At 39.4% G+C, this 288,358-nt stretch overlaps 1 protein-coding gene across 2 annotated transcripts; it reads right to left on the reverse strand.

Annotated features, from left to right (window-relative positions):
* Positions 1–14,384: 14,384 nt before the first annotated feature.
* ACBD6 (acyl-CoA binding domain containing 6) lies at positions 14,385–218,235 on the reverse strand. 2 transcript variants are annotated; one of them, XR_008200739.1, is made up of 9 exons: positions 217,706–218,235; positions 210,631–210,695; positions 207,621–207,717; positions 152,290–152,372; positions 136,026–136,131; positions 118,884–118,973; positions 46,378–46,408; positions 16,756–16,828; positions 14,536–14,672 (listed from the first exon to the last, which is right to left on the reverse strand). XR_008200739.1 is itself a non-coding variant. In XM_052653940.1 (8 exons), exons 1-8 carry the CDS (start codon positions 217,925–217,927, stop codon positions 14,518–14,520), a joined length of 849 nt encoding a protein of 282 aa, XP_052509900.1. In that variant the 5' UTR covers positions 217,928–218,235; the 3' UTR covers positions 14,385–14,517. The 2 variants fall into 2 exon arrangements, 1 of the variants encoding a protein (XP_052509900.1); XM_052653940.1 differs by lacking the exon at positions 16,756–16,828 and having other exon boundaries at positions 14,385–14,672.
* Positions 218,236–288,358: the final 70,123 nt, after the last annotated feature.

Here is a 288,358-nt window from a genome sequence, read left to right on the forward strand (position 1 = left end):
CAATCAGTGAAAATATTTGCAGACGTTTGGATTCCAGACATGCAGTCGGTTTAGCCAAATCAGCAGATGCTAGTCTCCCAGAGTTCTCATCCGGTAGGGTGAAATGATATTGGACCTGTTTGGAGGGAGTTGGTTTAGATGAGATTGTAAGCCCACTGCCCACCTGCAGCCAACCGTCCTCAGCCCTTTAAAAATGAGCGCTCTCTCTGCCACACTAGCTGACTCAGTAGGAGGACAGTCTTGGCCTCTTCCGAGTACTGGCCGTGCTTCTTGGCCCGTCTCGGTTGGGAGGAATCATTTAGGGAGCGGCCCTTAAGTTGTCCACAGGGTTCCAAATGGTCCTTGGGCTGCATCCCTCTGGGCTGTTGGCTGGGCTCCTGCCATGCCCTGTGGTGCCCCAGTTCTGTGCTCTCTGGCCGCTGGCAGCACAGAGACTCTCAGCTTGTAGGTTTGCAATAGCAGATCACGAAGACTGGGACAAGGGCAGGGCCTACCCCCGCTTCGTGAGCTGCTGTCTCTGCAACAGACTGCGCTTCCACAGGAAATGCCGTTGTGATGGCGCTGCAAGTCCCACCTGATGTCACGCATCTGTCCATCCAGAAGCTCTCCGTGTGCATGTGGAACTTAGCCAGGTAGAATCGATTCCAGTTCCCTTGGAAGACGGTGGTTTGCATTTGCTGGCCTCCCGTTCTCTTGAACAAGATCAGCAGAGTGGGAAAGGGTAAGAAGGCATTGCCTTTCTTTCACAGCAAGTGATGGGGTCAGAGCACCTGAGGAACCTTCCTTCAAGGAATGGTTTTGAGGACCACAAAAGTTTAGGTATACGGTAGGCAGACTAAAGGAAGAAATCAGCACTTCCTTTATGGATGCTGGATCTTTCGTAAACTCCTTTCCAGGACTAAACTAAGGTCAGTGAAGCTTCTTTAAAATAGATAGTAAATTCCTGGATCAGCCTTCAGGCCACCTTTTCTCTGATCAATTTTGTAGTGTACCCTTATTTTTGGATGTGCTCGATTGTCATGATTTTTTGCTTGGGGAGTCTGCAAATGTAGACTCTCTGCCCGTGATTCCAGGTGTCAGGATGACGGTGTGTTAAGCCTGGCCAATTCTATGTGCTATTGGGAGGGAATTCCCCAGTAATATGACTATTCAGGGTGGGGATGGAAACATAAATGCAAGATTGAAAAGCCATGTGAAGGAAAGGAAAATGCAACTGTCTTTTTGGAGGACAGATTCTTAGGCACACTGTTCTTAGCAGGCTGCTTACAAAACACAGGAGAAAGACTGCTGAATTAAAACCAGTTAGAAACTGCCCCTCTCAGACCACTGTCTCAGCCTGATTACTTGGAGTGGTATCTCATGGGATCTCAGAGACCCTTTGTATTTTTGCTGAGTGCAGTACTGGGAGAGCAGGCTCTTTAAGATGGTGGGGGAGGGGGGTGCATCCCCCTCTGTGTAGCCCTGCTTTTGGAGACTAGATGAAACTGACCAGTCTTTGTTTCTGTAGGTGGGTTCATCAGGCTTACTCTCTATTCATTCATAGGAGAATGGAAGGCCTCCCTCATTCATGCACTCCAGTGAGGAGTTCAGGTGAGACTGTGTTGGGAGGAGCTCCTTTGGTTTGGTGGGGTTGACTAGCCGGGAGGGCTCTTGAGCAAGCCCTGATCAGAAAGCCAGGGGAGCTGAGTGTAAGTTCCCAGGGCCACCTCGCCAGAAAGCAGCAGTCACTGGTGCCGCCATCTAGAAACACAGTCACAATCGGTCTCAGATTTTTAGTGGATCTCTGTGCAAGCAGGGTTAGCATTGTGGAGCTAGTGCCACCCATAAGCCCATAGGCCAAGGCAGTTCCTTGGCTCTTCTGAGGCTCAGGGATGGAGAAGAATGAAACTGTCCTGAGATTATGGTCCAGGCTCTCCTCTATTGCTCATAGTCTATTATGGAGGTATGCTACATGGGAGCTTTTCTCCCCCTTGCGAAATGACACAGATGAATTTTTAAAATGAGATGACACCTTCTAGAGGCATTTACACTACTTGGACCTGTCTTTGGCTCTAGGAGAGCAATTAACTAACAACTGTTATCTGTGGTGCCTGGCTGATAGACCTGAGGGTAGGAGGTTTCTGAATCCAGGAGCAAAATAATAAAATGAAAAAAAAAAAAAAAAAAAAAAACCCCACCCAAATTTCCAGTGGTAACTGATAAAAGCAAAAATGGAATCTGCACGGCTATGGAAGAATCTGTATTTGCTGAAAAGTAGTAAGACCAGGGAGGAAATCCCCAATGCAAGGGCTAAACTGGCCACTGGGTAAACCACACTGTGGGGAAGCCTGGACCCCAGTCCTTCAGGAACTGGCAGTGCCCCCTGAAGCCAACTCCTTTCTGTCCTTGTGCTTTCTCTTTCTTGCCTCATCTGATAGTTTCAAAATGAAAACCAACTACCAGGTTGATAATATTGTTCATGTAAGCTAATACCATGAAACACCAGGGAAAGAGGACAAAATTAAGACAGAAGAAAAGCATTTGGCAGTGTCGTTCAATAAGGTGTCTTTTTTTTTTGGCCAATGTAAAATATAAAATCTGATAAAGATCCCTGGGGGCCGTTAGATCTTTGCAGTGAAGTTCACTTTGCAAGAAGTATAAGAAATCTGGCAAACAAAAGACGTTAGCGTCTCTGAAGCTCGAGCTGGTTATTCTGATACAACTGCCTCCTGGCCAGAGGGGTTGAAGGCTTCAGCTTAGCAACAGCTGTGCGCTGTGTGACAGGCCGCTGTCCACCACCCGCGCCCCCGCTCGCCCCCTCCCTCTGACCACTTGGTTATAACCATGGAAATAATGACCGTACCTCCTCAGCCAGCAGGGTCTGGAAGGACCGAGGAGGCTCATTTTTAAACATTGCACTTTAAAAATTGGAAACCGTGAGATGAAGAAAAATTCAATTAAGCGGAAATGAGTTTTGTTTTATTGCCTGCTGCTGAAGGGCGCTGGGCATGCTGAAAGCTAAATAAAAAGCACATCACTGCCTCTCTCTTTCTTGGATTGGTCGATGGGCCCTTTTTGCAGTCGTTGCTCCAACTGCTCTAACACGGTGACTGGAGCCAAAAAGAGAGAGTGCAGCAAAGTCACCCCATCCCCACTGCTTGGTAGGACCACACGGAAAGCACAGTTTCAGCTGCGAGCTCTGGTGAGGAGTCAGCTGCAGGTCTGGGAGGTGCGCCAAGCATCCCTTTGCTTCGGGAGGCAGAGCACAGGTGGACAGAGCCGGATCCCCCACGCTCACCCGCTGCCCACCTAGAGACAAGAACCATTTGTACGTTCCCCACTTGAGGACTGTGTTTAGCCAAACACGCAGGTTCAGGGCCGCAGCATCTCAGAAGCTGCTCTGAACTTGCATTCAGACCTCAAAGCCCCAGATCCCCTAAGCTCTGGATTGTCGCCCTCACCCTTCGCAGTGTAAATTTTGTACAGTTAAAAAGAAATGGAGTCTCATTTCCTGGGAAAAAAAGAAAAAGGAAAAAAAAAAAGGACCCACCCATCCTTATTTATGGTCATGTGACTTTGGAACACAGAAGCTGGTGCGTTTGTTTGTATGCACCTCCTGTGTGTTGGCATGATGAGATGTGTATGGTAAAACTATGTCAAATAAATATGGAAATTCTTTAGAAGCCAGTGTGTCTTGCTTTTCATTTGGCTTTCTGGAATGTTTTTCTCTTGACGTAATAGAATACAAAGCTGTGCTGACATAGATCCCTTTCATCGCCAGAAGGAAACCCTCTGAATGTGGAGCTACTTACAACTGCAAATACCTGTGCTGTGCAATTAAGGGTTGGGTAGAGGAAGTTCTCTGATTTTTCTAATAATTTTTTCTTTTTTCGGTTTTCTGGGGCCCAGTCCTCTGTTTCAAGGCTTAAGGAATGGGCAGAGAAAACTAGCTGATTGCATATTTAGTTACCATTTGTCCTGTTGCATTTTTAAAAAAGCTTTCACGTGTTTAATACTGAGCCACACAGGGCACTAGTGAGGAAACAGGAAACATTAGGAGTCAAGCTCTGTCTCTTGCATGAGCTGCTCAGACAGCAGTGTTCTCACTACTGTGATTTGGTTGGTTGAGGATACAGGTGACCTTGACATAGCATGAATGCGTGCCACTTCATATGTGAGGCTCTTATAGACGCAGCTTGGTTCTCCAGTGTCTTCTTTTGGAGTTGTACCCGATGTTATTACCAGTTTTCATTCAAATCTGTTGGGGAAATGGGATGATTCTGCTATTGTTTCTTGGCCAGGAATCACATGATCCTGAAAGTCTTGTGAGAAGACGAGAGGAGCAAATTCAGCCACACGTAGTAATGGCGGAGAAGAGAAAAGAGCTGTCCTGTTGTGTTTTTAAAGTCCTTCACTTGTATATGTTTTCTCCCTAAGGATGTGCAAATGTCTGTATTTGGGTGAGAGGTGAACAGAGCGATAGAAACACCTCATCAGGGCGCCTGGGCAAAGCTTTTCCAGGAAAATCTCCATTTGGGTTTGTTGGGTTTTTTTTTAATCTGCAGGAGACTATATTATTAGTGTGCAGGACCTGAAATTTTGCTAGAGTGGAAAGAGCAACAGAGATTGCTTAATAAAAAAGTTTAAAGTCATGACATTTCTGTAGAGCTGGGGTTCCATCTAGGAAAAACTAGTGCTTTCTGTATTAGTGATTATATTTGTTTGTTTGACGAGAAGATCGAAACAGAGGTGCACTGAACTATATGGTAACTATTGGCCACTTGTGGCTATTTCAGTTTAAATCGATTAAATAAAATTAAAAGTTTAGTTCCTCACACCAGCCATATTTTAAGTGCTCAATAGCTATTTTAAGTGTCTAGTGGTAACTGTATTTGGATATGTTTCTATCATTGCAGAAAGTTTTGTTAGACAGTACAGATGGAGTCTGGCTAAGAAGAATGGACAGAGATAGCTTGTTCATCACCTGTTTAGCTACTAGTTATCCTGGAGTCCTTTGAATTCTCAGCCTCTGTAGTCAGTGGTAGCACCAACTTTTTTTTCCTTTGGTTTGGTCCCTACAGACCAGCTCCTGAGCAGCATGATTCTCCTTCTGACAGTGGCCTTTCAAAAGGACAGTTGTCTAAAGAAGAATAAAGGAAAGAATTATAAAGAAAAGAAATCACCTGCTAGAAAGAATGAAATAAGACACAAACTCAGGAGATCAAAGACTTAGCAGTCAGTGTTTTCCACCTCTTTCCGAGCTATTCAGCTAAAATCAGAAAAGGATAAAAAGCCATCAAAGGCAAGTCAGTATGTTGTAAATTTTAACCAGTTGCCAAACTAGAAGTAAAATCATAAGAAAGGTAGGTGACCCTCAATGTAACTCAATGTCTTTTCCTAGATTTGATATTTGAGACCTAGTTTAAAAATTGGGCCGTACAGTCTAAGTGGAAAATTGTTGCCTCCCTGTGCCAAGTCTCCTAGAAGGCTATTTCAGTTTCATCATTTGGAACTCCTGATGAATGTCCTCTGCGGGCTGTGCAGTGAGCGGGGAGCCACGGAGCTGGGTCTGGGTGCTTGTGTGGGTCATGACTGCCTCAGGGAAATAAGCACCGTCAGCTCAGTCTCTGCTGCTGGGGAGACACTGTGAGTTAGGAGGGAGGGTATAAAATGGGGCCAAATCACTAGGAAGAGGGAACTTTTATTACTATAATTCTAAAAGAAGTAATAAAAGCAACCCATCCAAACTATTAAGGTCTTCTAAATGATTAGCTGCTGCCCTAGGCACTGTCAGAGAAAGCGGGTGTGGCTTCTCCGCGGAACATTTTCCCATTGTCTAATATGACATCAGGATTTTCCTTTAGAATTCTTTCCTTTGGTGATTCTTTGGCCATCTCCCCCATTAAAACACAAAAACTGAACTTAGGTATGTTATTAAGTAGTAGGTTATTTTGTAATTAAACTAACAAGTCACAGATGTCCTTGACAGAATGCATGTCTTCCCTTCCCACAGAAGGGACTCCTAGGAGGAAAAGGTTTCCATGTGACTTATTCATCCTTCAGGTTGTTTAGGAGATCACTGAAATGGCCAGAACTTTCCAGGCTGATACAGGTTAGGCTTTCTCTAGAGTTGGGGGAGAGTTTATCATCTATCTGTCTATCATCATCTATCTATTTATTTAACTGAAGTATAGTTGATTTACAATGTTGTGCCAATCTCTCTTGTATAGCAAAGTGACTCAGTTAATATGTGTGTGTGTGTATTCTTTGAGAGTTTTTTCTTTTTGTTTTGTTTGTTTTTTAAGATTTATGTTTCTCTCACTTGCGTGCCAACCCTGGACCAGGATCTCCTGTTGGTTGAGAGGGGCTTGGGGGTTTTGGAAAGGCTGGGAATTGCTTCCTGAAAGATAAAATATAACCCCCCCCCAAAATGGTCTTGGCACACACTTGGAGTTGGAAATAAGCAGGTTTTTTTTTTAAAGGCCATTAAAATGGTAAATAGGATTCAACAGATGGCTTCAGCACAGCAGTAGAGAGCCCAGGCAAGGACTTTGGGGTTAAATCTCATATTTTAGTCACCTGGGACAAACATTTATAAAGTTGACAGCTTTCTCCTCATCTCTAAATAGAGACGCTGAAGGTTGCCTGCTCCCTGGCCAGCTGATGGGGGCTGACTGTGACCTAGGGAATTGAATGTCACTCTTTTTGACACCTGTCACACTTACAGCTCCCCCAGTCTACAGGAATATGATAACCAAGAACCTATATGGTGGATGGGCCAGGACTTTTATACTCAATATGTGTGCTGGCTTTATTATTTTTTCAGAATCATTTTAACATTTAATGCTTCTCAATTAAAGTGATTTCCTGGAGTGGATGCCAAGCTTCGTTTAGAATGCGCATTAACCACTTTCTGTATCGGTAGTTAAAGGCACTGAGGGATTTAAACAGCAATCCACAAGTCTGTTCAGTCAAGGTTTGGCGGAATAAAGCAGATTATAAACAATAATATATGTCTTTCTCTTCTTTTTTTGGAAGGTTTCCAAACTCACAAACAGAGCTAAAGTGCTGTAAACATATCCAGGAGTAAGCTTTGGGCTCTGCAAATGTACTCCATGAAAGCCACAGCCACTGACGGTGCCACTTTTTATCCTGTGTGTGTATGTGTGCAGGTACTTTAAAAGAGCTTTTTATTACACAAAGTGTCCATCAACTGAACTCACCTTCTAAATATTAAAATGGAAACCGGGATTGCTACACAAGTGAGAGGAAATATAAATCCTGGCTGCAGTGTGGATGATGAATTTGCTGCTGCTGCTGCCTAGGGCAGCCGTGGAAATGCACCTATCTATTCCTTAATGCCCTCACAGTCTCTGAGGTTCGGCCACTGCGTCTAGTAAACTTAGGATCAAAGGGTCTTTTTCTGCCTCCCTGGTGGCTCAGTTGGTAAAGAGTCTGCCTGCAATGCGGGAGACCTGGGTTCAGTCCCTGGCTCAGGAAGATCCCCTGCAGAAGGAAATGGCAACCCACTCCAGTATTCTTGCCTGGAGAATTCCATGGACAGAGGAGCCTGGTGGGCTATAGTCCATGGAATCACAAAGAGTTGGACATGACTGAGTGACTTAACACTTTCACCTTTTTTCAAGAGAAACCCACACTGAGTGCTTAGAGTTCTACCATGAGGCAGATGCATGTTATGGGGAGCAGCTCCTTGGATGTTCGCTTTCTGTTTTTAACTTCGGTGTTCTAGGAAGGACTCATGTTCATTCCTTCTAAGATATGTAGGAAGAAAGTGAGAAGGAATCTGTTCTGAGTGTAAACTAGCTTGTACCTTGTGACCATCTTAATGTGGTTTTTAGGGCTAGGAAGCTTTCTATTGCTGGAGGAAGGCATACTGCCCTCAGAAATGACTCCAATTCATGAATTTCCAAGAGAAGAGAGAGTAAAAATGTACAATAATGACATTTATTTTATAACCATGCAAAGGAGAAGTGATATAACAAAACATGGAAAAATTTGAATGATTTACATATAAAAGTAAAAATAGTAATAAATAAAAAGCCATGAACTCCCAATAACTATGATGATCCATATAAGGATTAAGCCATTAAGTTCTGCTTTTCAGGTAGGAGCATGACAAGAATATTTCAAGGGTAAGTGAATAAAGATGAGATTAAATAGCCTTTCCTGTTCAGTCCTTTAGTGTAATGCCAATTAATGCATATTTGAAAAATTGATCATACTTGGTGCATAATAAATGTTAGATGATAAGTATAACAAGGAAGCTTTTTTTCCCCTTCATTCTAATAATCACTGCACTTTGACCTAAATCCCTCTGATGAAGGAACTGTGAATAGTTTCTGAAATAATTAAAGATGCTCAAGGTAAAGCTTCACTAATGATCATAATTTTTCAGATCACATGATTACAAAAGACTGCACTGAAGTCTTTTTATGCTACAAGGAGAAAGTCCAACGTGTATATAAAATCCACGAAGAAGATTTTAAATCCTCAGCCTCTGACTGTGGTTACTTTTGATGTTGCTTTAGCTTATCTTGATAAGGTGGTACAGGGAAAACTTGGGACTTGGTATCACAGGTTTGAAATAACCACCCTGATTCTGGAAAAATATGATCATGTATATTTAAGTGCTTGATGTATAATAAAGCCTATATAAAGATGGGCATTTCCACTGTTTATGCGTGTATAACCTCGGACAATTTTCCTAACAACTCTGAGTTCAACTTCCTCATTTGTAAAATAGAGAAAATACCAATTATTTCTACTTTTATAATTCTGAGTTTCATTTAAGATGCTTGTGTATAAAGTCCTATACAAGGTAAGGTGTAATTACTGTTACATCATTAATGTTAAAATGTATTGACTTTAAGGTACAGTAGTTTATGTGTTACTAAGAGAAAATGCTGCCAATTCAACTATGACATTGTTTATAAAAGATACACAATTTTGGATACATTAAAATGTGAAAAAATGTGCATCTTAAAATTCATCAATTATAATAATATGACTACTATTAAAACATTTGACCCCAAATGCTTTAAGGATTAGGATTTAAAATTCACTCAATAATTTATTTAAACTCGACATTTTCATTACTTGTGGGTTACACACCTTTTTGTGGTAAACATCTATTTATGCAGGTGATCTTTTAGGGACCTGAAGTTTGATGAAAGCCGTCATGTTTCAGCCATTAAGTGCTAAATAAACATTTGAAACTCTTCATGTTCAGCTGAAGCATATGTTAGCCTGGGCACTAACCCTTCTGCAACCCAAGCTCAGCTCTACTCCAGTAACACACCTTGTTCATTAATCCTCAAAGATGCTATATTGTACATGGAACAATAACCCATAGCCAAGTAGTTAAGCCTGGCAGAAAGCTAAGAAATACCTATTTAATAGAAAGGGATTATGACAACTTTCATCCAGAAAATGCTGAAACATTAAAAAATGATATAATAGAAACAATTCTAGATACAATACTTTGGTTGTTAACCCTTCTACCTAACAAGCATCAGAGATAACAGTATGTGTCCAGTTGGTCCAGTTGGCTGACTTCTTATCTGTTTATTAGAAACAGTTATAGTAGGTTTAAATGATTTAGTGTTTGATTATTAACTTGTGAATTTCTATGAGACTTTTCAAGATAGTCCATGCAATGTCTTTGAATGTATGTGCCCAGTCATGTCCAACTCTCTGTAACCACACGGACTGCAGCCTGCCAGGCTCCTCTGTCCATGGAGTTTTCCAGGCAAGGATACAGGAGTGGGTTGCTATTTCCTCCTCCAGGGGATCTTCCCAATCAGGGACTGAACCTGCATCTCCTACATTGCAGGTGGATTCTTTACTGCTTAAGCCATTCCTCCGCCCATGGGATTTTCCAGGCAAGAGTACTGGAGTGGGGTGCCATTGCCTTCTCCGCTAAAATAAGATAGCTTCTAAAATCTCCTGTGTGGCTTCCCAGGTGGTGCAGTGGTAAAGAACCCACCTGCCAATGCCAGTATTTTGAGATAACATCATATAAGTACTTTTAAATATCCACGATAATGGGAAAAGGGAATGACAGTGGCCTAGAACAGCGCCTGTCATTTAGAAGGCTCTCAAGAAATGTTTGTGGATTGAGTGGAGGAAGAGCTTTACAACTTCACATGAATTTTGTGGACCAATAAAGGGCTGAGATTCAGCAGATCTGGTCTCAACTATGGCTCTGCTACTGCTCTGTGATCTTGGGCAATTTAAGTAACCTGTTAATATCTCAGATTCATCCTCCTTTAAGTGGCCTTAAGAGCCCCTGCACTACGTAATCTACAGGGTTACTGTGGAGGGATGATAGATTAGATAATGCCCATGAAAGCATTCTGAAAAGTCAAAAGAGCTAATGCATATAAAAAGCCATCATTAGTCACACAGAATTGAACACATGGGCTCATTTCTACCCTGCAGCAGAATCAGATGTCAAACAGTTTAGGGTCCAACTTTTTGGCCCAGACTTCTTTAAAAATTTCCAACTGTGGTGATCAGTGATAAAACTGTAGTCTAGGTATATTGTTGAAATCGTGAACTTTTTTTTTAAGAATAAGAAAAGACGCAGCAAGACCCCATACATCATCCAGTAGAAGCACTTAAAACTATGAAAATTGGTTCAAGTCAACAAAAGATTTCTCATTCTTGAAGTATGGTAACAAGAAGACAGAAAAGAAGGGGTTCTAAATGGGATTCACAGACCCCATGGTGTTCAGAGATGGGCTTCAGGAGACCTCAAGATTTCATGTTCAACACCGTGTTCTAGGGGAAGAATGAGCCAGAACTCTGCAAGAGTTAAGAACACTGGTTTAGTTGACTCAAGCTAGAGTTCTCAAGGTCACAGTGATTCACATGCTTTCTTTTGCCTCTTTTGTAATGTTTGTTTACATGATTCTCCCTTCATTCCTTGTTTTTCCCTAGTGTGTATCAAGACTACTATAATGGCCTTCAGGGCCTCTTATGTGAGTTGGTTGAGGGCAAAGTAAATGACAGTGTTGAATAAATATTAAATACAAAGTTACTAACATTGTTCTGATCACAATATCTTCAGAAAAGAAAAAGAACAAAAAGCAACACATTCCCCTTTTCACTTTATTAAGGACATAGGAAAATGGGGCTGGGCATGCGTTTGTGTTTAGACACACATCTACAGAGGTGGCTAGGGGACAAGACAATAGAATAAACGTGGAATTGAGAATGAGGTGAAAGTAGAATGGCAAGCTGTTAATAGTCTAGAAAATGCTAGTGGTAAAGTAGCAAAAAGTATTCATGACTCTGACAAACGTCTCTAGTTACCCATTACTTTATGAGGCCTCCAAGCCAACTGGTTTCCAGTTTGGGAACACAGTGGAGACTCAATTTTTAAAATACTCATGTACAACGCTGCTATATCTAAAATAGATAACTAACAAGGACCTACTGTGTAGCACAGGGAACTCTGCTTAATGTTATGTGGCAGACTAAGTGGGAGGGGAATTTGGGGGCAAATGGATACATGCATAGGTATGGCTAAGTCCCTTTGCTGTTCACCTGAAACTATTACAACATTGTTAATAGCTATACTCCAATATAAGATAAAAACTTAAAAATATACTCATGTACACTAAAAATAATAAATCAGAGAACTCGAACAGAGGATGAAGGTAAATGAAATCCCAATCCCAGTAAACATTAAGGAAAAAAAGAGACTGATTTTTTGTTGAACCATGATTAGAATTGAACCTTTAGGGAATTTCCTGGCGGTTCAGTGGTTAGGATTCCATGCTTTCACTGCTGAGAACATGGGTTCCATTCCTGGTAGGGGAACTAAGATCCCACAAGCTGCTTGGCATGGCCAAGAAAGAAAAAGGAAATGAACCGTCAGAAAATGGTTTTCTAGAATATTTTCAAATGCTTAACATCACTAATCTGTCCAGGAAAAAAAAAAAATCTTTAAAACAAAACCAAACTTACACTAAAAGTATGTCCTAGTTTTATCCTGCTGAACTATATGAAAAAGTGGTTCGCCACATATCTGAGGAAGTTAACCAGCTTTCTGGTCCAGTAAATTTGTGTTCTTTGATGCTAAGCATTGCAGCTTTTGCAATGGAACTCATGATCTGGCTGACGTGTGATGTGTGTGTGTGTGTCACTCATTCAGTTGTGTCCGACTCTTTGCAACCCCGTGGACTGTATCCCACAAGGTTCCTCCATCCAAGGGATTTTCCAGGCAAGAATACTGGAGTGGGTTGCCATTTTTTTCTCCAGAGGATCTTCCCAACCCAGGGATTGAACTCGGGTCTCTTACATTGCGGGCAGACTCTTTACCATCTGAACCACCAGGGAAACCCTGAGCCACCCGTGAAAGCTGACATGTGATGCACTAAATAATTGTTCAGTAATTTAAGGGGAATGAAAGAAAATCAAGATCCAGTTTTCTCTGACATTTATGGATGAAATCTTCCCCTTGATAAGGCACAGGGAGATGATCCATAGATTGTTATATATGACAGCAAGGTTTTTGAAAATTTAGATACTGGTGACAAAAGCATAGAGATTTTGGAAACTGATTTTAGAATGTACTTGAAAATGTTAAGCTGATGACTGTTTTTAGTGATAGCTTTCAGTGCAAATTTGAAACCTTTAAAATCTAAGTAATAAAAGCCAAATTATATGATTTTCCCTCCTCTTTTTTAGTCTTTGATATACTTCTTAACTCTTGGAATAGGATTTTTAATTTATCCAGCTTAATTACATCACTGTAAACTTCTGGGGAAAAAAGAAAACATCATATGTTTTATCTACTAGATTTGTGAGGCAAATATATTCTATTAAAGTGAATCAATTATTAAAAAAATAAAAGCCAAATTACATACTTTATTTAAAAACAACTATATAGTTTTAGATGTGGCAAAATAGCTTATTAAACACTTGTCTAAGAAATATCAAGGTTGAATTACAAACAAGAGATGAAAAAAGGAGCTTCTTGATAGCTTCTTGCTCAGATAACTGCTCTGTAAATCGGAAATGAATGAACACTTTTTGATTTGCTAATGTCCTAAAAATGCACAAAGTACTATCAGTTAAAAGCTGTATGCAATGTCTTGGTTGCTTTTACTGTAAATAATGAATAATGTTTCTTAAAACACATTCAATTAATGTGGAACATGAGGTTAGCTGAACAGGAGGTTGCCATGTAGCTGGGATTGTGGGAAAAGAAGAGATAACAAAGAGAAGGCTCTGCTAGAATTACAGTAACATTTCAGGATGTACTAATGTGCATATCTCTTCCACAGATAATTAAGCAGTCATTTTAAAAATGAATAATCTTGGTGAATGCTTTTGGTTTACATCTCAGAAAATTAGACATCAGAAAAATCACAAAATAAGCAGTATTATTTAATATGCCTCATTTCTGCTCTGGAGGGGCTGGCTGAGCTAATGCAACTCTCGTCCATTGCTGAGGGCGGAACTAAGCAAGTTTATACCTTGTTATCTTAGGAGTGATATGTTAGAAAAATGATCTTTTAAATGGTCATCTCTGCATCTCAACTTGTTTCTTTCTCTTCCACTGACAACTATCTATACTTTCCTTACGTAATAAATGTTAAGGAACTCCCCAGATGGAGTTCTTGAGGCTTAAAGGGGAGCCAGTTTCAATAGTGGTACACTTGTCTGTTCTTTAAATAAAACCTGTGGTATAGTTGTTTATATTTTTAATAAAGAATAGAAGCTCTCCAGGAATAACTTCTATCACGCCTAAGTACTGGAACATTATGGCTATTTCATGTTAGACCCCAACAGGCCTAACAGTTGAGGCCTGAGCTAGTTATAGAGACTGCTGCCATATGGGACAGGGACATTATAGCCAACGACAAGGGCTTGAGGGAGGTTCCTCCCTGTTTTGTGAAGGTGGGTGTAAGGAATCCTGATCTAACCAGTGAATTGTTCAAAATTTGTGTTTCCATCCTAAAATGCCCACGATTCTTAGGTTTTCAGTGAATCTGGTTGTTTTAGCTTCCCAATTCTGTCTAACAAAATAATAGACACTTTAGCTACTTATTCAGACCAGCTGTACCAAATGCCAGGAAACTGTCCGAGCTCCGTGCCAATATTGGGATTTCATGGAACTTTCTCTAATTGTAAGTGTAGTACTGCTGGGTCTATTTCCCGTGTGTGTGTATGTGTGTGTGTGTTTAAAGAGCAGCCATGTTTAATATTGTGAAATATGACACATCTCCTCCTCTCCCAGCCTCTAGAACAGTGATAAATTTCAGAGCATGCTCAGCAGAATTGGATTGTATTATGCACAGTACACATGTTCATCACCAAAACGGAACTCGCCAGAATGGATGCAAGTAGAATGAATTGCTGAGACTTCAAAATTCCAGTTCCTCACAACTGATTTTATTAGCCAACATATACCAAAGATGGGGGCAAAAGACGTGTCATTTTTGCAGTTTTCTTCCACCGCTGGAGCCCTGTGCTGTTGTCAAACGTAGTTTTCCAGTCTTTTGATTAAGCCTTGCCTGTCATGTGCTGCTGTAACATCAAAGTAACCGCTTTGCACCCTGTCACCTCCTCTGGCAGGCAGCCATCCTGGTCTCGGATCGTGGGGTCAGCCCCGGACTGGAGCAGCAGCTCCACAGTGTCCAAAAACTCACAGGCAGCAGCTGATGGGGAAATCAACAAATATGGAGACCAGGTTACTGTGAGACAAAGAGAAACCACTAGACTTCAGCGGGAAAGGCAAGTGCTGAGTGATAAGAAATCCTGAAAAACGAGCGATGTGACAGACTGGGGGTGATCAGGCCTTGGAATGAAACAGTGCTGTGACAGGGGGTTTGCTGGTGTTCAGTCCAGTTCAGTTCAGTAAGAAAATCAAATTTACCCCTGTGTTTGCCCGGAAGCTGACCGTCAGACAAAGACATTTTTTAAAATTGTGAGGGTTTTAGGCTCTATTCTTCAGGATGGGAATGAAGGGAAGGAACAAACACTAGTTGAAGTATTTCTTTTACTTTGATCAAAATAATGATATGTTTGTAAGCAAAGTCAAAAGGCTAAAAACACTGTAAATGTCGAAGAAAAAATTTTTTTCTTTGAAGAGGGAGTAAGTGGGTAACTAATTGAACTTTAAAATTAGTTAAACAAAAACAACAGTGGCCTAGTGATCAGACCATCCCTCTAAAGAAAACAAACAAACAAAGGCACCAATCACACAAGGTGTGTGAAGAGGAAAAGGACCTACAGACATCAAAACTTATCATGAAGGTGCTACAGTATTGCCCCCAGACCAAAAGGCTAGAAGAAAGCTGTCCATTCTTGTGCACATGTAGAGAAACTTGATTTCTGACAATGCTGGCATCGAAGATCAGGGAGGAAACAAAGCTCCATTAAATTGTATGGTGCCGAGACAACTAGGCTAACGGCACAAATGGCATTTCACAGAGGATCAAACTAAGTGGCAATAAACATATGAAAAGATGAGCAACCACATTAGTAATCATGGAAATAAAAAACTTCATACCTACTAGATAGCTGAAAACCAAAACCTGAGACAATACCAAGCATGGGGCAGGCCTGGAGCAAGGGGGGGCTCCCCTCTGGACTGTGGGGAGCATACACCGTGCCTCACTTTGGACAACCAGTTGGCATTACACGTTAAACCTAAACAAATGCCCACCGTTGGACCCAGCAATTCTACTCCTAGTTATATACCCTTCAGAAACCTTTGTGTATGTTCTCCAGGACATACCTGCAAGAATGGACATACAGTAGCCCTATCTGTGAAAGACCTCAAATGCAAACAACCCAAATACCCATTGAGAATAACATGTAAAAATAAAATACTGTTTACACAGACAATGCAATCCCCACACAACAAGGAAAACTAATGAACTGTAGTTTCACATGACATGAGTTTATCTCCAGGTCTTAAGGTTGAAGGAAAAAAGGCAAGTCAGAAGAACACACACAGTATGTTTCCACTTAAAATTTTAAAAGCAGACAAAACTAAACTCATTGTTCAGAGACACAAATCTGTAATGAAACTATAAGGGAAGACAGTGATATAAAATTTGAGTGTTAATCTGGGGGCCCTGTAGGGAAGTCCATGTAATTGGGTAGGCATACATGGGGTTTCAAAGATATCAGCAGTGTTAACTTTTTTTTTCACTTTCTTAAACTATGTGGTAGGTACCATTTTTTAAAGCTACATTTAAAAATTTTCATATCTGTTTTATATACAATTCTGTAGTGTGATATATTACACAATGGCAACAACAAAAGGTTTTAAAACAAAGGGAGAACAAGAAGGGTAAGGGGTTTGAGTCAAGGAGTGTTTTATTGAATACATACTATACCAGTTCTATCAAAGATACAGGTAAGACTCCTGCTCTGAGGAATTTAGAAGGATGAATATAACAAACACTGTGGCAGACAGGGACACACACACACACACGTGACAGGTGAGGAGGGTGGAAGAGAGGAGAAGGAAGTTGAAGGATCAGGAAAAACACACAAGTAGGTGGTATGAACGCTGAGCTTTGAGGACAGAGTAAAATTCCAGATAAACTGAGAAGGAAAGGCATTGCAGAGTGAGAAAACAGCATTAACAGAAGGAGGAGAGGATAGGGAATGCTGAGGGAACTGTCTGCTGGCCCGGAGAAGGAACACAGAGAGTCAAAAGCAGAGAGTCTGGATTTAAGTTAAATTACGCAAAGCCTTGAAAGCCACACTGAGAAGTTTGGCACTTACGAGGAGAGGAGTAGCATAATCTCAGCTCTGAGTTAGGATGATAATTCTGGAGTGACCTGGAGAACCTAAATATCTGTGGCAGACAGAACAGTTAAGGAGACTGTGGTAGTCCTTTCAGTTCAGTTCAGTTCAATCGCTCAGTCGTGTCCAACTCTTTGCGACCCCATGAATTGTAGCACGCCAGGCCTCCCTGTCCATCACCAACTCCTGAAGTTCACCCAAACTCATGTCCATCGAGTCGGTGATGCCATCCAGCCATCTCATCCTCTGTCGTCCCGTTTTCCTCCTGCCCCCAATCCCTCCCAGCATCAGAGTCTTTTCCAATGAGTCAACTCTTTGCATGAGGTGGCCAAAGTATTGGAGTTTCAGCTTTAGCATAAGTCCTTCCAAAGAACACCCAGGACTGATCTCCTGTAGAATGGACTGGCTGGATCTCCTTGCAGTCCAAGGGAACTTTAAGGTGCTTGAAATTAGCTAGTGTTGGCAGGAGTATAATGAAAGTACTGAATTTGAGAGCCACTGAAATTCAGGTAGGACACAGCAAAATACAGATGTACTTCAAAAAAAAAGTTTGTGAATGATAAATTTAATACTTAATGAGGTTGATATAATGTTATATATGTTGATACCTAGTTAAACATTTAACTATTTATATTTTGTATTTTTTTTTTCCTGGAGCGAAAATATTTTGTTTCAGATTTCAAGTATTTTTATAGACTTTTGAAAAGTTCTTAGGCCCAACACCTGTCATCATAATGCTTACTGAATGAAACAGTCTGAATACTTCTATGCTTGATAGATAAAGAAAATTACTGATAAATATGATTATACAGAAATCTAAAACTGATAAATTTGAACACATAAACATTTAAAACAGCTATAGCGCACATGAAACTTTGATATACAAAAATAAACCATAAACTGGGAAACACTGACCTATATAACACAGACAAGAGCTAATGTCCTTAATACTAAAAAAAACAAACAACTTTGAACAAATCAATCCAAAAGAACAATGGGTAAAAGAATTAGAAGAATCAAGAAGACACCTATGTTTCTAGTCTGGGAGAATGCATAGATGTGGCTGACATCTCTAAAATAAGGAATCAAAAGAAGAAGAGGAGCAGTTTTTGGAGAGAAACAGAAGCAGAAAATTATTGAGGGGGAGAAATAATATTGGTTTGGGACATGATAAATATGTGGTGTTGGGGGATGTCTATATTGATAAGGTCAGACAAGAAGGTAAAATCTGAATATGAAAAAAGAAACCAACAACCCACCCACCCCATACACACTGCTACCTCCATTTTTTGGAATTTGGAAAAGACCCTGATACTGGAAAAGATTGAGGGTGGGAGGAGAAGGGGGTGACAGAGGATGACATGCTTGGATGGCATCACTGATTCAATGGACATGAGTTTGTGCAAACTGGGAGATAGTGAAGGACAGGGAAGCCTGGCGTACTGCAGGGCATGGGGTTGCAAAGAGTCGGACATGACTCACTGACTGAACAACAACCTCCATTTTCATCATACTGTGTGACTTTCTGAAGATGCATGGTTTTGGATCAGGAATTTTAGCAATTTTTCTGAATACCCTGTTACATGTTTATATTACATGACTTGCTTGGCCAAAGAGTTACCTACCTAAGGTGGTTTCCCTTACCGTGCTAGAGAAATACTTTTGAAAGAGACAGTGTCCTTACCAATAGACACATTTATGTGTCCGGGAAATAAAAAGCTTTAGAGGCAAAGATTGTTAATACCAGTTATTAAATTTTCACCTGTATTTTTTACTACAATTTACATTCATCCACTTTGGTTTTTGTTGTTGTGAATCACCGAACATATTATTATTCTACATTATCTTTACTGGGTTTTCTTCTTCCTGTAAACAGACTTTACTCTTCACTAGCTCTTTAAAAGCACCATTAGCAAACCTACTTACAATGACTGTCCTTTACCACACCTGGCCTTATCTCTCCACCATGCTTTCAACTACTGCAGTAAGCGTGTATCAGAATCACCTGGAGGCATCACCCCACAGTTTCTGATTGGTAGGTTGGAGCAGGACCGAGAATTTACATTTGCTAACAGGTTCCCAGGTAATGCTGATACTGCAGATCTGGGACCTCACTTTCAGACTCAGGGCTCTACCAGCGTGCCTCCTCCCTCCAGCTATTTGCCAATTTTCACAGCTAGAGCCACTTAACTTACATGTGTAGGAAGGAATACAGGCCTCTCGTTGGTTCCGTATGACGTAACTTTACGTTGGATTTGATGCGGGTAGCAGACATAACTTTGTCTGCCTTTGCTGAGTTTTCCAGCTCCTACACCTCATCTCTTCTTGGATTCCTTGCTGGACATGCTATTTCCTCTGAGACTAGGACACTGATTTTGCTAGCTCAGTTCCTTCTGGAAGCTGAACATGAAACAGGTAAGTTCACTTCCTACTTCTGGGACTCCACCTGGTTGCCTCTGGACATTTGTTTTACATTGTTGGTTTGCCTGCGCTGGTTTCTTTCCGTTGCTTGTTGTTAAGACTTTGAAGTTTGCCTTTTTCTGTGCCTGAGTCTAGTGTCCTGCATCTGGCGTTTCCGGGACTGACTTCAAATATCCAGGCTACCGTCTCTGCTTTTCAAACAAGGGTTATTTATTCGGTTGAACAACGTTGTTGCTATTTCTATGACTGCTGCCCATTCTTTCTCTATTTTCATTTCTATAGAGGAGCCTGGAGGGCTATAGTCTGTGGGGTCGTAAAGAGCCAGACACGACTGAGCAACTAACACAACACACATGTGTTTCCAGACCCCTAAACCCCAGGCTCCATCTTCCTCGTGTTCTGAGCCTCAGGGCTGGCTTGGTCTTTTCCCTCTATAAATGATTACTTTTCTGGTGAGATCATGCACCTTGGCTGGCAGGTTCTAATGCCAACTACATGTGTGGCTTAGATCCAATTCTGTTTTTTCCTTTTTAAACTGGTGTCAAGGAGGTCTATGAGTTTGCCATGCAAAGTATAGTCTGAGGATCAGTGGCTTTTAGCATACTAGGGGAGCCTGTTAGAATCAGATGAATTGCTCCCATTTGAGACTAATTGTAACTCAACCTTACCAGTCACTACTTTTTCCAACTTCCTTATCTCACCACTGATGTAATTTTACAAACCTATGTTGGGTGAGTTTCCTGATGACAGTGTGAGCTATAACGTATAATCCATGATTCTCTAGGAACCCAGAATCTGTGTACATCTCACATTTGTTGTTTCTTAGTGTATCTTTTGACCAAGCCCTTTTCAACTATGTCAAGATACCAAAGGAATGTTTCTTCATGTTATTGGCCATGATCTGATGAGGTTCCAGGGTGGATGAGTACCACTCAAATTCAACAATAAAGTTCAGATGCTTAATGTAATTCTGGCCCACAGTAGATGACCATCCAAATATCTCACTGAAACAGAGCAGGACCCTGTGACACTTGCAGCCCCTCCCCGCCTTGTCCTCTGCCTGCCTTTTACCTGTGGAAAACTTCAGTCAAAAAGAATACCTTTAATCAAAGAAATGTGAACATGTGGAAACAAAAGAAAAAGGTCAAAGGAGACCAAATAATAATAATGTATTTATTAAACATAGTCAGGGACCTTCAGTTCCTTCTCAAGGGCTGTAGACAATACTCTGAGCCATATCCTGTGAGTTACGTTATAGATGCTGAAACCCCCACCAGGTGGGAGAAGTTAATTACATGACCAGATTGTAGCCATGATCTGTGTGCGTGCTCAGTCCCTTCAGTTCTGACCAACTGTTTGCGGCCCTGTGGACTGTGGCCTGCCAGGTCCTCTGTCCAAGGGATTCTCCAAGCAAGAGTACTGGAGTGGCTTGCCATCTCCTCCAGGGGATCTTCCCGACCCGGGGATCGAACCTGGGTCTCTTATGTCTCCTGTGTTGGTAGGAGGCTGGTTCTTTACCATTAGTACCACCTGGTAAGCCCCTACAACTCTGGGAACTGGCTTTAAAGAAATGCAAACAAACCAACCCAGGGACTGAAGATTAACTGTACTGAAAAACAATCAAGATGATGCTGGTTAGACCACCGATGACCAATTTCAAGATGACTGTCAGAGCTGACTGTACTGTTTCTGCCTGTAGCCCCCCTCCTTCTGTCTATAAAAGCTCTTGCCCCCTAATTTCATTGTGGCAGGGGGTCGGGGGAGTCGGCTTTTGGACAGATGTCTGCCCTCCATCCCCTCCAGGTTGCTGGCATCCAAACTCAAGCAAACTTTCCTTGCTACCAATCTGGTCGCTTTGTAGGCTTTTGAGGGTGACCAGAGAGACCCCCACTTTCAGTAAGTTTTTTGTCGCCCAGCATGGGGCTGACTGCTGCAGCTCTTGTGCTTTGATGACACCTGGCTCTCCTGGGTTTCCCATGGCCATGACAGCGTATGAGCCTGCTGCTCGTGACTAGCTGGCTCCGAAAAGGGGATTTGGGGGACGTTCCCAGCAGCTGCCAAAACCATTTGTTTTGAGGATCCTCCCTGTTTCTTCCCTGTTGGCACTAGCTACCAGCCTACACTTTTCCTTGTTGGAATGGAAACATGCATTGGGGATGAGGTGACGAGCTCCAAAATGGGATAAGTCCACTGGTGTGTGCCGGGCAACCTTCCCATTTGTGAGTATGAAGTGCTCTTTGGGCATTCTTGCCATTTGGTTCTGATATGTGTATGACATTGAGAACTGTGTGTGCACACCAAGTGCTATTTGGGCATCTTGCCAACTGGTTCTGACATCTGTCTACTGTTGAGGACTGCTTGTGGGCACCGAGCATCATTTGGGCACTTTGCCAATTGGTTCTGATGTCCAGCTACCATTGAGGACCATTTGTGTTGGGGAAGTGTTTTTTTGGGATTCTGTACCAGTCACCCTCAAAGATGGTTTGTGACAGATCTGTTTTTTGGTGTGTGAATATGTATTCCATCTGTGTGACTAGTATCTTTGTCTTTTGTAAAGTGAGAAATTCAGGTTCAATTCATTAAGAAAAATTCAAGCTATGAAACTATGACTAAAGGTGTTTTTTTTTTTTTTAAACTAACATATGGCAATAGTGTTCTTTAGATTCTGGAAAAAACTGGTTAAGATGAAACTCTTTTGAAATTCCAAACCTGGTTCTTTTTGTATATGCAGTTAGAGAAAGCTAGCTTGATAGAATCCACCCCCTAAGAACTCTAATCCTGAGTAAACAAAAATATGCCTAGGAGAAAACTTGAAGTTAACTCATCATACCCTTGAAATAAAATACAAACACAACCCACTTTGCCTCGGATTTCAGCCCTGGGTTAATTAGAAAACTTCAAGCCAAATTGGGGAGGTGGAGAAGGGGGAAAAAGAAAAAGCAGGTTTTTAAAATCGACTATATAAATTTGACTGTTCTGTTATTCATAAACTGATAAGTTTAATTGCAAAGGCTAATTCGTGAAATATAAAAAGATGAAACAAAGATATCTGGATGTTTGTATGTCTCAAGATGTGTTTTTGGATAATATTGCTGAGATTAACTTGTAAAGGAACTCTATTGGTTTAAAAAAGGTAAGTGTTTACAAATCAAACAAACCTAAATTTATCTACTTTTGCCTTCTTGCAAGACCAAGAGGGAAACTAAGAGTGCTTGGAAATTGTGCTATGAAAAATGTACGTTTTTAGAGGTAATAAAATATGTTCTCAAGTTTGCCAATCAGAAAATGCTGGCATAATATTTTAATCACTTGTTCTTGGTTTTGTTCAGGTTTTCAAGGGTTAAAAATTGTGATACATAAAAATGATTAGGGAACCATTTCAGTGTGTAAAGCAAGTAGGAGATATGTTGTTGGTGAAGAGAAGGTATAAAGACTGGATATATTGTTGTTAAGGAAAAATGATTTTTTCCTACAGTTGGTTGTTGGGGGAAAAAAGGGATAAATCTGTTTGGATTCAGAAAATAATAAAAGGTTTGTGAAAAAGGAACTTTGAGAAATGACTTTTGTATGCTATCAGGATTAAGATTAGACTGAATTTCTTTGGGTAAATGAATTTTGTTACTATTAACAGTAAACTGATGCAAGACGAAATTTGTTTTTTCTGTTAAGAAAACAAAGTTCTCCTGGAATGTTGATCTGATTTTGGTAACAGTGATTTCTAATGGAGAGTTATTGTTTGCTTCTAACCATACTTTTGATCCCAATGTTCAGGATGGGAAAAAACTGTCCAGTGCAGTTGTTAGAGTATGACTACTCATGATGCGTAGCACTGCCGGCTTTCAGTTGACTGCTTAAAGCATATGTACAATGTTTGTGTGACAGCGAGGCATAAAGGATAACACTTATGGCCAATAAAGCGTTTCCTCATTAACATACCTCTGAGCCTGACGGGCGGGTCATGGTGGAGAGGCCTGACAGAATCTGGTCCACTGGAGAAGGGAATGGCAAGCCACTTCAGTATTCTTGCCTTGAGAACCACATGAACAATATGAAAAGGCAAAATGATAGGATACCAAAAGAGGAACTCCCCAGGTCATTAGGTGCCCAATATGCTACTGGAGATCAGTGGAGAAATAACTCCAGAAAGAATGAAGGGATGGAGCCAAAGCAAAAACAATACCCAGCTGTGGATGTGACTGGTGATAGAAGCAAGATCTGATGCTGTAAAGAGCAATATTGCATAGGAACCTGGAATGTCAGGTCCATGAATCAAGGCAAATTGGAAGTGGTCAAACGAGATGGCAAGGGTGAACGTCAATATTCTAGGAATCAGCGAACTAAAATGGACTGGAATGGGTGAATTTAACTCAGATGACCATTATATCTACTACTGTGGGCAGGAATCCCTCCGAAGAAATGGAGTAGCCATCATGGTCAACAAAAGAGTCCGAAATGCAGTACTTGGATGCAATCTCAAAAACGACAGAATGACCTCTGTTCGTCTCCAAGGCAAACCATTCAATATCACAGTTATCCAAGTCTATGCCCCAACCAGTAATGCTGAAGAAACTGAAGTTGAATGGTTTTATGAAGACCTACAAGACCTTTTAGAACTAACACCCCCAAAAGATGTCCTTTTCATTATAGGGGACTGGAATGCAAAAGTAGGAAGTCAAGAAACACCTGGAGTAACAGGCAAATTTGGCCTTGGAATGCAGAATGAAGCAGGGCAAAGACTAATAGAGTTTTGCCAAGAAAATGCACTGGTCATAGCAAACACCCTCTTCCAACAATATAGGAGAAGACTCTACACATGGACATCACCAGATGGTCAACACTGAAATCAGATTGATTATATTCTTTGCAGCCAAAGATGGAGAAGCTCTATACAGTCAGCAAAAACAAGACCGGGAGCTGACTGTGGCTCAGATCATGAACTCCTTATTGCCAAATTCAGACTTAAATTGAAGAAAGTAGGGAAAACCACTAGACCATTCAGGTATGACCTAAATCAAATCCCTTATGATTATACAGTGGAAGTGAGAAATAGATTTAAGGGCCTAGATCTGATAGATAAGAGTGCCTGATGAACTATGGACTGAGGTTCGTGACACTGTATAGGAGACAGGGATCAAGACTGTCCCCATGGAAAAGAAATGCAAAAAAGCAAAATGGCTGTCTGGGGAGGCCTTACAAATAGCTGTGAAAAGAAGAGGCGAAAAGCAAAGGAGAAAAGGAAAGATATAGGCATCTAAAATGCACAGTTCCAAAGAATAGCAAGAAGAGATAAGAAAGCCTTCCTCAGAGATCAATGCAAAGAAATACAGGAAAACAACAGAATGGGAAAGACTAGAGATCTCTTCAAGAAAATTAGAGATACCAAGGGAACATTTCATGCAAAGATGGGCTTGATAAAGGACAGAAATGGTCTGAACCTAACAGAAGCAGAAGATATTAAGAAGAGGTGGCAAGAATACATGGAAGAACTGTACAAAAAAGATCTTCACGACCCAGATAATCATGATGATGTGATCACTAATCTAGAGCCAGACATCTTGGAATGTGAAGTCAAGTGGGCCTTAGAAAGCATCACTATGAACAAAGCTAGTAGAGGTGATGGAATTACAGTTGAGCTGTTTCAAATCCTGAAAGATGATGCTGTGAAAGTGCTGCACTCAATATGCCAGCACGTTTGGAAAACTCAGCAGTGGCCACAGGACTAGAAAAGGTCAGTTTTCATTCCAATTCCAAAGAAAGGCAATGCAAAAGAATGCTCAAACTACTGCACAATTGCACTCATCTCACATGCTAGTAAAGTAATGCTCAAAATTCTCCAAGCCAGACTTCAGCAATACGTGAACTGTGAACTCCCTGATGTTCAAGCTGGTTTTAGAAAAGGCAGAGGAACCAGAGATCAAATTGCCAACATCCGCTGGATCATGGAAAAAAGCAAGAGAATTTCAGAAAAACATCTATTTCTGCTTTATTGACTGTGCCAAAGCCTTTGACGTTGTGGATCACAATAAACTGTGGAAAATTCTGAAAGAGATGGGAATACCAGACCACCTGACCTGCCTCTTGAGAAATGTGTATGCAGGTCAGGAAGCAACAGTTAGAACTGGACATGGCACAACAGACTGGTTCCAAACAGGAAAAGGAGTACGTCAAGGCTGTATACTGTCACCCTGCTTATTTAACTTATATGCAGAGTACATCAAGAGAAATGCTGAACTGGAAGAAACACAAGCTGGAATCAAGACTGCCGGGAGAAATATCAATAACCTCAGATATGCAGATGACATCACCCTTATGGCAGAAAGTGAAGAGGAGCTAAAAAGCCTCTTGATGAAAGTGAAAGAGGAGAGTGAAAACGTTGGCTTAAAGCTCAACATTCAGAAAATGAAGATCATGGCATCTGGTCCCATCACTTCATGGGAAATAGATGAGGAAACAGTGTCAGACTTTATTTTTTTGAGCTCCAAAATCACTGCAGATGGTGACTGCAGCCATGAAATTAAAAGACGCTTACTCCTTGGAAGGAAAGTTATGACCAACCTAGACAGCATATTAAAAAGCAGAGACATTACTTTGCCGACAAAGGTCCGTCTAGTCAAGGCTATGGTTTTTCCAGTGGTCATGTATGGATGTGAGAGTTGGACTGTGAAGAAAGCTGAGTGCTGAAGAATTGATGCTTTTGAACTGTGGTGTTGGAGAAGACTCTTGAGAGTCCCTTGGACTGCAAGGAGATCCAACCAGTCCATTCTACAGATCAGCCCTGGGTGTTCTTTGGAAGGAATGATGCTAAAGCTGAAACTCCAGTACTTTGGCCACCTCATGCAAAGAGTTGACTCGTTGGAAAAGACTCTGATGCTGGGAGGGATTGGGGGCAGGAGGAGAAGGGGACGACAGAGGATGAGATGGCTGGATGGCATCACCGACTCGATGGACGTGAGTTTGAGTGAACTCCGGGAGTTGGTGTTGGACAGGGAGGCCTGGCGTGCCGCAATTCATGGGGTCGCAAAGAGTTGGACACGACTGAGTGACTGAACTGAATTGAGAAGAGGTGAACTCAAGCTCCTTCTACTCTGCCATCTTGTCCCTCCCAGATTCTTCATCTGTTTTGGATTGTGCCAGTTAACATATAAAGCAAGATTCCCTGCCCTACCTGCCATCTTTTCGTTTTATTGAAGTTAATATTCTTCTTAAAAATTTGGTAAATTCTGGCAATGTGTCTACTTGTGTAGCTACTATTCAATAGAGACAGAAGACCTGTTCATAACCCCTGAAAGTTCCCTCCTGCCTCTCTGCAGTCAATCCTTTTATCCCACCCATAGCCCTGGCAACCACTGACCTGATTTCTGTCTTTAGGTTTTGCCTTCTCCAGAAATTCAGAAATCATAGAGCATATAGTCTTTTGTGTCTGGCTTCTTTCACTGAGTGTGATGCTCTGGAGATTCATCCACGTTGCTGCATGTATAAGTAGCGCTTTCCTTTTTATTGCTGTATTCCATTGTATAAATATATGTAGGCATGTGGGTTGTGTCCAGTTTTTGGCCATTACAAATAAAGATTCTATGAACCCTTGGATACATGTCTTTGTGTGGATCTTTTATGTTTTCACATCTTTTGGGTAAATAACAGGAGTGGGATTGCTGAGTCACATGGCAAATGACTATCTAACTTCTATAAGAAACCACCAAACTTCCAAAGTTTGTATTCCCACCAATTGCTCTGTATCCTTATCAGCACTTGTTACTATTACTAAAATTCTTTTTAGCCATTCTAGTCACGTTTATAGTACCTATAGTATAGATACTATGTAGTATAGTCAGGGCTTCTTATTGTGGTTTTTAATTTTCATTCCCCTAAAATCTAACGATGAACATCTTTTTATATGCTTTTTTGCCAATCACTTACCTTTGATTTATGTCTTCAAATCTTCCATCCAGTTATTAATTGGAGTTTCTTTTTATAAATTTAGAATTATTCTTTTAAAATTCTTGGATATAAGTTTTTCCCCAAATGTTTCATAAATATATTTTCCCACTCTGTGACTTATCTTCTATTAAGAGTATCTTTTGAAGAGTAAGAATCTTTAACTTTGAATGAGGTCCAATTTTTTTCTTTTATGTTTTATGCTTTTTGTGTTCTATATAAGAAGTCTTTCTCTATCTCAAGATCACAAGATGTCCTTCCACATTTTCTTCTAGTCTTTTATATTTTAGCTCTTATGTATTGGTCTCTGATCCATTTCAAGGTAATTTTTGTGAAGGGTATGAGGAAACAGTTGAGGCTGGTTTTCACCCCAGCATGTATGGGTATGTCCAACTGTTATAGCACCGTTTGTTATATAGCCAATCCTTTCTTCCACTGACTTACCCTGATACTTCTGTCACAAATCATTTACCCATGTATCGGCTGGTCTACTGGAGAAGGAAATGGCAACCCACTTCAGTATTCTTGCCTAGAGAATCCTGTGGACAGAGGAGCCTGGTGGGCTGCTGTCCATAGGGTTGCACAGAGTTGGACACGACTGAAGTGACTGAGCATGCATGCATGCACTGGAGAAGGAAATGGCAACCCATTCCAGTATTCTTGCCTGGAGAATCCCAGGGACAGAGCCTGGTGGGCTGCAGTCTATGGGGTTGCACAGAGTCGGACACGACTGAAGCAACTTAGCAGTAGCAGCAGCAGGCTGATCTATTCCTAGGTTATTTATCATGTTTCACTGACCTATACATTTTATTTACACCAATATCATACTGCTTCAATTTCTATATTTTTATAGTAAAACTTGTAGTAAACAATAATATATTGTTCAAAGAAAACAAAGAAATTAAAAATATTTTGAACTAATGAAAATGAAAACACAACTTATCAAAGTATGAGGGATGCATCAAAAGCAGTGCTTAGAGGGAAATTTACAGCACTGAATGCAGATATTAGACAAGAAGAAAGATATAAAACCAGTAATCTAAATTCCCACCTTAGCAAACTGGAAAAATCAAGAGCAAATTAAATGCAAAGAAAGCGTAAGAAAGAAAAAAAAGAATTATACCAGAAGTCAGTGAAATTCAAAGCAAATCAATAGAGAAAATCAATACAATCAAATAGTAGTTCTTTGAAAAAGACCAATAAAAGCAATATGTCTCTTGTTATTGTTCAGTCACTAAGTTGTGTCTGACCTTTTGCAGCCCCATTGACTGCAGCATGCCAGGCTTCCCTGTCCTTCATTATCTCCCAGAGTTTGCTCAGACTTCTCTCTATTGACTCAGTGATACTATCTAACCATCTCATCCTCTGCTGCCTGCTTCTCTTCTTGCCCTTAATCTTTCCCAGCATCAGGGTCTTTTCCAGTGAGTTGGCTGTTCACATCAAGTGGTCAAGGACTGAGCTTCAGCATCAGTCCTTCCAGTGAATATTCAGGGTTGATTTCCTTTGAGTGGTTTGATCTCCTTGCTGTTTAAGGGACTCTTGAGTCTTCTCCAGCACCACAATTGGAAAGCATTGATTCTTTGGCATTCAGCCTTCTTTATGGTCCAACTTTCACATCCATACATTACTACTGGAAAAACCAGAGCTTTGACTATACAGACCTTTGTTGGCAAAGTGATGTCTCTGCTTTTTAATATGCCATTTAGGTTTGTCATAGCTTTCTTTCAAGGAGCAAGTGTCTTTTAATTTCATGGCTGCAGTCACTATCCACAGTGATTTTGGAGCCTGAGAAAATAAAATCTGTAACTGTTTCCACTTTTTCCCCATCTATTTGCCATGAAGTGATGGAACTGGATGCCGTGATCTTAGTTTTTTTGAATGTCGAGTTTTTGTTTTTGAATGTTGAATTTTAAGCCAACTTTTTCACTCTCCTCTTTCACCTTCATCGAGACGCTCTTTAGTTCCTCTTTGCTTTCTGCCATTTGGGTGGTGTCATCTGCATACCTGAGATTATTGATATTTCTCCTGGCAATCTTGATTCCAGTCTGATTCATCCAGCCCAGAATTTGCATGATGTACTCTGCATATAAGTTAAATAAGCAGGATGACAATATACGGCCTTGAGATACTCCTTTTTCAATTTTGAACTGGTCTATTATTCCACGTAAGGTTCTAACTGTTGCTTCTTGTCCTGCATTCAGGTTTCTCAGGAGGCAGATCAGGTGGTCTGGTATTCCCATCTCTTTAAGAATTTTCCATAGTTTGTTGTGATCTACATAGTCAAAGGCTTTAGCGTAGTCAATGAAGCAGATTTTTTTTTTTTTTTTTAAATTTCCTTGCTTTTCCTATAATCCAATGGATGTTGGCTATTTGATCTCTGGTTCCTCTACCTTTTCTAAATCTAGCTTGTATATCTCGAAGTTCTCGGTTCATATACTGTTGAAGCCTAGCTTGAAGGACTGCGCATTACCTTGCTAGCATGTGAAATAAGCACAACTGTATGGTAGTTTGAACATTCTCTGGCATTGTGCCTCTAGTCAAGTTAAATAAGAAAAAAGGACAAAAATTATCAATATCAGAAATGAAAGAGGGAGCATCACTACAGGTCCAATAGACATAAAAAGGATAATAAAGGGATACTGCAAACAATTCAGTGCCTACAAATATGATCATCTCAGACGAATTCCTTGAAAGAGACAATTTGCCAAAATTTACTAAAGAAAAAGTATACAATCTGAATAGGTCTGTTACCTACTAAAGAAATTTAATAAATGATTAATAACCTCTTATACTAAAAAGTACAAGGCTCATATGGGTTCACTGGTGAATTCTACTAAACATTTGAGGAAAAAATTATACCAGTTCTCTACAATCTGTTTCAGAAGGTAGAAGCAGAGAGAATACTTCCTAAACCATTCTATGAGGCCACAATTACTCTAATAACAAAACCTAGATAAAGACATTATAAAATGGGGAAGGGGAAACTACAGACTGGTATCGCTCGTGAACATAAAAGCAAAATCTGTTAACAATATGTTAACAGATTGAACTGAACAATGTATAAAAAGAATTATACACCATGACCAAGGGGAATTAATCGCAGGTGGGCAAGGCTAGTTCAACACTTGAAAATCAGTTAATGTAATCCATCATATCAATAGGCAAGAAATAAAAATCACATGATCGTATCGATGCAGAAAAATAACTTGTCAAAGTCCAACACTTATTTGTGATCTAAAAAAATAAACAAAACTCAGTTAAATGGAAATAGAGGGGAACTTCTTCAACTTGAAGTTCCTGACTATGTCTTTAAACTTTTTTCTCCCTTTTCTCTCTATTTACTTGTGGGATACCAATTATCCTAATGGTGCTCCTCCTAAAAGAGTGAGACAGCTCTTTCAGAATTTCCTCATTTTTAAATGTTATTTCTCTTTTCTACTTATAACGTTTTTAGATCTCTATTTTTGAGCACTCTAATTCTCCATTCTATGTGATCTGCTCTGTTTCCAGTGCTTTCTGATACAGTCTTTATCTCATTTATTGAATTCTTCAGCTCCAAAACTGGTTGGCTTTTTTTTTTTAAAGAGTCTAAGTCTCTTTGACAAAGTATTCCTTCTGTTCATTTGTCTTATTTCTGAGTTCACTGACGTGACTCTTCTGAATTTTTTTGTTGTTTGCTGAGTTTCTTCATGACCACTATTTTGAATTCTCTACCACTGGATCACTGAAAAAGCAAGAGAGTTCCAGAAAAACACCTATTTCTGCTTTATTGACTATGCCAAAGCCTTTGACTGTGTGGATCACAATAAACTGTGGAAAATTCTGAAAGAGACGGGAATACCAGGCCACCTGACCTGCCTCTTGAGAAATCTGGATGCAGGTCAGGAAGCAACAGTTAGAACTGGACATGGAACAACAGACTGGTTCCAAATAGGAAAAGGAGTACGTCAAGGCTGTATATTGTCATCCTGCTTATTTAACTTCTATGCAGAGTACATCAAGAGAAATGCTGGGCTGGAGGAAGCACAAACTGGAATCAAGACTGCCGGGAGAAATATCAATAACCTCAGATATGCAAGATGGCACCACCCTTATGGCAGAAAGTGAGGAGGAGCTAAAAAGCCTCTTGATGAAAGTGAAAGAGGAGAGTGAAAAGTTGACTTAAAGCTCAGCATTCAGAAAACTGAGATCATGGCATCTGGTCCCATCACTTCATGGGAAATAGATGGGGAAACAGTGGCTGACTTTATTTTTCTGGGCTCCAAAAACTGCAGATGGTGACTGCAGCCATGAAATTAAAAGACCCTTGCTCCTTGGAAGGAAAGTTATGACCAACCTAGACAGCATATTAAAAAGCAGAGACATTACTTTGCCAACAAAGGTCTGTCTATTCAAGGCTATGGTTTTTCCAGTGGTCATGTATGGATGTGAGAGTTGGACTGTGAAGAAAGCTCAGTGCTGAAGAATTGATGCTTTTGAACTGTGGTGTTGGAGAAGATTCTTGAGAGTCCCTTGGACTGCAAGGAGATCCAGCCAGTCCGTCCTAAAGGAGATCAGCCCTGGGTGTTCATTGGAAGGACTAATGTTGAAGCTGAAACTCCAACACTTGGGCCACCTGATGCGAAGAGCCGACTCATTTGAAAAGACCCTGATGCTGGGAAAGATTGACGGCAGGAGGAGAAGGGGATGACAGAGAATAAGATGGTTGGATGACATCACCGACTCAATGGACATGGTTTTGGGTGGACTCCGGGAGTTGGTGATGGACAGGGAAGCCTGGCGTGCTGCGATTCTTGGTCGCAAAGAGTTGCACACGACTGAGCGACTGAACTGAACCAGTTAGATTGCAGTATTCCATGACTTTAATCTTGGTTTCTGGAGAACTGTCACTTTCTTTCTGTGATACAGTGTTACTCCAGCTCTTCCTGGTGCTGGATGAGTTGCTTCCTCTGCCAGCAAACCTCAAGTATTCATAGCAACAGGTTAGAAGTTATGAGGCTTTCTGTTTTCCAACAGGTGGCACTATAGTGCAAGTTTTTGGTTTCTTTCACCTGAGCTGCCTCTTGTTAAATCTGAGTTAGCACTTTCTACCTTCTACAACCTCTTAGCTGTGGACCCCTGCCCCTGTTATTAGTTCTTGTGTCTCTGGGATCACTGGTGCCTTGCTTCTACCACTGTTCCTGGCATCACCACCTGGTGCACCAGGATGGTGGGCTCTTCCCTTGTGTCCGGGATTCCTTAAGCCACAGGCTTAGCCACTGGAGGGGGAGAGTTAGGGAAAGTGGGATGCAGGGGTTGTGAGGGCACCTCTCTGTGTCCAATATCATAAGGTTAGTTGGCTCTGCCACTGCAGGTGGGGGGCAGTTGGCTAGAGTTGTGGGCGCATCAACAGCTGGAGGGATGGGGGTCCTAGGCCCGACTCCTGCTGTTGCCCAGCTGCCTGTGGCTACACGTGCGCTGGAGTCATTGTGCACTTCTTCCCCTGCTGCCACCGGATTCTCTGGGGCTGTGAGCTCAGCTGCCGTGGTGGGAAGGCCAGGACTGCAAGTACCACCTCTGCTATTTCCTCGGTTCTGCCTCCTATATTCCACTTCGCTGACCTTTAGATGTACAGATATTTGGAATTCTCTGGCATCCTGGTGTGTTGAGCAGGGGCACCTTTGTTGAATTATGAATGTTTTACTGGTTATAGATTGAAAGGGAGAGAGAAAGGTAGCCTTTCACTCCACCATGTTGCTGACATCACTCCTCAGGAACTTCAACTAAATAAAGAACATCTACAAAAAACCTATAGCTAAAATCATACTTACTGTTGAGAAACTAAAAGCTTTCATACTAAGACTGGGTATAAGGCAAGGATATTCCCTCTCACCACTCCTTTTGAACACTGTACTGAAAAGTTCTAAGTAATGCAATAAGACATGAAAAGGAAATAAAAGGTATACAGATTACGGAGAAAGAAATAAAAATATCTTTGTTTGCAGATGATATTATCTTAGTAAATCCAAAAGAACTGACCAAAAAAACCTCCTGGGACAAATAAGCAATTATAACAACGTTGCAGGATATAACACTAATGTACAAAAGTCAATTGCTTTTCTATACACCAGCAATGGACAAGTGGAATTTGAAATTAAAAACATAATACCATTTACATTAGTATCCCCAAAATGCAATACTTGACTATAATTCTAACATGATATGTATAAGATTTATATGAGCAAAATTATAAATCTCTAAACAAAATCAACAAAATAAATAATTGGAGAGATATTCTATGTTCATGTATAGGAAGATTCAATATTAAGATGTCAGTTCTTCCCAACCAAAATCCCAGCAAGTCAGGCTGTGGATATGAACAAACTGTACAGTTTATATGGAGCAGCAAGAGACCCAGAGAAGCCAACACAGTATTGAAGTAGAAGAAGAAAGCTGGAAGACAGACACCATCTCACTTTAAGACTTATGATAAAGCTATAATAGTTAAGGCAGTTTGGTATTGGCAAAAAAAAAAAAAAAGAAAAGAAAAGAAAAACAGGTCAATGGAACAGAATAGAGGGCCCAGAAACAGATCAACAAAAATATTCGCTATAAAGATCATGGAGTAATTCTCTCTAGGAGGGCAGTAAAGGGTGTTGGAACCCTTCCTTTGCCTTAAGGCACTGTCTAAAACTTCCAGTACAAAGCTGAATCAAAGTGGAGAGAGTAGACATCTTTGCTTTGTTCCCACTCAGAAGGAATTTTGAGTAAAAGCCATTCAGCATTTTACCATTAACGGTGATATCAGCTAATGATTGCTCCAGGTTGAAGAAGTTCCCTTCTATTCCTATTTTGCTCCCTTTTTTTTTCTCCCCAAATCATGAAGGAGGTTCACTTTTTCAGTGACTTCTTCTACACACATTGAGATGCTCATGTTTTAGTTTTGGTTTTGATTTGTCTGATGGGGTGAAATGCAATGATTTTCAGCATCTGAACCAACCTTATATTCCTGGGATAAACACATTTGGTTATAACTTATCCTTTCTGTATGTTGCTGTGTTCAATTTGCTAACACTTTAATAAAAGATTTTTGCATCATACTCATGAGACATATCATAGTTTTCCTTTCCTGTAGGGTCTTTTTCTGGTTTCGGTATTAGGGTAATGTTGGCCTCATAGAATTCACTGGGCAGGGTTCCCTCCCCATTTTCTGGAAGAGTTTGTGTGTAGAATTGTTATTATTTCTTCCTTAAATATTTAGTAGAACTCACAGTGAAGCAATCAGGGCCTGGGGATTTTGTTGTGGTAAAGTTTTCAGTGGCAGATTCAATTCTTCAATAGATATAGGGCTATCTAGGTTCTCAGTTTCTTTTTGAGAGAATTTTGTTTGTGTCTTTTGGAAATTTGTCCATTTACTCTTAAGTTATCTAATTTATTGGTAAAAATTGCAAATAGTGTTCCTTTATTTGCTTCATAATATCTGCAGGATCTGTGTTGACGACTCTCTCATTTCTGAAATTGGTAATTTGTTTTTCCTTTTCTAAACTGGTCTGGCTAGAGGTCAATCAGTATTATTGACCTTTTCAAAGGTTTTCAATGGTTTCATTGATTTTTCTATTTCAGTGATTTCTGCTTTGATCTTTATTTTATTACTATATGTACTTTGGGCTTAATTTGCTTTTTTTAAAAAAAAATTTTTAAGGTGGAATCTTAGATCACTCATTTGAAACCTTTCTTTTTCTTAAATAAAAGCATTCAATTTCCCTCTAAGCACTGCTTTAGCTGCATCTCACAACTTTTGATAGGGTGTTTTTATTTCATTCAGTTAAAAATATTTTCTTAATTCTCTTGGAATTTCCTCTTTGACCTATGAATTATTTACAAGTGTGTTTAAGTTTCTCACAATTAGGGATTTTCCAGATATGTGTCTGTTGATTTCTAACTTAATTCCATGGTGGTCACAGAGCAAACTTTGTATGATTTCTTTTATATTTTTTAAAGGTTTGTTTTATGGCCTAGAGTATGGTCTATCTTAGTAAATATTCCATAATTATATTAAAAAATGTATATTAAGTGTTAACATTCTATAGATGTCAATTAGGTCAAGTTGGTTGATACTATGGTTCAGGTCTTTCATATCCTTGGCTGAATTTTTATTTACTTGTTCTATCAATCACTCATTTATTGCATGACAATGGTTGTTTTTTCCTTGCTTTTTTTATGCTTCACAATTTTTGAATGCAGAAATTGTATGCAGGAGGACAGTGGAGGCTGAAGTAAATAATACTATTTACAACCAGAAATGGGCATACTTTTTCTTTCATCATGCCATTAGTATGGGTGTTGAGTCAGCCATTGAACTGGGTTTGGTTTTGCTGTTGCTATGGATAACTTCAGTGCATCAAAGGCTTTAAATTCCTCCAGCTGTGGGCTGTTGCTACCTTATGCTTAGTTGTAAAGAGTTGGGTGCCAGAAGGTATTTTCAGTATTTTCACTCCACCCTCAGCTTTCAGTAGTCTGAAATATCTAGTCAGCTGCATATCTACCATCTGTATTCTTCCTCCTTCCCTATCAATAAGACTGCTACCGCTTATTTCTCAGAGTGAGGCTCATGGTGAGAGTGGGACAGAGCTCTTCATGCTTTTGGGTTACTCTGAGGTGGAAATTTCTCAACATTCCTGCATCCTCCCAGCTCCCCCAAATGTCAGCCAAACCCTGCCTTGTGTGAGAGGAAATATGTCCTGAGTGGGAACTTCCTGTCCTGCCCTCAAGGGGCAAGAGACCTCTCCTTTGTGTCAGTGAGGGGTCTTGAGCTCAGGGGTTCCCTGTCCTTCCCAGGGGCAGACAGGCTTAACTTGCACTCCTCCTCCAAAGGCAGTGGATATCTCCCTAGCCCCAGAAGAGGAGGAGAGAACAGAAAAGCTTTCTGCTCATCCCCCAGTGGCTTAAGGGTTTTTCTTCGTATGAAATAACGGTCTAGGGAAGTGGCAGTCTTTCATTCCTGTGTACCACTGAGGATGGAGCTCTCTGTTCTCAATCTGTCTAACAGCACCCAGTTAATGAAAGAGTACATGAGTGAAACGTGTTCTTGGGTCTGATGCTAAAATGTCATACCAGCTCACTTTTAGAATTTAATTTTAGCTGTTTTCTTCTTATCTGCATTTATGGTGGCTGCCTCTTCCTCAGTTGTTCTATCAAAAGCAAAACAGTTGGTGTGTCTTACAGGGGCTTGTCATTCTTTGGAATCTGGCTTACTTTGCTGACATGCAACTTCTGCTATCTGATGGCTTTTTTAAAAAGTACAACTTTGCAGATTATTTAGCATTTTCTTTTTGTTAGTGTGGAAACAATATTCTGTTGCTATTTTCTCTATCGTAAGTGGAAGCAGAACTTTCTGGGAGTTTGGTTTTAAATTACTTACTAGGAACATTTCTTCTTTTGCACTTTGTTGGTACTCAGATAAAGATAAAGAAGTTTGCATGGCTCCTTTGATTGTCTTCTCTCCCCTGGTGGGTGCTTCTAGCACAGGGCACCTTGGTTATAAGCTGTGAAGTGGGCACAGAGCCAACAGCTGAAACAAGGCTGTGATAAGTCTGGGAGAGCTTTGGTGATTCTTGGTATTATCCATCCTGAAAACTTAGGTACCAAACTCTAATCCATAATAGCACAGACTCAGGGGTGGTTCCAAGGGAACAGAAATGGAAGATAGAAATTTTTCTAAGCTAAAGTCAGACCACTTGGGAACCCTATCTCTCTGCCTTAAGTGGGAATTCTTCGATGACTACTAGAATTACAAATGTTAAATTAATATTTGAATAAATGAATAGAGAGTAGGAGAAAAAGGTGTGTGTGTGTGTACTACGTCATGTCCAACTTTGCAACCCTATGGATTGTAGCCTACCAGGCTCTTCTGTCGATGGCATTTTCCAGGCAAGGATACTAGAGCAGGATGGCATTTCCTGACCCAGCTACTGAACCATTGGCAGGCAGATTTTTTTTTACCACTGTGCAACCTGGGAGGCTCAGGAGAAAAAGGTACAGAAAGGCCAATCTGCCTATTCTAATCCTGGGACAGGTGTTAATGGGTTGAGATCATCTTTGGGGATATGCTTCAGACAGGGAGGAAGGCAGAGACAGAATATCTTTATCAATAAAGTGTTCAGGATTATAATATTCCTTTGAAAGTTTAATATTATCTCCCCAAGTGAACATTTTCAAATTTTACATTTTTGAAAGGTTTTACCATGAAACACTGTATATACCAAGTTAGATACCAATGGAAGACAGTCTCTTAGAAAATAAAACAAAGTTAAAGACACATTGCCTAATATCAGGGAGTTGTGAAAGAGGATATTTATCCTGCACAGAACTAGCTACATGACATTTATATTTTAAGGAATAATCACTTAACCTTTTTGCTGCAGCTATCACTCTCAACTCATTGTGAGAAATACTTGGTTAGGTTTTAAAATTGGAACTTTTAAAGCAGTATCAGAGGAATAAATTTCCTAGTGTATAAATCTGTAATACAGGGTAATAACTACCACGGTCTGTCAGATCACACTTGAGCTCAAATCTAACCCAACACTTGAGACTGCTAAGCATAAAGATCAAGGCTCAGTAGATGTGGACTAAGGCTGAAGACACTAAGCTGGCTATGTCAGGCAAAGGGGCATTAATTTCATACACCCTGTATGACGATGTGACTTTTCCAGCAGTATGACACAAGTTATGAATACCAACCCAGAAATGGAGCTTAAAACTGTATTACATACAGAGAACTACAGCTAACTACTTGAGAAAAGGCTTAACTGGTCTGTATAACAATCCTCTAACCCAACATATATAAATGAAATTTTAGCTCAACTGTAGCTATGAAGTGAGATTTAAATTTGGAATTTAAGGGTTACAAAACAGTAACTTCAGAGTAAGGGGTATGTTACCCACAAGGAAAGGAGTTTTGTTAACAAATTCCTGGGGTTTATGCAAAGACTGGTATAAAAGCATAAGCGGTCAGGAAGTTGCAGTAGGAAGAAAAAAATAAAGGACAAAAGGAGAAAGACTGATTTAAAGGACGAGAAGAAAACACACAAGTGAATCTTACCCTGGAATGAGGAAGGCACTTGTAGTACCTCTTGGATAGGCATCAATAATGTTTACCTTTAGCACACAACCCCCTGCATGTAGAGGTGCCCAACAGTATTTGAAATTATATGCTCTGTGCTTCCAGTTAGATGGTGAGCTACTTGATTATATACTTTTCTATATTCTCCTCTTCATCTAACACAGTATTGGAGATTAGTATTTGCTCAAAATTCATTAGTTAATTGACTTCTCTGCCTTTGGCATCTTCAGTGAAGCACAATTCACAAGGCAGAGTCGTCTTTCAGAAACATGTGAGCTGCTCACCCTCTCAAAATGGACAAAGACAAAGAAGATGAGAGCGAGATGAGAAGGAAGGGGTGCTAACGTTTTACCAAATTAATGAGGGGATACTAGTGCCTACAATGTGCTGCAAAATACAAAACCAGTCGTAAGCTCATCTCGGAAAGGCTTGAGCCCAGCCTATGGGGATTAGAATAGTTGCTGGATTTATGGTGCCCTGGGAACCTCTATTTGTCAAGTGCCATGGAGGCAGCCCTGACACTGGCACAGGTGAAGATGAATTTTCATTCAGAGCAGTGAGCCTTCTGACTCCATTAATCCTCAGGGTTTTGATGATGAATTTCTTTTTTTTATTTTATTTATTTTCACTCTAATGCCTCCTCCCACTGCCCTGTAACAGCGTGCAAGGAACAGAACAGATGGTGCTTTACGTGGAAGATCGAGGGCTCATGAGGATACAAAGCCTGCCCACTCTGAAATCACATGACTGCACGTGCAAGGAAAAGCCTTGATTTCCCCTGGGAGACACAGATGCAATGATGTTAGCATTCCCAGTGGAGGGGGAGGAGGAGAGGACTAACAGGCCATTTACAAGGAAGCCCACACTTACACTAATACACTCTTCAGCAAAGACCATGTTTAATCACAAAATAACAGGAGGACTGATACCTCAAAGTTCAAAAACACCAAAATAAAACAGAGGCAAATGAAGGTTTAGTATGCCACTATGCAAAATGTATTTTGAACAAACCAGTAAGGACATACAGTAGCAGAACACTGGCCTCTAGTTAACCTGCCATTGGCTCTGACCCAGTTTTAATCGGAAGAAGGCAGGATTTACAACCTGCTTAAGGATGGAGTTTGACAACTGCTATAATCAGAAGAGCTGTCAACACAAGGACAGCTGTCAAGCCAAACTGTAATTCATAAAAAATAATAGCTAAGCCCCCAAGACATCCCCAACATTGTGTGCAATCACTGGATTTAACCATACTTAGAGTGTTATGAAAGTTCTAAGAACAGGTTAAGGGTCCTAAAATAAAATCAACAAATAGCTATTGAATGTCTATTAAATAAAAAATTCAATAATATTAAGTGACTAAATGGATAAAATATGCCCAGCAGATTCCCTGGCATATAGTAGGTGCTTAATAAATTGTAAGTATCAACATTATTATTACAAGCAAAACTCTGTTTTGACAGTCTTAAAATTGGGCAAAAGTCTAGTGACCTAGTAAGAAAATCTAAATTAAAATTAAATTGCACCTTTTAAGTATTCATTTCATGAAATATTTCTGAATTGTCAGAATATTTTAGTTTTATATATTTGTAATGCCAAAACCTCTAATACTATTTGAGTGTTTAATTATCTTGATTATAACATATATGGTATTAGTCTTGTTATTTCTACAATAATATGAGAGAAAGGGATCATTTGACTAGATTAATCTTGGGCAGGATTCCTAACTCAAGGATAAATAATTTTTATGATTATCTAGTGACTCTTAATGAACAGAAATAGGAATATAAAGGCATATAAATGAACATATATATGTGTGTTTATTCACAAGTACAGTCTTGAAAAACAGCCTGACCCACTGATCAGGGTGACCAATGATAAAGATTTTCATTTATTTCTATAAAAGATTATCTTCAAAAAATTATGTGTGCTTTAAAAGGATACTAGGACTGTAATTATTTATGGAGTTATGAAAAGACTGGAAGTAGAATTAGAAGACCTGGACAGGTATTTTGGCTTTGCCACCTACAACATGTTACCCTGTCAAGGTCACTTCACCTCTCTGGACTTCAGGTTTTTATCTGTAATTATAGGGAAACAGGGCCTAGCTAAGGCATTTGTTGGAAACATTAAGAGATTATATGTATGAAAACAGTAACACCACCATCTTATCTATGAAGGTTTGAATTTGTGTGTGTGTGAATTTTGAGTATAAAATACATACAAAAGAGTACCAAAATAAAAAACTTTCTTAAGATGAATTTATCCATGTAACTAACTGGCACACAGATCAAGAATCAGATCATTATTAGAATCTCAGAAGCACTCTCACCTTGTTCAACCCTTTCAAATGCTACCTACCCAGTTCCCCAAGGTGACCAATATCCTGTGTGCTAATGATGCAGATGAGTTCTTCCTGTTTTTGATCTTCATATAAATGGAAGCATACAGTACATACTTCTTTTGTGTCTGGCATCCTGCACTCAGTATTTTTATGAGGTTCAATATTTTACACTCAGTGTTTCTTTTGCAATTCCATTTCGTTATCTTTCTGCAGTGCCTTTTAGAACTACCTTTCAGTTCACCATAGTTTTTTTTTTTTTTTAATTTGTGCAAATTCTGCACTTTAACCTATTCATATCGTAAGATTTCTGTAACTTTTCATTTATTGAAATTCTACTTCATTCTCTTTGAAATTCCCTTGTTCTTTTTTGGAGTGTCTTGTTCTTGTGTTTGTGAATCCTTGATTTTACACAAATTTTTTTTTCTGATAATTTCTATCCAGTTTTACTTAAATTCCTTAAAGTCTAATCCTGTGGTTTACTGTGTCTGCTGACATTCACTCAAGTGTATTCTGTAAGTTTGAACTGTGAGCTCATTTTCAGCAGAACTTCTTTCTGTAGGAATTTTGTGCTGTATTAGTTAAGGGAGAGAAGTTTAGCATTTGCTTCTGCCAGGCCCTTTAGGGGTAACCAGCTGAGTGCACTTACTATGTTAATTTCTCAACATGAGAATTTCTGAGACAATATAAATTTAAACCCCAAACTTGCTTGAGATGGGGCTCTTTTTTTCACCCACATTCTGGTCTATGGCAGATAACCTTGTTGTCCTTCCTTACACTAGTAGGTCAATTTTTTCTAAGATAATTTTTTTTTTCCTACTGGGGATGCAGTCCTTAGAGGGTCTTGGTTTATATGTGCAGGGTCTCAGTTCCAACTTCCCATTCCTCATGAAGCATCATTTCCAGGGTTTGCTAGCACTGAAATCCAAGCCCCCAGATTAGATACAGTGCTGACTCACACACTAACACTATGGTTACCAGGTCCTTATTTATTTAGGGTGGGAGGTGAAGGACACCCAATGTCCGGCGACATCTGTTAGCTTAAAAAACATGTTTGGTATATTTATCCAGCAAAGAGTTGATGTTCATTAAATACCTGAATGCTGCTGCTGCTGCTAAGTCACTTCAGTCGTATCTGACTTTGTGCGACCCCATAGACGGCAGCCCACGAGGCTCCCCCGTCCCTGGGATTCTCCAGGCAAGAACACTGGAGTGGGTTGCCATTTCCTTCTCCAATGCATGAAAGTGAAAAATGAAAGTGAAGACGCTCAGTTGTGTCCAACTCTTAGCGACCCCACCCCAGCAGCCTACCAGGCTCCTCCGTCCATGGGATTTTCCAGGCAAGAGCACCGGAGTGCATTGCCATTGCCTTCTCCAATATCTGAACGAATCAATTACAATTAAGAAGTTAAGTGGTATTTACAATACTAATAGAGCCTATATAATATTTAGATTTTAAATCATTTAAATATAATTTTCAAATAGATAATATATGTACATGGTTCCAAATACAGAAGTCATTAAAGGGTTTATAGGAAAAAACTTTTATTCTGTGCTTGTATTCAAGCTCCACACTTCCTCCCTTAGGCAATCAACATTCACTTTTGTGTATCTTTCATTTACTAGCAAATATGTACAGATATATTCATGGCAGCAGAGTATATATACTGTTGTTCACTTTACTCCTTTCACTTAATAATGTATCTTAGAGAATTTTTTCGCATCAGAACAAAAGAAAATATAGCTTATTTTGAAGGCAGTCAGAAAGACCTTCGAATAATGTCTACCCTGTTACTATTCAGAAATGAAGTTTACACATATCAAATTAAATGGACACATTCCCACGTCGGTAAAGGCATTTACCCCTAATGGTTAACTATGGATGACAGAATGACTCATCTGCATTCTCAAGGGCATATTTAGTCTGGTGTAACTGTTTCTACAGTTTCTGGATGGAGAAATGAAAGGAAAACACAACACGTGCCACAGAGAAGGTACTAAAAAATGTCTACTGAATGAAAGAAGGATTGAAGGGATGGAAATAAGAACTAATAATTTGCTTTCTTTTTAGACATGCCACACATTTCCTAAACTTGTATATGTATTAAGGGTACTTCTTTTTTATAAGATTTTTGCTAATTATTTTAAATTAGACAACAACTGTTTTACAATATTGTGTTGGTTTCTGCCCTATTTCAACATGAATCAGCTTTTCAACATGAATCAGCTATACGTATATGTATGTCCCCTCCCTCCTGAGCCTCCCTCCTACCCCATCCCACCCCTCTAGGTAGTCACAGACCATCGGATTTGAGCTCCCTGCATCTGATTCAATCTCTCTTTAACTTTTTGATCCAATGAAACTTGTTTAAGAAGAGAGAAACTAAAACATATTTTCCACATATGAGGAGTTTAGAAGGACTAGGATATTGTTCCAAGGACAGTTTTGTTTCCAGCTGAGGATTAACAGAGCATTTAATGGGACTTCCCTGTAGCTCAGATGGTAAAGAATCTGCCTGCAATGCAGAAGAGCTGGGTTCAATCCCTGGGTCAGGAAGATCCTCTGGAGAAGGGAATGGCAATCCATTCCAGTATTCTTGCCTGGAGAATCCCATGGACAGAGGAGCCTGGCAGGGTACAGTCCATTGGGTTGCAAAGAGTCAGACACGATTGAGAGACTAACACTAACAACGTGAGCATTTAACAATACGATCAATCTCTGATAAAATTAACACAGTATCTTTTTCTTCTTAGATGAAGTGTTTCCTTCCTTCTGCTCCTAATAAGCAGATCTTGCTTTCTAAGCAGTTCTGTTTTGCTTCACTAGGAAGCTGAGTGGTCCTTTCACAGCTGCACTTTGAGTTGTCAGTCACCATGGTCCCCAGGCCCTAACACAGCCCTTGAATGACTCACTGAAAGCTGATGAGCCTCAAGCATGTTCATAACAGTTCCAATGAAGTCCCACGAATCCACTTACACTGCTTATGCAACACACTTTTTAAAGAACTTAATTTTAGTGTGTGGAACTTCCTCCTTTTCAAAGGAGGCTGCATTGGCAGAGTTGTCTTTTTAAGCAGAGCGGTACACTCTGGACCTCATGGCACATATTTTGAAACAAAAGTCAGTTTGCTTCTTGAAGTCAGACATCAGGAATAAGGCGCAGCCCCGAATTTTTTGGTGAAGACCTCACAATCACTGTTGGAGTGCTTGACTTAATGCCTGGTTCAAACAGGTAAGAAGGAAGCTGAGAAAAGTTTTTTCCGAGACTGAAAATCAGAGTTCAGAGTAGCCAGTGTTTGGTGATGTTAGAGGAGATATATGACAGACTTATATGAACATGTTTGCAGAGTGAGCGATGTGAGCACTGCAGAAAGTGGGAGGGGAAGGCATTTGTTTTTCTCTCCTTTCCTGGTAAATTTAGAGATAATGGGTTTGAATTTCTGGCTCTGTTAGGTAAGTTTACTAACTTCTTTGAGTTTTGATTTCCTCGTTTATAAATTGCAGAAAACAATAACTACTTCAGAGGGCTGTTTATAGAAAGGAGCCTTGAGATTTCTTATATACTGTGATGGGCACACCTTTCAAAGGTATTTGGTAACAAAATGTACATGTATGCATATATGTGTGTGTGTATATATATATGCAACTTAACTATTTTAAGTACAGAAACAGAAGAATATAAAGGCTAATAAAACAAGTTTTTGGCTATTACAAGTAATGCTGCAGTACATGTTCTTAATTATGTTTCATTATACACATGTTGGGGAGTATTTCCAGGGAATATACTAGAAGTGAAATTGCCAGGTTGTAGGGTATGTGTACCCATACCTTCAACTTCACTAGATTTTTGCTAAATTCACCTCCAAAGTGATGCAATGGTTGGACATTCCCAATAGCAGTATATGAGAGTTTTTGTTCCTCCACATCCCAGTTCTATTCTTTGCACATGTTGCATGCATGCTATGTGTATGCTAAGTCGCTTCAGTCGTGTCCAACTCTTTGCGACCCCTTGGACTGTAGCCCATCAGGCTCCTCTGTCCATGGGATTCTCCAGGCAAGAATACTGGAGTGGGTTGCCATGCCCTCCTCCAGGGATGTCCTTCCTGACCCAGGGATTGAACCTGCATCTCCTGTGGCTCCTGCATTGCAGGTGGGTTCTTTACTGCTGAGCCACCGGGGAAGCCCTGGTGCACATATTTACATGTTGCCAATCTGTGTGAAGTTATATCTGAATGTTTTAATCTGCATCCCCTAATTATTGTTGGGAGACATTTCTCCAAGGGATTCTCATGTTTCTGTACACTGTGTGACCAGAGGTAAAGATAGCTTTTGTGCTAGACTGTCTTTCAAAAGATGTTAATATTGTGGAATGACCTTTGTCAACGGAGGTACTGCTTCCTTCTAGAATAGAAGGCAGGTTTGTTTATTGTCCAGTATGATAAAGACATGTGTTCTCCAGGGCAAAGTTTGGGCAGGTCTGCTGGCAGCTTATTATAAAAGGCTGGAGTTCCCTAAGCTTAGGATTTCTAAGCCATGACACTGTGTCTAAGATCCGCTGGGGCTGCTCTTTGTAGCTCCCATGGGACTCAAGGGGAAATGACACAAACATGAAGCTCATGCTGCTTGCTGTGCTGTGAACAACGGTCTTTTGTCTCTGATCCATGAGTTCTGTGTCTTTTGCCAGCATCCATAAAACTGCATCCGGCTAAGTGGTAGGAGTTCAAGTAGTGCATGATCTCAGACTATTCATAGTTCTTGGAAGTTATTGGTGAGGGCGAGCATCTTGTTTATTGCTTATCTGGCTCTTTTTCATTTGTGAGCTATCTGTTTTGGGGGTCTATTTTTTCCATTTGATTGTTTCTTATTGATGTTCTTGATATATACTAGTTTAAATACTGATGGCTGTCTTTTATTCGACTGTGTGTGTGTATGCATGTGGACGCTCAGTCACTTCAGTCGCATCCAACTCTTTGCGACCCTGTGGACTGCAGCCCACCAGGCTTCTCTGTCCATAAGATTCTCCAGGCAAGAATACTGGAGTGGATTCCCATGCCCTCCTCTAGAGGATCTTCCTGACCCAGGGATCAAACCCACATTTCCTGCATTGCAGGAGGATTCTTTACCCACTGACCCACCTGGGAAGCCCTTATTCAACCATGTTCATATCCAAATACAATAAAAGTAGCAATACTTTTTCTAGTACTTCACAGTTTCCAAAGTACTTTATTATCTCTTACCTCTTACCAGGAGCTCCTCAAGAGCCATATTACTTCCATTTTACAGATTATCCTCTATTTTACAGATTAGCCTCGTTAAGTAATTTTCACTTAAATAATCAGTTAATAGAAGAAATAAATTAAAAAATCAAATCTATTTTTCTTCACATCAAGAAAGTATTTCTTACAGGAGAGATTCTAGCTCCTAAGTAAGAATGGTTAGAATCTTAGTTGTCATTGATAATAACAGGAATGAAATAATGAAGTTTCAAAAGGGGATTGGAGGAACCTTCATTTCTGTTGACTGTGTAGAAATGCTCAATTCATTATGAGTGTGTCCATAAGAATTTTAACATATGATCAACTTTAGAGGTTACTAATCTATTTTTTAAACATAAAGTTATTGTAGCTTTGCTGCTGCTAAGTCGCTTCAGTCGTGTCCGATTCTGTGCGAACCCATAGACGGCAGCCCACCAGGCTCTACCTAGTGGCTGGCATTTTTCCAAGCGCTATGTAGTGTTGGACAAAGCTGAGATAAGCAAATAAAGTCAAATATAATTAGTAATAATTTAAAAACATCTTACCATAATGTAGAGCTGTTTGACCTTCATTGTCCTATGAAAGAAACAAAGAATCTAAGTTATTGCAAAAGTATGAAAATAGATAAGCTATGGCAAATATCTGATATACCGAAGTCCCATAGGTTTATCAGCTACAGGAAAAGAAGCCAGTTCTTTGACCCTCATAGTAACCTCTGACCAAACTGTCCATCTTGGAGAAAAGGAGAAGGTTGAATGGTAACTTGTGCACTGCAGCAGCCACAGAGTGACAGGATGACTAGATCTGCAGATATTAAACCAAAGGGAATCCTTTAAAATGTGACAGTTTGATTACCCAATTAGTGGCAGAAAAATGGCCACTTATCATGGCCAGTATTATGTTTTTTTTAAGTACATTCCCAAAATCTATCTAAGAAGTCTATGATTTACAGTAAGAATTAGTAGCTTTGTAACCCATTTTCAAAGATGCAGATTCCAGGCTTATAACACAGTTTCCTGATCATAGCAAATATTATACAGAAACGTGATTTCAAGGCACACAAAGTCTCTACAAGTCGTTAAGTCAAAAATTCCTACATATACTCAGGAAAATCCAGCTGTTAAATTTTTTCTTTAAAATCAAAATATTTTAACTATATAAACTAATTATCGATGAGTACTTTTTCATGATGCTATTTTTTTTAATTCAATGTTTATTTTACATTGGAGTAGCGGATTTACAATGTTAGTTTCAGCTGTATAGCAAAGTGACTCAGTTATACATATATCTATTTTTCAGGTTCTTTTCCCATAGGTTATTATAGAACATTGAGCAGTTCTCTGTACATACAATAGGTCCTTGCTGGTTATCTGTTTTATATATAGTAGGATGTATATGTTAATCCCCAAACTCCTAATTGATCCCTCCTCCAATCTCTCCTCTTTGGTAACCATTAAGTTTGTTTTCAAAGTCTGAGTCTGTTCTGTTTTATAAATAAATTCATTTGTATAAGTTTTCTAGATTCTACATATAAGTGATATCATATGATTTTTGTCTCTGTGTGACTTCATTTAGTATGATAATGTCTAGGCCCATCCATGCTACTGCAAATGGCATTATTTCATTCTTTTTTATGTCTCAGCAATATTCCACTGTACATATATACCACATCTTCTTTATCCATTCCTCTGTCAATAGACATTTAATTTGCTTCCATGTCTTAGCTATTGTGAGTAGTGCTGCAATGAACATTGGGGTGCATGTATCTTTTTGAATTGTGGTTTTCTCTGGATATATAGTCAGGAGTGGAATTGCTAGATCATATGGTCGGTCCCTTTTTAGTACTGAAAGGAACCTCCATGCTTTTCTCTATATTGTGTGCTCAGTTGTGTCTGACTTAGGGGCACCATGGTTGTAGCCTGCCAGGCTCCTCTGTCCACCACTTCCTACTCCAAGGGATCTTCTTGACCCAGGGATTGAACCCATGTCTCTTGTGTTTCCTGCACTGGCAGGCAGACTCTTTCCCACCAGGACCACCTAGGAAGCTCCGTTCTCCAAATAGTTGTATCAACTTACATTCTCACCAACAGTGTAGGAATGTTCTCTTTTCCTCTGCATCCTCCCCAGGATTTATTATTTGTAGATTTTTTGATGATGGCCATTCTGACTGGTGGGCCTCCCAGGTGGCTCAGTGGTAAAGAATTAGCCTGCCAATTCAGGAGACGCAGGAGACACAGGTTCAATCCCTGGTCAGGAAGATCCCTTGGAGGAGGAAAAGGCAACTCGCTCCAGTATTCCTGCCTGGAGAATCCTATGAATAGACGAGCCTGGTGGGTTACAATCCATAGAGTCACAGAGTTGGACATAACTGAGCACACGCATATTCTGGCCTGTATGAGGTGATACCTCTTTAGTTTTGATTTTCTCTAATAATTAGCAACGTTCAGTATTTCTTCATGTGTTTTTGGCCATCCATATGTCTTTCTTAGAGAAATGTCTATTTAGATCATTTGCTCATTTTTTGATTGGTTGTTTTTGGTTTTGTTTTTGATACTGAGTTGCATGAACTGCTTGTATATTTTGGAGATTAATCGCTTGTAAGTTGCTTCGTTTGCAAATATTTTCTCCCATCCTATGGGTTGTCTTTTTGTTTTCTTTATGGTTTCCTTTGCTGTGCAGATGCTTTTGAGTTTAATTAGGTCCCATTTGTTTATTTTTGCTTTTTATTTTCATTACTCTGGGAGGTGGACCCATAAAGGTATTGCTGTGATTTATGTCAAACAGTGTTCTTCCTATGTTTTCTTCTAAGAGTTTTATAGCATCCAGTCTTATATTTAGGTCTTTAATCCATTTTGAGTGTATTTTTGTGTACGGTGTTAGCGAATATTCTCATTTAATTGTTTTACATGTAGCTTTCCAGTTTCCCCAGCATCATTTATTGAAGAGACTGTGTTTTTGCCATTGTACAGTCTTGCCTCCTTTGTCACAGACTGACCATAGGTGTGTGGGTTTACTTCTGAACTTTGTATCCTGTTCCATTGATCTACATTTCTGTTTTTGTGCCAATACTATACTGTTTTGATGACTGTAGCTTTGTAGTATAAAGTGAGGGATCCTTATTCCTCCAGTTCCATTTTCCTTTCTCAGAATTGCTTTGGCTATTTGGTGCCTTTTATGTTTCCATGCAAATTAAAAATTTCTTGTTCTAAAAATTTTGTGAAAAATGCCATTGATAATTTGCTACAGATTGTGTTGAATCTGTACATTGCCTTGAGTAGTATAATCATTTTTACTATATTGATTCTTCCAATCCAAGAACATGGTATATCTTTCCATCTGAGTAATGCTAGTTCTTAAGCTGAGGGCAGATGATCACGTTACATGAGCAACACATAATCAGGGTGATGGATAGGTGAAAAGTAGAATTTAGATTAATTTGATATGCATTTAGTATGTGCATGGCCATTCTTGAGCCCCTGGTATTTAAGAATAAATGATTAACCATTATTGTAAATGAGACAGAGTGGTATTATGATTTAAATCAAATACTCTTAGACAAACCATATCTACCTTTCCTATTTCCTAAAGACTGAATATGGGGGTTGGTTCCCAGAAGGTTTTGGGTGTGAATCTATTTAATCTAAGAAGAAAGGCAAAAAGTTGCCACAGAGAGCTTATTTTCTGGTTCAGATAGGTAGTTAGAAAAAAGTAATTCTTTAACACGTAGAGAAGTTCAGCAGGGATAACAGCTGATGGGTAGAAGACAACTTTGAAGCAGTCCAGTTTGATTAAACTGTTTTCTTACCAGGAATTGGAGTTCTCACTGGATTTGGTGGTAACATGTGGGTGGATAGGTTGGAGGAGATATGAAAGATGTAATTTTGAGGAACCTTGTGAGTAGGGTAGATTCAGCTGAGGTGCAGTGCTGCTTACGTTTGGGATGCTCATTATATATCATAAGGATAATACTAAACTCTAAGGGCTGTAAAAGATGGACAGCAGCACCAAGAAGTCAGAAAAAGAAGAGATTATTTTTGCCTACTTGTTTCTTGTATTTTTCAATTCAGTCCCTACTTTGCTCCTAGTTCCTCTTTGCCTTGCCCTGCCCTTGAGATTAATGACAAGTAGGGGAAGAGAACTGAGGCAGCCACAGTAAACAAGATCCAAGAGATGATAATGAGGGTTGGCAATGACACTGTGAAGTTGTGTTCCTGAGCATCTGGATTTACCTGGCTACAGTCAAGGGCAATTTTGAATGAACTGCATTGCCCACTATGGCTTTAAACTTGTATCCACTTTGCTAGTTTCCAAAGTTAACCAGTAAAAATGTATGTGTGTGTGTTTGTGTATGTGTACACACACCTGATAGGTTTATATATTCACATTTATGTGCACACACACCTGATGGGTTTATACATTCACATTTATAGTTTAAATGCTTGGCAACAGAAAACAATTTCAGAAAGGGTTTAATCTATTGCAACCTCAGGACTCTAACCTATGCATCCATCATGCAAGGTTATATTTTCTACAATTATCCGTTTTTAGAAAGTATAACTTTCTTGCTATTTGTGCATAAATTCCTTGTTTAATTACTATGTTCATATAAATATATATGCAGAGTTCAATTTCATTCAATTTGTAATTGCTTATCTTCACAAGAGGTAGAAGCATAATTAATTTCTTTTAATCACTTTTACCAATGAGTACTAAATCTATAACTCCACTTCAATCTCCAACTAATGAATTAATTTAAAATGTTTATTGAGCTCCTACTATGGTCCAGGCAGTGTCCCAGGTACTGGGAGCACAGAGGTGAGCAAGAGAGAAAAGGTCCCTCATGTTATAACTCTTACATTCTAGTGGTAGGGGAAGTAAAAAGCAAATAAATCTTTTCTGTAATAGACAGTTATAAGTGCTCCAAAAAGCATAATACAGTGTCTAGATGATGTGAGATGCTATTTTAGATCAAAAGAACAAGGAAAGGCTCTTTGAGAAGGTATGTGCACACAGAGAATTGGGGAAGATTCTAGGGTGGTCACGCAACCCCCTGAGCTGAGCACATCATAGCACCCATCAACCTCTTGGTCTAGAAGTAAGCATGTCACTCAAGCCAAACCAATTAGAGTCTTCTCTTAGGATTTTCAAAATAGGATTCATGTCAATGTATGGCAAAACCAATACAATATTGTAATTAGCCTCCAATTAAAATAAATAAAGTTATATTTAAAAAAAAAGGATTTTCAAAATAGAGCAAGGAGATAGAAGCATGTGTACAGAGAAAGCATTTTTCTTCCTGGTCAAAAGAAAGTGGTGTAGTGAATAAAGACAGATACAAAAAGATAAATATTGTATTATTCCAGTTGTATGAACTATTTGGGAGTAGTCAAATTCAGAGAGACAGAAATAGAACAGTGGTTACCAGGGGCTGCAGAGAGAGAGAGGAATGAGGAGTTATTGTCTCGGGGGTACAGTTCCAGTACGAGATGATGAAAACATTCTGCAGATGGATAGTAGTGACAGGTGCACAACAATGTGAATGTTCTTAATACTACTGCTGCTTTGCGTCAGTCATGTCCGACTCTGTGCGACCCCACAGACGGCAGCCCACCAGGCTCCCCTGTCCATGGGATTCTCCAGGCAAGAACACTGGAGTGGGTCACCAGTGCCTTCTCCGTCATACCACTGACTTCACACTTAAAAATGTTTAATTAATTGTGTCATGTATCAGTTCAATTCAGTCGTGTCTGACTCTTTGTGACCCCATGAACCACAGCACACCAGGCCTCCCTGTTCATCACCAACTCCCGGAGTTTACTCAAACTCATGTCCATCGCGTCAGTGATGCCATCCAAGCATCTCACCCTCTGTTGTCCCCTTCTCCTCCTGCCCTCAATCTTTCCTAGCATCAGGGTCTTTTCAAGTGAGTCAGCTCTTCGCATCAGGTGGCCAAAAGATTGGAGTTTCAGCTTCAACATTAGTTGTTTCAATGAACACCCAGGACTGATATCCTTTAGGATGGACTGGTTGGATCTCCTTGCAGTCCAAGGGACTCTCAAGAGTCTTCTCCAACACCACAGTTCAAAAGCATCAATTCTTTGGCGCTCAGCTTTCCTTATAGTCCAACTCTCACATCCATACATGACTACTGGAAAAACCATAGCCTTGACTAGACTGACCTTTGTTGACAAAGTAATGTCTCTGCTTTTTAATATGCTGTCTAGGTTGGTCATAATGTTCCTTCTAAGGAGCAGGCGTCTTTTAATTTCATGGCTGCAATCACCATCTACAGTGATTTTGAAGCCCCCCCAAAATAAAGTCTGTCACTGTTTCCATTGTTTCCCTATCTATTTCCCATGAAGTGATGGGACCAGATGCCATGATCTTAGTTTTCTGAATGTTGAGCTTTAAGCCAACTTTTTCACTCTCTCATGTTCATCAGGAGGCTCTTTAGTTCTTCTTCTCTTTCTGCCATGAGGGTGGTGTCATCTGCATATCTGAGGTTACTGATATTTCTCCCAGCAATCATGTCATGTATATCTTAGCACAACTTTTTAAAAAAGAAAGTAAAAAGTAAAAGATGTGGATCAAAAACTACAAGTGGCATTGTTTTCCACTTTTTGGAGAAAACTGGTGTGTGGCAGGTGAGAATGAAGTATTCACAAAGAAAAGAGTAGTAGTGAGAGATCCAGAAAGAATGGGAGTCTCTAATTCTTATTCCAACCCTGTCCTTGTCCTTCTTGGTTAGGTGAGCCAACAACAAAATACCCTCTAGGCAAAAGTGATCCTGTCGCTTGCAAACGGAGTCCTGAGTAATACAGAGCACAAGGTTATTTATGACCCAAGCCTTGGTCATCTTCCTTGCAACTTTGTGACCTCCGATTCCCAGTAAGAACACCTATCTGGACATTCACACCTGTAAATGCACTTCACTCTTCTTGAAATCTGTCCTCCAACCTTATAGCGTTCTGCTCTTTTCTCATGTTTTAATATATCTCATGTCTTTGATATATTTGAGCATTTTAAGCAGATGTATAGTCCCTGTGTTTCTTTTATTTGAGCTCAGGGAGAGGGGGCAGGTGGTGGTACATGTGATACTTGTGCTGCCTAAGATTCATGTACTGTTGATTACTACCTGTGTGCTTTATAATTTTGGACTGTGAATTCATTTTAAGTGGGGTTTTATCTGTGAAAAATTCTGTGCTTTGTTCCCTGAATTGAGATTCTGTCCCTCTAGAACGATTTTGCTTTTGTTTCTGACAGACACCATGGAAATATTATCAGTCTGAGATCCCTACGTTGAGTTCTTAGCTTGGAGATTTTTAAACAACTACTTAGTGTAAATTTAAAAAGGGCAAACCTATTTCTCATCCCACCTCCCCTCCTGGGCTTGCAGTGCAGGCTAAGAAAAATTCATGTCAGCTCTTTGTTGGAGGGTAGATTTTTAATGTCTACTTTTCCCTGATGGTGGCTGCCGTTTTTTGAGAGATTTCTACCTCATAGATACTGGGACTGTCTGATCCTTGCTTCCAGGACAGTCAGGTGTTGGTTTAAACTTACCACTTTCTTTTTAAAGCTTTGGGCTTATTAAAAACTTAAGGCTTACTACTTTTTTTCTTAGCTGTGTTTGTTTTGGCCTTTGGAGAACAACTTTACTTTTTGGTACACTCTACCATGTTTCCTACATTGTGGAGCATAAATGCCAGATGTAATTATTCTATAAGGGCCCAAACAATCATGAACTCAGTTCAGTTAACTCAGTGAAAAATTACTCTTTCAGTTTGACTTCCAGATGCTTTTTCCTCCTGTATGCAGAGGACGAGTTGGTCTCTCTTGAATTTACACAGATTTCTTTCTTTCCCCAAATGTATTCTACACTGATTCTTTCTTTATAATTTTTGATCATTATTTTCATTTTATTAATAGTTAATTCCTTTAAGGACTAGATTTTCTTCTCTCCCGAGATGGGGCACCCTGTCAAATGTAAGAAATATGTGTTTATTTAAAATTGTATTTATTTATTTATTGAAGTATAGCTGATTTACAATGTTAATTTCTGCTGCACACCAAAGTGATTCAGTTTTACATACATATGCATTCTTGTTTTATATTCTTTTCCATTATGGTTGATCCCAGGAGACTGGATAGAGTTCCCCGTGCAATACAGTAAGACCTGTTGTTTATCCATTCTAAATGTAATGGTGTGCACCTACTAACCTCAAAGTCTGAGTCTGTCCCTTTCCTTCCCCATCGGCAGCCACAGTCTTTTCTCTGAGTCTGTTTCTGCTTCACAGATAGGCTTGTCTGTGTCACATTTTAGGTTCCACATTTAAATGACGTCATACAGTGTTTGTCTTTCTCCTTCTGACTGATTTCACTTAGCATGACAATCTTTAGTCGCCTCCATGTTGCTGCAGATGGCACTGTTTTGCTTTTACGGCTGAGTAATATTCCAGTGTATGTATGTACCACATCTTCTTTGTCCATTCCTCTGTCGATGGACATTTAAGTTGTTCTACGTCTTGGCTATTGTGAATAGTTCTGCTATGAACATAGGGGTGCATGTATTGTCCTGAATTATAGTTTTGTCTAGATATATGCCCAGGAATAGGATTGCTGGATCATATGGTAATTCTGTTTTTAGTTTTCTGAGGAACTTCTATACTGTTTTCCACAGTGACCGCACCAACCTACATTCCCATCAATGGCAGGAGAGTTCCTTTTTCTTGACACCCTCTCCAGCATTTGTTATTTGTAGATTTCTTAATGATGGCCATTCTGAATGGTGTGAGGTGGTACTTCTTTGTAGTACTGATTTGCATTTCTCTAATAATGAGCAATCTTTTCATGTGCCTGTTGGCCATTTGTATTTATTCTTTGGAGAAATGTTTGTTAAGGTCTTCTGCCTATTTTTCAATTGGATTGTTTGCTTTTTGTTGTTGAGTTGTAGGAGCTGTTTCATTTTGGAAGTGAAACCCTTGTGGGTCACATCATTTGCAAGTATTTCCTTCCATTCTGTACGCTATCTTTTTGTTTATGACTTCCTTTTCTATGCTAAAGTTTGTAGGTTTGATTAGGTCCCATTTGTTTATTTTTATTTCTATTGCCTTGCTGCTGCTGCTACTAAGTCACTCAGTTGTGTCCGACTCTGTGCAACCCCATAGACGACAGCCCACCAGGCTCCTCTGTCCCTGGGATTTTCCAGGCAAGAATACTGGAGTGGGTTGCCATTTCCTTCTCCAATGCATGTATGCATGCTAAGTCACTTCAGTCATGTCCGACTCTGTGCGACCCTATGGACAGCAGTCCACCAGGCTCCTCTGTCCACAGGATTCTCCAAGCAAGAATACTGGAGTGGGTTGCCATTTCCTTCTCTACTATTGCCTTAGGGACTGACCTAAGAAAACATTAGTACAATTTATATCAAAATGTTTTGCCTATGATCTCTTAAAGGCATTTGATGGTGTCATGTCTTATGTTAAATCTTCAAGCCATTTTGAGTTTATTTTTGTGTATGGTGTGAGAGTATGTTCTAACCTCATTGATTTACATATGCTGTCCAGCTTTCCGAATACCATTTGCTGAAGAGACTTTGCCCCATTGTATACTCTCACCTCCTTTGTTGAAGATCAATTGACTGTAGGTGTGTGGGTTTAATTCTGGGTTCTCTTTTCTGTTCCACTGATCCATGGCTGTTTCTGTGTCAATAACCATGCTGCTTTGATTACTCTAGCTTTGTAGTGTTGTCTGAAGTTTGGGAGGGTTATGCCTCCTGCTTTGTTTTTTTTCTTCAGGATTGCTTTGGCAATGCTGGGTCTTTCATGGTTCCATATGAATTTTAGGATTATTTGTTTTAGTTCTGTGAAAAATGTCATGGGTACTTTGGTAGTGTTCTGTGTTCAGTCATGTCCAACTCTTTGAGACCCCATGGACTGTAGCCTGCCAGTATCCTCTGTCCCTAGAATTTTTCAGGCAAGAACACTGGTGTGGGCTGCCACTTCCTACTCAAGGGGCTCTTTCCAACCCAGGGGTCAAACCTGCATCTCTTGCATTTCCTGCATCAGCAGGCAGGTTCTTTACCACTGTGCCACCTGGGAGTTTCTCATGATGTACTCTACATATCAGTTAAATAAGCAGGGTGACAATATACAGCCTTGATGTACTCCTTTTCCTATTTGGAACCAGTCTGTTGTCCCATGTCCAGTTCTAACTGTTGCTTCCTGACCTGCATACAGGTTTCTCAAGAGGCAGGTCAGGTGGTCTGGTATTCCCATCTCTTGAAGAATTTTCCAGTTTGTTGTGATCCACACAGTCGAAGGTTTTGGCATAGTCAATAAAGCAGAAGTAGATGTTTTTCTGGAACTCTCTTGCTTTTTCAATGAGCCAGTGGATGTTGGCAATTTGATCTCTGGTTCCTCTGCCTTTTCTAATCCAGCTTGAGCATCTGGAAGTTGATGGTAAATGTACTGTTGAAGCCTGGCTTGGAGAATTTTGAGCATTACTTTAATAGCATGTGATGTTTAAGTCATGGAAATAACATGCTTCCAAGATGTTCTGTGTGAGCAGAAAATTCTCCTGAGTGTCATTGGATTTTTTTTGTGTGTGACCATAGTGATACTGATACTCTAATTCAGATTTTATCTACCATTTCTACCAATGTTAGTTCTAAAGATACTGTACACAGCATGAATCATTAAAAGAGTAATAAGAGAGCTGCATAGAGGGGATGCATTTTCCCATGTGGGTAATGCGAGATTTAGTTCTTATCCAGTAATTTGACATCTGAAATAAAAATTCTGTTTTAGTATTTCAAGTGAATAGATGATAAGGGAAGCACTCAAGAAAATTGGTTGTGAGGAATTAGAAGCAGTGATAAAAATTATGAGTTAGTAATATAATTTTGGGTAATTTTCAATATTATTTCTAAGCTTGGAATGTTTTGCCTCTCCTAACCTGTGAGATCTGTGACTCTATTATAGAATATGATTAAACTAATCTGACAATTTACCATATGTTAGGTGTTGGCAAACACATTTTGTAATTATTTTTCTAAGAATTTTTCTGATACATGAGTTAAGTCTTCAATTGGGTATAAGCACACTCCTTTCTTTCTTGGGGAAAAAAAGGCAGGTATAGTAAAGCTTCATTTAACTATTAATAGCACCTGTTAGGAAAATCCCATGGCTAGAGGAACCTGGTGGGCTACAGTCCATGGCGTTGCAAAGAGTGGGACACAACTGAGCAACTAAATAACAACAAAGCACCTTTTAGAGAGTGAAAAACCTGTCAGCACATTTTAAAAATAATTGGCACATTACTCTTTGAATATGCAAACACTGAAAACTGCCCTTATACACTTTTTAAGGTATCTTACTTCCCCTTATCACTCAAGATGGAGAACATGAGAGATTATTTAATCTTTTCCTGATGATTCAGTTATCATAAACTAATGATGTCCCTCAGTGTCTTGCATCAAGTAAATGTCTGGGCATATATGTGAACAAAAAATCATTTGTTTTACATCAGTGTTAGTCACTCAGTGATGTCTGACCCTGTGATCCCATGGACTATAGCCCACCAGGCTCCTCTGTCCATGGAATTCCCCAGGCAAGAATACTGGAGTGGGTTGCCATTTCCTTCTCCAAGGGATCTTCCAGACCCAGGGATTGAACCCGGGTCTCTTGCATTGCAGGCCTATTCTTTACCAGCTGAGCTATGAGTGCTGCCTTTGATTGTTTTCCTTTCAGTTATTTTCTTAATCATGTTTCCCTATTTTGTGTGGTGGGTTGCACAAGTTGGACACGACTTAGTGACTAAACCACCACTGATTATTCATCCCTTTTAAGGCAGCCAAGCAGATTCACAGATGTTCTCTATACAGATGTTCTCAAGAACAAGTTTGGGAACTGAAGATAAGATGACTGCATTGACATGTTAAGTAGGCCCAGAATAAGTGAGCAGCTGGAACTAAAGGATCAATAATGTATGTACTATGCCCACAAGGTGGTCTTCTTCGGCTCATCTAATCATTGAGACTCAAAAGACTATCATTGAATACACCTGGCATCTGTTTATTCAGGAGGATTTCAGACAGAAACCATTCAGAAGCTGCCATCAGGGCAGTGCCAGCCTAGAGTTCTGTAGTAATTCATGTGACAGCTTCTCCAGCTATCTCAGAATGAGCTTCAGCCTTAGTCCTTCCAATGAATATTCAGGACTGATTTCCTTTAGGATTGACTGGTTTGATCTCCTTGATGTCAAGGGCCTCTCAAGAGACTTCTCCAGCACCTCAGTTTGAAAGCATCAGTTCTTCGGCACTCAGCCTTCTTTATGGGCTACCTCTCACATCCATACATGAGCACGGGAAAAACCAAAGCTTTGACTAGATGGACCTTTGTCAGCAAAGTGATAGCTCTGCTTTTCAATATGCTGTTTAGATTTGTCATAGCTTTTCTTCCAAGGAGTAAGCTTCTTTTAATCTCATGGCTGCAGTCACCATCCTCAGTGATTTTGGAGCCCAAGAAAATAGTCTGTCACTGTTTCCATTTTTTCCCCATGTATTTGCTATGAAGAGACGGGACCAGATGCCATGATCTTAGTTTTTTGAACGTTGTTTTAAGCTAGCTTATTCACTCTCCTCTTTTACCCTCATCAAGAGGCTCTTTAGTTCCTCTTTGCTTTCTGCCATTAGGGTGGTACCATCTGCATATCTGAGGTTACTGATATTTCTCCTGGCAGTCTTGATTCCAGCTTGTGATTTATTCAGCCCAGCATTTTGCATGATGTACTCTGCATATAAATTAAATAAGCAGGGTGACAATATACAGCCTTGACATACTCCTTTTACAATTTTGAACCAGTCCGTTGTTCCAAGTCTGGTTCTGTTGTTTCTTGACCTGCATACTGATTTCTCAGGAGGCAGGTCAGGTAGCCTGGGATTCTCATCTCTCAAAGAATTTTCTACAGTTTTTTGTGATCCACACAGGCACAGACTATGCTTTAGCATAGTCAATGAAGCAGAAGTAGATTTTTTTTTTAATTCCCTTGTTTTTTTATGATCCAGGGGATGTTGGCAATTTGATGTCTGGTTCCTCTGCCTTTTCTAAATCCAGTTTGTACGTCTGGAAGTTCTCAGTTCACATACTGTTAAAGCCTAGCTTGAAGGATTTTGAGCATTGCTTTGCTAGCACGTAAAATTAGCACAATTGTACAGTAATTTGGACATTCTTTGGCATTGCCTTTCTTTGGGATTGGAATGAAAACTGACCTTTTCCAGTCCTGTGGCCACTGCTCAGTTTCCCAAATTTGCTGGCAAACTGAGTGCATTACTTTAACAGCATCATCTTTTAGGATTTGAAATAGCTCAGCTGGAATTCCATCACCTCCACTAGCTTTGTTTGTAGTAATGCTTCCTAAGGCTCACTTGATTTCACATTCCAGGATGTCTGGCTCTAGATGAGTGAACACATCACCATGATTATCCAGGTCATTAAGACCTTTTTTTTTATACAGTTCTGTGTATTCTTGCCACCTCTTCTTAGTATCTTCTGCTTCTGTTAGGTCCATACCGTTTTTGTCCTTTATTGAGCCTATCTTTGCGTGAAATGTTCCCTTGGTATCAAATTTTCTTGAAGAGATTTCTAGTTCTGCCCTTTATATTGTTTTCCTCTATTTCTTTGCATTGTTCACCTGAGAAGGCTTTTTTATCTCTCCTTGCTATTCTTTGGAACTCTGCATTTAGATGGGTATATCTTTTCTTTTCTCCTTTGCCTTTTACTTCTCTTCTTTTCTCAGCTATTTGTAAGGCCTCCTCAGACAGCCATTTTGCCTTGTATTTCTTTTTCTTGGGGATGGTTTTGGTCATTGCCTCATATACAGTGTTATGAACTTCCATCCCTAGTTCTTCGGGCACTCTGTCTATCAGATCCAATCCCTTGAAACTATTTGTCACTGGAGATATAAACTTGAGATCTGAAGGGCAGATATATAAAGCCCAGAGACTGGATGAGATCACCAAAGGAATGGGTATAGAGAAAAGAGATCAGACAATTGAGCTCTGGGGCATTTCAAGACAAAGACGGTAGGAAATCGTTTCATCACTAACTAGTGTCCGACTCTTGCAACTTCATGGGCTGTAGCCCACCAGGCTCCTCTGTCCCTGGGATTTTTCCTGGCAAGAATACTGGAGTTTGTTGCCATTTCCTTCTCCAGGGGATCTTCCTGACCCAGAGATCAAACCTGTGTCTCCTGCAGTGGCAGATGGGTTCTTTACTGCTGAGCCACCAGGGAAGCCTGAGGACAGGAAAAGGAGCAAGCAAGAGGGACAGAGAAAGAGCTACTGAAAAAAATTGAGCAAAAGGGACCTTACCAAGGTCAGTAAGGGAGTAACCAAAATCACTGTCCTGGAACACGAGAGAATAAAGCATTTAACGAAAAAGTCATTCAAATGCTGCTGATAGGTCAAGAACGGTAGGGACCACAACAGTGGTCACTGGATGTAGCGGAACTGAAATGAAAAACAGAAAGAATGATAGAAGTAAACACCCAATTCAAGTGGCTTCAAGAAATAACACGGGGAGGAGAAATTAGAGTATAAACAACTCTTTCATGGAATTCTGGAGAAGAATGAAATGGGGCAGGAGTTGGGCAGTTAAGTGGGGTAAATAGATAGCAGTATATTTATATCTGCTGGAACCTATACAGAAGAGAGGGAAAACTGATAATGCAGAAAAGGATATGCGCAGTAACAGCGTGAGTGGGATAGCACCTAGTGCGTTAGCAGACGGGCTGGCCTTGGGCGCACAGATGGCTCCTACATACCAATGGGGGGAAAGTGGGCTGTGTAGGCACAGATGCAGGCAAGTAGACAGATAACGATGGTAGAACTTGCGGAAGTTCTTTTTTCACTGACTCTTATTTCACTTCAGTTTAATGGGAATGAAGGTCATTAGGAGAGAATGAGGATGAGGAAGGAGGTGTTTGAATTTTGAGCAGAGAAGAGAACATATGAAAGAGTTATCTAAGAGAGGGAAGAGGTAACGGCGTAGGGGAATGTCGAGTCGCTGCTGGGGTGAGGGCCCATGAGGTCAGCAGTTATAAACCTGAAGTGGACATGGGCATGTACGTTTCTCCTGACATGTGTAGCTGCATAGCTACAGACATGCAAGAGTGGAAGAATTAATTTAAACATCTATTTCTGAAAGCCTATCAGGGACACAATGATAAGTACACCAGTTATAGTCCATGCCTTAGTGGAGTTTACAATTTAGTTTATGTACTGAAAAAGAGAACCTAAACAGAGAAATGGCTACAGCATAATATACTTGTAGGACAGAATATTAGGCAAACATTCTAGAAAGTGTGCTGAAGAATATCTGATATGCATATGAGAAGATATTCACGACAAGTAAATAAAGTAGGATATAAAACTATATACAGTATGATCTCATTTTTGTTTTTAAAATGTATTATCTATCTATAGAACAAAGAGAAGGAAAGCATCCAAAGTGATAAAAGGGATTATCTCAGGGGTAAGATTGCAGATGACCGAAACCTTTTTCTTTATACTTATTATTTGTAAATATTTTGTAAAAATTTCAATAATACATTGTTATCACTTTTACAATAAGAAAAAGTTACTGTTGATTTGTATTATTTGCATTTGAATACCATCTATATATTTACATTTTTCAGTGATTATTACTTGGCTATACCAATAAAAACTGATCAATTAATATTATGGTTATGTATAAATGTTTATTTACAGGTACAAGCATGATAGGGTTACCTGCCTGCTGCCCTCCTACCCAAATCCATTTCTTGTTTGCTGTGCTCCTCAGATCACCATGACTAATTTGAGGCTTTTGAGTTCAGATGCTGTGGGCTGAAGTGTTCTTGTGTTTAATGTGAAATATTGGGATTTTTGATCTTTCAACTTAGAGCATGTCCACCTAGAAATCAATTAGAGCAGGGGCATAAATATGAGAACCATGACTGCAATCACAGAATTGATTGGCAACTGGGGAATGGAAAGACAGAGGACAACCAGGCTGTCTTCTAATTCTATTAACTTTTCTGTCTTCCTAAGAGTTCTAGAGAAAAGGAGCAGGCTTTAGAAAGACATGAGTTTTCTCAACTCCAAATTGTTTATATGTCTAAGTACCATGACATGTCTAAAGAATAGGTATTTGGGTGAAACAAAAGGTAATTATTTATAATTACTCTCTAGCCAAATTGTAGTCTTTAGGGGGCCAAATGTAAATTCTTTTATTCATCTTTTGCATGCTTTGTACATAATAAGCACTCAAGAAATATTTGATCAAACTTGATGATTATGACTCACTTAAATACAACCTGTTCAGGTTTTAGTCATGATTAATAATTATTTTAAATCTACTATATTTTAAAATACTCTATTATGATTAGGATGTTTTAATAAAACACATCATCTTGTATCTGCAAAGTCTTTATCTCTGTTATTCCTCTGTGTGTGTTAAAGTGGAGTTTATATTAAAGCATGAATATGACTCCAGTTTTTTCTTTGTAACCTCAAAATAGGATATAGGAACTCAAACCTTAGTCTTTATAAACATTTCTGTTTTAAAATATATTACAAAGAATAAATGGAATTGAATGTCAAGAATGAGTAAGTGAAAGCTTTTACTCATCTGGTTTACAACTTATATCAGCTAATTTTTCTAAATTTAAGTTGATTAAATTTTTTGGTTGTTTCATTTCAAATGACCACACCAGAAGAGGGTTGTTTGTCATAGTTATTTATGCTTTTCCTTTCTGTTTTAGCTTAAGAGAAATGTTCAAATTTAATAAATATGGAGTTGTTATAAACAGGAGCAAAAACAGTTCTAATAAATTAACATTGGTCATACATTTAAAATCTTTGTAAGGGATTATATATTAGGATAAAATAAAAATACTCAGGTGAATTAAAAAATTCACCTAATAAACTTAAAATGTAGAAAAATTCTAACTATAAAAGCATAGAAATGTACAGCTCAGTGCGTGCTCAGTCGTGTCTGACTCTTTGCAACCCCATGGACTGTAGCCCACCAGGCACCTCTGTGCATGGATTTCCCAGGCAAGAATACTGGAGTGGGTTGCCATATCCTCCTCTAGGGGATCTTCCTGACCCAAGGATCAAACTTGCATCTCCTGCATTGGCAGGTAGATTCCTTACACTGAGCCACTGGGGAAACCCCTAGGAATGTATAACTCCTTCACTATACTCTCATATACTGTTTCTAAATAAATAAACATTCATAAGAAATACAAAATAATGACAAAGTATTATAGGGAACTTAAAGACCCAGACTCCTAAATATGAAAAGAAAAAACATACCATTACCTAAGTGATTCTTGACCATTATCTTTATCTTTTTTTTTTAATAAGGATGCTATTTTTTAAATAATTATATTTTATTTCTTATTTATTTACTGGCTGCTCTGGGTCTTCATTGCTGTGTGCTGGCTTTCTCTAGTTGCGATGACCGGGGGCTACTCTCTAGTTGTAGGGCACGTGAGCTCTGGGCTCTAGGGCACAGGCTCAATGGTTGTGGTGCACAGGCTTAGTTGCTCCATGGATGTGGGATCTTCCAAGATCAGAGATTGAACCTGTTTCTCTTGCATCAGCAGGTGAATTCCTAACCACTGGACCACCAGAGAAACCCTGTCATTATCTTTAAATGGTAGGGAATCATGAAAGCTTCCCCTTGCTCTGACCGGGTCCTGTGTCTGACTCTTACCGGACTCTAAGCTATCACCCACTACTCAGAGTCCATTCATAAGCAGCCACTCTTCTTTATAACCTAGAAGTAGGAACTTAAGCCTTCACAACCCTTGCTTAAAACTTTCTTTCCCTCACCGCCCCCTCATCTTTTACCTTCTATTATCTGTGAATATGTCTGTGTCTTCCTGCTTTTTTGAAAGTAAGGACCTCTGGCATAGTTGAACTTTATAGACACCTATTTCCTTTATCCCTTCAATCTAGCACAAAACTTGGCATCAAATAAAAGTTAAATGAGACAAACATAAACTACTTGCAGAAAAATCAAATACAGTTATACCTCACTAATCCAGGGGCTTGATTTTTGGCATTATCAAGTACTTGGAATAGGGCCCACAGCCCAGGGGAAGATGCTGATAAGAACCATACTAAACACGTTGTGACCAGCTGACTCCTATATAGAAGGATTCTTCTAGCTGGCTTGAGAAAGCAATGAAAGGCCAGCCTTTACCTATGAAATACAAGATGCAACAGGAGGCAGAAGAGACACAGAAAGTGAAGGAAACAAGGATTAAGGAGCTGAGATGGTAAGAGGGCCAGTGGAGCCTAATGGTAATTAGAAGAAAGAATGGGGGTAGCAACAGTAGCAGCCAGCAGAAATTAGAAGCTGTGACAGAGGTGGCAAGTTGCAGACAAAGACCACAGTGAACAGCCGGCCATAAAGAGGGCTGGCTGGCTGCATGCCAACCAACAGATTTCAGCAATCTCAAGAGGGAAAGAGAAGATTTGGCCCTGTGTTTCACCATCTATAAAGACCTGTGGTGTATATATATAGCACAGTGATTTAAGAAGGCGGCAATGAAGTACAGAAACTAAGAAAAAAAAATTCATAGAAAAACGGTTAAAAACTAAAAAGCATTTTGAAACCAACTATTTGAAACCAACACTGATCTAGAAGATTTAACTTTGTGAAGTGTGCTACATTGTTCAAGACATTAAGAAAAGAAAAAGGAACAATGGTTGGCTGAATACCTTTTGTGTGCTAGAAGTTTTATGAACATCATTATCTTTTAATCCTCACAACAACCACTTACATAAACAGTATGATTCCCATTTTCAAGCTGGGTAAAGTGAGGCTCAGAGAGATTATACATAAGTTGGCCAAGATCCCAGGCTCTTCAGCATCGAAGTCCATGTCTTCTCAACTGTACTACGCTACTGAGATGGAGCAGGGGGAGTCAACACAAATAAATATAACGCACAAAAGAAATGTAGTGACAAATTTTCTTTTTGCAGGTTAAAGACAACAGGTAGCCTAAACTATAGTCTCATATCTAGTATGCTTGTGTAATTCCTATTAACTATAATCTCAAAATTCACATAACATAGAGTGAATAACCTTACTCTTCAAGACGACATATTTTTACTTCTCCTTGACATCTGTACTTTTTCAAGTATGCATACTTTGAAGAGCTGCCACTTAGTCTATATATTTAAAAAAATTAACCTACCAAGCTGGTCAAGCCTCTGAAGTTAGGTACATGAGAGAACAGAGCCAAACCATTTACTCTCCTGAAGGGTGTTTTGCTTCAGTTCAGTTCAGTTGCTCAGTCGCGTCCAACTCTTTGCGACCCCATGAATCACAGCAAGCCAGGCCTCCCTGTCCATCACCAACTCCTGGAGTTCACTCAAACTCATGTCCATAGAGTCAGTGATGCCATCCAGCCATCTCATCCTCTGTCATCCCTTTCTCCTCCTGCCCCTAATCCCTCCCAGCATCAGAGTCTTTTCCAATGAGTCAACTCTTCACATGAGGTGGCCACAGTATTGGAGTTTCAGCTTTAGCATCATTCCTTCCAAAGAACACCCAGGTCTGAGCTCTTTTAGAATGGACTGGTTGGATCTCCTTGCAGTCCAAGGGACCCTCAAGAGTCTTCTCCAACACCACAGTTCAAAAGCATCAATTCTTCGGCGCTCAGCTTTCTTCACAGTCCAACACTCACATCCATACACGACTACTGGAAAAACTGTAGCCTTGACTAGACGGACCTTTGTTGGCAAAGTAATGTCTCTGCTTTTGAATATGCTCTCTAGGTTGGTCATAACTTTCCTTCCAAGGAGTAAGTGTCTTTTAATTTCATGGCTGCAATCACTATCTGCAGTGAATTTGGAGCCCCCCAAAATAAAGTCTGACACTGTTTCCACTGTTTCCCCATCTATTTCCCATGAAGTGATGGGACTGGATGCCATGATCTTAGTTTTCTGAATGTTGAGCTTTATAAGACTTTTTCACTCTCCTCTTTCACTTTCATCAAGAGGCTCTTTAGTTCTTCTTCACTTTCTGCCATAAGGGTGGTGTCATCTGCATATCTGAGGTTATAGATATTTCTCCTGGCAATCTTGATTCCAGCTTGTGCTTCTTCCAGCCCAGCGTTTCTCATGTTGTACTCTGCATAGAAGTTAAATAAGCAGGGTGACAATATACAGCCTTGATGTACTCCTTTTCCTATTTGGAACCAGTCTGTTGTTCCATGTCCAGTTTGAACTGTTTCTTCCTGACCTGCATCTAGGTTTCTCAGGGGGCAGGTCAGGTGGTCTGGTATTCCCATCTCTTTCAGGGTTTTGCTTACTGTTTCTATAATACTATACAGTAAAACTCAATATACTTCAATCTGCTTGATTCTAAATAGCTTACTATGTAAATAATCAGATGTATAGTGGCGAAATCTAAGAAATGATTCTTTCCTGCTCATTCAGCTTTCGCTTTCACTATGAAAAAATTTTTAATTGAAGTATAGTTGATTTACAATGTTGTTAATTTCTGCCACAGAGCAAAGTGACTAAGTTGCACATGTATAGGTACTTTTTTTTTGTATTTTTCCATTATGGCTATCCCAGGACACTGAATATATTTCCCTGAATATATCTTCCCTGTATACAGTAAGAACCTTGTTGTCCAACCATTGTGTATGTAATAGTTTGCATCCACTAATCCCAAACTCCCAGTGTATCCTGCCTTCACCCGCCCCTTGACAGTCAGAAGTCTGTTCTCTACGTCTGTGAATCTGTTTCAGCTTCGTAGATAGGTTCATTTGTCATATTTCAGATTCCACATGTAAGTGATATGGTGTTCATCTTTCTCTTTCTGATATACTTACTATGATAATCTCTAGTTGCATCCATGTTGCTGCAGATGACATTATTTCATTCCTTTTTATGGCTGAGTGGTATTCCATTGTATATACGCATTTTATTTTTATCAGGTCACGTGTTAACGGACATTTAGGTCGTTTCCCTGTCTTGGCTATTGTGAACAGTATTTTTATGAACATATGGGTACATCTATCTTTTTGAATTACAGTTTTGTCCAGATATATGCCCATGAGTGGAATTGCTGGATCATATGGTAATTCTGTTTTCAGCTTTCTGAGGACTCTCCATACTGCTTTCCATAGTGGATGTACCAACTTACAATCACACCAGTAGTGTAAGAGGGCTCCCTTTTCTTCACACCCTCTCCAGCATTTGTTATTTGTAGACTTTTTAATGATGGCCATTCAGAGTGGTATCACAATGAAAATTTTCATAGTCTGTTAGGTTCACAAAATAGTTCCCCACCCACAGAGGATGCTATGAAATAGGCACTTTCCTTTTGGTATCTGGGCAATTAGTTAATACCTTCTGCTGTTGTTCCTCAAGCACAAATCCTTTATCAACTCCTATCCGAATGGATAGGATGGTGTCTTCACTGCTGTTCCTCCCTATGGCCCCTCTCCCTAGTAGTACACCATCACTGAATTAATTACTCTAACATAATCCATTATGTGACTCCTTTTAAACACACACATGGGTGCACACACGAGTGCATACACACAATAGTCCTTAATCTAAGCAGCAAAGCATCCATGGTCTGGATCCACTTTATCCAATTATCCTTCACGACTACCACGTATCTCGATTGAGCTGTCTCTGCTACCTGTCCCTGTCCTCCCTCGGTGGCCATCAAAGAGCACCTGAGCTTTTCCTGTCCAGGGCGGGACACAGTTCCCTCTTGATGATGTCTCTGACTACAAGGCTCATACCAGTCTCTCCATTTTCTCCCCCGTGACCTCTCCCAAAACGTTTTCAGAATCTCACTATGGCACCTGATTACATTCTGGCTCCTCACTGTTCTTTTTAGAGAATGAGTTTCATGTTGTCTCACTTTTTAAAAAATGCCACTGACTTATCATTGAGTCAGTTTTTCAGCAGAATGTCCCATAGTCCAGATTTGCCAGCTTACTATCTTCTGATGTCATTTATATCATTATCACATGTATTTTTTTTAACAGGTTTTATTAAATTTGGGTTCAACTTTTTCTTTTTTTTTTTGGTAAGAATACTTCAAAGATAGTGCTGTGTTTCCTCCTGAGACGGGTCTTGAAAAGCACATGGTATTAATGTTTGAAAGGGTGAGGTAGACTTCTGTGTGAGAGGATAAGGGTGAACATTACAGGCAAAGGAAAAGCATGCACACACAGATGGACGCAGGTAGAGAGTGCGAAGTGTTCAAGGTAGGAGTCCATCGACACTGGCTACAGTAGGTCTTCCATTCGTGGCACCGGATGCACAGGTTTCATCCCATCCAGGCCTGCTAAACCAGCATGTCTAGGGCTAGAGGCTCAGATATACATTTAAAAAATAATTTTACTCTTACTTTTGGCTAGCACTCCTTTGTTGCTATACATGGGCTTTCTCTAGTTGTGGCGAGTAGGGACTACTCTCTAGTTGCAGTGCATGGGCTTACCTTGTTGCGGATCACAGGCTTAGGGAGCGTGGGCTCAGCAGCTGTGCACAGGCTTAGAAGCTGCGAGGCACATGGAATCTTCCTGGAGCAGGGATCAAACCCATGTCCCAAATCAATTGGCAGGTGGATTCTTTACCACTGAGCCACCAGGGAAGTCCTGGGTATCTTTATCTTTACAAAGTTCCTAAGGAGATTCAGATGCTTTGCTGCTCCTGAAACCCTCTGGTCTGGGGAATAGTGTACATATAAGTGGTGTGCTCTTGGTATGTCAAGCTCATTCTATTTCGGGGATTTAGGGCATGACTTCTAGCACCTTCTCTCCACTGAAGTCTCTGTTTAACTATTACTTCCCCTTAGTAAAGTCTTACTTGATCACTCTGTTCAAAGTAACCAATCATTTTCCACCTTATTTCTTAGTGCTTATCTGGTGGTCTTATTTATCTACTTGTTCTTGGTATGTTTTCCTCACTAGAATGTATGCTCTGAAAGAGTGTGGCCCTTGTCTGTCTTGTTCATGGTGGGAATTCCAATGCTCAGGAAGAATCCTGGGTATATGAAAGGTGTGTGTTGAATACTTAGGATGAATGGATAAATTTGACATATTTCGGAAATCCTTTTTAGAACACTCTCATGTAATGTAGATTGTTGTTGTGGTTTAGTTACTAAGCTGTGCCCAACTCTGTGACCCTATGGGCTGTATCCCTCCAGGTTCCTCTGTCTGCAGGATTTCCCAGGCAAGAATACTGGAGTGGGTTGCCATCTCCTTCTCCAGGGGATCTTCCCGACTCAAGGACTGAACCTGAGTCTCCTATACTGGCAGTCAGATTCTTTCCCACTGAGCCACCTGGGAAGCTGTAGCTAGGAAGCAATAAAATCATCTAAGACAGTCTTCATTAAGATTGAGGTAGTAAATACCTTCTTTGAGAACTTCTCTTTGCATTTTGGATATTTTGCTTTATGATATCTTATTTCACCTTATTGTTTAAAAGGAAAAATTTGATATAGCATTTCATAGACAAAAGCTGCAACCCTGAACATCTATCTCGTCAGTTCAATAATAATTTCCAAATGTACTTAATGGACTATTAAATCAGTAATTAGAAATCAAATCTTGCTATGCTGCAAAAGATGTCAAAATTATGTATGCTCAGACCAAGATATTTTAAAATTAAAATTTTATTTAATTAGCATTCCTCAGAGAAAGATATTCTAAAATTAAAATTCTATTTAATTAGTGTTCCCATAATCTATATTAAAATTTATTTGTACCCAGATGACTTATAAAAATATAGGCAGGGCAGTATAAATACACAGAAAGAGCTCATGGTGGTTAACAAAATTCAGTGATATCTTTAATAGTATAGTTAACAACAACCAAAAAAACAAAAAAACAACCCAACAGAAAAGAGATTGAGGGTTTGAGGAGTAGGGAAAATTATGAATAAAGTGAAAAAACTTTTATATAAGCTATTTTGTGGGGTGTTTGGAAGCATTCTTTCCTTTCAGCCACACTTTTGTGACTTTAAGTTAATGGATTTCTATTGCACTCCTGTTGTCACTATTGCTAATGCTTTCCTACGGATGAGGCAGATACCTGGTTATTTAAGGAGTAGGATAAATGGGTCGAGACAGCGTTCCCTATCCCAATTCACCAGGGAGCGTTTGAGAATTCCACCTGACATGAGGACAGCACTGTGCTCTTAAACAATCTGCAGTTTGATCCGATTGTTCCCCAGTGGGGGACGTAGGCCACAGCTCACTCAAGAGTCATTGATTGGATTAACAGCCTAATTCCCAACAGATGAATAGAATACTGATGTCTTGTCAGCCCAGATCACAAAAGGAAAACACAATCTGCTTCTACAGCTCAGAGATTTAACCCTCTATTTACCCTGAGGCTAGAATTTCAGTTTTTCATACTATAATGTCTTCAGAACTATTTGCCGATAAATATAATGAAGTGGTGGTTTTTTATCACCATCCACATATTTTCGTCCTCTTTTAGAGTAATTTTTTAAATCTTTAAAAACATGGAAAGATTTTTTATTTTAGTTCTTACTATCCACATTAGTCCTGCTGCCTAAATTCTTTTCCAATTTCCTTAAGAAATACTATATAAGCTGTTTCCTCAGGGGAACCCAATAAAAAAGGACACAGCCTTTGGGAAAAAAAGGTAGCAAAATCCATACATTCAAATATAAAACTATTTTTTGAGCTGTTTTTCTGGCATAAGCAACTGATTTTATTGAAGGGAATGAATGATTGTATTAAGGGGAATAGAGTCTCAATAAATGTTAGCTTTATTTTATTCCCCTACTACACCTCTACCTTCCATCTAAAATTTAATAACTTTTATGTATGGTTGTACAACTAAGAGTCAAATAAAAAGGTCTCAGTGGTATAAGACCAAAAGACTTAAGTCATCTATGAATTAGAATTCTATAATAAATATACAGATGTCTTGTATGAGTAGCAAAACAAAGAGTATTCTGGGCAAATTTAATGACAGTTCATTTTGTGTATCTTTCTGCCTATAGCCAGCCAATATAGTAAGAAAGATGATTTTAGTCAGTTGTGAGTAAAAACAATGATGGTAGTGGCGAAGCTTGTCTACTATGCTAGGCAACTTACATATGTCCTCTTATGTAATCTGCCCAACAACCTCATGAAGTAGGTATTAAGTTATCTCATTTCACAAAATGAAGAAACTGAAGCTTAGTTATGTTAAGGGACTTTGAGGTCACAGGATTTATAAGGTGTGGAGCCAGAATTGAGGTTTCTGGCTCCAAAGCTTATGCTCTTAAACACTAGTGGGATTTTATGGATTTCTCTACATATCTAATGTTTATATTTTTCAGTATCAAGGTATTAAAATTAAAATTCAGCCTTCTCTTAAAATCTGTTATTACTCTTGTAAAAAAAAACCCTCTGCATGTACAAATGCTCTCTTTTGGCTCTTCTTTTTCTTTAAGACATTTTTAAATGAATTTCATGATAGCCCCCTGAAATCAACCACATCAAAAACCAGTAACCTTTTTTTCTTTTTGCCTGTAGCTTTGGAGTCATAGTCAACTTCTATCCCTTTTCTTTACCTCTTATACTGTCTTTCATCAAGTGAAGTTGATTGAATTCTTCCATACCGTATCTGATTCTTTCTTTCTCTACAGTAATGGACCTTATCCAGGTCCTAACCTTCTAATCCACTAATCCCTACAAGAGCCTCCCTAATAATTTATCTGGTCTCCCATCTCTTTTGCAAGCATTGTCCTTAGCCTGCCATTCTACTTGAAACTTCGAAGCATATTCTAATTGTCTTCAAGTCAGATAAGAATTCCTAACTAAGGATTTCTGTAACTTTTAATACTGTTATGGTTTTACACATTAACACTGTACATAAAGGAAGTTTAGATCAGTTCAAATATGAGAACATATTATGTAGAATAGATTGTTTATATTACTAAGTATTATACTATTACATTATAATCTGATTCTGTATGGTAATGTTTCCATAATACCTATTATTGAAAAACAACAATTAAAGGAAAGAGAATACATGTTTTGAAAAGAGACAAGGAAAAAGCTCAACTAACACCAATTGAGACTCATTCATAAAATATGTACAGTGTAAAAGATCTTTATGCTACTCCCACAGATCTTATTTCTTTTTCTATATGTATTTCAGACATGCTTTTCTTTTTGGGCATCTCTGGTGGCTCAGATGGTAAAGAATAGAAAATAAAAATTTAACACTTATTTTAAAGAGTCGGACACAACTGAAGTGACTTAGAAGCAGCAGCAGCATACTTAATTTTACAGAATACTTTCATATATACCAACTTTATTAATATTTGAAACTAACAGTCTGAAGTAAGGTATTAGGAGGTATTCACAGCTCCATTTTATAAATAAGGAAATTCAAGCTCAGTAGAGTTAAAATGACTTCTCCAAAGTGATCTATTAAGCCAAACAACAGAATTAGGACTTTACATATTCCATTTATATAAAAATAAGTTTTGCCATTTTAATGTCTAATTTCCACTTCTAGAGCAAGAGCAACAGTTATCATTGAATTTGGATAAAACATTAGCTACTAAATAATCTGTATAAAGATCCTGCCTCCATCCATGAACATGTTGAATGTTCATTCATTTAAGCATCCAGAAATCCAACTGGAAAAAAAGGACAGCCTAACTAAAAATTGTATCTTTACACTAAAATAAAACAATCTGAAACAACTAGCTAGAAGATACTAATACAAATATCATGAACACATTCTAAACCAAGACAGGCCCTTTTAGAGATTCCCTAGAAGGTGAAAGATCTTGAGGATGATTCCCAAGAAATCCCTTTCTTCAGCATGGAAAAGAAGGGGCAATAGAGAACATGAAGAAGCAGAAATGCTTCCTTGCAGAGACAGAAGCATTTCAGTGATGCCTAGAGACGTGATATTCCCGTGCCCCAAAGGATAGTTCATAAGCTCTTTTTTTTTTATGATGAATATTTTTCTTTCATATGGTGTGAACTCTTAAATTCAAGGGCTTCCCTGGTAGCTCAGCTGGTAAAGAATCTGCCTGCAATGCAGGAGACCCCGGTTCAATTCCTGGGTCAGGAGGATCCCCTGGAGATGGTAAAGGCCACCCACTCCAGTATTCTGGCCTGGAGAATTCCATGGACTGTATAGTCCCTGGGGTTGCAAAGAGTCAGACATGACTGAAGACTTTCACTAAATTTTGATAGTCCTCAAGAGCATAAATTTGTGGCAGAAACCTTTGTTCTAGGTGTCCAGGTAGGCATGTCCACTAACCCATCTTTAAAGTATAAAACTCTGAAAGGTCTACCGTGAGTAATATCCAGAGGTTTACACATTCTACAAGTCTACAACTTTAAATTCCTATCCTGTAATATAAAAACAGCATTTTAGCAGATATTTTAAAATAGGTCATATTAACTTTCCTCTCAAACAGTAATGTTAATAATATCAAACAGAAACCAAAATCAACCAAAAAAACAAATGAACAACAAAAAAGACCCCAACCATTTTAGTAACAAGGAAAATCAATGGTGTATCCTTTGTGGTAACAGAGAGAGACTTGTCTGATTGTAGAAACCAGGTTAAAGACAAGGGCTTGGACAGTTGTGCCCTGAAACAAGCAGACAGCAGGTTTTATAAATACATACAGAAATAATTAAAATATAAGGGGTTTAGTGGGGTTAATCTCCTTTAAATAATCTCTGCCACAAAGCCTGTAAAGACACTGCTGGCACCAGGCCCATGTGAGACCAGCTGTCGACTATCAGAGTGGCAGAGACGAACTGTTCCCACTTCTGCACTGCCCCCTCTGTGAGGTCTTCTCTGGACCCTTCACTGCTCCCTGCACCAAAGGGAAAGGCCAGCTGAGTAATACCTGTGGCCATGTGGAGCATTCTCATCTGACCTGATTGAGGAGAAAAACCGAAACATAAAAAGTTGGTGCTGGAAAGGAGTCACGAGATACAGGCTCGGAGGCCTCTAGGGAAATGCAGGAGGTCTCCGGAAAAGTGCTGATTACCTGATTCTATTCATTTAACCCAGGGAAATTTCAAAGTCACCTTTAATTATTTTCAAACTGCATTTTAAGTAATGTAGATAGTACCCTTACTCCCAAAGGAAGCACAAAGCAGCTGATAACTCTTTAAAAACAGTAGCATTTGTTTTGCTTCAAAGTTAGCCACAAATTCAACAAATATTTTAAGGTGACAGTGCAATGAATTAAACAAGTCAGACAGATTTGGGGGGGTGCTCCTCTACTTCTGTTATATGGTATTTCCATAATTTTAAAAGGAAACCATTAAAAAATCCAAACAACAGCTTCTTGAATGACATGAAATCAATGTTATATACCACTGTAAGAACAGATATACATGTATGCATTTTTATACATATTCCTCCACCAGGAGAAAATGAGGCTGAGTGCTGGACTGTCTTCTTTGAAAGTGTCTATTTGAGGTTCTTAAGCCTTTTTTTCCAGTTTTGTGTCTATGATTTTCGGACAACAGCAAATCTCTCTGCTATAATTCTTGTCAAAAAGGTGATTTATTTATTTATTGTCTATTTACTTCACAGGTACACTTTTAAGGACAAATAAATAGTATCTAACTCTTCAGACACTCAAGTAAAAGCTGGCTATTAGATCAATTCTAAGTATTTCAAAGGAAATACTGCTGACACAGCTAGAATGGAATATTCTGGATAACAAAATTACCATATTTCTTACACAGAAATGATCAAGTTTCAAGGAATCAGAATATCAAATGTAATTTACTAAAAAAAAAATAGAAGGTGATATGAGTATTCACATAAAACGGGCAAAAGTTCTTATTAAAAAGAAAGTTAAATATCAGGATACTATCAACAAAGCTTCATTCTACTATTAAGCAATGGAACATAGAAAACTTATGTTCAGTTTCTACTTTTATTCAACAACATAGAACTCCAACACTTCTTTAATGTCCTGCACTGTCTTATAATGAAAGCTTCGTCTTATGTTTTCTCTCCCTTTGGAATGGGTTTTAAAGACTGCCAAGGTGAAGGCCAAATGTCAAATATGTGCCTGTCCACTCAAGACTATTGATGTTCATCAATACATTTTTCACACATCAGAGTGCTCTCAGATGTTAATGACATTCAGGCTAAATGATTAGATTCAAATTTTGAACCACTGATCCAGAGGTATCTTTTCACAGGTCCCCTAGGTCAGTGGTCCTCCCAGTGTGGGCCCTGGGACAGTGGTCTCAGTTCGACCTAGGAACTTGTTAAAAGTGCAAATTAGGCTCCACCCTAGACCTATTGAACCAGAAACTCTGGTAGTTGGGCCCAGAAATTTGTTTTAACAAGTGCAGGTGATTCCAATGCTAGCTAACATTGAGGCCAACTCCCCTATGCTGGTATGCTGCACTGTGTTCAGTCACTTCAGTCTTGTCCGACCCTGCAATCCTATGGACTGTAGCCCGCCAGGCTCCACCATCCATGGAGTTCTCCAGGCAAGCATACTGGAGTGGGTTGCCATTTCCTTCTCCAGCGGATCTTCCCGTGGACCCAGGGATCAAACCCGCGTCTCTTACAACTCCTGCATTGGCAGGCGGATTCTTTACCACTAGGGCCACCTTTATTCTCTGTAAATGAGCACCATCTTTTGGACAGCAGTGAACAAATGACACGTTACAAAGTTTACTAAATTATTAAACAATTTCTCTTTTCCTTGCTTTTTAAATTTAAACATACTTGGCAGGATTTCTTTTCATCTTCTAGGGAAAAGCTGCCCATCAGAGAGACCATTATAATCTGGTACACTGTTTTTATAGTTTTGTAACATAAACTGACATTTATTGGAGCTTCACATAAGATTTTTCCATCAACGGATGTGTTGGAAGAGCAATAACCAAGTATGCTGTGTTGGGCAAATACCTACACATCAGGATACTTTTCAAAGCCATCAGGCAAAGGGGGTCAGTTGAATTTTTTTTACTGCACAGGCTAATGCTTTAAAAGTGTCTTGATGGAATCAAGGAAATTGGATTGTCCCCCCATTTGCTGGGCTAAAACAAGCCTTTTTTATTTATCCCATTAGAGGAACACAACAGAAACCTTTTAAATGTCACTAAAAATTTCCCTGCATGGCAAAACCCAGTCAAAAGGGTTTTAATTTTCTGAGAACTCTTAAGTAATGCAGTATGTCAAGGTTTAATAAATTGTAGGTGGGGATAGTTTTTGTTACCGGCAACAGGCAACTTTATTCTTATTAAACAGGTGCTTAGACATGCTTTAGGCTTCTCTCTATTGAGGGAGGTTCGGGCACTACCTCAAACAGCAGAAAACTCAACTTCAGTCCAGATAACAGCAACAAAAAATAACCATGATGGAATCTATAATCTGAGACAAATTTTTAGAACACATAAAATGACAATATTTTTAAATGTGTTTAAAGTGATGGTTAATCTTTCTATATGTGACATTTTTGTATTGAGCTTCTTGAAAAATTTCTCGAAGAATGTGGCTTTGAACAAAGCTCAAGGAGAACACAGAGATTAGGTATGTAACCTTCTCTCAATAGAAAGAAGTATTGCAGAGCCAAGACTGTATTCCCAACCTGGAACAGGGTAAAACTCCCCAGTATACAACTTCAAAATACTACAGGAACATCTGTTCATAAAGACAAGCTGACTTATGTAACATGGATTACACATTTATAGAAATTTATGATATATAAAGTATACCTTCTATGACCTTATGTTTATTTTGATGTACTTGCTGATTAGATATCACCATTAAACACTGAGATTTTCTTGGTTGATTTTTTTCATCTTCAACAAAATATTAAAAGTACTTCCAATCATAATATAGAAGGAATGCCAGAATGGAAGACTTTAAGTGGGGGAGGAGGAGGTATCACTTAATCTGTAAGGAAGAGTGGTTCCTTTCTGAATCTCACTTTATTAGAAATATTATTAACCATATTCAAATGAGAATCATACAGCTTACTCCGTTCCCTAGCTCCCCAAATGAAGAAGAAAAAGAGGAGAAATTATGCCAAAGAGAAAAGATATCTAATCTAATCTTTCAAAATAGAGCAATTAATAAGTATGTCAAGTATTCCTCTCTATTACCTGCTTTTAAACAATAATTTTAGCTCACATCAGGGTCGGATGGCATGGGGTCCAACAACAAAGGAGCTCTGTAGGGGAATCCTGCAGGCTTTGCTAACTGTTTGTGTTTCAAGTCTAGCCTGTGGTCAGCTATACCCTACAACTACAGCTACTTCAGAGGGAGGCTTAGTGAAGTACCAGCGGACAGAAGAAGAATGTGTGGTCGACTGGGAAAAAGAAAAATTACCCTTCTGTCATGTCTAACCAGTTGTTTTTATACTTTTGATAAATATGCTTTAATTATTCATTAAAATTTGAACTTAAAAGCTAGTATCCTCTTTAATGGAAACTCCAGCCTTATTACTTAAGTTCCTAACAACTTAATGTATCTCATTATTAGTTATTCTATCCTTTATATACAGCTTTTCTTTTTTTTAGCAATAACTCAGAAGCGTTAAATGAAATTCTGTGTTGTTATGCCTTGAAAGTTGAGTCCCTGAAAAATCTCCCAAGTCTGTCAACATTCATAAAAGAACCATCAATTATCAAAAGACAGACTAAACAGGCAACTGAAGGACTGAAAATGGCAGTAAAGGAATGTATTAAGATTCTATAATGAATATTTAATAATTAAAAGATCCTATCATTGGTTTTACTGTTGCTTTCATAGGAAGACTTTTGCTAATCCCAAACGCTGACATTCATGTGAACAGTTGAGAAAATTTAGTTTTGTTTTCTTTGCTAGAATACAGGAATTCTTAATTCTGGATTCTTAGAGTCCCAGAACATCTAAGGAAGGGCTTCAGCAAGTGTAGGAACCTACTAAAATCGTTAGCAAAAATTCTATATCCATACCCTTTCTCTCTGGTATTTATAGCTTTCCTCATATTCTTCCTATAAAAATTAAAGACCCCTGTTGTAGGGTAGCAGTATACATTAAAAGACTGGCCATGAATTGGCAATTGCTGAAACTGGATGAGTATACAGAAGTTTGTTATACTATTCTATTTAATTTTGCACATCGTTTTAAATTTTTGTGATTATTTTAAAAAAACTGCTGTGAAAGAAACTCACTGTGCATATAAATCAGTTCTTGATAAAGGGCTGTGGTAAATCTAAGCAAACCACTAAGGTAAGTGATAGTTCTATCTTTCCTTACACCTAGGTTCGATTCCTGGGTTGGGAAGATCCCCTGGAGAAGGGAAAGGCTACCCACTCCAGTATTCTGGCCTGGAGAATTCCATGGACTGTGTAGGCCCTGGGGTTGCAGAGAGTCGGACAAAATTGAGTGACTTTCACTTTCATTACATCATTAAGTAAGTCAAATGAAGGTAAAGGATTTGGAGTTTTATAAAACGTAAGTGTGAAAATCTTTCATGGCAAAACTTTCAATGATGAAAGTTACTTCACTTTTGAAATCATTATTCTGTTTCACAAAATGTCAAAATTTGACACAAAATCACAACAAATGAGACAGAAAGGGTAACTGGTAAAGCAAAGATTGCAAAGACAAAGGAGGTGGTGGTTTGGTGCTTGCAGGGGAGGGGGGAAACTGAAAGGAATAAAGTGGTGGGCTTAATCAAATCACTTTGAAAAGCTGCAGCCTCTCAGAGTTAACCTTGCCAATCAGAGGAAGCAGGAGTAGAAACATGTTTGCGCACATTAAACTTAGCCTGTGTCCTTGAACCTATGGTGCACTGCCTCCTCTCAAGCAGCCTGGGAAGACTTCGTAATGCTCACCCTTAGAGAGAACCTTGAATTCCATTAGAAAGCTCCACAGGAAGGAGAAACCCTCAAGTGGCAGCTTGAACCACAGAGAGAGCTCATACCCTTTACTAATATTAGAAGTGAGCTCATGGGATTAAGTCTGCAAGTCCTGGAAAATTAAAAGGTATGAACACACTGACAAAGGCCATTATATCAATAAGATATCTTTAAGTCTTCTTTCCTTTTCTTCTTAAAGATATGGCAAATATTTAAAATGATAGCATAAAGACTGCTTACTAAGTCTACAATTAAATTCTATAACTGGTCTGGTTATAGTCATTACGATTATAATATTTACCTCTGTATTATGCTTTGCTATAAAATCATTCACCCATGTGATGACCTAGTAAATTTTATACACAAACTATTCTTTTAAATAAAAGGAAATATGAAGGTAGATACTACCTTGTCTTTCACATCACATCTGTTATTATAGTTCTACTGTTCTGTATAATGAAAAAGTATCTTATACAACGTACAGTTTTAATACTACATGTAGGCAGGCTCAGACTCAAGCTGTAGGAGAAATTTCTAACAATGAAAACTTTCCAAAATGGAATAGCCTACTTTGTGAAGTGAACAGAAATGTTCAAACCAAGGCTAGCTGGCTTAACTACTTTCTGGAAATTGAACAGAGAAAATTACTGCAGTAGGTGGGAAGTTGAACCAGATGATCATAAAATTTCCTTTCTAACTTTATGATTTTACAATTATGGTTTATTCAAGGTAACAAAATCAGTGGCAGAATAGAGACTGGAATCTAGGTAATGTGACTCAAATCTAGTTTTTCTAAAGACAAGGTTATAGACTTCCTCAAATGTCCTCAGGCAGTAAATAGAGTGAGGTTAATTGGGTCAGGGAAGCAATAGTGGGGGCTTCCCAGGTGGCACAGTGATAACCTGCCTGCCAACGCAGGAGACACAGACATGGGTTCAATCCCTGTGTCAAGAAGATCCCCTGGAGAAGGAAATGGCAACCTACTCCAGCAATTTTGCCTGGGAAATCCCAAGGACAGAGGAGCCTGGCAGGCTGTAGTCCATGAAGTTGCCAAGTGTCGGACACAACTGAGCATAGCACATCCATACAAGCAATAGAGGGCTGATGGGAGTCAGAGAGCTCAAGGCCTGTCAACAGAGGGCAGCAGCTACTTAGCTCCAGCTGATTGCTGACCTATGGGAACTTGCCCAGCATTACCAAAGTTCCATGGACAGAGAAGCCTGGAGGGTTACAGTCCAAAGGGTCGCAAAAAGTCAGACATGACTGAGCATGCATGCACCATATTTTCACATTTTCAAGAGACTCCTAATAGCTACACTTTCATGTGAAATTAATTGGGGCTTCCCTTGTGGCTCAGCTGGTAAGGAATCTGCCTGTAATGCAGGAGATCTGGGTTCAATCTTTGGGTTGGGAAGATCCCCTGGAGAAAGGAAAGGCTACCCACTCCAGTATTCTGGCCTGGAGAATTCATCCATGGGGTGAAAGGAGTTGAACATGGCTGAGCAACTTTCACTTTCAAACTCACAATTAATTGGCAGTTAGTAATAAACTGTTGTAACACTGTAGGCGCCAAACAAAAAATTAGATATTTGGGCTGCATATGACCCATGCCAGTTTGTGACTATGAGACTTTCCACAAAAATTCCATTTCCAAACTGTTGATTTTGTAAACTCTTCTCTACGTTCTTCAAATTTATCAACATCCTTTGTGAAAAACAAATGTCTAAATTTTACGTTTCATATTAACTATAGTCCTCTATGGATATAATAGTATTTTGCTCTGGTTACTACAGTGGTGGTGTTATGTTGGCTTCTGTAAGATCAACACTACATTGCTCATTATTCATTGCTCATTATTCACCAACTGTCCACAAAAACTCAAATTTTCTGCAGATAATATTTGTGTATAATCAATCTCTAAACCTGAGCATATGAATTAGCCTATAAATATTATATAGCACTTAATTTATAGAAAAATCACCTTTCCTTTAAAGAGTCACTTTTCCCCCTGAATTCTTATTCCCATCTTTTAGGCATTATTAACCACTCCAGATGTTCAAGCTGGTTTTAGAAAAGGCAGAGGAACCAGAGATCAAATTGCCAACATCTGCTGGATCATCGAAAAAGCAAGAGAGTTAAACATCTATTTCTGCTTTATTGACTATGCCAAAGCCTTTGACTGTGTGGATCACAAGAAAGTGTGGAAAATTCTGAAAGAGACGGGAATACCAGACCACCTGACCTGCCTCTTGAGAAATCTGTATGCAGGTCAGGAAGCAACAGTTAGGACTGGACATGGAACAACAGACTGGTTCCAAATAGGAAAAGGAGTACGTCAAGGCTGTATATTGTCACCCTGCTTATTTAACTTCTATGCAGAGTACATCATGAGAAACGCTGGGCTGGAAGAAGCACAAGCTGGAATCAAAATGCCAGGAGAAATATCAATAACCTCAGATATACAGATGACACCACCCTTATGGCAGAAAGTGAAGAGGAACTAAAAAGCCTCTTGATGAAAGTGAGAGAGGAGAGTGAAAAAGTTGGCTTAAAGCTCAACATTCAGAAAACTAAGATCATGGCATCTGGTCCCATCACTTCATGGGAAATAGATGGGGAAACAGTGGAAACAGTGTCAGACTTTATTTTGGGGGGCTCCAAAATCACTGCAGATGGTGATTGCAGCCGTGAAATTAAAAGACACTTACGCCCTGGAAGGAAAGTTATGACCAACCTAGATGGCAAATTGGAAAGCAGAGACATTACTTTGCCAACAAAGGTCTGTCTAGTCAAGGCTATGCTTTTTCCAGTAGTCATGTATGGATGTGAGAGGTGGACTGTGAAGAAAGCTGAGCGCCGAAGAACTGATGCTTTTGAACTGTGGTGTTGGAGAAGACTCTTGAGAGTCCCTTGGACTGCAAGGAGATCCAACCAGTCCATTCTAAAGGAGCTCAGACCTGGGTGTTCTTCGGAAGGAATGATGCTAAAGCTGAAATTCCAGTACTTTGGCCACCTCATGCGAAGAGTTGACTCATTGGAAAAGACTCTGATGCTGGGAGGTGTTGGGGGCAGGAGGAGAAGGGACGACAGAGGATGAGATGTCTGGATGGCATCACCAACTCGATGGACATGAGTTTGAGTGAACTCCGGGAGTTGGTGATGGACAGGGAGGCCTGGCGTGCTGTAATTCATGGGGTCGCAAAGAGTTGGACACGACTGAGCGACTGAACTGAACAGAACCACTCTATGAGATCAAACCAGTTAATCTTACAGGAAATCAACCCTGAATATTCATTAGAAAGACTGAGGCTGAAGCTCCAATACTTTGGCCACCTGATATGAAGAGCTGACTCATTGGAAAAGACCCTGATGCTGGGAAAGACTGAAGGCAGGAGGAGAAGGGGATGACAGAGAATGAGATGGCTGGATGGTATCACCGATACAATGGACATGAGTTTGAACAAACTCTGGGAGATAGTGAAGAATAGGGACGCCTGGCGTGTTGCAGTCCACGGGGTTGCAAAGAGTGAGACACAACTTAGCAACCAAACAACAACATGAGCGTATCAGTTTGATCATTAAAATAGCAAGATTACCATTTCTAGACCTTATTCTGTTGACTTACTTGGAAGAATTTTGTTTAGAAGAATATTTTAGACTCAGCAACATTAAGTACAGTGAGATGTATTTTATACAGACAGAGACAAGACGGTGGAGTAGATGTGAGCTCAACTCTTATGAAAACATCAAAATCACAACCAACTGCTGAACAATTGACCAAAAAATGCTGGAACCTACCAGAAAAGATATTCTACATCCAGAGACAGAGAAGAAGCTGCAACGAGATGGTAGGAGGGGATGCAATCAAGATAAAATCAAATTCCAAATCCAGTTTGTGGGTGACCCACAAACTGGAAAATAATTATACCACAGTAGTTCTCCCACTGGAGTGAAGTTCTGAGTCCATATCAGGTTCCCCAGCCTGGGGGTCTGGCAATAGGAAGAAGAGCCCCTAAAGAATTTTAATTTGAAGCCAAGTGGGGTTTGACTGCAGGAATTCCACAGCACTGGGAACAGAGAAATTTCACTCTTGGAGGGTACACACAAGGGGAAAAAAGCAGTACCCTCGTAAAAGCCTAGGCCAGACCTACTTGCTGGTATTCATGGATCTCCCGTGGAGACAGAGGATGGCAGTGGCTCACTGCAGGGATAAATACGCTGGCAGTGGAATTTTGGGGACTACACATTGGTGTAAGCTCTCTTGGGGGCTGCCATTTTCGTATCAAGACCTGACCTTACCCAACAGCTTATAGGCTCCAGTGCTGGGATGCCTTAGGCCAAACAACCAACAAGGCAGGAAAACAGCCCTGCCGTCAGCACATACGCTGCTTAAAGTCTTTCTGAGCACACAGCTGCCTGCTCAACACACCCCCTTACAAAGCACTGCCCACCAGAGGGATAAGACCCATTCCCTTCCACCAGGAGGCCTGCACAAGTCTCTCAGACAGTATCATCCACCTGGAGGCAGACAGCAGAAACAAGAGCTACAGCCCTGCAGCCCATGGAACACAAACCACAATCACAGAAAGTCTGACAAAAATGAGACAGCAGAAGAATATGTCCCAGATGAAGGAACAAGATAAAGCCCCAGAAGAACAACTAGTGAAGTGAAGGGGAGATAGGCAATATACACCAAAAAGACCCTACCAAGGACCTACTATACAGCACAAGGAACTCTGCTCAATATTCGGTAATAACCTAAATGGGAAAACAATGTGAAAAAGAATACATAACTGTACATGTATAACTGAATCATTTTGCTGTACACCTGAAACTAACATAACACTGTTAATCAGCTATACCCCAATATAAAATAAAAATTAAAAAAAGGAAAGAGTAAAAAAGTGAGGTTCATAAAGAAAAACAGGATAGCAATAAGGAGAGACTTGGGCAACAATATGATAAAAATATAAAGACACACTAATTTAAAAAGTGTGTTATATATAGATAGACCAATGATTAACGTTTAATATAAGTCCACAAATGGGTACTAATGCATAAAACACTTAAGTTATGATAGAAGGTGGAATTTAAAATTGTGGGAAACAGATTTGAAATGGCATTTGAGATTTAAATGACATTGTGACAAATTTGAATCTGTCCTAAATAGAGGTCAAAATAAACTCCAAATGGATCAGGGATTAAATGTAATATAAAATGAAACTAAAAGAAATGATAGAATAAAATGTAGAACATTTTTAAAGAAAAATAAATATATTTTAGAAAATGTATACATTTAAATGATACATTTTGGAAATCATCAGTAAATCTCAGAAATCATCAATAAGTCACTATTTCTACATTTGAACTAGTTCTTTTAAGGCAAATGACATCTCCATCTCTTAAGTTCAATGAAGTTGCCTGACTTTTTAAAAAGTTACAGAATTAATCCATATCTGAGGGACAATCAACATGTGTACGAAAGGTTAAGACTCAGTGAGAGTTGGACTGTGAAGAAGGCCGAGCACCGAAGAACTGATGCTTTTGAACTGTGGTGCTGGAGAAGACTCTTGAGAGTCCCTTGGACTGCAAGGAGATCCAACCAGTCCATTCTGAAGGAGATCAACCGTGGGATTTCTTTGGAGGGAATGATGCTGAAGCTGAAACTCCAGTACTTTGGCCACCTCATGCGAAGAGTTGACTCATTGGAAAAGACTCTGATGCTGGGAGGGATTGGGGGCAGGAGGAGAAGGGGACGACAGAGGATGAGATGGCTGGATGGCATCACTGACTCGATGGACGTGAGTTTGAGTGAACTCCGGGAGATGGTGATGAACAGGGAGGGCTGGCGTGCTGCGATTCATGGGGTCGCAAAGAGTCGGACACAACTGAGTGACTGAACTGAACTGAACTGTAGGTAGTAGCTGAGGTGTTCAGAAACCTTTATCATTAAGTAGATGACGTGGGGATAAAAAAAACCCCAACAGTTCTTTTGTTTTCAAGCTTATGATAGCATAAGATGTCAACAATTTCTGGTTTATAGCAACAGCAAGAGAGATTGTAGCCAGGGGACCATTAAGAAGGAGCAATTTACTCTACCAGGTCATAACACTTTGACAGTGTTCTATAATTCAGTTAGATGTAAAAATAAGATGACACTGGGTGTTCTCTCAACTCAAAGCAACTTGAACTTGATTCACACTGTACTGTGAGCCAGTTGTTCATTATCAGATACAAACTCAGCAAAAGAAGTGACTATTTGATATGAAAATGACAGAAAAAATAGCTTATTAAAGAAAATCATGAACTGTGAGCATAGAAAACACAAATTAAAAATCACACTAAAAAAAAAATCACACTGAAAGAGAAAACCTGATGTCTGCATAAGGGAATTTCATTATAAATAAAAAAATATCAAGGACACACACAACTTATAATCCTCATAAAATGCACCAGACGCCTATGAATTCTAAAGCACTGAGTTACTGTGATAAGAGTAAGACAGCAGCTTAATGCAGGGGAATAGCATGAATGAATCTGCAGTCAAAATACCTAAATGTGAACTCTGGCTGTCCACTTACTAGCTTCGTGCCCTTAAGCTATTCATATAACCTCTCTGAGCTTTCAGTTTAGTGAAATGAGAATGCCACACAGGACTCCTGAAAGGATAAAATGACCTAAAATGTATAAAATTCTTTTGTAGAATAATAAAAAAATTGGTCTTTAAATACAGGTTTAATTAGCCTTGTTCACAACTTTCAGACTTCTTCTCTACCGACTTTTGTCTCTCTCTGTTAACCCAGAAAACTCTGCCTACATACTCTTGTCTTATTAGTTAAAAAATATTCACAAAATGCCTCCAAAGCTCCAGGGACTTAAATAATACATAGTGAGGTACATAGTGAGGACTGACTAGACTTAGTCTCCGCCTTCATAATCTGTTATAGGGGAACTCTTCTTTATAACAAAACCTTATTTCAGAAGCCTAATCTTAAAATATTAAGGTAAAATAGGTAAAAGTTGAAGTGGGGAAGGAAATTTCTAGTTAAGGTAACTCTGGGGAGATTCACAGAGCATTCTGAAAACCACCAAACTGGTAGGTAGGCCTCTTCCTAACATTTTGTGCCCAGGGCAAGAGTACAAGCGGAGATCTCCAGAACCCCTTTCCTTACCTCACCCTGGTTCCATCCTATATGACAAAGGGCCTCACAGACGTAAGCACAGACACAGCTCCCATGTCCAAGCTCAATCCATTCCCCCACCTTCCATTCACTTGCCCCTTGGCCACCCTTTAGGCCTAGCAAGATCTGCCCTTGAGTTGAATCCTGGAAGTAAACTGGACCATTTGGACTGATCTGTACAGAAGCCAGTTGTATGGCTGGTGGAAGACGTGGTTTAAAAGTACAAAGTAGGTATAAATCTTACATTGTGCAAGAGAAAAATGAGAGAGACATGAGTATCTTACACCTCAACTCTTTTTTCTTACTACTGCAGTCATACATACCTTCTACCATAAAGAGATTGTCTGTATTTCTTTTAACCCACTCGGTATTAAAAGGTTAGCTGAAATAAATTGCATTTGTAAAAAGTGAACAGTCTGAAAAAAAAAAAAAAAAGTGAACAGTCTGAAAAAGATAACAGCTCAATGAACCGGTCCACTGTCAAGAGCAATAAGTGACTTCAACATGGGCACTGTGGTTTCATGATGCATAACCTGCACTTAAGAATAAATCTTACTTATCTTTAGAACAAACTCTTTTTTACTGCTCAAGAATGTCTATCTGACATGTGTTACAGAGTATTTGTTTAAGCCTGCCACACACAGACAATTCTCACAGAACAAAGCACATTTGCCAGATTTGTTGAGAAAATCATGAAGTATGCATATAACCTTGTTAAAATAAATTTTCTCTAATTTTTTTCCTTTCATTCTTTCCATAAATTTCTAGAAGGCATTGTTTCTTTGAGGCACTGTTATTTCTATCCTAAATTTTTATTCTTGGCTTATCAAAAACACACTATATGACATGTCAGGTACTATGTTAGGAGTAGGGAACTGAAAAATATCAAAGTTCCTACTTTACTCTCAGAGAGCCTAGAGTCTTATGAATGGAGATAATATAATAAAAATGATATATTCTATGACAGATTGTAAAAAAAAAAAGCTTATTACACAAGTGCAAAAGAGGAGGATCTAAAGGGAGTTTGTGGTGGGATGTAAAGGAGGCGAGGCTAGGTCAGGGTCTTTCCAAAAAAAGGTGATGCTTTGATGAAAAAAGATAGAAAAAAGGATTTTCTATGTGATGTCTGTACACACTCACAAATATGTCTATGTGTTTCAGGCTGGGAGAGTGCATGTACAAAGAGACAATTATTTTTCAATATTTTATATTTACTGAATGTATCCTATATGTCAAACATTATGCAGGAGACCACTAAGAATATTCAAGAAACAGAAAACTGATCTCCAACCTCAGAGAACTCATAACCAACTGAAGAGACAACACAAGCTGGACAGTATGGTAAACCTGATTAATGCAGTAACACTAGTTCGGTAAAACTGTTGGAGAATATTCTACTTATATGTGTAGTTTTCTTGAGAACTGAGATTCCTTTTTAATTTCACCTTAAGTTAGGAATTTTTCCACCATGCTTGCTTTAAAAAAATCAAAAATTTATGTGGCTGTGCTGGGTCTTAGTTGCAGCACGTAGGATTTTTAGTTGGGGCATGTGGCATCTAGTTTCCTGACCAGGGATTATTAAATGAAAAAAGAGACCAAATATGCAGACATATCTGATGCACAACTATTTGAAAAACAGCAACTGCTCAGCCAATAGGATGATATATAAATCTGCATCGCTCCTTTAAAAATGCAACTATATCTGGGAATTCTAACCAGTTGTTAATAACTCATCACAGGAATGAATTAGTTTAATCTGATTGTTTTTATCCTAACTCCTACTTAAGATTAGGAAACACTGAAGAACTGGCAGGTGAATAAAGGGTTTAGAATTACAAATCTGGCACTATAGAATTAGGTGTAGTTATTTATAATTTTGAAATTATCTTCCCAACGCCCCTTATTCCTGACTTACTTATAGAGTAACCATAATGTCTAGAGCTGAAGCTTATTTTTTAGCAGATCTATAGTTGACTGTGATGACCCAGGTTTGGAAACCTCTGAGATACAAAAGTGACCTCATCAACTTCATAAAATAAGGAGCACTAGATAAAACAGTTTGGTCAAAGAGGTGGGACTTTGAAAGTAACCATAAAAGTTGAGAATGGATTCACAGATGAGAGACCACTAGAAGCGTTTTTATCATAGAATAAGATACTGAAGTAACATTTAGATAATGACCTTTAAAGAAGACTGATCTGTCATAATTATGTAGGATAAAGTCCTGCTAATAAGTTGCCACAATAACATACACATGAAGGAATGATGATTTGGACTAGAAAAGTGTCAGTGGAAATGGAATATATACTATGAAGTTCTCCCTACCTCACAAGGCCAACACTTGCAGATCTTAGGAGTCCCTTTTTCACAGTTAAGATAGTAGCTGAGCCTGAGTGGCAATGATGTTATTAAATGATGAGTGAAATGACAAAGTTCTGTGCTAATTAAGTAATTATTATTATGGTTAAATAATAATATAATGCATAAAATTGCCCAGCTTTTGACAACTAAGAAGAAACTGAGAGTATGAGTAGAATGTGACAGAGGGAAGCCTTTGCTAGTAACATACTAGCCTAATGGTTTTACTGCACATGGTTCTTTATTGCTTTTTATTATGAAAATATTTGCATATATAGAAAAGTACAGACTCACCACTTAATAATCCTTAACATTTTACCATATTTCTCTTTTCTGTTGAAGCAGTTCAATTATAAACAGCATGACATTTTATCCCTAAATATTTACTGTGCACCTAATAATAAGGAAAATTCCTACACAACCACAATACCATGATCACATTTAAGAGTTAACACTACCTCCTTAATGTAGCATGGCCTCTTCACAGTTATGTACAAATTAAGACAACATAGGCTTGTATTATGTTCTTCCCCCAAAGAAATCCTATTAATATATACTCTTTTTGAATTATTAATGGGAAAGTTTGCTCTCACAATTAACCAACTTTGCAAATTGTTTGGATCTTACTGGCAATGTGATAGAAACCCCTCTCTCATTAATAAAAAGTATCATTAGAGAGTGTACTTCAGATGGCCACAAATAGAAGTCACTTTTATTGTATACAGTGCTTCCACAAGACATGCAAGAGTTCTTGAGAGTATTATTTACTTCTTTCTAAGTGTCATGGGTAGGGACTGACCAGAAGGAACTCTGACACGCTCAAGACTTTGCCCTTAACAGAAGAAGAACTCTGGCCAGTGTCAGATAATCTGTCACTATAAGCTACTTGTATCCAAGCCAGATATTTATTGCTATTGATCTGCCTGGTCCTAGCAAAAGACTTTTGTTCTCCCAGACCGGGACTTTGACCTCAATTAAGTTATGAATTTCAATCCGATAGACTGCTCCACTTACCCTACTGCTCTCCTTGACTGGATTAATTAGAATTAGCTAGGCCGAGAGTCACCCCAAGCTCCTCATGGATCATGTTATTTTAATAATAAATAAAGGAATAGCAGCAATGTACAAGAAGTATTTTGAAAGATTGCTCATCTAGGAACATCATTCAGAATCTGCCAATATCAATTTCTCTGACTTTGATTCCCTCATTTACTTTTCATTTCTTTTCATCCTTCGGAATTCCCCCTTTTATTTCAGCTTTCTAAACATGTTCTTTGCATGGAGAAAAGTACTTTCATTTTAGCACTTTACTGTTATTCTAGAGTTTCATTAGACAGTAACTCATCAAAGCAACTGTTTGCAAAAGTGTAATCTCAGAACACGAAGGAAAAAACATACCATTATCTATGAAAAATACTAGTTTTTAGCTAGAGTTTCTCTATTGCTAATTAGTGCATTAAAAGCAGACAAATCAGAATGCCACTGAGAAGGCAATAGCCACTCTTGCAAAAAATAAGAATGCACAAATTATTTTTAATCCATAACCCATTGGGACAGATCATATATTGGCCACTGAGAATTCTAAACCATGTTAATTTCAACAATAATCAGTGGGATCAGGATTTGCTAATGACTTACCCCCTAAATATAAAAGATTATTTAAAAATGTAAAAAATATTATATAAAAATGTTTATATTCTGGAATGTTGTATTTAGTATGATACTGAAATTATAAGATTTTTAGAAAGTATAAAGAGAATCCTAAAAAGGATATATATCAATTATCCATTGATGTTTTGACAAGTAAAAATGCCTTTACTTATTGATTATTGAAATTCTGAGTTTTCACTGACTCGAGTACATTAAAAAAGATTTAATTAGAATGCTAAGTTTGATAGTGACTTCAATATTAAAAGCAATGCAAAATTAAAGCACAAACTCTGTCCTCCAAATGCCAAGAATTCCATGCATATTTGGAAGATACATTCTGAGTATAAAACGTTACGTGTGTGTGCTTAGTCCCTAAGTCATTTCCGACTCTTTGTGACCACCATGGACTGCAGCCCGCCAGGCTCCTCTGTCCATGGGATTTCCCTGACAAGGTTACTGGAGTGGGCTGCTATTTCCTTTTCCAGGGGATCTTCCCATCCCAGGGATAAAAACCCACGTCTTCTGCTTGACACTGATTCTTTACCACTGAGCCACCTGGGAAGCCCATAGAAGGTTATGCCATAACATTATAAATCAGTGATTTATCAAGCTTTTAAGAATGGAAATGTTCTTATCAAATAATACTGCAGGAAAGAAACAGGCACACATGAAAATGGTTCTTGTAATGTAAAATAAATCAATTATATATTTGAAAAGTATAGCTACTGGGTTTATTCTCCACCTCCCTTCTTCCCCCATCACATACATGTTCATTTGGTTTCTGTAGATTATATAAAACGTCATTCATTTTCGAGAAGAATGTTATATGTTCCCACAGAAAAGTTCTAAGCTCAACTACTAGTAAACATTTCTTCCTCAGCACCCAAAATACTGGTATGAGAACTAGACTGTTTACAGTGTGTGCAATAATCAAGGATTAAAGAAAAATTTGAAGACTTAGGCTATTTTCATAATGATCTATTCAGCAGGAAAAGATCAAAGAACAAATGTGTTTTGACAGCTTCTGTTTTCACAGCTGACTTTCATTAAGTTGCAGCATATTCTTAAGTGGAATGAAAAAGCAATTCTCTAGCAAATCATACAGGCAATTTAACACATTAGCCCAGACTTTTCAAATGACCTGTTAATTAGGGCCACCTCATGTGAGGGTAAACAGGAAAATTTAGCATTCTCATGCCTTCACTTACAGTTGAAATGCTGAAATGTAGATAATGACTTAATGCCATATGAATGATATGGAAACTGCATTAAAGTAAACAAATTAGAGAGCTAAAAGTCTCAAACATTATTTAGAAAACTTACTAATAGTAAACAGTTTATAGCAAATAAGAAGATAAATATATAAGAATAGATTTAACTAGAAATGGGCAAAACTTCAAGAGGAAAACTCCTGAAAGATGCAAAAGTAGACTTGATCAAATGGAAAGACATCCCGTTTTTGGATAGGATGAATCAGCATGATTATGTCAATTCTCCCTAATTTATAAATTCAATGCAATCCCAATAAGCTATTTTACAGAGTTAACACAAATTGAAATCAAAGTTCATATAAAACAAACAAACATGCAAGAATGGCCAGAAAGACATTTAAAAAGAAAAACTATGAGGGAGAAAGAGCCATTCCAGACTTTAATACCTACTATGAAGCCTTGTTATTAAATATTGTTGTATTGATTCTTTTAGACAAATAGACCAGTTTAATACAGTAGAAAATCCAGAATTAGACCCAAATATATATGGCAATTCAGTATATGACAAAGCTGGCATCTCAGATCACTGGGGAATTGACTTCTAAATAAATGATGCTGGGGCTACTAGGAAACCATTTGGAAGGAGACAAAATTAGGTCCATTTCCCATACCATAATGATTCATGGGGTCGCAAAGAGTTGAACATGACTGAGCAACTGAACTAAACTGAACCCATACCATACATTTAGAATCTAAATATAGACTATGAAACCATACAGGTACTAAAAGAAAAAAATGGATGAATTAAGCTTTAATCTTGGTATAAGAAAATTTTAACCATGACTTAAAATCCAGAGGCAATTAAAAGAAAAGCTGGTAAATCTAACTACATTAAAATAAATATTTTTCATATGACAAAAGATACCATAAACAAAGCCAAAAGACAACTGAAAAACCTGGGGGGAAATATCTGCCAATGTATGTCACAAAGGGCTAATACCACTAATATATAAAGAATTCTTAAAAATTGAGATATACTAGGTCAAAAACCTGATAGAAAAATGTGAATAGACAATGCACACACAAGATATAAAAATGGCCCTCTAACGTATGAAAAGACATAACAACTCACACAAAGTAGAACAACACTGACAACACTGAGATACCAATTCTCCATAAGATGGCAAAAATGTAAAAATATGAAGAATACAATATGACAAGACTGTAAGGAAAAAGGCACTCCCATAAATTGCTAGTGTGAATGCAATATGGTACAGCTGTTTTGGAGAGAAATTTGGCAATACCTAAAAATACTATCAGTTCACTTCAGTCACTCAGTTGTGTCTGACTCTCTGCGACCCCATGGACTACAGCACGCCAGGCCTCCCTGTCCATCACCAACTCTCAGAGCTTACTCAAACTCACGTCCATTAAGTCGGTGATGCCATTCAACCATCTCATCCTCTGTTGTCCCCTTCTCCTCATGCCTTCAATCTTTCCCCGCATTAGGGTCTTTTCAAATGAGTCAGTTCTTTGCATCAGGTGGCCAAAATATTGGAGTTTCAGCTTCACTATCAGTCCTTCCATTGAATATTCAGGATTGACTGGTTGGATCTCCTTGCAGTCCAAGGGACTCCCAAGAGTCTTCTCCAACACCACAGTTCACAAGCATCAACTGTCTGGCACTCAGCTTTCTTTGATGGATAGGGAGGCCTGGCATGCTGTGGTTCACGGGGTCACAAAGAGTCAGACATGACTGAGCGACTGAACTGAACAGCTTTCTTTATAGTCCAACTCTCACATCCATACATGATTACTGGAAAAACCATAGCTTTGACTAGACAGACCTTTGTTGGCAAAGTAATGTCTCTGCTTTTTAATGTGCTGTCTAGGTTGGTCATAGCTTTTCTTCCAGGGGGCAAAGAATCTTTTATGCACTTATCTTTTGACCCAGTAATTCCACTTATAGGAATCTATCCTGAAGGTACATGTCCAACAACATGAAAATACATATGCACAGAGCCATTAGTTATAGCATTAGAAGTGCCAAAGACTGGATATTATCTAAATGCTCATACACAGAAGAGAGGTTGAATGAACTATGACATATCCACACAAAGAGTACTATGCAGCTGTGAAAAAGGGATAAAGAGCCTTATGAAATGATATGGAGTAACTTTCAGGACCTATTGTTAAATGAAAGACATGAAGTGCAAAAGATTATAGAATGTTATTTTCATGTAAATTGGAAGAGGATAAATGAAAATGGTCATGTACTTGCCTATTAGTACAAAAGAGATATGGGAAAGATAAGCCAGAAACAAGAGACTGGTTACCTATAAGAGAACCGATAAGAAAGTAGTGGAAATTAAAGACCTATGCTGAGAACCATAAGACATTAATAAAGGAAATTCAAGAGGATTCAAAGAAATGGAAAAATAGTCCATGTTCTTGGATTGGAAGAATTAATATTGTTACAATGGCAATAGTACCCAGAGCAATCAACAGACTTAATGAGATCCCTATCAACTTATCCATGACATTGCCGGAGTCCAGCTCCAGCAGCCAGGGAATCAGCCGGAAGGGGTGAGCAGTGTCAGCGGACAATGATGTAGCCTCTGACTCAGGTACGGGACTACATGTTATTTCAAGCTTCAGGTTTTCTTTTATACTTTGACAAAAGCATTAGGTCAGAGGTTTGACATTTTTAGTTTTCCCCACCCAGATATATTGTCTCCAGAAATCACTGTTGCCCTACAAACAGAGTTCCTGCTTCAGCAATTCTCTCAGAATCAGCTTTACTATCTATTATCTACTCCCTCTTATGTGTCCTATACTTATGATTACATTGTAACTCATGCTACATTCCTCAGTTTATTTTTTTTCTTCTAAATCCTGTTTGCCCCTAGCATCTTAAGATCACTATCTCCTAAAAAGGCTTCTGCTGCTGCTGCTGCTGCTAAGTCACTTCAGTCGTGTCCGACTCTGTGCTACCCCATAGACGGCAGCCCACAGGCTCCCCCATCCCTGGGATTCTCCAGGCTTCTAGCTATTCTTAATTATTCCTAAACCCTAAGCTCAGCAAGGTGACAGGAGCAAGGTCCGATGCTGTAAGGAGCAATATTGCATAGGAACCTGGAATGTCAGGTCCATGAATCAAGGCAAATTGGAAGTGGTCAAACAAGAGATGACGAGAGTGAATGTCAACATTCTAGGAATCAGCGAACTAAAATGGACTGGAATGGGTGAATTTAACTTAGATGACCATTATATCTACTACTGTGGGCAGGAATCCCTCAGAAGAAATGGAGTAGCCATCATGGTCAACAAAATGAGAGTCTGAAATGCAGTACTTGGATCCAATCTCAAAAACGACAGAATGATCTCTGTTCGTTTCCAAGGCAAACCATGAAATATCACAGTAATCCAAGTCTATGCCCCAACCAGTAACGCTGAAGTTGAACGGTTCTATGAAGACCTACAAGATCTTTTAGAACTAACACCCAAAAAAGATGTCCTTTTCATTATAGGGGACTGGAATGCAAAAGTAGGAAGTCAAGAAACACCTGGGGTAACAGGCACATTTGGCCTTGAAATACGGACTGAAGCAGGGCAAAGACTAATAGAGTTTTGCCAAGAAAATGCACTGGTCATAGCCAACACCCTCTTCCAACAACACAGGAGAAGACTCTACACATGGACAGCACCAGATGGTCAACACCAAAATCAGAATGATTATATTCTTTGCAGCCAAAGATGGAGAAGCTCTATACAGTCAACAAAACAAGACCAGGAGCTGACTGTGGCTCAGATCATGAACTCCTTATTACCAAATTCAGACTTAAACTGAAGAAAGTAGGGAAAACCGCTAGACCATTCAGGTATAACCTAAATCAAATCCCTTATGATTATACAGTGGAAGTGAGAAATAGATTTAAGGGCCTAGATCTGATAGATAGAGTGCCTGATGAACTATGGAATGAGGTTTGTGACACTGTACAGGAGACAGGGATCAAGGCCATCCTCATGGAAAAGAAATGCAAAAAAGCAAAATGGCTGTCTGGGGAGGCCTTACAAATAGCTGTGAAAAGAAGAAAAGTGAAAAGCAAAGGAGAAAAGGAAAGATATAAGCATCTGAATGCAGAATTCCAAAGAATAGCAAGAAGAGATAAGAAAGCCTTCCTCAGCGATCAGTGCAAAGAAATACAGGAAAACAACAGAATAGGAAAGACTAGAGATCTCTTCAAGAAACTTAGAGATACCAAGGGAACATTTCACACAAAGATGGGCTCAATAAAGGACAGAAATGGTATGGACCTAACAGAAGCAGAAGATATTAAGAAGAGGTGGCAAGAATATACAGAGGAACTATACAAAAAAGATCTTCCAGACCAAGATAATCACCATGATGTGATCACTCACCTAGAGCCAGACATCCTGGAATGTGAAGTCAAGTGGGCCTTAGAAAGCATCACTATGAACAAAGCTAGTAGAGGTGATGGAATTCCAGTGGAGCTATTTCAAATCCTGAAGGATGATGCTGTGAAAATGCTGCACTCAATATGCCAGCAAATTTGGAAAACTCAGCAGTGACCACAGGACTAGAAAAGGTCAGTTTTCATTCCAATCTCAAAGAAAGGCAATGCCAAAGAATGCTCAAACTACCACACAATTGCACTCATCTCACACGCTAGTAAACTAATGCTCAGAATTCTCCAAGCCAGGCTTCAGCAATAAGTGAACCGTGAACTTCCAGATGTTCAAGCTGGTTTTAGAAAAGGCAGAGGAACCAGAGATCAAATAGCCAATATCCGCTGGATCATCGAAAAAGCAAGAGAGTTCCAGAAAAATATCTATTTCTGCTTTAGTGACTATGCCAAAGCCTTTGACTGTGTGGATCACAATAAACTGTGGAAAATTCTGAAAGAGATGGGAATACCAAACCACCTGACCTGCCTCTTGAAAAATCTGTATGCAGGTCAGGAAGCAATAGTTAGAACTGGACATGGAACAACAGACTGGTTCCAAATAGGAAAAGGAGTGAGTCAAGGCTATATACTGTCATCCTCCTTATTTAACTTCTATGCAGAGTACATCATGAGAAATGCTGGGCTGGAAGAAGCACAAGCTGGAATCAAGATTGCTGGGAGAAATATCAATAACCTCAGATATGCAGACGACACACCCTTACGGCAGAAAGTGAAGAGGAACTAAAAAGCCTCTTGATGAAAGTGAAAGAGGAGAGTGAAAAAGTTGGCTTAAAGCTCAACATTCAAGAAACTAAGATCATGGCATCTGGTCCCATCACTTCATGGGAAATAGATGGGCAAACAGTGGAAACAGTGTCAGACTTTATTTTTGGGGCTCCAAAATCACTGCAGATGGTGACTGCAGTCATGAAATTAAAAGACCCTTACTCCTTGGAAGAAAAGTTATGACCAACCTAGATAGCATATTGAAAAGCAAAGACATTACTTTGTCAACAAAGGTCCGTCTAGTCAAGGCTATGGTTTTTCCAGTGGTCATATATGGATGTGAGAGTTGGACTGTGAAGAAGGCTGAGTGCCGAAGAATTGATGCTTTTCAAATATAGTGTTGGATAAGACTCTTGAGAGTCCCTTGGACTGCAAGGAGATCCAACCAGTCCCTTCTGAAGGAGATCCAACCAGTCCCTTCTGAAGGAGATCAGCCCTGGGATTTCTTTGGAAGGAATGATGCTAAAGCTGAAACTCCAATACTTTGGCCACCTCATGCCAAGAGTTGACTTGTTGGAAAAGACTCTGATGCTGGGAGGGATGGGGGGCAGGAGGAAAAGGGGACAACAGAGGATGAGATGTCTGGATGGCATCACTGACTCGATGGACATGAGTCTGAGTGACCTCCGGGAGTTGGTGATGGACAGGGAGGCCTGGCGTGCTGCAATTCATGGGGTCACAAAGAGTTGGACATGACTGAGCGAATGAACTGAACTGGACTGAATTGAAGCCCAGCAAACTTCTTTTGCCATAAACATTCCCCTTACAAACAGGTCTCATGTAACAGTCCTTCCCATGGCCTCAAGCTGCAGCCTACGTGCTCATCCTGGAACATTCTTTGTAAAGATCCTTGAACAAATGTCAATGGTTACTTTATAGATTATTTTCTGGGTACAACTGCAGAAGGCTTTGTGCTTTCTCATTCTTCTCTCCAGAACAATAAGCACCTTAACATTCTTTCCAGCCAGCTCAACCGAAGAAAGGAAAGAACAAGTCAGAATCACAAGACCTAACTCCTTCATCCCGGGACCGTGCCTGCAAGATGAGGAGAGGAGTTTGGGGCCGTGCCTTCATTTTGTTAGTAATGCCTAACACGGCTCCCGACATGACATTTTTCACAAAACTAGAAGAAATAATCCAGAAATTTATATGGAACCATAAAAGACTCAGAATTGCCAAAGCAATCTTGAGAAAAGAGAACAAACCTGGAGGCATAACCCTCCCAGACTTCAGATAATACTCCCAGACTTCAGATAATACTGCAAAGCTACAATAATCAAAACAGTGTTGTATTGGCACAAAAACAGATGATATGAATCAACAGAATAGAATGGATAGCCCAGAAATAAACCCACACACCTATACTCAATTAATTTTTGACAAAAGAGGCAAGAATACAAGATTGGAAGACAGTCTCTTCAGCAAACGGTGCTAGTAAAGTGGGACAGCTGCATGTACATCAATGAAGTTAGAATATATCTTCACACTATGCACAAAAACTCAAATGGCTTAAAGACTTATAAGACATGACACCATAAAACTCCTAGAAGAGAACACAGACAGAACATTCTCTGACATAAATTGTAACAATGTCTACTAAGGTCAGTCTCCCAAAGCAATAAAAATAAGAACAAATGGGAACTAATCAAACTTATCGGAGAACGCAACGGCACCCCACTCCAGTACTCTTGCCTGGAAAATCCCATGGATGGAGGAGCCTGGTGGGCTACAGTCCATGGGGTTGCTAAGAGTCAGACACGATTGACCGACTTCACTTTCACTTTTCACTTTCATGCACTGGAGAAGGAAATGGCAACCCACTCCAGTGTTCTTGCCTGGAGAATCCCAGGGACGGGGGAAGCCTGGTGGGCTGCTGTCTGTGGGGTCACGCAGAGTTGGACACAACTGAAGTGACTTAGCATTAGCAGCAGCAATCAAACTTATGGGGCTTCCTTGGTGGCTCAGAAGCTAAAGAATCTGCCTGCAATGTAGGAGATTGCAGGGTTTGATCCCTGGGTCAGGAAGATATCCTGGAGCCTAAGGGAATGGCTACCCACTCCAGTGTCCATGGAGAATTCCATGAACAGAAAAGCCTGGTGGGCTACAGTCCATGGGGTTATAAACTTACAAGCTTTTGCATAGCAAAGGAAGTCATTAAAAACAAAAAAATGAAAAGACAACCTACAGAATGGGAGAAAATATTTGTAAATGATGACAACCAACAAAGGCTTAATTTTCAAAATATATAAACAGTTTATATAACTCAACAATAACAGCAAACAACCCAATTGAAAAATGGGCAGAAGACCTAAACAGACATTTCTCTGAAGACGTACAGATGACCAGCAGGTACATAAAAAGATGTTCAGCATTACTAATTATTAGAGAAATGCAAATCAAAACTACAATAAGGTATCACCACACACCAGTCAGAATGGCCAACATCAAAAAGTCTATAAATAATAAATGCTAGAGGGTGTAGAGAAAAGGGAATCCTCTTACACTACTGGTGGGAATGTAAATTGATACAGCCACTATGGAGAACAATATGAAGGCTCCTTAAAAAACTAAAAATAGAACTACCATATGATCCAACAATCTCACCCCTAGGCATATATCCAAAGAAAACTAATCTGAAAAGACACATGCATCCTAATGTTCATAGCAATACTATTTACAATAGTGAAGACATGGGAACAACCTAAATACATCAACAGAACAGATAAAGATGTGATATGCATATATACACAATGGAATATTACTCAGCCATAAGAAAGAATGAAATAATACATTATGTTTGTGTATCAATCTGTGTGTATATGGAATAATACATATTTACTGATACCTTCAATTATAATTCAACACTACAGAGTTTAGTTTACCTTTTTCTTATTTGTAACTTTTTTCCACAATGAAAAACTCTCACCCTCATTATTTATTTTTTTCAACTCTGCAAGTAATAATCGTGTCTATGCACACACTAAAGAAAAGATAGTAAAAAGAAGGCAAACCTCCTCTATTTCCTCAGGACGATTTTTTTTAAAAGCAGACAAAAGAAGGGAAGATCAGTACACGTCTCCTAAAATTAGAAAATAGAAATACTTCATGATATTTACATACTTAAATATTAAAAAAAAAAGAGAGAAGTGAAAACATGAAATTTCCTTAAGGTCCTATTTTATCTAAATAAATTCTGTGTATTTTGTATCCTATTCCACAATTATATACCTGTGTTTGTTTCTGTATCAAATGATGTTTGGAGCTACGTCTAAGTTAAATTGTCTATATTCCCCCAATTTTTGAAGATGAATGCTCTGTAAAGATGCATCACACTTCTCTTAAGGTTTTTCATTTATTTTTGCATATATCATGTGCTCTACTGTTGCCAGGGATATAAGGCCCTCTATTTGATGAACTATTAAAAAAAAATTTTTTTTTGAAAAATACTGAATGACACATAAAAATGGGCACTATACAACATTAAGTGAAAAAGAAGTATAAAAACCAAAATCTGTTTTCTAGTTCCAGGGAGGATAGAAGAAGATACAATAAAGTAACTTTCTCTACCCAAAAGCCAAAATAAGAAAAAGAAGTTGGGTAAACTGAGAAAATTATATTTCTAGAGCTATTTAAGAGTCATGAAAGCAAAAAAGACTGAGTAAAAATAAAACAAAAAGCTATTTAGAGGAGAATAGGCTCTCTCCTCGGAGAAGGCAATGGCACCCCACTCCAGTACTCCTGCCTGGAAAATCCCATGGACGGAGGAGCCTGGTGGGCTGCAGTCCATGGGGTCGCTAAGAGTCGGACTCGACTAGAGTGACTGCACTTTCACTTTTCACTTTCATGCATTGGAGAAGGAAATGGCAACCCACTCCAGTGCTCTTGCCTGGAGAATCCCAGGGACGGGGGAGCCTGGTGGGCTGCCGTCTATGGGGTTGCACAGAGTCGGACACGACTGAAGCGACTTAGCAGCAGCAGCAGCAGGCTCTCTCCTGCTGCTTTCTTACCTGGGGGCATTTACTGATTCTGTGCATAGGCTGAGCTGAGGATGCGCCTGGCTCAAATGAATAATGACACCCGAGAAAATAAAATCAGCAAAGCTTTCGGAGGCTGTGTGGGGCTGGCTCAACAATTCAAAAATTTTAGAAGTCCCAAACACAAAAAGCTGTTCTCCCACGTGGTCTATTTTCTGGATTCAGGGGATGTGTGGGAAGCCAGAGTTTCTAAAAAAGCATACACGAATCTGCTGTCTTGCAATATTTGAGACAAAATCCTGCTTGAAGAAGGCGGCCTGCCTCACACAAAAGATCTCAGCCTGAACCTTATGCCAAAATTTGGAAGCAGTGGGAGGCAGTAATTGGGAAAAGAAAGCTCAAAGAGGGAAAAACATCAGACTGCATCTTGACCAGTCTTTCAAGACAGGGAGGCAGAGGCTCATAGGCTCATAAGCAAAATCCGTAAAGAATCACCCCCAAAATACGCAGGAAAACAGGACTAAGTCCAACCAAAGCTGCTACTCAGCCCCAACAAAGCTCAATTCCTTGTTGATGTGACATGATCAGCCCCTCAAATTATATATCTGATAAAGGCTAAGGAGTGACCTCTCGAGGAAAACACCACCAACTGTCTCTATAGTTCTTTATACATAATGTGCAATATAGCATAAAACATGAGATATAGCTCTTCCTTTTCCTTTCTTGAACAGTTCAGTTTTGAAACCATAAGTTAAGAGTGAGTGAGGTAGGTGTCTTTGTGGAGTGGAAAGAGGCAAGAGGGGAGCAGTAGCTGTCCAGAGCAAAGTGATCCAGAGCCTAACTGGGATGAGAAGGGTGTCCGGTTAAGGCAGCAGCCTAGTGTGCGGTGTCAAAGCTCATGCAGGGTAAAGAGGAGGTCCACATAGGAAGACAGTTCAGTACAAAGTTTCAGAGACCAAGAAGAGTGAAGAAGATACTCCCACAAAAGGTTGGCATGGATGTTGAAGCCTAAGCTGAGTAAGGAAGGCACTCACATGGGAGTGTGACCTGGCTCAGGGTGTCAGAGACCAAGAGGAATGAGGAGGGCATCCTCTAGAAACGTGGTCTGAGCAAACTGTCAGAGCTTCCGTATGATGAGTGTATCCATGCAGGAGAGGGGGTGGCAGCACAATGAGAGATTGATCAAATAAGCAAATATGATAATGGAAGCCAGGGTTCTCACTGTCAGACAAGAGAGTTACAAATATAGAAAGAGAAAACAATGAATCTTGTGGCATAGAACTAGAAGAAGAGGTACTGGTGTAAACTACACACACGGGAAAAATGAATACCGATTTTTAAATGTCTGTGTATAATAATGAGCTAATCTGGGAAGAATGATAGCCAACAGGAATGAGCACATCTGATGCTCAGATCTTGGTTTCTAAATACCATTCTCTATTGAGCTGAACCAGAGCTCTCTGGAGAAATGGCTATTTCCAGGCCTGGAAAAAGGGAAAATTCAAGATGAACCTGCGAGTTCTTGTTATACCAGAGAGTGAAAAAATTCTCAAAGAATTCTGCACACATATCAATAGAACACAAAGGCCAGACTGAAATGGCTTCCACTGGCCAAATCTGTAATAATCTGAGCATTACTATTGTTGTTGTTTGCTAAGTTGTGTCCAACTCTTCGTGACCCCCATGAACTGTAGCACACCAGGCTTCCCCTTCCTTCACTATCTCCCCGAGTTTGCTCAAAACTCATGTCCATTGAGTCAGTGATGCCACAGGAGCATAAAGTTAAATAACATTGCATTATAACAGCTTCCCTGATAGCTCAGTTGGTAAAGAATCCGCCTGCAATGCAGGAGACCCTGGTTTGGGAAGATCCCTTGGAGAAGGGAAAAGCTACCCATTCCAGTATTCTGGCCTGAAGAATTCCATGGACTGTATAGTCCATGGGGTTGCAGAGAGTTGGACCTTATTACATTATAACAAGGAACCTATGAATCTAAACTGATGTAAATAAAAGTGTAAATAAACTGAAATTTTGATGAGGACAAATATTCCCAAATATTGCCCCACAAAATAGAAATGAATTACAAAGGGACAAAAATAACATTACTATGAAGAATCTGGCCAGGAATGATCTTAACCAAGTGATCAAAATAAACAACATCAGTAATGAAGCAAATTGCAGCTATGTGCCATTGGATACATGTTCCAATGAGGATGCGGTATCACTTTTATGATACCCCTGATAAAGATGCACAACGTGATCAGGAGGAAACATTAGACAAACTCCAGCAGAGAAACATTCTGTAAAATAATTGGCCTGTAATCTTTAAAGGTATCAAAGTCGTAAATGTCAAGGAGAAGCTGTATAACTGTTGTAGACTGAAGGAAATCCTTAGTTTCTTTAGGCTATTTTAGACATAATAAATAAATGCAATGTGTGATTCTAAACTGAATCCCTTTGTTATAAAACATATTCTAGGGCCAACTGGCCACACCTGAATGACATGAAGATTCAGTTCAGTTCAGTTACTCAGTCGTGTCTGACTCTTTGTGACCCCATGAATTGCAGCACACCAGGCCTCCCTATCCATCACCAACTCCCGGAGTTTACCCAAACTCATGTCCATCGAGTTGGTGATGCCATCTAACCATCTCATTCTCTGTCGTCCCCTTCTCCTCCTGCCTTCAATCTCTCCAGCATCAGAGTCTTTTCAAATGAGTCAGTTCTTCTCATCAGGTGGCCAAAGTGTTGGAGTTTCAGCTTCAGCATCATTCCTTCCAATGAACAGTCAGGACTGATTTCCTTTAGTATGGAGTAGTTGGATCTCCTTGCAGTCCAAGGGACTCTCAAGAGTCTTCTCCAACACCACAGTTCAAAAGCATCAATTCTTCGGCACTCAGCTTTCTTTATAGTCCAACTCTCACATCCATACATGACTACTGGAAAAGCCATAGCCTTGACTAGATGGACCTTTGTTGGCAAAGCAATGTCTCTGCTTTTTAATATGCTGTCTAGGTTGGTCATAACTTTTCTTCCAAGGAGCAAGCATCTTTTAATTTCATGGCTGCAATCACCATCTGTAGTGATTTTGGAGCACCCCAAAATAAAGTCTATCACTGTTTTCATTGTTTCCCCATCTATTTTTGCCATGAAGTGATGGGACCAGGTGCCATGATCTTACTTTTCTGAATGCTGAGTTTTAAGCCAACTTTTTCATTCTCCTCTTTCACTTTCACCAAGAGGCTCTTTAGTTCGTCTTCACTTTCTGCCATAAGGGTGGTGTCATCTGCATATCATTAAGATCTTTTTTGTACAGTTCTTCTGTGTATTCTTGCCACCTCTTCTTAATATCGTCTGCTTCTGTTAGGTCCATACCATTTATTTCCTTTATTGTGCCCATCTTTGCATGAAATGTTCCCTTGGTAGCTCTAATTTTCTTGAAGAGATCTCTAGTCTTTCCCATTGTATTGTTTTCCTCTACTTCTTTGCATTGATCGCCGAGGAAGACTTTTTTATCTCTCCTTGCTATTCTTTGGAACTCTGCATTCAAATGGGTATATCTTCCCTTTTCTCCCTTGCCTTTTGCTTCTCTTCTTTTCACAGCTGTTTGTAAGGCCTCCTTAGACAACTGTTTTGCCTCTTTGCATTTCTTTTTCTTGGGGGTGGTCTTGATCACTGCCTCCTCTACAATGTCACGAGCTTCTATCCATAGTTCTTCAGGCACTCTATTAGATGTAATCCCTTGAATCTATTTGTCACTTCCATTGTATAATTGTAAGGGTTTTTATTTAGGTCATACCTGAATGGTCTAGCGGTTTTCCTTACTTTCTTCAATTTAAGTCTGAATTTGGCAATAAGGAGTTCATGATCTAAGCCACAGTCAGCTCCCAGTCTTGTTTCGGCTGACTATATAGAGCTTCTCCATCTTTAGCTGCAAAGAATATAATCAACCTGATTTTGGTACTGACTATCTGGTATACAGATTAGATAGCTGTAATATATCAGCAGTGATATCTTGATTGTGATGGCTGAATTATGCATACATAATAGAATGTCCGATAGTTTGAACATTCCTTAGCTGGATGGGATGAATTATAAGCTGGAATCAAGACTGCCAGGAAAAATATCAACAACCTCAGATATGCAGATGATACCACTCTAATGCCAGAAAGCAAAGAGGAACTAAAGAGTCTTTTGATGAAGGTGAAAGAGTAGAGGGAAAAAGCTGGCTTAAAACTCAATATTACAAAAACAAAGATTCTGGCATCTGGCTCCATCACTTCATGGCAAATAGAAGGGGAAAAGCTGGAAGTAGTGACAAGATTTCCTCTTCTTGGGCTCTAAAATCACTGCAGATGGTGACTGCAGGCGTGAAATTAAAAGACGACTGCTTCTTGGAAGGTAAGCTATGACAAATTCAGACAGTGTATCAAAAAGCAAAGATATCACTTTGCCAACAAAGGTCCATATAGTCAAGGCCTTGGTCCTTCCAGTAGTTATATACAGATGTGAGAGTTGGACCATAAAGAAGCAGAGCACCAAAGAATTGATGCTTTTAAACTGTGGTGCCAGAGAAGATTCCTGAGAGTCCCTTGGACAGCAAGGAGATCAAACCAGTCAATCCTAAAGGAGATCAACCCTGAATACTCACTGGAAGGACTGATGCTGAAGCTGAAGCCCCAGTACTCTGGTCACCTGATGTGAACAGCTGCTGAGTCATTGGAAAAGACCCCGATGCTGGGAAAGATTAAAGGCAGAAGGAAGAGAGGGCGACAGAGGATGAGATAGTTGGATAGCATCACTGAGTCAATGGATGTGAACTTGGGCAAACTGAGAGATGGTGAGGGACAGAGAGGCCTGGCGGGCTGCAGTCCATGGCGTCACAGAGTAGGACACAACTTGGCAACTGAACAACAACAAAGTAGAATGTCCTTGTTTGCACAGGGGTGGTAGGGCATGCTGCTGCTGCTGCTGCTGCTAAATCGCTTCAGTCGTGTCCGACTCTGTGCGACCCCAGAGATGGCAGTGCACCAGGCTCCTCCGTCCATGGGATTTTCCAGGCAAGAGTACTGGAGTGGGGTGCCATTGCCTTCTCCGGTGGTAGGGCATAATGTTGGCAAAATACTGAGTTCAAGGTTTAAGACTCATACTCTTATTATTTGTATAAATTTGAAATCGTTTCAAAATGAAAAAAATTTAAATCTAGAAATGTGAACGAGTAGGAAATTATGATTCATAAACAAAAAAACAGCCAAAAGCAGCAGCCTCAAAGATGATTCAGGTATATAAATTAAAAGATATGAACTTCACAATAATCATTATAAATATGTGAAAGAAAACAAAAGATGGAAATTTTCAACAGAAAAAGGGAATAAGTGAAATTAATCAAATGGTCATTCTAGACCTGGAAAATTATAATATCTGTAATTAAGAACTCAATGTAGAGCCCCAAGCAGAATTTAAAATATCAAACAAAAACACTTAACTACTGCTCAAAAATGAAATATAGGAAAAAAATCTTAAATGCAGTCAGAGAAAAAAGACGCTATCTTCAGAGGAACAACAAAAAGAACTCTAGCCAACTTCTCAAATCAAAATAGAGCTAGAAGATAATAGAATGACAGCTCTTTCAAAGGGCAGAAAAAATAAACTGGCCAACACAGAATTCTCTATCAAGCAAAATTACCTTTCTAACCTATAAGTGGAAAAGACATACTCAGACAACTGAAGCTGAGATGATTCATCACTAGAAGTCAATACTGCAAGAAATATTAAAGTTCTCCAGGCAAAAGAAAAATGATACCAGATAGAATCAGGAAATTGCAAGAAGTAAAAGAGCATTAGAAAGGGTAGATATGTGAATAATGATAAAAGATTACTGACTAATGCAAAAACAGTATCTTGTTAGGAAAGTAGAAAATAGAGAAGCAAAAATATATCATGTATAATGTAATACAATTACAGCAACACAAGCTAGAAAAAAATAAACAGAATTAAACCATTTTAAGATTTTTCACAGTGTTCAGGGCATGACAAAAGTATTAATTTAAGGTAGACTATAATAAGTTAAGGGACTGTTTTGTAATTTCTATCATGGCCACTAAAAGTGAATCTATTAAAGAATAACAAATACACAATAAAAAAGGTAAAATGATATAATAAAAAATATTTGACAAATACAAAAGAAGCTTGGAAAGGAAAAACAGAAAGACAAAAAGCAGGTGAGACAAACTAAAAAAAACACAAAAATGGTAAACTTAAATAGAACTGTATCAGTAATTACGTTAAATGTAAATAAATATTAAAAGATAAAGATGATCACACTGGATAAAAATCAGGACCCAACTACATGCTATTTATAACAAACACACTTAAAATATAAAGACATAATGTTAATAGATTGAATTGTATAAACCACCCCACCCCCTGCCATGCATATATTTAGGCCCTAACCACCAATGTGACTGTATTTTAAGAAACTGTAGTGGAAATTAAAAAAAAATATTTTGAATAGAACATAACAATTTGCTACATGCATTTAAAATAATGCATAAGAGAAATTTCTACTTCTAAGTATACCTATTAGAATAGTTGGAAATAAATTATCTAAGCTTCCATGTCAAGAAGCCAGAAAAAGAAGAGCATATTAGATCCAAAGAAAGTAGAAGGAAAGAATAAAGAGCAAAAATCAATGCAGACACCAAATATAAAATGGAGACAATCAACAAAGCTAAAAGTTCATTCTCTGAACTCATCAATAAAGTTGATAAACCCTTAGCAAGAATAATCAGTAAAAATAAATTATCAGTATCAGAAAAATTTTAAAAAGAGATCACTATACACTCTAGAGATATTATAATGATAGCAAGAGGATATTATGAATAATTTTAGGTCAGTCTTTTATAACTTAAGGTGAAATAGACAAATTCTATGAAAAACCCTGACTTATTAAAACTGACCTCTATATAAAATGTGAACAGTCTTGGATCACTAAAAGAAATTGAGCCTATAATTTAAGGCCTCTGGGTTCAGAAGGCTTAAAAAAATTCACCTATGTCTCAATTATAGTGTTTGTTATTATAGTTTTTATAGTTTTTAAAATCATTATTCTAAAGGTATTATTTTTCCTGTGTGTGTTTGTATAACTTATTACTATTTACTAGTATTGACATTTTACCACTTGGATGTAGTATGTGTGTATCTGTAGATGTACGTGTGTGTCTGTATATGTATGTGTGTGTGTATGTATGACTTATTATTATTTACTTACTGTTGTTGTTGTTCAGTTGCCCAGTTGGGTCCAACTCTTTGTGACCCCATGGACTGTAGCATGTTAGGCCTCTCTGTCCCTCACCACCTCCTGAAGTTTGCCCAAGTTCATGGTGGTGGCATCCAACTATCTCATCCACTGATGCCCTCTTCTCATTCTGCCCTCAACCTTGCCCAGCGTCAGGGACTCTTTCAGTGAGTCAGCTGTTTGCATCAGATGACCAAAATACTGGAGTTTCAGCTTCAGCATCAGTCCTTTCAGTGAATATTCAGGGTTGATCTCCCTTAAGATTGACTGGTTTGATCTTCTTGCTGTCCAAGGGACTTTCAGGAGTCTTCTCCAGCATCACAGTTCAAAGGCATCAATTCTTTGGCGTTCTGCCTTCTTTATGGTCCAGCTCTCACAATTGTATGTGACCCTTGGGAAGACTATAGCCTCGACTATATGCACCTTTGTGGGCAGAGTAATATCTCTGCTTTTCAATACGCTGTTTAGGTTTGTAATAGCTTTCCTGCCAAGAAGCAGATGTCTTCTGACTTCATGCCCTCAGTCACCATCTGCAGTGATTTTAGAGCCCAAGAAGGGGAAATCTGTCACTCCTTCCACCTTTACCTACCTCTATTTGCCATGAAGTAATGGGGCCAAATGCCATGATCTTAGTTTTTTTAATATTTAGTTTTAAGTCAGGTCTTTCACTCTCCTCCCCCACCCTCATCAGGAGGCTTTATTTCCTCTTTGCTTTCTGCTATTAGAGTGGTATCATCCACACATCTGAGGTTGGTGATGTTTCTCCCGCCTATCTTGATTCCAGCTTGTAACTCATCCAGCCTGGCATTTCTCATGATGTGCTCAGCATATAGATTAAACCAACAGGGTGACAGCAGACAGCCCTGCTGTACTCCTTTCCCTATTTATTTTACTACTTAATTTACTTATTACCTACTGACATTTTACCACTTGGATGAAATGTAGAAACCTTATTCCATTTAACTCCTTTTACTTCCCTCCCTTTACAATGGTATTCATCCTGTTTGGTGTTTGCTGAGCAAACCTAGATTTGTGATTTGGTGTGTATCATTAATTTGGAAAATGGCCCGTCATTCTACTATTTTTTCTGCTCTATTTGCTCTTCTTCTGATATTCCACTTACATGTATGTTACACCTTATAAAATTGTTCAAAATGTCTCAGAAATGCTTTTTATTTTCCTTTCATTCGTTTTGTAAGTTTTCACTAACATATATTCAGGTTCACGGATTCTTTCCTCAGTTGTGTACAGTCTACTGAAGAGCCTAGCAGAAAAAGATCTCTCGTCTTTCTCATTCTGTTTTTTAATTCTTTGCATTGTTCATTGAAGAAGGCCTTCTTATCCCTCCTTGCTGTTTTCTGGAACAGCATTCAGATGGGCATGTCTTTCCCTTTCTCCCTTGTTTTTCACTTCTCTTCTTTCCTCAGCTATTTGTAAAGTGCCCTCAGACAACCACTTTGCCTTCTTGCATTTCTTTTTCTTTGGGATGGTTTTGGTCACTGCCTCCCATACAATGTCATGAACCTCCATCCACAGTTGTTCACATACTCTGTCTATCAGATCCAATTCCTTGAATCTATTCATGACTACCACTGTATAGTTACAAGGGATTTGACTTAGGTCATACCTGAATGGTCTAGTGATTTTCCCTACTTTCTTCAATTTAAGCCTGAATTTCGAAATGAGGAGCTCATGATCTGAGCCACAGTCACCTCTAGGTCTTGTTTTTGCTGACTGTATAGAGCTTTTCCATCTTCAGCTGCAAAGAATATAATCAATCTGATTTCAGTATTGATCATCTGGTGATGCCTGTGTAGAGTCATCTTTTGTGTTGTAGGAAGAAGGTGTTTACTATGACCAGTGTGTTCTCTTGGCAAAACTCTGTTAGCCTTTGCCCTGCTTCATTTTGTACTCCAAGGCCAAACTTGCCTGTTCCTCCAGGTATTTCATGACTTCCTATTTTTGCATTCCAATCTCCTCTGATGAAAAGGACATCTCTTTTTTTTTTTTTTGGTGTCATTCTAGAGATCTTGTAGGTCTTCACAGAACTCATCAACTTCAGCTTCTTTGACATTAGTGGTTGGGACATGGACCTGGGTTACTGTGATGTCAAATGGTTTGCCTTGGAAATGAACCAAGATCATCCCGTCATTTTTGAGACTGCACCCACGTACTGCATTTTGGACTCTTGTTGACTATGAATGGAGGGCTACTCCATTTCTTCTAAGGGATTCTTGTCTACAGAAAATAATGGTCATCTTAATTAAATTCACCCATTCCCGTCCATTTTAGTTCACTGATTCCTAAGATGTCAGTGTTCACCTTTGCCATGTTCTGCTTGACCACATCCAATTTACCTTAATTCATGGACCTAACATTCCAGGTGCCTATGCAATATTTTTCTTTACATCGGACTTTACTTTCATTAGCAGACACAGCCACAACTGTGTGTTTTTCCACTCCGGCCCAACTGCTTCATTCTTTCTGGAGCAATTAGTAATTGCCCTCCACTCTTCCTCAGTAGCATACTGGATACCTTCTGACCTGTGGGGCTTATCTTCTGGTATCAAATGAAACATCTGGATACCCATATGTAAAAGAATGAAGTCAGCCTCCTCTCTTACATCATATACAATTAATTCAAAATGAATCGAAGACCTAAATGTAAGAGATAACACTAAAAAACTATTAGAAGGAAAAGGCTTAATCACTGTGATCTCTAACGAGTCAATTGTTTCTTAGAAACAACACCAAAAACACAACAAAATTAAAAAATAGATAAATTAGGTTTCATCAAAATTAAAAATTTTGTGTTTTCAAAGGATATTATTAAGCAAGTGAAATGACAATTCACTGAATGGAACAAAATATTTATGTGCAGTAATGTACTAAATGTCTTTAAAAATACACACACACACACATTATGTAAGTAGAGCAAATAAAGCAGGAAAGGCACTCAAAATTTACAGAGGAGAGGATAAGGGCTCGGGCTTTAGAACCAAAATGACATTTTCAAGCCTAGACTTTATCACTTACTAGCTCTATGACTTCTGTTTCTTTATCACTAAAATGCAGATAATAATACTTCTACATTATAAGATTGATGTGGTGACGATACATAAAATGCCTGGTACACGGTAAATACTAAAAAGCTGTTTTACATCGTACCCCTCCCCCCACACACATAATAGAATCACAGATGGTTTTATTTATATACTTTTGTGCCTCCTCACCCTCCCCTCCTGAATTCAAATCTATAGAGTTTGGAATCTATCCTATAAGCAATGCAGTCATTAGAGAGTTTTGAGTAGGTCAGCGACACAATAAATAGTAGCCTTAGAAGGGCTGTGTTAGCAGCAATATGCCTGGTGAACTTAGGAAAGAGCAGACTTGGCCAAGAACCAGGACAGCCCTGAAGTAGTGGGGCTACTTCAGCATTTTAAGCCCTACAACACCAGGATAAACCTAGAATGGTCACTATCCCCATTCTTTAAAATATATATATGTGTGTGTGTATACATATATATATATATATATATATATATATATGTATTTATTTCCCATTTATTTCATAAAACCACATAGGCATATAGAATTTCTTTTTTTCAGGTTTACTCATTCTTTCATTTCACAAGTATTCTTTTTTAAAACTGAGATATAATTGACATATAACATTTGTTTTAGGTATATAACAATGATTCAGTTTTTGTATATATTACAAAATGGTCACCACAATAAATTTGGTTGAATCTCATATTTTCAAAATTTTCTTTAACACACAGTCACCAAAGTATTCTGTGGAAGGGCATGCTGCTCTATGCCATTGTATAAATCGTAAGTCCATGTAATTTATACACCACAAAGTCCTCAAGCATTTCAGTAACACTCAAAATATTCGCCTTCTGAATTGCTTAATACCCAGTACAGAGTGCAGACATTCAACACCATTGGTGCTCCTCCTCTCCCAACCCCACTTCTTTCTTTCACGTTACTTTACAATAAATCTGAGAAGTCTAGAAATAAATCTTTAGCATTCAGATACTTTCAAATGTGCTTTTAGAGTAGTTTTAATCTTTCTTCAGGACTTAAAGATCAAATTTACTCAAGAGGTCTGAGGGGTACGTGTGTGTGTATTTAACCTATATCCTAATCTCAAATGTGGTTATGAACCCAACTTCCAGAGCTGAACTAAAAATCAATACCAAGCAGTGGAAAAGACAAAACTGCGTACATAATACTGCCAGATAACAAATGAAATCTATAAAGGATCTTTCTCAGAAATAAAATTAAAAGATTCAATTCCATCAGAGTCACAGAATGTAGAAACTGCAGGGCAATAAAAGTATATATGAGATATACTGAAAGGTAAAAATGACAGGAAAACACAGAGTAGACATTGACATATCTTTAATTACTACTCCGTTTCAGGCTAATGGTAAAAATTAGTCTTCAGATACTTGATAACATCAGCCTGTCTCTGCTGGGTTAGTACCAAGATCTGTAGCCAAGCAAATACTTCTAATAAAATTGATTTTCCTTTTTGGCAACCAATAGACCAGTCAATAATAATGTTGTTTAAGAAAGATTGAGTCATGAGGGAGATGAACATTTCCTTCCATTTACTATGTTTGTATTGTCTGTATTTGAAAAGAGTTTTCAATAAGGAAACCAAAGAAGAAATTACAAGGGGGAAGCTATTTTGAGAGCAAATCTCCAAAAGCCCTCTGATTTGGAAGCATGTTAGCAACCCAAGCTGACAAAGCCAAAAGCAGTCCCTTAACTGAAGCTGGATCATATGGAGTAGGACTGTCAATAACAAAGGAAAACCAAGGCTAGGAACAACACAGAGTGGTCATATGATGACAAAGAGGGCAAGGAAAGGCATAGAGTCCTAACTTATTCACCCTAAAAAGCTACATGGAACTTTTACTTTGCAGTGACGTTTAGTATTAGGTAAAGAGTAGTCTATGAAACCACATATGGCAGTTTTTTACATTGTTTGTCTTATAATACTCAAACAAATAGAATACAAGAAACCCACATGCAAAAATCTCAGCCTACGCCTAAACTGGAGACACTTCCATCTAAAATACTACCCCTGACAATCCAAACCAAATTAAAGACATGAGTGTACCAATAAGTTTTTGTTTTGGTGGTAACTGGGGGAAGCAAGGGTTAGAAAGACAATTTCAAAGCTCACACAGAGAAACAGACAAGTAAAAATAACGGGAAATATTCTGAATAAGTAATTAAGTAATCTGTCCTGCCAGGCATGAAAACATATTTTGAAGCTACAATATTTAAAGCAGCATAGCACAAGTATGTGAGCAGAAAAAGAAAGCAACAGAAGAACAGCTAGAAATATGGTGAAATTCATAGATAAGTGAGAATATAAAAAGAAGACACTTTAAATCAGCAGAGAGAAGATTATTCAATAAACATTATTGGAACTGGCTAATCATCTGGACAAAAATAAAATTCCTATTACATACATGTGATCCTAATTCTAGATGGATCACAGAAATCATGAAGTGATAACAAGTATTAGAAGAAACATTTTAATAATTACTATATCACAAAGAAAGAGCTGATTTTCCTTAGTACATAAAAGTTCTGAAACAAAGGAGAAACAGTTTTTTTTTAATTAGTTGTTTGCATTTTTTGAGTTTTTCCCTTTGTACATATACAACCTACAAAGAAAAAAAGTGAAATATGTATGGCCTAAGGTTATGACTTGGATCTATGACTCAAAGCTAGGGAACTAGCCCAAGAAGAATGCACACAAGTCTCATGGGAAAAAAACATTTATTCTAATAAAATAACAAGGAAACCCAAAGGTTCTGGTAAATACTTAGGCTTTTTCTGGTTCTCATGATTTATTTTTCTAACATTCTGTCAGCTTCTTTATAAGCTGATATTACTTTGTTCAATATTTACTGAGCAACATCTATATGTCAGACATCCAGGGCACTGGAGACAACCATACTCTAGTACTTGTATATGGTGGTGCTGAGGATATAGACATGTACACAATGAATTACAATACACGGTGACTGCACTGAGGTAGCTCTTTGATGAGCTTCAGAACAGGGAGCGATAAGAGACAGTGGAGGTGTCTATCTGGGCAGAGAGAAGGAAGGCTTCCTGGAGGAAATGATATGTAAAATTAGGCCTAGGAGGCAGAATGAAGAAGAGAGAACATAGTATCTAAAAAGCCCAACAGGTGAGCAACATGTCAAGTTCTTCAGAATCAGTGAAACTTATCGTAGCAGGGATGGTGCATAAGCTAGGAGTGTGTTGAGAAATAAGTGGAGAGGTAAGCAAAGCCCAGATCATGAAGGGCTTCACAGGAAAAATCACATTTAGATTTAATTTTAGAGCAATAAAAGAAAACAAGAGAAATATTTGCAAATTAGCATCTTAAAAAGTCTCTCCAGATGAAAAGTGGGAAATACATCTAAGAACATCAAGATTAGAAGCAAGGATATGGTGGCTGCTGGCAATGTTGAAATAGAGAAGCGGGCAGATTTGAGATATACTTCGGAGACAGAACCTAGAGGACTTCAGTGGATGTGAAAATGAGAGAAAAATCAAGGCTGATTCCTAGGACACTGGGTGGATGTTGGTGCCAGTTACTGGGTGAGGATGGGAGTGGTAGTTGAGAGTAAGCTCAGTGGTGGTGCTAGTGGTAAAGAATGCCTGCCAATGCAGGAGATGCACAAGACGTGGGTTTGATCATTGGGTCGGGAAGATCCCGTAGAGGAGGAAATGGCAAGCCACTCCAGTATTCTTGCCTGGAAAATTGTATGGAGAGAGGAGCTTGGTGGGCGACAGTCCACAGGGTTGCAAAGAGTCAGACACGACTGAGCGTGAACTGCAAGTTCAGTGCTAGATATTGCAAGTTTTAACTGTCTGAGAAGACAAGAAGAAATACACATTGGTGCAACTACTGGCTGAGATACATATTGTTGATAAAGATTTCTTCTGTTTTGTCTGTGAGATAGGAGAAAATGTGAGAATAAGAAAGACCATTAAGACATGCCAGCCAAAATTAAAGATTGATACCATCATTTTTGATAATATCAGGGATGTGTGATTTTGTTTTCCTAGCTTTGCCTAGAGCCAAAATGTAGACGTATAGAAGGCAGGCGACTGGATTAATCAGAATTAAAGTTTTGCCAGATGGTTACCAGAGCTGAAAAACAGGGAATGGGAATGAAGTTGAACACAATAACAGCATGAGAGTGGACAAATGAGCTAAAATGGAAGAAGTAATCAGTCAAGGCACTAGGGATTTCCATAAGGTCAAATAAGATTTAGAGGGAAATGAATTGGAGAGTATAGTTAGAACCAAATATTTCAGACTTGATTAAAAGTTCAGGGTGAGGTCATGGACTAAAGTGGAATGGATGTACATGACAACAAATATTATGAAAAGGAAAAGCATTTTATATCTGACATACTAAATTAAGAAGCAAACTCCTGAATAAGACATGGATGCCCACTTTCACTATTTTATTCAACATAGTACTAGAAGACCTAGAGCAATTAAGCAAGAAAATGAAATAAAAGACATCAAAACTGGAAAGGAAGAAGTAAAAATATCTCTGTTCATAGACAACATATCTTATATGCAGAAAATCTTTAAGCTTCCACAAAAAGCTGTTAGAACTATTAAGGAAATTCAGCAAAGTTGCAGGATATAAAATCAACACACAAAAATCGGTTGCATTTCTAAACACTAACAATGAATAATCAGAAAGTGAAATTTAGAAAACAGTTTCATTTACAGTAGTGTCAAAAAAGAATGAAATACTTAGGAATAAACCAAACCAAGGAGGCAAAAGAATTGTACACTGAAAATTATAAAATAGTTTTGAAATAAATTCTCTAATTTATTAGAGTCACTCACAAATAAAGAAAATTCATTCCATGGACTGGAAGACTTAACCACTGTTAAAATGACAATATGCGTATCCCTGCTTTTAAAAGTCTGCTTTATACCACTTCACTTTACTAAAGACCTACCTTAGTACCTGGTTTTGCTAACCAAAAACAAAAAACAAAAACAAAAAAATCTAGAGGACTTTTGCTTTTACAAAAAAAGGCAAAAAGCAAAATGAGCCCTCAGTCTTTGTCTTGCAGCTGGTACTGTAGAGGAGTGTGCCCTCTGAGCGCCAAGAGTGGTGCTCCTTCTCCTTCTCCAGCAACTACACTCTGCATCTCAGCACGAAGCCACCTTAACTTTTAACTGTGCCAGCATCAGTGCTTTATCTCAGTTTATTCCATGCATGCATTAGCAAGATGTGTCCTAAGGTAACTGCTTCTTCGCTTTCCATCATTTTGGCTTACAAAAGGTTTCATTCTTCGCTTTACTTTCAGAGAACAGGGGAAAGCTGTACTCCCAAACTGATCTACAGATTCAATGCCAGCTCTATCAAAACCCCAATGACTTTTTTGTAAAAAGAGAAAAATCCATCCTAAAATTCACATGGAAACACAAAGGACTCAGAACAGCCAAAAGTCTTGAAAAACAAGTGTGAAGTCTCACATTTCCTAATTTCAAAATTTACTACAAAGATATAGTAATTAAACCAGTGCAGTACTGGCATAAAGACAAACATATAGACCAATGGAATAGAATGGAGATCCCAAACTCTTGCACATATGGTGACATGGCTTTTGACAAGGGTGTCAGGACCATTCAGTGAAGCAAGGACAGTCTTTTCAACCTATGAATGGCACCGGGAACACTGAAAGTGCACAGGCAAAAAAAGAAGCTGGACCCTTAGGTGACCTTTGACTCAAAACAGGTCAAAAAACAGAGCTAGAATTATAAAGCTCTTAAAGAAAATATGGGGGAAAAAACTTCATGACATGGCATTTGGCAATGACTTCTTGGATATGACACCAAAAACACAGGCAACAAAAGGAAAAATAGATAAAGTGAATTCCTCAAAATTTTAAGCTGCTATGTATCAAAGGACACTATTATCAGCAGCGTGCAAGACCACCCACAGAATAAGAGAAAATATTTGTAAACTGTGTATATGATAAGGGACTGATATTCAGAATATCTGAGTCAGAAAGATCCCCTGGAGAAGGAAATGGCAACCTACTTCTGTGTTCTTGTTTAGGAAATCCCATGGACAGAGGAGCTTGGCAGGCTACAGTCCATGGAGTCGCAAAGAGTCAGACACGACTGAGTGACTAACCACATCTTACAACTTAACAATAAAAAACCCCAAACAACCCAATTAAAGCGTGGGCAAAGGGACATGAACAGACATTTCTCCAAAGAAGATGAATGTATGGCCAATATTAATTGGTCAACATTAATATGTTCAACATCATTAATCATTAGGAAAATGCAAATCAAAACCACAATGAGATATCACTTCACATCCACGAGGATGGCTTGTATCAAAAATACAGAAAATAACAAGTGTTGGTAAGGATGTGGAGAAACTGGAATATCTCTGCATTGCTGATGGGAACGTAAAAAGGTGCAGCCACTGTGGAAATGGTATGGTGATTCTCAAAACATTAAAGATACCCTATGACCCAGCAATTCTACTTCTGGGTATATACTCAAAAGAAGTGAAAGCAAGGACTCAAAACAAATATTTGCTACTCATATTCACAGAGGTATTAGTCACAATAGCCAGAAGGTGAAAGTAACCTGAATGTCTGTAGATGGATATTTGGATAAACAAAATACGGTGTATACATACAATGCAACATTATTGAGTTTTAGAAAGGAAAAAAATTCTGCCACATGGTACAACACGGATGAACCTTGAAGACATTATGCGAAATGAAATAAGCCAATCACAAAAAGACAGATACTGTATGATTCTACTTATATGATGTATCTAGAGTAGTCAAATTCATGAAGAGAGAGAGTAGAATGGTGCTTGCTAGGGTTATGGGTGGGGGGGTGGGCAGGGGAATGGGGAGTTAGTTATGCGTATAGAGTTTCTAGGAGTGCATGGTGAATCTTAATAATCATGAATTTGGCAATTGTTTCTTAGGTATGACACCAAAAGCACAACCAAGCAAAGAAAACAGATATGCTGAACTTCATCAAAATTGAAAACTTTATGTGCACCACAGGATACTATCGAGAAAGTGAGAAGACAACCCACAGAAAGGGAGAAGATATTTGAAAACCATACATCTGATAATGCTTTAAGGTCCAGAATATAAGAACTTTTACTTCTTAAATATAAAAAAGCCCCTCAGTTTAAAAAAGGGCAAAACACTTGAATAGACATTTTTCCAAAGAAGATGGACAAGCTGTTAACAAGTACATGAAAAAATACTCACTAGGGAAACGCAAATCCAAGTCATACTATGATGAGATCACTACACCCCACTAGAATGGCTATTAAACAAGAAAATAACGAGTATCAGTGAAGAAGTGGAAATACTGAAACACTCATGCATTGCATTGCTGGCGGGAATGTAAAATTGTGTGGCTCCTGCAGAAAACAGTTTGGAGTTTCCTCAAAAAGATAAACATCAAATAACCATATAGGAATTTCTCCTCCTAAGTACAGAACCAATAGAACGGAAAACAAGTTTTGAACAAAAACATGTATGCAAATTGTTCACAGCAATTATTCACAATTGCCAAAAGGTGGAAACAACTCAATTACTCATCAGTTGATGAAGGATAAAATGTGTTCTATACATACAATAGAATATTACTTAGTCATGAAAAGGAAAGAAGTGCAATTACCTGCTACAACATGGATAATCTCTGAAAACATGCCAAGTGAAAGAGGCCAGAGACAAAGGCTATATATTTTATGATCCCATTTATATGAAATATCCAGAATAGGCAAATCCATTGGAACAGAAAGATTAGTTGTTGCTAAGATCTGGAATGGAAGGGAAACAGGGAGTGCCGACTTAACGGGTACAAACTGTCCTTGTCCTTCTGGAGTGATGAAAATATTAGGACAAGGCAGTAGCGATGGGTACACATTGTTAAATATATTAATGCCACTGGACTGTACACTTTAAAACCATTAATATGGTAAATTTTACTTTATATAGATTTTACCTCATTTTTAAAAAATGTTCCCTTTTCATCACTCTTCAGTTCAGTTCAGTGGTCAAACAGATGACAAGAGTGAACACCGACATTCTAGGAATCAGGGAACTAAGATGGACTGGAATGGGTGAATTTTCTCATCGCTCTTACCTGACAGTTAATATCAGCTCTATATTGCAGCAAGACTGTGACTAGTTCCTTGTGTCCTCGATCACAAGCCCAGTGGAGCAAAGTTCTGCCCTAAAACACAGAAAAGGACAAATGAATTTGTTAATCCAGTTGTGGGCCATACGAAAGACACAAGATCTTAAGACAGATACAGAAATAAGTAAGAATATAGGTTAACTATTCTAAGAATGATTCATTTAAAATGTTCTATGGGAAAAGCAGTAAATGAAAACAACAGGAATTCCTGAGTTGTACTTTGGGGATCTGTTAGATACGAGCCCAGTGACTTTCTTCAGACTGATCGGTTTCTTTATCCACAGAGTGGGGATAAGGTTAATACTGACAACAATAATACCAGTAATATTTATTGAATGTATGAACTACACGATAACACTTTGTAAATTTTAAAGTACTTTGATGAAATGAAAGAGATTAATTTTAAATTATTATGTTTACTTTCGGTGAAGCAACTCTTATGAGTTAAAAAAAAAAGGTACTTAAACGTAGGTAGAGATCATAATCTGAATGTAATATATCTAAATTTACTCATTTATTCCATAAAATGTAAGAAAATGTAATCACAAGCATTTCCCCTTCATAGCCCAAATTTACACCCAGAAATACCCCCCAAACATAAGTACAAGTCTACTAGCATTTAACTTCAAATGTTGGCCATGAAAGCCACTTGTAAAACAGAACAGACAGTTAACTGTTAGGAGGCAGCGTACTAACTATTACACAATTTTAACTACTGGCTACCAAAGACGAACAATGTCGATGTGTTAATTCTTTTCTCTACTGTCAGAAAATCTTGGCTTAGTTAACAAAAGGAGCCTAATTGGTCCAAAGAATAAACAAAACCCCCAAAGCTAAGGGCTTTTCTGAAGAAATGAGTGATTATGGCTTAACACTACTTTTTGAGGGTGGTAGTGATGTTGTCATTTTTAAAAGAATGGAATGTTTTTTCACATTAAGTTGAAATCCCTGCTTTATGTCATTTTAGAAAAGATTTAAACAGATATAAGCTAGGACAAAGGGGACTTAAAAGTAAAAAGCACCTTTGAAGAAAGCTTTTCTTAACCTACTTACATTCTTCATCTTTCAGACTCTCCTCACATACCTATTCGTTCAACTAATTAACCAGGAGCTATTCTTGAAAAAAACAAACAACAACAAAAACCCAAAGTAAGACAACTTCTTCCTTAAAAATCGTCCTTTCCTTTTTCTTTCATTTGCTCAATTTATTTTTACTTACCTGTGAATATGTTTTGTATGCAAAATGCAAAGGAGAAGGGAAGCAGAAAAATTTTTAATGTGGGCAAATCAGTCACACTTTATTGTAACAGCAAAACCACTTAGTTAATTATTAGTTCAGAGCCCACTAATAATTTTTTTAAATGGAGACAATTCTAAAAGCCAAATAAAAAATGTATTGTTGATAGAGAACTGTGTTGCCTGTGTTAAATGTTCCCCAGCTCTAATGTGTACTGATTTACTGTTACTGGGGAACTCATTTTAAAACCCTCCATATGAATAATTAGATATTCTAATTTGATTCTCAGAACAAATACCAATGTGTAAAGTATTTTATAATTCATTTTATATTTGATTTCAGTTTATATTTGAATTCAGTTTATATTTTATATAACTGTTTCATAGCTTTTACACTAAAATAATTAGGTAAAATGTCAAAGTCTGTATTATTTTTAGTTCTAATTTTAAGGGTACATTTTATGGCTATCAAATTATGAACAAGAATCACCATATAGTTAAAATGATGTGTGATAGACTTACATAGGGCACCTACCAGAACTACCTAATAGTTAAGTAAGAAAACATAATATATCTAGTATTTTTACTGTAAGATATACAGATAATTTCTATTTCCCAACAAGATTCCTGACTTAACTAGGTTTAACTCAATAGGGTTCCACTGATTAATGCTTAAATATAAATCCTTAGCTGTTTCGGTGTAGAAGCAGACAAGCAACACATTTTACTGTTAATGGGGAGTTATATTATAAATTTTCCATGTGTGGTGCCAAAAATTTACTTTAGGGAAACACCTATGACTGGACCTCAGTAGTGATTTTCACATTGGAGATATTTTCCAGAAGGGTGGCACTCGTATAGCAATGTTTTAAGGAGGACGATGTGCTCTCAGACATTTACACTCTGCTTTTTAACAGGTTTTTTGACCTGCGGTGTAATTAATTTTTGTAACGCATTATTTTAATGGTACACTAATTAACCTTGAATTAGAATGAATTCTCTGACAATGACTTTCTACAGAAGTGCTGAAGAGAGCTATATTATGACCACCTAATGATTAATATTTTTATGCGGTATTAAGCTCAATAACAAGAGCAGGATTAAATATACTTGTAAATAAGCATACATAAAATAAACCAGGCTTTGGAATTTTAGCCTTCAAAAGTTCCTGCACTTAAATGAACAAAGACCAGCATAACCAGGTAGCTGTATGTGATAACTCTTTACTTCTTCACATTACAGAGGCCCTGTAATCATACTGTACTTTGAGATTATTGGCTCAAGTAATATATAACCAGGAATTTGCAGAGATGCTACCCTCATAACCCCTACTGATGAAATCAGTAAATGAACACCTGTGGTTCTGTCCTTTCTTTTTGTTATCCAAATATACTTGGACCAATATAGTACAATTTTTAAATTTATTAAATTGAGATACTGGATTCCATAATTTCTTTTCCAGAAGGAAAACCATTAACTAGGTACACATCATATTTGTTTAAAGATTTTATACAAACTATTTTACCTACTTTTATATGTAATTGTTTTATCATCTATGAATAACCTCTTACAAATTTTCAAGTTAAAATTTATTTTTACTGTTACCACTAAAACTGACAACTGTTTCTTTGCTTTGAGTTTTAGTAACTTCTGAAAAAATATCCTAGAAGTATTTTGGATATAAGTAGGGGAAGCCATTATTAAGAGGAATCTTTGTTAGACCACCAGAAGACAATAAGCACTGTTTGGAAAGCTCTGGATATATTCTGGAATTCAAATACAGTAAAACATGGGGTCAGGGGAAGAGAGTTCCCATCTATTAACCAAGGGTGCAAATATCGTCTTACCTCAGACAGATGAATGACTAAAGTGCTTTGAGAGTGCAGGGTGGCAGCTAACCTATTAAGTAGTATTACTTTCATACCTTCTGGAAAATACAGATGGGTCTTAATATTTTAAATGCTCCTTTGATATCCTTGGTTACTTGTCCTTAAACCATGAAGAATTTTTAAAATTACATTTTCTCCTGGATATCACAAATTAAATGAAAAGAGATAGTATTATAAAGTGAATCTTGATGTTCTTATGGTATTTTGAGGATAGATACAAAGCATGTACACCATATATACAGCAGATGAAAACATGGCAAAGATGGTATGTTTAAATTTGTAAGAGTTGCCATTCTATCAAAGATTGTATAGGATGGTGGTGGTGGTTTACTCGCTAAGTCAAGTCCGGCTCTTGAAAGCCTGCCAGGCTCCTCTGTCCATGGGATTCTCCACGCAAGAATACTGGACTGGGTTGCTATTTGCTTCTCCAGGGGATCTTCCCGACCCAGGAATTGAACCTGGGTCTCCTGCATTGCAGGCAGATTCTTTACTGACTGAGCTCCAAGGGAAGCCATTGTATAGGATAATACAGTCTAATTACTCAGTGAAATACTGTAAACATGTCAACTTGAATTTCTCTCTCCAAAAAAACTGGGTTTCAATTTACAATTGATTGACTTCAGCTACCAATAACCTGAAATGTCTGTCTCCTCTCTCCTATCCCTATCTTCTACCCTTTGCTGCTGCTGGTAAAGCATCTGGCTACAGTGAGAACTTCCCCATCTGCCACCACCAGAAACTACACAAAGCCTCCTACCGCCACCCGCTTCTCAAGAGTAAACCAACAGTGTTCTTTCAAAAACTCAGACAGTAGTAGTATTGGGAGGTAGTTTACAGTCTCAAGATGTGACTAGCATGGAAGCTAATCCACGTTTAAAGTAAGAGAATACTTTATTTTGTTCACTGGCTAAGACCTAAGATAAAAAGAAATGGTGTTGCTGAGCTATCAGGGAATTCAGAAGGACTTTAAATACACTACTTTAAAGATCCCTTTATAAGCATTTACTAAGCCATAAAGGGTCAAGGAGTAAGCAATAGAGATATTACTTCATCCTGTATAAAGTAATAAGTAATCCAGTGATCATAATAAGGCAGCCAGGTGTCATCATAAGGCAATGGATAAATACACAATATATTCATGGTCATATGATGGACTATTGCTCAGCAATAAAAACGAAGGGAAATACTGATCTATACAATATCAATGACCCAAAGACATTATGTTAAATGAAAGAAGCCTTATACAAAAAAAAAGTACATTTTATGATTTCACCTATAAAGTTCTAGAACAGGCAAAACCAATATATGGTAGAAGAATTAGAAAACAGTGATTACCTTTGTGGGATGAGGAGAAAGAACCAGCTGAGAAGAGGCATGAGGGAATTTTCTAGGGTGACAGTAATGTTCTATATCTTGATAGGAGTTTTGGGTTACATGGGTACATGCATTTGTCAATATTAATTGAAAAAAGTGAAAGTGAAGTCTCTCAGTCGTGTCTGACTCTTTGCAGCCCTATAGCCCGCCAGGCTCCTTCTCTGTCCATGAGATTTTCCAGGCAAGAATACTGGAGTGGGTTGCCATTTTCTTCTCCAGGGGATCTTCCCGACCCAGGGATCAAACTCAGGTCTCCCACATTGCAGGCAGACTCTTTACCCTCTGAGCCATGAGGGAATACCATATAAAGATTAACTTTTGCAAGTGACTGAAGGAGCTTAATGAAACAGGCTTGAACCCAGGTATCCTGCTTTGCAGGTGGATTCTTTACCAGCTGAGCCACAGAGAAGCCCAAGAATACTGGAGTGGGTAGCCTATCCCTTCTCCAGTGGATCTTCCCGACCAGGAATCGAACCAGGGTCTCCTGCATTGCAGGCAGATTCTTTACCAACTGAGCTATCACTGAATATACATTTTACATTAAGAGAAAAACCAGACAAATACTGATCTCTGTTTAATGATATATATACTGAAGTATTTAGAAGAAAATGTATTGTCTATAAAATACTCTGAAACACATCCAAAAAAATAAGATAGATCGACAGATGGATAAAGAGATGGCTAAATACTGATAAAGCAAACATACATAGTAAAATATCAGTGGTAGAATCTAGCGATAGGAAGACATATGTCCACGGTAAAATTCTTTCAACTTTCTGGTATGTGTACAATTTTTCATAATAAATTGTTGGAAAAAAAATCAAACAAACATTTGCACACCCACATTCACAGCAGCATTATTCACAATACCCAAAATATGAAAGCAACCCAACTGTTCATAGATATTTAGATACACAAAATGCAGTATATGCATATAAATATCATTCATTTTTTTTTAAGAGGAAGAAAATTTTGACATGTTTTAACATGGATGAGTCTTGAAGACATTATGTTAAGTGAAATAAGTGTCAAATACTTGTGACAGTATGTGCTGTACGATTCCATTTACATGGAGTATCTAGAGTGGTCAAATTCATGAAGACAGAAAGTCAAATGGTGGCTGCCAGGGAGCTGGGGGAAGGGGAGGAATAGGGAGTTAAGTGTTTAATGAGCAGAGTTTCAGTTGGGGAAGATGAAAAGGTCTGAAGTACTAATATAGGCTTGATTTTTAAATGGTGCTGCCTGTATTAATATAAATGAGCATAATTTGACAGTTCAGAATGCATTTCTCAACTATTAGTGCAAATAAAGAGTTCCTTCAAATTACTGTTTATCAACTACACAACCAAAATAACATATACTCAAGTATAGAAAGTTATTTAAGAGGATACACTTTTACTTCCTTTCTTAAATAAAAGCATAAATTTATCCTCAGTTCACTGACTCTGCCTCTTAGACCTTTTGCTTCTTTGTTAGGTTAATAATGTTAGGTTTTGCCAGATTTTGCATCAGTTTCTCAAGCCAAAAGCAAGTAAATTGTATTCTGACGTGAGCCACAAATTTAAAACAAAGCAAGTAAAGAAAGGAACAGTCAAGAGAAAGGTGACCTTCTTTAAAGTATTTGAAACAATCTCTAATACCTTCAAAACGACAGAAAAGAAAGAACTAAAGAAGCAGCTCAATAAAAGAGGAATTTGGGGAGCACATTAGATAAGAAATCTATGGGAAACTAATAAATTGTATAAATGCTTTGGGGGGTACTGATGATAGATACATTGGAATGATGTCATCTAATTTGTCCAAATATTATTACATCGCTACATTTAACAAGTTTAAATTAATATAAAAGTTTAAAATACACACTAATAAGCATGTATTTAGCATCTGCTTATATGACACTGATCTAAGAAACAATGTGTATGACAAGAATAGTGCAGACATAAAATGTGCCTGAATTGATAAGAAATAGTCCGTTTATAACAAGTATACTTTACAAATTATTTAAATCAGCCAAGATATTTTCTTGAAAAACCTGTAAATATGTGGCATGTGTAAAGAGTTATATTAATATGACTCAAAAATAAAAATTGAAGCACCATTTAAAAAATTTAAAAGCTCCTACATTTCTCTTCATATTACCTATACTGCAGTTTTCAAACATTTCTGCAAATCATTAAAAACTTTAATAAAAATTGTAATATAAATAAAAAATGAGTACACATAACACCATGATGCTATAAACTTGGAACGTGAAACATCTGATATATAGTGTCCTGAAAAGTAAGTATAACTACAAAACTTTTTCTTTTACCTAAAATACAAACAATGTCCTAACTACCATATCAATAGGATACACTATGTACTAAATAATTTTCTCAAATTAGAAATTTATAGCTTACTAATAATATATTAGCAGCAATTACAACTTAAATGACACACACCAGGAACTATACTTATACATAATAAAATAACTTCATTATAAAATAGGAATATTTTACTTAAAAAGCATTTTATATATATGTTCATGTGCTATGATAGCTATAGATTCAAATCTAAGCATTTTAGGCAATAAAATTTATTTCAATATATGGGGTACAAATATAGCTTATCATATTATGACTATTATTAAATTTCTTTACGTGCTCACAGATTCACTTAAATTCACATTTTAAGTGCAATAAATGTAATTTTTAATCATCTTAGGGAAAGACTGAAATTGGGGTGAAATCTGCTGGGTGGACATTTTAAATAAAGTCATACACCATCCCACAGAATCTTAGGCAATCAGTAGTGAAATATCTCAAGTTCAAATATTAGATAGACAAACACCAGAAGAACTAAATGTCCTTTCAAAATTTTAATTGTTACCCAACTTATTATAGTAGGGAAATGACTTTTTTCTGATAAAGAGGTTAAGTATTTAGCTAGAAAGTTAACTTTAAGATTATATACTTTTAATCCACCATCAAAACTTACAAAGTTGTTTCATTTGCTAGAGCTTTAAATGTCATGAAACAGTACCCTTTATTTCATTTAGGATGTTAAGTTTGATTCTAATTTTAAGCTCCCATTTCCCTCATGTTCTAAAATTAATTCATACAAATCCCTGATTAATAATAAAAGGGCTTGCCATTAGTATTCAAAGCCCAGCCTGAGTTGTCATGGCTGAAAGGGCAGAAATCTGCTTGGAGCAATGAGAGAACCCAACTGAATTCAGGGTGTCTCAGTCTATGAATGTGTAAGCACTTCATCTGTTCATGGAAACACAATGTTCTGGCAGGCTGGGGGTGAAGGTAGCTGCATGGGTGACAAACTGGAAGACCTGGGAAACTGTACTGTATCAAAGTCACTAAATGAGGGAAGCAAGGCATTTTACAAGGCTTTCTTTCATTTTCACACATAAAAAACGGCGTTGTTTAGTAAGCCATTTGTGTTCTAGACATTTATTTGATCCCTATTACTGCTGTCCAATGATCTCTGCAGAGGTCACATGTGAATTTAACTATTTTATAAAAGAAAGTGTTGCAAGTCAGAGCATAACACTAGCAGGGCTGACTGGAAACTGATTATCCTTCTCAAATCCAGCGGTGAAAAGAACACTCTCTCAGAACTACATTTCACTCTTTCAGACTCAGCAGTTGTATGTATTTGAACAAGTAACGTAATGTGTACATATCTGAAGCAGTTCTTGTCTGAAAAATAAGGATAACCTTTCAGAGCTGTTGTGAAGATAACATGATAAAAAATAATGGAAGTACCTTACAGAGTTGTGAATGTGGTGAAAGTACTCTGTAAACTGTAACCCACACTGTATAAAACAGTCTTATTCAAAAGATGTAAATTCTAATAGGGATCATATAGCACACAATCAATCATTTCCAGTTGAAAAGTGACCTTGAAAAGTAAAGTGGGCTTCTGGTTTCCAGTTCCACATATAAAGAGCTAGGAAGCTGCCCCTCCACCTTAACAACAAACAAAAAGCCGAAGAGACTGAAAAATCAACGATTCTTCTTGGATCCATAAGAGACGGGAGTCTCAGGGGAAACCACTGCCCCTGAGACTAGAGAGAGAGAGGTGAGCCCGACAGCCCGGAGCACAGCCTTACAAGTGGAAACCACCCGGGGAGCCAGTCCAGGTAGGAACACCTGGCTGTGACTGATAAACCGCTGGAGGCTCAGTGCAGACAACTCTGAGGGTTAAAACTCCAAAGGCATCTACTCAGCTCCTCCAAACACACACCCCCCAATAATGTGAGATTTACCTCCAGGAGCATGACCAGGTTCTCTGACAATAAATGTCAGAGAAACATACCCTCATGCTTCGAGTAGGGGAAATGGAAATGATCCATTCTGAAATAGGCCCTGAAAAGGCCTGCCTTTAGAGGAAAAGGTTAACCAACACCTAACCTGTTGGGGTATTGTCAGAGTCTAACTGACCTGGGGGAAGGGAAATAGTCACCTCCAGTCCACTCTAGCCTTTCTGTCCTATTCAAAGAGGGATTAAAAAAAGAAGAGAGAGAAACAGTTGTGAGAGTCCCTGTTCAGAGACGCAGGCTCACTACAGAACTGAGACTGAATGGTAGGACCACAGGACACTTTCTGTCCCCAGCCCCTCACCAACAGCCAGTCAGTTCCGTTCAGTCGCTCAGTCGTGTCCGACTCTTCGTGATACCATGGACTGCAGCACGCCAGGCCTCCCTGCCCATCACCAACTCCTATAGCTTACTCAAACTCATGTCCATTGAATTGGTGATGTCATCCAGCCATCTCATCCTCTGTTGTCCCTTTCTCCTCCCATCTTCAATCTTTCCCGGCATCAGGGGCTCTTCAAATAAGTCAGTTTTTTGCACCAACACATTACTAAGGGCCTATTTATAGCAGTTCCTTTTATCTGGTATATCACATCCAGCTATCAGTAAAAATTACATGGCAAACCACAAGGCAAAAAAATCCACCATCTGAAGAGACAGAATAAGCATCAGAATGAAACAGGGCAGAGATGTTGGAATTACCAGGTGGAGAATTTCAAACAACAATGATTAATATGCTAAGGGCTCTAATATGTAAAGCTGGCAGCATGCAAGAACAGATGGACAGGGACTTCCCTGGGGGTCCGCTGGTTAAGAATCCACCCAGCAATTCAGAGAACGTGGCTTTCCGATCTCTGGTCGGGAAACCAAGACCACTTGCTGCGGAGGAACTAAGGCCCTGTGCCACAATTAAAGAGTCCCTGCACTGCAAACGAAAGATCCTGAATAATGCAGAGAAGATCCTGTGTGCCACAATTACGACCCAAGGCAACCAAGTAGATAACCATCTAAAAAAAGAAAAAGAACGGATGGACAATGTAAGCAGAGAAGTGGAAATCCGAATAAAGAACCATAAAGAAACGCTAAAGATTAAAAAAAAATAAACCCATTGCAACAGAAATTAAAAATGCCTGTGACAGGCTTATTGGTATACCAGAAATGGCTGAAGAAAGAATCTCTGAGCTAGAAGATGTATCAGTAGAATCCTTGAAAACTTAAAAGCAAACAGAACAAAGACAGGAAACAACAATAAGAAAAAACAGAACAGAATATCCAAGGGCTGTGGGACGAATGCAAAAGCTGTAACATGTGCACAGCTGGGGATACCAGAAGGAGAAACAGAGAAAGGCACACAAGAAATACCTGAAACAATTACTGAACCTCAAATTAATGCCAGACGCCAAGCCACAGATCCAGGAAGCTCAGAGAACACCAAGCAAGGTAAATACTTCAAAAACTACACTACACATATCATTTTCAAATTACAGAAAATCACAGATAAAGAAAAATCCTGGGGAAGCCAAAGGAAAAAAAATACATTGCTTATAGAGAAAACAAAGATAAGAATGACATCAGATTTCTCTTCTGAAACCATGCACACAAGAAGAGTGGAGTGACATTTACAGTGTTGAGGAAAAACCCCTGCTAACCTAGAATTCTGTATCCTGAGAAATCATCCTTCAAAAGTGAAGGAGAAATAAAGACTGTCTCAAACAAATATTGAAGAAATCTGTTGCCAGGAGACCTGCCTTGCCAGAAATATTGAGAGAAATTTATTACAGAGAATGAAAACAATGTAGGTTCGAAACTGGATCTACATTAAGAAAGAGCATCAGAGAAGGAATAGTGAAGATTCAATAAAAACTTATTCTCAACTGATTTAACAGTTTGTTCAAAATAGTATCAACAGTGTATTTGATTATACAAGCTTACATATCATATGTGTACAAATATATACACAGGCATACACTGTATGCATGTACATATGCCTACGTATGCTTTTATATAAGTGAAATGAGCGACAATAGTGATACAAGAGACAGGAGGGAGAAATGAGGAATATTTTGTTTTTATAAGGCAGTCACATTACCCATGAAATGGTATCATGTTATTTGAAAGTGGACTTGGGTTAGTTATAAATGTATATTGCAAACTCTAGGGCAACCACTATAAAAGGTTAGAAAAAGCATAACTGATATGCTAAGAGGGGAAAGACAATGGAATCATATTAAATGCTCACTCATAAATAGCAAAAGAGAGGAAGACAAAAACAGAAACAAAGAAAAGGGCAAATACCGAAAACAGTAACCAATGTGGTAAATATTAATCCAACTATATCAGTAATCACTCTGAATGTCAGTGGCCAAATGTATCAATTAAAAGACAGATTGTCAAAATGGATCAAAAACCCAACCCAACAATATGCTATTAAAAAAAACCTACTTTAAATATGCAAACAAATATAAAGTAAATGTTCACTACCATGCTAACACACAAGAAAGCAGGGTAGCTATATTAATTTTAGTCAGAGCAAACTTAAAGTAAAGAAAGTTATATGTGATAAAGAACGGCATTAGATAATGATAAAGAGGTCAGTTCTCCAAGACATAAAAATTCTTAACTCTATGTTCCTAACAAAAGAACCTCATTCATGGACGGTAGGAATACAAGATGGTACAGACATTTTGGAAGAAAATTTGATGGGTTTCTTATAAAACTAAATATACTCTTACAATATGATCTAGAATTCATACTTCTCCTTATTTACCCAAAGGTACTAAAAACTTAGGTCCACACAAAATCTGCACATGGCTGTTTAAAGCAGCTTTATTCATAACTACCAAAACTCAGAGGCAGCCAAGGACAGTCCTTCAGGAAGTGAATGGATAAATAAATTGTGGAACATCTAGACAATGGAATATTCTTGGATGCCAAAGGAAATGTCAATACAGAAATCAGATTGATTATACTCTTTGGAACTGATGATGGAGAAGCTCTATACAGTCAGCAAAAACAAGACTGGAAGCTGCCTCTGGCTTAGATCATAACTCTTTATTGCAAAATTCAGACTTAAATTGAAGAAAGTAGGGAAAACCACTACACCATTCAGATATGACCTAAATCAAATCCTTTAGGATTATGTAGTGGAAGTGACAAGTAGACTTAAGGGATTAGACCTGATAGGGTACCTGAAGAACTATGGACAGAGGTTAGTAACATTTTATAGGAGGTGGTGATCAAGACCATCCCCAAGAAAAAGAAATGCAAAAAGGCAAAATGGTTGTCTGAGGAGGCCTTACAAATAGCTGAGAAAAGAAGAGAAGCTGAAGGCAAAGGAGAAAAGGGAAGATATACCCATTTGAATGCAGAGTTCCAAAGAACAGCAAGGAGAGATAAGAAAGCCTTCTTAAGTGAACAATGTATGGAAATAGAGGAAAATAATAGAATGGGAAAGACTAGAGACCCCTTCAAGAAAATTAGAGATACCAAGGGAACATTTCATGCAAAGATGGTCACAATAAAGGACAGAGAGGCAGAAAATATTAAGAAGAGGTGGCAAGAATATACAGAAGAACTATACAAAGAAGGTCTTAATGACCCAGATAACCATGATGGTGTGATCACTCACCGAGAGCCAGTGGGAATGTGAAGTCAAGTGGGCCTTAAGAAGCATTAATACAGGCAAAGTTAGTGCAGGTGATGGAATTCCAGCCCAGCTATTTCAAATCCTAAAAGATGATGCTGTGAAAGTGCTGCACTCAATATGTCAGCAAATTTGGAAAACTCAGCAGTGGCCATAGGACTGGGAAAGGTCAGTTTTCACTCCGATCCCAAAGAAAGGCAATGCCAAAGAATGTTCAGACTGCTGCATAATTGCATTTATTTCACATGCTAGCAAGGTCTTGCTCAAAATCCTTCAAGCTAGGCTTCAACAGTAAATGAATTGAAAACTTCCAGATAAACAAGCTGGATTTAGAAAAGGCAGAGTAACCAGAGGTCAAATTGTCAACAACCACTGGATCATAGAAAAAGGAAGGGAATTCCAGAAAATATCTCCTTCTGCTTCATTGACTACGCTAAAGCCTTTGACTGCGTGGATCACAACACACTGTAGAAAATTCTTAAAGAGAATTACCTACCTTAACTTACCTCCCTCCCTCCTGAGCAACCTGTTTGCTGGTCAAGAAGCAACAGTTAGAACTGGAGATGGAACAACAAACAGGTTCAAAATTGAGGAGTACATCAAAATTATATATTGTCATGATGTTTATTTAACTTATGCAGAGTATATCATGCGAAATGCTAGGACTGATGAATCTCAAGCTGGAATCAAGACTCCCAGGAGACATACCAATAACCTTGGATATGCAGATGACACCACTCTAATGGCAGTAAGTGAAGAAGAACTAAAGAGCCTCTTAATGAAGGTAGAAGAGGAGAGCAAAAAAACTGGCTTAAAACTCAACATTCAAAAACAAAGATCAGGGCATCCAGTCCCATCACCTCATGGCAAACAGATGGGGAAAAATGGAAACAGTGACAGACTTAACTTTCTTGGGTTCCAAAATCTCTGCGGACAGTGACTGCAACCATGATGTTAAAGGACGCCTGCTTCTTGAAATAAAAGCTATGACAAACCCAGACAGTGTATTAAAAAGCAGAGACCTCACTTTGCTGACAAAGGTCCATACAGTCAAAGCTATGTTTTCTGCAGTAGTCACGTACAGATGTGAGAGTTGGACCATAGAGAAGGCTGAGCACCAAAGAACTGATGCTTTCAAACTGTGGTGCTGGAGAAGAGTCTTGAAAGACCCTTGGACTGCAAGGAGATCAAACCAGTCAATCCTAAAGGAAATCAACTCTGAATATTCATTGGAAGGACTGATGCTGAAGCTGAAGCCCCAGTACTCTGGCTACCTGATGCTAACAGCCCACTCAGAAAAGACCTTACTGCTGAGAAAGATTGAGGGCAGGAGAAGGGGACAACAGAGGATGAGATGGTTGAATGGCATCATCGACTCAATGGACATGAGTTTGAGCCAGCTCATGGGACAGTGAAAGACAGGAGAGCCTGGAGTGCTGTAGTCCATGGGGCCACAAGGAGTTGGTCACAACTGAGCGACTGAACAACAGAAAAGAAAATGAGCTATCAAACCATCAGAAGATATGGAGGAAACTCAAATTATTACTAAGTGAAAGAAGCCAATCTGAAAAGACTACATATCGTATGATTCCAACTATATGGCATTTTGGAAAAGGCAAAACTGTGGAGACAAGAAAAAGATCAGTGGTTGCCAGGGGAGCAGGAGGTACAAATAGGCAAGACGTAGGATTTTTAGGGTCATGAAAAGACTCTGTACGATACTGTAATGATGAATATGTCATTATACATCTGTCCAGATACACAGGATGTACAGCACCAAGAGTGAGCCCTAAAGTAAATTATGGACTTTGGGTGATTATGATATATTAATGGTTTTAAAAAAAGTGTACCATCTATACCTTCCTCTCAAGTTTATTATAAAACCTAAAAGTGCTCTGCTCTTAAAAAAAATTTTAAGTCTTAGAAAAAAGAATTAAGTGATTTCTTCATTATATCATCATCCTTTATTCATATTATTTGCTAAGGACAATTAAGACATTTATTGACGTCTTGGTGTATGTGTTTCAGGTACTAAGTCCTTTATATACATTAACTCATTTAATACGACATTTCTGACACAGCTACTATTCTCATTTTACACACCAGGAAACTGAGACAGAATAAACTTGCAAGGTCATCCAGCTAGGAAGTGACAGTACTAGTCCTTGACCCCAGGTAGTCCAGCTCGTCACCATTATACATACTGCTTCTGCTTATCCAGTCATTCTATCATTCATTAATTCACAATTCATCAAATCTTTATTGAGCATGTGGGATATGTCAAGAGCTCTGACAGAAACATTTTCAACACGGAAGTTCTCAAAACATTTACCTGTCCCAGGAAACGACTGAAGGAAATGCTCCCTCAAAACCAGGAAACGAATAAAAGAGGAAGCGACAGGAGGAGACACTCCAATAAAACAGAAGTAAACAATTAAAGGTGAAGACCTACGGTCCAGAAAACAGAAAAATCCAGAAGAAAGGGGAAGAGAATTCCGAGGACAGTGGTAAAACGTAATGCTAGAATGACATCTGTGCGAGAGGCTGAGAGAGCAACCAGTCCAGACTAGAGATGAAGAAGGATAAAGGAAGGAAGGAAGGTTCCAGAGGGATACTCCTAAAGGAAAAAAAAAGGAAAAACATGGGATTGACTGCATGAGAAGACCTCTATTGGGCAAATTGAGGGAAGAGTTAATAGGAACTTAGAAGACCAAGAAAAGTATAAAAGCAAATAAAGAGGCCACTATTTAAGAAAAACAAAATGCTGTACCATGGAATGTAGATTGCATTATTCATGATTACATAATTTACTCACTCACTTTTTACCTCTGCCTTGCTTCCCTATAATCAGAGCAGACTTCCTATTACACTGACCTGGGTCTTGGCCTTGTGACTTGTTTTAGACAAAGGAAAACAGGGAGACGTGACACACACTACAGTCAAGGGAAGCTTTGAATGTATTTGTGGGATCTGGTTCTGTCTGCCCCACCTAGGGTCTATCCGCTGGGATGAGACCTCAAATGAGAACAGGGGAAATGAAGATGAACTGAGCACAAACAAGGCTGGTAGAACCCAGCAGAGTCGCAACTGGCTCCAAGCCTTCTGAAACATGAACAATAAATAAATGTTGTTAGCTACTGAAGGTTTTCTTTTTTTGCTATAGCAAAAGTTGACTAATACATATAGTACAGTCCATAGCTCAGCAAACAATATTTATATCGTTATAATAATATAGTATGGATGAGAGAGTTGGACTGTGAAGAAAGCTGAGCACCAAAGAATTGATGCTTTTGAACTGTGGTGTTGGAGAAGACTCTTGAGAGTCCCTTGGACTGCAAGGAGATCCAACCAGCCCATTCTGAAGGAGATCAGCCCTGGGTGTTCTTCGGAAGGAATGATGCTAAAGCTGAAACTCCAGTACTTTGGCCACCTCATGCGAAGAGTTGACTCATTGGAAAACACTCTGATGCTGGGAGGGATTGGGGGCAGGAGGAGAAGGGGACAACAGAGGATGAGATGGCTGGATGGCATCACTGACTCAATGGACGTGAGTCTGAGTGAACTCTGGGAGTTGGTGATGGACAGGGAGGCCTGGCGCGCTGCGATTCATGGGGTCGCAAAGAGTCAGACAAGACTGAGCGACTGAACTGAACTGAATAATATAGTTACATTATAACCATATTATAATTGACTATATTACATAATTATACTATAATTTGTAACAATAATAAAAACATTGATACAATAGAGATTCAAGAAGAAAACTGAAACTAAAAGCTGTGATCATAACTTTTGTTAAGAGAGTGAGATGGGACCAGGATCACTGGTCCTCCTTTACGGTAGAATTACAGTCTTACATTTTCAGTTCCAGATGTCTGTGAAAACATATTACAGGAAAGATGTTGCCTAAAAGAGAGATGGAGAAGGCGAAGGCACCCCACTTCAGTACTCTTGCCTGGAAAATCCCATGGACAGAGGAGCCCGGTGGGCTGTGGTCCATCGGGTCGCGAAGAGTCAGACATGACTGAGCGACTTCCCTTTCACTTTTCACTTTCATGCATTGGAGAAGGAAATGGCAACCCACTCCAGTGTTCTTGCCAGGAGAATCCCAGGGACAGGAGAGCCTGGTGGGCTGCCGTCTATGGGGTCACACAGAGTCGGACATGACTGAAGTGACTTAGCAGCAGCAGCAGCAAAAGTGAGATAATATTAAAGGCTAACTTGTACAGAGAGCTCTCATTTAATACAGAAGTCAATTATCTACTCTATACATTATCTATGATCACTGCATGTCTTCTTCCTAACACTTGCCACCTTTGATTGAAGATGGTCATTTCAATCATCTTTACTGCATTATCACAGAATGAGAAAAATGATTCAAAAAAAGAAAAATGATTCAAAGTGATTAGCAAATTTTGCTTCTTTTTTTAACAACTATAATTCAGGGACAGTTTAAGCTCAATATGTGAACAGTTTTATTCACAAAACAAATCAATAAATAATGTACTTTACAAAATAATTTAGTATAGAATCCCTTTAAATAGTGGACCTGCATTGAAATAACTAGACTCACCAAGATTTTGACAGTTTTCTAGAAATATAGTTACTGGGCAAAGGACAATATACTTGTTTCATACCTCTTCATCTTTCATATTCACATCCATGTTTTTTGTTTTGATGACTTTGGTTATATGGCCAATGTTGTTTTCCCTGCAGTAATCAAATATGTCTTTGTCTTCTTCCCTAATTGGAGTTAAAAAAAAAAAAGTTTTTGTCTTAGTAGGTAACACAGAAAAGTTACATATTTTTAATACAATCTGTTTGCTGTAAACATTAGTGGAATCCGTTTTTATAAAGAATTTTCCATGAACAATAGTGGATTTTCAGTAAGACACTACATCCAATCTCTGAAAAGACTAAGGTTCTTAGCAACTATAATTATAGAGAAAAGCTTCATCTGCTTTAACAAGTTACACTAGTACACTAATAAAACATCTTGAGTAGATTTTCTCAATGCTCTTTTTCTCCCCAGTTGCTTTTACACACTGACAGGAACATATATCCTCTGACTCAGAATGTTCAACTGTAGCACTGCAGTGGGAAGGTCATTTTCCATTGCCAGTATAGAGGCAGCAAGGGATTGGAACCAACTTACTACTCCTATCAGAGAAAAACAGAGTAAGTTGGTTGCTATCCAAGTTTTAAAAAATTATTCACAAATACACACACAACACACACACGAATACACATACATGCGCACCAAAGTAATTTTCTTAAGGGAAAGATAATTACAGCATCACAAAATTCAGAAATCCTTCATGAGATAATACAAATAAAGACTGGGAAGCATATATACACCCAGTACTACTCTAAGTTTGGCAGTGTACTAATTCACTTACTCTTATCCGACAGCTTCACTTCACAGATAAAGAAACAGGTATGGAGACATTATATGACCTGTCAAATAGCATCACACTTATCAAAGGTAGAATGAGAGCTAAAACTCACTCAGATCAACTGATTTTGTAGATAGTCCATTTTTCTACTTTTCTATTATATCAAGCCACATCTTCAACTAGTAAGCGGTAATCTATTGCAGAATCTAAAGCAGAAGTTCTTGACATGAGGTCTATGAGTCCTCTAAAACAGTATACAGAATTATGTGTGCAAATAAATAATGCATTTTTATGAATGTGTTGGCAGGGAGCAGGGGGAACAGGCGGGTCGGTAGTTTCAATGAGGTCCTCAAAGGATCGGTAATTTGGAATATTAATAGTCAAACTGTCCAACATGCGGGCTTAATTTTCCAAACAGGCACAAAAGAATGCAATTTGAGTTCCAAAAATTATAACTAGTATTTCTGATAAATGTAAGGCCATAGCTTCCATTTACCAGAAATTAAAGCATCTGACTCTAGGAGGTCTCCTATCTTAAAAGCCAACAACTTTTACCCTATAAAAAGTTATTTCCCAGCCAGTGGTAATTAACTCATAGCACAACCCTGTGGCGTTTTCTATCTAAGATTACTGTATGCAGTTGATGTATTTAATTGAGAACCTACTACATGCAAGGCACTGGGAAAGATTCTGTTTATAACAGATAACAACAGTAAGCAAGGAACTCTGTGCTCAGTACATGTGCAGTATAGCTGAAATGATTAAAATCTATACAGTTTAAAACTGTATTTATTTTCATTTATTTATCTGGCTGCGCTGGGTCTTAGTTGCAGCATATGTGATCTCTGATCTTTAGTTGTGGCATGCAGGATCTTCCAGGTGCAGCAAGCAAACTCTTCGCTGCAGCATGTGGGATCTAGTTTCCCCACCAGGGACGGAACCTGGGCCCCCTGAATTGGCGGTACGGAGTCTTAGCTGCTGGACCACCAGAGAAGTTCCCCAAATCTACACACTATTAACATAACGTGAAGCTGGATCTTTAAAAAGGCCGATCAGAATACAGTGGAGAAACAGTCCACCTCATGCTAGAGAAAATGAGCTAAGTCTCCAGGAAAAAATCATGCTTAAAAAAAAAAGTATGATCTCTTGAAAATGTTCATTTGCAGAAGAGAAAATGCTTTTCCAGATCATTTACTCTGGGCAGGGGCGGGAGGGAGGGTAGGAATAGAAAAGTCTTGAGACCGAAACTCCTAAAAGGATATGGGCAGGGGCGGAAGGGAGGGTAGGAATAGAAAAGTCTTGAGGCCAAAACTCCTAAAAGGATAAGTCTGATTTTTTAAATTAAGGCTTCATATAATACTATTGTAGCTATATTTAACTATCACAAAAAATACTTTCTATGAAAAAAGTGCATTCAGCATTCTGACCTGGGGATACAAGGGGCCTAGTTTCCTTCAATACAGTAACAGAGACCCCTCTAATTCAATAAACAGCAACTTCAACTGTGAGAGAAAGAACTGTGCCATTTTAAGTCATAATAAAAAATACACTTCTCACCCACTGCTTTGGATAGAGAATAATGGGGAGTTGGTGGTAGGGCACAGAGAGGAAAGTAAGGAGGATCCTCAGGGCACAGGCTACCCTTACCCAGTAGTACCGGAGGGCCATTCAGAAATGAGAAAACCTTCGGGGTGGCCCTTCTTCCTTAATCCTAAATGGGTATGTACACCTACGCCATAAGCAGTAAGAAAGTAAATAAAATACAAACTTATTTAACATGTTTCTATTGCTTAATATATTCTCAGTGTCTCTTAATATGTATACTTTATATCAATTATTTTGTTTTGGTATGTGAATTTTTTGTAGGTCAGGGCATTTTTTTCATCTGTATACTTGCTTATCAACAGTAGTTTATCATTACTAAGTATGCTAGGTACATAGAAGTATTTATAAAATACTTCAGGGTAGAGTACACAATGTAAATTAAATATAACATGGGAAAGTCAATAAAATCACCATGAATGTGTTACAAAGCTGAGTGACTAATAATTAAAAAAATCAAGTGATACTCTTGGGCTTGGTTTTTAAATAGAGTTATCTAACACCAAGTCATGCATGTTTTGACTAGCATGCCAGCAACCAAGCTGTCTTTATACAATGTCACCACCTAGCGGTCACAATGGAGAAACATCAGAAGCAACATTTTTGTGTATCTTGCCCCCAACAAGATTATGTACAATATACAAATCTAATTCTTTTTCCCTCTGTATTTCCCAGTTAATGCAGTCTTCCACAGGAAATTCTTCTCTGTACTTACATGAAATGACATGTGCAAACCAAATATAGCAGAGCCTTAAAATATGTTAGTGCCCTTCTACATCTTCTCACTTTATCTTCTCTTTTGATGCTTACCAGTTACCTTTCTCCTTTTCTCTGCTGAATGTGATAAAATTATCATATCTATCCTCCACAGATGAGTATGAGTTATTTCATGAATACCCCCAAGAATGTCCCACATTATCCATAGCACAAGACAGCAAGACTCTCTTGAGATTACTCCAAATTTCCTAAAATTGACAAGAAATGCATTTATCTGAATGAAAACACACACACACTTTCTTTGACATTCTTTTGAAGTGTAAGGGCACATACTCATGGAAGAGAGGGATGATGTTTAAGTATGGTTGTCTTCATCAGTCACAGGAAGATGAGATTCTTGCTCACACCTAAAAATGCTATCTGCACCACTTTCTACAAAGACTGCATTTTCCTAGCAAAAGACTATTTCAGATAGTTAGGTTTCATGGCGAGCCATCTAAAGTCTATTTACTTTTCACTGACCTTATAAAATTAAAAAACACATTTATGGGATAAAATAGATACATTCAGTAAATATTTTAACTCATTGTATTTATCAAGCAACTGGCAATCAGATATTAAAACAGTATTCCAATAGATAATTAAAATTTATTGAATGAATGAAAACACAAAGATGACCTTACACATATACTTTAAAATCAAGATCAGAATTTTATTTTTAAGTAAACTTTCTATTTCAAGACAACTGAAGATTCACATGTAGCTGTAGGAAATAATACAGAGAGCTGGTTCTGTTTTCCCAATTTTCCTCAATGGTAGCATGCTCATATGTTTTTTAAAAAATGGACTATCAGCACCATTTTTTCTAGAAAAATGGTACTGACAGACCTGTTTGCAGTGCAGGAATAGAGATGCAGACATAGGGAATGGACACGTAGCAACAGGGAGGCAAGGAGAGAGTCGGCACTGACATATACACACGGTCACGTACAAACAGCTAGTGGGAAGCTGCCGTGCAGCACAGGGGGCTCAGCCTGGTGCTCTGTGACAGCCTGAGGGGGGAGGCAGGTGGAAAGGAGGCTCAAGAGAAAGGGGGTATATGTATACTTATAGCTGATTCATGCTGTTGTACAGCAGAAACCAACACAACATTGTAAAGCAGTTATATTCCAATTAAAATACATGAACAAAATGGATTGCTGTTATAGTATTTAGATTCTGTTGGATCCATCTAAATGAATGTTTTTTCTTTTAAAATTCCATTATTTACAAAATGTCAGAAATTATGCCCTTTTCAATTATTTAAACTTTTAAATAAAAATTTTTGGATGTTGGGACTTGCCTGGTGGTATAGCGGTTAAGAATCCGCCAGCCAATGCGGGGGACACAGGTTCAATCCTTGGTCCGGGAACTAAGATCCCACATGCTACAGAGCAATAAGTTTGTGTGCCACAACTACTGAACCCTCAAGCCGCAATCACTGGAGCCCACACACCCTAGAGCCCAGGCTCCTCAACAACAGAAGCTACCACAATGAGAAGCCTGCACACGGCAAATAGGCAGGAGACCCACTCGCTGCAACTAGAGAAAGCCCACATGCACCAATGAAGACCTAGCACAGCAAAAGAAAATGATTAAAAAACATTTTAGAAGGTGTCATAAAAATATAAAAGGGAACTGCTGCTGCTGCTGCTAAGTCGCTTCAGTCGTGTCCAACTCTGCGCGACCCCATGGATGGCAGCCCACCAGGCTCCCCCGTCCCTGGGATTCTCCCGGCAAGAACACTGGAGTGGGTTGCCATTTCCTTCTCCAATGCAAGAAAGTAAAAAGTGAAAGTGAAGTCGCTCAGTCGTGTTGACTCTCCATGACCCCATGGACTACAGCCTACCAGGCTCCTCTGTCCATGGGATTTTCCAGACAAGAGTACTGGAATGGGGTGCCATTGCCTCAGCCCCCCAAAATAAAGTCTGTCACTGTTTCCACTGTTTCCCCATCTACTTGCCATGAAGTGATGGGGCTGGATGCTATGATCTTAGTTTTCTGAATGTTGAGCTTTAAGCCAACTTTTTCACTTTCCTCTTTCACTTTCATCCAGAGGCTCTTCAGTTCAACAGTCTTCCAAAATCCTTGTAGGAACTACGTCACTATTCTATAAAGTAGAGGCCCAAAGCAAAGAATGGGCCACTCAACCAATGATGAGCAAAGGCGGCATCACAGAAGAGCTGACATTACAGCCTAGGCTTGAAGAATATACTGACAAACCAGCTAAGTGGCTAAAGGATCTTGAAGAACAGAATAAAAGGAACAGAAAGAAAGTGAAGTCGCTCAGTCATATCCGACTCTTTGCGACCCCATGGACTGTGGCCTGTCAGGCTCCTCTGCCCATGGGGTTTTCCAGGCAAGAATACTGGAGTGGGTTGCCATTTCCTTCTCCAGGGAATCTTCCCGATACAGGGATCAAACCTGGGTCTCCTGCACTGCACCAAGTAATAGCTTTTACCAAGTAATAAGTATTTTCTGACTGGGTTACATATGCAGTATATTTAGTTCTGAAGTGAAATCGCTCAGTTGTGTCCGACTCTTTGCGACCCCATGGACAGTAGCCTGCACCAGGCTCCTCCGTCCATGGGATTTTCCAGGCAAGAGTACTGGAGTGGGTTCCCGACCCAGGGATCGAACCCAGGTCTCCCACATTGATAGACAGATGCTTTACCATCTGAGCCACCAGGGGACCTATTTAGTTCTAGGACCAGAAAATTGTTAAAAGCCTCAAATAAAAAGTTCTGTTTACTATCTTACATATGTTGATGAGAGTTCCTTCAAATGAAACCACTTACATTTTTAACATGTTTTTCTCATATTTTTCCAAGCAAACAATAACAAAGAAGAGATCAATGCCCCAGGTACTTCTTATAGATAACTTGTTATACTGGAAAGGTTATTTAGGCATAAATTATATTAAAAAAAAAAACAACTAGTTACTAAAAATGCATTTTCACCTGTTAAAACCTGCTTAACTCTAAAAAAGTTGATTGAAAATTTCTGATACTTTAAGTGTCCATAAGAAAAATGTAGTTCAGTTCTGATCAATCCCTCTAAAACCAGTGCCCACATCAGAAAAATCTATAGAATCTCTTGGCTACAGAGATGAGTTACATTCTCAACCATTAAGGTAAGTCTAAAATCAATAAAAACAATTAATCTAAGGGAAACATCATCATCAGTATATTGATAAATGAAAGACTACAGTCTCTAATTATACCATTGAAGCACATTTTAAAAAACACTAAATGGAAAAGAAATTTAATTTAAAAAATGTAAACTGAAGATACTCACTATATTAATATAATAACAACTATCAAATTCAGTTTCAGTAATTGGAGATTACAATGATTCCTCAAACATCTCAGAAGCAATACGGTGTAGCACTTAAGAGCAGAATTACTAACCTTGTGACCTTGGGCAAGTAACCTAACCTCTTTGAGCCTCAGTTTCCTCATCTGTAAAACAGGGATATTTACAATACCTACATCTCATAGGATCATTCTGAAGATTAAGTGGAATAATATATATACAAAACACATGCAGTATGGTTACTAACATATAATAAGTGATCAATATATGCTAGCTGACATTATTAGTAGCTTAAGATTTTAGCGTATGTTGTAAAGTGGGATCATTTTTCATACTCTTATATAATACTCTCAATCAATTCACCCAACAAATATTAATTGAACCTTCAAGGAAATAAAATAGGCCAACTGGTTGGAGCAAAGTGAACAACTGGGAAGGGGAAAATTGGCATTAGATGAGATGGTGAGGGGCCCTGCAAGACAGGTTAAGGATTTTAAAATTCTATCCTAAGTGTTATGGGAAATCATTAAAGGGTTTTAAGCAGGAAAGTGATTGGAGATTTGATTTATAAATCTGGAGGAGACAGCAAGGGAAGTGAGGAATCCAGTTTGCAAATCATTCTGTAGTGTCCTGGCCAAGAGATGTAGAACAGTGATGTTAATGCAAAAGGTGTGATAGCGGCGACAATGAGAGGCAGTGAATTTGAATTATTTTGAATATGAAGAAACAGAATTTCTGATGTGTTAGAAGATGAGAAAGAGGGTAGACCGATGTCTAGGCCTAGGAATGGCATACTTTACATGGTATACTGTTAAAAATATTTATCTAATGAATATATAAAATTTTGTATTAGGTAAAAATTGAAAAGTAGAACCATGTAAATCATGTAATAATGTCTTTTTTATACAGAATTAAAACTTCAATAAACACCAGCATTTATTAATATATACAATGCAATTAGCAAAGACTTCATAAATTGCAAAGCAATGAAATGAACCAAAATTGTCTGCTTTCAGCATTGAGAGAATAGCTGATAACAATTCAATGATAAGATGACTTTGTCCATCACACAAAACTGACATCTTTGCTAACACTTTTAAGATATCTTTCTTTAATATATCTGTAAAGCATTTAGCAGAAGAGAACATTTATTTATATTATCTACAATACATACGAGTAGCTTTTATTATAACAGATATAGTACATCCATAACTAATGTGTCTTTATACTTGTGAGCGCGCACAAACACACACACACACTAAACTTGGTAAGACTTAAGCAAGACTAAGTGCCTAGCATTTCAAAGGTACTACATATGGATAAGGATATAAGAAAAAGAGAAGGAAAAGATTAGAAGAAGGAAGAGACAGAAAAAGAACAAAGTGGGGGAAAGGATGAGGGGGAAGGAAAAAGAAAGAAGAGGGGCGGAGAGGACGAGAAGATGATGGTTTTAGTTGATGAATGACCTCCTGTTCAGAAAGGGCTGTTGATCTGCAAACAGGTGGACTTGCCTATATGCTTGGTTGGCATCATGGCACTGAGCACACAGGAGCTAAATAAAGCACTAAGGAAGGGGTGAATATGAGAGCCAGGAGACTCTTACAACAGTTACTGTTTATGTCAAGACCTGCTCGTCCCAAGGGACCCATTTTCACATAATCTATAATTATCTCTTCGCTTTAATCGCCTTGTCATTCCTGAGGCTCTCATGGGCACTGGAAGAGGAAAAGCTCATTAACTAAACCTTTTCTCCTCTCTCCAGCCACCCATGGCTTTTAATTGCTTGGTGTGTTATTATCTAGGAGTGCAACTGGGATCATTTTCATAAGAAAGGGAGGTAGAGAGGAGGAAGGGAGCCATGAGTCCCTGAGGTATGCACCACAGACAAACCTTTGCTTTCTCAATTATTTATGCCAGCTGAGGTTTCACAGGCTGAATAAATCCATAACTCAAGTTCATTCTGAGCAATCACATTCTCAGGGGAGAGTTGCCCACTTGCCTAGACACACTTGTGTAGTCCTCAAAGAATAAGCAGAATGTAACAAGACATATGCCATCCAATTTATCACCTATCACCAAAGTGTTAACACTATGTTGATCCTAGGCAACACAGTGAAATAGGGAAGAGTTTCATTACTAACTACCAGGAGAATCTTTTTGGTGCTAACAGCCATGATATCAGTGGGACAATATTATCCCAGAGTTACGTAGACTACTGAAAGCATAAAAATTCAAATACTCAATTTTTTAAGTACAAAATATGTGTAATGCATACTCTGGATGCTTCAGAGTCTTAAACAGATTTATTAAAAGCTGATAACAATGTGAAGCTTTGAATAAATAACTACATGGAATTTCATACTATTTGGTTGTATAAATCACTTATAATAAAACCATATATGCTGTAGCTTTTTCTTCAATCACATCTCTTTCAGGAAAATTTTAGAGTACAATCTATGTATAAGTGACTGGCTTTTACGTTAGTTTTATTCCAGTTCATATTTTCACCAGAAACACAAAATTAAAGCATAAAATTAGCACCTTTATTCTAGTTTATATATATATATATATACATATATATATACAGTCTACCACTTTAGAATCAGGGCTAGAGAGCAACTAATGAAAAAATATTTCTAAAATATTTTCAGAATCTATTATAGGTTAAAAATTTTAACTTTATAAGTCAATGATGAAAGCATCTCTTTAGAATTCTACAGGCTTTTGTGTCTGACCACTGCAGTGACCTCTGGTATTTTCTGCCAAAACAGTTCATTTGTCTCACAGAACAACTAATCAATTCCGGAGCCCATCAATCATTTTAGTTGTATACTGGTCTGGTCTTGCTTAGAGAAGGTCCAGATGGCTGCCTGTGTAAGTGGGCTTAATAAAATTCTGACAGATTACGTAGCATCAAACTACAGAATATAACAAGGAAGATCAAATCCTATTGCAGGGTGGGTTGGATATTGTACACGTTTCATTTGTTGTATTTTTAAATCATGCCCTAATTTCTCACTTTATGTGCTAACTTCTAGGTAAAACCCTCTCAGTTATACAAGTCACTGAAAGTGATTACTTGTTAGTGAGTCAGTATATGCATCGCAGAAGCATCTGACTCTTTGCAAAGCCTTATCCTTATTAACCAGAGCTTTTTCTGCCAGTCTGTAGTTTAAATGAAACACAACTGATCTCAAGACGAGAGCAACCAAGACTAGAGCAACCGTGAGTCACAAGACCTGTTACTCTCGTTTCTATAGTTGCAAACACAGACCTCTCCCTTCCTGGCTTGTCATTTTCTTCTGCAAAAGCAAACAACCTGTACCTAACTCCATAGTTAGGTCCTGACATGTGTTTTTGGCTTCTGCCATCAGTCCTGTGCCCTGGATCTCTCCTGGGGAGACTCTATGTTCATAACAATACTAATAAAACTAATAGTTACAAAGTAACCTATTTTGTGCCACATGCTATTCTAGGATGCCTTGTATAAATATTCATATAATCCACAAAAATGCCATATGAGAAAGGTAGTATAATCACCCCCACTTTAGAGATAAATAACTTGTCCAAGGTCACAGAGCTAAAAAGAGATGGAACCAGCATTTGAATTCCAGCAATTTGGTTCCATAACTTTTTGTACTTAATTAGCCTCACCTTATATCCCCTCCATTATACTACAGAACAATGAACTAGCTTCAGAATGAGAAACTGGTTTCAGGGCTGTGGAATATTAACCCAGAGATCTGTACCTATGACATCATATTGTAATTTTCTGTGACAGAGTGGAAATAAAGGTCAGAACCAAAACAGGCAGGGAGCAAGCTCAGAACTGGCCCCAGTGGCCCTTGGCTCAGAAACATTTACAATAAAACTAAAATGGGCCCTTAACTTATCACCTACAATGCATTTTCGTCAGGAAACTGCCACAACATTGGAGACCAAGCTTAGTAAATGGGCTCATTAGATAATGGTTTTCCTAATCTTCAAAAATGTGGGAAAAAATTGGAAGTTTATATATTAAAGTACTCAAAAACACATTCAAAATATATTTTAATGTTCCTTTAAAAAAACCAATGGTTCAAAAGAAAAAAAAACAATGGTTCTATAGAAGAAAGCTTTTCCTTTCATCCAAGTTTATCAATTGATGTTTCTAAAACTATAAAAGGACTCCTCCTGTCACTTTTACCTCAGTTGAACATAATTCTGCCAAGAAACCAATTAATCTCAATTAAAGAACAATTTTCTCTTGGAAAAATAAAACACCAGATAATAAATTTCACCAAAGTACAAGCAAAATTTGACTCTATAAACTTCAACAAGTAGACTGTTTTTATTGTTGCAACTGCATTTTTAAAAATTTATTTATTTTAATTAGAGGCTAGTTACCTTCCAATATTGTGGTGGTTTTTGCCATACATTGACACGAATCAGCCATGGGTGTACATGTGTCCCCATCCTGAACCCCCTCCTGCCTCCCTCCCCATCCCATCCCTTAGGGCCGTTCCAGCGCACTAGCTTAGAGTGCCCTGTTTCATGCATCGAACTTGGACTGGTGATCTGTTTCAGTATGGTAATACACGTTTCAGTGCTATTCTCTCAAATCATCCCACCCCCTCCCTCTCCCACAGAGTCCAAAAGTCTGTTCTTTATACCTGTATCTCTTTTGCTGTCTCGCATACAAGGTCATCATTATCAAAATCCATATATATGTGTTAATATACTTTATTGGTGTTTCTCCTTCTGACTTACTTCACTCTGTAAAACAGGCTCCAGTTTCATCCACCTCATTAGAACTGATTCAAATGTGTTCTTTTTAATAGCTGAGTAATATTCCATTGTGTATATGTACCACAGCTTTCTTATCCATTCATCTGCTGATGGACATCTAGGTTGCTTCCATGTCCTGGCTATTATAAACAGTGCTGCGATGAACACTGGGGTACACGTGTCTCTTTCAATTCTGGTTTCCTTGATGTGTATGCCCAGCAGTGGGATTGCTGGGTCATATGGCAGTTGTGTTTCCAGTTTTTTAAGGAATCTCCACACTGCTCTCCATAGTGGCTGTACTAGTTTGCATTCCCACCAACAATGTAAGACAAAGATCCATAAAAAAAAGAAAACTACAGGTCATTATCACTGGTGAACATAGATGCAAAAATCCTCAACAAAATTCTAGCAAACAGAATCCAACAACATATTAAAAAGATCATATATCATGACCAAGAGGGCTTTATCCCAGGGATGCAAGGATTCTTCAACATTTGCAAATCAATCAATGTGATACATCATATTAACAAATTGAAAGATAAAAAACCATATGATTATCTCAATGGATGCAGAAAAAGCCTTTGACAAAATTCAACATCCATTTATGATAAAAACCCTCCAGAAAGCAGGTATAGAAGGAACATACCTCAACATAATAAAAGCCATATATGATAAACCCACAGCAAACATTATCCTCAATGGCAAAAAATTGAAAGCATATCCCCTAAAGTCAGGAACAAGACGAGGATGCCCACTCTCATCACTACTATTCAACATAGTTTTGGAAGTTTTAGCCACAGCAATCAGAGAAGAAAAAGAAAGAAAAGGAATCCAGATTGGAAAAGAAGTAAAACCCTCACTGTTTGCAGATGACATGATCCTCTATATAGAAAATCCTGAAGACACTACCAGAAAATTACTAGAGCTAATCAATGAATATAGTAAAGTTACAGGATATAAAATTAATACACCAAAATCCCTTGCATTCCTATACACTAACAATGAGAAAACAGGAGGAAAATCAAGGAAGCAATTCCATTCACCATTGTGACGAAAAGAATAAAACACTTAGGAATAAGTCTACCTAAAGAAACAAAAGACCTACATATAGAAAACTATAAAACACTGATGAAAGGAATCAAAAAAAGCAACTGCATTCTTCTACTGAAGAAGCAATAGGGACTACTCTAGTCCTTTAATGGAGTAACCCAACGTTTTAGTATACAGTAGTTTTTATCATAATCTACTTCGTTATACTGGAATTCTGTTACATTACAGGATAAATTCTCTAAAATCAGAATATGACTAGTTTCTGTGATTTCTGATCTGCTGTAGTAGTAACAAAATTACTGTTTATAATTAAAAGGAAGGCTTTCAATGGCTCTCTCACACTCATATTCCTTGCTGTTTCGTATCTTAACAATATGTGCCAGAATACAAAGATTTAAATCCTATCATGAAAAGACTAATACTTAGATAACAATGAAATAAGGCCAGACTAAAAGTTTTGCCAATAACAGAGGCTCGTATTTCACTCAATTAATCAATAAGGTTTATTAAACATACTTACATGTAGATGCCAAAAATACCAGAAACAAACTATTCAAAAATGAAGAAGCTAAGCAGCACAAATACCCACAATGTTTTGTCTCATTTAGACTCATACAATAGATGTGTGCTAAGTTGAATTAAAATTTCTACTTTTTGAAAATAAAGTTACATTATTTTATCATTGCTTCTCATGATCAAAATTCTAAATACTGACTTAAATCTAAGAGTCACTTCTGCAGGAATTACGTAGAGGATAGGCAGGTAGGTTAACTTTTCCAGTTCAGTTTAACTCTATCTTAGGAATATTCTAATTACCCATATATCTGCTCTCACATCAATTAGAGTACATTTGATTTGCTTTCTGTTCTGCAGAGCTACTGTGATCATTCATGTCACTAGATATTATGAAAGAAACTGTATTCAATGTGTCATTTTGAAAAAATACTAGAGTCTGGGAGCCCTTAAGGAAATCAGTATACAAAATAAAAATCACTATTTATAGATAAGTGATTAATATTATTAGAAAGTTAAATATAGTGACTTAAAAAAAAAACAAAGTTTAGAAACGATATCCATTTTATTATCTAACTAGGAAAGCGGCCTGTACATTTCTTTAGAAGAAGAGGTGAGGATGGGCATGTCACAGGAAACCAAACTAGCAGCTCTGCACTTTATGATGGGTGCTAGTACAGTCATCAAACTCTCAGCTCCATGGGGGAAGTAGCTGTGGATGCTTCCCAAGCTCTGGACACTTTTACTCTGTACCTACTAAGTTCTTGGAACTTCCCCAGTTACTGAGAATACCCAGATGGATAAAAGAGTATGCATGGCTCTCTGAAGACTAAAAGTCCAGCAGAAAGGATAAATTTTTTCAAAGTATAATCCAATGTGGCATAATGTCATAAATGCTACAACAAGGCGTGAACAAAAGACTATGCTCACACAGAGAAAGAATGACTAACCATCCCTCCTAGAAAAATGACTCTTCAGGATTAACTGACTTAATTTGAACATTTAATAAACTTTGATTAGTAGGATTAAGGGTTCTAATATGCCATTTTTTAAGAAGCTCTAAGTACAGAATATACAAATTAAGAACCCCCAAAACATGTTCTGAATCTATAAGGGTTAAGGGAAAGAAGGATTTAAACTCGGAAAATGTTTTCTTCAACTGTGCTTCTTCAAAATTGGAGGGGCTTCTCAGTGTCCTCATGGTACCTCAAAGGAATCATGGTGGCAAATGTATTCCAGGTCAGTAGCATTCTTAAAAGGTCATCTTTATCCCCCTCAAATCTCCATCAGGCTTCCACTATCTCATCCCAAACAAACATTTAGTCTAAGTAAAAACAATGTGCTTGCTATGCAAATACATTCAAGACAGGACCCCTAGTTTTGAATCTGGTCATTAACCAGAACTATGAGCATTTAAAGTTTTTGATTCATAGGGGTATCAATAGCTTTCCTTCTAGAATGCTACCTGGGAATTCTTATTGTTACTTCTTTATGTGGTGAATAATGTCAACAACTCTTTTGAAAGAGTGAAGCATTTAGAAAGATGGTAACGACAACCCTGTATGCGAGACAGCAAAAGAGACACAGATGAACAGTCTTTTGGACTCTGTGGGAGAGGGAGAGGATGGGATGATTTGGGAGAATGGCATTGAAACATGTATAATATCATACATGAAATGAATCGACAGTCCAGGTTCGATGCATGATACTGGATGCTTGGGGCTGGTGCACTGGGATCACCCAGAGGGATGGTATGGGGAGGGAGGAGGGAGGGGGGTTCAGGATGGGGAACACGTGTATACCTGTGGTGGATTCATGTTGATGTAAGGCAAAACCAATACAATATTGTAAAGTAATTAACCTCCAAGTAAAATAAATTTATATTTAAAAAAATTTTGGTACAATTTCCTCTTCATTTTCTGAAGATAGTTATTTCTCTTCAATTTAGGCAAACTCAATTTCCATGTGAAAATTACAGCTCATTTATTTCATGTTAATAAGTAAGAAAAGTAAAGTTCAGATAATGCAGAAAGGGTAAGAGCATCAGAAGTTCCAATTTCGTGTTTTTGCTTATAAAGCAACAATCTTAGAAGAATACGTTGCCTGCTTTAAAGCAGGACCAAATCCTTTTCCTGATTTACAGTGTTTAAAGAAAATGAGAAGGCAACGGCACCCCACTCCAGTACTCTTGCCTGGAAACTCGCATGGATGGAGGAGCCTGGTAGGCTGCAGTCCATGGGGTCGCTAAGAGTCGGACATGACTGAGTGACTTCACTTTCACTTTTCACTTTTATGCATTGGAGAGGGAAATGGCAACCCACTCCAGTGTTCTTGCCTGGAGAATCCCAGGGACGGGGGAGCCTGATGGGCTGCTGTCTATGGGGTCGCACAGAATTGGACATGACTGAAGTGACTTAGCAGTAGCAAAGAAAATGATTGTCCAAGAAATTTCACACATAGCACATAAAATTCGAAACCTTTGTTAAATAATACAAAACAACCTTTAAAAATGTTTAAATTTTGGTTAAAAAAATACACAGCATAAATTTATCATCTTTACCGTCTCTAAGTGTACAGCTTAGCAGTGTTAAGTGTATTCACATGGTTGTGCAACCAGTGTCCAAAAGTTTTTTATCTTGCAAAACTAAAACTCTACACTCATTAAACAACTCCACATTTTTGACACCCTCCAGCTCCTGACAACCATGATTCTATGGATCTGACCACTCTTGATACCTCATATAGTGGAATCATACAGTATTTATTCTTTTGTGACTGGCTTATTTCACTTAGCACAGTGACCTCAAGGTTCATCCACGTTCTAGCATGTGTCAGATTTTCCTTCCTTTTTAAGGCTGAATAATATTCCATTATATGTAATACCACATTTTGTGTATCCATTCATCATCAATGGACAATCAGGTGCCTTCTATCTTCTGCTATTGTGAACAGTGCTGTTATGAACATGGGTATGCAAATATATCTCTAAAATTCAGTTTTCAATCCTTGTGGCTACAGAATCAGCAATAATTGCTGGATCATATGGTACTTCTTTATTTAATTTTCTGAGGAACCTTCCTACTGTTCTCCATAGTGTGCCATTTTACACTCCAAAATGATTTTTAACTTAAAACTAGAGTAAATAAACTACAAAAATAAAAGTATTCAAAAGAAATAATGCTATTTTGAGGAAAACTAGTATGAACAACAACCAAAATTCATAGCTTTAGATTTGAGACACAAAACCTTGCCCTGTGAATTACTTATGTGGGAGAAAGGTTATTATTTGACACTGATTCAGACACAGATTTTTTAAATTATACACATAAAAATTTATTTCCTGCTATTTATTATCCTTCTAGAGATACCACCAAATCAGTTTCATGTTAAGAAAAAGTTCTTCAAATCAGAGTTTTAAGGATTAAATGAACACACACACACATATACGCACACACACATATATGTACATACTCCTATTATTAAAGACAAGACGAGAACTTACCTGATGATTTCTTCGTGATACAGAGAACTAACAACTGGCCCACCAAAACCCGTATTTGCTTCTTTTCCTTTCTTCTCTGGTGACTGTAGGCGGGAGAAGGGGAGAGAGGTAGAAAAAAGACACGTGAATTAAAGCAGTGTACACTTACAGCAGTTAAAAAATAATACTCTGCTAAGGAACACTAAGTATTTGATGATCCATCATTTCTCCAAGTCCCTAAGTGACAATTTTAGGAGAGCATCACAAAGGCAAGAGGACGCTTAGGTCATCACATCAGCAGAACGAATACCCTCTAGCAAGCTAAGGTTATTCCACTACTGCCTTCTGGAGCCACCTAAAAGCCATTCCCCTAGCTGATTACGTTAGCTATTTCCACTATAAAAAAACACAGGCATTCAGTGTGGAAAAATGAAAACAAATATGAAACATAAATACCAGACCTGAATGTGATCAGCAAAATCACATCTAAATTAACAAAATGAAAGTTCCCAAATAAGAAACTAAGCTGGAATAAAAGTTAAAACGTAACCATAAAAAATAAAGAAAATATTTTTAGGTGGCTAGAAGGGAGAGCGGAAAGGAGGTTGAGATCTAAAGAAAGAAAAAAGTAAACATGGAAACACTTTCCGAAATCAAGTTTTAGTAGGCTCTGTTTCTGTGTTCTCAAGAAGCAGAAAGTTAAGATAAACTTGAAAATAAGACTCTTCCAAAACATGTATAAAGAAAGCTGACCGCAGAAGAATTGATGATTCTGAACTGTGGTGTTAGAGAAGATTCCTGAGAGTCCCTTGGACTGCAAGGAGATCCAACCAGTCCATCCTAAAGGAGATAAGTCCTGGGTGTTCCTTGGAAGGACTGATGTTGAAGCTGAAACTCCAATACTTTGGCCACCTCATGCGAAGAGCTGACTCATTGGAAAAGACCCTGATGCTGGGAGGGATTGGGGGCAGGAGAAGAAGGGGACGACCGAGGATGAGATGGCTGGATGGCATCACCAACTCGATGGACGTGAGTTTGAGTGAACTCCGGGAGTTGGTGATGGACAGGGAGGCCTGGCGTGCTGTGGTTCATGGGGTCGCAGAGAGTCGGACTCGACTGAGCAACTGAACTGAACTGAAAACATGTATGTGGAAGGAGTGAACTTGGATGTTGTAATATTATTGTCTGAAAGATCAAACTACAACCTGTTCTAAAGCCCACATCTCTTCCAATATTTATAGTTTTTAGGCAGGAGACCTAATAAAAATTAAAACTCTGAACAAAAGGATCATCTTAGAGTTAAAATTAAATACTTTTATTATTTAATTTGACTATAAAAATAGTTTTGCCTCTGAAAAATATAGACTACCCTATACATGTTTTTCCCCCCCTTACTTTAAAGAAGGGGTTTTGCTTTATTGCTGTTACTTTTTTACGTGTTTGTTTCTTTTGGTCTGTGAATCCAGCACTGAAAAAAAGATCCTGGAGGCAGCGTATTCTGTCAGTTCTTAACATCATTAGGGAAACTAAACTTTTAAGAAATGGTGGAAATTGTTGAGATAAAACTGTCAGTTATTAACTTAGGACAGAAACAAAAGTATAGTATCATAAACAACAACTACCATCCCAATTAAATAATAAAGTATATAAAGTACAATAGCCTGATGCTGGCAAAAAAAAAAAAAAAAGAAGACGCACAAAGCAAATTCCAGTTCCCTCTCTTCTTTGAGAATCATTTTCGGAGAATAAATGCTGCACAGAATTTTCAGGATAGAGAATGTTTTCCCTTATACTAAAACAGTATAATCCAAAGGGAGAATTTATTTAATCGAATTACATTCTAAATACATACTCCATTAGAAGAATGAAGTTGAAACATACTTAGATGCTTGCTAAATGAATAACAAAATTGGAAATGAGAAAATTGGATACCAAAGGAAAAAGAGACCGAATTAAGTATAGAGTGTAATTTAACATGTCTGTTCTGTAAAAGACACTGTTCAGTTCAGTTGAGTTCAGTCACTCAGTCGTGTCCGATTCTTTGCGATCCTGTGAACCGCAGCACACCAGGCCTCCCTGTGCATCACCAACTCCCGGAGTTCACTCAGACTCACGTCCATTGAGTTGGTGATGCCATCCAGCCATCTCATCCTCTGTCGTCCCCTTCTCCTCCCACCCTTAATCTTTGCCAGCATCAGGGTCTTTTCAAATAAGTCAGCTGTTCGCATCAGGTGGCCAAAGTATTGGAGTTTCAGCTTCAACATCAGTCCTTCCAATGAACACCCAGGACTTATCTCCTTTAGGATGGACTGGTTGGATCTCCTTGCAGTCCTAGGGACTCTCAAGAGTCGTCTCCAACACCACAGGTCAGAAGCATCAATTCTTTGGCGCTCAGCTTTCTTTATAGTCCAACTCTTACATCCATACATGACCACTGGAAAAACCATAGCCTTGACTAGACGGACCTTTGTTGACAAAGGAATGTCTCTGCTTTTTAATATGCTGTCTAGGTTGGTCATAACTTTCTTTCCAAGGAGTAAGCGTCTTTTAATTTCATGGCTGCAATCACAATCTGCAGTGATTTTGGAGCCCAGAAAAATAAAGTCAGCCACTGTTTCCCCATCTATTTGCCATGAAGCCTTGGACTGCAAGGAGATCCAACCAGTCCATTCTGAAGGAAATCAACCCTGAGATTTCTTTGGAAAGAATGATGCTAAAGCTGAAACTCCAGTACTTTGGCCACCTCATGCGAAGAGTTGACTCATTGGAAAAGTCTCTGATGCTGGGAGGGATTGGGGGCAGGAGAAGGGGACGACAAAGGATGAGATGGCTGAATGGCATCACTGACTTGATGGACGCGAGTCTGAGTGAACTCTGGGAGTTGGTGATGGACAGGGAGGGCTGGCATGCTGCGATGCATGGGGTCGCAAAGAGTCGGACACGACTGAGCGACTGGACTGAACTGAACTGAACTAATGGGACCGGATGCCATGATCTTAGCTTTCTAAGAATGTTGAGCTTTAAGCCAACTTTTTCACTCTCCTCTTTCACTTTCATCAAGAGGCTCTTTAGTTCTTCTTCACTTTCTGCCATAAGGGTGGTGTCATCTGCATCTGAGGTTATTGATATTTCTCCTGGCAATCTTGATTCCAGCTTGTGCTTTCTCCAGCCCAGCATTTCTCATGATGTACTCTGCATATAAGTTAAATAAGCAAGGTGACAATATACAGCCTCAACGTACTCTTTTTCCTATTTGGAACCAGTCTCTTGTTCCATGTCCAGTTCTAACTGTTGCTTCTTGACCTGCATATAGGTTTCTCAAGAGGCAGGTCAGGTGGTCTGGTATTCCCATCTCTTTCATGATCTTACATACAGAATACCTTAAACATATACGCCCTCCCGCAAAAAAACCTGTTAGATGTAATAAATGAATCTAGAAAAGTTGCAGGGCACAAAATAAACACACCAAAATCATGTCATGTCTGAGTGAGACAGAAAATTTAAAAGTTTTCTAATATTAAAAAGTGATGAGTGCTATAGAAAAAAAAAATTAGTGTGGGGAAGATAGATAGAATTTTAAATAAGATGGTCTGGGAAGGCCTCACTGAGAAGGTCATTTCAATAAAGACATAAAGGAAGTAAACAAGTGGGTCCTGCAGTTATCTAGGGGAAACTGTTCCAAGAATAGTGAACAGCTATTGCTAAGGCCCTGTGGTGAAAGTATGCTTAAAATGTTAGAGCACTTAGGTGTTTATGTCCTTTGCTAGAGGTAATTATGAATTTTAGGGGGCAAGACTAGAAGCAAAAACACACAGTTGTTCACAATACAATCACAGTTTTTATCTGTCATTCACTGAAACTCTTAATGCAGGCAAATTAGAATAGATACCCATGGTTTGCTTGGCAATTATTTGCTGTGAAAATACATACTAGTAATTAGAGATTATATGGTATTGGAAAAGGATCAGTATGTTTCTATTTTACATAGTTATAGAAAAACAAGCAGCAGGTACAGAGAGTTCCATATAGTTCTCTCCCCAATTTTCCCCTATTATTAACATCTTACATTAGTGGAGTACATTTGTTATGAAAGATGGGTCAATTTTAATATGTTGTTATCAGTTAAAATAAAAAAATAAGTTAAATAAAAAGTTAAAATAATAAGGGGCTTCCCCTTGTGCTCAGCTGGTAAAGAATTCGCCTGCAGTGTAGGAGACCTGGGTTTGATTCCTGGGTTGGGAAGATCCCCTGGAAGAGGAAATGACAACCCACTGCAGTATTCTGGCCTGGAGAATTCCATGGACTGTATAGTCCATGGGGTCACAAAGAGTCGGACACAACTGAGACTTTTACTTCATTACTTAAAATCCATAGTTTACATTAGAGCTCACTCTTTGTTGTACATGGGTTTGTCAAATGTATAATGACATGCATCTATATTATAATATCATTCAGAATAGTTTAATTGCCATAAAATTCCTATGCTCCAGTTATTCATCCCTCTCTCCCTCTGAAGCCTTGGCAGTTACTGATCTTTTTACTGTCCTCATAGTTTTACCTTTTTTAGAACATCATATAGTTGCAATCATATAGTATGTAATCTTTTCTTTCTCCTGGCAATATGCATTTTAAGTTCTTTCATGTCTTTTCATGGTTTGATAGCCCATTTCTTAAAACAACAATTCTAGTTTTTGTAAAACATAAAAATAAATAAGTTACCCTTTTAACCATTTTTATGTATAAAGTTCAACAGTGTTAACTATATTCTCCTCTGTGTGAAAACAAGATTTTTCTCCAGCCTTCACCATAAAATGTGGTGGGCCCTGAGGGTCAAAAACCCATGAAAACTGGAGGGGGGCGGGCTAGCACCTCCTAAGCCTGAGGCCCTGATAGTTTTTAGCTTTTGAGCTAGTCCACACCCAGCCTGCAACAATTCATCAATTACCATTTAAAGGTTCATACCAATTTATGGTTCAAACAGCTTTTGTTCCTAACTAGTAGTCTTGTGTGATTCTGTGTATCCACCTGTCCACATTTGGGGAGTGGAACTTTGCCCTGTGAGCTCAAATCTCAGATGAATCTAAGAAAGTCCATGATTTGCAGTTTGGTCATATTTTTGTTGTTGTTGAAGACAGGAGAGATGATTTCCAAGCTCTTCAAATGTCAGGGCTAAAACTAGAAGTTCAATTATCTTCTGAAGAAATTTTAGAATGAAAAAAAGTTTCTATCTGATATGCTTTTCCTTTTGCCTGAAGAAGTTCCTTTATTGTAGTGCATGTCAATCAGCAATGAATTATCTCTGCTTTAAAAGTCTTTATTTTTTCTTCTTTTCGGTATTGACATGAGATTCACGTAACACAAAATAAGCTGTTTAAAAATATACAATTGAGGACTTCCCTGGTGGTACAGTGGATAAGAATCCACCTGGTCCAGGAAGATTCCACATGCCACAGGAGAGCTAAACCATTGCATCACAACTACTGACCCTGTGTGCCTCAACTGCTGAAGCCCACACGCCTAGAGCCTGTGCTCAGCAACTAGACAGCAATGAGAAGCCACCACAAAGGTTTAGAAGTACCGCAACTAAGAGGAGCCCCTACTTGCTGCAACTAGAGAAAGCCCACACAAAACAATGAGGACCCAGTGTGGCCAAAAATAAATGCAATCTTTAAAATATATACAATTTAGTGGCCTTTAGTATAACACATTCACCATGTTGTGCAACACCACCTCTATTTAGTTTCAAAACATTTCCGGTTGAGTCTATTAAGCAATCACTTTCATTCATCTTCCTCCGAACCCTGGCAACCACCTATCAGCTTCATTGACCCATTCTGGATACTTCATGTAAATGGAGTCACACTATATGTGATCTTTTGGGTCTGGCTTCTTTAATTCAGCATAATGTTTTTGATGCTCATCTACATTAGAGCATGTATCAATATTTTATTCCTTTCTATGGCTGACTCTAATGTATATGTATATATTCTATATCCATTTATCAGTTGATGGACACTTGGATTACCTGTACCTTTTGGCTATTATGGTGCTATGAACATGCGTGTACAACTATTTCAGTATCCGTTTTAAATTCTTTTGGGGGTTCATATAATAGGAGCAGAATTGCTGAGCCCTCCATAGCAAAGACTTACTTGGCCCCAAATGTCTAAAAAGCTCTGGTTTATGATTTCATCAAACGTTCAAAAATTTCAACCATTACTTATTACATTTTTTTTTCTGTTTTCTCTTTCTCTTTCTGGAATTCCAATTATATTTATATTTGTTCGGCCTTTTATGCTCTGTTCTTCATTTTTATGTTTCATTTCCTGTATCTTCATGTTCACTGACCTGTTTTTATGCAATGTCTAATTGCTTAGTCTTTCCAATGTATTTTTCATTCAAATATTAATCCTCATCTCTAGAAGATTCATTTGGGTCTTTTTGTATCTTCCATCTCTCTCGCCATTGTGTTCATGTTTCCTCTATTTTCTTGAATATATAGAACATATTTATAACTGCTGTTTTTCATCTCTATCTTTTCTGTGTCTGCTTTCACTGACAGGCTTTTCTCCTGCTTACGGATATTTTCCTTCAACTTTTGCATGCTTGAAAGACTCTTACTGTAAGATAGGTATTGTAAATTCTGCACTCTTGCTTGCTAGATTCTGTCATGTTCCTTTAAATTCTTTTAGACTTTGTGTGGGCATTAATTCAGTTACATGGAATCAATTTGATCCTTTCAAGGCTCATTTTTAAGCTTCCTTAAGGCAAGGGAAGAGCAGCCTTTAATCTAGAGCTTAATTTACCCCCAGCACTGAAATGGAATCCTTTGGAGACTCTATCATATGCCCCATATATTACATTTTCTTTCTACTTTGACCAATAAGAAACAGAATAGTCTCAGTTATATGTCAACTCCAGGAATTGTTCAGCTTGCTGCTTTCTTGTACTTCACTCTCCAGCCTGTTAGTTTCCTCTCACATATACACAGATTAGTATTCAGCCAGAGTGACCCCTCTGTAGATCTCTGGATCTCTCCCTTTCCATGTGAGAACATCTTATCTAGTATTTGGCCCTGTATATTCATTCCTGCTCAAGTTTGCAAGGTGGCCAACCTCTTCTGGATACCCCCTCCCTGCGAAATTGCTTCCAAACAATAAAGTGAGGAAATTGTAGGCCTTACTTTCTCTCCTAAGTTTCACACTACTTTCAGTGCAATGTCTGAAAATCATTATTTCAACTATTGTGTCTTGTTTTCTTCCTGTTTTAGACAAAAGGGTAAATCTTGTCCCTATTACACCACCATGCCCAAGAGCAGAAGTCCCCAAAACATTAAAGAACAGCTTAATATTCCATGAAGTAATGTACCATAATTTACTTAACCATTATCTGACAACTGTCTATTTAGATATTTTCACTTTTTCATTGATAAACAAAAGGTATAATGAATACCTTTGTATATAAAGTATAACATAGTTTTAATTAAAATCTTTAGGGGAAAAAACTGATTCTATAAATTTGACTATAGTGCATTCTAAATATGTTTATTCCTGGATCAATTCTTTTTTCTGATGCAACTGCACAAAGCACATAGAATGCTTGTGACGATTTTTGGAGGGTGGGGTGGAAAATTATATTTTAGGCAAAAATAATATTTTAAAAATAATCTGCCATTATCAGATTGAATTCAGAATAAAGCTGCCAAAGAAGCATTAGTTTTCTTCTCCATCCACTTCATCTATAAGATGGGCTAAACTCTGGCTACTTTACCCTCTTAATTTCCACTCCAATGAAATGCTTCTCATAGAGGCTTAAGAAGTTTATTCCATTTCTCTCTACTCAAAATCCATTAAGTTATTTTTATGTTGCATCAGCAGTTAAAGAAAGAGACTCCAATTTGGCAGCCAATAGGATAAAATTTGCCAATTCTTCTATTGCCTCAGACTATATTATTTGAGACACCGAAATGCTCCTTCACTCAAAGGGGAAAGGATAAGTTGTAGGCCGAATCTTTATCACTTATTCAGATTCTACCTTAGTCAGTTGCTGGGTGAAGATTTAAAACCCTGTGAAACTTTCTTTGCTATCTGAAAAATAACTATTCCAAAAATTATCAGGCTAATTTGTACAAGAAGAAGGTTTCCTGATTTCATGTGCTACCTTTCTTGGTTTCTATCAGTTTGCTTCTTTTGTTTATAAGTCCAGCTATAGGAATTTCAGTATTAACCTCTCTGCCTCAGTTTCCTCATTTACAAAAATAAAAGTAACAGTATCTATCTCATTTGGGTGTTTTCAAGATTTAAAATATATATGTAAAACAGAACAGTGTCCAACACAAAGCAGACACTACATAAGTGTTAACTGATATAATCATTATTATTATTAGTCACAAAATGGCCATTTCCCCAAAGTGAAAATGTCTCAGCAACACAGGTATAAGATATTTTGATGTGATGACAAACAACATGGAACCATGAATCTTTATCTAATAGCTTTAAAATTCTGATTCACCTTGTAAAACAACAAATCCCCAAACCAACCAACTAGTAACACTGTCATGAAGAAAAAGAAAAAAGGTAACTAGGACTTAAGGAGTATCTTCCATGTGCTTTGCACTTTTATATACTATCTAATTCCAACTTCAAAACAATTCTATAAAACTGACATTTTTACTGTATCATTATAATAACCATTATTATAAGAACCATTATTTTCATTATAAGAACCATTATTTTCTGTAATGCTAAGACAGAAAATACAGCCAATTATAGTATACCATCCATTTTAAAACATAACCATAATTTATAAATGTTAAAAACTGAATAAACGACTGCCTTATATTTGATAAAATATACCTCCATTTTACACATTAGAAAACTGAAGAGAGGTGAAATACCCAATGCCATACAGTAAGGGCAGAAAGTGAAAGTGAAAGTGAAGTCGCTCAGTCGTGTCCGACTCTTAGCGACCCCATGGACTGCAGCCCACCAGGCTCCTCCATCCATGGGATTCTCAAGACAAGAGTACTGGAGTGGGGTGCCATTGCCTTCTCCAAGTAAGTGCAGAACTGAGTTCCAAACCAAGATCTTGTGGTATCCAAAGACTATGCTCTTTCTATTACACTATACTACCTCTCTAAGCTACTTTAGAAACTCTTACCAAATATTCTGAATTAAAACTTCATTCTATCTCAAGTGTATATTTAAAAGATTCTTAAATACTTTATCAGTTCAAAAGGAAACTTCAAAAGTTAAATAAACATGTACCTCTTTAACACTGAGGCTGATTTATTATGTATACTACACACAGTTTAATCAAGTAGACCAACAAGATAGTTCTAAGCCCTTAAAAAGAACACTTTCCTAATAATCCTTTTAAGGTAGTCACTGTAATTTTTTCCCTGAAACATGAAGTTATTCATTTTCACATACAAAAGTAAGAATATTAATCTCACCTTAGCTATTACCTGTCATTAAGAGCACCTTAAAAAAAACTTCACCATGAAAATACTGCTGGTTGTTTTTCATAACAGTAGTACTTTAAAATTCCTCAAGAAAGATAAACTACATAAATCTAGGTTTTTTCATCTTAGCTTCTCTTAAAATTATAAATATATATAAAATTATGGATAAGTTTTAAAATTTATGGTGTACTATAATTGGCTATGTTTCCTGTCTTAGCAATTACAGAAAGTAATGGTTCTTATAATGATGAAAAAAATTACCTTCAGGATATTATAACTAACTTTCTAGAAATGTAACAGTGGTCAAGATTTAAATTTAAATGTTCTTTGGAAAATTATTCTGAATATGGCATTTATCATACTATAGAGAAATTATAACTTTCTTTATATGATGTCATATGTTAAAAAGCATTAAGATCCAATGGATGCACAGACCATTATTACGCAGACAACAATTAGTATTTGAAACAACACAGGTGTTTAGTTTATTTACATACATATACATAAATATTAGCAATGTCATATCACTACTTGAAAAAAAATTCAGCATTCATAATCATTTAAGAAAAATGCACATTAACACAGCAATGAGCAAAAGATTTTAAGCTAATTCCCTTGGGATAACAAAATTATCAAAATTGGTAAAGCTGTAGTGAAACAGGTACTAATACTAAGTTAATACAATCCTATAAAAATACTAGAATGATTTTATTATTTTAAGCATTAATATAGCTTCTGGATATCATAAGATAAAAGTAAAATTCTAAATTATAGTAATTTTGTATAGGTTTAACCATAATCCTTCCTGTTACTCATCTTTACATGAAATTAATGTTCTTGAATTTTTAAGACAGACATGTGAATCAGGATAGAGTTTTGGGTATATAACTCTCTTTTCTGTTATTTTCATGAATTAATTAAAAATCTGGCCCTAGGATACTTTCAAGATCACTTGGTTCTGGTCCCCTCTTCCACTCTTATCTGGTTTCTTTCCTTTTGTCTTCATTTTCCTTGTCCTGCTTTACTTTGATCAAATTTTCTGCAGATTTCTCTCAGTGTGAGGTTTTGTACTGGAAAGAGAATTTTGGCTGGTTCACTGGAACTCAAGAGCTGCAGCCAGTTCTAGAGAACCTTACCATGAACCCCCTATACTCTTCACCTGGGGGCAATTTTAGGCTTCTGCCATTCTCAGGTGAGACAGACTCACTAGTGTTTCCTTCTGCTTCCTCCTACAGAGATGCCAATGCTACACAAATCTTAGAGCTGTTTATAGAAGAAGAAAGTGAAAGTCGTTCAGTCGTGTCCAGCTCTTTGCAACCCCATGGACTATATAGTCCAAGAAATTCTCCAGGCCAGAATACTGGAGTGGGTAGCCTTTCCCTTCCCCATGGAATCTTCTTAACCCAGGGACTGAACCCAGGTCATCTGCATTGCAGGTGGATTCTTGACCAGCTGAGCCACAAGGGAAGCCCAAGAATACTAGAGTGGATAGCCTATCCCTTCTCCAAGGGATATTCCTGATCCAGGAATCAAACCGGGGTCTCCTGCATTGCAGGTGGATTCTTGACGAGCTGAGCTATCAGGGAACTGTTGATAGTCTGTCCCTAGTATCTCTGACCAACTAGTTTTGGTACCCGAGCGCTTTTGGTTATGCTATCCTAGTTATTCTACTAAGGATTAGGGGAAATTCAGAAACCATGCTATAAGTGCTGCCATCTTCCAAGAATTCCAACAACCCTGAGTGATTTTTGACAGAAAGTATGAATGGAAATATACAAATGAATAGATTAGTATGGCTAAACTAAATGTATTTCCATTCCATTCTCTTTTCCATTAATTTTGCCTCCATTCAACCAACTGTCTTAATAAGATGGATGATTTCAGGAAGGAGAGGTACAGAGACTGATAAGGCAAGACAAGTTTAGTGAATATGGTCTTTATAAATTGTAAAGGAATGAACAACTCAGATAACCGGAAGAAAAAAACCCTGTTCATTCTTCCTTGATGTTATCCTGCAATATATTTTGGGTCAGAGACTGTTACTTAAGATACTTTGTGATTATTATAGGGGATCTAAAATATACTCTCTGAGGAAATTCTTTATTTTTCTATGCTCCATGTATTGCAGTACTGAGATAAACTGTCTGCCTGTTTTTAGCTTCTACTTAAATAAGAAGAATAGTGGTATATAGGCCAAGGAAATTTTTATTGTGAGCCTTTCTTTTCATTCATCAACATGCTGCTTGATAAAACAAGAACAAATTCCTCCTTTTTTTCTCAAGTGTAAAGCCAGAGAATCCACTAAAAATTAAGAATAATTCTGGATATTTATCCTTAATAAGTTTCTTCTTGAGTGATTTTTTTAATTCCCAAGGGACATAGTAATATAAGTTCCCATTTCAAGAAGCTACAAAAAGAACAAAAATTAAATTTACAGAAAATCTAAAGAAATATAAAAATAAGGGGGAAAGCCAATGTAATAGAAAACAGATGTTCATGGAGAAAAATTAATAAAGCCCCAAACTGCATTTTTTAAAAGATTAGAAAAATTTTAGCAAGAATGATAAAAAAAGATAAAAGACAAAAGACCAATGTTAGGAATGAAAAAGGGACATGAGTACATATCTTAAGAATAAAAAATTAACATGTAAATCTTATGAACAACTTTAGCCAAATAAATTATTTGGAAAAAACAGACCAATTTCTCAGAAAAAGAATACAGTTTACCAAAGCTAAGTAAGAGATAGAACATCTGAATAGTTCTGTATCTATTCAAGAAATTGAATCTTTAATCAAAAATATTTCTGCAAAGAAAACCTCAGGCCCAGATAGCTTCACTATTACATTCTTTCAATCATTTAAGTAAGAAATAATGTCAGTCTTACACAAACTTTTTGGGACAACAGAAAAAGAGAGAACATTTTCCATTTCTTTTTATAAAACCATAGTAACTTTGACACTTAAGCCTGGCAAGAGTGCTACAAAGAAAATACAAGATAATTGCTCTCATTTAACATAGGTGAAAAAAATTCTTAAAAATACATTAACAACAGACTCACAGATACAGAGAACAAATTTGTGGTCGCCAAGAGGAGGGAGTGGGGGAGGACTGGATTGAGAGTTTAGGATTTAGCAGATGGAAACTATACCAAGAATGGACAATGTCCTACTATATAGCGCAGAGAACTATATTCAGTATCCTATAATAAACCATAATGGAAAAGAATAAAAAAACAAACTAATTCATTCCTTTACCCATTTTAAGTCCAAATGTCTCCTTCACAATACACAAAACTTTCACTACCCTATTTAAAACTGTAGCCCAATATTCTCTTCATCCTATACTCCTATTCTTGTCTCCCCGTGGTAGAATTTAACCTCCACAAGGGCAAAGGTTTTTGTCTATTTTTGCTCACTGATATATTCTAGGAACTTAGAATAGTGCCTGTCAGGTTGTTGTTTAGTTGCTAAGTTTTGTTTGACTTTTTTGCGACCCCATGGACTATAGCCTGTTGGGCTCCTCTGTCCATGGGATTTCCCGGGCAAGTATACTGGAGTGTGTTGCAACTTCCTTTTCCAGAGGATCTTCCTGACCCAGGGATTGAACCCAGGTCTCTTGCATTGCAGGCAGATTCTTTACCAATTGAGCTACCATAGAAGGCACTTATTTGTTGAATGCATGAACAAATGGTTAAAAAGAAGTCAAATAAGGTAGATATTCACATGAGAGTGAATTTTAGCTAAGGGTAAATTTTAGAATGACAGACTATTCAAATCCTACTTTACCACTTACTAGCTGTGTAACTTCAGGACGGATTATTAATTTCCCTAAGCTTCAGTTTTCTTGTCTAGAAAATGCAGATAATAATAGTGTCTTCTTTATAGGGGTGCAGTAAGGACTAAATAGAATAATGTATCTCAAGCACTTAGCACAGTGCATGGCTCATAGTAAGAGCTCAGCATATAGCTAATAATTTTTTTCCTGTCTTAAGCTTACTTCAATTAAATAAACAAACAATAAAATTTACAGCACTGTGTTAGTTTCAGGTGTATGGCAAAGTGATTCAGTTATCTACATATGTATTTTTTCAGGTTCTTCTCCATTGTATGTTATTATAAGATACTGAATATAGTTTCCTGTGCTACACAGTAAATCCTTGTTGTTTATCTATCTTATACACAGTAGTGTGTATCTGATAATCTCATACTCCAAATTTAACCCTTCCCTTCTCTCCCCTTTAGCAACCAAAGGCTTGTTTTCTATGTCTATGAGTCTGTTTCTGTTTTGTAAATAAACTCATTTGTATTAATTTTTTTAGATTCCACATATAAGTGATATCATATAATATCTCCTTTCTCTGTCTGATTTACTTCACTTGGTATGATAATCACTAGGTCCATTATGATGCACAATTGGCATTATTTTATTCTTTTTCATGGATGAGTAGTATTCCATTGTATATATTTACCATATCTTCTTTATCGATTCCTCTGTCAATGGACATTTAGGTTGCTTCCATGTCTTGACAATCGTAAATAATTCTGTAATGAACACTTTAAAAATTAAAAGATCAAATGTATCTTTTCAAATTAAGAGTTTTCATCTTTTCTGGATATATGTCTAGGACCAGGATAGCTGGATCATATGGTAACTCTATTTTCATTTTTTTAAGGAAATTCCATACTACTCTCCATAGTAGCTGCACCTATTTACATTCCCATCAATAGTACAGGAGAGTTTCCTTTTCCCCACAAACTCTCCAGCATTTATGCTAATAATGATTTTCATTATTATTGAGTATCTTAACCAAAAGGCATATATAAATGGAGCAATACTCTCCAAAGCAGCAAAGTCAGGCTCTATCTGTATTATATACCACCTTCATCAATAATTGACTCAAAGTACAAAAAAGAATGCTAATCAAACTTCCTGATGACAGGATCATCAAACCTAGATGACACATTCATGACCCAAAAGAGTATCTTACTGTTGGAATAATATGATAAATCAAATAAACAGAATATGAGTACACATAAGGTAATAAACTTAGTACAGAAAAGATATTACATAACAGAATGTGTGAAAAAAAATTTGGGATTTTAGTTTCCTGAAAGTTACAAAATTTACATTGTAATGTGGCTGCCAAAAATGTTAAAATAATTTAAATTACATCCATAAAAGATAAGTATTCAAATAAAAGTTCTATTTTATAGAATTAATATAGAATATAGCCATATAGAAACAGTCTGTTCAATTCTAAAGCCAGACTGAAAAAGAAGTTATTAGAAACTAAAACTTGTTCACACAAGAATGACTGGGATGGTGGTGCACCTTGATGGTGATGGGAGTGAAGAACAATGTTAGAAATTAGTAATATCTAGCCTGAAAAAGAGGAGACTTAAAGTTGTCTAAAAATAGTGAAGATTTATTATGTAGATGAAGATTTGGACTTATTACATGTAGGGCTAGAAAGCAAAAATAGAACAGATTAGAAAACAACAATAACAGTAACAACAACAACAAAACAGATTTTGGCCCAATACAGAAAGGAGCTTCTAATAATTAGAGTTGTTAAAAAAAAAAACTGGACCAACTTCTTTACAAATAGTACATTTCCATCACTAGTAGTCTTCTGAAAGTGAAAGTCACTCAGTCATGTCTGACTCTTTGTGACTCCATGGAATTCTCCAGGCCAAAATACTGGAGTGGGTAGCCTTTCCCTTCCCCAGGGGATCGTCCCAAGCTAGGGATTGAACCCAGGTCTCCTGCACTGCAGGCAGGAGCCACAAGGGAAGCCCAAGCATACTGGAGTGAGTGGCCTTTCCCTTCTCCAGGGGGTTTTCCCAACCCAGGAATTGAACCGGGGTCTCCTGCGTTGCAGGTAGATTCTTTACCAATTGAGCTATCAGGGAAGCCCAAGAATCTAAAAGACTGTGTGTTAGAATAACCTGGAGACAGAAAATTAGCCTAGACAACCACTAGCATTCTTTCTAAGATTACAGCCCTTAAATAAGAGGAGAAAGATAAATATGATAATAAAAAAGACAGTATACAAATGGCAAAAAAGCACATGAAAGGACACTCAACATCATTAGCCATCAGGGAAATGCAAATCAAAACCACAACGGGATACAACTTCACACTTATTAGGATGCCTGCAATCAAAAAGACAGAAAATGATGAGTGCTGACAAGGATTAGAGGAAACCAGAACCCTCATAAACTGCTGAAGGGAATACAAAAATGTTGTGGTCACTCTGGAACAAAGCCTGGCAATTCCTCATACCCATGAGAAATGAAGGCGTATGTCCACACAAAAACTTGCACACAAATGTTCTTAGCAGCCTTATTCACAATAGCCAAAAAGCAGAAACAACCCAGATGTCCATCAATAAATGAAAAGATAAACAAAATGTGGTATATCCATACAACTGAGTATTATTTGGCCATAAAAAGGAATGAAGTGCTAATACACGCTACAACTTGGAAGAATCTTTGGTCTTCCATGCTGAACTAAATGAACAAAGCCAGTCACAAAAGACCACATATAACCAGAATAGGTAAATCTTTAGGGACATAAAGTAGATTACTGGTTGCTTAGGGCTAAAGGAAATTGGGAAATTGAGTCTGGTAGCTAAAGGGTATAGAGTTTCTTTCTGAGGTGAGGAAAATGTTCTAAAAATTGACCATGGTAATGGTTTTACAACTTCATAAATATGCTAAAAACCATTGAACACTTCGAATAGGTGAACTGTATAATATATGAATAATGGTGTATGTCATTTTTTTAAAAAAAGGCACCCAAGAGAGCACAAAGTTTCAAGATAGTAAGTGAAGGCATAAACACTCTATACCCTAATTAACCTCTAAATTCATCACATTAATTATCACAATGATTAAATATAATGATAATCTTGGGAGGTGAGGAAAATGATAAAATGTTTAGTACATTATGTTTAAAGAGGCTCAGAAATATGATTATATCAGAAAGAGTTTTACCTAAAAATGTTTAAAGGTTAGCTATTTTAAAGAATACATTTGGTTAGCTGAAAAATTTACCCATGTAGAATAGTTCATGCCCAGATCTGAAATCAAAGAGGCATTACTATATAATAGGAAATCTCCAATCTAAAACCACTAGATTACGATTTTAACCTATTACTACAATCACAAAAATCAAAGTAATTCTAGATTGTATAGAGATTTAACTGGTACACATACTCTCAATAAAGGTAACACCAATTTAGGGTTATATTTCCTGAACTATGACCAATATGATGCCAATGCATAAAGGAAATGTATTCATAATTAATTGTTTGGAAATATAATCAATGAAACTTCAAATCTTTTTATTATTCTTTTGTCTTGATTACCATCAAGACTTACTCAGGTCAGTCTTCTAAAATATAAAAAGGTAATGTAATTTTATAGCTTAAAATTTTCAAAGGAGATATAAGCAAAACCTTCAAAAAGTTTCAGAAACTCTACACATTTTCTAACTCTATATCAAGGCATGATCTGACTGCCCCCAGGGAAGGAAACCTGGGCAGACAGTAATTGTATTTGACAGCAGCAATTACATGCAAGGTTGGAGATTAGAAGACCATTAATGTGTATGCAATAATTGCTCTGGTATTTTCTGTTACTATGGAGAGTCAGCTTGAAGAGAAGACATGGTAAACTTTACCTTGGATGCATCTGATCCAGGAATTCCGCCCTAAGAAAGCAGTGAATAGTGCGCACACTGGTTATAGTCACAACAGGCATGCACACCATTCTTCTGATAAGAATGATATAGGAACAACTAATATGTAATTCTAAAGGATATTGCCACCTATGTTGCTGTTCTTTAGTCACCAAGTCATGTCTGACTCTGTGACCCCATCAACTATAGCCCACCAGGCTCCTCTGTCCATGGGATTTCCCAGGCAAGAATACTGGAGTGGGTTGCCATTTCCTTCTCCAGGGGATCTTCACAACCCAGGGATTGAATCTGCATCTCCAGGCAGATTCTTTACCAGTGAACCACCAGGCAAGCCTCATTTCCAACTATACCTTTCAACTAAATATGAAGAATATTAGAAAGACTCACACAATGAATATGACTAACTGTTGATCTTCAGCAACAGTCCAAATAAAATTTTTCATAATATCACATGATAACAAAAGCTTACTCCATATTTGAAAACTATATCAAACAGAGAACCTTAAAACCTGGAAACTCTGGAAATATCAGAAAGACAGCAAAAATATCAAACTTATTCTAGGAACAGTAATAGGAAGCTGGTAGACTAAACACACACTTGATTTCTTCTCCCTCCATTTAACATATTGAAACAACTAAAGTAAATCTGGAAGAAATTATGGCACACCTAAACCGAGACGGTTCAGGGCAAGAGAGCCACAGGCCCAAAGGTTGGAACAGAAATTTACCCTGGCAGTAAAACTACGCATTCAGGGGCCCAACCACCTGATAAAGATGAAAGAAAGATTCCCTTAGCAAGAAGAGAGGGATCACACCTACCACATGCTATATGGTCCTATACATGGTGAATCCTGCTTACTCTGGCAGTCCTAACCCAGCCTGGTAAACTATATCTTTTTGACAGGGACCTACCTTTTCCCAGAAGTCTCCTAAAAAAGGTCTCTCTCATACCATCTCACCTTGTCTTAGAAGAAAGATCAGAACTCACTGGCCTACTACACTAGAAAAAAAAAATTACATCTGCTTTGCCTGTCGGTCTATTACTGCTCAAAAGACCTCGATAATCAGATCAGTGGTAAGGAAACCTAAAATCAGTAGTCAGAGAAAAATTACGAGCATTTAAGGAGAGGAAGAAGTTAAGATGAATCAGAATGAATGGCTTCTTTTGAGGTAGGCAAAATTAATTGAAGGATGAAAAGAGAGCTTTCATACAATAAAATATAAGGACACAGACATACATGAACACTAAAGGTGTCATTTCATTAAAGTCTACTAACACACTAGTTTAATACATCTTTCCTGCCGCATGGTTCAAAATAACCCTTCAATGAATAAGCATGACTCCACAACTGAAATGTTTTCAAAAAGACAATGAAAAAATAAACCCAATTGTTAGAACCACCTTCAAAAAGCACACATATCATAATCTGAGGCATAATTTATGTTAAAGATATCTCCAACTTTCTTCAGCTCAACTCAATACAGTAACTATTTTTAAGCACTTACTCTTATCACTGAAAGGTGTATTAATTAACTGCTATCAAAACGATAACCTCTGATATGAAGACGACACCACCCTTATGGCAGAAAGTGAAGAAGAACTAAAAAGCCTCTTGATGACAGTGAAAGAGCAGAGTGAAAAAGTTGGCTTAAAGCTCAACATTCAGAAAACTAAAATCATGGCATCTGGTACCTTCACTTCATGGCAAATAGATGGGGAAACAGTGGAAACAGTGTCAGACTTTATTTTTTGGGGCTCCAAAATCACTGCAGATGGTGACTGCAGCCATGAAATTAAAAGACGCTTACTCCTTGGAAGAAAAGTTATGACCAACCTAGATGGTATATTCAAAAGCAGAGACATTACTTTGCCAACAAAGGTCTGTCTAGTCAAGGCTATGCTTTTTCCAGTAGTCATGTATGGATGTGAGAGTTGGACTGTGAAGAAAGCTGAGCACCGAAGAATTGATGCTTTTGAACTGTGGTGTTGGAAAAGACTCTTGAGAGTCCCTTGGACTGCAAGGAGATCCAACCAGTCCATTCTAAAGGAGATCAGTCCTGGGTGTTCTTTGGAAGGAATGATGCTAAAGCTGAAACTCCAGTACTTTGGCCACCTCATGCGAAGAGCTGACTCATTGGAAAAGACTCTGATGCTGGGAGGGATTGGGGGTAGGAGGAAAAGGGGACGACAGAGGATGAGATGGCTGGATGGCATCACTGACTCGATGGACGTGAGTTTGAGTGAACTCCGGGAGTTGGTGATGGACAGGGAGGCCTGGCGTGCTGTGGTTCACGGGGTCGCAAAGAGTTGGACACGACTGAGCGACTAAATTGAACTGAAAACAGTTTTACTAGGGATTTAGGCTATGTTGCCACACAAAAGGTAAGAAACAATATACACCAAATAAAACCAAATATTAAAATGTACACTAGAAACAATAAACGTGATAAATTTATAGAAAGAGGGAAATTAGTAAGGACTGAACTTCATGAAATAAACAGAAATTGATTAGGATTTTTTAAAAAAACAGGTAGAAATTGTTAAAAACAGGCATGTCAAGAAGGGCAATAAGGAAAGAAAGGCATAATAACTTCACTATATTTGAGGGACGATGAGGAGGCATGTCAGATGGAAGTCAAGTTTATAGTGGGTAAAATTAGAGATAAATCTGGAGAAGTTGGGGACAGGGATACAAGTTACAGAGGATTAGAAAGTAAGAATTAAAAACCAAGCTACTTGAGCTAATAGTATCTAAGAAGTTTGGAATAAAATTAGTTTTTCTCATTTTCCTGTTACCCTTCATTATAAAGAGAAACATATATTTTAAAATGTTTTAAACATATGTATAAAATTGTTCTTAATATATAATACAATCACACTTAGAAGGTACCAAATTTTAAAACATATAGCTTCAAACACTCTAGTAAAAGTAATTATAGTTTTCAGAATCTCTGTAGTATAACCACTAAAAGCAATTCATATTATAAAATTAAAAGAGTTATTTGTAACATTAATACACTGAGAGTGAAAGTTCATCAGGCAATCCAGCAGTATAACAGAGAGCTTAAGATATTACAGTAATTCAAGAGAAATTTCTACTATTTTAATAATTTGGCTACAGAGCACCTTAATATTTCTAATTTTGAATGTATGGTCAATAATCTTAACTTTTTGCACTTTCTCCATAACTATAATTTACTGATCTATTTCCTAACATTTCCCTCAGTTTTATCTATACAGTTTGTTAAGGGTATTCTTGCATATTGGGGAAATCATTTATAAAGCCAGAGCCTGAAATGTTCAATCCTAGTTTAGCTAAGGAGATCCAGCTCAAATTAGCTAGAACTCACAGCTAATGAAAGCCTGATGACAACAGGGAAATGAGAAGACTGGTCCTTTTTGACTATTCTATTCCCAATAGAAAGCTCTGTTAGGGATCTCCCTAATAGCTATTAATGAACGTTAAAAAGTGTTCTCACACATTCATCTTAGTTTAACTGTAACACACAGAGTAAGAGGGGTTTGGCACTCCATCTGGTAATATATGTGCAGTGCCAAGATCCTCAAGTTCCAAGGGAAAGAGGAAAAAACTTAAGTCAATTTTGATTTAATTCATAAACTCCTCTTATTGAGAATTCTATGAAATGAGGGGTATTTGCACAAGAAAGGATTATTATGTATCTAGCTATATTTATACAACACTTATAAATTTTACAAAAGGAAAAATCAAACACACACAAATATTTAAACCTGGTGAATTGCACGTGGTTACTCAAGATGCTGCTTTGGGGGTAAAGGTTTCATTTAGTAAACTTTGATTCAAAATGTAAAATGAAGCTATTAGCGTGTTATTTATCCTAATTATATTCAATTTTAAAGCAACAAACCAACAACATAAAATTGAAATGTAAATACAGTATATTCAAGAGGGATTTTCTGAGACTATGACCATATTTTTATAAAAATATTTACTACACATGTGATTTGGAAACAGTTTCTCTGCAATGAGGCTGTCATTTCCATTTGTTGTTGCTGCTGTTTAGTTGCTAAGTTGTGTCTGACTCTGCTTACCCTACCAGGTTTGGTCCATGGCATTTTCCAGGCAAGAATCCTGGAGTGCTTTGCTGTTTCCTTCTCCAGGGGATCTTCCCAGACTCCTAAGCCACCAGGGAAGCCTTGTAATCTCCATAGCAATTAATAAATTTGGAGTCTTTATTTTCAAATTACTCATAATATTTTGTGATTTAAAATAAGCTTTCATAGATGATATCATTAAATACAAATGATAAGCATTAAGAGTGATTTTTAAACTACATTGACCAAAACATCGTAATAATAACGGAAACTCATAAGGTTATTTTTTTTAAGTTATCATTAACTCACAGACTAATCTGGTTTTTTTTGGTCACTTCCAAAACCACCAGAAGAAAGGATATACTTCCTGGACATATCAAATAATGTCTAAGTTAGTTTCATAACCTTTAAAAAGAGAAAAACCCACTTATCTAAAAGAATTTTGTCCAGTGTTGTCAATACTCAACAGTAATAAAACTGGTAGCCTAAACTGTCAACTTCTCCAGAATATCTTCACCTAATTAGGTGTTTGTTCCCTTCCCCTGAATTTGCTGACAATTTTTCTCTTACTGACTAGAGTGATAGCTGTTCCTTCTGACATTTCATCCTGGCTAATACAAGTTCTGGCAGAATCTAGTAAATAAGATCTATCTTACAACAGATTTGAAGCTGTGGACTGTATTAGACACCAACGGTTTATGACAGAATCCTTCAGAAATTGGTGAAACAGACATAACACAACTGAAGTTACAAGTTTAAAAAAGAAAAATCCTTGACATATTGTTTCTATTTTTACACCTTAATAAGTATACTAAAAATCAATGGAAAAAAAAAAACATTTTAAATATTTTAGCACATACTTTAATTTATACTGTTATTATAAGAGTGTAGATTAGAATGTTATTAATTTGTCGCATTCAGAGTTTGAAAAACAATGTAAGTTTTCTTTATGGATATTAGACCTACATATTGCTGTGTAATTTTCCTACAGGATTCTAAAGCATTAAAAATTGAAAATTTAAGCACTGAAGATATATTTATATTACTCTAACATACCTCTCTATATCCTTTCAAATCAAGTCATAAAATCTAGTTCTTCCACATATAAATTCCTCTAGATCACTATCTAAAAGTCTTACTTATTTAAGTTAAAATCATTACATTAATAATTCTCAAGGAATAATATAAGGTCTACCAAGCAGTATGAGTATGTAAAATTTTTTAATATATCAATTATAAAATTTAAAAACAAAACAGTTTTTTAAAGAAAAGGTAGCTTTTTTAGAATAGAAATAATTTCACAATGCTGTTCAAATATGTAGCACTAAAATATTAGCTGCTATCCTTAATCTATCCATTCACATTTTCCTAACCAATGACCCATATACATTAAACTTCTCTCCATTTTCTGAGCATTCCAAATTCTCCTATGTGTCTTCTCCTTTGCACCTGCCACCTCTATCCAAAATGCTGTTCCATCCTTCCTTCCTAAAAAATCTACTCAAATCATAAGACCCAGCTTAAAGGTTACCTTCACAGTTTTCCAATGGTCAACAAGCAGAAAATCATTCCTGTGAGTCCACAGCCCTTGGTTCATAATGTTACTGCTGCTGCTAAATCGCTTCAGTCGTGTCTGACTCTGTGTGGCCCCATAGACGGCAGCCCACCAGGCACCCCCGTCCCTGGGATTCTCCAGGCAAGAACACTGGAGTGGGTGGCCATTTCCTTCTCCAACGCATGAAAATGAAAAATGAAAGTGAAGTCCCTCAGTCATGTCCAACTCTTAGCGACCCCATGGACTATAGCCTACCAGGCTCCTCCGTCCATGGGATTTTCCAGGCAAAAGTATTGGAGTGGGCTGCCATTTCCTTATTCACATAATGTTACTAGTATTCTTCAAACTCTACCACAATGATCAGTTAATTTTTTTTTCCTTCACTAGATTTTGATCTGAGAAAAAGGATTATACCTTACTTACTTCTGTATCCCCAAATTAAGCACTACGGCCAAGCAAGCTGACTAAATGGTAAGTAAATGAACAAATTAGTGTATGATTAAATCTTTTTTGTAACCGAGTAGCACCGCCACTCCAGTATTCTTGCCTGGAAAATCCCATGGATGGAGGAGCCTGGTGGGCTGCAGTCCATGGGGTTGCTAAGAGTCAGACATGATTGAGGGACTTCACTTTCACTTTTCACTTTCATGCATTGGAGAAGGAAATGGCAACCCACTCCAGTGTTCTTGCCTCGGGAGTCCCAGGGATGGCGGAGCCTGGTGGGCTGCCATCTATGGGGTTGCACAGAGTCAGACATGACTGAAGCAACTTAGCAGCAGCAGCAGCTACAATATAGTGAAAGTGAAAGTGAAAAGTGAAGTCGCTCAGTTGTGACCAACTCTTTGCAACCCCACAGACTGTAGCCTAGCAGGCTCCTCCATCCATGGGATTTTCCAGGCAAGAGTACTAGAGTGGGTTGCCATTTCCTTCTCCAGGAGATCTTCCCAACCCAGGGATTGAACCCAGGTCTCCCGCACTGTAGGTAGATGCTTTACTGCCTGAGCCATATAGTAATATAACACAAATGATAGGAATATTTTGCATATTACCCAAACATATTCTGAATTAGAGAATTTCATAATTGGGAAGAACATTAAAGAATAACTATTAACATTATGAGTAAGAAAAAATGATAGTGAAACAATGATCAATATACCAGTTTAAACCAAGTCTTTACATTTAATCATTTTCAAAGATCAGAGACCATATTTTGTAAAATAACAAAAAATATCAAGTAGATCAAACTAATTATTCTAAATATCCTTTAATATAAATAGCTTAAAAATATATAAAAGCTTAAGAAATAGTTTCTAATTGGTTCAGAAAACTTGCTGCTTGTGATTTTTTTTCTATTTTTTCATAGTAATAACCAAGAGTATTTAGCTTTTACTATAAAAAGTGAAATTTGAAACACCTATTCACAGATTACCAATGATAACTTAGGACAACAATCAACATAAAAGAAATAACAACTCTCAAATACCAAGAAACTTGCCATCTATTTTATAGGTATTCTTTACTCTCAAAGTGTGAAAGTGTTAGCTCCTCAGTTGTGTCCGGCTCTTTGCAACCCCATGGACTGTAACCCACCAGGCTCCATTGTCCAAGGGATTCTGCAGGCAAGAATACTGGAGTGGGTAGCCATTCCCTTCTCCAGGGAGATCTTCCTAACCCAGGGATCAAACCCAGGTCTCCTGCATTGCAGGAGGATTCTTTACCATCTGGGCCACCAGGAAAGCTTATTCTTTACTCTGGATCCAGTCTAACTACTTGTGGTGTTAAGCTATTCATTTGTAAGTTGGCTAAGTAACTGGTAAAGACTCCTTTGGGGCATATCATTTGTAATACTGATTTATTGGTCTGCCACCTCCCAGTATAGATCTGACTGTGAGCTTATAATTAGGGTGCATAATGTGGAAACAGAATGTGGTGGTTGACTATCTTGCTTTATAGAATGGTATGGACATATAAAATGGTATGGTTTAATTAAATGAACTGAGAATGTTGGTTTCATCTACATAGCTTTAAAACATTAGTTTTAGCAATGTCATAATATATATCCAAAAGACTCAATAGCTGTGGTTCTATTAAAAAAACTCAGAAATAGCTATCATACTTCACCGTATAAATATTATTTCTCATCTATTCATTAATTCAATTTATAGTTAAGTTGCCTCCTAACTGGGAGTACAATGGTGACCAAGACAGATAATGTTCTCTTGACCTCTTGGAGCTTAAAGTTCAGAGGAGGGAAGAAAAAAGTATTAAGTCACTTACAATATAAACAGACAAATACGACATAAAGAAAAGTACAATCTACATTTTTTAAAGTTATATTTCATTCTTTATTTTCCAAATCCTATGGAATACTATTCTCCTATATTGTTTCCATCCTTTGTTCTGTGTGCTGTGCTTAGTCGCTCAGTCGTGTTTGACTCTTTCCGACCTCACAGACTGCAGCCACCAGGCTCCTCTGTCCATGGAGATTCTCCAGGCAAGAATACTAGAGTGGGTTCCCATGCCCTCTTCCAGGGGATCTTCCCAACCCAGGGATCGAACCCAGGTCTCCCACACTGCAGGCAGATTCTTTACCATCTGAGCCACCAGGGAAGCCCTGTTTCCATCCTTTACTATGAAGCAACTCTGGCTCACGATCTGTAGTCCCAGATTTCTCTGTAGCCCCGAGAAAAATTCTAAAAATAACACTTAGTAAGATGGTACCATGTTCATAGTGGGTCCTCAATAGCCCCTGAGAATATTCAATAATTTTTTTCTTTTCCTTCTGTCCTTAATTTATTTTTTAAAATTTTATTTTGGAGTATTTTGATTTACAATGTTGTGTTAGTTTCAAGTGCACAGCAAAGTGCTTTAGTTATACATATGTCTATTTTTTTCAGATTCCTTTTCTATATAGGTTATTCCAGAAGACTGAGTAGAGTTCTTTGTGCTGCACAGTAGGCCTCTGTCGATTATCTATTTTTATATATAGTAGCGTATATATGGGGAGAAGGCAATGGCACCCCACTCCAGTACTCTTGCCTGGAAAATCCCATGGATGGAGGAGCCTGGGAGGCTGCAGTCCATGGGATCACGAAGAGTCGGACACGACTGAGCGACTTCTTTCGCTTTTCACTTTCATGCATTGGAGAAGGAAATGGCAACCCACTCCAGTGTTCTTGCCTGGAGACTCTGAGGGACGGGGGAGCCTGGTGGGCTGCCGTCTATGGGGCTGCACAGAGTCGGACACGACTGAAGCAACTTAGCGGCAGCAGCAGCAGCAGTGTATATATGTTAATCCCAACCTCCTAATTTATCCTTTCCTCTCCCACACAACTTTCCTCTTTGTTAACCATATGTTTGCTTTCTAAGTCTGTGAGTCTGTTTCTAGTTTGTAAATAAATTCATTTCTATCATTTTTTTTTAGATTTCACATATAAACAATATCATATGATATTTGTCTTTCTCCATCTGACTAAACTTCACTTACTATATTAATCTCTAGGTCCATTTGTGTTGCTGGCAAATGGCAAATTTTCCTTTTTATACCTGAGTACTATTCCATTGTATATTTGCACCACATCTTCTTTATCCATTTCTCTGTCAATCTCCACTGGGTTGCATGTATCCTTTCCAATTATGGCTTCCTCCAGATATATGCCCAGGAGTGGGATTACAGGATCATATGGTAGCTCCATTTTTAGATATTTAAGGAACCTCCATACTATTCTTCATAGTGGCTGTACCAATTTACATTTCCACTAATAGTGTAGGTAGGTTCATTTTCCTCCCTACCTTCTCCAGCATTACATTGTCTGTAGACTTTCTGATGGCCATTTTGACTAGAATGAGGTTTTGATTTGGATTTCCCTAATAACTAATGACGTTGAGCATCTTCTCATGTGCTTTTGGCTATCTGTATGTCTTTCTTGGAAATGTCTATTTAGATCTTCTGTCCATTTTTTGATTGGGTTATTTATATCTTTGATATCGAGCTGCATGAGATGTCTGTATATTTTGGAGATTAATCCTTTGTCAGTCACATTGTTTGCAAATATTTTCTCCCATTCTGTGGGCTGTATTTTTGTTTATGGTTTCCTTTGCTGTGCAAAAGCTTTTAAATTTAATTAGGTCCCATTTATTAATAATTATTAACCAAAATGTAAAGTTATAAGCGACTAAAACACAAGACAGTATTATTTCTTCCTAGACAAACAATGCATTGCTTGATGAGTCTAAATCACCAATAAAAATCTGAAACAAAAAGCTTGGCTACTGATCTCTAGGAATTCATTATGAAGAAATGATTACATAAGTGTGTAAAAATGTAAGTAGAAAAATGTTTATTGTAGCATTATCTGCAAGAGTAAAAAAAGGCATTAAAAAGAATAAAATACCAAGAAATAAACTTAACCAAGGAGATGAAAGACCTATATATGGAAAACTATAAAGCAAAGATGAAGGAAATCGAAGATGATACAAAGAAATGGAAAGATACACCATGTTCATGAACTGGAAGAATTAATATTATTAAAATATCCATACTACCCAAAGCAATCACCAGATCTAATAGGATTCCTGTCAAAATACCTATGATGTTTTTCAAATAACTAGAACAAATAATCCTAACATTTATATGGAACTACAAAAGATCCCACATAGATCACAGCCTTGTCTCACTCAATGAAACTATGAGCCATGCCATGCAGGGCCACCCAAGATGGACGGGTCATAGTGGAGAGTTCTGACAAAACGTGGTCCACTGGAGAAGGGAATGGCAAACCACTTCAATATTCTTGCCTTGAGAATCCCACGAACAGTATGAAAAGGTGAAAAGATATGACACTGAAAGATGAACTCCCCAGGTCAGTAGGTGCCCAATATGCTACTGGAGAAACAGGTCCAGAAAGAATGAAGAGGCTGAGCCAAAGAAAAAAACAACGTCCAGTTGTGGATGTGACTGGCAATGGAAGTAAAGTCCAATGCTGCAAAGAATTATATTTCATAGGAACCTGGAATGTTAGGTGCGTGAATAAAGGTAAATTGGAAGTGATCAAACAGGACATGGCAAGAGTGAACACTGACATTTTAGGAATCAGTGAACTAAAATGGACTGGAATGGGTGAATTTAATTCAGATGATCATTATATCTACTGTTGTGGGCAAGAATCCCTTAGAAAACATGGAGTGGCCCTCATAGTCAACAAAAGAGTCTGAAATGAGTATTTGGGGGCAGTCTCAAAAATGACAGAATGACCTTTGTTCATTTCCAAGACAAACCATTCAGTATCACAGTAATCCAAGTCTATGCCCAATCACTAATGCCGAAGAAGCTGAAGTTGAACAGTTCTATGAAGACCTACAAGACCTTCTAGAATTAATACCAAAAAAAAGATGTCCATTTCATCTAGGGGACTGGAATGCAAAAGTAGGGAGTCAAGAGATACCTGGAGTAATAGGCACGTTTGGCCTTGGAGTACAAAATGAAGCAGGGCGAGGCTAACAGAGTTTGGCCAAGAGAACGCACTGGTCATACCAAACACCCTCTTCCAACAACACAAGAGATGACTACACAAGGACATCACAAGATATTCAACACCAAAATCAGATTGATTATATTCTTTGCAGCCAAAGATGGAGAAGCTCTATACAGTCAGCAAAAACAAGACTGGGAGCTGACTGTGGCTCAGATCATGAATTCCTTATTGCCAAATGAAGAAAGAGGGGAAAACCACTAGACCATTCAGGTATGACCTAAATCAAATCCCTTATGATTATACTGTGGAAGTGAGAAATAGATTTAAGGGACAAGACCTGATAGAGTGCCTGATGAACTACGGACGGAGTTTCATGACATTGTACAGGAGACAAGGATCAAGACCATCCCAAGAAAAAGTAATGCAAAAAGCAAAATGGCTATCTGAGGAGGCCTTACAAATAGCTGTGAGAGGAAGAGAAGCAAAAAGCAAAGAAGAAAAGGAAAGATATACCCATCTGAATGCAGAGTTCCAAAGAAGAGCAAGAAGAGATAAGAGAGCCTTCCTCAGCGATCAATGCAAAGAAATAGAGGAAAACAATAGAATGGGAAAGACTAGAGATCTCTTCAAGAAAATCAGAGATACCAAGGGAACATTTCATGCACGTTCAGTTCAGTTGCTCAGTTGTGTCCGACTCTAAGCGTCTTTTAATTTCATAGCTGAAATCACCATCTGCAGTGATTTTGGAGCCCAGAAAAATAAAGTCAGCCACTGTTTCCCCATCTATTTGCCATGAAGTGATGGGACCGGATGCCATGATCTTGTTTTCATGCAAAGATGGGGTCAATAAAGGACAGAAATGGTATGCACCTAACAGAAGCAGAAGATATTAAGAAAAGGTGGCAAGAATACACAGAAGAAATATACAAAAAAGATCTTCACAACCCAGATAATCAAGATGGGTGTGATCACTCACCTAGAGCCAGACATCCTGGAATGTGAAGTCAAGTGGGCCTTAGGAAGCATTACTACTAACAAAGCTAGTGGAGGTGATAGAATTCCAGTTGAGCTATTTCAAATCCTAAAAGATGATGCTGTGAAAGTGCTGTACTCCATATGTCAGCAAATTTGGAAAACTCGACAGTGGCCACAGGACTGGAAAGTGTCAGTTTTCATTCTAATCCCAAAGAAAGGCAATGCCAAAGAATGCTCAAACTACTACACAATTGCACTCATCTCACACCGCAGAGTCGGACACAACTGAAGCAACTTAGCAGCAGCAGCAGTAGCACACGCTAGTAAAGTAATACTCAAAATTCTCCAAGCCAGGCTTCAGCAATACATGAACCGTGAACTTCCAGATGTACAAGCTGGTTTTAGAAAAGGCAGAGGAACGAGAGATCAAATTGCTAATATCTGCTGGATCATTGAAAAAGCAAGAGAGTTCCAGAAAAACATCTATTTCTGCTTTATTGACTATGCCAAAGCCTTTGACTGTGTGGATCACAATAAACTGTGGAAAATTCTAAAAGAGATGGGAATACCAGACCACCTGACCTGCCTCTTGAGAAACCTATATGCAGGTCCGGAAGCAACAGTTAGAACTGGACATGGAACAACAGACTGGTTCCAAACAGGAAAAGGAGTATGTCAAGGCTGTATATTGTCACCCTGCTTATTTAACTTATATGCAGAGTACATCATGAGAAACACTGGCCTGGAAGAAGCACAAGCTGGAATCAAGATTGCCAGGAGAAATATCAATAACCTCAGATATGCAGATGACACACCCTTATGGCAAAAGTGAAGAAGAACTAAAGAGCCTCTTGATGAAAGTGAAAGAGGAGAGTGAAAAACTTGGCTTAAAGCTCAACATTCAGAAAACTAAGATCATGGCATCTGGTCCCATCACTTCATGGCAAATAGATAGGGAAACAGTAGAAAAAGTGGCTGACTATTTTTCTGGGCTCCAAAATCACTGCAGATGGTGACTGCACCCATGAAATTAAAAGACGCTTACTCCTTGGAAGGAAAGTTATGACCAACCTAGACAGCATATTAAAAAGCAGAGACATTCCTTTGTCAACAAAGGTCCGTCTAGTCAAGGCTATGGTTTTTCCAGTAGTCATGAATGAATGTGAGAGTTGGACTATAAACAAAGCTGAGTGCCAAAGAATTGATGCTTTTGAACTGTGGTGTTGGAGAAGACTCTTGAGAGTCCCTTGGTCTGCAGGGAGATCCAACCAGTCCATCCTAAAGGAGATAGTCCTGGGTGTTCATTGGAAGGACAGATGCTGAAGCTGAAACTCCAATACTTTGGCCACCTGATGTGAAGAGCTGACTCATTGGAAAAAATCCTAATGCTGGGAAAGATCGAGGGCAGGAGAAGAAAGGGATGACAGAGGATGAGATGGTTGGATGGCATCACCAACTCAATGGACATGTTTATGGTGATGGCCAGGGAGGTCTGGCATGCTGCGGTTCATGGGGTTGCAAAGAGTCAGACACAACTGAGCGACTGCGCTGAACTGATGAGGATGTGGAGAATAGGGAACCCTAATATACTGTTGGTAGGAACGTAAATTGTTGTAGCCACTATGAGAAAGAGTATGGAGGTTCTTCAAAAAACTAAAAATAGAATTACCATATGACACAAGAATTTCACTGTTGGGCATATATCAGAAAAAAATGAAAACACAAATTCAAAAAGATACAAGCATCCCAATGTCCACAGTAGCTTTTTTACAACATCCAAGATATGGAAGTAACCTTAGTGTCCATCAATAGATAAATGGATAAAGATGATGAGGTATATAAATATAAAGGAATATATTACTCAGCCATAAAAAATGAAATTTTGCCATTTGCAACAGTATGGGTTGACCTGGAGGGTATTGTACTTAATGAAATAAGTCAGACAAGTACTGAATGTTATCACTTATATGTGTAATCTAAAAAAAAAAATAAAACGAATGAATATAACAAAATAGAAACAGTCTGACAAATATAGAAAACAAATTAGTGATTACCAGCTGTGAAAAGGAATAGGAGAGGGACAACACAGATGCAGGGGATTAAGAGGTACAAACTGCTATGTATAAAATAAACTGCAAGAATATACTGTATAGCATAAGGAATACAGATAATATTTCATAATAATTTTAAATGAAGTATAATCTTAAAAATATTGAATTATTTGCAAATTAACTCTACTGCAATTTAAAAATAATAAAAAGAAAAGAAAGAAAACAGTTGAATATCTGAATATAGAATACTGGCTAAATCAAATGGGATTTACCCATGCAATAGGATACTATGCGGTCATTAGAAATTTATACATACACATATGGAAAGATAACTATAATAACTGGCATGTAAAGCAGATTTTTAAAAAAACATGAGTAGTATAATCCCATTTGGAGGAAAACTTTTTTAAAATGCTAACTATACGTGTAAGTGAATACATGTAGAAAATTTTCAAACAAGACACTGAAATGTTAACAATGGTCATTTTTAAGACAGTCCTTATTTTCACCTAAAAACTCTTCTGTGTTTCCTGAAAGTTTCTACAAATTTTTTTACAATTAAGAAAAAAAAAGTAATTTTCACTTTGAGTTTTTTAAAAACCTGTTCCCACCCATCAAAGACAATAAAACATTGTTATCTATGTCAAGTAGTATGTAAGGAGTTTACAGTGAGATCATATACAGGTTGTGATAACTAATGCTATAGGACTGAATTAGATGTGAGGTTACAACCTCAGGCAGTGATTACAACCTCAGGAGTTAGGCAGAATAGGCTTAATTTGCTGACTGCCACTGTTAAATCTATATGACATCAAACAAAGTTTTATTTTTGTGTTATTTAAATGTTTTCTATGCCATGGGTCCCTAATCTCCCTAATCTGTAAAACAGGAAACCAAAGCACCTACTTGATAGAGCTATTGTGACCAGTAAATAATATATATAAAGCACTTTGAATAATCCCCCAGCTTATATCAAGCATATCTATATCTATATACACACACACACACACACACACACACACACAATAAAGTTAAAAAGTTACTTTCTTCATGATCCCCCAAGATTAATACTGGATAAAGTAAGCACTCTGATATGCTTTCTATCTCCTAAACATATTTGTTCTCCATGTTTAATAATTATTCCATTGTCGATATGGGTTAAATACTAATAGCAAAATTTTCCCACTGTTTTATTGCATATTCAATGTAGAAAAATTGTTTTATAAAAATGTATAAGGTGAAATGTAAAAATCCCTCTCCTAATTTCAACAACATTCCCAATTCATTTCTTTTTTGTACCTACGCCCATATATTTGATTTGTTTGGTGGCTTAATTTACCAAAATGAGATCAAACTAAACATACGGATCTGCCCTCTATATCCCACAATATATCATGGAAAACATTCCATATCATTCTTTTTATTGCTGGACAGTATTCTATTATATGTCATTATTTAACCATTTCCCTGTTGATGACCATTAAGATTATTTCCACCTTCTGAGTAAAGCAAACAACACTGCAGTGTACATCCATATGCACAAGGCTTCCAGAACTTGCAGATATTTTTGTGGAGTCGAGTTTCAGAAGTGAAATTGTTAGCTTCTCAAGCCTACATTTCCTAAGGAAGAGTATAAAGCTGAGACAAAGCTTTTAAGTCAGGCAATTCTTGAGATATAAAATCCTAGCACCTGAAGAACAAGAGGGAAAGAGAGGTGAGGCAGGTAAGGAGGAAAAGCAAATAAAAGGTAATACTGTCCCCAAGCTGGTTTCACTGACCGGGGTCACACAGGCTGTCTTCCAGTTAAGCTCAATGGACCATTATGTCTCAGAATGGGAAACAAAGAAAGGAAAGAAAGGAAAAGCAATTGAACTGCCAGTTTCTTCCCAGCTCTTGCCTCTTCCTGGTCAAAGTCTGCCCCCTGAGTTTCTGGTCCTGCTACCTAACCCACCTAAGCAGCTGCTGGGGACAGAGCTTCTACCACACGCCGTGAGCCTAGAAGGAATCAAAGTTTCCAAGACTCTGGTCGGGTAGGAGGTCCTGCTGCAGCTGAGCCTCACAGCAAAACCTAAGTGGGCAGGTGGCTTTAGGAGGTGAAGAAGTCATCTCCTAGGAGATGGCTGCCAACCCATGCTCCACTATAAAGGCATGCCTGTGTTGACTTCCTTGTGCTCTGCCAACAAGCCTTCTAATTCAATCTCTCAGATGAAAAGTAGTATACGCTGCTTTAGCTTGCTTACATTTCTTGATTATTAGTGAGACAGAGCCTCTTTCACTATTGATTGGCATTCATATTCTTTCTGGGGATGGCTTGTCCTTATACATTTCAAGTGTAATTTCTCACCCTTCCATTAGGAGACTATAATTAAACTACTGAATTCTGTTACTCTCAGCTCTGCCCTATTTCCTAAAACTACTTCAGGTTACCTATGAATCAGATACTTAAGGCTATCAGCTTACATACAGTACATAAAATCTTTGCTGGTTATCTTTACCACTGAAATAACAAAAAGGACCAAGCAAGAACATGACAACCTCCTTATCCCAGTTTCCATAATTACTTTTCACTTGGTCAGGGAAACTTGGGCATGTTAAAACAAGTTATACATTTCCATCCAGTTTTCATGTTTCCTCAAGCTCTGGCCCAGAGAAGGCAAAGGCACCCCACTCCAGCACTCTTGCCTGGAAAATCCCATGGATGGAGGAGCCTGGTAGGCTGCAGTCCATGGAGTCGCTAGGAGTCGGACATGACTGAACAACTTCACTTTCATACATTGGAGAAGGAAATGGCAACCCACTCCAGTGTTCTTGCCTAGAGACTCCCAGGGACGGGGGAGCCTGGTGGGCTGCCGTCTATGGGGTCGCACAGAGTCGGACATGACTGAAGCGACTCAGCAGCAGCAGCAGCAGCAAGCTCTGGCCAGAATGGGAGGACAGTCAGAACAGTGCCTCGGCCTGCCCTCATCCCTGTCTCATTGCCAATGTCCAGTTCAGATTTTCTTTTAGCACTGTGTTTTGACCATAACATAACCACCTTCAAAGTAAAACCTTTTTTCATGCAAAGACAGGCACCAAGAAATTCAGACCCAAATTTCTGACATGTCTTTTTTCCTCTTATGCTTTTTTTCCTTTTAAGAATTACCCTGATTGGTTTTTTGATTCAATTTCTGCATCGTACCCAAGGGTCCATCCATCACCTGTCTCTCTCACCCTTTTCATCTTTGCCATACTTTAAAAATTGGACGACCAACAAACATACAGTAGCTATTGACTCTACAGCTATAGTCAGTAATATATTTGGTCTCAAATTAGAAATTGTGTCAAACAGCTGGAAGTCTTACGTCACGTGCACTGTAATATGAATAAAACTTACTGCCTCTAGGAGAGAGTTACTCTGTAGTGAGACTGAAAACAATGTGGTATTCAGATAGTGCTTTAAACCCCGGTCTTTATATTTTTTTTAAATGAATGTACTTTCAACTCGGCTAACAAAATCTAATTCATGCAGCTGACAGATTCGATATGTATAGAGAAAAAACTATTTTCCAACTCTAAATTACAGGAATATGACTTAGACTTAACTAAATCAGTCCTATCTAATTCGAGGCATGCTACGGCACAGCCACAAAGGGGAAATGTATTAACTTTTCCCTCTGAATAATTCTTCTATAATTTCAACCTCGTTATTTATTCAACATAAGCTACCATGTGCTATGTTTTCACTCACTAATATTCCCAGCAACACTAACACTGCATCCCATTTTTTGTTAGCATATTAATAAAATTCTTGCCTCTGTGAAATATATAGTTGGTATAACAATAAAAATAATTTATTTGCATTACCCTCTATAGTTTACAAACTCTTTTCTATTATACACATATAATCTCAATGAATTATAACTGTCCTTCACAACTTTAAAATGTGACAATATACTACAAATCTCCAAAAGCAAATCATGTCAAATATTGTGAATAAGATTATAACAATAAAAGACCAACAGAAGTATAAAGAAATTAACCTGCCATTCTTTCTTACTTTGCTCCAAGACAACTCTGCATTAGCACTGTTGGTTCATTTTCCCAATTTAAGCTTTTAAAAAATACATACTAAATTTCCCTATATTGTATTTCAATCAATTGCCGAAGCTGAGACTACGATGTCATAAATAAAGCACCAGATCATAAATTTCTCAAAAGACATAAAATCAAAAACACCCTGCACCTGCAAATTAAATGCAAGACACATGAACTAAACAATGAAAAGGAATTACTATGTGAAATTTAACTTGATCAGTTAACCAGTCTATTCTGAACAAACTTACTCTTTATTCTCAGTACTGATAGTAAGATTATAACCATGCACCAAAATCATCTTGGTCTAGTCTTTTCATTTCATGTTTTCTTATAAATTATGGAGCTATGGGAAAAAAGTCAATCACCTTTCAGATGTTTGACTGCCAAAGCACTGCTTAGAATAGCAATCATTTGAGTTATTTAAATACAGGACTGTGCATGAAATGAGAGCTATCTGTAAAAGAGCACACACTTAAACTAGTGTATATATTACAACATTTCAAATACTTAAAGATCTCAAGCCTCGCATGATTCTATATTTACACAGCTGGTGAGAAACTCCAGTATACAGAATTTTTTTTAAAGGGCCTAATAAAGACAGCAACACATTTTAACATTTTCATACAAACAAATACTACATCCACAACTTATTATCGTGGCATTAAGAGACCACTTTGCTTGTGCTCCCTATAAAATACATTTTAAAAGAATATTTAAGACTCTCCTGGTGGTGCAGTGGATAAGAATCCACCTGCTAATGCAGGGGACACAGGTTCGATCACTGACCTGGGAAGATCCCACATGCCGCAGGGCAACCAAGCCCATGCACTGCAACTCCTGAAGCCCATGAGCCTCCAGCCCATGCTCCACAATAAGAGAACCCACTACAGTGAGAAACCCACATACACAATAAAAGCATTAGCACCCCTCGGCCCTTGCTGGACACAACTAGAGAAAGCCCATGTGCAACAAAGACCTAGTGCTGCCAAAAATAAGTAAATAAATAAAAATGTTTGAAAAGAATATATAAAGTTAAGTTGAACTGACTTTGTAACATACAAGATTGAAGTAACACTTAAAACCAAATATCATTGTGAAGATTGGTAAAAATACTTAACTGTTAATTTTTTGTTACAATAAACTCATTTCTTAATAGTGTTATTTGAAAAGAAGTGTATTCTAAGTTTTCCAAAATTTCAGCAGTTTTTGAATTAACCTGTGAAAATAACTCTAACAGAAATTTGCAATTTAAGAATTGTTCTATTTTGCAATTGGATTTTCTTGTTCCTAAATGATACAAATAACTGAAAGCTAATCTGCCACCGTCAGTTTAGTTGCTTAGTTGTGTCTGACTCTTTGTGACCCCATGGACTGCAGCATGCCAAGCTTCCCTGTCCATCACCAACTCCCAGAGCTTGCTCAAACTCATGTTCATTGAGTCGGTGATACCATCCAACCATCTTATCCTCTGTTGTCCCCTTCTCCTCCTGCCTTCAATCTGTTATCTTAGAACGTATAATTGACACTTCACTCTTTTCCAAAAGGCATAAGGCAATCAAAAGACTGCAGATTTTATCTAACATAAAAATGATCAAACAAAAAACAAGTGTGGTTCATACAACAAACTATTCAAGATGCATAGTTCTTGGTCTCAGCAGAGGTTCACAATGATCTGTTTTCTCAAAAACCACTCGCACAATGCACACACACAGAGACACATACGCAGACGTAAACACTAGACAGTGTTTACATCTCTAATTACTAAAGTTAAGCATTCAATGGGCTTCCCTAGTAGCTCAGCTGGTAAAGAATCCGCCTGCAATGCAGAGACCATGATTTGATTCCTGGGTCGGGAAGATGCCCTGGAGAAGGCATACGCTTCCCACTCCAGTATTCATGGGCTTCCCAGGTGGCTCAGCTGGTAAAGAATCCGCCTGCAATGCCGGAGACCTGGGTTTGATCCCTGGGTTGGGAAGATCCCTTGGAGGAGGGAATGGCAACCCACTTCAGTATTCTTGCCTGAAGAATCCCCAAGGACAGAGGAGCCTGGTGGGCTATGGTCCATGGGATTGCAAAGAGTTGGACATGACTGAGCGACTAAGAACAGCACACAGTATGCATTTAATGATGTTATTCTGATATTATTTCTGAAATTTCAGGAACTTTTATATATACATGGTTTCCCAGGTGGCTGAAAGAAGAATCTGCTGCAATGCAGGAGGCGCAATTTCAATCCCTGGGTTGGGAAGATCCCCTGGAGAAGGAAAATGGCACCCCACTCCAATATTCTTGCCTGGGAAATCCCATGGACAGACCTAGCAGGCCATAGTCCATGGGGTCACAAAGAGTCGGACACAACTTAATGACGAAACAACTACAATATATATACCTGGCAAGGCCTAATCAGAGGAGTTCCAACTACAGTGTCAAACCGTTCTGGGGTCATTTGGGTACCAAATATGTTACCTCCTCCTTTACTTCATTACTCAGAGTTGATTTATATGGTTAGGTGACATGTGGCAAAAAACCAGACTATGAAAAATTGCTACACATCTTACTGACAGGCAAGAATGACTGAGATTATCATGAGATAACAGCATCACGACTTAGTTGAAGCACCTCTTAGGCAGAAACTCTGGAAAGCCAAAGGAGGTTAGCTATTGGTCAAAAGAGAAATGTCTCCAATGTAAATTTCCTTGGAAGATACCACAGACACAAAAGTATATAATATATATATCAGCAATAGTTGCAAAAAAATCATAAAATCTTCTAATTAGTTTTTTTTTTTTTAAGTCAGAGCCAAATGACATAGTAACTGAATTAGATGATTTCATGATTTTTACATTAGTCAGCAGAAATGCTACAGGAAAGAGGTAAAAACTAAGTGATTTGGCATCATGAGTTTACTGGGAAAATCACATTCCAAAGTACATCAATTCTTTAAAAATTTCAGAATATGACATATAATTAATCATTATTATTATAAGATTTCAGCAAGATTACAGCATTAGTTTATGCTAAGTAATGCAGCCTGAAAAAGCTCAATAAATCTTAGCTGAACCAAATCTCAAAGGACAAATTAACACAGTCATCCCTAGTTTACAACACAAATAGATCTGAAAAGAAAATGAAGACTTGGAAGTAGAGAAATCTAGTACAATCCTAGAGTAATGAACGAAAATATAGACTAATTCCATGGAATAATATACATACAAGAGAAATGACCCATAAACTATAAAAATTATAAAAATTAAAATAGTAATAAAAGTCATTCAGTTGACTATAGTACAAATATTAGATATTTAAAACATTCAGTCTCTCAATATATAAAGCTTTCTCACAGGAGCCAAATGTGGGGAGACAGGAAGAGAAATCAATCTCAAAACTTCTCCACTTTAGGCTTATAATACTAAATTTTAATATTGCAAAATGTTAAGAATTTAAAAAACTTTCAAAAAGGAGATATACTAAATTGTACGGTTTTTTTTTTTTCCTTAAGTAAACAGTGAATAAAAATCTATCTTCCTTCACTGGATTTCAAATCCTATTAACAGATTTTCAGGTCCTACATTTAAAATGAGCCAGTGTCATGACTGCTAGAGGATGGGAAATGCTATGTTAGAACCTAATTACATGCTAAATCCTATGTTAAAACCTAATTACATGCTAAGAAGAGTAAAGTGGGACATTTAAAAAAGAAAAATGACATATCTTTCCTAACTATATTTCCCTTTTACCTCAATTAAAATTATAGATTACTAAGAGTTTCACTAACATTTTTTTCATGACTTCCCAGGTGGGGTAATAAATAAAATATTCTACCTAAGAAAAAACTGGAAAACTGTGATATGACTACACTTATTTATTATGACTACATGCTACCAGAAGAAATATCAAAACTAACACCCATCATATACTAAGATCAGAATCTGACTCCAGGACAACCCTATCCCACCAATATCAATGAAACCCTAGGAGTTTATCTACCCCAAAGTAATTTTATATGATTTTTTTTAAAGTTTCTTTTAAGTTATACCACTAGGGAATTCCCTTATGGCTCAGCGGTTAAGAACCTGCTTGCCAAGGCAGGGGAAATAGGTTCAACCCCTGATCCAGGAAGATCCCACATGCCATGGGGCGACAAAGTCTGTGCACCACCACCAAGACCACACACTAGAGCTTCAGCTCTGCAACAAGAGAAGCAAGTGCAACTGGAAAAAGCCTGCACACAGCAGTAAAGATCCAGCACGGTCACAAATAAAAATTTTTTAAATTATATCACTAAACTGTATTTTTAATAAGGAATGGTTTGTCAAACTTTTTACATACATACACATATGTGCACAGGTATTCATACTGCTTCCTTTCCTCAACCAGCAAATATAAACAGGAGAAAACTAAAAAACTCAGAGACAAGTAAATGTATGGAATGAATGTTAAAACAGTGTGCCAGATGAGTATCTATTTGTTAATTCTCCTCTAAAGTTAAGCATTGAAAGGACTGATGCTGACGCTCCAATACTTTGGCCACCTGATGTGAAGAAATGACTCATTAGAAAAGACCCTGACATTGGGAAAGATTGAAGGTAGGAGGAGAAGGAGTCAACAGAAGATGAGATGGTTGGATGACATCACTGACTTGACGGATATGAGTTTGAGCAAGCTCTGGGAGTTGGTGATGATCAGGGAAGCCTGGTGTCCTGCAGTTCACGGGGTTGCAAAGAGTTGGACACAAATGAGCAACTGAGCTGAACTGAAAGCTAACCAAACATGTTTTTTAACCACAAGTAGGAACCATTGGACTCAACTGGCAAACACACACAAACACATACATGTATTAAGCATTCAATAGTTCCTAAATATTATGCAACCCTTTATGAAGTCAGTAAGGTAAACCATTTTATTTTTACTAATACAGCATGCTTTTTCTGTATCAGAAATTAGCTGTTCACGGAGGCTAACAAATTTGACCCAAAATATCAATATATTCAACCTTTGTTCCCAATAACAAAACATGTTATAATAGAATTCTACTATTAGAACAAATGGTTTTTCAGTAGGAAAAAATTGTCTCCTAGTAATTTTGAAACTAGACAAAATGCAGTTTCAATTACTAACTCTGAATTGATATATTTAAGTTGTTTTTCTATCAAAGTAAACCTGAAATAACAATTCATTCCGTAATACCTACTGCTGGATTATTTCTTCTGCCTATGGCTCTGTTTGGCTTCCCAGGTGGCACAGTGGTTAAGAATCTGCCTAACAATGCAGGAGACACAGGAGTCACAGGAGTCAACACAGGGTTTGGTTTGGTCACTGGGTGAGGAAGATCCTCTGGAAGAGGGCAAGGCCACCCACTCCAGTACACTTGCTTGGAGGATCCCATGGACAGAGGAGCCTGGTGGGCTACAGTCCACAGGGTCACAGAGTCAGACACAACTGAGCAAGCATGCATGCTATGGCTTTAATATCATAATCCAGTTAGTCTACTCAAATGTATAACTGCTTTATTTACAAAGAAATATACCCTATCTACTGCACAAATAAAGTCTTGAGCATTCTTTGTGAAAGAAAATTTTACACAGGATACTAATTTCCCCAAATTGTCTAATAAATTTAATTACCAAATAAAATTTAGGTTGCTTATTTTTTTTCATTTATATGAATTGAACAGGACAACAAAATCTTTTTTCCATTGTTCTCATTATTCTAAGGCATCAATACTTTTAGATTATAAAATATGTCCATTATTTAAACTTTTATTCTTTCATTAAAATATTATATTTTGATTTATTAATACAGATAGAAATGTTTAATTTCTAACCATGCTGTTTTAATTTGTGTCTATAAGAAAAACAAAAATACAAAGTAAGCATAATACAGGAAAATGTATCATCACAGAAAATCAGTCACTTTAAGCTGTAGAACACTGCCCTCTGGCGTTCACTGATCTAAAAAACAATTCAGTGTACCTAAATCACAATTTAATCCAGCCAATGGATTTTTCTTTGTTACTGAAGCAAAATTCTTCCACGCTTTTTTAAAAACTCACATTTATTCTAGAGAAATGTCTGTGTCAAATGTTCTTCAACTTCTCCCCTTCTGACTCACCCAAATCTCAATTTGCAGTTAAATATGGCATTAACTTTCATGATCTTACATAAGGAACACAGTATTTAACCCAATTAATCTCACCCAAATTAGTCTGGACAAAGGAAATCGAAGAAAACACAGACACAACACATATAAAAAGGGATAAAGACACTGAATTCAGAATTCAGCTTACACAAGGTCTTAACCTGATTTTCCATTAACGTGGTACTACAATAATTGGAAAAGCTATACACAGCAGAAATAACAGCAGGCGTAGTGCACACAAGTAATCTATGCAAACTTTAGCTATACGGACTGAAATTCGTCAGCCCCTCCCCTGTACCACGTACAACATAACGGCCAGACCAGTCCAATCCAGCCATTACTGGTCATCTTCTGCTTCACATACTGAGCTGGTACAAGGAATTATAAATATTAATAAGACATAATCTTAATTCTGGAAAAGAACAGAGGACGAGAAACATAATTTCAATTCAAAATGGTAGGAACAATGAAAGCAGAGGGGCCCAGAGAGCCGTCACTTTGTCTATCTCTGTATGGTTCAAGGAACAGGGAAGATTCCTAAAGGTGAAAATATCCTAAACCTAGTCTTCAAGGATGAGCACAAATTAATCTAGTAAACAGAGAGAGCTCTCCAAATGAAGGAAAAAAAAAAAAAACTTGAACTAAAATCAGAAGATGTAAAACAGCAAGATGTAGGGCAGTAGATACTGACAACCGCAGAGTGCTTCAAAGTGACTCGTGAGCCACTAAAACAAACAGAGAGGTCAGGATCCTAGCAGGAAATTTTAAGTAAATCTGGAGTAAAGATTATGCATCTCTATTTGTAAAGCTCCCTGCAAGGGATTCTGGTGCACAGTCAGGTTGCTGAAACAATACTTTAAGTCTGATAGTACTGGAATTTAAAATAAAGGTTGAGGAGGGGTAGGAGGTGGGATTGAAGTGTAAATATGAATCAGATTGTGGCGGAATTTGTATGTCATACTAATTTAGCCTACGAGTAAAAGGGAATCACTTTTAAACAGGGAAAACATGGTCAGGTATGTATTTTAGAAGCAATATAGAGGACAGAGTTGAGTGGGATCAGATGTAAAATAGGGATAACATGTAGAAATGCCCCTGCAACAATAAAATAAAAATACTCAACAAGTATTCTGACACATGAACCTAAAACAAAGTCAAAAGGTAGACCCCTTAATACTGACTGCACCAGCAGATGTATTTTTAATTTGGCTCACATTGTAGGGCAACTGCTTAGCCAACTTTAACTTCTCTTTTAAAGCCTCATTCAAAAATCAAGAGATATCACACTAACGCCAAGATTTTATATCTGGTCTGGCATCACTGGCACTCACAGCAACAGCTGGCTGGAGCAAAGGTCCATTTCCCTCGTTCATACAGGCATGCACTCCCCCTGTAAGGGCTTCCCTGGTGGCTCAGAGGGTAAAGCCTCTGCCCGCAATGCAGGAAACCCAGGTTTGATCCCTGGGTCAGGAAGATCCCCTGGAGAAGGGAATGGCAACCCACTCTGGTACTCTTGCCTGGAAAATCCCATGGATGGAGGAGCCTGGTAGGCTGCAGTCCATGCGGTCTCAAAGAGTCAGACACAACTGAGCAACTTCACTTTCACTCCCTGTAAACTATAATTCTCATGACTATGTATAAATTCCAACCCATTTCACTCATTTATGCTAATGGCCTGGACTCTGCAGGCTATTTACTTTTTAAAAATTAGCTTTTGTGATCCTGCTCTAAAAACCCTGAACCCTGATCAGGATCACAGAAAAGATCAGGGCTAAAAAATGAATTTAGAATCAACACAGCCTACTGTTAAAACTGCAAGAATAGTAAGGAGAAAGAGCAATATAGTCTTGGGCAAAACAACATTTTATCATGCAGACTTTATGCTTTATGATATTCCTATCGGCTTAAAAGTGGCCTTTACCACATTCAATTTATTTACTTATTTAGGCTACTTTGAAGCATGTGGGATCTTAGTTCCTTGACCAGGGATTAAACCTGGGCCCCTTTCAGCAGAAGCACAGTGTCTTATCCACTAGACTCCCAGGAAGTCCCTCACATTCAAATCTTAGTTAAAAGTTTATTTTCCTCATGTTGTATATTTCAATCTCTTTGGCACTGTTGTTGTGCTGTGCTGTGCTTAGTCGCTCAGATGTGTCTGATTCTTTGCAACCCCATGGACTGTAGCCCACCAGGCTCCTCTGTCCGTGGGAATTCTCCAGGCAAGAGTACTGGAGTGGGGTGTCACGCCCTCTCCCAGGCACAGGAAGAGGACTATTAGGACAGGACCCCGTTCTGGCTCCTCTGTTGTTTCTTCAAGTTCCGTTAGCTATTCTGATATTCAATGAATTTTTATAGGTAAAAGATAAGTCAATGATGCTGTAAAAACCACAGATGAATAGTAGCCATTTTGTAAAAGTCTAGATGGGTACCAGACAGCTCAGAACAAAAGAGTCTCAGCTCTCCCATGTATATTACTTATCTTCATAAGCAATACACAAATATAACGCAATGAATGCTAACCTGAGTCATCAGACAAGTTATGGTGAACAAAAATAAAATAACTAGTAATATCCCAAGTAAAGATGAAAGTTTCTAAGGAGTTTCCCTAACAAGGGCAAAAGACTAGATGGCCAACGAGAAGCAAGGTTTTAACAATACTACTGAAACACACAGAAAGCCCTAGAAATTCCTGAGAACAACATTGCCTTGTCAGAGGAATTTTGCTCCCTCTGGTGGTCACAAGAAGCTTGACTAGGTGTGAAGAGAAACAGGTACATGGGCAAAGAGGAATGAAACTGCAGGAACTATCCAGATAAACTTTCATCTATCAGACAAATAAACATTCAAGTTACAAAGAACACGTTTTTAAAAGAAGAAACTTAGAATTTAGTGCTTTTGAGGAAGCAATGCAGAATTACAGAAACAGTCACAAGTGCTTAGGCCTACTAGGAAATGACAGAAGGAGTATATCACGTGTGGGACAAGGAACTTCATATATAAAGTTTCGTTTTCATACCCTTTGAATTTTCATACCTGTTTGAATTTTTATTTCCATATGCCTGTATTACTTTCATTAAAATATTATTTACTGGACAATATAGAAGAATACTTACATCTTTTTACAAGTTTATATTCCAAGTGTATATCCCTTATCATTGGAGTAAAAGCCTTAATCCTTTCACTAGACTATCCCATGTGCCCCACGCTACCTCATTTCGTATTTCTCTGCCCTGCACCCCATTCCCGTATACCTATTCAGCCCTCCTAACAATTCCTAGAGCACACCAGGCATGCTCCTGCCTTAGGGATTTGCGCTGGCTGTCCCTCCATATAGAATGCTCCTCCCTAGATACCGGCACGGTTCACTCTTTCACGTCTTTGCTCAGTGTCATCTCTTCAGTGAGCCTTTCTTGATCAGCTCATTTAAAACTGTAACCCCACCCCCTGTACACCCTATTCTCCTTCTCCTGCTTTCTCTCCATGGTGCTAATCACCTTCTCATACACTGTATCTATTCTGTTACTTATGCCTGCCAAACTGTAAGCGCTCTGAGAGCAGGGATGGGTCTCTTGTTCACTGTTATCTCCAGCACTGAGAGCTATAACAGGCACACCATAAGTGTGCAATAAGTGAGCTGAATGAATGAATACTATCAACAATACCTTAATAGATGTACAAAAAAGGACAAAAGTCCTTTTATAAATGGTTCAATATGAAATAGCAATCTGCAACAGAGTAAAACCTTAATTATATAGGCAAAATACAGGAGGAGATTGGTCTTTTAATAAGTTAGATCTACAGAGAGATTATTAATGTATTTTATTCTTTTTGGCCTTAACTTGTAGGATCAACAGAGACCAAATAAACTCAAATCATCCTGCTGCTGCTGCTAAGTCGCTTCAGTCGTGTCCGACTCTGTGCGACCCCATAGACGGCAGCCCACCAGGCTCCCCTGTCCCTGGGGATTCTCCAGGCAAGGACACTGGAGTGGGTTGCCATTTCCTTCTCCAATGCATGAAAGTGAAAAGTGAAAGGGAGGTTGTTCAGTTGTGTCCGACTCTTCGCGACCCCATGGACTGCAGCACCAGGCTCCTCTGTCCATGGGACTTTCCAGGCAAGAGTACTGGAGTAGGTTGCCATTGCCTTCTCCAATCATCCTGCTATTTGTACTCAAAAAGTCTTTACACAGGACTCAAAAGAAATGTTACTCATTACACTGTGCACCTTAGAATAAGAATCTTCTCAAAAGAGCTATGGAAAATATCAATTATTAGCTAGAAATTACAGAAAAACATATAATTCTTTTATTTGGAAAATGTCCTCTTCTAGAACTGTTAAAATATTTATCAGGCTATAAAACCACATCTTTGTGTCCATATTATCTCTTTAGAAGCAAGGCAGCCACTTCAGAACTGAGTGACTTCATGGGTCAGGTTTATTGTTGTTTACTTGGTAAGTTGTGTTGGGAGTCTTTTGCGACCCCATGGACTGTAGCCTGCCAGGTTCCTCTGTCCAAGGGCTTTCCTAGGCAAGAATACTGGAGTGGGCTGCCATTTCCTTCTCCAAGGGATCTTCTCAACCCAAGAATCAAACCCATGTCTCCTGCATTGCAGGCAGATTCTTTACCATCGAGCCACCTGGGAAGCCAGGGCATTCACACTGAAAAGAATATTAATCTTCCAAATGACCGGTCAATTAGGAAGTAGTCAGAAAAAAACAAAGTGAATAAAATGCAATTATTTTCCAATTTTATCAAAGCTTTTATAAAACTACCTTGAATATTTGTTAAAACATCGAATTACACACTTGAAAGTTTGAGCATCTCACTTTATATAAACTTTACTTTAAAAAATAAAAAAACATAACCTGTAAACAAGTGAACTTCAGTTAGTAAACTTGCTTTTCACAGGGGTGTAGGTTAGCAATTCTGAAATGGCTTCCTGTGTATTCTAGCTCAAGAAAATGAGTAAATATAATGAGAATATTAGGAGCCCGGGTTCTGACTTAGAAAGGTGTTACAAATTCAGAAAGAGGGAAGACAACAATGTACCCTACAGTGCAGGGTTGGAATCAGAGGTACCAATATGAACTTGTGGGTTTTGATATATAAGTAAATAAATATAGAAATACAGATATAGGATACATATGTTAGAGAGAGTTAAGTAGGTGTGGGTATATACACACACGTCTGCGTCCACAATGAATCTATCTGTGTGCACATTCATACCTGAACGCATACATATGTATGCATGTACACACAGATGTTAAGTATGAATGTGTGTTAACATATATGTGCATTTGAGCATATGTATTTTTCAGGTACGGAGAAGGCAATGACACCCCACTCCAGTACTCTTGCCTGGAGAATCCCAGGGACGGGGGAGCCTGGTGGGCTGCCCTCTATGGGGTCGCACAGAGTCAGACATGACTGAAGTGACTTAGCAGCAGCATTATTCAGGTATGTCTGCTGAAAGGACACAGAAGCAGTGACGCCCCAGCAGAAATGAGCATACTCAACACCCAGACTTTGCTTTCTAAATACCGTTCTCTACTAAAAGGAACCAAAGGGGAAAAGCTAATTCTAGGGTGAGGACAGAGAAAGCAGAAGATCAACCTGTGGAGTGAGTTGAATTGTGCCCTCTCCCCGACAAAGACACATCCACGTCTAACCCCAGATATCTGAGAATGAGACCTTATTTAAAAACAAGGTCTTTGCAGATGTTATCAGGTTAAGATGAGGCATACAGTCAACTAATATTTGACAAGGGAGCCCAGACTACTCAATGAAAAGGACAGTCTCTTCAGTAAATGGGAAAACTGGACACCTATCTTGTACTACCCACAAATATTAACCTGGAATGGACTAAGAACTTATGCATAAAAACATTCATTAAGGTCTTGGAAGAAAAATAGGGGGAAAGCTCCTTGACAATGGTTTTGGCAATGATCTTTTGGATTTGACGCGAAAAGCAAAAGCAACAAAAGTTAAAGTTAATAAGTGGAACAACATCAAACTAAAAACTTCAAAACAGCAACAGAAACCATCAACAAAATGAAAAGGTAACTTACTGAACAGGAGAAAATATTTGTAAATCACATTTCTAATAAAGCATTAATATCCAAAACATATAAAGAACTCACACAGCTCAACAGCAAAAAGAAAAAAAAAATCCAATTTAAAAGTAGGCAAAAATGAATACACATTTTTCTAAAGAAGACGTTCAAATAGCCAACAAGTATATGAAAAGGTGCTTGGCACCACTATCATCAGGGAAATGCAAACCACACTTGTTAGAATGGTCGTCATCAAAAGGACAAGAGATAAGTGCTGGCCAGGAGGTGGAGGGAAAAAATAAAGCCCTCGTGCACTGCTGGGAGAAATGTAAATGGGTACAACCACTGTGGAAAACAGTACGGAGGTTTCTCAAAAACGAAAAACAGAGCTACCGTGTGATCCAGCAATCTCATGTCTGTGTTGATGTCCAAAGGAAAGGAAAACTGGATTCTGAAGAAGTATCTTTCCTCCCATATTCACTGCAGCATTATTTACAATAGCCAACATACAGAAACAGAAAGAGGATAAACAGATTAATTCAACAGATGCATTAATAAAGAAAATATGACACACACACACACACATATATTACTCAGCCACGAAAAAGAAGGAAATCCTGCCATTTGCAACAAGGTGAATGGACCTTGAAGGTGCTATTCTAAGTGGAAAAAAAGTCAGAGAAAAACAAATCCTACATAACATCACTTACATGTGAAACCTAAAAAAGCCAAACTCACAGAAACAAAGAGTAGAATGGTTTTTACCAAGGGCCTGGGAGGTGGGGGAGAAATGGGGAAAATGTTGGTCAAAGGTAGAAACTTCAAGTTACAAGATGAGTAAGTTCTGGGGATCTAATGTACAGCATGGTGATTATAGTTAATAACACCGTATTACATACTTGAAGGTTACTAAAGGAGTAGATCTTCAATGTTCTCACCACAAAATATAAACATTAATTATGTGACATGGTGGAGGTGTCAGCTATGGTGGCACTCATTTTGCAACACGTGTCAAATCAACACGTGTGTGTGTACCTTGCTGCTGCTGCCGCTAAGTCGCTTCAGTCGTGTCCGACTCTGTGCGACCCCATAGACAGCAGCCCACCAGGCTCCCCCGTCCCAGGGATTCTCCAGGCAAGAACACTGGAGTGGGTTGCCATTTCCTTCTCCAATGCATGAAAGTGAAAAGTGAAAGTGAAGTCACTCAGTCATGTCTGACTCTTTGCAACCCCATGGACTGCAGCCCACCAGGCTCCTCCATCCATGGGATTTTGCAGGCAAGAGTACTGGAGTGGGGTGCCATTGCCTTCTCTGGTGTGTGTACCTTAAATTTATAAAATGTTATATGTCAATTACATAGCAATAAAGCTAGGGGGAAAAGTTAAGATGAGGTTTAAGGCGAGCCCTAAATCCAATGACGGGTTGTCTAAATAAGAGAAAGTAAGGGCAATCTGGATAGAGACACAGGGGGAAAAGGCCATGTGAGCAGAGATAGAAATTGGAGCTATCCTGCCACAAACTAAGGACTCTCTGAGACCACCAGAAGTACTGGTAGAGGCAGGGAAGGACTCTTCCCTGAAGCTTTCAAAGAGAGCATGGCTCTGCTAATACTGTAATTTCAGGCCTCCTGTATTGTGAGAGAATTTCTGCTGTTTTAAACTAAAAACTACTAGTTTATGGTACTTTGCTATGGCAACCCTAGGAGACTAATACACCCTGAAACACGCCAGAAAGAAAAGTGTTCAAAGAATGATGGGGACATATCAAAAGGACATGGGAGCTGTCCTGAATGGCTTTCAGTGGCCAAACAATGGTAATTGGTATTACTATTGAATAAAATACAAATCTATGAGTATATTCTTGACTATAATGGGTGAGGCAATCAACCAGGGGCCCTGAGCACATTCATGTTCAGTATGCCAGGCTCTGACTACTTCTATCTTGGCCTTTTCTCAGGGTTGTGTGTGCAGTAAGCCACCATCAGGGATGAGGTAATTTCTTCCACGCCCCTGAAAAATAGCAGGTTTACTTCTACCTGCTATGAAAGTGATGAGTCCCCAAAGCTCAGTGCTCCTTCCCTATGGCACAACCCACTGTGTATGCAGGCATCCATCTAGGCCCACCTGTGTCATCCCTGTGGGTTTTGGGGGACACAAGAATGTGAAGCAAATCCAACAAAGCTCATGTTGTTTGCCATGCCATGAATAATGAAGTCCTTTGGCTCAGACCCAGGAGTCTTGTAACTCTGCCAGTATCTAAGAAACAGTAATGGGCTATCTTATTAGCTTGTAAGTAGGGTAGAATCCTTTCACAGTTTTTGGAAATGAGTAAATAAATAAATAGGGGAGAAGGGAAAGCCCATCCTCACAGTGGCATGCCAAATAATAAATGCAGAAGGAATGATGGAGTTAGAACACCATTCAGTTCAGTTCAGTTACTCAGTCGTGTCCGACTCTTTGAGACCCCATGAATTGCAGCACGCCAGGCCTGCCTGTCCATCACCAACTCCCGGAGTTCACTCAGACTCACGTCCATCGAGTCGGTGATGCCATCCAGCCATCTCATCCTCTGTCGTCCCCTTCTCCTCCTGCCCCCATCCCTCCCAGCATCAGAGTCTTTTCCAATGAGTCAACTCTTCGTATGAGGTGGCCAAAGTATTGGAGTTTCAGCTTTAGCATCATTCCTTCCAAAGAAATCCCAGGGCTGATCTCCTTCAGAATGGACTGGTTGGATCTCCTTGCAGTCCAAGGGACTCTCAAGAGTCTTCTCCAACACCACAGTTCAAAAGCATCAATTCTTCAGCACTCAGCTTTCTTCACAGTCCAACTCTCAATCCATATGTGACCACTGGAAAAACCACAGCCTTGACTAGACGGACCTTAGTCAGCAAAGTAATGTCTCTGCTTTTGAATATGCTATCTAGGTTGGTCATAATTTTTCTTCCGAGGAGTAAGCGCCTTTTAATTTCATGGCTGCAGTCACCATCTGCAGTGATTTTGGAGCCCCAAAAAATAAAGTCAGCCACTGTTTCCCCATCTATTTCCCATGAAGTGATGGGACCAGATGCCATGATCTTCGTTTTCTGAATGTTGAGCTTTAAGCCAACTTTTTCGCTCTCCTCTTTCACTTTCATCAAGAGGCTTTTTAGTTCCTCTTCATTTTCTGCCATAAGGATGGTGTCATCTGCATATCTGAGGTTATTGATATTTCTCCCGGCAATCTTGATTCCAGCTTGTGCTTCTTCCAGGCCAGTATTTCTCATGATGTACTCTGCATAGAAGTTAAATAAGCAGGGTGACAATATACAGGCTTGACGCACTCCTTTTCCTATTGGAATTGTTAATGGATATTAAAACTAGTGGGTGAAATCTGATTAGGAAAAGGATATTTACACAGTCTTAGAGTATCACCCCACAAATTACTCATTAATTTCAAAGGGGGCAGGGAGAAATGTTACAGTGGAGAAAGCAAGTGATTAAAGTTAATATAACCAATCTGAGGACAAACAGACATCATGTATCTTCCAGTATAATACATACAGAAGGACACAATTCTGTGGCATTCCTTCCAAAAATGTAATGATCCAAATCTAATTACGAGGAAACATCAAACAAACCCAAATTGAGAGCCACTCTACAAACTAACTGGCCTATACTCTTCAAAAAGATGACAGTCAAGAAGGAAAGGTTGGGAAACCACTTCAGATTAAAGGAGACTAAAGAGACACGGCAGCTGGGTGCAGTGCACGATCCTGGATTGCACGACTGATCAGCGTGTTTAAAAATAACTATGAAAGACAGTTTAGTATACGATAAACTGGAATATGGACTATGAATTTGACAATAATATTGAATGAATGTTAAAATTCCTGATTTTGAGAAAAGAGAATCGTTGTTATTTGTCAGCAGGAATGTAAACTGGTATAGCCATGATGGAAACATTATGGGTTCTTCAAAAAATTTAAAATAGAACTCCCATATGATCCAGGAATCTCACCTCTGGGTAGACATGTAAAGGAAATGAAATCAGAACCTCAGACATCTGGTCTCTCATTGTTTATTGAGCATTATTCACAATAGCCAATATATGGAAAGACCTGAGTGTCCGTGTATGGATGAACGTATAAACAAGATGTGTCGTGTGTGTATATACACACAAACAACAGAACCTTATTTAGCCATGAGAAAAAAGGAAATCCTGCCATTTATGACAATACAGATGAACTGGGAGGACATCATACTAAGTAAAATAAGCCAGACAGAGAAAGACAAATATTATATGATCTCACCTATGTGTAGAATCTAAAAAATGAAAAAGTCAAATTCATAGACGCAGAAAATAGAATGGTGTTTACCACTGGCTAGGGAAAATGGGGAGATACTGGTCAAAGGGTACAAAGCTGCAGTTCTGTAGGATGAATAAGTCTACTACAGGCATAATGAGTACAGTTAATAATACTGTATTGAATATTGGAAATATGCTAAGAGAGTAAATATCAGGTGCTCTTCTCACACACACAGAGAAAAGGTGACTATGAGAGATGATATATTAGTTAGTTCAACTATAGTAATCATTTCACTATGTATATATACATAAATCATGTTGTACTCCTTAAATATACACTTATAATTTTTATCTTAACACATATGTACACATACATCTACATACACACACATACGCATGCCTTATAGGAACTCTTGACACCAAAAAAAACAACAATGACCAATTTTGATAATTGCAGTATAGTAATGTCACACAGAGTCGGACACGACTGAAGCGACTTAGCAGCAGTAGCAGCAGCAATGTATTGAAGTTTATTAAGCAGTAAAAGGACGTGATGTCTATAACTTCTCTAAAACGGTTCAAACATAATAAAATAATTCAGAGGAAACCTATTTACATTTATGTACATGTAGATAGAAAATGATAAAACAAGTGAAACAACCGGCATAACTAGACAAATGCCATCCAAGAGTTCCTTGCACTGCTCTTAGAACTTTAAAAAAGTTATATCAAGACAGTATAATGTACTATTATAAATTAGTTACCAATAAACACACTAATTAATAACAATGTATTCTATACATGAAATTTGCTTAGAGAGTAGATTTCAAGTGTTCTCACCATAGACACACACAAAAAAACATGATCAATATGGGAGGCGATGGATAAGGTATTTAAGGTAAGAAATCATAAATTCTGTTACTTATCAAAAGTTATAAACTCAAATGCCTACATAAGAAGTTTAGCAAGATGGTTCTAGCTGAGGCTCTCTCATAAGGTTTAGGGTTTTGGGGAGTATAGTTGCTTTATACTACTATAGTTGCTTTATACAGTTTCTGCTGTACAGCAAAGTGAATCAGCCATACGTATATCCCCTCTTTTGGGGATTTTCTTCCCATTTAAGTTACCACAAGTAGAGTTCCCTGTGCTATAAACTAGGTTCCCCTTAATTATCTATTTCATACAAAGTAGTGTTGTATGTAGGAGAAGGCAATGGCACCCCACTCCAGTACTCTTGCCTGGAAAATCCATGGACGGAGGAGCCTGGTAGGCTGCAGGCCATGGGGTCGTGAAGAGTCAGACACAACTGAGCGACTTCACTTTCACTTTTCGCTTTCACGCATTGGAGAAGGAAATGGCAACCCACTTCAGTGTTCTTGCCTGGAGAATCCCGGGGAAGGGGGAGCCTGGTGGGCTGCCGTCTATGGGGTCGCACAGAGTTGGACATGACTGAAGTGACTTAGCAGCAGCAGCAGCAGCAGTGTTGTATGTCAATCCTAATCTACCAATTCATCCACTCCCCCATCACTCCCTCCCCACATGCTTTTTTCTAATACACATAATGTCAGCTATCGGACAGAGAGCAGAGTGGTTAAGAGTGGGGATCTGGACTTATACAGGCAAAGGTTAAAACCCCAGCAATATCATTTATTAGCTGGCTGATCTTGGCAAGTTACTAAACCTCTCTGTGCCTGAATTTCCTCTTTTTTAAAATGCAGACAATAATAGTTTCTAAGTCTTAAAATTCTTAAGATTTCAAAGGGCAATATATGCAAAGAACACATTCAGCATGAGAGTTGCTATTATTTCATCATCTTTAGAAGCAAATATCAATAGAAAATGATTCTTTTAACCTAAAACAAAATGAATTAAATATCAAATCTCTTGAGATTGAGATTAGGGTCCGGCCCCATACCAATCAAAAATATGTGGGGGAAAAAGCTATGAGTCAAAGGTACCAGCTCAGAGTGTTTAAACTAAAAATTAAAATGTAAAGGAAATATAAAATTTCTTTTACAACTAGATTATGATGTTAACATATTTTTAGAATCATGTATTAAAGAATCATTTTTACTTGAAAAGTATGGATCTTTGGTTCTGTTTAGTTTACTCAAGTTTCATAAATTAAGCAGGTAAGATATAGATATTTTTTAAAACATCCTTCACGTCTAGTTGGGTTTCCATAAGGAAGAACTACCTTAACTACATGGACTGTGCAAGCATTTGTAATAGTCATAGTTAACGGAATTTTACTTAGTAATTAAGGCATTGAAGATAAGAAGCCATAAATTCTGTCGTTTATCAAAAGTTATAACCTCAAATGCCTACACAAAGCCAGGCAATCAGAAACAGTCAAGTATAGTCCATAGGGAAGAACTGAGACCACAGTGGCTGGACTTGAAGAGTAAGGACTCACTTAAAAGCATGCAAATTCAAGTCTTGTTTTTGTTTTTAATTGTGCCATCTGTATTCAGGCTGAGTTCAGTTCAGAGAGGCACTTGTTCTTACCACTGGATTTCAGATTTTTAAGTCCTTTCAGAACCTTTATGGTATATATCTGTACACAAATGATGTTTTATAGCAGTCATATCATTAGAGATATCCTAAGTTGGTTAACTTTCCCACTTTGTACTCATAATTAAGATATATTTTTATATGTCATAACATTTACATCTTTAAGGTTCCTTATAACTCTGACATTTTAAGATTCCATCACTGATTCCATCCTTCATACTGGTAATAAATATCTAACAATGAAACAAGTGCCCTCAAAGTCCAAAGTAATCTCTTCTTCTACTGGATACCTTAGCACTCACCTCATTATTGTTTTATACTATTACTCTATTTTTCTTATGTTTTATCTTCTATAATATACCTTGTGAAAGTCGCTCAGTTGTGTCCAACTCTTTGCAACCCCATGGCCTATACAGTCCATGGAATTCTCCAGGCCAGAATACTGGAGTGGGTAGCCGTTCCCTTCTCCAGGGGATCTTCCCAACCCAGGGATCAAACTGAGGTCTCCCGTATTGCAGGCAGATTCTTTACCAGCTGAGCTATCGGGGAAGCCTTATAATGTACCTTAAACTATGTGCATAATAGCAGAAAAGATGCCATTCATATTTTACCCCATCAATAAGCATTTTGCACTTGCATAGAAGGTGCTCACAAAAAAAAAAAAAAGAAGAGAATCCTCCCATTTCTCAAGATAATACTATGATCACAAGTTAAACTCTTTCAAATTCTAAAATGAACTGAGCTTTTGCATGATTTACAATAATGCTTTTAAAAATTCTCCACAATTCAGAGTTCTCAGTATCAGTAGCTGGCTATATGAACATATAAGCAATAGTATTTTTAGATAGATAAATAGTACAATAACTTTATAATCTTTCTATTTGAAAAAATAAAACTCAAAGGATGTTACTTAACCCTACAGCTTAGTTTTAACATTTATTTGAGAGAAAGATGGTGGTTTTTTTGGAAAGTGTTAGTTATAATCATTACCTGAGGATTCCAACTTGGATCTAATTTTTTAACTACAGCAATGTATTCCTGCATTGCTTGGCTGGGGCTTGAATCACCAAGCGCTTTCCATGCTTCCCTGTAGAAATATCCAAAATGGCCTATCATTAATTATGTAAGAAACACAAACAGTATATTTCTTGTTATTATTAAGAAAAAGGCACACGTTTTAATGGTCACAAGATGTAATAAGGCACAGACGCACAGCCTTCTCTTTTTGCCTTTACATTGGTCCATAGCAATACAGACCTTATCAGCCCACCTAAGGAGCCCTTTTAGACACTTTTTCCTCTAATCACCCTTCCCCTGAAATTTTAAAATATATATTGCATATTTGTCGAATTTAAGAAGGCATAAACTATTGTAATATCTAAGATTTTAAAACTCCCTCAAACCCAAATTTCACCCCTGCTGAGAACACATGGTCTACAGACAACAGGAGCAGTTCAGATCTAATGAATTAACTGTGTTTATGGCGTTTCAATAATGTGTTCACTATTCATCACATAAAACAATATTCTGTGGGAAATGCTTCAAACTTCTTATTTTAAGGTGTGAGAAATACACCTTCCCCTCCTGCTGTTATCGCATCTCTAAGCTGCCAGTAGTAGATCCTGAGGCCTTGGGCAGGGACTTCAAATGTGAGGAGGCAGTGAAGACAGAAAAAAGAGTACTAATGAATGAGAAGGCAGGGACTTCCTGCAGTTCAATAACCAAGAGCGATATTTTAGTCCTGAGCCCCCTTCTGCACTTTCCTTTTCTTCTTTCCTGCCAGCTGCTAGACCAGGCCTCCTTCTTGGCTTTTCCCTGCCAATTCTTTCTACCTCCAACTGGGAGGTACAGTCACTGATCCACTGTAAAAGGTAACTCAGTCTCAGAGTCTTCCCATTACCTTCCTGCTCTTATCATGGACAGAATATCTTTCTCAGGTTTCCTAAATTTATTTTTAAGCTCTTGAAATTTACTTGTATATATTGTAAGACTTTACCCCAAATATACATTCTTCAAAGTAAAGAAATTTCATTATTTAGTACTATTAAACAAATATACATGAACCGTATTTAGATTTCCCCAAAATGTTCTTTATAGCTTTCTTTTTCCAGATGAGGAGCCAATCAAGACTCACACATAACACTGAGTTTCAAGTATGTTTAGTCTTTTTATCTTCCATGATACTGATATTTTTTTAACAGTTCAAACCCGGTGTTTTTAAAAATATCTTTCAACTTGCATTTGTCTGATTGTTTTTTCACCTAGAGAGTTTTCTTGCCAAAAATGATTAATCATGATTAGAATCAGGTGAAATATTTGGCAAGAGCAACATATAGGTGAAATGTCATTTACAATTCATCACATCAGGGACGCCAGTTTGTCCCATCATTAGTGATAAGAGTCAAGATTTAGTACAAGCAGTGTCTCCAGGTATTCTCTTTGTAATTAATAAGTAAACTCTTATTGTGTGAACTCAGATTGTGTGAATACTGTTCCCGAGTTGTTTTTCATCTAATGGTTTTAGCATCTATTGATGATTCTTGCCTGAATTATTATAATTGTAAAGTCTAAACTTTTAAAAACTACTAAAAACAGTGAAAAAAAATAGGAAAACACAGAGGAGAAAGTAATGGTGAATTTATAATTCATAAATTTAAAAATGCACAAAATATGCATCAAGGAATTTTATAGCAGTAATAAAATGCCAGTCAGAGAACTATTGGAGAAGGCAACGGCACCCCACTCCAGTACTCTCGCCTGGAAAATCCCATGGACGGAGCAGGCCATGGGGTCGAGAAGAGTCAGATATGACTGAACAACTTCACTTTCACTTTTCACTTTCATGCATTGGAGAAGGCAATGGCAACCCACTCCAGTGTTCTTGCCTGGAGAATCCCAGGGACAGGGGAGCCTGGTGGGCTGCCATCTATGGGGTTGCACAGAGTTGGACACGACTGAAGCGACTTAGCAGCAGCAGCAGCAGAGAACTATTTGTTGTCATCAGCATAGGCAGCTTGAGCCAGAAACAAAATCAAAGCACAGCTTCCTGTCACTGAGAATGTTCTACACAGAAGAAGTCAGCTGAACTAAATAACTGTGCTTAATGACATTACTGATTTGCATTTCAGGTTCAAGCTGGACATCTCTTCCCAGCTGGGTGACAAACAGTCCCCAGACAGGCAGCTTATTCAGGGAACCACGTTTTGAGGAGCCCTGCTCTAGAAAGAGGTGAGAATCCAGTTTCAGTGCTTCTCTCCACAACCATATTTCAGGTTTTCTTTTTAAACCTTCCCTCTCTACTTTTAATTTCAGGTGGATGCTCCAAAGTCCTTTCTTCTCTAAGTTTCCCTATTGTATATGATTCCTCTCTTTTCACTTAAACAAGGTGGGAGAATATAAGGCCTCATATGACAGGATGTAATCTCTGAATTATAATTAAAAAGAAAAAATTCTAGGAGGGCATAGTCTATGTATTCAGGAAAGAAGCAGGCTCAGGATCTATTTTTCATTCCCTCTCTGTTCAAGGTTATTAGAAGCACTTCTTCACCATGGTAGGCAAGGAACAGAAGAGCATTAGCGATGAGGAGAAAAAATTAAGGAGGGGGAAAAAGAGTAAAATATGGGGATTTGCCCTCCTCTTCTCTATTCCCATCCTCCGGACCTTCTTTCAAGATCCCTCCAGAGAGAAGTGGTGACCCATTAGGGGCTGTAAGATTAGGAAGGAAAATTTCAAGCAACAGCTCTATGGTCACTCTCTAAGAAGTGATTCATATGTGAGGGATGTATGAACTACTTATATACCAACATCAAAGCATAAGAATCCTTCAGGAGACTTATCTAAAATCGGCTTTTAATCTCTCTCCCAACTGCCTGTCATTAGCACTGCCTACAGCAGAAAGAGATTAATATAAAAATAATTCTTTAATCTGCTCACTGCTTTCTAATTCCTAAACGCCTAAACCCTTTACAACAACCACATTAGATCCCAAGAATTTCTTACCATTTTTGCTTTCCTTCAAAGTCAAAGAAGCTTGGTTTAGGTGTATTGCAATTTCCAACTTTGACCTAAATGAAGGGGGTGGGCAGAGATAAAATCAAGAATTTATTTTTCAAAAAACTGCCTCAGAAACTTTTAATTTTTTAAATCTATTACATATACTTTGTAACTATAGGTTAGAAAATATCTACAACTATATAAAATAATAAAATGTAACATTCTTTGCAAAAGCAAACCAAAAAACTACAACTTTAAATAGAGGCTTGCTTTGGCTTATTGCATAAAACAACTGTTAACTACCAGTATAACACATTTTTAAAATGAATGATAAACAGCTACATTTCTAAATTAGACAAATTGTGTGTATATATATATATAACAAATTATAGATTTTGTAATCATGCTACCATTTATAATGTAGAATTTTTAAATATGCAATAAACAAGTTTTAAAGTACAGTTTATCAGAATTCATCATACAGTCTGTTTATGCTGATTCTCAACACTATCAGCATTTTCTCTCTCTCAAACTCCAGAATAAAAAACACTATTTTCAAATTTATGAAACTAGTCAGTATAAATTTGGATGCTAAAAGCCATGAAAAAATTTCAAGTTTCTCAGCAACAAATTCTATAAATTCTATCTATTCCACAATAATCTTCTCTTGTTCGTGGTCAGTACTTATTTTTAATCCTCAAACACTTATAGTTAAACTATACACAGTGATTTGCATTATGAATAAGCATAAATGAAATTCACACAAGTTAGACTTTACTGCACACCTTGACTCCCCCTGCCACAAGTAATCTCCCTTTCTGATGAACTCTCACAACACTTTCTCCCTCTCTGTGATGGCACTTTCCACATTTCCCTTGTGTTAGCGAGGTTTGTGTAGCCTCATCTTTCTACAAGAATAAAGTCTCTCAGAAACTATTCTTAACCCACCCATTGCACATAGCTGTGTCTAACTGAAGGCAGTAAAAAAAAAAAAAGTTTGTTGCATATGGAATGTATACATTAGGCATGTGTTCAACAAAATATCTACCCACTATCTCCCTAAAGCTAAATACCACAATCTGAATCCTACCTACTTCTCTGGGACCTTCCCACTACCTCCTAATACTCCTAACACATGCATTTTGCTAAAATCAAACTGATGGTCTACTCATTAATCAGACTGGTCTACTCAATTGCCTTAAGAATTTTCATTTTTATTCTATTTTTCTCACATTATTCCCCTCAACTGAAAAGCCCTCACCTTCTTCCCTCCACTTTTCAAAATGCTCCTTTCAGTACCACTCAAGGTTCAGATTCTAAGGAACCCTTTCCATCTACAATGATCTCATTCAGCTCTGATTTCCTAATAACTATCATCTCTATTATTTGCTTAGTAATTAACCGCATGGCTCTCTGGTCATTATTAAAATGTACAGTGGACACAGGGGCAGTCCAGTGAGGAAGGGACAGGGAGAAGAAAGGATGAAAGAGCAGGAGCTGCATTTCTTAGACAATCACCATAAACCAAAAGCTTCACGTAAGTCAAAGGAGCCACACAACAATCCTGTTAGGCTTGTCGTTACGTACTCATTCTATAAATGAGTACAGAGAAGCTGAGGAGGATTGTCACTGCTCACACATTTATAAATCTTGAATCAGGAGTCAAGACTTGACTCCAGGACTAACACCAAAGTCCAATACTCCTCTACTAGACATCACTGTTTCGTATGCTACATAGAATCCAGGCTTCCATTCTGGCATCTCTAAAATCACTTCAACTACTGGACTGTTAGAAATGTGAAATGGGAGAAACTATTAGGCATCATAAAAATAGCAGTTATTACTTTGTGTTTTTTCGTCCAGACAACAGCCGGTGGCAGAAACAAATGCCAATGCCTATCCTCCATTTCTCCTGCAGTGACAGAAGTCTCAGCCAGACACAAGATCATTGAGCTGAACATTTTATGTGACTATGCAACTTCCACCCAGGTCCAGGGAACTGGATGCATGTAAAAGTGACATAAATATCTTCCTTAAAAAGAAAGAGGGACTGTTCTTCCCTTTCCCTCTGCCTAGGCTAGAGCTGATCATGGAAAGATCTTATTGCAGCAGTTCTAAAACTTTTTGGTCTTGTAATCCCTTTACACTCTTAGAGACTGAGCCCCCCAAAGAGTTTTTCTTTTTATGTGGATTATATTGATCAATATTTACCAGATTAGAAATGAAAATATATTTTAAAATGTGTTAAAATGTGAATTAATTTTAAAAATAATAAACTTGTTACATGGTAACATAAATAACAAAATTTTATGGGAAATAACTATATATTTAAGGCAAAAAATATTTAGTGAGAAAAGTGACACTGTTTTACATTTTGCAAATCTCTTTATTATCTGCCTTAATAGAAGGCAGGTGTATTCTACTTCTGCATTCAGTCTATTGTGATACATTGTTTTGGATGAAGAAAACAACTTCACACAGATGCATTGTTAGAAAAGACAGAAGTATTTTAGTAGCATTTTGAGATAATTGTAGATATGCTTCTTTGATATCACACCAAATCTCAACAAGTGGCAGTTTCTTCAAGGATAGCTTCTTAAAGATTCTTCCCTGGTGGCTCAGATGGTAAAGCATCTGCCCGCAATGTGGGAGACCTGGGTTCAATCCCTGGGTCTGGAAGAACCCCTGGAGAAGGAAATGGCAACCCACTCCAGTATTCTTGCCTGAAAAATCCCATGGATGGAGGGGCCTGGCAGGCTACAGTCTATGGGGTCACAAAGGATCAGACATGACTGAGCAACTTCACTTTCTTTTCTTTCTTTCACAATGTGGAATCTGAAGCCATATCAACAAATTTTTTACACTGTTACATTAAAATCCATTGGTCTGACTCGCATACTTTGAATGCATCTTGTATCCACACATAATTTGTAACTTCATTCCCTGCAACATCTGAAAACAGTGCACTGAGTTATGCAGATCTTCCAAATGTTGACCTATTTCATTACACACACAACAGTAAAAGTTCACAATCACTGAAGCCAGCACTAATCTATCAAAAACATCTTTCAGTATTAGGAACCTGTTGGCAGATGCAGATTTTCCAAACCTAATTTTCACTTGAAAGCTCAAATGTTGTCACTGGCAACAAATACCAGCAGTTGTTTTCCTTTAAGTGACAGTCTGACTTTTCTCATTTTCAAGAAATTGTATGCCAAATACTCAAGCCTGAATAAGCATAGTTTATCTGTAAGTTGCTGTATTAAGTAAAAATTATGTATGTTGAGAAAAGTGGGTAGCTCAACTTGCAACTCAAAATTTACACAGGCATTTTTCTTCGAAACAGCCAACAATAATTCAGTATGCAGGAGACATATTTTGTGTGTACCCCTATTTCATCACACACAACATTAAAAAGACTTGTATTCAAGAGTTAAAATGAAAGAAAATCAGTAATTTTTACTGCTTTATCAAAGGCATTTTAAAGTGAAACTGGCCTTTTTCTTTTTAAATTCAGTCAGTTCAGTTCAGTTGCTCAGTCGTGTCCGACTCTTTGCGACCTCATGAACCGCAGCACACCAGGCCTCCCTGTCCATCACCAACTCCTGGAGTTTACCCAAACTAATGTCCATTGAGTCAGCGATGCCATCTAACCATCTCATCCTCTGTTGTCCCCTTCCCCTCCTGCCCTCAATCTTTCCCAACATCAGGGTCTTTTCAAATGAGTCAGCTCTTCACATCAGGCAGCCAAAATATTGGAATTTCAGCTTCAACATCAGTCCTTCCAATGAATATTCAGGACTAATTTCCTTTAGGATGGACTGGCTGGATCTCCTTGCAGTCCAAGGGACTCTCAAGAGTCTTCTCTAACACCACAGTTCAAAAGCATCAATTCTTCTGCACTCAGCTTTCTTTAAAGTCCAACTTAAATTCAGAGTACACAGTGGCAAAAAAATAAAGTTAAAAAATACTACTTCTGCCACTGCCTTGATTCATGCTAACACATCAGCAGTTTTATCCACCATGACAGCACAGAAAAAAGGCAAATACAAACATACCTCGTTTTATTGCACTTTGCTTTATTGTGCGTTGCAGATACTGCATTTTTCACAAATTGAAGGTTTGTGCATACCCTGTATCAAGCAAGTTTATTGCAACCATTTTCCCAATAGCGTTAGCTCACTTCATGTCTCTAGGTCACATTTTGCTAATTCTCCCAATATATCAAACCCTCCACTAGCAAGAAGATTACAAGTCATTGAAGGCTCAGACGATGGTTAGCACTTTTTAGCAATAAAGTATTTTTTAACTGAGGTATGCACATTTTTTTAGACATAGCGCTACTGCATACTTAATAGACTACAGTATAGTGTAGACATAACTTTTATATTGGAGAAGGAAATGGCACCCCACTCCAGTATTCTTGCCTGGAGAATTCCATGGACAGAGGAGCCTTGTGGGCTACAGTCCATGGGGTCCCAAAGAGTCGGACGTGACTGAGCGATGAACTCTTCAACTTTCACGTGTATTGGGAAACCAAAAAATTCCTGTGACTCACTTTATTGTGATATTTGCTTCATTGCAGTGGTCTAGAACCAAACCCTCGTATCTCTGAGGTATGCCTGTAGTGTCTTAGTATTATTATGAAAATAGTTTTGACTTTATATTCTCTGAAGTCTGAGGGATTCTAAGGGGGAGGGGGGCGGTCTGTAGACCACAGTTTGAGAACGACTGCCCTAGAGAATGGCTAAACTACAAGACAGAAAAAGACTGAGCCCCTGGATGATTACCTGAAGCAGAGCACCCTATCAGCCTAGATCACCCACCTCTAGCCCGTTATCTGAGATGAAAATAAAAGTTCAGCAGCTGACCCTGTATCCTGACACAGAAGCTTTTGTATTCCCAAATTCAAAGAACAGTTCTGGATCCAGAAAAGGCTGAATAAATAAAACTACAGGATTCTAGGACATCATTAGTAACATTTCTCAAATCATTAGATAATGAATTCTAAGCTATGAAACAGAGTTATAAAATGTAGCACTTTAACAGAGCATCACCTAAACTCTGTTCTCTCTGATATACACATGATATTTTCAGAGGCCCTGGAACAGACTGTTTCAACCAAGGTTGCCAATGGTAAATGCTAGTGAATTAAGTGTACCCAGGTTAAAGTAGGAAGATGTGTTGAGTATCCCCACTTGTGCTGGTGCTGAAGGCTCCTCAACAGGAGTTTGAAATTTCCATCGTCCTCGGGGTTTTCACAGGTGTCAGTAAGTTCCCTTTTGTTGGCACGGTGCAGGCTGATGAATGTTAACTGCTGTGATCTTTTTGAAACCACTAAGGATGCTAGTGGAGCCACTGGCTTATCTGAGACTAAGAGAACTATTATGTTAGGTAAGGTTAGGTCTCTGCCTGAGAAAACAATGTTCACAGCTCAGTTTATTTTTAGCCTTCTCCTGCTGACAAAATAGAGCGTTATTTGGAATAGAAAGTGAAATTATTTTATGAGAAAAGCTGATTTTATGAGAAATGTAATTATTTTACGAGAAATTTTGATCCACCATGCAGGTATTATATTGAACTCTCAACTCTGTTATTCTATCAAAGGCTGCTATTTTTAATACTGCCACAGAATTCTGATAGAAACAAAATATTTAGAAGAGACTGATGAACACTGTATCTCCTAACATGCCTAAGTAAGCATAATCTTATTCTCCAATTCTCTAGTAATTATTCTCTCATAATGAGGAATTTTATTTCCCGATACAGACTATCTCTAAACACTCTAATGTCAAGAGGGTGAGGAATGCACACCTCTTCCAGACTACCTGGATGAAGTACACCTGAGACAGAATGGTTACCAGCTGGCAGGTGATGATAGTTCACTGATGACTTGGTATCAGATATTTAACGATGCTGATGCTAATACCAATAAAGATATGTCATAGAGAGGAAAACAATGTTTCTTGGAAATCTGGAGAAAATTAGTCTTGTCTTGCCCAGAGAATCATCAGTCAGCCATATTACTTGTCCAAACACAATGCTCAATAAATTCTTGTTAAATAATTGAAAGTCTCATTTTAATGTTATTAGGACAGGACTAATGACCAAAGAGAAAATAGATACCCAGAACTTTTGCAAGAGAAAAAATTCTGAGGCCAATTCTCGGGCAATTTTCATCGAACACTAAAATTTATATCATTTATCCCTACAACTACATCTCTCAGGTCACTTTAACTGATATTCATCGATCTTCAAAAGAATCTTCATCTCAAGTCAGTATATTCAGTTTATGATACAGAGGGACCCCCCCACAACTATTTCTTTTTAAAGACTATAAGGGGAAATAGATGACAAGGGGCATAAAATGGGCCATTATTCAGAACTCCATTGCTTCCAGTGTTCCAAAAGCTGGAGTCTTCCTCAACTTTTAACTCTTGTCAGCAGTTTTTCACATATTTAAATCTAAACTCCTCAGGTAACTTTTGTAAATCTCTTGATGTCAAGTATCATGATGTTTTTGCTTCTCTGAATCCCCCACAGGCATAACTCCCAAGTGTTTTGCTATAAAATATGGTAAACAAGTATTGTTGATTATGATGAAGCAATAATTTTTCCAACCCAGTTACCCTCTGAGGATAAATAAAAGGTGTGTCATATGACATTATTGTATTTCCATACCTCCAGGTAATTTCAGAGCCTTAGACTCAGGAGATACAAGTTAGTTCTGGTTCAGATTGTTTACCCATTTTGTAAATGTTCTGAAGCTGATGAAGGGCATAAGGGCAAGGTCACTAAACAAGTCGGGAAAGACCCAGAAAAACTGTTGCTCAGCAAACAAGTCGGGAAAGACCCAGAAAAACTGTCTCTCAGTGTCAGCTAAATATCGCTCCTAGGATAGCTGACAGGTCCTTTCCCTGTCCAGAACGAAGCTAATCCTTAGATGATTAAAACACACACACACACACATACAAACTTCATTACACCTGACCATTAACCAAGCACTTTCACCATCCGTTTTTGGAGGAAAGGGAAGGCTTACGGTCACGCTCCCGCACCCAGCCCTTCCCTGCTACTTTACCTGCTTGTACCTGGCATACAGGTACAAGAGCTGCTCCCTGCTGGCCACTTGCACCAGGCCTTGGAGGTGCTCTGCAGCCTTCTCAAACAGCTCTGGCAGGCTCCTGGATGCCTCGATCTCGGGGCTCTGGAGGGATTCCACATCCCCGGAGTCGTCCCCGGAGCTCAGTTCTCCGCCACTGTCACCCGTGGTGGCCCCCGAGGGCAGGAATGACGAGGCCATGCGTCCGCCTGTCTTCGGACCGGGTGTGACGCCGGCGTGGGGGCCTGGGCCACCAGTCCCGAGCTCAAGCCGCACCCAACTCACCGAACCCGAGCTCCCTCGCTTAACTCAGCCTCGCTCCCTCTATCCCCCTTGTCTCCCTGGGCGTGCAGGGAGGGTCCCGCCAACCTCTGCTGCTCTCCCCCGCTGCCTGGTCTCTTCCGGCTTCCCCAGGCTAACAGGGAGCTCGGGTTAGCCCAGATCGCTCCCGTGGCGCGGGGGTCTAGGAGCTGCACGCCCAGGGGTCCCGGAACAAGGACCGCGCGGGGGCGGGCTACAGGCGCCTGGGGGCGTGGCGAGGGCGTGGCGAGGGCGTGGCGAGGGCGTGGCGAGGGCGTGGCGAGGGCGTGGCGAGGGCGTGGCGAGCGCTGGGCTGCAAGCACGCCGAGCACGCGCCCTGGGTTCCGGACTCCAGCCGGTTCCGCTCTGGGCCGCAGACGTGTGGGGGGATTTATGGGACTGCTCTGGGCTAACGCTGCTTGGAGAACCTGTCCTCAAACGTTGAGGTGTCCGTTAGTCGTTTCGTTGAAAATACCGGATCCCATTCTCGGGTTAGGCCTTCTAGAGTGGGGAAGGAGGCCGCGTATTTCAGAGTGTATCGGTCGAAGTGGAGTCCTGGGAAACTTGGAGCTGAGGACGAAGGTTCCGCCTGAGTCCGCCTCCCCGGGTTTTGTGTCCCTGTGCTGTGCCTAGTCGCTCAGTCGTGTCTGACTCTGCGACCTGATGGACTGTAGCCCGTCAGGCTCCTCTGTCCATGGGCAAGACTATCAGAGTGGGTTGCCATGCCTCCTCCAGGGGATCTTCCCAACCCAGGGATCGAACTCAGGTCTCCCGCATGACAGGCGGATTTTTTTTTTTTTTCCTACAGTCTGAGCCACCTCGAGGGGCCCCAAAAGGTCCTTGAATGCCTGCATCCGTTGCTGGAGAGTTTGGTTTTAACTTGAATAGTGAAAGAGAATTTGGGAGATTGGGCCATCAGTGCAGTCTCTCCATGTCTTGCTTTGCACGCGTTCATAACCATCATCTGTCAGAGGTTTACGGAACCCCTTCCCCAGGGCCCTTAGCAGGATGCTCCTTCCCAGCTCAGCCTTTGCCACTGTGCTTTGGCAGACACAGAAATGAAGCCGAAAATGCCCTGCATAGTTCTGCTCTATAGGAGCTTAGAAAACTGCAAAAAAAAAAGAAAAAAAACTATGACGTGATTATAATAGTGTCAAAGGAAATAATTAATAACCAATCTGTAGTAAGAATAGAAGAGAGTTTTATTTGGGCAGAACTGAAGACCTTAGTCAACCTATCAGTAGCTCTGAGGAATTGACCCAGAAAAGCATGGTTTTCAGCAGTTTTGTATCTTTTCGGAATAAAGAACATCAAACCTGGTAGGAATACATTATCTCACAGTTCAAAAAAAGAGAGAAAAGACAGATTAGCTTGTACACAGCAAATCAATATGGTTCTGGCACCTAGGAAAGAAGCCTTATCATTGAAGGAGTAGTAGAATTTATGTCCCAGAAAGGGAGGCATTTATCTCTATCTTCAAAGGGGACTTTTTTTTACTTCTGGACAGTGCAGCCTTTCTTCAATAATTAAAGCGGATGCACAATGCGTGTTTGATGGAGTACAAGACTTGCTGTTCTAGTTGGCAGAAGTGAAAGTAGAGAAAGTGTTAATCGCTCAGTTGGCATGCCCATACCTCAGTCTATGAAAATTTCTTCCATCAATAGTTAAGTTTTACTGAGTGGTTATTGTTGTTCTTGTTCAGCCACCCAGTCATGTCCGACTCTGAGACCCCATGGACTGCAGCACGCCAGGCCTCCCTGTCCCTCACCATCTCCTGGAATTTGTCCAAGTTCATGTTCATTGCATCGGTGATGCCGTCTAGCTGTCTTCTCTAACGCCCTCTTCTCCTACTGCCGTCAATCTTTCCCAGCATCAGGGACTTTTCTAGTGAGTTATCTGTTCGCATCAGATGACCAAAATACTGGAGCATCAGCTTCAGCATCAGTAAAAATTTCAGTGAATATTCAACGAACAGTGCTTTTTAATAGAAGAAAACAACAGAAGGGAAAAGACTAGAGATCTCTTCAAGAAAATTGGAAACATTAAGGGAGCATTCTGCCCAAGATGTGCAGAATAAAGGATAAAAATGATAGAGACCTAATAGATGCTAAAGAGATCAAGAAGAGATGGAAAGAATACACGGAAGAACTGTGTAAAAAGATCTTAATGAACTGGATTACTATGATGTTGTGGTTAGTCACCCAAAGGCAGACATTCTGGAGAGCAAAGTCAAGTGGGCCCTAAGAAACAGTGCCCTTAATAAAGCTAGTGGATTCGATGAAATTCCAGCAAAAATATTCAAATCCCTAAAGGATGATGCCATCAAAGGTTTGCATTCATTATGTCACCAAATGAAGACCCAGCAGTGGCCACAAGACTGGAAAAGGTCAATCCTCATCCTAACTCCCAAGAAGGATCCAAAGAATGTGCTGAACATGGGACAGTTGCACTCATTTCCCATGCTAGTAAGTGAAGTCACTCAGTCGTGTCCGACTCTCTGCGATCCCATGGACTGTAGCCTACCAGGCTCCTCTGTCCATGGAATTTTTCAGGCAAGAATACTAGAGTGGGTTGCCATTAAAATCTTGCATGCTAGGCTTCAGCATTATGGGAACTAAGAAATTCCAGATGTCCAAGCTAGGTTTAGAAAAGGAAGAGGAACTAGAGATCAAATTGGCAACATTCGCTGGATTATAGAGAAAGCTAGGGATTTTCAGAAAAACATCTATCTCTGTTTCATCAACTACGCTAAAGCCTTTGACTGTGAGGATCATTGAAAAACTGTGGAAAGCTCTTAGATGGAAATACCAGACCATCTTACCTGTCTCCTGAGAAACTTGGATGCAGGTCAAGAAGCAATAGTAGAAACCTTGTATGGAACAACTGATCGGTTCAAGATCAAGAAGGGAGTAGGACAGGGCTGTTTGCTGTCACCCTGTTTGTTTAACATGTATGCTGAGCACATCATGAGAAATGCCAGGCTGGATGATTACAAGCTGGGACAAGATAGGCGGGAGAAACATCAACAACCTCAGATATGCAGATGATACCACTCTAATGGCAGAAAGCAAAGAGGAACTAAAGAGCCCCTTGATGAGGATGAAGGAGGAGAGTGAAAGAGCCAGCTTAAAACTAAATATTTTAAAAAACTAAGATCATGGCATCCAGCCCCATAGCTGCATGGAAAACAGAAGGGGAAAAGTGGAAGCAGTGACAGATTTCCTCTTCTTGGGCTCCAAAATCACTGCAGACAGTGACTGCAGTCATGAAATCAGAAGACCATTGCTTCTTAGCAGGAAAGCGATGACAAACTTAGTATTTTGAAAAGCAGAGACATTACTCTGCCGACAAAGTTCTGTATAGTCAAGGCTATGGTCTTCCCAGTGGTCACATACAGTTGTGAGAACTGGACTGTAAAGAAGGCAGAATGCCAAAGAATCGATGACTTCAGACTGTGGTGCTGGAGAAGACTCTTTGCGACCCCATGGACTGTAGCCTTCCAGGCTCCTCTGACAATGGAATTCTCCAGGCGAGAATACTGGAGTGGGTTGCCGTTTCCTTACCCAGGGGATCTTCCCAAACCCAGGAATCGAACCCAGGTCTCTTGCACTGCGGGCAGATTCTTTACCATCTGAGCCACCAGGGAAGCCCATATTATGTCCTAAGTGCTGTTAAAAAATTAAAAAAAAAAAAAAACAGAATATTCATCTGTTCTCAAAACACTCTAATAATCACCATCGGAGTGTTGTAAAGAATGGCTGTTCCCTATGTGGGGTTAGGCTTTAGATGGGTAGACAGAGAAAGGGTAAACAGGATGAGAGAAGAGAAAAGGCAGGAAGGTGAGAAGGCCTGGATCAGGATTCAACAAATGTTCCTTGAGTATCCCAGATGCGCCACTGTTAGTCCGGGCCTTCAGAGTACTCACAATCCAGACAACAGATGGCTGATGAACAAAACCTTGCCATTAAAAAGGGGATAATAGTAACTTATTGAATCCCTTCCTATTTAGGGGACTCAGCCCTTAGTGCTTAAGGTAGGTACAGTTATTTCCAGTGTAAACAAATCAGCACACAGTGGTTAAGTAACTTGCCCAAGGCTGCACAGCTAATAAATAGAAGAGGGAAAAATCAAAGTTCTAAGTTATTTTAGTCAGAAATTAGTCTGCATATGAAATAATAATGGGAGACCTGATGGCTCAGTGGTAAAGAATATGCCTGCAATGCAGGAGACTCAGGTTCAATCCCTGGGATTGAAGATCCCCTGGAGATCCCCTGGAGAAGGAAATGGCAACCCAGTCCAGTATTCTTACCTGAGAAATCCCATGGACAGAGGAGCCTGGCAGGCTACAGTCCAGGGGGCAGGGGAGGGAGGGTCACAAAAAAGTCTGACCTGCTTAGCAACTAAAACAACAACATATGGGGTAATAATAGACAATGAAAAGTAGATTGGAAGGTACATGGAACTTTATATACTTCTCTTTGTAGAATTTTTGTCACAAATGGGAATTGAGTGTTATCCATCTTTTTTTTTTTCCAACAACTCTGGAGATGTTTTCCCCTTTAATTTTTTAAAGAAATGATTAATAAAGTTCTATGTCAATGAATTATATAAACAATGATATTAATAATTTAATAGGTACTTAATGAATTATATTAACAATACTAATAAATTAATATAAATTTTAATATGTTATGTTAATAGATTTTTTTAAGGTTGAATTATACTTCTGTTCCTGGAATAAACCCATTCTGGCCCTGGTCATGCTTTTTTGTTTTTTATTTCTAGGTTCCATTTGCCAATATCTTCTTTAGTATCTTTACAGCCTTATTTAAAATGACTGACAGTTTTCCTTTCTGTTGTATCCTTTTCAACTGAAGCCTTGTAGAATATATTTGGAAGTTTTCTTCTTTATATTCTGCAACAGTATAACATGGGACTAGAGCAAGCACAAATCTCTCACATGGCTGGTGGGGGCATAAATTGCTCAGACTCTACCACTTTGGGGAAATGTTTGGTACTATTTACTAAAGGTGAACACACGCCATTCTACTTCTACCCAGCAAGAATGTATACATGAATTCACTGAAAGACATGTACTAGAACATTCATGGCAGCGCTATTCCTAATCCCCCAAAACTGGAAATTCTCAAATGTCCATCAACAGTAATCAGGGTAAACTGTAGTGTGTTTACACAGTAGAGTACTATTCAGCAGCAAGAATTAATTAAAGCCAGACACAAGACATGAATGAATCTCATAGACACAGTGTGGAATCCAGGAAACCTAGCAACAAAAAGCTCATTCTGTATGTTTCCATTCATCTAAAACTCAAAGTTAGGCAAAATGAATCTCTGATGTTAGAAGTCAGGATAGTGAGTAGTCTCGAAGTTAGTAATTTGAAGGATGCATAACGGGGGCTTCTGGGTGCTGGTGATGTTCTTTCTCTTGAGCGGAATGCTGATGACACAGTGTGTTGACTTTATGAAAATTCACTTAAAACTTACTTACTTTTCTGTAAAAGTACTGACATCATATAATAACATCATGTAATGACATCATATCTGAATGAAAAATTCTAAAAAGGAAGAGCCTCTGACACTCAGAAGCTGGTCTCGTATTCACAGTTAAGCCATATTATTCTCCTATTACAATTCTCCTATTACAATTACAATATGTAATTCTCCTATTACATATTATTCTCCTATCAATCTCAGACAAGGTCACTCTGAAACCATGATAAAATAAGACAAAGTAAAGCACCTCAGGGACTTCACTTTGCAGTAGTAAAGAATCTGCCTGCAATGAAGGAGCTGCAGGTTCAGTCCCTGGGTCAGGAAGATCCCCTGGAGGAGGGCATGGCAACCCACTCCAGTATTCTTGCCTGGAGAATTCCATGGACAGGGGAATCTGGCAGGGTACAGTACATAGGATCGCAAAGAATAGGATATGACTGAATCGACTTAGCATGCACACAGGCACAAAGCATTTCAGCAGTTTGTCTAAGCACAGACACAGGATCACTCTGCCAGCCACCCTGTTGGCCACAGTGAGTGACTATTACTTATTTACAAATTATAGCTTTATTCTTATGGCTGCTGCTGCTGCTGCTAAGTCGCTTCAGTCGTGTCCGTCTCTGTGTGACCCCATAGACGGCAGCCCACCAGGCTCCTCTTCTTAGATAAAATAGATATATAGATCAGGTTGATTGAGATGCCCAGTCACAGGATTGCCCAAGCTGCCTAACAACATCCAATTGAGAGTAAATCCCCAGTTCCTTAGATTCTCCTTCAAGTCACCAACCAAAGCCCAAATCCTAAAATAGATTATTTCTTAACCACTTCTAACTGAGAAAGCCCTTAGTTCTCCATTTATGTGTTCTTCTTCATTGTAATAAATACAACTTGGTAAACTACAGGTGCCTGAAGAGGATTAACACCTGAGAATCTTTGACTTCTTGAAGATTCTGATGAGTTTGAGGAAATAGAGCTTTTACAATCAATATCTCCAGTCAAGCATTTCTTGGGAACTGTAGGGAACTATATATGCTTTTCTGAATCTCAGGAAGACTCGGCTGTGAAATCAGGAAAACAGGAGACATTATTAGAATAAAAGCTTAAACAAAACATTCAGAATTAAAGCTTCATAATCAATATAGAGACGACATTGATGGAAAGGGATCCATTGCTAAGTCAAAAGCAACAGCAGGAAATGCTAACACCTGGAGTCCAAAGAGAGACAGGGAAAGCAGGAGAGAATCTAATCAAGATCTAATAAGTCTTGTAAAGTTGCCATTTCACACCAGTGTTCATGGCCCCACCTGCTGATAACAGTGAAAATAAGATAAATATTAATGAGGCTATACGCATAGGATACTTCATACAGACTCTGAGTGATGGTCTGAGAAATAAACTCTGCAAGCAAAGTAAGTCCTTAAACTGGCAATTTCCTTAACTGATTGTGGATAATGCTGTTACCTTGCTAAGAGATCTGAATGTTATGTTATTCATCAGTGTTTGCCAGCATTTTCCGTGTTTGTATTTACCGAAAGCTGTAATTCTTTGTACATACTTTCACAGAAAAAGTGCAAAAAGATTTGGGTGTGTTTGTGACATACTCCAATACAACGTCTGAATGGACCTGAAATCTGAATTAACAGAAGTCACATCTGTTTCAATGGCAAAACCAAAGTCTGGGCAAGCAGAAAAAATATTTTTGTTAAAAAAAAATAGCTGAACTGAATTTAGTGCATTTAGTTTTCGTGAAATATTGGTGTTTTTTACTTTGTCATCAAAATATTTATTAATATGTTAATTTCTAATATGTTTCAGACACAGTACTAGGCCCTAGCAATGCTGGGATGAATGTGGTTTTTCTTTCTTCTCTCACTCTCCTCCAGCTACCTGGGCCTTCTTGTGGCTTTTCTGCACATCAGGCATAACCCAGCATACCCCCATTGTAGTTCCTTTTCACCTGCTAATCCCTCTTTCTGGAACACTTTATCCCCAGATATCTACATATATAATTTGCCCTCACCTCATCAGGTCTTTGCTCAAATGTTACATTAGTCAAATCTCTGATCACCCTGTTAAAAATCACAACCCCATCCTCACTCTCTATCCCACTTCTCTAGCATTTATCACCATGTAAGCTACATTTTACTCATTTACTAGATTATTTCTACATAAGTTCCATGAAGGCAGGGATTTTTGTTTTTGTCATTGCTCTATTCCCCAGACCTGGCACATAGCTAAGCCTTACTGAGTAAATAAATGAGTGTATGTTTAAAATACACAGTCACTGTTCTGTACGGGCTGAATAGTAAATGAATAAGGACAATAAAACATTACAGATGATGTTGGGAAAGGGTATTCCCAGCAGTGGGAGTAGCCTGGGCAAAGATACAGTGGTCTACAACTAGCAAGCAATGATGCTATAAGTGAATAGCAAAAATGTAGTTATTTTTTTCTCTTACCCACAATAAGCTAAAAAATTGTAATGTAAGTTGACCCACTCCTAAGAGGAAAAACCATGCTTAACAAAAGCCATGTTATTTTACAAATATTTAAAAGAATAGTGTTCTTAGAGATCAACGGCTTGCTTTTACAACAGTAAATTAAATTGTCCGTATTTATCGAGGAATAATCTTCTCGGAAACCCTTGGCCTTTAATCCAACTCTTTAAGCATATTACTGGAACTCAAGCATACAGACAGATAAGCAGGTAGAGAGAGAGATTAGGCTGTATCATTTAATTTGCATAATCTTGAAGTTCGTTTAACTGAATTCAAATAGAACAGCTAGAAGAGTTATGCTAAATCAGGAATAATGGCAGGAAAATCAGAGCCCTGACTTTGGAGTTTTTGTGAAATCTGAATGAGCAACGTTTAACGAAAAAAATTACACCCTAAAGTTCTCAGGAATAGTTAGATATTTCTTACTGAAAATTAAGGGGAGAAAGTGATTAATTTTGAGAGTCTGATGATACTGGACGCTTAACTCAGCACAAGTAAGAGAAAACTTCTGGGGATGGGTTTGTGGCTTCAGTTCAGTTCAGTCACTCAGTCATGTCGGACTCTTTGCGACCCCATGGACTGCAGCAAGCCAGGCTTCCCTGTCCATCACCAACTCCCAAAGATTGCTAAGAGTTATGTCCATTGAGTCATTGATGCCATCCAACCATCTCATCCTCTGTTGTCCCCTTCTCCTCCTGCCTTAATCTTTCCCAGCATCGGGGTCTTTTCCAATTGTGGGTTAGAAACTGATTTTAGGATAGAATCTTGTGCAATGCAATCTATCATTATATGGATACTATTATAAGGGCAAATGACATGTCACAAAGCAAAACAGGATTAAATAATAAAAGCTTAGTGTAATACAGTTACATATCAGTCCTAAAAAGTTCCATTGTGTTTGATAAGCCTGGATCACAGAGCAACACAGAAAATGAGTGTACACAATTAAGTGTGTAGAACTGGCTGACTTCTTCCCCACATTTGAGACATTTTGGTTGTTGATATAATCAGTATATCAATGACAGTTAGTCAGTATTATTTATTAGTAAATGTAAGTGCTTTTTAAAAATTTCAAATTGTTATTTTGACTAAAAGCAACTCAGGAAACATGAGAAATATGATTATGGTACGGCACAGGACAATATCAAGTTAAGTTAAATCTTGTTGTTCAGGCACTCAGTTGTGTCTGACTCTTTGCAAGCCCATGGACTGCAGCACGCCAGGTTTCCCTGTCCATTATCAACTCCTGGAGTTTACTGAAACTCATGTCCATTGAGTCAGTGATGCCATCCGACCATCTTGTCCTCTGTCGTCCCCTTCTCCTTCTGCCTTCAATCTTTCCCAGCATCAGTCTTTTCTAAGTTAAATAAAATTTAAAAATTAAATTATGGAAAAACCAGTGAATTGGGACTTAGGGTAAAAGAGGAAACAAAACAATTTTGTAGGGCTATTATTTACTTTACAGGTAATAATAGAAATATCAGTGTGACAACTATTTGGGATGGGACGATAATCACAAAAGGAATGGAAAAGCCAAGTACAAATTCAAACTAACTGGGATGGGCTGAGGGAAAGGAAAAAAACATTGCACAAGTCAGCATCCATATGAAATGGGGAGAAAATGAACTATTACAAAGAAAGATATGTGATGGCTGTCAAATGGGAGAAATAAAACCAATAATGTCAGTTGTCACAATAGACATATACAGGGTGAATTTCATTATTAAAAGGTTAAGACTGTCAGAGTTTATTGAAAAAAAAAAAGTCCACCTGCAAACTTGTAACTAATAGGAAAGTAAGTCCTGGAGATTTAATGCATAGTAGAGTGATTGTTGACAATAATATTATTTTATAATCATTAAACTTGCTAAGAGGTTAGATCTTAGTTGTTCCCACTACACACACACACACACACACACACACAGACACAGACACAGAAATATCACTGATGTGACATGATAAGGGTGATAACTGTGGTTACAATGGCAACAATATTACAATACATAAATGTATCAAATCAACATGTTATATACCTTAAATTAATGCAGTGTTATATGTCAAGTATATTTTATTAAAGAAAAAGAATTTTTTTAAAGATAAAAATTTAAAAATCTATCTTAAGTTAGTTGTAAAAATATAAAATAAAAGAATCAAGATATTAAAAATGAAGAGGTGAAAAAAGATACACTGCAAAGATTCAAACAAGGAGGAGGAAGTTTGGAGTGCTAGTGTCAAATAAAGCAAAATTCAAGGTCCCAAACCTTATCTCAGGAGGGATTGGGAGACCAAAAATTGGAGTCAGGGCTGTCAAATCAGTCAGGATTTCAGGAGTTAAGATTCTGGAGTGAAGGACAGAAAAAAAAGTAAAGTAATAGTATGAGCCTCCTTTCCCTTCAAGGTGTTTACCAACTTGTTACATTGAGAGGTTGAGTAAAGGCATGTACACGTTATGCAAAATATATAGTAAGACCTATTGATAGTACAAGGAACTCTACTCAATACTCTGTAATGACCTATATGGGGAAAAAATCTTAAAAAGAGTGGCTTCCCTGTTGGCTCAGACGGTAAAGAATCCGCCTGCAATGCAGGAGACCTAAGAGACACAGATTTAAATCCCTGGAAAGGAAGATCCCCTGGAGGAGGGCATGGCAACCCACTCCAGTATTCTTGCCTGGAGAATTCTGTGGACAGAGGAGCCTGGTGGGCTATAGTCCATTGGGTCCCAAAGAGTCGGACACGAATGAGCGACTAATATTTTCACTTCTCATGTACGTATAAGTTACTTTACAGCAAAAACTAACACAACATTTTCAATCAATTATACATCCAAAAAAAAAAAACCCGCAAAAGCTAGCAACACCCTTATGGTGCACGCTTATGGAGAAAAAAACTGGAGTTGAGGGCTCTTCGAAACGGAGAACACCTCGGTACTTCATCTGAGGTCATGAAGGAATATATACTGAAAACAGCCCAGCGCTTACCAAAAAAAAAAAAAAAAAAATTAAGTGCTGACATTAATTGTTCAGATAATATGATAAAGTAAAAAGTATACAGGCTGAAGGGTCTGATATCATCCTTGCCATCAAGTAACTTACATTTTAGTTGGAGAAACAAGATTACGACTCATGAAACAATAAGAAAATCAAATAAGACAGTAACATCATGTTAAATCTCGTGGTGCAAACTGAAGTGAAATAATCGGATTTTTTAGCTGGGTACTCTCCCCATGGAAGCCCTCAATAGAGCCCCATTATTTTTCTAAAAGAGGCTCTTTAAACATTAAGTGATTTGTATTAGGTCTTAACATTACATGGGTGATGAGTGCATCTGACACTCAGGTCTCTATAAATAGGCTGAGCCTTTTACATCTACTAAAAGAACACACTGTGTTCACAATTCATTAACTGGAAAAGGAGCTATTATTCAATTGTCAGAAACTAATGTGAATTATTTGCAGGTGCCTCAGAAGTAAAGGTATTTAAGGAGACTTTCCTGGTGGTCTAGCGGTTGGGACTTCACCTTCCAATGCAGAGGGTGTGGGTTCCAGCCCTAGTCAGGGAGATACAATCCCACATGCCTCAGGGCCAAAAACCAACAAGCAAAAAACATAAAAAGAAAAAGAAGCAATATTTTAACAAATTCGATAAAGACTTAAAAAAAATCTTTAAGGAAAGTATTTCTCAACTTGAAACTAAGAAACTGAATATTTTTTTTATCCATCTCTGTAAACTTTTTTGTGAATCCAATTACTGGTTTGAAGAATAAAGGATCCAGAAAATGAAAACATAACTAAAACATTGTTCCTTCATAAAATAAAATTTTTTGTTTAAAAAAAAAAAATGAGTTCTATGAATTTAAGTCCTGAGTGATTCAAGAAAACATCCTTTTGCAGTGTATCTGCGGAGTGGAAGCATAACATGCATATTGACCACATGATGGCGACAAAGAGCCAGGTTTGTTTTCCGCCTGTGCGGGGCCTTGTAGGATTATCTTTGTCCTTTGGTTTTCGGGCTTAGAAAAGACAGACCTTACATGTCCTATGGCACAGTGAATGGAACAATCGTTTATGTAATTATATCTTTATTTTAAACAGCAGTAAAGCCCTAATTCTGTTTCTTCTTTAGACTCAGAACCCAAGAATTAAAAGTGAAGAAGAAAACAGGTTATGTTAAGATGTGCTTGGTTAAAAAAAAATATCCTGACAAATCCACTTACTATTCTGACTGTCACAGTAAGAAATAGAGGTCATACAGTTTAGAGAGAGATAACTTAGCTCTGCATTTAGTCATTACCTTCTTTTGATTCTTTTTGGTTGTTTTTGCTTTTGTTTGGATTTTCTTTTATTGACTATTTGTAAATTAACATTCACACTCCCAAATCCTTGGGCCACATCCTCTTCTCCCAAATATTTTGGGGAAATTTTAAGTTTAAAATTGACATCTTAAAATACACAGCCAAAGATAAAATGTTTCGCAGGTATATCATGACTTGTTTATTAAAGTTTAAAAGACTTGGCAAAGGAAAATGTACAAAAATTGGAATTTCTAAAATGCCAAATGTTCTTTAATCTTTCATCAAAATATCCCTTCTTTGTTGATATCAATAGTCACCGCTGAACATTATCCTGAAAGAAACCATGATGACGCTGATGAATTTTGTGACATTTATGCTTGGAATTGTTGATCAGACATTAGTCATCAGAAACCAGGAATGGTTTTTATCACCAAGAAAATCTAGTCAGGCAGACACAATCACATGTAAACAGTTTCATTTATATTACCTTAAAAGTAGAGGACAACAGTCAAGAGGTTTCAAAGCTTTTCTAAAAATTTGTACTTTTTCTAAAAATATATAGTCTGATTATAATTTTTAAATTTACTTTTAATTGGAGGATAATTGCTTTACAATGTTGTGTTGGTTTCTGCCATACAATAAAGTGAATCAGACGTAAGTATTCATATATCCCCTCCCTCTTGAACCTCCCTCCCACCCTTCATTCTATCCCACCTCTCTAGGTTGTCCCGGGGTTCTGGGTTGAGCTCCTTGTATTACACAGCAGCTTCCCACAGCTATCTGTTTTGCATATGGTAATGTATATGTTTCAGTGCTACTCTCAATTCATACCAGCCTCGCCTTTCCATGCTGTGTCCACAAGTGTCTTTGTCTCTATTCCTACCCTGCGAATAGGTTCAAGGTCTGATTACAATATTTAACTTTCATCTCTTGAAATATCAAATGACCATGTATGTTAGGCCATTATTTGGCTGTAGAATTAAACCTCTCCTCCGTGAGCCCCTAAATGTGTCAAGAAAATAGCATTTCTTTGTTAAAGTGAGTCACGTATTGCTCTGAAATCACAGCACTATAAAGCTCACCAACAGACCGTATGCTAATTACCATTTCTTATTCTCTGGGTATATGGGTACATAGAAACATCACTCACTCGTGCATATACATACACATCACTGACTGTTTTAATTGGTCTGAATACTGATGTTCCTGCTTCTGATTTTTTTTTTCCATGACAAGTTTTTTAAATCAATTGTTTGGTATTAACATTTTAAAATGTAGAGAAAAGTTGAGAGAGTACGAATAGCTCAGCTCTAGAATTTGAGAAGTGTTAGTTGCTCAGTCAGATCCAACTCTTTCTGGCCCTATGGACTGTAGCTTATCAGGCTTCTCTGTCCATGGAATTCTCCAGGCAAGAATACTGGAGTGGGTAGCCATTCCCTTCTCCAGGGTATCTTCCTGATCCAGGAATCAAACTCAGGTCTCCTGTATTCCAAGCGGACTCTTCATCTGAACCATCAGGGAAAGATTCAATAATTGTTAATATTTTGCCATATTTTGCTTTATCTATTTACCTTGATTTTTTTTGATGAACCACTTGAAAATAAGTTACAGACATCATAATACTTTTAGACCTAAAGTATCTATAGTATTTATCTTTGAAAAATAAATTCTAGTATAAAACTATAATGCCATTATCATACAGACAAATACCATCTAGTATGCAGTCTTCTGTATTTAACTTTCCCCAGTTTTTCCAAAAAGGCTTTTAAATACACACACACATTCAAATTACATGGTTATAGACATAGAACATCGGAGAAGGCAATGGCACCCCACTCCAGTACTCTCGCCTGGAAAATCCCATGGATGGAGGAGCCTGGTAGGCTGCTGTCCATGGGGTCGCTAAGAGTCAGACACGACTGAGCAACTTCACTTTCACTTTTCACTTTCATGCATTGGAAAAGGAAATGACAACCCACTCCAGTGTTCTTGCCTGGAGAACCCCAGGGGCGGGGGAGCCTGGTGGGCTGACGTCTATGGGGTCGCACAGAGTCGGACATGGATGAAGTGACTTAGCAGCAGCAGCAGACACAGAACATAAGTGAAACTTAGCAGAAGAAAGCCAGAGCTCATACGAAAGCCAGAACTAATTAAGGCTTGATCAAAAGAAGCAGAGTGCTTCATAGAGAAGATGAACAGTTAGCAAGAATTTATTGACAATTGGCCACATGTTAATTACCATTTCTGATTCTAATGTATGTGGTTACAGGGATGCATCAAAGGCATTGAACCTATGTTCATGCTTAGCACAACACAGCTCTAGAAAGTTCCCCAAACTTCTTTTTATGTGACATGTTTTTAAAACAATTCAAAAAGCCATATTTTCACTTAAATACCATGAAGACAAAAATGAAGTTTTTTGTGATACTTTATGCTAAATATGTAGTTTGTCCTTTACTGGGGTTTTTTAAAGATGACAAACAGTTTTTTTTAAGTCTTTATTGAATTTGTTACCATGTGTTTTGGTTTTTGGGCCATGAGGCATGTGGGCTCTTATCTCCTTGACCAGGGATCGAACCTGCACTCGGTGCATTGGAAGGCAAAGTCTTAGCCACTGGATGGTCAGGGGAGCACCCTGTCCTTTTCTAGCTTCTAAACAGTTAAGTAACTCTCATGTCATAGTCATCTTACACAGATCATACTTTCTTGAGAGAGCACATTATTGATGACGTGTTCCGTGCATGCATGCTCAGTCGAGTTTGACCCTTTGGGACCCCGAGGACTGTAACCCACCAGTCTGAGTAGAAGCAGGGAGTGGAAAGGAAAGCTGGGGGTGAAATGAGAAAGAATTAGTAGACCAAACCTCGAATGTCCCCAGGATAAAGGAAGAGCCTGTACTTCCCCTCGTACCCTCTTTGTGGCCCCAGAAGTGGTAGCTACAGCAGTCATGGTCAAAGCCTCAGAGTAGAATTTGGAGATGAAAAAAGGTGATGAGATTGGTTTAGTTAAGGGAGCTGAGAACAGGAAAGAGAGAGAGGGGTAAATCTGACATTAACTTGATGGCTACAATCCACCTACTAAAGTGGCATGTGATTGTCTTGTTTTTCCTTCTTTTTTTCTTTTATCCTTTTGCCCATAATATCTAGGGCCTTCATTGTTGAGTATTGACTAGAATAAAATCCTATTTACCTTTTATCATACTGAAGTTTCTCACAGTTATCCAAAGCATCAATTCTAACTGAAAAGTTAAAAAAAAAAAAAAAAAAGGTATTCTAGTAGCTTCTGTGAAAGCCTTCACAATCTATCTGGAGCCCAACCTTGGCCTCCCTGACTGATCTGCCCTGCTAGGTGCCCAGGTGGCGCCAGTGGTAAAGAACCCACCCTGCACGGTGGGAGACTAACAGAGAAGGGCTCAATCCCTGGGATCCCTGGGTCGGGAAGATCCCCTGGAGAAGGGCATGGCAGTGCACTCCAGAATTCTTGCCTGGAGAGTCCCATGGACAGAGCCTGGTGGGCCCTGGTCCATAGGGTCACAGAGTGGGACATGACCGAGCCACTTAGCACGGACACAGGTGCACATCCAAGAGAATGCCCTTTAGGGGCTTCGTTCACCCATCAGAGAATTCTGCCCCATTAACAAGGAAGGTGTTGATTAGTTGGCTGAAAAAGAGAAGAATTTATTGCTGATTATTGATCAGAACAGGAGAAGTTGTGTGGCAGTGACAAAAATTCCCAAACTTCAGTGGCTTAACCCCACAGATCTTTGATTTCACTCATACTGTTCCTATGCTCATCAGAGTCTTCAGGGACTATTGACAGCACCCATCTCAATACCTTCTTCCACAGAGGCAGCAGTAAAGGATAATGTAGCAAATCGCGTGTTGGTTCTTTTTTTTTTTTTCACTGTGTCAGGTCTTAGTTGCAGCACGTGGGATCTTTCATTGTGATGTACAGATTCTCTAGTTGCGGTGTGTGGGCTCAGGAGTTGTGGTGCATAGGCTTAATTGCTCCAAGGCATATGGGATTTTAGTTCCTCGATCTGGGATCAAACCAGTGTCCCCTGCACTGCAAGGCGAATTTTTACCCACTGGACCACCAGGGAAGTCCCTGCACACTGATTCTTTAAGCTTTCACTCAGGTGTAACGTAAGTCACTTCTGCACACGCTTCATCAGCCAAAGTCAGCCACATGGTCATGCCTAACTTCAAAGAGAGCAGAGAAGTACAATCCTGCAGTGTACCTAGAAAGAGAGGAAAGCTGAACTATTCATGAACATCTGTAATGACATTCATTATCTTACTCTTTTTCTCCTTCCTTCTTCCCGACTGTTTGTGAAAACACATTATATTACTTAATGGAAAACTCCCCGCCAGGGCAGGGTCATTTGCTGAATGATGAGATGAGCTGTTTCACATACATTATTCCTTTGAAAGGTAATTCTGTGCAGTATTTGATAGGACTAGAGTGTGATTTCTGCAAATATCGCCCAGTTCAGAGACCATCTGTAGTTTATGGAAAATATTAACTATAGTGAACATAATTGCACTGAGTCACATGTCAGCCACATCTTCCTCTTTTCCATGGAAACCTGGAGACATTTTACAATTTATCAACAAGTGTGCTGCCAGATCAGAGCTGAAGGCTTGCTTCCAACTCACTGTGCTTGCCCGGGCATGGCCCAATTATCCCTAATGTATGGAAGAAATAGCTGTGTATTTCCTGCTGTGCCTCTCGAACTGGCTGAGCACTAGGCATCATGCTGTAGCGTCACCGTCCCGCAGGGTCAGTTGAGGATTTTCCGTTTTTATTATTGGAATGATGAGCATGCCTTAGCAGTTCGGAGGAGTTAGTTATCTGATACCTTATGGTATGTCAAGGGCATTGGCCTTGACATAGAAAGAGCTTTGCACAGGCTTGCCACCCATCTGGGATTAGTTCACTTGTCTTCTGCTGTTAAAATGATTCCCTGTTTTGTTTTGTATTTTTGCCCCTTGTCTGTTTTTAATTTTTCTAGCTTGGAATTCCTTCCAAATATTGTTACTTGTTGATGAAGAAGGTCATGGCTGAGGACTAGCAAGATCACACTTTGAGTTGTTTTTTCCAGAAGGTCAGAAGCAAGGGCAGAAACAAGCCTGCCTGTTTGCCACTGAGTTTCCATTGCCAAGGATGATTCCTGGAACATGGAGCCCAATGAATATCATCAGATTAATAAACAAAGGCCCACCAGATAGAGCAGACATTATTGACTCACTTACATGGTAGTTCTTTTGACCAGTGGCAAAAAATTGTAAGCTGCTGGCTGGAGTGAGAGATGAAAAGAACTCTTCCACATTTAAACTAAACTCCAATATTTTGGCCACCTCATGCGAAGAGTTGACTCATTGGAAAAGACTCTGATGCTGGGAGGGATTGGAGGCAGGAGGAGAAGGGGACGACAGAGGATGAGATGGCTGGATGGCATCACCAGCTCGATGGACATGAGTTTGGGTGAACTCCGGGAGTTGGTGACGGACAGGGAGGCCTGGCGTGCTGCAAATCATGGGGTCGCAAAGAGTCGGACACAACTGAGCGACTGAATTGAACAGGACTTTCCTGGTGGTCCAGGGGCTAAGACTCCATGCTCCCAAAGCAGGGAGCCTGGGTTTGATCCCTGGTCAGGGAACTAGATCCCGCATGCCGCAACTGAAGGTCCTGAATGCTGTAAGGAAGATGGAAGATCCCACACACCATGACTAAGACCTCAGCCAAACAAACAAACTTCTTAAAATAAATAAGTAAACTAAGTGAACAACGCTATAGCTTTGCTCTCCAATTAGCTTAGTTGCTAGATTATTTTCATATCCTGCTACTCGCTAGTCACAACCAAATTTCCAGCCAAACAGAACTACCAGCTGTTCTCGGGATGGTCATGTTCCTTGTTGTGAGTTGAATTGTGTTCCCCACCCCCCGACAAAAAAAAGCATATGTTGAAGTCCTAAGCCCCCAGCACCTCAGAATATGACCTTATGTAGACATAGGGTGGTTGCAGATGTAATTGGTTAAGATCGTGTCGTCCCGGTCCAGTGTGACTGGTGTCCTTATAAGAGGAGCAGGGAACGCACACACCCAGGGAGAACACGTGAGACAACAGAGGGAGAGCCTGGGGAGTGCAGAGGCGAGCCAGGACGCCAAACACGGCCGGCACACCAGAGGCCGGAAGAGGCAGGCAGGAGGCCCCTGAAGGCCTCAGAGCAGTGTGGCCCTACTCACACCTTTTTACTTAGTTTCGATATTTTTGGCTGCCCTGGGTTATCACTGTGGCACACAGAGCTTCTCTAGTTGTGATACGAAGGCTTAGTTGCCCCATAGCATGTGGGATCTTGGTTCCCTGACCCAGGGATCGAACCCATTTCCCCTGCATTGGCAGGCGGATTCTTAACCACTGGGCCACCAGGAAAGTCCCAGCCCTACTAACATCTTGATTTTGGACCAGTAGCCTCCAGAATTAAGACAATAAATTTCTGCTGTTTTAAGTCACCTGCTTTGTGATGCTTTGTTGCAGCAGCCCTAGGAAACTACTACATTCTTCATGCCTGTGTACTTTGCTCTCTTCATCTGGTCTTCACCCCATTGCCCATCTTGGAACACTTTTCATATCTCTTTTTGGGTAAAATCTTTAAATGATTTTCAAAATATTAGACTGGCTTGACTTCCTTCACCTCCCATAATACCCGTGTCTCTCCTATAGCACCTCCTACGGCACCACTGTGGAGTGGAGGAAATGAATCGGCAGGAGATCTGAAGAGGCTGCTCTAAAGTTGTCAAGCCTGGTTATAAGTAAAATGAGTAAAATTAGGAGGAAAGTGTATTGGTCATTGAGGCCTGGGTGGAAAACAAGGGGGTAGGCCAAGAATACAAAAAAAGCTTGTACAGAAAATATCTTTAAAAGGCATGGTTAAAACTCCAGGAAGGACTGCACTGCCTAGGGGCACAGACACCATTCCTGGTTCCCCAGCAAATAGACTTCCTCCCCTTTCTCAGGATACTACCATAAGACAACTATTCACAATCAAAATAACTAAAATTAAAGGCAGAGCCATAAATAGCGCAATAGTTCCACTTAATTCAAGGAAGTTCTGAGAAGTTTAGGGAGGGTTATGCCACAAAGAAGGAGGTTATGAGATAAACATTTTGAGTTATACATAAAAAGTAAACCCATGTTTGAATGCACTTTGAGTAACAGAAGTAGAAAAATAGAGAAAGAGATGCAGAGGTGGGGGTAGGTGGGGATGTAGTCTTCTGGGTCTGCCTGTCATTTCTCTTGTGGCCTTTTGGTCAAGTCAATTAGATAATAAATTATGCATAACCACCTCTACTGGCATTAAAACGCTAGGCATGAGAAATGATGGATGTTTCAGTGACCCCTATAAATTTGCTTGGGGTCAAAACAATTGTCCCGGCCTGTTGCTTGGTTTGTTCCCCTCCTTCCCATTATCCCGGCCCAGCCAGAGGAGGGAGGGGGTGTTCAGCAGAGTGTCAACACTACCTCTCGTGTCGATAAGCAATCCGCTTGGAATTTAGTCATCTTTCTGAAATAGCAATGAGTAGCAATCAATGCAGTGAGAGTGAGTCAGAGATAAAATAGATTTACACAGTATCTGGCATGGATGGGGAGGGAAGAGGAGAGATGACTTTACTGGAAGAAGGAGCTGGCAGTAAGGCTTGGGGTGAGCCTACCAGCTGTGCTAGCCACATCACCCATCACTCCTCCCTGAACAGGCAAGGCTGGGCAAGGCAGCACAGCGGCTCGTCAGTCCTTACCAGCCTTTAGGGTTCAGCAGAGCATGAGGGTCAGGGTGCAGTTCAAGGGGGATGGGAGCACTGGGCAGGAACTGCAAGGTGGTACCTGCCTGCCTCCCCAGTATGCAAACTGAGCTCAGGCTTTGAACACCAGCAAATCAGGCCTCCAAATACTCAGGCAGCAGGAGCATTTGATAGTTTAAAAAAAAAGGCATTTAAATGGTTAGCATTTAATTTGTTGGACTTTATAAAATAAACATTTTTAGGTTTATAATTTTTAAATGATAGTTTATATATTTTTTTCACTGCTTGGAGTTTTAAAGGTTTCAGCACAGCCACAGGCATTTGAGGCTGAGAAAAGCTCCGGCATTCTGTCCGGAGGAATGCAGAGGTTGTAGCTGGGGAATCAGCTCCAAGGTGAAGAAGAGGAGCTGAGGTGGGGAATGGAAACTGGGAAGGGGAATGAAGCAGATAGGAAGGGAGAGGTCCCTGATGGGAAAGTGAAAGGCATTCAGGTGTGTCTGACTGTTTGCCACCCCATGGACTGTAACCTGCCAGGTTCCTCTGTTCATGGGATTCTCCAGGCAAGAATATTGGAGTGCGTAGCCGTTTCCTTCTCCAGGGGATCTTCCCGACCCAGGGATCGAACCCAGGTCTCCAGCACTGCAGGCAGATTCTTTACCATCTGAGCCACCAGGGAAGTGAAAGCTAAGAATAAATGATGAGTAGCCAAGTGAGCAATGCGGGAATGGTCTGGAGAAATTCCCGAGACTTAGGAGAGATGTTTGCAAAGGGCTTTGGAGTCACTTGGGTGGGTGAGTGGTGCTTATTTAAAGAGATAAGAAATGATGGACGGCAGCCATTTGGCTCTTGCCCTTGGCAGAGCTGCTCCCCTTTGAGAAGACATGGGCAGAGTGGAGAGACACGATGGCACCATGTGAGGAAGGAAGAGCCTGAGAATAGCAGGCGCCCTGTTCCTGCCTGGGGGTGACGGTGGGCCCTGCTCCAGGCCTTGAGCAAAGGGGCAAAGGAAGTGAGTGTGAAGGCACTGCCCTTGAGGCCAGCCGGTGGTGAGGGTGTGTCCTCAGTGGCATGTGCATTACCCCAGGGGTCCACGAATCATTTTGTTGGTGGCACTGGAGCAGCCAGACAGGAGTCACGCAGCTGTGGACACAACACAACAGACAGCAATCGCGATCCACGTTGATTTTGTTCGACTGTTAATCTGCATCTTGTCTACACCTGAGGTGGTGGCCTGGAGAAGCCTCCGGTCACACAGAGGAGAAAGAGGACTCACGCAGCCACAGCTGACACTCAGAGATGCTGGCTTAGTAAACTTAGTGATACAGTCTAATTAGAATGTGCTAGAGCGACTCCACAGAGAAGGCGATGGCACCCCACTCCAGTACTCCTGCCTGGAAAATCCCATGGATGGAGGAGCCTGGCGGGCTGCCGTCTATGGGGTCGCACAGAGTCAGACACAACTGAAGCGAGTTAGCAGCAGCAGCAGCAGAGCGCCTCCACGTGAGTCAGCCTGACCTGAGTTAATCAGTACCTGATAAACTGCCATCGTGGACACAGCAGGGGAAGGAAACGGGGGATGAATTGAGAGAATAGCATTGATATATATACACTACTGCTGCTGCTGCTAAGTCACTTCAGTCGTGTCCGACTCTGTGCAACCCGAGACGGCAGCCCACCAGCTTCCCGCATCCCTGGGATTCTCCAGGCAAGAACACTGGAGTGGGTTTCCATGTCCTTCTCCAATGCATGAAAGTGAAAAGGGAAAGTGAAGTCGCTCAGTCGTGTCCGACTCCTAGCGACCCCATGGACTGCAGCCCACCAGGCTCCTCCGTCCATGGGATTTGCCAGGCAAGAGTACTGGAGTGGGGTGCCATTGCCCTCTCCATATATATACTGCCAGGTGTCAAATAGATAGCTGGTGGGTGGCTGCTACATAACACAGGGAGCCCAGCTTGGTGCTCTGTGAAAACCTAGAGGGGTGGGCTGGGGGGCATGGGAGGGAGGGTCAGGAGGGATGGAATGTGCTGTGCTGGGCTTAGTTACTCAGTCTCATCCGACTCTGCAACCCCACAGACCATAGCCCGCCAGGCTCCTCTGTTCATGGGATTCTCCAGGCAAGAATACTGGAGTGGGTTTCCACAGCCTCCTCCAGGGTATCTTCCCAAGCCAGGTCTCCCACATTGTAGGCAGATTCTTTACCATCTGAGCCACCAGGGAAGCCTGAGGGAAGGGATGTATGAGTACTTATAGCTGATTCACATGGTTGCACAGCAGAAACCAACACAACATTGTAAAGCAATTACCCTCCAATTAAAAAGAAAAAAACTGCCATTGGGCGCAGGGCCCAAGAAAACTTTCAAATCACTTCTGGGCTCTGGGTTGATCAGTTCAAGAAAGAGATATTTCCCAGTTTCTTCTACCTGTGACAGTTGCAGGTCTTTTAGTTGAACCTGGATGTTACCAAATCTATTTCCCTTCTGAGACCAGTCTTGCCTTTGATATTCACTGTGGAAACAGTAACACCCTCCTTAATACACCCACCACCCTGGGTCTGAGATCCTGCTTCCTGCTCAGTCCTTGCTGTTCCGCTCTCAACCATCCCTGTGAACGGAGCCTAAGCGCAGACGCAGCCTGTCTCCTTTCTGTTGTGAAACATCACTAACACAAAGCAGTTGCACATAGCAGACGTTTCTGAAGACGTTGTGGCTAATGAGAGCAGACAGAGCTATTATAGCTTGGGGCAGGAAATAATTTCAAATGCAATGTCAGATATCATTGTTCCTAGAAGTACATCAGACATTCCCAGCCAGCTGCACCCCGCCCCCCCCCACTACACGCCACAGGAAGGTCTCTCTGACTGTGTCCCTCCTTGCCAAAGCCAGGGAGCCCCAAAGCCAGAGTTGCCTCCAAAGAGATCAAGAAATGGCCCATTCTTCTGTTCCATCCCTTATAGAGATGGAACTACCATTTATCAAGCACCAGGGACTTCACTCGCTGCTCACATCATCTCATGTAATCCTCTCAACAACACCGTGGGACACACACGTGTTTTACAGATAAGGAAACTGAGTTTCAAAGATAGTAGCTTGGTTAAAGACACACAGCTGAAATGTGAACCCAGTTCCATCTCCTCTAAGCTCAGGCTCGTCGCTGTGACCTTTGCTGCCTTTCAGCATAACCTGCTTCTTCACGTACTCCTTAGGTCATCAGAATTCAGATCTATTACTCACCCCTTAAGTCAGCAAAGCTTTCTGTACAGTCAGGTGAAAATTTCCCTAACATTTTCTTCCGTGCAATTGAGTCCTTTCCCCAAGAGCTCTCCCTCAAAGACCTCCCTCTCCCGAGAGAACTTTCATATCGGCTCTGATCCCCTTTCCGCTGACTTGTTTCTCCTCACTTGCTTGTCTGGATAGCTTTTGGCTGTCTGTCCCTCCCCCTCCCTCTTTTCTCTGCTTTGTCAGCTCTTCTACGGAAAGAGCTTCATTTCATATTAGGAACTTGGATCCATTTGCTCCACTTCCTTCTTGAAGCAGGTGACCCAAGTCCCACAGAAAAGGGAACAACAGGATGTCTGACTCCCACACTGAGTCCCTCAGAGGAGTTCTCCAGCGGCCGCGGGAGAGAAGGGAGGGCCCTCCCAGTGCTGTGTTCTCTTCCTCCTGTTTCCTTGGCCTTCTTAGAGCTGAGCTTGGCACTCCGTTAAGCCGGAACACTCAGCCCTCTTGAATCCTCCTAATTCTTAATTATGTCCTTGCCACTGGTTGGCATCACAGCCACAGAAGTGAGAGAGCACACATTCAGATAGAGTTCTAAAATAAACACTGTGGTTCTCCTCCCCAACCTTGCTTTGAGAGGCTGGAACCACATGAAGCCACAGTGCCACAGAGACTTTAAGCCAGGGAATGGTGAGAAATGACAGCTCAACTTCCCAAAGGCCCTGTGTCCAAGTACCAAGAGAGCAGGATTTATGAACCAATTGAGAGATTGTTTTATGCACCAATCCATGGCGTGACGCTGTGCAGCACTCAATCCTTGTGAGTGTGGATGGACCTGGGATGCTCAGGGAAGTCCGTGGATAGACACCAAAGTGGGAAGCCGGGTATGGGATGAATTTGGAGATCTGGATTGGCATGTACACTATTATGTATAAAACTGGGCTTCCTAGGTGGAGCAGTAATAAAGAATACATCTGCCGATGCAGGAAACGCGGGTTTGATCCCTGGGTCCAGAAGATCCCCTGGAGGGGGAAATGACAACCTGCTTCAGTGTCCTCGCCTGGAGAATTCCGTGAATGGGGGAGCCTGGCGGGCTGCAATCCATAGGGTCTCAAACAGTCAGACACAGCCGAGCGCACAGTCCTGCACTGCTTCTACCGTGGTCTGAGGCCTGCTAGCGGGGAAATTAGTTTTTGTGACAGAAGAAAGGGAAGAAAGATTTGCCTGCACTAGGGGAACTCAAGAGTCTGTTTGCAGAGATGGGATAGAAAAGATAATTATCCCTTCCACAGAGGCCATGCCAAGTTGTCATTGTGTTAGATGACAGCGGAGGCTACCAGGAGGAGGGAGACAGCACTGACCTGGGAAAGGAAGAAAGACTTCAGGCCAAGGATGGGGCTCCCAGGCACTTAGCCTTCAGGGCAGGCGGAGTGGGGGAGGGGAGTCAGGGCGCTGTCAGAAGGACTAAGCAAAGAGCAGAAGCGTGGGGGCAGGGATGTGATGTAGCATTCAAGAGACAATGAGTCATCTCCCAGGGTTTTCTTTACAGCTTCCACATAATAATGGCCATATAACAGGTTATTATTTTTCTTCTTTAAAAAAAACGCAAAATTAAAGCGAGACCCAAATTCTCAATATAGAAAATAAGCCTGTGACGTCAGTGTCCAGTGACACCGCGGAGGTGAGAATTCCTGAGCCTGACAGGAACTTGAACCCTGTCCAAATTCTCACCCTTGTTTGCTGGAACCTCCATTTATTTCATGCTGTTGTGCAGGAGTCTATTCTTTGGAAAACTTGAGAATAACCTGGCCAGACCTTCCCTCAATCACTAAGCACAGCGTCAGCAATTGTTTTGGCTTTGTCATAATGGATCACAAACTTCTCTGCTGTTTTAAAATACTTGGAAGTTATTTGGAGCCAGGAAATTCTCTTGGAGGAAACTAATCCTGGTAACATTACCTACACAAATCACTATGTCTTAATGATATCACATCAGCAGTTGTTGTGGGGGAGGTGAGGGAGCCTTCAGGTGCATTTCCTGAGGATTAGAGTACTGTTTCTGACGAGTACCATCCTGTGTTTCTGAATTTCCCAGTAGGTTTTAGTGGTGGTGGGTTGTTGTTTTGGGTTCCCCAGACAGAACTAAGGCACTTCCATCTCCAAGATCTAAACGGGAAGATTTTTTGCTTCTCTGATATTTTCTGTTGAAGATGTTTTATTGTTTCCATATTTTCTGCTGAGGAAAATTAGCTGCCTGTAACTCCAAATTTATGAGATGTTCTCCTTTATTTATCATTTTTAAAAAATTGTTTTTTAACCTACCTCCTTTCCCCCAGCTGGTTACTATCCATTGCTAGGGTATTTAGAAAGGAGACGAACTTCTCACTTTATGACTTTAGCAAAGCAAACATTACCCGAGTGTGGAAGGAGCCAGTCAAGGAGACACTGTGTTCTCTTAGTCATAGACACATACTAGGAAAAATTCAACTAAGCCTCACTTGTGTGCATTAAAATAACCCTTTTCCCAGCTCAGAATCACATTTCAAAGGGTGCCTGGTACAAAGCGAAGCCAAGTATAACCTAGCCACACAATCATGCCAAGGGTAATACATGGTTTTCCATCTTGTTTCAACAGAAGGTTGCTCAGAGGTGTGAATATGCAGAGAACTAGCAGTGAGCAAAGCTGAGCAGAGTGACCTTGAACAAGTCACCTCACATGTCTGGACACCTTCATTTAGAAAATGAGGGGGAAATGCCCTGGTTCTTTAGCACGTGGTGACCAAATGAGAAAATAAATGCAAACAGCTTTGTAAACTTCAGGGTTATTTTTCTACAGCGCTAAAGGGATTTGGAGAGGTGGCTATTAGGGGAAAATGAGATATGTGCAAAGCTTCTTTTTTAAAATTAATTTTAATACCTACCATTTTATGTGATTTAACTTTAGCAATTAGGGGTTCATTAATTATTACCCTAAGAAAATACTGTTACACAATTATTGTGTCTTCTAAATGAACCATTTCTCTTTTTTACTGTCATTTAGAATTTTGTCCGTGGAAGAAAAGTATTTAGAAGACAAATTACCTGGAACTTAATGGGGTGAGATTTTTTTAAAGTATCTTCTGTCCAGAGAGAAAAGGCTTTTTCTGCTGTACTCAGTGTACAGGTTGAACACAGTGATTTATTTGATCATACAATACATTTTCCCCCAAACAACATAAGGAAAGAGAGGACGTTCCAGCAAGTCATACAGAGGGAGACGTTGAGGGGAGGGTATAGGAGAAGGAGGAGGAAAAATATCAAGGAGAGCACCAGAAGTATCAAACCATACTGGGTGTCTTCAGAATTGACAGTGGACAAACAAGGGCTTCCCAGGTGACGCTAGTGGTAAAGAACCCACCTGCCTATGCAGGAGACATAAAACATGCGGGTTCGATCCCAGGGTCGGAAAGATCCCCTGGATAAGGACATGGAAACCCACTCCAATACTCTTCCCTGGAGAATCCCATGGACAGAAGAGCCTGGAGGGCTACAGCTCATAGAGTGGCAAAGTGTTGAACACAACTGAAGTGACTTAGCTCAAACAAGGCTACTCCTGTGTGAACGGACCACTTAGGTGAGTCCCCACCTGCCTCTGAAGGTGTCTGAGTTTTGACTGGCCGCACCTTCCTTACTCTGCTCTGAAAGCTGATCAATAAGAATTCGGAGGAGCACTTTTCTACCAGGGCCGCAGTCTGTCATTTGGGCGAGAGAGTCCTTCCAGGCACAGCCATGTACAAATTTTCCTGCTTTACTGCCTGAAGCACCAAAGGGCACTCAGCCCCCAATAGCTCACTGTCCTGACTTGGAAGTTATCCTCCAAGAGCTTGACTTCTAACTCATTTTCGTTTGAGGCAAAATCGTTAGGAGAATTGATCCTATGTCGCTAGCAACCAGCGACCCCAGCTTTAGTAAATGAAATATCATTTCTCAGCTACTTTGCTATATGACTTAAAGTTGCCCTTGCCCATTTGCAGGAAACTCAGTGGAAACCAACCCTGACTGCCCCCTACAATAGCTGTCAGTGCCTCCTGAGACCATGATGGGATGCCATGTGCTGCACTCCTAACGGATATAGATGCAAAGCAATCCCAGAAATCTCCCCTTTTTTCACTATATTCTGAAGGAAATGCCAACAGTGAAGAACCAGGAGGGCGTTCTTACCCAGTGTCTTCCCCAAGTACCAATTTCTTTGCCCGCTGCCTTCTCCTCTAGCTGCTGGAATCTTGTATCCACAAGTCTAAAGTCCTAATTCTTTTTCACCATTAGATGATTAATGACCCCAGAGACTGATTTTTTTTAATTGTTAAAAAAGTAGAGAAAGATTTTATTTTAGTGAGATTTTGTCTAACAATGGTATATGAATGAGATGATGACATACACATGCCTATATCTTGTTGGTGTCAGTAGGTTCCTCTACGTCATGAGCAAGCCTCGGAGAGAGCTTGAGGAGCAAGGAGAGAGAGTTAACTGATGATGTTGATTGAAATCCTGAAAGGTTGCTTCCCACAGATGTACCCTGAGCACTGCTGACTCCCTCTTCTAAAATTAGTCTCTTAAACTAATTAATTCCTCTGCTTCCCAGATCAGCCAACTAAGACCATGGTGGAAGTAACAAGAAAATATCTCTGAGAATAAAGCTTTCATGGTCAAATAAAACAAAAATATTAATTCACCGATGTATTTATTTGTCAGACAGTTGTCAACATTCGTGAAGTATAGTTATCTCTGTCCCCTAGGAATTTGCAGTCTAATTGGGAAAAAAAAAGCACACAACAATTGTAAGTTAAATATGTTCATTGCAAAAAAAAGGGAAAATGGAGAAAAGTATAAAAAAGAAAATTATTAACTTTTTCATAGGGTTTTTATAAGTATTTTTCTTCATTTTTATGTGCTTTTAAAAATAAAATGACTACCATACTACATATATATAGTTCTGCTTTTTCCACTTAACTTTACTTACCAGGAGAAGCGGAAAAGGAAGTCTTTAACCCCCCTTCCAACTCTACAACATACATGGTAGATAAAGGATTCATATCAAACAGACAAGGGCTCTTATAAACTGAGAGAAAAAAAAAGTGGAACATCTCAAAGAAGTGGGCGAAGAACACAAGACAAGAGAAGCCACCAAAAAAGAAATACACATGGCCAATAAACATTTAAAATATTCAAATTCACTAGAAATTCAAGAAGTGCAAAATAATGAATGAGATCTCATTTTCACCTATCAAGTTGGCAAACACTTTTATAATATTCATTTCTGTAGTGGGAAATCTAGTACATGAATAAAAGCCTTAAAATATTCATGCTTTTCTCTACTGGAGTTTTTATCCTTAAGAAAAAAGCATTATAATTTACAATAGTTAAGAAAAAACATGAAATCTATCTAAATATTTAACAGTCTAGCATTGATTAAATTATTGCATATTCATCAATACAATGTGTGCTAAAATTAAACATCAAATACCTCAATGTTCACAACATATGTTGAATGAAACTGTATACAGAATGAATTCAGTTTTGTTTAAAAATATACACGTATATACTTATATATTTAAGTATTGTTGCATATAAAATAATTAACAATGGTTATTTCTGTGTCTTAGCAAATTATCCAAATTTTGTTTTGTTCATGTATGCTATTGTGATTAGTAATAAAATTAGCTAATTCCATTTTTTAAAAGGGAGCTGCTGCTGCTGTTGCTAAGTCGCTTCAGTCGTGTCCCACTCTGTGCGACCCCATAGATGGCAGCCCACCAGACTCCGCCGCCCCTGGGATTCTCCAGGCAAGAACAATAGAGGTCAAACATTCTGAAATGCTTTTTGATTTACACCTTTATACTGGTAAGGTTTTTGATGTCCCAGTCTCCCTCAACTTGACTAGTCATCATATCATGTCTCAACTATCAAGGATGAAAACTGTCATTATTGTTACTACAGCTACCATTTATTGAGTGCCTACTCTGCGTAAGGGCTTCTCCGATGGCTCAGCAGAATACACCTGCAATGCGACAGACATAAAGAGACACAGGTTTGACCCCTGGTTTGGGAAGATCCCCTGTAAGAGGAAATGGCAACCCACTCCAATATTCTTGCCTAAAAAAATCCCATGGGCAGAGGAGCTTGGCGTGCTACAGTCCGTAGTGTCTCAAAGAATCAGACACGACTAAGTGACTGAGCACACAATCTGTGCTAGGCAACGTGTTAAGTGTTCATGAATCCTAGTATTTAATCCTCACAACTAACTTCTGAGATAGTAATTATTATTATTCCCCATTTTCAGTGAAGAAACTGAGGCTTAAAGAGACAAAAAGAGGCCACCTAGCAAGTAGGTGGAGAAGGCAATGGCAACCCACTCCAGTACTCTTGCCTGGAGAATCCCATGGACGGAGGAGCCTGGTAGGCTGTGGTCCATGGGGTCGCAAAGAGTCTGACAGGACTGAGCAACTTCGCTTTCACTTTTCACTTTCACGCATTGGAGAAGGAAATGGCAACCCACTCCAGTGTTCTTGCCTGGAGAGTCCCAGGGACAGTGGAGCCCGGTGGGCTGCCATCTATGGGGTCGCACAGAGTCAGACACGACTGAAGCGACTTAGCAGCAGCAGCAGCAGCAAGTCGGTGGTGGGGCTGGCATTTGAACCCTATACTCTTTACCTCTATTTGTAGATTCTTACTTTTGCAAGGAGAACTGGGAAGACCCATTCAACTTGTAAATTTAGTAAAATTGGGTTTGTTGGGTAGAGAGGCAGGTATTTGTCTTGCTAACTTGTGGAATTTGATATGGATTATCTGAAATTTTGCTCTCAAGGCTACTGAAAACACCCCTATCTGACTGTCCAAGCACATGCAGCTAGAGACAGAGCTGGGAGTCAAGTTCAACAGTTTGCCCCAGAGTTAGCTGCCTTTGCCTGCTCCTTCAGGATGCTTCTTGGGGTGTCTGCCTGTCTCCATTTCTTGAAAGCGTTAGGAGGGAAGAGGAGATGTTTCCTACTGTGATCCAGTCTGGTCCCTTGATATCTCCATCACCCAACTGGCAAGGACCTTCTCAGGGTCCAGGCCCAAAGTCCCAGTGAATCTCACTGCATTTCTAAGTATTCAGGATGCCTATTCATCCCACTTTTCCACTCCCCCACCTCCTTCTGACTCCAATTTTCCTCCCATCAGATACATCACTTTACTGTTATAAATCCAAGCCACATTTCAGAAGTTGATTGCATTGTCTACTGAGGTATGGGAAATCTGTTCTGGAGGGTAAAGGTCACTGTAAGAAAATATTCATGTTTAAAATCAGAAGCTCAAGAATCACATGTATTTCCAAAGGAGGAAGTCCTAATGGTTTTCTGAATGTGAAATGACAGCTTGTGAGAAGCTTTTAAAGAGCTTTCCTGCTAACTCTAAAGGCCCAAGATTTAGCTTTTCTGAGGTTTCTTAATGGAATCTAAACACCTCATTGTGTTCACCAGAGCAGCGAACTGTATATAAAGTAGCAGGCCTTAAAAGGGCGGCCAGTGAGCTGGAGACAATTTGCATGAGATACGATAGCTTTTTGTTTTTCTTCATGCTATTTAAATGCTCTTATGAGGGATGAGCATGACTTCTTAGTTGGTTTCCTTTTTTCACTCCAGGTCCAGCTAGCGGGGTCATCTTCTTCTACCACCATCCAGGCTTCATGCCCAAGTTGCCACTTGGGGGCAGTCTAATGCCTCCTTCTCTTCCCATCACCTTCTTCCCTCCCGCCTTCTCTACACAGGATTCCCAGGTGGTTGACCTGGTTTCTGGTCCCTCTTACAAAATAATGGTCATTACCAATCCCAGCAGTTTCTTAAAAAGAAGCAAAGGGCCACATCCTTAGTATACTGAAGAATAATATTGATACATTATACAATTTTTCAAGGAGCGTTCAAGAAGACTCTTCCAAAGAACCTCCTGAGGCAGGCAGGGCAGACACCTTGCCTTGGGAAGGTAAAGTCAATGGTCTGAACCTTCAGTGGTTCTGAAGCAGCAGGTCCGCTGGTTCTTTGGCCAGGGCTCTTTCCTGCAATCATTCTGAAATAAGAGTCCGACTTTATTTTGAAGGAAGATCGTCTTTTATTGAAGACATCAAAACAATAAACAGCAGCAAGAATAATACAATAGAAGAAGAATATCACATAATCACATTTCTTAGCCAGTATCTACTCATAAAATGTTTTTAATCTCAAAGAAGAAAAAAACCTGCCATCCCTTGTCAAAGTTTATAATAAAATTCACTTCAACCTGGAATAGACAGCTCCTTTCCTTGCCCAGATCCTTTCCCCACCCTTCCGTCCACACAAGGCAATTTAATTAATGGGCAAACAGCCCGATGGTGGATTTTTCTAATAGAGTGGCTTGAACGAATATGCCCCAACCTCGCACAGAGCTCGTTGGCACACTCCTCTGGCTGCATTACAGAAACAGAACAGAGTCATATGGTTCCTGGAAAGAAACGGTTTGGCAGGGCTCTAGCCTCGGGTGAATCCATAAAGAAAAAGTGCCCCGTGGTGCCAGGGCTAGGGTAGATGGCAAGAGAGTGTGCGTGAATGAGTGTGTGTGACAGTGCGAGGTCCTGAGGGGCTGGGCAGAGGACACAGCAAAGGACTGAGAGACCCCTTAAGGACAAGGCTGCAGATTATTTCTGCTTCCTTTGCTCCTATAATCCACTCACTTAGCCAACAAGTGCAGGCTAAATACCTACTGCAAGCTCAGCACTGAGCAGAGTCTTGCATAGGTGAGCACAAGAGGCAAACTTTCAAGGGATTGAAAAAGAGCTCCCAGCTCAAACGAGGAAGTCATTTTTCAAGAAATGATTTATCACATGTTTGTTGAGCTTCTATTCAGTGCAGGGGGGATGTCTGACAAGCCTCAAGGCTTCAGGTTGAAATATTGATATGTTATAGTTTAGTGAAGCAGCTTTTAGAGCTTATTTTACTGGGACGGTCAATGTTATATGGAAGTGGAGATGAAAATGGCTTTTAAAACTACCCCAAGATTGTGGTTAAAGTTTGAACCAACTGGACAACAGGTCAAAGAATTTGCTGGAAACCTTTCCAGGATTTTTTTTTCTTCTAAGGAGCAGGCAGAAGGGCAAACTCCCTTCTTGGACTTTAGGCCCATTAGGCATTTGCTTTGTTTCCAGCACCAGGACTTGCTCTGGAAGAGGCACCTCCACCGCCTTCATTTCAATGTCTCTACAAATATGAGCCTCAAGCATAGTCAGCATAGTGACTTGCTTAACAGAAGTATTCTCAGCCCTGTGGCTATGGATTCGGTGTTCCTGTTCATTCCCAGCAAAAGGCTGCAGCAAGCCTTTTGGGGATGTTTGAAGGGTCTTGGGATCTCCCTTTTATGTGAAAACATCTTTTGGAGACGGAAGACTTGTGCCTGTGATCTCACAGCCTGCACTCACCAAGAGCAGTACTTCGGCCTCTGACCGCAGGTGGGCATGGTCAGCTCTCAGACGTTGTTAAGCTGAACCCTGCCGCCTCCTGGGTCTCTGAGCTAGGATCTTTAGGTGCTGCACAAGTTCCCCCCTTGGCTGCTTCTAGCCATCATTTCTCCACACATGAATTTTGCCACGTGATGCAGGTCTGGGTCTGCTCACCATCATGCCCTGCCTGTGACAGCAGGCTGCCGTTAGGAGGAAAGGGCAAGGCCGTGAAGGGTGCTCCAATGGCCACCTGACAACCCGAGCGTGCCCACACAAAGAGGAACAATGTCCATCCAGTTTGTCACAAAAGCCTTCAGAAAAGCATTTTGTAGAAGACAGGTCTGCATGCAGAGCAAAACACATCTTGGATTTACTTCTGCCCCTAGGTTTCATTTTAAGCAACTCATTTATCCTCTTTGGACTTTAGTTTTCCTATCTGTGAAACAAAAGTATAAAACACATGACTTCTAGGCCTGTGTTAGCTTTAATTTTCTAGGTGTGTAAAACCCAAAGGAAAGCACACATCAGACAGCAGCCATTAAGATTCATGCCCTGGGGACTTCTCTAGTATCCCAGTGGTTAAGACTCCACATTACCAATGCAGGAGGCAGAGGTTCGATCCCTGTTCAGGGAACTAAGGTCCCACATGTCACGCGATGTGGCCAAAAAAATAATTTTAAAAAAATGAAATAAAAACTAAAAAAAGATTCATGCCCTGTAGCTAAACCAAGAGGACTAGCATTAATATTTATTTAAAACTGGTATAAAATGTATTTTAAGAACTAACAATTTAATTAATAATTAACACAGGGCAGCATAACAGTTACTAGTTGTCATGCACAGAAGAGCCTTGGGCGCTGAGTCAAAAAAATCTGTGTCCTACAGAAATAGAAAAATCATGATTTGGAGCTGAATTCAAACCCTGACTCCATTACTTGCTAGCTGTGTGACTGTGTGCAAGATATTTAATCTTTTGGAGTTTGTTCTGAATCAGAAAATAATAATAAACAACACATTACAGGAATGTAGTTAAAGATTTAGAGACATAGAGCTGAAGATTTATTAAGCTTTTGGCACACTGTAGGAACTCAGTAAAATTAGCATATGTAATTAGCTTTCCTAAGATCTCTTAGAGAAGGGAAACATATTTGGAAACTTCCGTGACTTCATTTAATCCTGATGAGGTGGCTGCTGTTCTCTGAATTTTAACCTAAATTAAGCTAAATTCACTTTCCCCAGATGTCAAATGAACATAATTATACTTTTATATGTAACCTAAAGAATTCTTGTAACAATTAAAAGAATTTAATGTGAAAGAATTTTGTAAATTGTTGACTTTTATTTGCATGTGAATATAACAGCTATTGTTTTATTAAACATTTTTTGTAATCATGTTCAATCACCCAAAAACACACTTATCAGATCCTATAACTTGGCCATTTATTCAGAACCTGGTCTCTGTTTTCTGAGCCTTTATAATCAGGATTCACCAAAATAACACTCAGGAAACTAATGAGAATAGTTAGAAACAGCTGAGTTGCCACTGTACTAGAAAGTAGAAAATAGATCTGACTAAGAAGAGTAGATTTAAGGTGAAGAGATTGAGAGAAAGAAGACATTTTGTATAAAGGAAGAGGCATGAAAATAGAAACAGATGCCCCCCAAAAAGTCGCTTTTGAAACTTGTGAAGACATTAGAATTCTTACCCCTGTAATTGACAGGAATATTAGGTATTCAGTTGTGCAGCAAATATCCACTGAGCCCCTATCATGTGCCAGGCACTGTTCTAAGCACTGGGGATACAGCCATGGACAAATTAAAAGGTGACTACCTGAGGAGCTGTGTTAATAAATTACACAGAATGTTAGAAGGCGATGACTGCTGCAGAACAAGAGTCGAGCAGGGTAAGGTCATGAGTGACCGGGGTGAGGTAGTGAGTGGTGATATAAAATAGAGTGGTCAAGGACCACTGGTGGTCCAGTGGCTAAGAATCTGCCTTCCATTGCAGGGGACACAGGTTCGATCCCTGGTCTGGGAAGATCCCACGTGCGGTGGAGCACCTATGCCCCTGACGCAACTATAGAACATAAGCACAGCAACGAAGACCTAACAAAGCCAAAAGATAAATATTTTAAAAATAGAGTGATCAGAGTAGGTTTCACTGAGAAGGTAACACTGGAGTAAAGGCTTATAATAGATGAGTGAGTAAATCAAGGAGATACACAGGGAAAGAGCTTCTGGCAGAAGGAATAGCTGGAACAGTGGTCCTCAAAGTGTGGCCTGCACTCAGAACAGCAGCATTAACATCTGGGAACTTATTAGGAAGGTAAATTTTCAGGTCCCATCAGAAACTCTGGTGGGCCCAGCAATCCTCCTCCAGAGGATTCCAATGTTCCCTAAAATGTGAGAGCCCCTGAAGTCGAATCAAGGTCCAGATGGTTTGTGCCAAGCGGTGCCAGCTGGTGCAAGGCCAGCATGGGAGGAGTGGAGTGAGCAGAGGCAGAAGAACCAGCAGAGGAGGTCTGGGGAGATAACGGCGTGAGGAGGCGGGCTGGGGAACAGGCGAGATCCTGGGAGGTCTGGTGAGCCGTTGTAAGGGCTTTGGTTTTCACTCTGCGTGAAATATGGAGACGTTGCAGGATTGTGACTAGCAGTGGCACACTCTGCTTTGAAAGTATCACTGACGGCTGTTAAGAAAAGAAAGTAGAGGGGCAAGAGCGGAAGGATCTGTGGACACAGGGCAGGAAGGAGAGGGTGGGATGTGTGGAGAGATTATGATTGACATAAATACCATGTATGGAATAGATAGCTGATGGGAATCTGCTGTATAGCACAGCGAGCTCAGCTTGGTGCTCTGTGATGACCGAGAGGGGTAGGACGGAAGGGGGCGGGAGGGAGGTCCAAGAGGGAGCGTACATATGTGCACATATAGCTGATTCACCTCGCTGTGCAGCAGAAACTAACACAACATGGTAAGTCGATTACATTCCTTTTTAAAAACATAAGAATGGAAGGATTTTTTTTTTTTGTAATTCAGATAAGATATAACACTGGCTTGGATCAAGATGATAGTACTAAAGGTGAAGAGAAGAAGTGGAATCTGAATATATTTTGAAGAGAGAGTTCAAGAGGATTTCCCAACAGAACAGTTGTAGGAAATGAAAGGCATCAAAGATGTTTCCGGAAATAAAAGGAGGGGGCGTTTTCTGGTTTGAGGCATGGGAAGGGGGAGTTGCTAAAAACTGAGTTGGGGAAAGGTGCAGTGGAAGCAAGTTTGTGGAGAGAGGCGGGGAGGTGGGGTGGCCCAGCGATTGACAGTTCAGTTTGGGATGTGTTTGCAACGTCCATTCAGCCTCCAAATGAAGATGCTGAGTACGCAGTTGGGTATATGAGCCTGTACCGAACTGAATCAAGTCATCACCCTTCTGAGTTAGATGGACAACCAGTTTCCACCAAGAGCAGTAAGAATTGGTTCTACTCATTTCAAATCAGGGGTGATGTTAGAGTTCTCAGTTCTACTGCTGTTTCTTTACAATCCACATATCCAAAAGGGAGATTTCTTTTCTCGACCAGTCAAAAGTTCTCTGGCATCAGTCCAGGAGAATTCCACCGCAGAAAGCAGCTCCTGTCTTTGGAGAGAAATGAGGGTAGTATGGCCCCTAGTTCTCCAGACTTTGGGGGAAAATCAATTGAATGCTTTTATGCTAGACTTTGCCCTTGTATCTGAAGGCCTACCTATGCGGTAATTTAAAGAGATTCTTCTCTTCAAGGAAAAAAAATATGGTAGCATTAGCTAGCCCTGCTCAGGGTACATGACAAGAAGCTCCAATCATAGACTAGAAGAAAGTGTATGTTACAGAGGAGCCAAACACCTCTCTATAATTAACTGTTTTATCAGCTGCTTTGAAAACATATCATTGAGAATTTCCAAAAGAAAAAGACTTGGGTTTTCCAGCTGAGACTGTGTGGAACCTGGTCGCTGGGGTTTCCATAAACTAAACTATCATTAAACATTTCTACCACTGAAGGGGGTCATTAGGTGTGCAAGCCCATTTGATTTAAATTCCTATTTATTTTGGTTGTGGAGCTCTATATAGGTTTGTTTCCCTAAGGTAGAAAATAAGATAATGACATTTATGGATCTTAAACATGTATTTTCTCAAAGGTTCAAATGGATAAAGTAACTAAGGCTGCAATTAGTGGTAGAAATTTATACCAAATTATTTTGCCTGAACAATGATTTCATTTTATTTTTCAGTTAATAAAGATGACCAGGGACTGTCCAAGAGAAGCAATTCTTATATTACCTGCCTGCCACACAGCCGTGCTCAACTCTGTGTGGACACTTATAACAAGAGGAAGTGGGTTGGGAAAGGTCCAAGACTGCCTGCCCAGAAGGGTATCCCTGTGGGGGAAATGGGCTTCCCAGATGGCACTGGTGGTAAAGAACTGCCTGCCAGTATGGGAGACATAAGAGATGCAGGTTCAATCCCTGGGTCGGGAAGATCTCCTGGAGGAAAGCATGGCAACCCACTCCAGTATGTGTGCCTGGAGAACTGCATGGACAGAAGAGCCTGGTGGGCTACAGTCCAAAGAGTCTCAAAGAGTCAGACACAACTGAGGCAACCTAGCACAGTACAGGGGGAGAACATCAGGTCCAGAGAGCAATGCCATCGAGGCAGATGCCAAGTCCTCTAGCCTTCCACAAAGACCAGATGGAAGATAATCTAACTCAGAGGAACTCTTCTAGGCTGACTGGTGCCACCCTGGCATTATGTCTCATCTTAACAGCTTCTGCCAGCTTAGCTCTGGAATTATAAACCTGGGATTCTGATGTAAGCCTGATCTTGGACCACCTCCACTCTACTTTGGTTTCATGGAACTAGATGCTAGTGTTCAGCCCCAGCTTTCTCCAGCAGCAAGCTAAGCCTGCTCCTGACCTCACCTTCAGGGTCTCCATAGCCAGGTCCCCTGTGAACCCCTGACTCTGACTCAGCTCAAGCCCAGAGCTATCGCCATGCTTAGGTCCATCTCCCACAGGGCTTCTGTTGGAGTCTTCATCAGCAACTTCAGCTGCACTGATCCTCAGTCTTCAAAGGGTCAGACTCCGAAGCACCTGAAGTGTAGAAACCAGTGTTTGATACCACATGGCTGAGTTTTGCCATATGGCCTGTGGTCTCAATTTCAGGGATAAGAAACCAAAATTATTATAGTTGATAAATACTAATCCCACTTACTCACAGGAGCATTGAGAAAGTCTCCCCAGGATAAGAAATTCCAGCTAGCCTTCTGGCACCACCACTGGGGATGAATCACTGAGTTACCGCCAGAGGTGTGGCGTCTGGGGCCATGCACACATGACTTACACAGGGTGGGGATGGGGGAGAGAGCCCTGTCCAGGACAAAGGACTAAAGTACTGTATTCCCCTTTTGAGACTTCCCGAAAATACTATGTAGCAGTGAAAACATTTCCTTTTGATGTTGTTTAGTCGCTAAGTCATGTCTGACTCTTTTGCAACCCCGTGGACTGGAGCCCGCCAGGCTCCTCTGTCCATGGGATTTCCCAGGCAAGAATACTGCAATGGGTTGCCATTTTCTTCTCCAGGGGATCTTTCCAACCCAGGGGTCAAACCCAAGTCTCCTGCATTGCAGGTGAATTCTTTACCACTGAGCCACTAAGACATCACTTTATAGTTGGGAATAAAGAAGAGAATTCAGCTAGTCCTCAGAGAATTTTACATCCACCTATGGTCCCTCACCTGCAACACTCATAAGCTCAGTGACCCATTTAGATAACTTCCTTCAACCGAAAAAGACAGCAATTTCTTCCTGTTTCACCTGCACCCTGAAATCCTCCAATGCAGTTATCTTTTAAAAATGAGATAATTACATGTGAAGCACTTAGAGCAATGGCTGGCATATAGTTAACCTTGAACACATGCTAGCTATTATTATTGTTGTTGTTTTTGGCTTGCAGATGAATCAAGTGCCATTTCTTTCCTCAGATGCCAATATCTTAATGTCTCACCCAACCCCACCACACACACACCATCAGGTCTCCTATTAATGAAAAAACAACAAACCAAAACAGTCACAACAACAAAGAAACTCCAAGCATTGTAATCAGATAAGTCAAAGTGTGCCATTTAGATAAGCTTTTTAAAAGTTTAATTTTTTTTGGCCATATGGCACAGCATGCGGAACTTCCCTGACCAGGGATCAAACCCATGCCTTCTGCAGTTGAGGTACAGAATCTTAACTACTGGACCAACAGGGAAGCCCTAAAGTTAGTTTTTAAAAAACTGCTCAGGGATGGGAAAATAATTTTAAAGACTTAAATGATAACCAAATGTAATATGGGGACCTTGTTTGGGTCCTGATTCAAATAAACCAACTATAAATAGACACTTTAGAGACAATAAGGGAAACTTAATTATGGACTGGGTATTCATGATACCAAAGTACTGTTGGTAATTTTGGTTGGTGTGATAATGATATTGTGGTTACTGTACTTTAAGTCCATATTTTGAGAGATTCAGAAGTAAAATAATGCGATATCCAGAGTTGCTTTAAAGAACTTCCGCAAATAAAAAGAACAAATAAATAACAAAAAAGAGGGGGAATAGATCAAGTAAATGTGGAAAAAACTTGATTGAGTATGAGTGATAGAAATATGGTAGATTATTGTATTATTTTCTCTATTTGACTGACTTAATCTTTATGCCAAACAAACAAACAACAAAAAAAAAAAAGGCAGTGAGCGGGGTGGGTTTGCAGACCAATAGTCTTTAGGTTTGTTTTCAACAGTGGAATCAAGGCTGGGAGGCTATGACCAACTGGTTAAACAGCTGATACAATGGATGCAATGAGAGATGGTTGAAACCTGACCCAGAGGGGAAAGTACTGGGGCCAGGGGTGGTGAGAGTTTATTTTTGTTGTTTTTTTCTGGCTGCTCCCTACCATGGAAGAGTAGTGTCTTAACCACTGGACCTCCAGGGAGGTCCCAAGTTGGGGTGACTTTGACTCCTCCATCCCTAGAGTCTGAAGAAGAAAGAAGCATGGTATAACTGAGACCAGTGCTGTGACAAGGATTGCAGAAAGAGCTCCAACAGTGAGAGTGACTGCTGGTGGGGTGGTAGCCAGGCTATTTCCCCCCATCCAACCTCTTTTTCCAACAGAGCTAGACTAGGCTTTGTTGTTGTTGAGTCGCTAAATTATATCCAACTCTTTTGCAACCCCATGGCTAATCCCTGGCTATTTTTTTCTCTAGGGATAGAGAAAACTTGTTCAGTTCAGTCGCTCAGTCGTGTCCGACTCTTTGTGACCCCATGAACCATAGCACACCAGCTCTCCCTGTCCATCACCAACTCCCAGAGTTCACTGAGACGTCCATCGAGTCGGTGATGCCATCCAGCCATCTCATCCTCTGTCGTCCCCTTCTCCTCCTGCCCCCAATCCCTCCCAGCATCAGAGTCTTTTCCAATGAGTCAACTCTTCGCATGAGGTGGCCAAAGTACTGGAGTGTCAGCTTTAGCATCAGTCCTTCCAGAGAAATCCCAGGGCTGATCTCCTTCAGAGTGGACTGGTTGGATCTCCTTGCAGTCCAAGGGACTCTCATGAGTCTTCTCCAACAGCACAAACTTGTAGAGAGTTAAAAACAAAACAAAACAAAACAGGAATTACTGCTTTCCTTAGAGTCCACATGCCATAAAGTGATATTATTCTCTTAACAATGCTTTTAGAAATAGGCATACTGTGATTCTGCGAGGTTTGGGAAGGGCTGTCTCTGCTCCTCTTTACGTAACATTCTATTTAAAAGGGGGTAAAGTCTTATTTAATCTTCAGAGTTGAATTTACAGGGTTAACATGCTTAGGTTATGAAAGAACCTGATATGAAAGAGCCAAGATCACCTTCTCTCCTCCCTTGCTGGTGAAAACCAGCAGACCACAGAGGGCCCTGGGCACCAAGAGGATGAAGATAAACTTAATTTGCCTTCTTTACTGTGTTGCTGAGTGCTGTTTACCTCAATCTACTGGACAAACAGAAGTGAATGGAGAATGTACAGCCTTGCCCACCCTCAGAAAACGCTCTGATGGAATCTAAAGGAGGCTTGCAAGAAGATGTACATTTCATCAGGACTCAAGGCCTTAGTGATGTCTCTTTTCTTCCAGGCCTGATTAGAAAAAATGTTAGATGCTGAACACATCCATGGTAATCAAGGACGCTCCTGAAGTAACACCTTGGCTCAATCACTGTCCTTTACCAAGTCTCAGTATTTGAATTTCTGGAATGAATTGAGAGAGAGAAAGAAATATCATCCTTCTATATTTGCCTCTTCCCACTCTGGGATTTTATAAGAATTAACGTGGTGACTACACCTGGTGGCCTAGGGAAAAAAAAACCACATTTATGCGTACTGGGAATGATGCCATTTTCTTTACCCATTTTCATCAGATGTCTTTTCTATTAATCACCTGATTTTGAGAAGTATAAAGGAATTTAGTTTCCATTATATTACTTTCTGACTAAACTCTATTTTGAAGAGAAGCTAGTTGTGTTCCTACCAGCAGTTTAATAGAATAATGTTCCAAGTGTGTTGTAGCAAAATGATGTTAATCTTTTGCACAGAGCTAAGGGAAGTGTATCATCTCTTTGTCAGTTTTCCACTTTGGCATGAAGTGGGAATCTTGTAAAAACACTAGACTTGTGTAGTCAGTGAGAGAGCATTGAAAGAATAGGGTTTCACCCAGAAAGCGCCATTCCCCTTTTGCTTTGATATACATGCCTTCACTTCTTTGGAGACTTGCAGTTCTCCACCCACTCAGGCCCCAGTTAGGCTATCAGTCACAGCATCCCATCCCTCTCCTAGCTAGCTTCACTGGGGAATATGCTGACCCATGTCAACCAATCCAGGTAGACCATCATTCTAACCACTGCCCTTGACTCAGAGGTAGGCAAATGGCTGGAGGCCAATCAGGGCTGTCAAAAGCTAGTAATGTACAATCCAACAGAGAGTGTCTATTTTGCAGGGGTGTCCTTGCTAGTTTAGATCCATGGTGCAAAGGACTCCTGGCTCCAAGGTGAACTTATTCATATCCTCGGGGCAAAGCCTGGGTGTCTACATCCTGAGGGCCTTCCTGCCTGGGCTGTGTACTAACCAGAACATAGTTAAGGTCCCAGAGCAATGGAAGCTTCTGTGGTTTGTCAAAGCCAGGCCTCAGAAAACACTTTTGGACCTGCTGAGGTAAGGATGAACCAATCCACCTGAGGATGGGGTACCCAAAGGGAAGCTTACCAGGAGGGTGGGGACTGGGTGACCTGGGCTCTGTGCCAAGACCTATCAGTCCTTAAGGTAAAGTAGCAAGTTGATAGGCATTGGTAGATCACAGAAAGAACTATTTTACCCTTCTCCCTAGGGTGACAGATACCTGCACACAACTATACCTGGCTAACCAGGACAGGGACCTTGCAAGGGCTACACAAGACAGAAAAAAGATGCCCCTAGGTGATTTAAGGTTATCTTTAGGTAGGGTAGGCTGTCATAACTTTTTTTAATACCACATTAGAATTTTATTTTATTTTTTAAATTCTTTATATTGGACTATAGTTGATTTACAAAGTTGTGTTAGTTTCAGCTCTATAATAAAGTGAATCAGTTTTCCATATAAACATATCCACTCTTTTTTAGATTCTTTTTTCCATAACTTGTAAGTAACTTCTTTAAGCCCCATCATATTAACTTCTATCATTTACACCTGAATACTCTGGAGAATACTAATTTCTCCTAAGACAACCTAGAATCCAGAGGTGGAGACAGGGTATTCTGTCAGTTCAGTTCAGTTGCTCAGTCATGTCCGACTCTTTGTGACCCCATGAACCCATAGCACACCAGGCCTCCCTGTCTATCACCAACTCCCAGAGCCTACCCAAACTCATGTCCATTGAGTTGGTCATACCATCCAACCATCTCATCCTCTGTTGTCCCCTTCTCTTCTTGCCCCCAATCCTTCCCAGCATCAGGGTCTTTTCCAATGAGTCAGCTCTTTGCATCAGGTGGCCAAAGTACTGGAGTTTCAGCTTCAACATCAGTCCTTCCAATGAACACCCAGGACTGATCTCCTTTAGGACAGACTGGTTGGATCTCCTTGCAGCCCAGGGGACTCTCAAGAGTCTTCTCCAACACCACAGTTCAAAAGCGTCAGTTCTTCGGTGCTCAGCTTTCTTCACAGTCCAACTCTCACATGCATATAAGACTACTGGAAAAACCATAGCCTTGACTAAATGGACCTTTGTTGGCAAAGGAATGTCTCTGCTTTTCAATATGCTGTCTAGGTTGGTCATAACTTTCCTTCCAAGGAGTAAGCGTCTTTTCATTTCATGGCTGCAATTACCATCTGCAGTGATTTTGGAGCCCCCAAAAATAAAGTCTTGGAGAAGGCAATGGCACCCCACTCCACTACTCTTGCCTGGAAAATTCCATGGATGGAGGAGCCTGGTAAGCTGCAGTCCATGGGGTCGCTAGGAGTCAGACACGACTGAGCGACTTCCCTTTTACTTTTCACTTTCATGCACTGGAGAAGGAAATGGCAACCCACTCCAGTGTTCTTGCCTGGAGAATTCCAGGGACGGGGGAGCCTGGTGGGCTGCCGTCTCTGGGGTCGCACAGAGTCGGACACGACTGAAGTGACTTAGCAGCAAAAATAAAGTCTGACACTGTTTCCACTGTTTCCCCATCTATTTGCCATGAAGTGATGGGACCAGATGCCATGATCTTCGTTTTCTGAATGTTGAGCTTTAAGCCAACTTTTCCACTCTCCTCTTTCACTTTCATCAAGAGGCTTTTTAGTTCTTCTTCACTTTCTGCCATAAGGGTGGTATCATCTGCATATCTGAGGTTATTGATATTTCTCCTGGCAATCTTGACTCCAGCTTGTCTTTCTGGCAGCCCAGCGTTTCTCATGATGTACTCTGCATATAAGTTAAATAAGCAGGGTGACAATACACAGCTTTGACATACTCCTTTCCCCATTTGCAACCAGTCTGTTGTTCCATGTCCAGTTCTAACTGTTGCTTCTTGACCTGCATATAGGTTTCTCAAGAGGCAGGTCAGGTGGTCTGGTATTCCCATCTCTTTCAGAATTTTTCAGTTTATTGTGACCCACACAGTCAAAGGCTTTGGCATAGTTACTAAAGCAGAAATAGATGTTTTTCTGGAACTCTCTTGCTTTTTCGATGATCCATCGGATGTTGGCAATTTGATCTCTGGTTCCTCTGCCTTTTCTAAATCCAGCTTGACCATCTGGAAGTTCATGGTTCATGTATTGCTGAAGCCTGGCTTGGAGAATTTTGAGCATTACTTTACTAGCGTGTGAGATGAGTGCAATTGTGTGGTAGTTTGAGCATTCTTCGGCATTTCCTTTCTTTGGGATTGGAATGAAAACTGACCTTTTCCAGTCCTGTGGCCACTGCTGAGTTCTCCAAATTTGCTGACATATTGATTGCAGCACTTTCACAGCGTCATCTTTTAGGTATTCTCTGGAGCAACATAAACTTGGCATGAAAAATACATTAGGCCTTTCTATAGGGCAGATCAAGAAATACAGGGATCCTAGGTGGGCTGAGACTTTCATGCCTTTCAAAATGACTTCGTGCTGGTGGGGGCTGACACTTGAGAATATGGCTGAGTTCACTGAAGTAAGGCCATTTTAATATTTTACCAGTTACATGTGGAGTCTTGGGTTAAACTTATCTGGCACCATATTTCTACTTCATTCTTGAAAGTACTCTTTAGAAATTGGCACCTAAGATAGCTGTCTCTCTGACCTGACCCTCAATCCTGTTCTGTGTCTATTTGATTTCCTCTCTTTGTACCCCCAAACTTCCTCATCGTTCTTTAAAGAGGTCATACTATCTCCCACCAAGGAGAAATGGAATGTAACAGGAACAGAACTCTGCAGATAACGGCCAGTCTACGTTGCTGCTGTAACCTGCAAGTGTTTGGGGCTCACTTTGCCACTGACCTGTCTCCCAAGGCCTTACATCAGTAGGTCCTGTCAGTGGTTATATTGCCTTACATAGACCTTTCTGGATTTTTAATCTTGTAATGCTAATGAAAGCTTTATCCAATTTATGACATCCTACGAATAAAAATGTTGGCAGGCGTGGACCTTTCTTATCCTCTTGGCTGGTGATAAAATAGTCTGTGGTGTTAGTTGGGACCAATTTTGACTCAAGGGTTTCTTTGCCAGAGGTAAATTGTTTCTTTATATCTATCCTGGTGGCTATCTGAATTTTATAAGTTTAAATGTTCTGTCAAAGGAAATAGACCAGATATAACGTGTGACATTTGGGTCTAGGGAGACAGAGAATCATGTCTGAGTTGGATTACTTATTAGAAAAATAAATCATATTCTCTTACTTGTGTTTTGCTTTAAGCCACATTTTGGACACCATATACCAAAAACATTTCCGAGGTCAGCAGCAGGCCTGACTTTCCTAAATGGAGCAACACTGGACAATCACCTAGTAAATACTATTTTAAGGGAGTCTAACATGAGAAGGCAACAAAAATTCATTTCAAACTCTGCCTTCTAAAACACGGCAAAATGAAACAGATTAGGATGAGCAAAATTAGAGCCATATTCATTTAAGAAATACAGATAGAAATGGTCAAGAATTAGCAACAACACAGGCAATGTCGTTCAGTGTGTAGAGTGACCAACTGTCTTGGTTTGGCTGAGATTGTCCCAGTTTTAGCAATGAAAATCCCACATCCCGGGAAACCCCTTCATCCCAGGCAAACTGGAACATTTGGCCACCCTAAAGCAGGCCAAGTCACAGACCACAGGCCATGGCCAAAATAAACAGTCCAGCTATTTTTATGGTTGATGCATGTGTTTGTCTCAATATCTTTGCATCTTAGTAAGAGAAGGGTTAAAATTCTCAACCTCCCACTCAGAATTGTTAGGAGAAATTGCCTCAATTCATCACTACGCAATTTGCAAATGTAAGATGCTATAAAATTACAAACAATAGCTTGGCAGTGATTTTCATGCAGCTAGTAGACCTTACCTGGCTGATGCCAAGGTCTTGCTGTGTAACTATTAGAGCTTTCTCTATGGGGAAAATCTAGCCCATTGTGAGTAATTTTACATTTCTTTCATTCCCGCTAATGCTAGGCCACCTCTCAGGACAATACAGGGCCACCTTGGCTACAATTTTGTTTAACCCAGCTGGATGCAGCCAAATTATGGGCTTCTTTTTGGGTGGAGCATATTTTTGTGGGCTGCGGGAGACCTGTAATTCATCTTTTTTTTCTTTAATGCAAAACCATTTATAGCTTTGGGTGATGTAAAATCCACAGGGTGCCTAGAACAGTGTCACGTAACCAAAGGGCTTCCCACATGATCCCTCTGGGGGGACACAGTGGAGCCAGGGCCTCACCCAAGTCTCTGTCCACCTACTCTCCACATCTCCTGTGCCAGCCCATCCCCAGGCAGGGTGGCAGCCTGCAGAGCCTTCTACTTCTTTCTCCCCTTGTGGTTCAGAGGTTTCAATTATGAGCCAGGTTCTCTTTTCATGGAGAGAGCTATTGTTTGATGTGGTGCATTCATCCATCCATGAGCACCTCAAATCGGTCTGACTTGCTAGTTTCAGAACCATGGCAACAGCATAGTTTTGTGCAAAAGAACTAGATAAAAAAGAAAAACCTCATTTTTAGGCCCAGCTCTGGCTCAGATATCACAGGCCAATTGCCCGACCTCACAGGACTTCTGTTTCTTCATCTGTTAAATGAGAGGGTTGGATTAAATTAGCTGCAAAGCCCATTTAGCCTCTAAAATTCTATAATTCAATACCAGAGTGCTAACTGGTGGGGAATGTAAGAGAGGGAAGGGGAGACTTCCCTGGTTGTTCAGTGGTTAAGACTTCACCTTCCTGTGCAGGGGGTGCAGGTTTGATCCCTGGTCGGCGAGCTAAGAGCCCATATGCCTCACAGCCAAAACACCAGAACATAAACAACAGAGGCAATACTGCAGCGAATTCAATGAAAACTTTAAAAATGGTCCACAGCAAACAAAAAAGTCTTAAAACAGAAAAAGAGAAGGAAGAGATAAAGAGGTATATACCAGGACAGTCTATTCAATAGGAAGCCAGGGCCCTGAAGAGGGGAGGGCAGATCTCGACGGGCGAGCACCTCCGTCGGAGGGCCATCCAATGACCGCTAGAACAGGAACAGCTGCTATTCCATCCTCAGGAGTTTGCTGGACTCTGTCATAATTTGACTTCTCTCCCACCATCACTTTAGACTTCTAGTTAAAGTGCTACCCAACTGCCTTCCACTGGGAGTGATGTGGAGGAACGGATTACTGTGAAGTCAGAAAAGATAACGTTGAAAAGCTGGTTCTAAGGAAGCAAGAGCAGAAACCTATTAAATAGAAATCCATTTATAAATAGCTCATTTTCTCATCAAAACAACTGCACTTCTATAGATCTCAGTGGGAAACCCTGAATTTAGCAAACAGCTCTTCAAAAGCAAGTTCTTGGGGATTACCGCACAGGGCATGGCTGAACGGAGAGGAAGCAAGGGGAAATCAGCATTGTTGCCTGCACTGGGCTTCACTCTGAGCTCTTTAGCTCCTCTTTGTTTTAGAGATTGAAGAATTGTACTTTACTGGCATCTGATAACTCCTGTGATTATGAAAAATAATGTTAATAGAATCAGTCTCCAGAGGAAAATCATTTACTATCAGAACTCTTTAGCTTCTGGTATTATTGGTGAGTCTCAATTATTGCTACTCCTTTTACCCAAATTAACTTCTAGGGTACAGTACACAAAGGAAAATAGCAATATATCGTCTATTCTAGATTCTCTCATCCAGGGGTCCCCAGAATCCCAAGGGATATGCATTGATAATTAATATCTGACAGCTTTTTCACCATGTTAAAAGCTGTATTGACAATTATGAATTTCTCTGAGTCTGCTCCAACCCTGGACCTTTGAATGCAGCTGCCTTCACACACTCACTGTACTTTAACAGATGTATTAAATGATGATTGTCCAGGAATTTATTCAGGCGTCCAGTCTCTGTTTACTGTTTCTTCTCATTCTTAACCACATTTATAACCCTGACCCTCTAATCCCTCCAGATACAGATAAGTGATATCTTGCATTTGGTCTCTGTAATTTTTTAAACTTTTTATGATAGAATGTTTTGTATATGTGTATAGATATAGATGTGTATATATATATATATATATATATATATATAGAGAGAGAGAGAGAGAGGGGTCTCAGCTGGTAAAGAATCTGCCTGCAATATAGGAGAACCAGGTTCAATCCCTGGGTCAGGAAGATCCCCTGGAGAAGGGATAGGCTACCCTCTCCAATATTCTTGGGCTTCCCTGGTGGCTCAGACAGTAAAGAATCTGCCTGCTATGTGGGAGACCTTGGTTCGATCCTTGGGTTAGGAGGATCTCCTCGAGGAGGACATGGCAACCTACTCCAGTATTCTTGCCTGGAGAATACCCATGGATGGAGAAACCTGATGGGCTACAGTCCACAGGGTTGCAAAGAGTTGGACATGACTGAGTGACTAAGCAGAGCACAGCACATAGAGAGAGAGACAGGCAAAGAAAGACAGAGAAAACCAGAAACAGAGAGGAAATAGTATGATAAAACCCCACGTATCCATTACTGAGCTTCCATGTTATCAATTGATGTCCAACTAATATATTTAATGCCAAGAAGAGATCATTTTAAACACTCGCCTCCTGCATACAATGAAACATTTTTGGTAATACTTGTGAAATGAAACATATAATGGCCAGAGTAGAATTGCAGACAGTGAAAATGTTCTTTTACTGAATCACATATAAATAATCATTTCAGTTAAAAAGATAAAAATAAAATAAAAAGTACAGTACTAAAAAAGAAAAAGACATAATATTTATTCAATAGTGTATGTATCAACTTAGCAGTTTGAACTTTGATCCTTTGGTTATAGTCTGAGATATTAATGTTTTATGTACATAATTATCCAATAACTAATAGGCAAATATTGATAAAACTGAAATGTTTACAAAAGATTGAATTTACGCAACTAAGAAACTCCAGTACTTTGGCCACCTCATGAGAAGAGTTGACTCATTGGAAAAGACTCTGATGCTGGGAGGGATTGGGGGCAGGAGGAAAAGGGGACGACAGAGGATGAGATGGCTGAATGTCATCACCGACTCGATGGACGTGAGTTTGAGTGAACTCTGGGAGTTGGTGATGGACAGGGAGGCCTGGTGTGCTGTGATTCATGGGGTCGCAAAGAGTCAGACACAACTGAGTGACTGAACTGAACTGAACTGAAAAAATCATAACTTGAATGCAATATTTTATTTTCTTGATTCATTCTTTTTTTCTTGTTTAACATTACTTGGACTTTATTTTACGCAAAAAACCCACAAAAACAGAGACATACGAAAAACTCTCCTGGCTAAGGTTATCACTGCCTATGATTTTGTGTGTAAACTTTTAGCCCCCCACCCACATATTTTACTTACTTTAATGAAAAGTATTGAGTACTTAAAGAGAGTCATGAGTTTTTGCTTTCTATTCTGCATGAGTGATTTGTTATCTTGGAATCATTTTTCAATTTTAAAATAATTAACAAGAAAGTGAAATAAATGTTAATGTTAAACATAATATTCAAACCTCAGTAAAATGCAGGAGGTATGGAATCAATCCCTGGTTTGGGAAGATCCCACATGCCTTGGAGCAACTAAGCCAGTGCGCCACAACTATTGAGCTTGTGCTCTAGAGCCCAAGAACCGAAACTACTGAGCCCTCGAGTCTCAACTACTGAAATCCACGTGCTCCAGAGCCCTTGCACTGCAATGAGAAGCCCAGCTACAGAGTAGCTCCCACTCGCCACAACTTGGGAAAAGCCCTCATAGCAACGAAGACCCAGGGCAGCCAAAAAAGAAAAACGTCAGGAGAATATTTCATGTATGAACTGAAATGTCTTCTTCCCAGTACAACATACCTTCCAGTTCAGTCTCTGTTTAATTATTATCCATGTTAAGCACAAATCAACACTCAAAAAACCACATGGAATGAATGCATTGCAGTAACTCAGGTTCTCTTTCTTTGACTTTTACAATCATTATACTATCCTGCTGCTGCTGCTGCTAAGTCGCTTCAGTCAGTCACATCTTTAACCCTGGAGAACTGCATATTTCCGATTTGAATTATACTATCCTGCTGCTGCTACGGCTAAGGCGGTTCAGTCGCATCTGACTCTGTGCGACCCCATAGACGGCAGCCCACCAGGCTCCGCCGTCCCTGGGATTCTCCAGGCAAGAACACTGGAGTGGATTGCCATTTCCTTCCCCAATGCATGCAAGTGAAAAGGGAAAGTGAAGTCGCTCAGTCGTGTCCAACTCCTAGCGACTCCATGGACTGCAGCCTACCAGGCTCCTCCATCCATGGGGTTTTCCAGGCAAGAGTACTGGAGTGGGGTGCCATTGCCTTCTCCCTATACTATCCTAGTTCATTTCAAATCAGGAACATGCAGTTCTCCAGGGTTACAGATGTGACCTTCAGCAGATGTGAAGGTTCCAAATAGTACAGACTTAAATGTTTTAAAATTCTCTACAAAAAAGGCATCCCTTTATTGTCTGCACCTGGGCTGAACTGCTTGCACCACTCGATCTTGCACACCACTTTTCCACTTGTTTAACACAGTCTGGGCACTGTGTTATGTATTAATAGTTGTCCATACCCACCTATTTGTGGTGTGGGAGAAGACTGTTGAGAGTCCCTTGGACTGCAAGGAGATCCAACCAGTCCATCCTAAAGGAGACCAGTCCTGGGTGTTCATTGGAAGGACTGATGCTGAAGCTGAAACTCCAATACTTTGGCCACCTCATGCGAAAAGTTGACTCATTGGAAAAGACTCCGACGCTGGGAGGGATTGGGGGCAGGAGGAAAGGGGGACGACAGAGGATGAGATGGCTGGATGGCATCACTGACTCGATGGACGTGAATCTGAGTAAACTCCGGGAGTTGATGATGGACAGGGAGGCCTGGTGTCCTGCAATTCATGGGGTCACAAAGAGTCGGACAGGACTGAGCGACTGAACTGAACTGATGCCCACCTATTAATAGCAGTGGCTTGGGGGGGACCCTGTTCTTCCTATTACTCTCCTCTATTCAGGCCTCAATCTAAAGGTTCCTCTGTATCTCTCATCCATGACCTGTCCACATTAACTTCCAACTGGCCCAGAAAATCCAGCTTTAACAGTTCTGCAAGGTGCATGATACTTTGGCCTTATAGGTAGGCCCTCTCTTGAATAAAGCTGTCCATTATTTTTTCCTTTATGCTTTCAGATGGGCCAGCTAAAATAGACTTGTGTTTCTATTTTCTCAGTTTTATTAAGATGTAATTAATATACAGCACTGTGTAAGTTTACAGTGTGCAGCATAATGCCTTCACACACACACACACACACACACGCACACACACACACACATAAACAGTGAAGTGATTACCACAAAAAGTTCAGCTAATGTCCATCACCTTGTATAGTTACCAGAAAAATTTGCTATTCCTTGTGATGAGAACTTTTAGGATCTACTCTTAGTAATTCTCAAATATGCCCCACAGCACTGTCAACTAGAGTCATCATGTTGTACATTACATGATGTACATCATCTTGTACATTACATCCCCAGTACTTATGTGTCTTATTACTGAAAGTTTGTACATTTTGACTGCCTTCATTTAATTTCCCCTCTCATCACCTCCTACCTCTGGTAACCACAAATCTCATCTCTTCTTATGAGTTGGGTTTTTCATTTGTTTGTTTAAATTCTACATATAAGTGAGACCATACAGTATTAGTCTTTCTCTATCTGACTTATTTCACTTAGCATAATACATAATACCTTAGCATAATCCCTATAGTCAAAGCTATGGTTTTTCTATTAATTATGTATGGATATGAGAGTCGGACCATAGAGAAAGCTGAGTGCTGAAGAACTGATGCTTTCAAACTGTGGTGCTGGAGAAGACTCAAGATCCCTTGGACTGCAAGGAGATCAAACTAGTCAATTCTAAAGGAAATCAACCCTGAATACTCACTGGAAGGATTGATGCTGAAGCTGAAGTTCCAATACCTTGGCTACCTGATTCAAAGAGCCGACTCTTTGGAAAAGACCCTGATGCTGGGAAAGACTGAAGGCAGGAGGAGAAGGGGACGACAGAGGATGAGATGGTTGGATGGCATCACCAACTCGATGGACATGAGTTTGAGCAAACTCTAGGAGATGGTGAGGGACAGGGAAGGCTGGGGTGTTGCAGTCCATGGGGTCACAAAGAGGCAGACATGACTTAGCAACTGAATAACAGCAATATCCTAGAGGTCCATCCATGTTGTCACAAGTGGCAGGATTTTTTTCTCTTTATGATGAAAGAAAACAGTATCCCATTGTATATATTAGAAAGTTTGTTTCTTTTGAGATATTATCGAAACCTTCAAGAATTAGCCACCAAGTCCAAAATCCCATCTGAAGTCTTTTTACACAAGGCTTTAAATCTCTATCCTCAGCAGAGGTTTTACTACTTCTAAAAGGTTTGCCATCTTCCCTGTGGAGAAAGAAGGGGCCCTTGAAAACCAACATAGTCATTCCACATATTCAGTTCAGTTCAGTCGCTCAGTCATGTCCGACTCTTTGTGACCCCATGAATCGCAGCACGCCAGGCCTCTCTGTCCATCACCAACTCCCGGAGTTCACTCAGATTCACGTCCATCGAGTCAGTGATGTCATCAAGCCATCTTATCCTCTGTCAGCCCCTTCTTCTCCTGCCCCCAATCCCTCCCAGCATCAGGGTCTTTTCCAATGAGTCAACTCTTTGCATGAGGTGGCCAAAGTACTGGAGTTTCAGCTTTAGCATCATTCCTTCCAAAGAAATCCCAGGGTTGATCTCCTTCAGAATGGACTGGTTGGATCTCCTTGTAGTCCAAGGGACTCTCAAGAGTCTTCTCCAACACCACAGTTCAAAAGCATCAATTCTTCAGCACTCAGCCTTCTTCACAGTCCAACTCTCACATCCATACATGACTACTGGAAAAACCATAGCCTTGACTAGACGGACCTTTTAATGTCTCTGCTTTTGAATATCCTATCTAGGTTGGTCAAAACTTTTCTTCCAAGGAGTAAGCGTCTTTTAATTTCATGGCTGCAGTCACCATCTGCAGTGATTTTGGAGCCCCCCAAAATAAAGTCTGACACTGTTTCCACTGTTTCCCCATCTATTTGCCATGAAGTGATGGGACCAGGTGCCATGATCTTAGTTTTCTGAATGTTGAGCCTTAAGCCAACTTTTTCACTCTCCTCTTTCACTTTCATCAAGAGGCTTTCTAGCTCCTCTTCACTTTCTGCCATAAGGGTGGTGTCATCTGCATACCTGAGGTTACTGATATTTCTCCCGGCAATCTTGATTCCAGCTTGTGTTTCTTCCAGTCCAGTGTTTCTTATGATGTACTCTGCATAGAAGTTAAATAAGCAGGGTGACAATATACAGCCTTGACATACTCCTTTTCCTATTTGGAACCAGTCTGTTGTTCCACGTCCAGTTCTAACTGTTGCTTCCTGACCTGCATATAGGTTTCTCAAGAGGCAGGTCAGGTGGTCTGGTATTTCCATCTCTTTCAGAATTTTTCACAGTTTATTGTGATCCACATAGTCAAAGGCTTTGGCATAGTCAATAAAGCAGAAATAAATGTTTTTCTGGAACTCTTTTGCTTTTTCTATGATCCATCGGATGTTGGCAATTTGATCTCTGGTTCCTCTGCCTTTTCTAAAACCAGCTTGAACATCAGGAAGTTCATGGTTCACGTACTGCTGAAGCCTGGCTTGGAGAATTTTGAGCATTACTTTACTAGCATGTGAGATGAGTGCAATTGTGTGGTAGTTTGAGCATTCTTTGGCATTGCCTTTCTTTGGGATTGAAATAAAAACTGACCTTTTCCAGTCCTGTGGCCACTGCTGAGTTTTCCAAATTTGCTGGCATATTGAGTACAACACTTTCACAGCATCATCTTTCAGGATTTGAAATAGCTCAACTGGAATTCCATCACCTCCACTAGCTTTCTTCGTAGTGATGCTTTCTAAGGCCCATTTGACTTCACATTCTAGGATGTCTGGCTCTAGGTGAGTGATCACACCATCGTGATTATCTGGGTCGTGAAGATCTTTTTTGTACAGTTCTTCTGTGTATTCTTGCCACCTCTTCTCAATATCTTCTGCTTCTGTTAGGTCCAGACCATTTCTGTCCTTTATCAAGCCCATCTTCGCATGCAATGTTCCCTTGGTATCTCTAATTTTCTTGAAGAGATCTCTAGTCTTTCCCATTCTGTTGTTTTCCTCTATTTCTTTGCATTGATCACTGAAGAAGGCTTTCTCATCTCTTCTTGCTATTCTTTGGAATTCTGCATTCAGATGCTTATATCTTTCCTTTTCTCCTTTGCTTTTCGCTTCTCCTCTTTTCACAGCTATTTGTAAGGCCTCTTATCAGGACACCAAATGGAAAAGAGATTAACTCAAAGGAGTTTTGATAATAGCTAAGACATGGAGAAAACCAGCTAAGGACCATGATATGGACAAAGACAGGCAGGTCAGACCAAAATAGGTGGCACCTCAGGAAGGCTAAAAATTTAGTCCCTCTTCAAGTCAATACTCTTTAGATATTTGTTTAATATTTGTTTATGGGACAAGAATATCTTAAATTTTTCATTTGAGATACTGTCTCATTTGGAGGTGGATGACCAAATTGTGTATTTACCAGTAATATAAAAATTCTCTTGTGGAGATCTGCATTAAACTTACACCATATGGCCAATGTATTCCATTGATTTTTTAAAATCATTAATTTATTTGGTTGCATTGGGTCTTAGTTGCAGCACGTGGGCTCCTCTGTCATGGCTCATGGACTCTCTAGTTCCAGCCCGAAGGCTTAGTTGCCCCATGGCATGTGGAATCCTAGCTCCCCGACCAGGGATTAAACACATATTCCCTGCATTGCAAGGCAGACTCTTACCACTGAACTACCAGGTCAGTCCCTCGATTGATGTTTTATATGCATGCTCAGACGCTCAGTCATGGCTAACTCTTTTGTGACCCTCCATGGACTATAACCCACCTGGCTCCTCTGTCCATGGCATTTCCTAGGCAAGAATGCTGGAGCAGGTTGCCATTCCATACTTTAGGGGATCTGCCCCACCCAGGGATCACACCCACTCCTCTTGCATCTTCTGCATAGGCAGGCGGATTCTTTACCACTGCGCCACCTGGGAAGCACCCCCCCCCCATTGTTATTTTACTGAATATTTATTAAGTAAGTACCCAGCTGGCGTACTCCTTAATTCATAGTTTGATCAGGATAAAGGAATAAGTAATTAGGAGCTCAGGGTGGGAGAGTATAGTAAAGCCTTGTAGACTATGGTTGTCTTGCTTTTTGTTTCTGTTGTTTTTCATAACCTTTCATTGTTGTTTTAGCTGTTATGGTTTTTTTTTTTTTTTTTTTTTCCTGACTATATTCTTTAAGTTCCAAAGGAGCTGATTGCAAAGACCACTGGAAAATTCTGCAAACTAATGGTTCAGTTCAGTTCGGTCACTCAGTCATGTCCAAACCCATGAACTGCAGCACGCCAGGCCTCCCTGTCCATCACCAATTCCCAGAGTTTACCCAAACTCATGTCCATTTATTCATTTTAGATTTTTATCTAAAGGGGGCTTTTAGATATATGCAACAGTAATTTAGCATTTGGTTCCTCCAGAATCAACTGATATGCTCTCTCAGTTTACATATCTAAACCAATTCATAAACCCACAGCCTCTTGTGTGAAAGAGAGATTGGGTCATTTTGAAGAAGAACATTCCAATACTGCAACAGAAATATACTGTGGATCTTTCCACAAGCCTTCCACAAAGAGTCTATATTCATCTACTAGGCTTGCTGGATACAGAGAAAAGGCAAAAATCCCTTGTTTTTATGGAATTACTGGACACTAGCTGAACATGAATGATCCCCTGGAACCTCAGAATATGATCTTATTTGGAAATATCATCTTTGCAGATAAAATTATAAGGATAATAATGAACCAGGGTAGGACTTAAATCCAATTAAAATGCCCTCATGAGAGACAGGAGAAAGGGGGAAAAGGCCATGTGAAGATGGAGGCAGATAATGGACTTATGCAGCCCCAAGCCAATAGGGCTTCCCAAGTGGTGCTACTGGTAAAGAACCCACCCACCAATACAGGAGACTTAAGAGACTCAGGTCCAATCCATGTGTGGGGAAGATCCCCTGGAGAAGGAAATGGCACCCCACTCCAGTATTCTTTCCTGGAGAATCCCACAGACAGAGGAGCCTGGTGGGCTGCAGTCCATGGGGTCACGAAGAGTCAGACGCGACTGAAGCAACTTAGCACATAACATACAAGCCAATAGGAGCCTCCAGAAGATGGAAGAGGACAGAAAGGATCCTCATTTGGAGCTTTTAGAGGAAAGTTGCCCTGTCGACCCCTTAATTTCAGACTTCTGGTTTCCAGAGCTATGAGGGAATATGTTTCTGTTCTTTAAAGCCACCAAGTTTGTGATAATTTATTACAGTAACTCTAGGAAATTAACATAGTCTTCTAAATTGTTGCTAATCCCCAAGGACCCAAAAAACCCACTATAATCTACCAGTCTACCGGGGACTTATGGAGGTCAGTAAATATGACATTCTGGCCTAAGTCTACACCATAGTGAGCCCAGTAGGTTCATGGGCCCATTGTATGGTTATTTCCAGAATGTGTAATTGGAAGAGACATGCTAGGCCACTGAGAGAATTGCTGCATTGGCTTCCTGACCCATGGAGTGATGGCTATTATAGTAAGAAGAGCTAAGAAGAGCAACTGGAGCATCCTCTCCTAATGAGAGTAGTGAACAAAACCCAATACTGCATCCTTGAGGAAACTCAAGTTTAGCGACACCAGTGGTTACTGTCACACCCTCCATGGTATTCGCCTATCTGGACTGGGCAGAAGGTAGTTCAGTTTTGGAGAATGACTGTAGATTATCATAAATCAATTAGGTGATTTTCCACAATTGTTTTTCCAATTTGGTAGAGTCTGGAGCAAATCATGTCAGACCCTGACTCCTAACATACAGCTGTCAATCTGGTAAATGCTTTCTTCTCTCCTTCAATTTACAAGACCTGTCAGCAGCAGTTTGCTTTCGAGTGGCAAGGGTTTGCCTCAGGGTTACATCAACTTTCTTGCTTTCTGCAGTAATCTAGGCCAGAGATATCTGAGTCATCTTAACATTCTGGATAAATTGTGATGCTCCATTAATTGATGGCAAGCTAATTAGACCCGAGAAGCAGAAAGTAGCAAGCTCCTCAGATATCTTACTTACACTCATGCATGTCATGGTGTAGGAGACAAACATCATGAAAATACAGGAGCTTTGGAGGCTTTAGAGGCAATTAGAGGTACCTAATTTTGGTGTGTTACTACAACCCATTTACAGAATAACCAATTTTGAATTGTGCCCAAAGCCAAAAAAAAAAAAAAAAGGTTCCACAGCAATTTTAGTCTTATGACCCAACAGATCCAGCCACACTCAAAGTATCAGTGGCAAATAGGGATGCTTGCTTTTGGTAATTCTAAGAGGAGAATCACAGTGCAGACTCCTGGAGTTTAGGTTGTGGGGTAAAACTACGCTTGTTTATTCAGACGACGATTCTCTTCTCAAGAAATAATTGCCAGCTTGTTGCTGGCTGTGGTAGAGACATTTGGTACAAGTGACAAGACAAAGTAACAGCACAAACCAAGCTCCCCATTGTGAACTGGATGATACCTGGTCCAGGACTTTACACGTTTAGAGTATGCTCAGGAGCAATCCATCATCAAGTGGAAATGCATAAGAGACAGGAAGATCGTGAAGATTTTCACAGGTCAGTGACGTGAGCAGAGCCTTAGACTCCCACAGTCCCTGGTCCTAGGGTATTGCCTCGTCTTCCTCAGGTCACACCTGGTGATGATGATGTCATCATCATGGGGAGTTCATTTGATCACCTGACCAAGGAGGGAAAACTCAGATCTGCTTTACAAATGGTTCTACACCACAATATGCCTACATTAACCAGAAGTGGACTGCTATAACAGTATTGCCCCAGTTGGGTGTATGTTAGCAGGAAAGGAGCATCCTTCTAGTGGGAAAAAATGGAAGAAGTATATCTGGTTTTCTACTCTGTCGGGACTGAAAGTAGGCACTGATTCACAGACCTTGGATGGATGATCAGAGAATAGGAAAGAACAGGAAAGGAAGATCGGTGACAGAAGGACTGGAAAATGTACAAGGATGGACATCTTGAAGTGGGTACAGAATGAGGATGCCTGTTTCCCTTGTGTATGTTCAATGCAGAGAAGGCTATCAAAGTCACAATGATAAACTGACCCATTCTTGGATCTCAGTCAGACACTCCAGTTCTTAGTGAATTCGTGTCCAAAATAGTCACGGCAACAAGGATAGAAGCTACTCATAGGCTCGACATTACAGACGTCCTCCCACCAAGGCTGATACGGCTACTGCCACTGCTGAGAGCCTAATTTGGCCACAGTGAAGACCAATGCAGAGTTCCTAGGGAAGCTCAGAAGCCACTGGGAGCAGAGTCATTGATCTGGACTTTTTCTATTATGAAATAGGCAGAAAAAGAATAGTGAAAAATCAGTGAAATAGACAAATTGTTGTATCTTGTATCCCCTGCCAAAAAAAGAAGGAAGTACAGCTTCTGGTTCTGTCCCTTTGGATTCTGACCTACATTCCACACCTGGAACTGCTACTCCAGCCAACAGCTCCAGGTGACACCAACAGCTTCCAACTTTTGAATAGAGTCCAGAGCAGGAAAGGGCTCTGCAGCAAGTCCAGGCCTACTGCCGCTTTGTCGTTGTTCAGTCACTCAGCCATGTCCAACTCTTTGTGACCCCATGGACTGCAGCACACCAGGCTTCCCTGTCCTTCACCATCTCTCGGAGCTTGCTCAAACCCATGTCTATTGAGTTGGTGATGCCATCCAACCATCTCATCTTCTGTTGTCCCCTTCTCTTCCTGTCTTCAATCTTTCTCAGCATCAGGGTCTTCTCTAATGAGTCAGCTCACTTTAGCCACATGATTCACCAGATCTTATGTTGTCAGAGATGTTACTAATAGCTTTCCCTTGATGCAGTGAGGAGTTGTGATAAGCTCTAGAAATAGTCACAGTGCAGATCTCTGAGATTCTGGAGTAAATTCATGCCATCTACATCAGAGAATTGCGTGTCCTTTGAGAAACAGCTCTGGGTAAATAACTAGGTCCTGGCAGCAATGGAACCCTTGACCCTGAGACATCAGGTGACCATGATTCTGGAACTGCTAATGTGCTCGATTCTGTCACATTCACCAGGTCACAAAGTCAGACTGGCCCAGCAAAGTCTACATACATTGACAGTGGTATATCTGGGATTGAGCCCAAGCAAGATCTGACGGCATGAGACAGCTACATGACTAGGTAGACCCCCACGTCATCCCCTAGTAACTGCATTGGGTTGCTCCTATGAGAGATCCCTCATGACCAGGTGAAAGACTTGACTGACACTGGTTAATGAATGGGTCAGTCTGGACTGTGGATATTTGAAGCGATACCCTTGAAAGACACTGGAAAGGGAAAATCTTTGCAATGGGTCATGCAGTGAGCAGTATACCTGGTCATCCCATTTGTGTGGAAGAGGAAGTGGCCCAAGATGGGAATATACATGACTTCCCAGGCACTGCTGTCTGTCCAACAGCCTAGAAAGAAAAAAAGTTACATGATCAGAAACAAGAAAAGTGAAAGTATTTGTCACTCAGTCATAGCCAACTCTTTGCCACCCCATGGATTGTAACCCACCAGGCTCCTCTGTCCATGAAATTCTCTAGCCAAGAATACTGAAGTAGGTAGCCATTCCCTTCTCCAGGGGATCTTCCAACCCAGGGAGCAAACCTGGGTCTCCCCCATTGTAGACAGATTCTTTACCATCTGAGCCACCAGGGAGGGAGAGACAAGGAGGTCTGCAGTAAAGACGCATATATGGATGCAACGTATGAAGATTTTTGCGTCACATATTTGTGCCCATACTGGCACAAACTCGAGACTGCATGCTTTCTTAAATTTGCACTCATAGACACCTCTTTTGGCTTACCCTATCCCCCACCTGACTCAAAACTCACCATATTCTGTTGTTGAAGATTCAAGTGAAAAGGATGTATTAAATAGATACAACCTCTCAATTGGGTGGAATGTAACAGAATGTACAGTGATACTTCTTAAAATCAAGGTATAGTTGATTAATAATATTGTGTTAGTTTCAAGCGTAAGGCAAAATTATTCAAGTTACACACTTTTCCACATTCTTTTCCACTATAGGTTATTATAAGATATTGAATATCGTTCCCTGCTATACGGGCTTCCCTGGTGGCTCAGAGGTTAAACCATCTGCCTGGAATGCGAGAGACCCGGGTTCGATCCCTGGGTTGGGAAGATCCCTTGGAGAAGGAAACGGCAACCCACTCCAGTACTCTTGCCTGGAAAATTCCATGGATGGAGGAGGCTGGTAGGCTACAGTCCATGGGGTCGCAAAGAGTCAGACACGACTGAGCAACTTCACTTCACTTCACTTCCCTGCTATACAGTGGTTTCTTATAAGTTATCTATTTTATATATAGAAGTGTATATATGTCAATCCCAGTCTCCCAATTTATTCCTCCCCCTCCTTCTTTCCCCCTTGGTGTATGGATGTGAGAGCTGGACTGTGAAGAAGGCTGAGCGCCAAAGAATTGATGCTTTTGAGCTGTGGTGTTGGAGAAGACTCTTGAGAGTCCCTTGGACTGCAAGGAGATCCAACCAGTCCATTCTAAAGGAGATCAGCCCTGGGATTTCTTTGGAAGGATGATGCTAAAGCTGAAATTCCAGTACTTTGGCCACCTCATACGAAGAGTTGACTCATTGGAAAAGACTCTGATGCTGGGAGGGATTGGGGGCAGGAGGAGAAGGGGACGACAGAGGATGAGATGGCTGGATGGCATCACCAACTTGATGGACGTGAGTCTGAGTGAACTCCGGGAGTTGGTGATGGACAGGGGGGCCTGGCGTGCTGTGATTCATGGGATTGCAAAGAGTCGGACACGACTGAGCAACCAACTGAACTGAACTGAACTGAACCATAAGTTTGTTTCCTATGTCTGTGAGTCTGTTTCTGTTTTGTAATAAATTTATTTGTACTGTTTTTTAGATCCCACATACAAGTGGTGTCATATGATATTTGCCTTTGTCTGATTTACTTCACTTACTGTAATAATCTCTAGGTTCATTCATGTTGCTGCTAATGGCAGTAGTTCATCCTTTTATGTGGCTGAGTAATATTCCATTGCATACACATACACCACGTCTTCATTATCCATTTGTCTGTTAGTGCGCGTTTAGGTTGTGTCCATGGCTTAACTACTGTAAATAGTGCTAAACAGCCATGCTTTAAAACTGCCACATGAACCCTGCACTTAACATGGATGCTTTGATGGTCAATGGCAATATTTTTTTTGGAAATAACATGTAAAGAGGCTTTCTGATGCTGCTGCTGTTTAGTTGCTGAGTCATGTCAGACTCTTTGTGACTCCATGGATTGTAGCCTACCAAGCTCCTCTGTCCATGGGATTTCCCAGGCAAGAATACTGAAGTTGATTGCCATTTTCTTCTCCAAGGGGTCTTCTCTGCCCAGGGACCAAACCCATGTCTCCTGCTTGGCGGGCAGGTTCTTTACTACTGAGCCACCAGGGAAGCCAAAGAGGCTTTCATTCTACCCCAAAGTGAGCAAATGGACCCTGAATAAAACCATGCTATTTTCCAAAGAGAAAAGTTTGTGAGGGCCAACCCAAGTCATAATAAGGTTTTCCCCAAATGCACATTGGATTATGGAATGCATACTGAGTTTTTATCCAATTCCACTGGTTATTTTTCAGATTTAAATTTCATAAGTGGAATCAACAATGAGCTAAAACCACAGCTGCCTATCAAAGTGTCTTGATACACCCATTTTGAGAATTTCTTAGATGATATTCTTGGAAAGATCGAGATTAGATCATCTTCAGTTTGACATTTACGATAAAAGGTTCTGAAAATGTGCTTCTTGATTTAACAAAACTTGGCATTTATGATAATGAGGGGATATTGTAAGACTTGCCTCTGCTGCTTGCTTCCACATGTAGATGAGAACTTCCAGGACATATTCTGATTGCCCCTGTTGCTGTATAGAATCGTGTGTCTGGCCTCACCCGCAGAGATAAGACTGGGTATAAAAGTGCATGGAAGATGGGGAGAGAAAGATTAAGTTGCTAGGCTGCCCTGGAAAGGATTCTATCAGAGCAATCCGTGAATGTGTCAAGTCAAACAAAAGAGACTTGAAGAATGGCTCAGCCTTTGGCCATATCACGAAAGCTAGATAGTAGTTCGGAGAAGGCAATGGCAACCCAGGGACTAGCCTAGTGGGCTGCCGTCTATGGGGTTGCACAGAGTCAGACACAACTGAAGCAACTTAGCAGCAGCAGCAGATAGTAGTTACAATGGCTGACATTTATTGATTTCTTACTATGTTCTGGGCACTTTGCTAAGCACTTTCTATGATCTATCTCCTTTAGCCTTTAAAATAACCACATAAGAAGGCACATTATTATTATTAATGAGAAAAGTGAAGCTCAGAGAGGTTGAACAAGTTGCCATCAATTGGTAAGTGGCAGACTGGAAATCACATGCTATTTTGTCTCCCCAAGAGGAGAGCTGAAGGAGCAAAACCAAAATAGTATTAATATAAGAGCAGCCAGGCTAGAAGTGAAAGAGATTGAAAGAAGCGGGTGAGATAGAGGGAAGAAGCAGATGAGTCAGGTGGCTCAGGAAATTAAACTCACAAACACTGGACATGTAAGTGCCATGGGTATCTTCCTAGGATAGGAGCAGTTCCTGGATGGCATGGTGCCAGGCAGGATCTAAGGTGGAATCTAAAGTAATTCAAGGTTGAAAAGCCAGTGTCACTGAAGATCCAGATGGCACAAGGACCAGTATGGCATTACCATAGTGCTTGTAAGAGATGTTCCTCCTAGGATGTCTCGATAACAAACGAAACACTAGAAGTCACATTTAGATATAAGTACTTGTCATTTAAATTTTTAGCTACACATCAGAGTCCCTAAGAAATAAACATTTCTTCTCTGGCCCAGCAGCTAATGAACTCATTTTGCTTTATAGTTCTATATGGTTGATATTTCTTTTTCTTGGGGATGGTCTTGATCCCTGTCTCCTGTACAATGTCACGAACCTCAGTCCATAGTTCATCAGGCACTCTAGCAGATCTAGTCCCTTAAATCTATTTCTCACTTCCACTGTATAATCATAAGGGATTTGATTTAGATCATACCTGAATGGTCTAGTGGTTTTCCCTACTTTCTTCAACTGACGTCTGAATTTGGCAATAAGGTGTTCATGATCTGAGCCACTGTCATCTCCCAGTCTTGTTTTTGCTGACTGTATAGAGCTTCTCCATCTTTGGCTGCAGAGAATATAATCAATCTGATTTCGGTGTTGACCATCTGCTGATGTCCATGTGTAGAGTCTTCTCTTGTGCTGTTGGAAGAGGGTGTTTGCTATGACCAGTGCGTTCTCTTGGCAAAACTCTATTAGCCTTTGCCCTGCTTCATTCTGTACTCCAAGGCCAAATTTTCCTGTTACTCCAGGTGTTTCTTGACTTCCTACTTTTGCATTCCAGTCCCCTATAATGAAAAGGACATCTTTTTTTGGGTGTTAGTTCTAAAAAGTCTTGTAGGTCTTCATAGAACTGTTCAACTTCAGCTTCTTCAGCGTTACTGGTTGGGGCATAGACTTGGAGTACTGTGACATTGAATGGTTTGCCTTGGAAACGAACAGAGATCATTCTGTCATTTTTGAGATTGCATCCAAGTACTGCATTTCGGACTCTTGTTGACCGTGATGGCTACTCCATTTCTCCTAAGGGATTCCTGCCCACAAAAAGCAAGAGAGTTCCAGAAAAACATCTATTTCTGCTTTAGTAACTATGCCAAAGCCTTTGACTGTGTGGATCACAATAAACTGTGGAAAATTCTAAAAGAGATGGGAATACCAGATCACCTGACCTGCCTCTTGAGAAACCTATATGCAGGTCAGGAAGCAATAGTTAGAACTGGACATGGAACAACTGACTGGTTCCAAATAGGAAAAGGAGTACGTTAAGGCTGTATATTGTCACTCTGCTTATTTAACTTCTATGCAGAGTACATCATGAGAAACGCTGGGCTGCAAGAAGCACAAGCTGGAATCAAGATTGCTGGGAGAAATATCAATAACCTCAAATATGCAGATGACACCACCCTTATGGCAGAAAGTGAAGAGGAGCTAAAAAGCCTCTTGATGAAAGTGAAAGAGGAGAGTGAAAAAGTTGGCTTAAGGCTCAACATTCAGAAAATGAAGATCATGGCATCTGGTCCCATCACTTCATGGGAAATAGATGGGGAAACAGTGGAAACAGTGTCAGACTTTATTTTGGGGGGCTCCAAAATCACTGCAGATGGTGATTGCAGCCATGAAATTAAAAGACACTCCTTGGAAGGAAAGTTATGAGCAACCTAGATAGCATATTAAAAAGCAGAGACATTCCTTTTTCAACAAAAGTCCATCTACTCAAGGCTATGGTTTTTCCAGTGGTCATGTATGGATGTGAGAGTTGGACTGTGAAGAAAGCTGAGCGCCAAAGAATTGATGCTTTTGAGCTGTGGTGTTGGAGAAGACTCTTGAGAGTCCCTTGGACTACAAGGAGATCCAACCAGCCCATTCTAAAGGAGATCAGTCCTGGGTGTTCATTGGAAGGATTGATGCTAAAGCTGAAATTCCAATACTTTGGCCACCATATGTGAAGAGTTGACTCATTGGAAAAGACCCTGATGCTGGGAGGGATTGGGGGCAGGAGGAGAAGGGGATGACAGAGGATGAAATGGCTGGATGGCATCACCGACTTGATGGACCTGAGTCTGGGTAAACTCCGGGAGTTGGTGATGGACAGGGAGGCCTGGCGTACTGTGATTCACAGGGTCGTAAAAGTCAGACATGACTGAGTGACTGAACTGAACTGATGGTTGATATACATCGGAAATGACTTTGGATTACCCATGACTTTGCAAGCAAAGTAAACAGAGAATGTTCATGGATATCCTAGTAGTCCAGTGGTTAAGACTTCTTCCAATGCAGCAGGTGTGAGTTCAATCCCTAGTCAGGAAGTTAGGATCCCACATGCCTTGTGGCCAAAAATCCAAAACATAAAACAGAAACCATATTGCAATAAATTCAATAAAGACTGTTAAATAATAGTCTACATCAAAAAAAAAGTCCTTAAAAAAATATAGAGAATGTTCAGCTCACTAAATGTTTGGTAGAATTTACTTATTTTTATAAGATGTTGAAACTTTGCCCTCCAACAAGTTAGGTTAGTATTTAGCTTCATACAGTAGTCAAACTCTTTTTTACATGTATAAATAAAGGTTTTTGGTAAATTAAATTATGCTCAATCCAACTTATTTGTTCTTTAGAAATATTGAAGAACACTAAACTTACATTTTTTTTTTAAGGTTTCCTATTTTAAGTTATCTGAGGATAGGAAAAAATCTGTATTGGCCTTTCTATTTTCAGTTCCACTGTGGGGGAGTCACCGTGTTCCAGCCCCAGTGAATTAGCGATAAGAGAAAAGGGCACAGAAAGGTTATCAGGAAGCAGGGTTATCGGGTATAATTGCTCTGCTCTCTCTGGCACCTCTCAGTGCTTGCTGTTGCCTGAACACCCTCCTCACTTCCATCTGTCTTTTTTTTTTTTTTTTTTGGCATGTGATTGGAATGGAAGCTCAGAAGGCCTTTGGCTGAAGGTAATTTGGAAAGGCGAAATCAAAAGAATGGTGGTGCCCAGGTGCTCCGTGGTAGCCCAGCTACAGATATGGCAATAAGTAGGGCCATATAGGAGAATCTCTGTGCCCACACAGGCTTGAGTAGGCACAAAGGACCAGGAATTCACTGTCAGGACTATCCAGCCAGGGTAGCAGGTGGTATATTAGAAGGCGGGCGGGGTACGCAGCAGGGACTTTCGGAACTGGCGTTCCATGGAGATCCAGACATGCAACAGCTCTCAGCATTGGGCTGTCTGGCAACTCGGAGCAGGTGTTTGCATGGGCCAGGCCATATGGAATTAGTTGGGACTCAGCCTGGCTGGGGCTCCTCTGGGAGGACCTTCCCTGTCATTGTCCATCCTGGCCTGTAAGAAGTTGTAGGCACCCCAGTGGCTCAGTGGGAGGATGAAAAAATTGGTCCAACACGTCAAAGAATAGCAAGTGGGTCTAGTCATAACAAGTGAATTGAAAGAGCTAGTTGCTCAGTTGTGTCTGACTCTGCGACCCCATAGACTGTAACCCACTAGGCTCCTCTGTCCATGGAATTCTCCCGACAAGCATATTGGAGTGGGTTGCCATTTCCTACTCCAGGGGATCTTCCTGACCCAGGGATTGAATCCGGGTCTCCTGCATTATAGGAAGATTCTTTACCATCTGAGCAAAATGATCATTAAAAATAGGGTTTTTCTTTTCTTTTGGCCTTCCAAGGCCATCCACATGTCAGCAGGGAAACCAGCCTTACATGATAGCTTCCCCTGGTGGGGAATCTGTGGGTCCAGAGGTCAGCAGGTGTGGAGATCACCTGCAAGCACTCATCGGGGTTGTTATTTCTTTCCAGGAAGCAGCTATACAGGAGCTGATGTGTGGACCGGGAAAGCAAGCCAAGCATTCTTGGCAATGTTTGTGGAGAGGTAGGCTAAGTGGAGAAAACACTGAACTGACTGCTATTCCGGATGAGAAGAGATATGACCAAAGATGGTACTTCCAGGCTAGTTAGGCCTGCAACGCTGGAGTTATATGGCTGTGCTAGGAATGCTGTCACTCAGACAGAATATTGCTCCCAGTTAGATAACAGGTAGGGAATAGGTTACCCAGGGTCTCAGGTATAATGTCCTGAGGGATCCCATGTGACCAAAGATAGTAGAGAGTGTGTACCTTAGGCATCCTACAGCTCCAAGAACACTGTAGCTCATTTGTAAAGCCTAAGTCAAGCAGGGGGACCAATGGAAGCAGGGGAAAGTCTGATGAATGGGAGCAATCTAGTGATCAAAGCAAGGAAGCAAACCTGAGGCAACAGCAGGAACTGCGAATAAAGCTGAGACACTCTGGGAATACGTGCTGTTCAGTAATGGATGGCACACACACACAAGGAGGCAGCCTGATAAATATCTGAATCAGGGCCACGGCCCAGGGTTGTCTTCGGAGCTGCCTTAGTTGTGATGTATGATCAGGCCACTAGAGTTAGAGGGACACAGACAGGGGGATAGAATGAAAACGAATAGCAGTTAGTGTAATGCTGAGTGCGCTCATCTGGTTAAAGACTAATTTCCTAGCTCCAAAGGTGGAAGTGAGAACACGTTCTTTTTCTTCTAGACAAATGGTTCATTATGGGCAGATAAAGACACCAATTAAAGGTGAAAACAGAAGCAGCTTGGGAATTCCCTGGCCATCCAGTGGTTAGGACTCTGTGCTTTCACTGCTGAGGGCCCATGTTCGATCTCTGGTCAGGGAACTAAGATCCTATAAGCTGTGAGGTGCGGCCAAAAAATAATAATAATAAAATACATTTAAAAATAAATAAATAAATAAAAGCAGCTTTATGGCTACTTGCCTTAGTCTTCAGACCTGGTGGTCAAGTGAGAGAGATTCCCCAACCCAGGGAAGAGTCAGGTTTGCAGCTCTTACCACCCCTGGCATGGTGCAGGGCATGCTGGTGGTAGTGAAGGAATCTGTCATCTTCACCTCCTCCAGGCCTCCACATAGTCTGGGTCCTCCTTTACCAGCCAGAGTATCAGTGAAACAGAAAGGCACAATAAGGCTTAACAATAGCTAGTCCAGGCTTCCAGAAAGAAAACCAGAGATCATCTCCTTTATGGGACTAACCAAGGAAAATCCTCATTTTCCTGAGTACAGACAGGTATTCTCAGTCTAGGTCACCAGGCATACAAGGACCACATAATTCATCATTCAAACTTGACACTTCTTGAGAGTGAAAGGAGGCCTATTACTTACATTGGCAAAGCAGGTTGTAAACATGGGCACTTCTGGCAATTTGACACTTGCAATAGCCTAACTCATATACAATAACCCAATCTTTTCAATTTTACTATAAAAAGTTATTCATGCTCTTAAATTCAAATATAACATTTGAGTCTGAAGTAGATTTGCCAGATAAAATACAAGACGCCCTGTTAAATTTGCATTGCAGATAAATAATTTTTTAGTATAAACATGTTCTAAATATTGCATGGTGCCTACTTCTACTAAAAAGATTATCCATTGTTTATTTGAGATTAACTCTGGATTCAGTCTCCTGTATTTTAATTTGCGACTGGCAGTTCTAGTCTGAATTTAAACCAATGTTTTATGTGTTAATTCCATCACACTGCTTACGATGCAAGGCTTCAGTTGATTTAGGACGTGGTCTGGCTGTCCAAAGGAGAAAATGGAGGGGACCGCCACAATTAACCCACTCACCTGATCTGTGGAAATCAGCTTCCTTCAGTTTCTCTGAACTAGGACTAGGCTGGGACGATGTCACAGTGCCTCAGATGAGCTGGACCAGCAGGCAGATGAGAGGACTCAGCTGTGAGACAAGAAATTAAATGGATAAGCACATTCTTCCTGCTTTTTGTTCACCTAGTGTACATTAGAATCACCTGGAGCTTTTAAAACCCACTGAGACTTGAGCCCCACTTCCAACCAAGTAAATCAGGATCTGTGGGGGTGTGCTCGATGGGCTTCCCAGGTGGTGCTAGTAGTAAAGAACCCAAGGCAGGAGACATAAGAGACATGGGTTCAATCCCTGGGTCAAGAAGATCCCCTGGAGGAGGGCATGGCAACCCATTCCAGTATTCTTGCCGAAAGAATCCCATGGACAGAGGAACCTGGCGGGCTACAGTCTATGGGGCCCCAAAGAGTCAGACATGACTGAAGCGACTTAGCATGCAGGGGTGTGACTGACATCCATGGACTGCAAAAGCTCTCCAGATGATTTTAATATTCTACTGAGCATCACTGTCCTATGCCCTCATGCTGATCCCAGAGGCCAGGTTCTGCTTCCTTGACTTCTCTTCTTTGACTATCCTCCCTGAGTACTGGCAATTTTATAGTCCAGGAAGTACAACTGGAAGGCAGGCTTCCTCCTTCGTATAGGACCTGGCCTCTAGCCTGCTCTGACCTCTCTTCAGCTTTGGCGTCCTCTGCTCCCAACGTATCAATTCCCAGTTTGTGGTTGATCCCTTCTCCAGTCCAGCCCATGGCTGACCCCTTGGGCTTGAATCGAGGACCCCCTCCAGAGAACTGCTGTGCAGGCCACATTGATGGCTGCTTTTCAGGGCTCACCCCCCACTCCCCACCCAACACCCCTGGCTTCTGCCCCAAGGGTGCTAAGCCCAAGATTTTAGCCCAATAAGAAATCCAGATTTTGCATTTCCAGAAAAGGGATTGGTAGTCCCTTTGAGGGTGGTATGTCAAAGTGCTAATTTCCTTCCAAAAGCCTGGCAGGGTAACCAGTAGTTTGCTTTCCAAATGGCAGCAAGAAGGGCCTGGCAATGGCACACTGCCAATGCATCACTGAAAACGGACTCTCTTGTTTTCTTTGGAATTTGACCCAATGAACTCAGATGAGCTTTGGGTAATGACCAGCTCAGAGTCCGAGCAGGGTAGAGCCAAGAGTTTTTGGCTTATTCATTCACTGAGTACCTACCAGGTGCCAGATACAATGCTGTGTCCTGAAAGGACGTGGGTGAATAAAGCAGGCAGGGTTTCTGGAAACTATGAATCTTACCGTCCTTCTAGTCACAAATAATTGAGAATAAGGGGAATACAGAGGAAAGCTGGGATGGAAATACTGGTACAGAAGGAGAGTGGAAACTTAAGTGCCTGAACACAGAATACTTTCTAAATGCAGCATTTTACCCAGCAAACAATCAGCCACCCTGACCTTCTCAGCCTCACAACGCCACACTGAAATTCCTTCATCAAACAAGAGGCTGGTGCAAATGGGGCCATTTCATAAACCCAGCTGTTTACACGGCAGCTACAAATCTGCTCAGAAAGAATCCCCGACATTCACAGCAGATGCTCAAGAGCATTCGTCTCTCACGCCAGGGTTCAATCAAGAGGAGGGAGCAGCTTTGAATGTCTGCAGCTCCTGGAACTTCACACACTGCTCCGTCTTCGTCTGTGCCCAGAGGCTGCTTCTCCTCTCCCCAGCTCCCCTCTCAGAACAATAATGATTTTTAGAGGCATAATAAGG

Source organism: Budorcas taxicolor, chromosome 16, assembly GCF_023091745.1.
Source record: "Budorcas taxicolor isolate Tak-1 chromosome 16, Takin1.1, whole genome shotgun sequence".
In the NCBI taxonomy this organism is placed as follows: domain Eukaryota; kingdom Metazoa; phylum Chordata; class Mammalia; order Artiodactyla; family Bovidae; genus Budorcas; species Budorcas taxicolor.

What these genes read in the sequence shown, in the direction of transcription:
- ACBD6 (XM_052653940.1), bottom strand. Translation starts at nt 217,927, where the DNA reads ATGGCCTCGTCATTCCTGCCCTCGGGGGCCACCACGGGTGACAGTGGC. An exon ending in TTTGAAGGAAAGCAAAAATG is followed by an intron (nt 207,718 to 210,630) that starts GTAAGAAATTCT and finishes ATATTTCTACAG; the next exon opens with GGAAGCATGGAAAGCGCTTG. An exon ending in ATCCAAGTTGGAATCCTCAG is followed by an intron (nt 152,373 to 207,620) that starts GTAATGATTATA and finishes TCCCGCCTACAG; the next exon opens with TCACCAGAGAAGAAAGGAAA.